We start from the raw sequence: 244,685 nt of genomic DNA, 5'->3' as shown, positions 1-244,685 counted from the left end.
ATGTGCATCAGAGGTGCCACAAACACAAGAAACAATCATGCTGATGTGCTGGAAAACACCTTTTAGTGTTAATTTCCCTGTTGTCAGCCGTCCTGGATACAGATTTTTTTTTTTGTCTCCAATGCTAGATGGACTTCTATGACTCCCTTTAGGCAAAGGACTGCCTGAAAAAGCAGTTGCTGAATAAAATCGACTGAAATAAGCCTCTGATGAGCCACAGTTTTGCCTCTGTTGTGGACAATGTACATACTTGAACACACACATACACACAAAACACTAATTATATATCTTCCAGACAATTTCCACAACTTTGTGGTACCAAACAGGACCAAAAGCCTTGAATCAGGAGAAACTGAGTACACCTAACTGATGTTTTAACATCCAAAATGGTGTGAATGCCGAGACCATTTGGATCATCAGCTTAGAGTGCCTTTACTCAATCTCTCCTGATTACTGACAGACTATGGCGTCACTCGCTCATCTCAGAGCTAACTGACTGTTGTTTGTAACACTTCCTCTCTATAAAAGAAACAATGCAAGTATTCTACCGCAGGTTATCTGAATGCAACCTGGTAGACATACTTGGGCTCCATGATCCCTAGCAATATATAGATTATGGTGTATGGTTCAGTTGTTTCTTTGTTTTCCGTCAGTTAGTTTTTTGTACTGTGTTTTTTCAAGGATTACGCTCCTGTCAAAAACAAAACAACAGAAAAAAAAAAGTTAATTTGACCAACGGAAAGTTAAAAGTGCTTCCAGATGTTCGACTCATGGCTGCGCACCCTTCAACCCCCGCGCCTTGCTCACCTTCCTTTACCACCAGAGGATGTCATATGTTTGAAGCTTGTGATCTTTTGAGTTCCATTGTATGGTATACATGCACTCATGTATTTAATGTTAAAAGATATTGCATTGTATCCAAGTGCTTTGCCAACACATTAGCTGAAAGACGAAAAGGAAGATTCAGTGATTTCTTGTACAGCTTTTGCATCTGCAAAAAATGAAAACAAAAAAAAAAGTCATGCGTTGTTTCATGATAATTTGTAATAGGCAGCAATAGGCTGCCTTGGATTGCTATGTACTACTTGTGTATATATGTATGCTGTACCACTTGTCTGCTGTGAAATTTGTTGACTACTCAGCTTATATAAGGGCTTTTTATAGATATAAAAGCAGACTGGGCAATCTGACGTCACTCTCTGTAACTCGAGACAAATTTCTCTAGAGGTTTTTTTTTTAGGGAGGAAGGGATGTGAACAGAATTTTCATGCATACAAAATGCTATATAAATAAAGTTTTGACTGACTAACTGGCTGAAATGTCTATAGGCACTCATACGACGTTGGCCCATGTGTCCTGTTTGAATAAATCTTTCGAGAAATATAACATTCATTTGTTAATCGTACATGTGTGTTCTGGCTGTTTCTGTTCAGGAGGAGTAATATTTTAAGAAATGCAAACAAATACAACTTTCTGTGAAAGTCTAAATCAGTGGTTCTCAACCATGGGTCTGTGGACCCCAGGGGTGCTTGAGAGAGTTCCAGGGGGTCTCCGGAAAAAAGGGAAATGTCAATATTTAATTCACTCTACAAGTTCGCCCAATGTGAGTAAGAGTCATAAGAGTGAGTATTCTGATCATACGTTTCACTTCCATCACAGTGATCTCCTCAACTGTAGCTGACATCTATAGAATTCAGGTCTTAATTGTATCCAACCACCAACCATCCCTTCAGATTGAGGTCCCTTTTAACCAATGGAGATCTGTGATCTAATTTTGGGGTCCTTGACATGAAAAAGGTTGAGAACCACTGGTCTAAATTACTGTAAGCCTCTTTCCAAGTGCACAGTAACTCGAATCCTTTGGAGCCATTCTGTATTGGTTTTCCATTGGTAATACTATTTTTTTGGTACCAAGGTTCCAAGCGAGCTGAGCCAATACTAGAAGGTAGAGTTCAGAGGGGAATTGCCACATGCGTGATACAGAAACCACCATATTTAAATAGCCCCGCTACGACTACAACTGTAAGAACACAAAACTATGTCATCGTCTATTGGCAGAGTGCAGATATTCTTGTTTGGTTGCTGATGACAGGATCCAGGGAAAGCTGGATGAAGTAACGTGTGCTTTGTTGCATTGAAGATGTCACAGCAGCATTACTATGACAGGCTGCTAAGAATCCCTCCTATACTGAGGGGATACTAAAATGAAATAGAGAAAAGCACCCAGTACCAAAAGTGAGTCAAGTTGAGCCAAACCGAACCATGCAGTAGCATCTAGGCAAAATATCTGAGCCGTATAATTAAAAGAATAGTTGAACATTTTGGGTTATATGCTTGCTTGCTTTCTTGCTGAGAATTATGGTGTGTTTACACCAAACGCATAGAGAAGTAGACGTGTCACTGGTACCTGGCAACACGAGTCCTGCAAAGTGAATCCTGCAACACGAACACAACTGATGCTAAACCTTGAGTTGCAATTTTTTAAACTCATGATAAATTTGCATGACACTGTGTTACAAAAGCCTATTAGCATTGAGATTCTTCTACATAACATAGCCATATTAAAGCTGAACTCCATTCAGAAAACAAGCATTTGAAAAGTTGTCTGCTTGTCATCTTGTCAAAAGACCTGACAAAGCATGAATTCAGACTCATGCCATATCGCCATCATGTTATTTTTGCATACTTTTGATCAATGTATTGCAATTAAATCCCAACAAAATATGTTAATTTTGGGTTCATACCTTTAATAACAGCAGTCATCCAGACGTTTTCAAACTCAAGGTCAAAATTTGCTTCATGTATTCTTCTTGACTGTAAGATGATCAATGCAGAGTAAATTGCGAGCTTTACAGGTGTTGCTAGGTGGATTTTGTTACCTCTGATAGAGCCAGAAGAGCTGTTTCCCCGTTTCCAGTCTTTATGCTAAGCTAAGCTAACTGCTAGCTGCAGCTGACACATTTTCAGGACATCAACAACTAAGTGTGATAGCACAAAATATTTTAAAGCATCAGTTTTTGGCATCATATCTTAGACTCATTTTTTTCCACACACAGGATGAAAATCAGGATGAAATCCAATTCTCTGAAAATCAGAGACACCAACGGCAGCCTGAGTAGACCACCTTGCTGACATTTCAGGTAAAACCACAGTCGAAAAAGCACCAAGGGAAATAAAAAAAATATAAATAACTGAAAGAAGTGGGTTCAACAACAGGGTAAATTACGACACTTCACAAAATAACTCCTAAAAGCACTGACAGTCATAGACTGATATATAACAAGCTCAGCCTTCTCCAAGAATGAATGAAGGTTTTCCCCTATAATCCTCCTAATTAAATGGTCGTGACAACAACATTCATGGCAGCACGGAAACTGCCGCCTCCTACAAGCCGCAGCCCAAAAGATCTGCTTCAAGCTTTCATTTGACCCAGTTAGGGAGTTCCCAAGCTTGACGACGCACACAATATGCTTTCAGGTTTACTGGTAAGTAACACGCAACAAAACAGAAAAGACAGAAAGTCACAACATCTGACAAAAACATGGACAAAATATACCAACAGGTGAGGAACTGAGAAAGGAAACAGCAATTTTATTATCCTCTGACCTCACCTGCATTCAGCTGGATCATAGGACGATAACATTTCTCTCTTTCCTCCTCTTATGTCTTTGTCACACACACAGCCTAAAGTCTGGATCTCCCAAAGAGGCGTGATGCCACTTAATTAGTTCTGACATCATCTGGGATATGACTGGACATGTTTCCTGTGGGTTACGAGCGAGCTGGCAGCGTGTGTTTTTCGAGCCCTTAAGTGTGTGATGTCATCCGACAGCATTTAAAAAAAGACATTTGCGTTGCCTTGTTTCTTGCAGTCTGTCAAAAGACCAATCCCTTCTGCACACACATGAAAGAAGTAAAGCCCAATGCATTGAGATACACATTTCATTAATACTGCCCGTCGTATTTAATTGACCTACTGTAACTAATTATTTCTTATTTAGTGCAGCAACCTTCCTCCCAAATGGATCGATCGACTAATCCAGTTATGAATGTCTGTGCAGTCGTCGGACTCAATTTATTTTCAACCTGCAGCTTACATTAAACGTCTTTCAAATGAATTAGCTAATTGGCTTTGACATTGATAATGTGATTGCCCATTTATCCCACAATAAAGACACAGTGCTAATTAGACCTTTCATTGTTTCTGACCTAGAGAAATGTTACAGTGTGAGAACAGGAGAGAGACAAAGAGAACGAGACGAATCTAGATGTCTGCCAGAAGTGAATACCTCTACATATCCAAACAAAAACAAAAAAAAAAGCATTTGAATTTCACTCTGATGCTTTGTCAGGATTACTCCGCTATAAAGACCATGCATCATACTCTGAAGACCATGCCCCATCGGTGCCACAATTCGCAACCATGGGCTCAAACTATAACAATAACAGTGTTGCCAACTTAGCAACTTTGTCGTCTAACAAGCGACAAATCTAGTGACTTTTTCTGGTGTTACTGGAGACTTTTGGAGACTCGTCTTAACTCTTCTTAACGAGCCGCGGGGGCTGACGGAGGTTCGTTAAGAAGAGTAGGAACGAAGCGGCACAGTCCTCCCTCAGGAGTCTCTCTCAGCTGCAGTCACCAGAGGGGATGTTAACCCCTCAGCGTCCACTCTGCATATCGTGCATCGTGAAGTCACCGCTGGCCGGGTTAAATTCAGAGTGTCTCTTTTGGGTCACTTTTGCCGCTCCCGAGGCTAGATAAAGGAGGAGTGTTGGAATTGTGACAGAAGACAGTGTACTTGTAGTTCTAAACATATTTAGAGTGTTTTTTACTCTATTTTTGTCTTTCTCACAACATTATTCCTCTCTCCTACGGCGTCCATTATAAGTACATGCATATGGTAAATTATGCAAATTAGGTGATGACGTCAGCAACTTCTAGCGACTTTAAGGACAGCCAATAGCTACTTTCCTTACTGAAGAGTTGGCAACACTGTAACAAAATGCCCATTTCTAGCTAAAAGTATTAGATTGAAACAGATAACATGACTATTTTAGCACTCTATGTCTATTAGAAAGGACAAGTTGGCTGTTGGCAAGCTAATGTTAGCCATGTGTTAATAAGCTAATGTTAGCTATCTGTTAATTAGCTGATGTTAGTTATTTGTTAGCTATTTGTTAAAATGTACTGCATACACAAGTTAACGTTAAAATACTGATTTCCAGGATCACACTGTTTCCCCCCATTGTAACTGCTGATGTCTCGCATCTGTATCCACTTTTTTTCGCCTGTCTCCATTACAATCAAGATAGTGGCAAAGATATCAAAAACATGGATTAATTAATCTCATATTGTGCTTTACTTTAGTGGATCATAACATATCAGGTATGGTAATGTTAATAATTTTAATAAAGTGTTTAGCCCCGACATAGGCAAAAATGTGGGCTTCAGTAGACTCGGGAAGGCTTGCTCTTAGACTAGCCAATTACTGGAAATGCAGTTACATAACTGTAACTGTAGTCAGGGACATTGTACAAAATTCCAAACTCTGTACACAGGCATTCTCTATGGCCCTTTTCGTGCATTGACAGCTATTCAGTCTAGTGTCTTTATATATTTAGCACCTTAACACAGGATTTCCAAAGGGGAAGTAGCAGCCACGGTTTTGCCCTGTCCTCTGTCTGGCGTCAATCCCCACCGGGCGCATAATGACAGCATGCGAGCCAGCCGCATACACACGATATCACGAGAACACGAGATAATCCTGAACGTACGGGAGACCGCGAGATCCTGTGATAAACTGTGTGTATAAAGTAAACAACAACAACAACAAACAGCTTACTTTGCTTCTCCGATGTGGAAGATCTGTTGATCTGACCATCTATCCTTTTAAAAAGAATGTGTTATGTCATATGTATGCTGTTCCACTTCAACAATCCGACTCTTGTCGTCCGTGTCTCCGACCCTCTGATACTCTTTGATTGATTGACTGCTGATCTGGTGCCCCCGGTCAAGACGTAATGTTGATGTGAAGTTGTTTTAGGCTACATGAATGCGTATTATGTTTTATTTTGAAAGGGGGCGAAAGTGTATTACGCTGGTGCAATCTGCTCTGTTGAGCTTGACGCGGTTTAGCAACGGCTTGCATCAAAAATAGAAGTGCTAGGGATTGAAGACGCTGCTGAGACGTTACGCGGCGCGCCCGGTGGGGATGGTCTCTGTAAGTGCTGTTGCATAAATGTACATAAGCTGAGCATAATTTGTGAATTCATAATTTAATGTAATAAATAGATTCATAATTAGGCTACATTCATAAAGTGGTTAAAATGTAATTCATAAGTTAAGATACAAGAATCTGCTGTCTTATAAATAAGCCATAAGTGAATTATTTTGAAGTTTACATTTTATTTTGTATTGTGGTGGAACTAAGTTTCCTGTTCCTGTTTGTGTTGTGAAGTAAATGTGCACGCATGAACTAACTCACATTGCTAATAAGCTGAATGGAAAGCTAACATGTGGAGCTGATAGTTAAATGCACTTTGAAAGACTGTGACGACTTTAAGAAACTCTTTTTCATGACAAGCAGCCAACAAGGTATTTGTGCAAGTTTAATGCCTCTCACATTGTTGTCGTTGAGTTTATTTGTATATGAAATGATGTAATTTAATTTCTTTAATTTGCACTTGATTTCAAAGCAGTTCTTACATTGTGAGAAGCGACGAGTGAATAAGAAAGATTCAGCCGTTACGTGGCTGGTGGAAATTAAGCTTTATTCTGCCCAGTCCGACGCCTGTGACTGAAGCAGTTGTTGATTTATCGCCCCGTCCAGCCAGTTAAGAGGAATGAGAAGTCAGCAGCCAATTAATATAGCACAGGCTGTGACTCCAAATGCCCTCACCAGCATAAGGTGGCAGTGCCCATATCGGGATATTTCTGCTTCAGTACAGTTGGGACACATTGTCAATTTTTTTTTTTTTTTTTTTTTTAAAGATTATTTTTTTTGGCATTTTTATTGCTTTATTAGATAGAGACAGATAGAAAGAAAGGGGGAGACAGAGGGAAAGACATGCAGCAAAGGGACCTCAGGCCGGATTCAAACCCAGGTCCGCTGCAACAAGGCCACGGCCATGTGGTAAGCGCTCTACCAGTGTGAGCCACCGGGACGCCCCACATTGTCTATTTTTATATACAGTCACTTATACATGACACACACAACCAAACACATGATCCCCTCAAGGTATACGTCTGGCGGACATAATAAAAGGAAGCATTACAACATCCAATGAGTAGGAGAAAGCGATTTGACCTCAAACAATATTGTGTTGTCTTTATAGTGTACACACAAACATTAGAATAGCTAATGCTGTCCTTTATGCACATGGCTGAAAGAAATAGAGCAAAATAAGCATATCTAATGTGCAAAAATGTGTAAAAGACAGGAGTAACAGATGTTCACACATGAACACACATTGCAGCAGAACAATGTAGAAAACATTGTCATGTTTATTGTACATGCACACAAGCAATGCCAACTCCTACACAAGTACAAACAGCCCAGCCGAGAGGCAGAACAGGATGTGTGTTACTGGAGGCACATGTAGCCTTATAGAGACACAGAACGGAGAGGCACTTTTTAAACATGGCACTCTTCATAATGACATTGCTTTCACTCCCAGAGGCTTGGAAGACGAATCCACAGCTTTTCTGCATATTTTAATCTCTATTAAAATGCATTTTGAAGTGCTCTTAAAATCACAAAAAGCTGCAGAATAAACCTCTAGTGTAGCCTCCACACAAACACTAAACTTGGGAAAGCCTTGCCTCATACCAATGTCCATGCAAGTATTTCAACACATTGTAATAGTTGTTCACATTTATATTTATTTATTATTGCAAGAAAATACCAGGATAATAATAATACACATGACAGAAACTCAATGGATATATATCCCATATTTAAGTAAAATGGCTTGATTAGTTTAGATAAACAGGAAACGGCTGTCCAAGGATGTGAAGACTGTCTATCTGTGTGTGTGTGTGTGTGTGTGTGTGTGTGTGTGTGTGTGTGTGTGTCTGAGAGAGAGCGGGCAGGGCAGTGGGCATCATCTCCAGCTGTCATAAATGTCACAGTTCATTTGTGTGTCTCAAGGGTTTGGACCAAATCCATCACAGCGAGCAAAAAGCCAAATGCCACAAACCATGTCCACAATAATTCTCCCTCTCTCTCCCTCTGCCTCTCGATCTCCCCTGCCCATGGCGGGCATCCTGGGGCTCAGTACCAGTGTATAAATGTTGTTATTCAGGTCAGAGGACACTGAAATATTGCATTACCGTTACTTATTCAGCCGTCTTTGCTAATACCAGTGCAGGAGCTCTGCATTCTAGTGGTAAAACAAAACCTTTCAGTGACCCTTGAGAAAGCAAAAAACATTGTTATCTAGGAATTTATTATACTAAACTTCTAGGTCCTGCATCCAATTAATAGGCCTTTTTCTTTGCAGATATTTTAAATTCTCACAGTAGATAAAGCACAGATGTTACTAATAACATTAAAGATGGCTCTGTTCCATTCAGCTGTAAAGTATGCAAAGACAATGTGACCTTGAGTACTTACACCTGTGCTTTTCCCACTGCAACTTGTCAAAATGTCTTCCATGAAAAAAACAAGAAGAAGGCGATGTGAATATTTATACGTTTTGCAAAGATTATCTTGTGAATGTGATGAAATAATGAGGAATAGTTAATTTTGTTGTGATTAATAAAGGCCGTCTTATCAAACATTACTACTAGCAACCACAAAGGCAAAGATAGCAACACTGTAACAAATTGCTGTAAGAAAACAGACAAATTGTGACAGTAACATACTTGTTTTCCATTAAAAAGGTATTATACTGTAGAAAACAATGCATTCTGGGCAATAGTTGTAGGTAGTTTGCTGTTTCCCATAAAATACTGTAATATACCATAAATAGCATAGCATTCTGGGAGTTATGGTAGAATCAACAGCGGTGAGGCTGAGAAAATACGGAAAGCTACTGTATTTCTAGAGGAGACATTCAGCCAACTCTGGTCTTTCCTGTCTTGGAACATCCATTTTAATCCTGCATTTCTTGAGCAAATCACAGGGTAAGTTGAACTATGTTTTATTTGTTAGATGATTTTTTGCAGTATCAGTATTTTACTGTCAAATCAAGGACATACAGGATTGTACTGTAATTCAGTATGTGGTTATATCAAAGTAACATACTGTAAAGTAAATAACAGTAAGGGAACTGTAAAATTAACAGTTGAATGCTGGCAACCCTGCTGCCAGTATTTTACTGTTAATTTACAAGACAATTGTTTACAGTGAAGGTTATTACAATAAATTTATCAGCTTGATGGATGGCCTTTAAAGTCCCCCTCCAGGCATGTTTTAACTATACTCTATACTAAACTTTGATAAGGGGCTTGAAGCACATCTATTGTTTCTGGGTCTTTCTGAATTCTGGTTCTGGCCTCCCACCAACCCTCCAACGCTTCTCGTGCGAGGTGCAGTGTGAGCCGGCGACAAAGCTAGCAATCTGCAGACTGTAGTAGTTTCATGTCTGGTTCATTTTTTTGTTTGAGGAAACATCACAGATATTCAGACATAGAGCCTACAGATTGATATAAGAAGTCTGTTGTGCACCAAAATTGGCAAGTAGCATATGGTGCTGATGTATTGGCTCATAGATTGTAGAGAAGTGGCATCTTCCAAAGCTGATTTCCTTAAACCTGCATTCTTTCTAATGGCCAGCAGGGGATGACTCCACTGGTTGGAAAAAAGAGATTGTATAAAAGAGAAAATATCCCTACTTCTCACTTAATGTATTACCTCATAATCCATCCATCCATCCATTTTCTTCCGCTTATCCGGGGCCGGGTCGCGGGGGCAGCAGGCTAAGCAGGGCATTCCAGACGTCCCTCTCCCCAGCCACAACATCCAGCTCCTCCTGGGGGACCCCGAGGCGTTCCCAGGCCAGGAGAGAGATATAATCCCTCCACCGTGTTCTGGGTCTTCCCCGGGGCCTCCTACCAGTTGGACGTGCCCGGAACACCTCTAACGGGAGGCGCCCGGGAGGCATCCTTACCAGATGCCCAAACCACCTCAGCTGACTCCTTTCGACGCGAAGGAGCAGCGACTCTACTCCGAGCTCCCTCCGGATGTCTGAGCTCCTCACCCTATCTCTAAGGCTGAGCCCAGCCACCCTACGGAGGAAGCTCATTTCAGCCGCTTGTATCCGCGATCTTGCTCTTTCGGTCACTACCCAAAGTTCGTGACCATAGGTGAGGGTTGGAACGTAGATGGACTGGGTGGGGAGAGAGGTACTGCCTCAAGCGAAGGAGTTCAAGTATTACCTCATAATACCTAATAATAATAATAATAATAATAATTGCCTAATGGGTATATGGTGTGAAACATTAGTTTCAAGTCTTGAGACTGTTCATCTTGTAAATCATGGTGGCAGCATTAGACACAGAGATGCAAGGCAGTTGGACAGACTGGTCTAAAGAGCTGGTTCTGTGGTTGGAGCCAGGTTGGACACACTGGAGGAGGTGGTGGAGACAGGCACTGTCAAGATGTTTGAGGCCATCCTGAAATACCCGGATCATCAGCTACACAGAACCTTTATGGACCAAAAAAACAGCAGTGGACGGCTCCTCTCTCTCCGTTGCAGGACGGAGAGATACAAAAGATCCTTCTCTCCTACAGCCACCAGGCTGTCTCATTCTAACAGAGTAAAATAGACGACAAAGTACGGTATGCTTTGAGAAGGTTTGTGTTTGACAGAATGCCACCACGGCCTCCCAGGTGTTTTTATCTTCAAACTTTGACCATTTTACAGTTTGTGTGTTTGAATTACAAATGCACCTTGCTACGTGAACTCTCCAGTTCAAACCTGTCGTCCAAATACGATTACTTCTGATTCCAAGATGGCAATGGCCAAAATGTCAAATTCAAGACTTCAAAACTATAGTCCAAAACCAGTGGGTGACGTTATGGTGACTACGTCCATTTGTTTTCGTATAATCTATGAGTATAACATAGCCTAATAGATTAAATGTAACATTCAAAAGTAAAGTTGAAGAGTATTCTGAAGGTAAACCGTCCAGACACAGCAACAACAATGAACCCAACTAATTGCTTCCACTGTTTCATGGACAGTTAGATGAAGATAAACTGAGAGAAAAGAGGGAATCAAGACACATTTAGTGCCATACAGTATGTCCAGCCAAGAAAATATTCCTCCCCTTGCGGTGTGGAGGCAGCCCTGGCATTTTACCAGCCCACCTTTGTGCATCCTAGCGATGAATGGATTTTAACCGGCACCTGACAAAACCAGATAAGACAGGAGCTGCCACACAAAGCCACTCACTGCAGTCGATAATGACAGGACAGAGAACCAAATGAATGTGGAAAAAAACACCAAAAAGCCAGAGGAGGAGAGAAGGGAGGGAAAAGGGGAGGAAATATCCCCTCTCTGAAGAAATATTGTCAAAAGAGAATGATCGCAAGAATGAGACTGGGATAGATAATACCAGGAGAAAAAAGGAAGGACAAAAGAAATCTGAGAGAAAAGGAAGATGACATTTCCAGCAGCACAGGGAGAATAGCAGGCGAAAGGCATGGGTTTGCCGCAGAACTAACAGAATGTAACATAAGCTGTGGAAAGAGAAAGAGACCTAGATGGGCAAAGGCAGGGAGAACCAAAGGACAGCTTTAAGTCTGTTGCCGCAGGAGAAAGACAGACAACTCGAGTGAGCCTGGAGGTTAATCCATTTAATGCTGTGGTTGACTGGGGAGTTTGCAGCTGGAAATGGGGCCACAGAGAGCTAAAGGAGTGCTTAGCCTGGTTGGGTTTGATGGGCTAAGTGACATTGAGGGCCAAAAGCATGTGGGTTTCACTGGTTTTCATTTTCAACCAGAGGCTAGTCCACTGAGCCGTTTCATTACACACTCAGACCCTTGCTATTTAGGTTTTTATAAAGTCATGCTAGTGGCTCAACGGTTGGCAATGTCTAGGCTGAATTTGGCTCACACCATTGACTATATAAAGAAGTAGCTTCCAGGTGAAGCCAATGTGGAAGTGTGCCAATGCCTTAAACCTGCATTCTTTCTAATGGCCAGCAGGGGGCAACTGCACTGGTTACAAGAAGAAGTCAGATTGTACGGAAGTCTATGAGAAAATTATGATATTTCTCACTTGATTTATTACCTTGTAAACATTTTCCTGATTAGTTTCTGGTCTAAATTAAGAATTTGAATTCTTCTTTAATACAGCATAATGTTAATTTTACAAAATGTGGTCCCATTTAGATAGATAGATAGATAGATAGATAGATAGATAGATAGATAGATACATAGATACATACATACATACATACATACATACATACATAAAACAAAACATTTTTGGTCACTTAAAAATGTCTCCTTTAGCGTTCGGCTGTACTAGAAGATATTTAGGCTACAACTAACGTGAATTGCGGATGCGCCTTGCTAACCTAGCTAAAGTTAGCTGATGACCTGGCCCCAGTGGACTGGTTACCAACCCCTTGTCCAAATATGGTCACTTCTGGTACCAACAGTAGAAAAATAACCTGATGGATGTATTAAAACAATTGATACACAAATTCAAGCCCCCTTCAGGATACATTGTGATAACGTATGACTTTTCACCATCTGGTCAAATTTCAAATGTATTCAGTACTTTGACTTATGACATTCCCATCAGCCTCAGCTGTACTTTGTTTTCATTACTGATAAGCAAATGTTATCAGGCTAACACGTTAAACTAAATGAACATTTAACATCAGCATATCAGCACATTGACTGTGAACATGTTAGCATGCTGGTGCTAGCATTTAGCTCAAAGCACAGCCTCACAGCGCTGCTAGTGTAGAGTCTTAGTCTTTTTATTTTGTCTTTTATGTTTGTAAATTGATTTTTATCCTAGTCTTAACTGCTTTGTCAGGTATATTAATGAGTATTCTGTTAGTTCTGCATAAGCAGCTTTAATTAGTTAATAAGCTGCTTATCATAGGAGACGCTCAGTAGAACTGGAATGGTTAAATAAGAGTTAATAAGAAGCATTGAGGCATTAAGGTGTGTGTCGGGCAGGGAATTATAATCACAGGGGTAACGGTGTGACACTGAATATCATCAGGGACAGAAGGAGAGTGTTTAATACATGTGCATATGGAAAGAAAGACACACTGAAGCACACTAACATCCACACACATATTCACTTTCCGCTCGTTTATTCATACACTATGCATTCTTTAGCATATCATTTACCCTCTTTCACATTGCTCTGTAACCCAAAGACAGCTCTCTCTTTCTTTCCTGCGCTCTAATCTTCAATCAATAAATTCCCTCTCATACAAGCACACACACAGAACAGCGAGCCAGCCACACACACACATGCAAATCTGCAACTCTGCAGGCCTGGCCAGCGACAGCTTCATCAATCTGGTCAGCTCTCTGTCTGCAACCAGCTGTCAACACACAGTTGGAAGTGTAACAGGCTGACAAAACAGGTTTGAGTGTGTGTGTGCTGGTGCACGAGTGTGTAATTGTGTAGCTTATTATAAATAAATATGCACAACGTTCAGATTACAGCCTCCAAATTACAGTATAATTATTTAGTATATGCTGTGTATAAATAAAATATTCAACGTGTTCCTATATCGAGGCAGCGGTATAAGCAGCTGAAAACCTGTGTTTACATAAGCATGAATGATGAATTTCAGCTTAGGTAATATTATTATTGATGAGTGAAAGTACACTTTCACAACAAAGCAATGAAAGTGTGTCAGAATTATTCACATAACAGTAGTGAATGGAAACAAGCGTTTGATCACATTTTCTTTTGCCTATTTTCTTTAAAATCATCAAAATTTGCAAACATTTGGATGCAAACCTGGCTATTGTTCATTATGGTAAGTATTGAATGTTGCGACATCATGTGGTGTATGATATGATATGTATGATAAATAATAGTTTAATGTGATGTTATAGCATACTGTATCTAACGATACGAAATCTTGAAGAAACGTTTACTTCTTAACTAAATATAAGCTGATTTGACATATTTTGACCTTCCAAACACCAAATCAATGCTTACTTAAATTAATTATAATTTGAGTGGCTTCAGGGGAACTAAACTCAACATTAAACTGTCTGCTGAAGTTGAGGAGAGCTGCTGTGACTGGAATTATTGAAGCCTAACTTAACTCCTGATGACATCAGCAATATTTTACCATGGCTAATTCAATCTAGTATGATTTGTTTGTATTAATGGCAATATTTTATACTATAATAAACATAATAAGAATAATTACAGTAATATTATTTAATAGGTCTGATTTAGAATCCAAATTATGATTATTATGATTTAAATGCTGTTGCATCAAATGTTATGTGTAGCCTATGTTACCCTATGTATGTATGGCAATCTACTATATGCATCTGTATTTTCATATTACTCTCTGTGCGCTCTTTCATTCCATTGTATACATTTCAATCCAAGTGACAATTTGTGTGAAATGTATTGGAATAAAGGAAGAAGGTGGAAAATGAGGAATAAATGGAGATGGTGGAAACTGTTAAAGTGGGGATGGATATGAAGGATCTGGTCATTCGGTACGAAAGAGTGTGTGAGAGTGTAGGCAGAAGAAAGAGAAGAAAGGGAGGGAGAGAGAAAGAAGCAAGACAGTAAGTGAGATGAATAGGGGAAGAATAAAGGGGTAAAAGGGAGAAAAGGATCAGGTGAAAAATGCAGAGCGAGAAAGAAGAGAGTCCACAGACATCATGGTGCTATTAGATGGATGTCTTCCATCAATCTGCTCTGTCCACTGCTTCATAAACTCAATTAAACTGCAGGCCTCCTGAGGAAGAACACTCTCCTTCTCCATCTATCTATCTGAATCTAACGCTCCATCCCTCCCCCTCTGATCTGGCGGGAAATCTACCGGTTTGTGCCACTAATTCTCCGACCTTACCCTCCACAACAGCACACCCTGCCTCTGTTGTCAGAGCCAATATAACAAAGGAAATTAAAAACATCCCTACTGTCTATCGATCATTTACTCAACACCTTTTGTTGACCTCATTTATCATGACTTAAAGTGAAAACTGTTCGAGGTTTTGCAGCATTATGCAATTTTTCACTGCTTTATATATTTGCTAGCTCTCTATCAAAAACAAATGTTATTTAAGGCCAGATTTTGCCGTTTATATCAAGGGATCTCTGTTTTATTACCCCAGTGACAAGTCCAATTCCACTTGCTTTCAGCGCCAGAACAACGGGGATATAAAGGAAAGAAAAATAGAGAAAAGCACTCTGGACTACTTCATAAAACGACGACAAGCCCCCAATCAATACATCTACTTTAAAGGGGAAATGATGGGAGATGGAGAGGTGGGCGGCAGACAGCACATAAAACCTGATGGATAGATAGAGCCAAGACCTACTGCAGAAAATTAATTAAACTTAAGGAAATTCATGGTGATTGGACACATCCATAATTACTCTGGCTTGATCGTGTGTGTGTGTGTGTGTGTGTGTGTGTGTGTGTGTGTGTGTGTGTGTGTGTGTGTGTGTGTGTGTGTGTAATGATGGAGGTCCTATCACAGACGCAGAGTAGGGGAGGTTTGTGTAGCTGAAAATTAAATGTAGTGTGTGTTTGTGTGTGTGTGCTCTTTTAAATTAACTCTTTGGAAGTAAAGTACCTCACTCCCAGTGAGTAAACCAGTCAGTCATGAGGTAGCGGGCCACTCAGTCTGTCAGTAGTCCCTCTGACCTGAACTCAACCACAATTAATCAGTGAGTGTCTGCTGGGAACGTTTCTTCCCATATGTTCTCCAGTGAAGCTCTGCTGAGTGTGCTCCTGCACCACTATCTTCCTCCACGTCCTCACTGTGCTGCTACAGCTACAGGTTGTTTTTAACCATAGCGGTGTGACTCTGTTGGTTCGCCTAAGACATAAATATGTCAACAACTATAGAATGGATTGCTAAAGAAATTCATGGTCCCAGAGGATAAAACTTAATAGCCGTGTTTCCTTTAGGACATCGGCCAATTGCGGCCCTTGTGACGATATTTTGTGGCCCCCACTTTGATATAAGTTTTATGTGACTTTTATATGAATGGGACTTTACCGTGCTGTGTGTGGAAGGTCCCTTTAATTACTTTTTGGGTAATTTTGTGTCTTTTTTTTGGTAATTTTGTTTTTTTTTAATAATTTTGTGTCTTTTTAAATATTTTTTGAAGTAATTTTGTTTTTTTCTGTCATTTCGTGTCTTTTTTGGTCATTTTGTGTCTTTTTTGGGTAATTTTGTGTGTTTTTTTAGTAATTTTGTGTCTTTTTTGGTCATTTTGATACTGCCTCCAGCGGCCCCCAGGTAAGTTGAGTTTGAGACCCCTGCTTTAGGAGGAAGAGTTGCCACCAGGTGAGTACATATTGACATTAAATCAATTGTAACACATGATCACATGTTGCAGTTTTGGAAGAGTGGTTGGATAATAGTTTAAATAGTTACTTCAAAGTAATGAATAAATGGTCAAAATATTCAGCATTACTCTAAGTAGTAGTACCAGCCTGTTCTCCTGTCAATAACTTCAATATAGGTCGTGTGTACAGGCAAAAAACGAGCTATGTCTCCGTATTTCACCGTCCGCTGTAATGCATCAGGCGCCATCTTGCTGACGTAGTAGTGATTGACAGCAAAGCGAAGTTTAAAAAGGCGGACTTGAGGTTCACATCCTGTGTGAAAACAAAAGTGAACCATTTTTAACTTCTTCAAGTGACGTTTTTGAACTACGTTTTTTACGTAACTGCAGCAGTCACGTGACCCTTGTATCACTCCAGGCATTTATGTACATTTATTTACTGTTTAAACTGTCTTTTAAAAAGGCTTACCAGGAAGTTTTTTCCCTAAACCTAGGTCAGTGGTTTTACAACATAAATCCACAGAAACTGCAGCCTTTTTTAAATGGGGTTTAGTATCTTGCTCAAGGATACTTTAACATGTCAGCTACATGTTATAGTATCCTTGAGCAAGATAATAAATCCTGTGGTCGGGGATTGAACCACCAACCTTCCAGTTACTGGACAAAAGCTCTACCAACTGAGCCACAGCCGCCAACCACAGACCATGTGTGTGCTGCAATCGTACATATGTGCAGAAATTTGTGGTACAACCTCTTCTGTTGTTCATGTTGGAGAGCTTGTTGAGTTGTTCACTTGCTAGTCAAACCAACCTAAATAGTGAAAGTTCAACTATATCCACTATATAATGAATAGTGTTTAAAATTGGAACATTCTTTGGGAGTGGATGAAGGGGTGTTACATGAGTATGTCAAGTTTGGTATCACAGATGAGAAAGGTTGGGGACCAATGGCTTAAATAGTTCTGAATTATATCATATATAAGTCATTACTTGGCAAGAAAGGACTAAATGTAACACTTTGATGGAAGTAGAACCCTTTCTATGTTTAGATGCTGGTAAACCTGCTGTTTATGTTAAGGATAAATGTATCTCTCTCCACGTTAAAGGAAAACTATTTCTCTTCTCGTTTCTCTCTTTTTCAATAAGTACAACACAAAGTGCTCTCATTTTCATCCAACCCACAGAGCTACTACAGGACAAATCATTAGTGAGCAATCACTCAGTGATTATGATTGGATCCTGTCACTCTCCATCACTACACTCTCAGTGTCACGTTGAACTAATCTACCTCTGCGCCACTACAGTCTCTCACCATTGCAGGACCTGCAATTTTTCCACTCAATTGCCACCATTAATCTGTTTCATGTGAAGCTTTTATGTTCCCTCTCCACAATAACTAACCTGTCTTCCACAGCGATGCAGTCAAGCAGTTCTTTTATAGTAAAGAGCTAAACAATCGACAGAACAAATGGTACATGGTATCAAATAAAAACAAACAGGGTATGTACAGAACGATCGGATGTTTGGATTCCATTTTCCCAAGTCAAATCCATAACATGTCAAGTTCAGACCAACATTATTGGAAAAGCACTCAAGGCCCCATACACCCCCAGATGTCTCCGATTAATCTTTGTGATTAGATGTCTTTTCAGGCTGAATGTTGGGTTGAGCTATGTTGGCGATCAGCGAGGCCTTCCAAATCTAGTTGTACTCAAGGTGAAAATAAATTGACTTTAGGCTTAAAAGAGAGAAAGTATTATTTTCCCAGCCACTGCCTTCAATTACCGGCCACGATCCTACTCTGCCTTCCTTGTGACATTATGTCCCTCCCTTTCTCCACATTCCCACTCCTTCATTGTCATTCTCTGTCTGTCCACCCGATGTCCTTAGACCTTTCCACCTGTCCAAGACCCAGTCAACAAATCTCACATCCAGCCACTTCCTCCTACGCTGCAGTAACACCATTCCCATCACCTGGGGAATGTTCAAATCTGACAATGGTGTGCTTTTGCTTTCCAGCTTGAATAATACATTTATTTGAAATGGCATGGAACAGTGTGCACTGGGCTTCGAGGTAAATTTTTTCTCATTTGGTGGGTGTGTCAGAGGTGTTACCCAATCAGCAATGATGCGTATTGGGATTTTCTCCACTATTCTGGATGGCAAGGGCAGTGACTGTAACATCAAGGTTCTATTGTAGTGTCAAACACAAATTTAAAAAGATTTCATCAGGCTTAAAAAATGATTTGAAAAGAAGGCAAAATTGCCCTCTTTGCTATCACAGTTGCAATGCCCTCTCCTCATATTTATTGCACATGTATCTCACACCCTGAATACCACACATTGGTTCTTATTCAGTTTACAGAGTGTGTCCAATGTCCAGATTTTGTCATATTGTTATGTATGAATCATTATGGAGACTTGAGACTTAAAGCTGCACCACACAATATATTTTATATTAACACTGGATCAAATTACTGCATGTAAGGTGAAAGTTGTGACGAATCCACAAAGATTTACCCTGCGATTCATAGCAACAGTGACCAGACAAAGTTGTCTATATGGTGGTGAACAAAGTGGCACAAATAGCAACTAAAGAGCCAGATTTTTCCTACAAGAGTTGTTGGAGTGATTGCCCCTTTGTGGCCAAAATCCTTACTGTTTTAACTTGGACTTTTATTAGGTGTTTTGTGATGATCAAGCGTAACAAAGCAAACAGGAGAGGCAGTTAAACATTATCTACACAGGCCCATGAAATCAAATCCTCTAACGTCTTTACATGTGAACCAATTTCATGTAGAGAGAATCATTGCTAATTTACACATGCAACTTACATTTTTGATCGGGTTATTTCCTTCTCAGAAACAATTCAGTTCTCATTATTTGGAAAACACACACTTTTTTGTGTCTACATCTTACAATTTTTAGCTGAACCTTCAACAATCATATTGGAAGTGAGATCCTTGCAGGGGGGTACACAAACCAACGTGCTCCACAGCTTGACACATCGTAGATTTGTCAGTTTGGAAATTGGAATGAGGCATCGCAGCTGTTTTCTTCGATCTTGGATTTTGTCACCTGGCAGAACAGTTACTTTTACTAAGTAACAAGGTAAAATTAGCACATGGCAAACATCATTGTGAGATATCAGCTTAGACTTATATATCTATACTAAGTAAACTGTATAGAAGTGTGTACAGCCAAAATATTGTTTAGCAGAATCCCTTTGGGAACTTTTCTAAGATTACAGAGCACTAGTTAAAAGTTCGATTACTGTTGGCACGCCTGCCCATAATAAACCAACTTCCACATTTCTTCCACACATTTTCCATTCAAAGTGGTCTCCTTTATTTAACGCTACGTCAGATTCAATTTACATTCAGATTTACAAAGCACCATTGTTCTGATTCCCCTTGCAGGTCCCATATACATACATCTGGCACCTGTAAGCAGCTGAATTAATTTATTACACTCAGATTTGCAGTTAGTTGGCCTGCCTCTCCTTGTGCACCACAAAGAACAATTCGATCCCATTCAGTTAAGTTTAAATCAATTCAGTCCAACTTGTGATTGCTGAATGAGAAACAATAATGCCAAGGCATTCAAGCACATAATCAACATTGTTTTAGAGGCTAAATAAATGTAATCCCTTCTTGTAGAGGAGACATAGAGATGTAACATTGTAAACATGCAGAATATTCTCAAAAATAAATAACAGCTGATTTTAGATTATCATTATCAGTGGTGCTGAATGAAACATGGTGATTTGCAGTAAAGGCCTTTTAATGCCAATGGCATGATGAAACAACTTATTCTCAGCAACAGGTTTGTATGATCTCCTAAGAAAAGTAATGCATGGTGTGATATCCCAAAAATATGTTCAGTTGCCGTTGTAAACACATTGTTAATGTTGTAACACTATTTTTTTTAACTAGGCACCAAACTTGTTTAAGGTCAGGAAAAAGGGCATTGTTAGGGTTATAAAAAATTACATAATTCTTCCAATGGGACATGAACAAGTCTCATGACCTACAAGGCTTTTGTACTATGTCACCTGAAAACTTTAGGAAACCTACAAAATGTTTTACTTTTAGTAAAAATCATGTAACTTTTTCATGAGAAAAACTTGGGTGCAAACTAGTCAGCTGTGAATATTTGTCATCATAATACCTAGAGCAATGCAAATTTGCAAAAGTTGTTTAATAAAAGGTTTAAATAGAATAGCATCAGAGGTCATATGTTTGATAGCCTAAGCTATTTTATTGAGTTTATTTTTCGCAAAATGCTCAAAATGCTCAAAATGCTGTAAATTGAATTACCTCAGGTTAACAGTGTATATATATTATATTGTGAAAGGTATGAACAGAAGTAGTGGATCTCATGTGCTGCCTTTGTCAAAGTTGAAAGGAAAAATCAATTGTGCCACCTTCCTATCGTATATGTATACAACCTAATCTGATTGGTTGATGCCTTTATCTGCGGTGCAAAAGCTCGCGCTGCTTTTATGGTAAGTAAAATTCAAGTTTTGCGCAAAAGACCCATGACAAAAACAACCGTTTTAAAAACAATATTTACATGTGAATTAATGGCATAAAAGTATAGGTGTATACGGTTCTTATAGAATGGAGTGGAGGTAATGAATTACTTCTCAACTGTAGTCACATCTTGTCAGCTGGTAACTCATAAAGTTCTCAAAAATAATTTGATAGCCTACCGTAGTTCAGTTATCCACTGAAGAGTTATGAATGCATTTAACTTGTATTATCTATTAATACAACCTGATTCCCATTGCATTTCTCTCTTTTTAAACTTCTATGCCATCTTGTCCATGTCGATCGCAGTGTGCCTCTGTCTCCAAGTGTGTGTGTGTGTGTGTGTGTGTGTTGGGTGAGTATCTGTTGTTTCGGGGTCAGGTTGAGAGGATCTGACTGCTGTGTTGAGCCGAGTTTGGCTCCAATTAAAACAACAACACTTGACAGCAGCAGAATACAAAGTGAGAGATACTGCAGCTCAGTGCCCTGTATACTCCCTGCTATCCAATTCTCTCTCTGTTTTCTTTCCCACCCCTCTGTCTCTCTGTGATAAGATCAATCTTTCATGATCTTGGTTGGGGGAAAATGCCACATTGCAGCAGCAAGTAGCAAAAGGCTACAGCGAAGAAAAACCCTGTGAAAATAAGAATAGAGACATTTTTGTCATTAAATAAATGCAGGTAAACATTTCAAACATGATAATCAGAAATATAGAAAATATGAAAAAGGTGGACAAGCAAGGCCTCACAAAGGTTTTACAACTAATATCTGAAGTTGCAGCAAATGAGAAGGAAAATGTGCAATAATGAAAAGCACACGCAAAAACATGTGCATAGCCTAAATGCAGACAGATGGAGGTAGTTAGCATAAGAGCATAAAGATTTGAATCTGTAATTCTAGCTGTGTTTATTTATGTATGTATCCCTCCCCTCAGGTCTGTTTCTTTGTGTGCCTCTATCTAATTCTGTTTGTGCCCCTCTCCTCTCATTCTCTTGACTCAGCTCTCTTTTTTTTCCTTCTTTTTTTTCTGTGTGCCTTCATATCTTTTGCTCGCTGCACTGTCACTTAGTTGCTCAGGGCTACTTGTTTCAGCTCATCAGTAAAGTCAACTATACAGTGCAGGGCTCGGCTCCCTGCAGCTCTCAGGCTCTTTGCTCACATCTGAGAAACATCCAAACTTTCTATAGACCCAGCTGCTAATTTTATCCACACTGAGCAACTGCACCACATTTTGAGTGCTTTTACATACAGTTTTTTTTAGCTATATAAATAAACCATTTTGACAGATCTCTCCCATGGACAGAGACTGTTAATCTTATCCTGCAACTGTACAAGGCACCGCAGTGTGTCAAGCTTTTAATTTTCCTGAATAGTAAAAACACTACTCGGCATCTAAATAGTTTGGAGGGTTGTGTCTTTTTTATTTAGCGATACAAAACCAAAATCAACGGAGCAAGAGTTTGTCTGCCAGTTTGATGGTAAGTGGCAATTCAGTGTACTTTGAACCCATTGTGGAACAGAGAGTGCCATCTAGTGGCTTCAGAAAAAAAAGTGGTTCATGAAGCTTCATTTGAGGCTTGACTACTCTGGTCTCATGTGAGCTGCAAATATTATCAGCTAGCTTACCAACTGATGTAGCATTATTGCTTCGGGGCAAGGAGAATTTCCATGCTGATTATATTAGCCGATTACAAAAAGACATTAAGACCATGTGAGCATTTGGAACGGGCTGATTAATTGGCTCCTGGTATTTCTACTTGCGGTATTGTCATGGTTGGTGACTGGTTGGGGCTAGTGCTCCATAGCTAAAGCTAGAGGCTGCCAGTTTTATGGTAAGGGTTAGGATTTAGAGTGAGTGAGTGAGTGAGTGAGTGAGTGAGTGAGAATTTTTTTTTATTTTACAATGCTCAACAAAACAGTCCTTTTCTGGACAGGTATGCACGCCCGCTTCCACTGACAGGTGTACAGACACACTGACAGATAGACACAAGAGAGACAGGCAGAGACATGCCTGTTTATTGGAAGAAAGACAGTGAGACAGGCAGACACATGCCCACCTGCCTACATGTTTATTGGAAGAAAGACAGTGAGACAGGCAGACACATGCCTACCTGCCTACATGTTTATTGGCGTTGCCTAGCGTCTGCGACGGACAACTCGCCTACGTCTGCGGACAGCAGAGGACCTGGTAGGTCTCCTTCGTCTGCGAACGGGGCGAGGGGCTCGTCTGCGTATGCGTCGTGGCATTGTCAAAAAACAATCTGATGGAAGAAAGGGAATGACCTCTATTTATAAACTCTCGAGATATCATTCTGTGATGTCACTGATGATGTCACAAGTATATCACATCACAGAATGTTATCCTGAAAGATGATGAGCCCCTCCCCTACTTCCAGAAGGAGGAGGAGCTAGAGCAGGGGTAGGAGGCATCAAGTTGGTCTCAGGAACAGCAGGGGCTCATCATCTTTCTCTTCCTTCTCCTCATGTCATTGATGATGTCACAAGAAATGTGTATTATGTCAAAGTGATATACTTGTGACATCATCAGTGACATCACAGAATGATATCTCGAGAGTTTATAAATAGAGGTCATTCCCTTTCTTCCATCAGATTGTTTTTTGACAATGCCACGACGCATACGCAGACGAGCCCCTCGCCCCGTTCGCAGACGAAGGAGACCTACCAGGTCCTCTGCTGTCCGCAGACGTAGGCGAGTTGTCCGTCGCAGACGCTAGGCAACGCCAATAAACATGTAGGCAGGTGACATCATCATTATCTCAGAATGGCAACATTTAAAAAAAAAAAAAAAACATTTTGTATAAAATAAAAATAAAAACTGAATCCACGTCATCATTTATGATGACAATATCATCATTTATGATGACAATATCACAGGAGATTTGTCCACCGCAGACGCGAGGCAACGGCATTAGACAATGGCTTCAAAGTTTTTATGACAGCATCCTGCACGTTGTGACACAATAGTGGTGATAAAAACTGTCTACTGACAGGTGTAGAGACACACCAACAAATAGACACAAGAGAGACAGGCAGACACATGCCTACCTGCCTACATGTTTATTGGCGTTGCCTAGCGTCTGCGACGGACAACTCGCCTACGTCTGCGGACAGCAGAGGACCTGGTAGGTCTCCTTCGTCTGCGAACGGGGCGAGCGGCTCGTCTGCGTATGCGTCGTGGCATTGTCAAAAAAGTTTATGAATAGAACCAATGCAGTGCTTAGTGCTTAGACCAGATCTCCAGGGATCAGGGATCGGCTGGCAGAGCTGAGCCAGGGGAATAGTCTACAGCAGACTGCCCAACTCCAACTCTAGTTGCGGCTAGAGGCTGCCGGCTAGCTAGTTAGCTAGCTAGATAGCTCGATAGTTATCAGATCCCCTCCGAGAGGGATCGGCTGGCTGAGCTGAGCCGGGGGAAAAGACCTACGACTCTCCTCTAGCTAAAGCTTGAGGCTGCCAGCTTTGGTCGTTCCAGTGGTGGAAAGAGTATTCAAATACTCTTTCCACCACTGGAATGTCACACGTACATACATCCTGTTATGTTACTCTTTCCACCACTGGAATGTCACACGTACATACATCCTGTTATGTACGTGTGACATCACAATGTGATTCCTGTTATAATTCACTGTGGGTTTATTATATACAGGTAGTCTTGTTGTGATCTATTGTAAAAATATATATTTTTTAATTTACTCACTCACTCACTGATTCAACGTGCAGGATGCTGTCATGAAAAACTTTGAAATGAAATGTTGCCATTCTGAGATAATGATGATGTCACATCCCACCGTTTTTTATGACAGCCTCCTGCACATTGTGACACAATTGTGATGACAAAAACTGTCCACTGACAGGTGTACAGACACACTGACAGATAGACACAAGAGAGACAGGCAGACACATGCCTACCTGCCTACATGTTTATTGGCGTTGCCTAGCGTCTGCGACGGACAACTCGCCTACGTCTGCGGACAGCAGACAGCAGACAGTTTTTATCACCACTATTGTGTCACAACGTGCAGGATGCTGTCATAAAAAACTTTGAAGCCATTGTCTAATGCCGTTGCCTCGCGTCTGCGGTGGACAAATCTCCAGTGATATTGTCATCATAAATGATGACGTGGATTCTGTTTTTTTTTATTTTATACACATTTTTTTTTCTTTTTTTTTTTTAAATGTTGCCATTCTGAGATAATGATGATGTCACCTGCCTACATGTTTATTGGCGTTGCCTAGCGTCTGCGACGGACAACTCGCCTACGTCTGCGGACAGCAGAGGACCTGGTAGGTCTCCTTCGTCTGCGAACGGGGCGAGGGGCTCGTCTGCGTATGCGTCGTGGCATTGTCAAAAAACAATCTGATGGACGAAAGGGAATGACCTCTATTTATAAACTCTCGAGATATCATTCTGTGATGTCACTGATGATGTCACAAGTATATCACATTGATATAATTGTAACCCAGGTGATAAACCAACTCTCGCGGTATTTCCCCAACTCTCGCGGTATTTCCCCAACTCTCACGGGATGGTCACCTTGTGCACCTGGGCTAATCATCATTGACGTTGGCGGTGACGTCAGGGGTCATGTGGGTCGGCACAACCACGTACATGGCACCATTTACCAGCAAAAGCTCAGTCTCTGTCTGCTCCCTCCTTTGTCGTACCTCAATCTTCTGATCACTAGCCTATCACCATATTCTACTGTTGCACTGTAGCTTGATATCCCCAAGAAGCCCAAAGTGGGTTAACTTTAGGGTAAATTAGTGTTACACAGGTGCTGGTCACCTGACCCACATCACCCCTGACGTCACCGCCAACGTCAATGATGATTGGCCCAGGTGTACCAGGTGACCGTCCCGCAAGAGTTGGGGAAATACAGCGAGAGTTGGAGAAATACCGCGAGAGTTGGTTTATCACCTGGGTTACATAATACACATTTCTTGTGACATCATCAGTGACATCACAGAATGATATCTCGAGAGTTTATAAATAGAGGTCATTCCCTTTCTTCCATCAGATTGTTTTTTGACAATGCCACGACGCATACGCAGACGAGCCGCTCGCCCCGTTCGCAGACGAAGGAGACCTACCAGGTCCTCTGCTGTCCGCAGACGTAGGCGAGTTGTCCGTCGCAGACGCTAGGCAACGCCAATAAACATGTAGGCAGGTGACATCATCATTATCTCAGAATGGCAACATTTAAAAAAAAAAAAGAAAAAAAAATGTGTATAAAATAAAAAAAAACAGAATCCACGTCATCATTTATGATGACAATATCACAGGAGATTTGTCCACCGCAGACGCGAGGCAACGGCATTAGACAATGGCTTCAAAGTTTTTTATGACAGCATCCTGCACGTTGTGACACAATAGTGGTGATAAAAACTGTCTGCTGTCTGCTGTCCGCAGACGTAGGCGAGTTGTCCGTCGCAGACGCTAGGCAACGCCAATAAACATGTAGGCAGGTAGGCATGTGTCTGCCTGTCTCTCTTGTGTCTATCTGTCAGTGTGTCTGTACACCTGTCAGTGGACAGTTTTTGTCATCACAATTGTGTCACAATGTGCAGGATGCTGTCATAAAAAACGGTGGGATGTGACATCATCATTATCTCAGAATGGCAACATTTCATTTCAAAGTTTTTCATGACAGCATCCTGCACTTTGAATCAGTGAGTGAGTGAGTAAATTAAAAAATATATATTTTTACAATAGATCACAACAAGACTACCTGTATATAATAAACCCGCAGAGAATTATAACAGGAATCACATTGTGATGTCACACGTACATAACAGGATGTATGTACGTGTGACGTTCCAGTGGTGGAAAGAGTAACATAACAGGATGTATGTACATGTGACATTCCAGTGGTGGAAAGAGTATTTGAATACTCTTTCCACCACTGAAACGACCGAAACTGGCAGCCTCAAGCTTTAGCTAGAGGAGAGTCGTAGGTCTTTTCCCCCGGCTCAGCTCAGCCAGCCGATCCCTCTCGGAGGGGATCTGATAACTATCGAGCTATCTAGCTAGCTAACTAGCTAGCCGGCAGCCTCTAGCCGCAACTAGAGTTGGAGCTGGGCAGTCTGCAGTAGACTATTCCCCTGGCTCAGCTCTGCCAGCCGATCCCTGATCCCTGGAGATCTGGTCTAAGCACTAAGCACTGCATCGGTTCTATTCATAAACTTTTGAGAGGGGATTGGTGACATCATTGATGACATCATTGATATAGACATCACATTGTGATGTCACACGTACATAACAAGATGTCAATACAATGACATGTTCAGAATTCTAGAATAGAACTCAATGGGAACAAAACAGCTCTTGTTATGTGAGTGTGAAATGAATCAGTGACTGAGTGAAATTATTATTTTTTTTTTTTTACAATGGATCACAAGACTACTTGTATATAATAAACCCACAGAGAATTATTACAGGAATTTGTTTTGTTGGTGGCGTAATTCTGCAGTGTGGTATTAGTAGTTTTACTTAAGTAAGGGATTTGAATACTTTTTCCACCACTGGAACTGCCTAATACCAAATTAACTGACTCACTAACTAACTAGGCGAGTTGTCCGTCGCAGACGCTAGGCAACGCCAATAAACATGTAGGCAGGTAGGCATGTGTCTGCCTGTCTCTCTTGTGTCTATCTGTCAGTGTGTCTGTACACCTGTCAGTGGACAGTTTTTGTCATCACAATTGTGTCACAATGTGCAGGATGCTGTCATAAAAAACGGTGGGACGTGACATCATCATTATCTCAGAATGGCAACATTTAATTTCAGAGTTTTTCATGACAGCATCCTGCACGTTCAATCAGTGAGTGAGTGAGTAAATTAAAAAATATATATTTTTACAATAGATCACAACAAGACTACCTGTATATCATAAACCCACAGAGAATTGTAACAGGAATCACATTGTGATGTCACACGTACATAACAGGATGTATGTACGTGTGACGTTCCAGTGGTGGAAAGAGTAACATAACAGGATGTATGTACATGTGACATTCCAGTGGTGGAAAGAGTATTTGAATACTCTTTCCACCACTGAAACGACCAAAACTGGCAGCCTCAAGCTTTAGCTAGAGGAGAGTCGTAGGTCTTTTCCCCCGGCTCAGCTCAGCCAGCCGATCCCTCTCGGAGGGGATCTGATAACTATCGAGCTATCTAGCTAGCTAACTAGCTAGCCGGCAGCCTCTAGCCGCAACTAGAGTTGGAGCTGGGCAGTCTGCTGTAGACTATTCCCCTGGCTCAGCTCTGCCAGCCGATCCCTGATCCCTGGAGATCTGGTCTAAGCACTAAGCACTGCATTGGTTCTATTCATAAACTTTTGAGAGGGGATTGGTGACATCATTGATGACATCATTGATATAGACATCACATTGTGATGTCACACGTACATAACAAGATGTCAATACAATGACATGTTCAGAGTTCTAGAATAGAACTCAATGGGAACAAAACAGCTCTAGTTATGTGAGTGTGAAATGAATCAGTGACTGAGTGAAATTATTATTATTATTTTTTACAATGGATCTCAAGACTACTTGTATATAATAAACCCACAGAGAATTATAACAGGGATTTGTTTTGTTGGTGACGTAATTCTGCAGTGTGGTATTAGCAGTTTTACTTAAGTCAGGGATTTGAATACTTTTTCCACCACTGGAACTGCCTAATACCAAATTAACCGACTCACTAACTAACTAGGCGAGTTGTCCGTCGCAGACGCTAGGCAACGCCAATAAACATGTAGGCAGGTAGGCATGTGTCTGCCTGTCTCTCTTGTGTCTATCTGTCAGTGTGTCTGTACACCTGTCAGTGGACAGTTTTTGTCATCACAGTTGTGTCACAATGTGCAGGATGCTGTCATAAAAAACGGTGGGACGTGACATCATCATTATCTCAGAATGGCAACATTTAATTTCAGAGTTTTTCATGACAGCATCCTGCACGTTGAATCAGTGAGTGAGTGAGTAAATTAAAAAATATATATTTTTACAACAGATCACAACAAGACTACCTGTATATAATAAACCCACAGTGAATTATAACAGGAATCACATTGTGATGTCACATGTACATAACAGGATGTATGTACGTTTGACATTCCAGTGGTGGAAAGAGTAACATAACAGGATGTATGTACCTGTCACATTCCAGTGGTGGAAAGAGTATTTGAATACTCTTTCCACCACTGAAACGACCGAAACTGGCAGCCTCAAGCTTTAGCTAGAGGAGAGTCGTAGGTCTTTTCCCCCGGCTCAGCTCAGCCAGCCGATCCCTCTCGGAGGGGATCTGATAACTATCGAGCTATCTAGCTAGCTAACTAGCTAGCCGGCAGCCTCTAGCCGCAACTAGATTTGGAGCTGGGCAGTCTGCTGTAGACTATTCCCCTGGCTCAGCTCTGCCAGCCGATCCCTGATCCCTGGAGATCTGGTCTAAGCACTAAGCATTGCATTGGTTCTATTCGTAAACTTTTGAGAGGGGATTGGTGACATCATTGATGACATCATTGATATAGACATCACATTGTGATGTCACACGTACATAACAAGATGTCAATACAATGACATGTTCAGAGTTCTAGAATAGAACTCAATGGGAACAAAACAGCTCTAGTTATGTGAGTGTGAAATGAATCAGTGACTGAGTGAAATTATTATTTTTTTTTTTTTACAATGGATCACAAGACTACTTGTATATAATAAACCCACAGAGAATTATAACGGGGATTTGTTTTGTTGGTGACGTAATTCTGCAGTGTGGTATTAGTAGTTTTACTTAAGTCAGGGATTTGAATACTTTTTCCACCACTGGAACTGCCTAATACCAAATTAACCGACTCACTAACTAACTAGGCGAGTTGTCCGTCGCAGACGCTAGGCAACGCCAATAAACATGTAGGCAGGTAGGCATGTGTCTGCCTGTCTCTCTTGTGTCTATCTGTCAGTGTGTCTGTACACCTGTCAGTGGACAGTTTTTGTCATCACAATTGTGTCACAATGTGCAGGATGCTGTCATAAAAAACGGTGGGATGTGACATCATCATTATCTCAGAATGGCAACATTTCATTTCAAAGTTTTTCATGACAGCATCCTGCACGTTCAATCAGTGAGTGAGTGAGTAAATTAAAAAATATATATTTTTACAACAGATCACAACAAGACTACCTGTATATAATAAACCCACAGTGAATTATAACAGGAATCACATTGTGATGTCACACGTACATAACAGGATGTATGTACGTTTGACGTTCCAGTGGTGGAAAGAGTAACATAACAGGATGTATGTACATGTGACATTCCAGTGGTGGAAAGAGTATTTGAATACTCTTTCCACCACTGAAACGACCGAAACTGGCAGCCTCAAGCTTTAGCTAGAGGAGAGTCGTAGGTCTTTTCCCCCGGCTCAGCTCAGCCAGCCGATCCCTCTCGGAGGGGATCTGATAACTATCGAGCTATCTAGCTAGCTAACTAGCTAGCCGGCAGCCTCTAGCCGCAACTAGAGTTGGAGCTGGGCAGTCTGCAGTAGACTATTCCCCTGGCTCAGCTCTGCCAGCCGATCCCTGATCCCTGGAGATCTGGTCTAAGCACTAAGCATTGCATTGGTTCTATTCATAAACTTTTGAGAGGGGATTGGTGACATCATTGATGACATCATTGATATAGACATCACATTGTGATGTCACACGTACATAACAAGATGTCAATACAATGACATGTTCAGAGTTCTAGAATAGAACTCAATGGGAACAAAACAGCTCTTGTTATGTGAGTGTGAAATGAATCAGTGACTGAGTGAAATTATTATTTTATTTTTTTTACAATGGATCACAAGACTACTTGTATATAATAAACCCACAGAGAATTATAACAGGGATTTGTTTTGTTGGTGGCGTAATTCTGCAGTGTGGTATTAGTAGTTTTACTTAAGTAAGGGATTTGAATACTTTTTCCACCACTTGAACTGCCTAATACCAAATTAACTGACTCACTAACTAACTAACCATAAAACTGGCAGCCTCAGCGTTGGCTAGAGGGGAGTCGGTCAATCTGCTGTAGACTATTCCCCCGACTCAGCTCTGCCAGCCGATCCCAGAGGAGATCTGATCCACTACGCACTGCATGGGTTCACATACAAATATTCTTGTGATCCATTGTAAAATAAAAATATTTATTCCTGTTGCCTTAAAGTTGTCTTTGAAAAACAAATAAAGTTCATAACAAAACTGAGCCCTTTTCTGAATAGGTATGCACGCCCCTTCCTGGAAAGAGCCAAGCAATTGATTTATTCCAAACACCACATGGATATCACTGAGTTGTACCGTAGTACAGCTCTAGTTATTAAGTGTGACATGAATGAGTGAGTGAGAAACACCTGCTCGATTAGAACAAGGCACTTCCATGAACTATAACATGTTCAAAGGTTCCTTGCTTGGCCCCTGAAGTGTTTTACCACTCAGTTTTTGTTCCTTCCATGAAACAAATATTATCTCAATTGATACTGTTTAGCCTATATGTTGAATGTGCAGCCAATACAGTTTATATGTGTAAATGTGAATTTAAAAATGTAATAACAGTTTTCATTGTATAAAACCAAAAAGCTGTTGATCTTATGAATAAAGACTGAACATATTCAGAATGGGTTAATCTTCAGTTCTTAATTAATCTTTTCTTTTTATTGAAAATCAAATCAATTGAAAGACTTAATTGATTTGGAGAATCCAGTTCCCCAGAAAATATATTTGTGTTGCATTACTTTACCGCGACCCCGGATAAGCGGAAGAAAATGGATGGATGGATGGATGGATACTTTACCAATATTTTAAGTTTTTTTTTAAATGTGTTGACCTTAGGAATGTGGAAAAATATTCTTCATAAGTGAAGAAAAAAATGTCTCCAGACAGATCAGACATGATTTTTTCTCCTCAGAATGGCTGTGAGATCATCACTCATTCATGATTGCTGGAAGTCTTTTTGAGACACTTTCAAAAGATATCCTTTGGATAAATGATCGTCTGGTTTACTGTGGCAGCTTGCTGTGAAAGAAAATATTTTTGGCTACAGTTAAGTCTCTAACTTGTGTAACTTTCCCAATGTAACTGTACTTTTGGAGGGGAAAGTGTCCTCAGTTTACATTAAAGGAATTCAGCACTCAAAAGAATGTTGACTAACCAAAGGGGACAAAAGTTATTTAAATTACAACTTGTCTGTTCGCTATTTCCTGTGCATCCTGGGCTCCAACTGCTAGAACTTTTCCTCCTGTTTCTTTCTTCCTTCTCTATTTCCTGTCATCTGGGGATACTCCTTTGTCACATCTGCCAATCTCTGAATGCAGTTTCCTTTCATTCAACTTGTTTTTGTACATGCACCTTACTTTTCACTGCTTTGTTGAAGTAGTTGTCTGTCACTGTCCTCACGTGTGACACCTCGTCTTCCTCATAATTTATCTGCTCTGCTTTCTCTCCTCTGTCTCTTTGAGGTTTTACTCAAGGTTTTGTTTCACAGGCTTTAACCTTTTTCAGCTTGACATCCAAATCACTTCTCAAAGGTTGAAAACACACATTGCTTAGACTGTCAGATACTGCACTTTTCAATGATGCACAAGTAACCAGCAACCTATCAGCGGATCACCTTGACTTCAGGGTGATCCAGGTTTACAGCAAGCCTTCTTTTAGTTCTGTGCTGACCTGGTGAGCCCATGTCTGTCAGGGTGCTGTTGCATGTTGTGCCCTCGTCTGTCCAATGGGCAGACTCTACAACGCTCCACTGCCCACCTGTCCATGCAAATCATTACCTTTGGTCTGAACCTGCCTGTAACTGGTGTGTGTGTGTGTGTGTGTGTGTGTGTGTGTGTGTGTGTGTGTGTGTGTGTGTGTGTGTGTGTGTGAATTAGAGAGAGGGTATCTATCCACTGATTCTTCTATAATCGTTGTCTCAGCTGGTTTTAAAGCTTGTGTCTTTATCACAATGATATACTTTTTTCAGGAATAGCCGTCGAATTACCATTTTAGCATTTTGGGAAAGATGTGTTGTCACTCTCTTCCTGAGAGTTAGTTGAGAAGATCATGCAAATCAGAGCCTGCTTCCATCTACATTTGTCCAGTTCTTGGGGATCCCCGCAAGGGAGCTGGTTTTTGAGTTTGGAGTTAGTTAGTTAGTTAGTTAGTTAGATAGTTAGTTAGTTAGTTAGGCATTACTGCTTGCAGTGTTGTCAGGGGGCACGCCTGTTTGAAGCATATGGCCATTCAAAACACTTGCCCATTCAGACTAAGGCCCTGGCCCTGAGAAGTTATAGGCCCGTTTCCATTACGTACTTTTTCCTCTAGTGAGCCACTATGGGTGTGGCTTGGAAGAGAGGATCCGCCAAAGATCTGCCCAACTTCACCAGTGAGCGGCTCCGGTAGCGGCTCAGAAAGTACCTGCCTGGGGTAGGTACTTTCTGAGCCACTACTCACTAGTCAAAGCTGATTGGATACGGTTGAGGCAACGATTTCACACATGCGTGATTCATTTGCAGACTGGTGCAAACTGGACGCTGAGGGGTTAACATCTCCTGCTCTGCTGACTGCAGCTGGGAGAGACTGCTGCAGGAGGACTGGGCCACTTGTGAGTGCTTTGGGAAGGCGCCTACTATTCTTTAAGAAGAGGAACGAGTCTGCAAAAGTCTCCAATAACACCAGAAAAAGTTGCTAGATTTGTCACAGGGGTCTGAGTAATCGCTAAATATTTAGTTGGCAACACTGTTTGCAGAGGGGAACTAACTAGTGGGCGGAGCCAAAACACTCCAGAAACTCAAAAAGTACTTAGTGGAAACATGCCTTATTAAAGGTTTAAAGGCTCCTTTCTTGGCCCCTGAAAGTGTTGCTACAGCCTTACAACAAAAGTATTAAGAGTGCTTGTGCCTGTTTGGAATGGGTCAATTGCTTGCCTCTTTCCAGCAGGAGGTGTTAGTGTGTGAAGAGGCCACACCGAAAGTGTAAAAGGTTAAAAAGTTCCTTGCTTGGCCCCAGAAGTGTTGTTTGCAGTGTTGTCAGGAAACATGACATGGCTTCTGCTAATTCAACTTCACTCAAAGCTGCGCTCCCTGGGATCCCCAGCAATCACCCAACCAAGTGTTACCAGTTAGATTCCCTATTTCATAATGCTACAGCTGCCTACTGTAAATGCACAGGAGGCAAGCTATTAAAAAATGACTTGGAAAAAAAGAAAAAGTGGAGTTGTGAGTTGTCCACCAACACTAACTTTACTTAACAGCACTAGCATTGATGTAACCAGTAGCTTTAGTAATGTATGAGATCTCTGTATAGATTTGCGTCCTGTATACAAAATAATGTAATTGGCCTATTTAAAGCATTAAAGATATACATATCTGTGTATACCTCTCTTTATGGCTATATACATATGAAGATGGCACTAGGGATGGGGGGGATATGTCCCCCCCAGATTCATAGTGATCCCAATCTGTCCCCCCCACTTTCAGCGACAAACATCGCCGGTAAAACAGAGGATTAATGTTCCGTTAGTTAGACTTTTTACATTGCAGCACACATAGAGAGTCCGGTGGCTAATGGTGAGTTCAAGGTCTACACGAATGTCAGAATTTACAACGTTGTTCCAAGCTCCAAGTTTCGACTTTCAGTGTTAATATAACACTTAGACTTAGACCCGCCTTCAAAATAAAAGCAAACACATGTAGCTTTCTAAATAAGAGCACAGGGATGTGTTAGCAGAGTCCACCACAGAATTAAGATGGAATAATGGCATCAGAATGTGCGAGAGGCCAGCAAATTTAGGCTTTTAGGGCAAAAATGTTCTCCGGGGGAGCATGCCCCCGGACCCCCCTACTTTCTTTGGGTCCCCCCATTGTAGTCCCAAAAAATCCGGACAGACAACAAAATGCCAGGGTATGTTCAGGGTAATGAAAGGAGGAGAGATGTTTTTGGGTCCTTCATTGAGTCAGCTTCAAGTCAGTAAATTTGTTTGGCTGCACTGGGAATTTCATGTACAGACTTCTTTTTATTTATGTGGTTGTTGTTTACACTACAGTTCATTTAAAAAATTTTAAATAAAACATATTTTGCTTAACGCATGGAGTGGAAAAATTACTCATTGAGTTTAAATCATTTGCTGACAGCTTCGTCCCTCCCAGTTCAAAAATCCCATTTGCGCCCCTGGATACATACATCGTTAGACAGAAGATAGTTCGAAAAACTTTAGTATTTAAGTGAGAAATAAGTAGTTAGGTATTAGGGTTTAGAGATGCACTAATCCCGACTGTCGGATTGGCACTGGTGCATCCCTATTAGGGTTTAGGGTTTATGTAATGAATGTAGTCATCCAGACGTATTATAGTCATTAGGGTGTCCTCTAGGTCATATTGAAGTTGTAGCTTCCCATGAGTGAATCTAAACCAGAGAAACTGTCAGAGCAGTGATGTCCCAACACCGACACAAGGGAGTTAATTAGAGGACCGCTGGTTTGTATAATGCTGATGAGGAGATGCCAAATCCTTTCAGCAATATATAAAAGACATAAAATGTTTGATATACACACCAATAAAACTGCACAAACAAGACACTGGTAATTGTGACAAAGTTTCACTAGCATTCGCGAAAGTTTGATAAAACTGGAGGTTTGTTTCTGTAATTGTTCAGCAGTTTTGACAGTTTGGTATGACAGGAATATTCATTGTTTGTGAGACAGCTCAAACTCAAACTACAGAGGAGCTGTAATAATGGCTCAAAATCCACCAGATATGAAACAGAGTCAGTGTGAAATGTTTTTATTTGCTGCTTTTCTTCTTTTTTTCATCATGTTGACAAGGACAGTTACTGTCATCCATCGCTATTATTATGTGGAGTTTCAGTGTATATATGCACGTAAGAAAGACTATTGCTTCTGGCAGATGTGGAAGAAAGATGTGAAAATCAATGCTCTATTTTTGACAGAGGTGCTGAGTCTTTGTTTTTTATTTTTTATGTGTTACAGTGTATTATGTGACCCCTCAGATTCTGTGACCTGATTTTGAATTAAAGCTTTTTTGCCATTTTTACAGTGGTTCCATACTGTTGTTTTATAGCTCTTACCAAAAGTGGGCGCAGAAAACAAACAGACTTTATTACTTTTTTTTTAAGTTGTAAAAAAAAAAAAAAAAAAAAAGACTTTATATGTGCATATGTGCTCATAACGGTGAATCTCACCCAACAAACTGTTGTAATTACAGGTGTAATTACAGCTCTCTGAGTTGGAGCGTATTGGTAGCCAGTGTTTCTATAGATCTAGCAGGACAAAAGAGAATAGAGGGGGCCGTTTGGATACTCATTCTATTTTCAGTGACATTTTTTAAACCATCCTAAAGGTTTTCTCTGAGGAGACATTTGTGGGACGCAGAGAATTGCCTTCATGAGGACTGCCAGCTGGCAAATCCTCCCATCGTTCTCTAAAAATGCCCCCAGAATCTGTCCACTCTCTCTTTCTCTGGTGTCTCCTTCCTGTCAGAGATCTGGTAGTCTACCAGTGGCCGTCTGCATCACTCCTCAGCTCAGAAAATATCCTCTGTGGACGTGTAACTATTTAAAAACAACAGGGGGAATCTGTCTGTCTGTCTCTGTCTGTCTGTGTGCCATTGTGAATTATTATACACACTGTATTGTATTAAGAGGGGACCCCTATTAACTGTTATATCACTGAACAGCATGCTGGGTACAGCTTGCTCTTTGTCACTTGCTATACCAAATTCAAGAACAGAGACCAGAGAACTCAACTATTACAAGTATCAGTGATGAAACTATTAGAACTAATGTTTTATTTCTGGAAATAGCCTGGTCCCAAATAGCAAGCTGTGAAAGAACGGTTCTCAATAAAGCTGCATGCAGCAATACTAGAGGTCAAGCAATTGGCCTGTTAAGAACAGGCCAGGGATACATTGGGCGCTGCATTAGTAAACACAATTTAATAATTTAAAAACATACCATGGCATCTCCCAAAGTTGATGTATGAAAAATGAATGTATATCTGCATTTAAAATCATAGACTGCATTAACAATTGTTTGTGAACTTTTAAGCTTTCATTTTTTAATTTTGGCTTGCCATCTAGGTTTTGCCGTGGTAGTGACTTGTCAATCATAAGGTTGCCATGCCTTAAAGCATATTCTACTTAAATGCCTATTTTACTCTGACATCATTAACTAAATGAACATCTTGCTGTATTAAAGAAGACTTTGAATTAGCAACTGAGACCATTAACACGTTCAGAAAATGTTTACTGAGGTAATAAATCAAGTGAGAAGTGCAAGATTTTTTTGGCAACCACTGGAGTCGCCCCCTGTTGGTTTTTGGAAATAATGCATGTTTAAATCACTTCCACATTGGTTTCGCTTTTCATGCCTGTAGGTTACTGCTTGGTTTTGATATGTGTTATATGTGTATATTGTTGATAGTACATTCAGTATTCAGCTTTTGTGTACTGATATTTATAATTGTGTTACAGTGTCACACTAACATCAGAGATGAAGGTATTGTTGATAGCAAGATCGTTGCAGATTGTATTAGATTGTAAACGTCTACTCTAAGGAATCAGGCAACAGTCTAAGACACACTTGATGCCACCCACCAAATGAATGATTACTAATATGTTGCGATTTATTTTGTTTTCTTATTTTATTTATTTTTCTCTGCTATATCTGTAGCCGGATGATTCTTCCTTTTAAATGTTCTCTAATGAAATTACAAATTATAAGTGTATATAGCTGATATTGACACTATAGACATCTGAATTAATGATTTTTGTAGTATAACATTCGTCGGGTAAATATGAATGTAGAATTTTTTAACAGTATTGCATGCATGTATTAATGGAGTTTGTTATTGTTTTTCTTGTATGTACTGTTTTTGTTTATGTTGTTTGTATGTCATTTTCTATGTCTTTTTAGGGACCCCAGGAAGACTAGCAGTCGCCAAGGCGTCAGCTAATGGAGATCCATTCAATAAACAATACAAATGTGATTAACAAGCAACCGGTTTTTCCTCAGTAACATATTTTTTCCACTGAACTATGGTCTGACATTACAACCTTCGGTGTGCCTCTACTCCCAACAAATAAAGCACCTTCACAGCTCACACTCCACTGTGCATTTATCTGATGCATTGAAGTGGACGCTCCAGTGCCACATCTTTTCACATGGTCTAAAATTTGTAGTGACACCTCCTAGTTACAGGTTTCATAAGTGCAAAGTGCATCTCTCACAGCCTCCACATCAGTGAGCGCATGGTCTGCATGCTGTGCGTGAGTCAGCTTGTGCAGTTTTCCTTTTGGTCCAAATTATAGTGTAATACGGATATACAGAATATACAGGATATATATATATATATCACTAGAATCTAAAATATTTCTTATATCTTCATCAAGTTAATCAAAATAGGTTTAAATCCCCAAGTGATTTGTACATTGTGATACGTTGTGGGTGTTTTGGGTATCAAGTGGTCAGTCTCTTATGCAATACTCTGATGGCTTAACATAAGGAGAATCCAAACACATTTTGAAAAAATCCTTGTGTCTTATTATACCTTCCAGTTCAATTGAAATTGCTACCATAACAGCTGCATATTACCTCTGTAGGATGTGTTCTGAGCTGGTGCCACCAAGTGGAAAATGAGGGTAATGCAAAATTAAAACCCAGCTTTGTTGCTACTGAGGAACTTGAAGCTTCCAGGCTTGTTCTAATTTTAGTAAGCTATATCATAGTCTTAATCTTTACTATGGGGCGGCTGTGGCTCAGTTGGTAGAGCGTCCGCCTACTGATCCCAGACCATGGCAGCCTACATGTCAAAGTGAGCAAGATACTGAACCCCAAACTGCTCCCGATGCTGCGTTCATCGGTGTGTGAATGAATGGTGGCACCAGTGTGCCCTGGTAGCCTCGGCCACCAGTGTGAATGTTTGTGTGAATGGGTGAATGAGCATAGTGTGTAGTGTAAAGCGCTTTGGATAAAAGCGCAATATAAGTGCACTCCACTATGCCCATATGACTGATAGTATAGTATGAAGGGTGGCCCTGTGTGTAGAAAGACATCTCATGTGATCGATATAAAACAGGTCTTATTGTTGCAAAAGTCATTGTGTCCATTAAGGACCATTCGACCCTCAGCTATCAGGTAATTAGTGTTACCCTCTCCTGCCTCCTGCCCTTTTCTCTTTCTTAACCTCCTTTTCTCCTCTCCATCCCTCATCACTCTCCCTCTCTGTCCTCCATTCCCCCGTCTCTGCCTTACAGGTCCGTAGGCACCAGATCAGGTCCCTGTAGACTCAGACACCACAGCGCTGCCACTACACACTTCTCCTAATGAGGGAAAAAATTGGTTTTCAGTCCCGATTCAACTGTAACACTGACTCCATAGTGGATACGACCGTATCGATTTAGTCATGGAAGTGTGTGTGTGTGTGTGTGTGTGTGTGTGTGTGTGTGTGTGTGGGTAAAGATACAGAAAGGCAATTTCCTGTACAGGGTTCCACGGTTACAATGCTTTTTGAGTGTTTGACCTACACAGTTTATTTTCAAAGGGACTAACAGCTGATGCATTTGATTTTGGTTTGTATGACTAAACATGCATGGAAAAGAATCTGTGTAAGAATACAGATTGTGAAGAACTGTTAAAGGAATTGTTTGACATTTCGGGAATAACCTTATTTGCTTACTTGCCAAGAATTAGATCACTATTACTCTATGGTTCTTCATTCAATGTTAATCCACCAGCAGCAGCACGTTAGCTTAGCTTAATATAAACATGTTATATCTGATTATTGTGTTTGTGGGGTTACTTGTTGGATTATTTCTTGGCTTGGAGAAGTGACTTCCCTAAACCTGGCAACTTCATGGCAACAACAGGACTTCAGGAAATGAGGGCTCATAAAGATATGTTCCGACCAAAGTTGGAGCAAACTTTTCCCGCGACAAAATTACATAAAGGGCAATGCAAAGACGCTAATAGATGTGAATTTGGGCTGGTCACATAAAGAGACACAAGTTGAAATATTTCAACTTGAGAAAAACATCACATGATTCTGTATTGAAAGACTATCAGCATCAAAATGTCATGTGTGTATACTAGCGAAGTCAGTAATGTGCAGAGACAGAACATATAAGCAAAAAAGTAAAAAGTCAGTGAATCAATAGATAAACATGGTAATATCAGAAAATATGTTTGTTGCCTGATTCCAGTTGTCAGTTGTATTTTCCTACAAACCATGTTAGCATTAATGATAGCGTTAGCTGCCTTCTCCCCTTAGTTAGCACAACTGTCAGCACAGCTGGCTGTCCCGGCGTACTTGTCCAGCGTATGTTTGCAAGTAATGCGAAAATTTCAGCTTGAAGCCACTTCACAACTTGTCGTTTTATGATATAACAGAATATAGCATGTTAATCACAGACCCATAAAGGTGCTGATAGGTGGATTTTGTTATCATTTGACAAAACCAAGCTAGCTGTTTCACACTAAGCTAAGCAAACTGCTGCAAGTTGTAGCTTCACATTGAACAGAAATTTAAAATATATTAAATTAAATATCTATATATATTTTATATGAATATAAAAATAGTATCAACATTCTAATCTAACTCTGCAATAAAACAACGAATTATGTTTCGTACATGTCAAACTATTCCTTGAAGTGATCTTGTGATGTGGAAAACTTGAGGCCAATTAAAGTTCAAAATAGTATGGGCACACAGGCACAGTTAAGTTGTCACTTTCACACATACACACACACACACACACACACACATGCAGGCAGATACACATGAACTCACCGGCACACACACATTGTCCAGATGGGACAACCCAAGGGCATTCCAGGAAATGGCTGCAAATGGTGACTGATGCGGCAGAAGGTCTCGAGGACAGTTCACATGTCTCTCTAAATATATATATTTATGCATCTATGTATTTATGCAAGGGCACGGCAGTTATCCTGGCCTTGGCTTGACACAGACAAGGAGCACACAGCAGCTGTTGACCCAAGTGGTTCCAAATGGTGACCTGCCAGCTGGTTGGCCGTCCCCAGTTGGCTGCCTGTGGAGGGGGCTGACAAGTTTGAGGGTGGAATAAAGGAAGGAGGTAGAGGTGGTCTGAAGGAACAGATAGACGTACAGTATCGGAGCAGGGACAAGGAAGAAGAAAGGATGTCTTGTCCTTGTTATCTTGCTTTCCTCTGCAAATTAGTGTCAAACACTGGCTATGTTCTTTCATTTAAGTCCTAATCGAACAGCATAAAGTAATGTTTATACATGAGATGAAAACAGTAGTAACTCATACGTAACTCATACATAACTCAGAAATGAATTATGTGGCTGAGGTTTTGCAACGTGCAACAAAACCAAAAAATGTGACGTGCAGAAACTCTGGCTGTTTATATGTTTTACTTCGCATGAGTGCGTTTTTTAAAGTTATCCTTTAAAAAAACTCAATGGAGTACTTTGTAAAGGCTGCAAAGTCTAAGCCCATTACAACTAGAAAGCAAAATGGATGATGGAAAATGATAGAGGTTAAGGAACAAGGTCAAAAAAGTCGGAGGAGGAGGCGAGGAGAGAAATGAGAGGAGGCCTGGAAAGCGGAGGAGGTGCAGCCAAGCAAAAACTCCCTGGGTAATTAAGGATTTCGAGAAAGGGGGGATGAAAAGGAAGGATATGGGGGTGTGAGATGGGAGATGAATAGAGAGAGGTGATCTGAGGTTAAACAGGTGATACATTAACAGAAATATAAAATGTGGGCATGTTTGGTAGAGGTGAAAGTGTGCTGCAAAAGAGGTAGAGTGAGGACAAAAACACAAGGAATGAACTTATGATAGATGAGCTGAGGTAGAAGAGGATAGAGAGAAAGGAGGAGGGGTGTGGAAGGGTGCAAAAGAGGATATCTTTTTTTTCATACACACTAAAAGAGGCTACTGTGACAAATTGACAGTCATTCAAACTGACACCTACAGCAGAGATGAAACCATGTCTGAGCAGGCATGACTGGACAAGAATAATCATCACACTTACTGATGTGGCTTACAACATTTAGCCAGACTCCTATGAGACTGATTTTAATTAAATGTGGAGATAACTGTCATGACAGCACAAGAAAGTATCTTTGATTGTGAGCGCTACATATTTTAACAGATTATTATAGCATAGCATCATTCCACTGCCTCAGCTAAGAGTGGTTCAAACCTAGTTCCATATAATATGACCCACAGGAGTGTTTTCCTGAATTAGCGTCCCTAACCGGTCGTAGGAAATCAACACATCCTCATACCAAAATGTACCAGTTGCCATTGAAAATGTCTAGTTAATGTTGTCAAGCTTTTGCAGTTTGGTTAGGGTTAGGCAACAAAATGATTTGGTTAAGTTTGGGAAACAAAACTACATGGCTCGGCTTCAGAGGGAGGACAGTTTGGTGTAAAATAAGTACGGTAAGTAAGGATGTGAGGTAGCTACACTACTGGTCAAAAGTTTTAGAACACACCAACTTTTCCAGAATTTAATTGAAAATTATGCAGTTTAATGTCTCAGTGTACTCTGAAATGAATGCACATTTGCAACATTTAAAATTCTTTATTGAGCATGATTGTGTTTTGAAAGTTAAAAAAAAGATTCAAAATCACACTTTATGTTGGACTAAAGGACTAAAAAAAGACACAAAATTACACAAAATGACTAAAAAGACACAAAATTACTTACAAAGACATGAAAAGAATTCAAAAATGGACAAAATAGCCCAAGACTCCATAGAGTTAAGTTGTTAATCCACTTCTTGTTCCCTGAAAAAAGGCCTACTTGTATAATTCTGAAATGTACATTATTTTCCAGTTTTGGTTAACCTTTTTTTATTTACCTCTGGCAGTTCACCACTTACCTTTGTACCCTTTTAAGCTGTTCATTGACTTGAACTGCTTGAATTTCAATAAAAAACTGGAAAAATTGGGGTGTTCTAAAACTTTTGACCGGTAGTGTATGTAAGCGTAAAACTGAACGAAGAATGTGATGTAGAACATGACATAGCTTAACCGCACCTACCAGTAGTAGAAGATCAACACAACCTGACACCTTAACATACCTATATGTCACAGTCGCTGTTAGCTTTGTCAAGCAGTGGCAGAATGGTTAGGTTTGGGCAACAAAACTACTTGGTTAAGTTTAGGAAACAAGACTACATGTTAGATTTAGGAAAACACAGTTTGGCTTAAATAACTTCAACCGGACAGAAGTTGGTTACGTAAATTATGTAAAATGTGATGTACTTATGCACATAGTACATACATGACCTAAAATATTGTTGACTTTTGGTTTTACTGGGGACATGAACAGTGGTAAAAGCCCTCTGTTCCCCTCCTGTCCACCAAAGTGGACCTTGTCATTCTTTATACTACGTAACCTCACTTACACCCTTATTACCATGGCCACTAGAGGAAACTGCCTTAAAGTTAAATAATAATAATGTGGTTGGCAATAAGCTGCTGTATTAACAACATATGTGGTTATTTTGGGGGTATTACAGACTCAACTGATTAAGAGACTGGTTTGTTGAGATTGGTTTGTTGCTTGAATTTGGTTTGACTGAGCATTAAAAGAGATTTAAGAATCAAAGCTGTGCCATTTAGGAGCTTTCGCAGTGCATATAATTTTCCAAGCATGCAGATTTGTAAATGAGATTAAGAGATGTCTTCCTGCAGAACACCAGATGCAGAAAGCATGTGACAAATTGTAGATTTTATGTTACCCAAAACTAAGAACCTGACGCACTACTACTGTGCAGTACAAACATTAATTATTCTTCTCTGGAAGTGGCGGGGTAACCTTCAAAAATGGTACATGAATCCCTTAATTATGCATATCTGTGCTAAATGAAACATTAAGCCGTGGGGATGTAGTTCTCCCGGCAAAACCTTCAGGAGAGCTCACAAAAAAGCAGCTTTTAGACACTTACCTGCTAAAAGCATCCCTCTTTTCTCTGTCTCTCACCTTCTGTCACACCCACAGACATACACATCAACACACATACTGAGGACACTATTATGTAGCATATCAAGAGACAAAAATCAGAACTTTTTGATGGATCTGAAGCTGCTGTTAAATCAACGTTTCCATTCATTTGCAACACCACAATCTATGTAGTTTGTGTGGTTAACCTATGGACCACTGACTCTCAGTACTCATCACTGTTTACTGTTTTTCTTATTCACAGTATAAGACAACTTGAAGCTTTATCAACCAGGATATTTAGCCAAGCTAGTGTAGCTCTATAGCTGGTAATATTCTGTCAATTGGCCCACTACACTACACTAATATACTGCCATGCCATATTAGTTAAATTGAGCCCGATCCACATACACACAAGGATTTCTTTAATGCGTAGCTATGTCTATTCATTTTGGCCTCTCATCCTCATGCAAACTGTATAGGTTGCTGATATTTGACCTTCTGAAAACTCCTTCCTGGGTGAAGAAATTCTGTTTTCAATGTTGACATATAGAGGGTTTGGCGGATGTGGCCAAAATAGTGCTGGTTCTAACCTTACTGACAGGAGTTAAATATAACTCTTCCACTATATTGAGTAACAGAGGCATCAGAATCACCACGGAGGTCACTGCTACATAATCCAAGACTCCCAGGAAACAGATTCTGCCGCCAGTATCACCACCTGTTGGTTTGGCATGCTCTTTAGGGCTTCACTTGTGTTTTTAGCATTTTCATTTGGACAGAGATTTTTCTAAACAGTGCTTGTATGGACAGGATTTTATTTTTTAGTTGTGTGCAAAGCCTTAATTTGTTCAATACTCCAGTTCAACTGACCTTTTTATGTCGTGCTAATGAGCAAATGTAAGTGACAAATTAAGTTGAATTTGGACATTACCTGCTAAACATCAACATGTTAGTATTGTCACATTAGCATTTCAATGCTAGCAGTTTCAACAAATAACCTCTGATAAACCTACTACATTACCTGCCCTGTGACAGCAGACAAACAAAGTTAGCAACCAGCTGATGATCTTTCTGGAACATTTCACAGCTAGGGAAGCCGGTACTTCCCTCAGGAGCTGCTGGAGAACAAAATCAAAGCTAAACGAAGAGTGAATATTGGATTTGGAATGCTAATGTCAGCTGAGTGTTCACAATATTATCTTTAAAGGTTGATAATACTACAATAAATATACTTAGCTTAACTAATTCTCAAATTCTTCAGTAATGTTGGGTTGTTTTATGTTTCCTATATTATGTAACATTGCCAGATTTTTTGTGCTGTACATAGTGATGAATAAAACAACACACTAAAATAAGAAATGAAATATATAAAAAAATGACATAAAGTTCAATAAGACACATGTAAAATCAGCATCCACATAGTGTCAACTGCCAAGGAGAAAAGGTTTTTGGTTTTTTTTAAAGTAATTTTTTGGCTTTATTGATAGGACAGAGTGAAGGGGGAGACAGAGGGGAAGACATGCAGGAAAGGGCTCCGAGTCAGATTCGAACCCGAGCCGCCTGCTTACGAGGACAATGCCTCTATGGTACGTGCTCTAGCAGGTGTGCCACCGGGAACGCCCCAGAAAAGGTGGGTTTTAAGAAGAATTTTAAAATGAGGCAGTGAAAAGGCCTGTTTAATGTCCATAGCGATGGTGCTACAACAGCAAAAGCCCGATCCCCTCTGAACTTATGCCGAGTTTTCATACTAATTATATACTAATAATCACTTGTATTTATTTTTATTTTAACTGCTGCTGCAGTTTAAGTATTCAAACTGAGTAACATTCATTCATTAACCGCTTATCCACACTCATCACGGGGGGCTTGAGCCGATCCCAGCTAACATTGGGTGAGAGGCGGGGTACACCTGGACAGGTTGCTAGACACAGACACATAGAGACAGACTATCACGCTCTCATTCACTCCTATGGGCAATTTAGAGTCACCTATTAAACCTAAGTGCATGTGGCATGCCGCTGTGGCTCAGTTGGTAGAGTCGGTTGGCCCCCAACCGAAGGGTTGGTGGTTTGATCCCTGACCGTCGCAGCCTACATGTCGAAGTATCCTTGGACAATATACTGAATCCCAAATGGCTCCCGATGCTGCGTTCATCAGTGTGTGAATGAATTCCCAATGGTGGCAGGTGGGACCGTTTAGGGTATCCTCTGCCACCAGTATGTATGTGTGTGTGAAATGGTGAATGAGCGCAGTCTGTAGTGTAAAGCGCTTTGAGTGGTCGCAAAGCGACTAGAAAAGCGCTATATAAGTGCAGGTCCATTTACCATTTTTGGACTGTGGGAGGAAGGACCTGGTAAGAAGCCACGCTGACAGCATGCAAACTCCACACAGAAGAGCCGCAGGCCGGAGTCGAACCGGCGCCCCTCTTGCTGTGAGAGAAGACCACCATGTAGCCCTAATCTTAGTAACATCATAGCGAAATTAACTTGTCCCACAGCTAAAGCAGAGCCTATAGGAAGAGAAGCCAAGTCACCGCTATGTGTCACGGAAGGATTTGTCGACCCGGCAGGAGGGTCGCTGTGACTCACTGGGTTTTGTCACAGAGGTACTGCCGTGCTTACAACTTTGGCCGGCCTGACAGTATCCTTGTAGTTGGAGAGAAGGTTAACGTTTGTCAAACGTCACATGGACACTCATAATTGTGCTACTAACCGAGCTGATTCAGCTTCTCAGTCGGGGGGAGCAAGGACAGGCTAGGTCTGTCTGCATTTATTATCCACTCTCTCTGAGGAGGGCTGCTGATCTAGAGGCCATGGACTAAGTCTGCTTCACATCTGTCTGCACAACAGTTTTGCTACACAGTGACATGTCCACCATCTGGAAAAGTTACCAACCTTCTCTGCCATGATGATTGATATCACAGAGTATGGCTGACAATGTGACGACGAGATCAATTATATGAACACTGATGAACTTTAAGTATTGTTGTGAACTCATACTGGATGTTAAATGGTCTGATTCCAAAATAGTTGGGATTTTGTCTAAAACGTAAATAAGACTGGTTGTCTGTGGGTTAATGGTCGCCGTGACAATGCAGTGTTGTCATTGATTTGGTGTGCTTATCTGTTGAGAGGTGTCAGTGTGGTGGTCTGTGGTTGTGTTTATTTGTTGTTGTTTTTTGTTTGTTTGTTTTTGTTTTTTTTCAACTCATTTACTGAAAAAAAGGAAAGAAAATAACTTAGGGAGTGAATTCCTGGCCTTGATGGCTCCCTGATTGAATGAATGTATTCCTCCCTGTCTGTAATATTTGTTTGATAAATTTCAATTAAAAGTTCATTACAAAAAAAAATAAAACGGAATGTGATCATTTCCAAATATATTTAATAAAAAAATGTACAAATACAGTTTATTTTATATTTGTTATATTCAAACTTCTGAATTTGATGCATTCTGTTTTTATTTATATTTCACACAGCACTCCAACTCTTTTGGAATCGGTATTGTAAGCGAACAATTAGAGATTATGGGCCACAGTACGCTGCCAACATGTCTTTCCTTTATACTGTCTCATTAGGCTTCATCATTCTTTAATTTGTTTTTCGTACGTATTACTTTCCATTTTCCTTTTCAGTGCATTTCCTTTTCTTATTAACCTTTTGCTTTCCCCTGAGAGGACCCTGTTTTGCTGCGCTTTCACTTCCTTCAAAACACAATTGAGAGTTGCGCAGCACAAGGTCACTCATTTGTTGCTGATTAGTGCTCATATGGAGCAATTTGCAGGTTAAGTGCCTTGCTCGGTGAGGTTTTGATAGCAGTTTATTAATATAGGGATACAGACGCAATATAGATTGAGAACAATGAAACGTTTAACCCAGTATTTAGTCCTGGGTGGTTTTGAAACTGCAACCTTCTGATAAGAATCCATCTCTGTCCTGAAAATTAATCTGTAGCTGGAGACAGAGCAACACTGCCTCTTTGTGGATGCTTAAAGAACTGCAGTATTGTTAGTAAGCACAGAAGCAATATTAAAACAGATGAAATAGGCATAGAAAATGTTGATATAGTGCCATAAGTCATTGGACTTATACCACCCAAGGATCTATATGTACACATGGGGGGAAAAACAGCTTGCACATAAAAAATAATAATGGAATGAGCGTTTGTTTGCATTGTATCTTTTAGACCTATTGATTGGAAAATTGTGCAAGACTGAATTATACCCATATGTCTATTCATATATTTGTTTTCTCTTATAGCAAAGATTCACAGTTGCTCATAAAGTTGACAGTGTGATTTATTCTTAACAGATAAAGTGTATATACTCTCAAAATTGTATTATTCAGTCTCTTCCAAACATATCACAATGAAAATGAAACCACAATAAACAGAGGATTGTTTGTGAAAACTAAATTATTTCAGCTTTATGGGCAAACATAAACATACTTTTTTAAATTGGTCTTTTGTAATATTCAATTTTTTTGAGACGCTGAATTTTAGGTCTTCATTAAATGTAAGCCATAATCATTATAATTAGAAGAAATTAAATATATTAAGACATGAAATGTTTCATTCTGTGTGTAATGGATCTATATAATGTGTTATTTACACTTTTTAAATTGAATTACTGACATAAATAAACTTTTCTATAATATTATAATTTATTGAGATGCACCTGTAAACCACTAGACCCATTTTTTTATTTACTTCCATTGGTTGTTGTTGTTGTTGTTGTTTTTTTGTTTTTTACAGTTAAATAATAAAATCTTGTATGAGATTTTTCACATTTAAATTATTGTCGAATGGTTCCTATAGTTCTAAAAATGTAATTCCATAAATGTTTGTGATCTTGCAAATGTTCTGTCTTTCAGTCATATGTCCCATTGCTCCCATCATAATTGTACTACAGCCCCTAGGGATCACCAATTGACAATAAACAGAAATATGAGTTGTCATAAGCTACTTGTACAAACAACCTCGGGGAAGTTTTTTGGGGGATGGTTAGTCTAAAAAAATTGTCAGAGTTGCACTTAAAAAACTTTGCCAGAAGCTGTTAGAAATGCTTAAAAATAACACCAGAGATACTCAAATGTGCAGTCAATGGCTTTATATGTAGGTAGATTTACAAAAAAACAATAACACAAACAATACAAACAATATGCAGAAACATATCTACTATAGTTTGATTACTTAAATAGGGAATAATATCCATCACTATCTGTTGCAGTTTCACATTACAGGTAGCAGCCAGCAACGACACGTATCAGAGCAACAAAGGGTGACTTGTGCAGTAATACATTTCAGTGGTCTGGTTAGCATGTCACTTAGCAGAAGGCAAAAATAACAGAACCCAGATTCACCTGAGCCTTCTCGCCTCTTAAAGGGGAATCCACCTAAAAGGAGCCAGATACTGACAAATATCAGGTTTGAAAGTAACGCTCGCCCATGATAATATTAATGTGCAGTTGCACAAGAAAAATGATGGAGTGTTGGTGACTGCTTGGAAGGTAAAATATGTTTTAGGTTTGTTTATTGCAGGAGAACACGGTGAAAGTTAATGCTGGTTTAGTCGTTCTTTGTTTTTCTGTGCTTCTTTGATCCTTCGTCCCGTTCAGGCTCATGAGGTTTAGTATGGTTCGTGTGTGTAACACTGTCTAAATCAGACCCTAAAACATGTCATCTATGCATTGTCTTGAAACTAGACAGCTGTGTGTTCTTTATTATGGCAGAGTGCAGAGTTTAATGCACTGAGATTATAGGCTGTGAGTGTTACTTCATCCAGATTGTTTCATCTGGGATATTTTCAACTGCTTACATTTCCTACGGTATTTTTTAGGGTTCTTTCCTACTTCTAGCTCCTTTCACCTCATTTATGTACGATTTTTAAGCTTTCTGGACCTTCCCACAGTAAACTTGCTAGCAGATTTCAATGCAGACTGCACAGGGAGTTCCCATCTGTGCTGTTTGCTAACCATGCCAACTCCCAACAGTGTGACTGTAGCCAAGCAGAGGGAAATGAAGGCACAGAGGTGTATTGTATATCCAACACACTCTGGTGGCTGTTAAAGGACTCAAGCAGGTTAAGTTGACAGTAAAGGACATTGTCCTGTGTATGGTAAAATCATTTTTTTTAAATCTGTGGATGAGCAGTTTAGAATTATCTGCATGGCAACAAAGAAAACTCTACGATACAATGTATCTATGATCAGCATCTCCCTGTGGAGCTCCTAACACAAGCCAACAGGCACAACTTACATCATGTAACAGGGCTGTGGCGCAGTTCACAATTTTAGATTACATCAGAGAACAGATTTGAATACATTGTTGGTTATTTCTCACCAAGAAAAGTGTTAAAAAAAAACAACTTTAAATCAGGATTGTCTGGAGAATGTACACTGTTGTAATCAACTCTGCCATTTACAAATGTCAACCAGGTTTTCTTTCATACACAGAGGAATAACTGAATTTACAATGAACTGATCCCAATCCTGCTATTACGGAAGTCCTGAAAGGTAAATGTGAAAAAATAAATTCTGATCTGTGCTGAATTTTTTTTCTCTCCTGTGTTGATGTTGAAGTTCCATATTGGTTTATTTTTATCTGTAAAACAGGTGGAAATAAAAGTTTTGCCAGGATGAAGGTTACTTTTTTTCTACGAATAAAAACAGATTAAAAAAAAGTTTTTAAAAAGCTTTGGCAGATGATTTTTTTTTCCGTCAGGGTCGTGTTTCTTAGTGTTTGTTGTTGTAATACTAATTTTAGCCACAAGAGGACACATGAAACATAAATGCTCTTCGTCCTGTTTATAGCATGGGGTAGTTTCGGCCTCTTGTGGCCAAAATGAGTATTACAACAACAAACAAAACGGTCTGGACAAAAAAAAATTAAGTACAGCTAAAAAAATTAATTACCCTGCCTGTTTTTTTCACCTGTTCTTAAACCATAAACACAGGGGAGAAAGGCATTTAAATCAGACTTTTAAAACACACCAGATGACCAGATTTTTTTTTCCACTTGCCTCTCAGGGCTTCCGTATGCTATAGAGACACACAGTCATCATGCTTTAAAATATCACCTCTACTCATGTAATCTCACTGTGAGTTAGGCATTAATCACCTGCTGTATGTCATATCACAAATGATGTGGCAAATGGAATAATCAGGAACAGGTGAAGCTGAATGTAACATAAACAGTAAAGACAAATATTATAGGTATCAAAGGATCAATGGTGATGGTAATTTTACTACCAAATAACAAAAAATAAATCATAGAAGTGCAAATTTAAAATATGATTGACATTAAAAGACTCTCCAATCACCTTTTTCTTATCTTCCTTCAACCTGCCTCCATTAAATTTAATATATTAAACATATCTATGCAAAAGTGAACACTCTGATTAATTCCATTGTAGTCAGCAGCAGATAATTCTCACTGCAGAAACTTGATATGTCTGTGATAATGACATAGGTGAAATAAAATCATAATTAAATAACTAAACTGGAGAAATAAAGTACTTATTAAATAAACATTGCAACACCAAAATGGAAAAAAACCTTTGTACCTACGTACAAAAGTTAAAGTACTAAATAAGCCGGCTGCACTGATGTGCAAGAGGTATTTTAATGTTGTAGGTGGTTTAATTACAGCCACCAGATAAATGTAGTGGAGTAGAAAGTGCAATATTTCTATGTTGTGGAGTAAAAGTATAAATTCTTGCAAAATGTAAATGCTAAATGACCCTGCTGTGACTCAAATCTAAACACACTTTGTTACATTTCACATCTAAAAAAGCGTAACTGGACATCTGACTTTCCATAGCATTATTTATAAGAAGGCAACATTCATCAAAGTCAGCATTAAGTGTTGGAAAGTTACTGCTTGATATCTGGCAAAAACCCCAAATTCGATCTGTGTTTTGTAAGTATATTGAATCTGTGACAGATTTACCCTCAAATATCATGAAGAGGGCTGTGAGCTCCCTCTAAGTACTATTCCTGTACTACCACCAAGGAGGAAATTATATGTAAATTATGAATTTTAAGGATTCACTGGTCAGTTATCAGTAATAGCTTCTAAAATGGTAATTGGCGTAAATAGTAGTTTAACTTATTTACAGAAAGGAAGAGAGTAGGAAAATGAGTTTGACTGACTGACTACAATAAAAGTGACCTTGTGAACACTGGGTGACTGTGTTGCTCTCTCAGGTTACATGTTCCTGCCGCCGTTGATGACGTTTCCTCCTGGAGGGGCGATGTGGATAGAGTCCAGAATGGGTCGCAGTATCTGGCCGAACGGTCTGGAGAGGGAAGGTAGATTTTGTATTGTTACACAATAGATGTGCTTGTTCTTTAGGCCTAAATCACACATTTAATGTCTCTGCAGGTTAACTGACTAGATCTTTTTGTTGTTTTCCAGTGGGGTTAACAAAATCAAGTTTTATCCACTTAAAGCCTCATTTCCAGCGGGCGCGTTACTGCAGCGTCACGTTAGCGTTGCGCACGCCGTTGCAAATAGGTAACACTCTAATCAATGAGAGCATTTCCACCGGGCGCGCTGCATAACGTTACAGCAGCGTCTCAGCAGCGTCTCTACGCGAGCATTAGGTAGGACTTCTATTTCTCCGCGAGACGCTGCCAAATCGCGTGAATCTCAACAGAGCAGATCGCACCAGACAGGAAGTCCGACTCAGAATCAGCGTAAAACACTTCCGCCCCTTTCAAAATAAAACACAATACGCAGTTCATGCAGCCTAAAACTACTTCACATCAACATTATGTTATGACCGGGGCACCAGATCAGCAATCAATCAATCAATCAATCAATCAAAGGGTCTCAGAGGATCGGAGACACGGACGACAAGAGACTGATTGTTGAAGTGGAACATCATACAATCATTTATGACATAACATATTGTTTTTATAAGGATAGATGGTCAGATCAACAGATCTTTCACGTCAGAGAAGCAAAGTAAGTTGGTTGTTGTTGTTGTTGTTTACTTTATACACACAGTTTATCCATAGACTGTATAAATAGAGTTTAGAGTTTATCACGGGATCTTGCGGTCTCCCGTATGGTCAGGAGTATCGCGTGATCTCGTTATCTCGCGTGTATACGGCCGGCTCGCTAAGCTGACGTGCTGCTGCTGTAACGCGCCCGGTGGAAATCCCCAGTAAGAATCAACACAAAACACATCATTCATATGTTGTAATTAGAAATCTCAGTGTACCTGAGAATAGAAAAGCATAAATACCATTTTAGCTGTTACTGTACTGCCAGCATTATACACATTTTTAAACAGGCAAAGACCACCAGACTTGACTGAAGTGACAGACTGCAGACTCACGTGGAGAGGACTTCCGATGGAAGGTCAGTGATGTAGGATGGGATGGACCTGCCCGTCAGGAACTGAGCCACCTCGTTGGTGAAGGTGTTGCAATTGTGCTCAAACAGACGATACCTGTCACCTCTGGACAGAGAGAGAATGAGAGAGAGTTAGTGCAGCAGATAACAGCTTTTATACACCGTGACTTAGTAACTAGTATGATGTACAGTTGGATAATATGTCATTCTTTCTTTCTTTGTGTATTAAATCATGTATTGTAGGTGTGTGATTAGCCGTGTTTCCACTAAAATCGGAGCCAATTTGAAGCAAAATTTTGAAATGTTGCATGAAAAAAATTTTGACTTTCCATCGACTGGATTAGAGCGAATTAACAAAGCTGCATAAACATACTTGAAACATCCAAACTTGTGGGAGGGAGAGAAATCAACAATAAAATCACCCACGAGAGAAAATGGAGAGAAGTTTTCAGGAACTGGATTAAATTGGTATACTTATTGTTCTTTCATGTCAGCTCGTCTAGACCAGCAGAGCGGAAACAGCTGATCAGTCGTGTGAGTTAAATGTTTGCTAAGTCAGAACTTATTCACAAAAATTGTTTCCATGTCCCGTTTGGCACATTTTCGCATTACGTTTTGGTAAAGACAAAAAATAATGTAAAAACTTTTATGCACATTTTTAGGAAGTTTTATTGAATTTTGGTGTTTCTATCAAGCTCTAACAAGCTCTCATGCAACTCTTCAAAATGTGCATAGAAATTCTTTGATGGAAACACAAATAGTGTGTAAGTCCATATTCAGAGTAAGTATCAAGAAACAGAATACCACATTTTGTGTGTGTGTGTGTGTGTGTGTGTTCTTGTACTTCCTACATTGTGAGGACCGGAACGCATTTTTAACCAAAAGAGTGAGGACATTTTTGCAAAGTGAGGACATTTCGGCCGGTCCTCACTTCTTTAAAGGCCTCTATGAGATTTCAGACTTTGTTTAAGGGCTCAGGTTACATTAGATTCATAAAGGTAACCATGTATTAGGGTTAGGATAAGGGGCTAGGGAACAAGGTTATTATAGTAAACAAAAACTAAACGAAATAACGAAAACTAGAACTGAAAAAACATTTTCGCTAATTGAAATAAAAATGAGAGTTTTTAAAAAAAAAAAGATAACTAACTGATACTGTATCACGTGGTTACAAAACTACCTAAAACTAACTTTTTACATTTTTGTGAAAATGTCCTTAGTTTTCGTCTTTGTCAACTTTTTTCATACATAATGAAGATGGATAAGCCAAAAGAAATAAAGGCAAAATTTACTGTGACCTCTTTTAAAACTAAAGCATTGCAAAAAATAAATACAAATCTAAAACTAGCAAACTCACTCTAAAAACCAATTAAAACTAACTGAATTTGAAAACAAAAATTAAAAATTAAATTAAAACTAAAACTAATGAAAAATCCAAAACTATTATAACCTTGCTAGGGAATTCACTATTCCAATGAGGGCCCTCACAAAGATAGGAGTACAAAAATGTGTGTGTGCGTGTGTGTGTGTGTGTGTGTGTGTGTGTGTGTGTGTGTGTGTGTGTGTGTGCTGTACCTGTATGTGCTTTCTCCCAGAGAAGAGAGGTAATCCATGAAGATCTCCTCAGATACTTCAGTCTCTCCCAGTTCTACCACTGTGTCTGGAGGACCCAGCATGGTCCCACCCTGACAAACACACAGCAGGCAGGTTGAAAACATCTCACAACATTGACACATCATATAAAAGCTGTTGAAAAGAGTCTGATGTTTCACTGATCCAGTAATTAAAAATCATCGAGAGTCTGGGCTCACTCATTGTGTTTGTCGTGTTATCTCGCTGGCGTGTATAACTGCAAAACGGTAGATAGCATCAAGGGGAAGATACTTGCAGCACAGTTGGAATGATATTTGATGGTAGAAAAAATGTTCAGCTATCACAAACATCAGGTTCTCTGATTTACAGAGGAGTGTGTTTCCTGAGCTGCCATTTGGGGCGCTTTGGAACTGTGATTGTTCGATGCTGGTTGGCAAATTTCAATTATTTTTTAGATTTTATCTATTTCTTTATTCATATTTTTATACTCTACAGACCAAAACCAACAAAGCAATGAGCCACACTGTCGCACTGAGTGACACGTTCGTCATTACAATGAACGTGGGCGCTGCAGTTTACTTTTGACTCACTAACAGACCATGTGTCTTAATCCACGGCTGGTTTAACAAAAAACTACACAGCCCAGCTGGTTAGGACAGAAAACAAGAGTGTATACAGTCATGGAAAAAAATATTAGACCAGCCTTTTTCTTCAATATAATAACCAATTCATTATCAAGAAAACCATGGAAAATGGCTAGGTATCAGCTCTTAAATTAAACTCTTATGAGCTATTTTTGTTGTTATTATTATATTTGTTCAAACAAATGTGCCTTTAGTTGTACCAGGCATTAAAATGAAGAAGAAATTGAAGAAAACAAGTGTGATCTAATAATTTTATCCATGACTGTATATTTGTGACAAAGACAGAAAGAGAAGTCAAAAAAGTGTTAGGAGACAGGCTTACATATTGCTGGTTTTGGTCTTTTGGTGGGGTTTGTAGACAACAACAAAAAATAGAATAACAGTGTTTTCCTTCATAAAATACAGAAGCAGGATGATGTAATACGCCATCACAAAGTTATGCCTGAGAGCATGTAAGAGCATGTGAATTACTATTTTTGTGATATGCCTGAAGGTCTTCTAGTAGCTGGCAAACATCTCAAAGTAATTTACCATAAATCTGGTATCATGTCTCTCACATGACAACATTTTAATGCGGCTTTTATTAATACACCAATCATGTCATTTTTCTGCGGTTTAGCTTTAGCAGCACTGACAGCCTGGAACACATAATCTGAGTGACCAGAACCATGCTCAGAGCTGTTTAGGTATTAATAGGTCTCTGCTATAACTCTTGGTGTGCAGACATTTCCTTCATGAGCTTGTTGGATGAGACTTGTGAAAGAAGTCAGTCCCCTTGTTCCAGACTTACCGGCGAACAGCTGGAGATCCCCTCCCCTCCAAAGAAGAACTCGTCACCGTATGCCACGATAGCTGTGTGCCTGGAAGAAAAGCACAAAATGAACACGGAGGTAAATCCAGGTCAGAACATTATTACCTGGATTTATTTAAAGGGGACATAATGTGCTTATTTTCAGATGCATACTTGTGTTTTGGATTTCTAGTAGAATATGGTTACATGCTTTAACCTTCAAAAAACACGTTATTTTTTCATACTGTCTGTCTGAGTATGCACCCTCTGTCTTAAACGCTCTGTTTTAACACCTGTCTCTTTAAATATCGCTCGTACAGCACTGTAGTGGCACTTTCCATCTATCTGTAGCAGCATCTTTGTGTTTTAACCAGATAAGTTTTGCCTCGTCCCTCCCTGTGACTGCCAGCTTATCTAGTGAACGCAATGTTCTTCACTATGACATGACACAAGTGTGTAGACAAAACATTAACTTTAATTTTACTCATTTGGCAGTTGGCTAGTTAGCTACCTAGCTTGCTTATCTCTCTTCTTATCTGTAAGAGGTAGAGAGTGATGCAAAGGATTTATTGTCTGTGGTGTAATTAAGGAGCTAGCAAGCTAACTACCTAGCTGCCTGATAGTTCGATAGCCAAGCCTTTTATGCAGCACTAGTTCCAGAAAATGAACATAAGCAAGGTGTTATTGATCTACTGATAGCAATGTGTTTTCCTGCGCTATGATAAGGGTGTGTGGATGAAGCATTATGTTGTTAAATTGGACACATTTAGCAGCTAGGTGTCATAAGTAACGCTATATTGTATAATGGTGGTTCAGATTCAGAATACTTTATTAGTCCCAGAAGGGCAATTCGGTTTTACAGTAAGTCTGTCCATAGTACGAAAATAAATATTAAAATACAGTACAATAATAAATAATACATTGGGACATCAACAACAACAACAAACAGTGACTGTACAGCAGAGCGGGATGTGGACTGATTCTCAGTTTATACTGCATTTTGTGCATTAAGCAGCCTTATGGCAGGATTGATAAAGGAATTGCGTAGCGGTTTGTCTTCCGCATCAGCACATAATACTGCCGACCTGAGGGCATGATTGTGACATCACACCCTTAGGAAGACCTAAGGGCTTATTTGATTGTACAGATTTCACTTTAATATACAGTACTGTGCAAAAGTCTTAGGCAGGTGTGAAAAAAATGTCTAGAATTGATGCTGTTTTGAAGGCAAAGGGTGGTCACACCAAATATTCATTTGATTTAGATTTTTCTTCTGTTCACTCACTTTTCATTTTGTTAATTGATAAAATAAAACTGTTAAAATGTATATTTCTGAAAGCATTCTTATTTTACAGCATTTTTTCACACCTGCCTAAAACTTTTGTCACAAAACTGATTTATAATTTAAAAAAACAACAACCACACATTTATGGAAATCTTACTTTTTTACAAAATGTGACTTTTACAATTGTAACTCCAGTGCTTCTTTCCCAAATAACAAGCCACAAACCAATAATAACTCAATTATTACGCAGTAATGACAGAAAATCCATCCATGTGTGATTTGATATTGTGTCTTCTATCTGCTTCCCTACAACTCCCCTTATATAATATGTTTCACTTTATGATTTCTTAAATTATTTTGGGAAAATATTAATTTTAAAAACAAAACCGGTAACAAATTGAACATCAAATTGAACAGACTGCCAGTAGCTATTTTTTACCAGTGTTATTTGTTTTATCAGGAATTTTTAATGCCTATGTGATCTGCTCTGGGATTTTAAATTGATCAGTGGCATAGACTTGATGGTTACACAATTGATGCACACATTACACAAGACGCATTGGTTTTATGACTCAGGTGGTCTGAATTTTAGGTCACAAGCAAGCCAGCTGTCAAAATAACAGTAAAGAATATTCTTACCATATCCCATCTAGTTGCTTTCCTGTTAAAAAAAAAAAGATAGAAAAGGTCAGAGAAAAGAAGCAGGTGATCTTCTGTGCAAGCTGGAGCAGTAACTTACAAATGTAGGACCATTTATTGCCATATATTTTCAAAATAAATCAATAAAAAACAACTAGAAATTGACAACTTAATCAAATATTATCAAAATACATGATTATAACTGCATACAAGCGACTTCATACTGCAAGCCAGAGAAAGCACCTCCACCCGGCATTTGTTATTATCACTTATTTGTCCCCAAGGCCAGACTGCATAGGATTTTTTAACTGTAGCCTACTTACCTAACATGATAGGACTGAGGCTGCGGGCCATTCCTCTCGATAGATCATAAATATATAGTTGTACATTGTATCGCGTAGCATTCTTATCCATAATGTAAACCCCTAAAATATATATTTTATTTTTCTATCGGTCGGCTAAGCGACGGACATTTACTGTTCCAGCTGAGTGGGAGGTCCTCTGTGAATTATGTCATCACGTTTAAGAATACGTGGGAAACTTCCGGTCCCGCTGCTTTCAAAGTAAAATCCTTATCAAGAGGCGCCACAGGAGGCGCTAACGACAATTCGCAAGCTTTGTCGAGGAATACTTTTATTTTGAAGTGGAATTGTATCTTTTCCGGTTTTACCCTCGCTATCACTAAAGTAAATGACTTGACAATTTAACTGTAACAGCTGATAGAGGTTTATGTTGGAGATGTGTCACGATCGAAGCTTGTCACGAAGAAATTACCAATTAACTATCATCTAACACAGACAAAGACCTGAGACTTTAGACTGATCAATCTAGTGCCCCATTCAGTCCAGTAGAAGAAGAAGAAAAATAAGATGTTATTGTTGAATAAAGGTCAAGGCTGTTGAACAGAGGCAGCAGTCTTTTAGTATTATGGCAGATTGTCTCACAATAACCGCCGTTAGGATATTATACATATTATACTCAAAGTAATGGAAATGGCTTTTTCTCTTGAAACACTATAAAACATTTGTGATGCAAATAAAATGTATTTTGTCCATGGAATATTGACAGATATGCTAAATATACACAGGTCAAATCAAACTATGCTAAGAAAAAGCAGAACCGACACAAACTACAGGTGTAGTGTGTGTATTTTAATCCTACAACATGTAAAATGCTGCTTCTTTGTGTACGTTTTTGTTGCTTCTGTTTTCTTATCAAAGGCCACATGGAGGACTTTGCTCTTGTGATGCAAGAGGAGCACTTACCCAAAATGTTCACCTTCAATTTTCCATGTAAGTACAAGGGAATAAAATGTAATCAATAATACTTGACAATGTAATTATAAGTCTATTTAGGCTTCACTTTTTTAAATGTAATCTGAGTTGATTAGTTTCTTATTTTTGTAATCTGATATGTTTTTACTTTTTAGATGCAATCCGTTAGTAGCCTATAGATAAACCCTGTAGTATATATCTGCAAGTCCCATTAAGCAAATTAGAGGTAAAGGCAATCGTTTGGAATTAAGCTGTGGACTGACAACATGAGTACACTGTAATAGGGTAAAGGAGTCCTGTACAAGTTAAATCAAATCCAACATTTAGAAACATAAATAAATCAAGAAAAGAAGAAGGCGTGGATACCCTAATTTGAATGGCATACTTAAGATTGTAGGAAAGCATCTTAACTGGTTTATGTGTGCATTGTAAGGTTTGTAGTGCATGCAATCATGGAGTGTAATAAAATACAGCTCTGGAAAAAAATTAAAAGACCACTCTAACAAATGTTTCTTAAATCAGCATCTCTACATCTGTGGCAGCCAGTCTATTAAAGTGAAACCAATAATGATTTCTAAAGTATTTTTAAGTTGTGTTGTTTAAAAATGAATACGAACATGTTGTCTTTGCATTATTCGAGGTCTGAAAACACTGCATCTTTTTTATGTTTTTTTGTCATTTTCTTCCAATAAATGCTCTAAATGACAATATTTTAATTTCAAATTTGAGAGAAATGTTGTCAGCACTTTATAGAATGAAACAAACAATTTAATTTTGCTCAAACACATACCTATAAATAGTAAAACCAGCAAAACCGATCACTTTGCAGTGGTCTCTTAATTTTTTCCAGAGCTGTAGGCCTATATAAAAAAAAAGAATACATGAAGAACTCAAGAAGGCTGGAATTGACACTCTTAATATAAAAACTGAAAAAAATTAACCAGTTAAGTAGAGAAAACTACGGAAGAGGATTAGGGCCACACAAGAAAAAAATATATGAGTTCTGACTTTATTCTTAGCATTCTGACTTTAAACTCAGAATTCTGACTTTACTCTCAGAATTTTGAGTTTAAACTCTTTAAAGTCAGAATTCTGAGAATGAAGTCAGAATTCTGAGTTTAAGGTCAAAATGCTGAAATAAGGTCAGAACTCATATATTTTTTTCTTGTTTGGATGTAATCTCTGATCTACACTCCACAACAGAAGATGGCAGTAATGCATCTATTTATGTAGTAGCCATCCGCCATTTAAACTGAAGAAGAAGAAGAGTCTCCAGCCACTACCCTCCTGCCTGTGGACCAAAATAGACAGTTGAGGGCTGAGCAGCTGACATCAACCAGAAATGGCTGCCACCGGAGTTCTTCCCTTCATTAGGGGGGTGGATCTCAGTGGAAACGACTTCAAAGTAAGGATTTTTAGCAATATTCTTTGATTTCATACCCATCGCACTATAGGAAGTGACACGGTTAGCTAGCTAGCTAAAGCTAATTCAAGTTAGAGGCTCACAACAAACGGCTAACGGCTGAGCTAGCGACAACACTAGCTTAGCTTAGCATTGGGCGTTAGCCAGTTGTCAGAGGTTTGACATGGACAAAGTAGCACTCTGGTTCCTGCCATGAAAGTGCTGCCCAACGGTTGACATATTTCTGTTTAGGGGTGTTGGTTTGTGAAGGCTGGGGTTACTTTTTCACTTTGTTTGCCGTTATATTATTATGGGGAGTTCGGGATAAGGTAACGATAGCTCTTGTTCCCAACGTCACGTTAGCTAGCTGATTTAGCTTCACACTGTGGGCTAACTCTGGCTGTCTTAGTCAGGAGCACAAGGTCTGTGTCTGAACATGTTTTATCAGCGTTTAAGTTAGATAATTATATGGCCACAAAAAATTAACGTGAGCTAACGCTTCAGAGTTTGTTGACTCAATGTCGTCATGCTTGTGGGTTGTGACACACAGCTTAGTTTGGGAGAGAGGAAAAGCAGCTCGGCTGGCAGCAGTGACAGCTGATATCATCTGGCATGTTTTTGAACTGACAGAACTATTTGTGTACTTAACGCTCGGTGCCATGTCGGTATGGAAGTAGTACAGAGGAGCTGGAGAAATAACTTATCAGTTCGTGAATGGCTGGTGAGCTAATTTCAGACAGTGACATCATTTCCTCTGCCAAGTTGTGCCCCAGATCACAATGACTGTGAGGTTTCTTATCCGGACTAAAGTAAAATACTGTCACCCTGTTAAAATAATCACCTAACTCATTTTTTCAAGTTTTGCAGGAAACACAAAAAACTTCACTAAAAGTGTAACATATGACATTTATTGATCATTTCACTCAAAAAGGATGTAACAAAGGATGGCTTTTGGCATAGTAATAACACTGTGTTAATGACATGACAAGTATCATGAGCATTAATGTTACTTCAAAGTGTCATTAATTTTCATGACACATCCCATGTCATGTTTATGACACACTCATGTCACTCTTATGTAGACACCTTCAAAATAAAGTGTTACCATATCTTGCTTAAGTCACAAAGGCATGTTCAAAAAATGCCTAAGTCACATTTTATTTTGACTTAGGCATACTAAATCTGCTTAAGTCACACACACTTGACATTGGCCATTATCTTAAAGGGGTAAAATCACATGATCTGATCAACTGAGGATGTAGGCGATTTTACCATAGGTGGCCGGCGTCATGAGGAGATGATTTAAGCAAAAAAAAACCAATTTTGACAAAAAATGGCTTAGGCGATGACTTGAACAGTGTAACGATATAGACTGAACATCATAGTTGAATTTACTCATGATGCTAGTTGCAAATTCATTTGACATTTCTTTATGTCATACCCACCCATGCAACAGTAACACCAACAAGGGTGATGTCTTCTAATTTTATCAACACACACGTTAAATGTACTGTTCTCAAACTTCTGTATTGACAAGGTTATTAGCTATGTTTGATACATTTTAGTAATTATGATGTGTTTGCTGCCCTTTCCTTAAATGGATTCTCCTGTGGTACCGCTACATATAGGGTCTTATGTTAGTATTTCCAGTTGAAATGATTTTAGTAACCTAAATAGATTCATATTATTACATCTTTTTGTTCAGGTTTGCATGTTGTTACATGTTTACATGCTTTAATGTTCACATAAAAAAACACAATTTTTCTTTCTGAATTAGGGTTGTTAATGTAAATTAGTGTACGTTATTATGTTTATTGGAGCTTATTGAAGAGCTTTTACGCTGTATGTGCATGGGACACTCTTTGTTGCTCTGAAGGTTTCTGTTGTGAGAGCCACAAACTTCACTGAGAAAAAAATAAGAAGCTTAAACCCTGCTTGTTGGTAAACGATTAGTGATCTGTTATGGGTCCACTATCGATAAGAAAATGATTAAGTCCAAATTTGCATCCCTCATCTGAAAATACCTGTATTATATACTGTCTGACACACTCCGTTTTAGTGTCTGTCTCTTTAAGACCCCTCCTGAAAGATTCCAGTCTGCTCTGATTGTTTAGTGTTTAGCATCTGTATTTTGTGTCTCTGCACCATCATTGCAGCTGGGGAATCACTGTAACATCACTGTAGCGGCACTTTCTACCTATATATATTTAGTATAGTTGTGACATCACACCTTAGAGTCCTGACGGCTCGTTTAGTTGCATGCTTTCTGAGTATGGGCTGTGTACATTTCTCTGTGAATTTAGAGTTAGATACACAATATTTATTTCACCCAGACCTGCTTTATAATTATATTAAGACATGGAAATCTCACTTTTTTTACAATATGGAACCTTTATCCTTGATCAAGACATAGTATTGATACATAAAGCTATTTCCAGTATTACTGATGTCAGGAGTAATTCTCTCTCCTCTTCTTTGTCTCCCACCTCTCTCTCCTTTCTACCTTCATAGGGTGGCTACTTCCCAGAGCATGTCAAGTGTATGAGCAGTCTGCGATGGCTGAAACTCAACAGGACAGGACTGTGTTACCTCCCAGAGGAGCTGGCCTCTCTGCAGAAGCTGGTGAGACAGTCAGGGCTATTTGCTGGTTATGAGATTGACCTCACATCTCTAAATATGGAGGCATAATTTTATAATAATGGTGTTGCTCTTTTGTTCTCTAATCAGTTTGTTTTAAATATATATTATTAATCATAGGCTAATATTTCCGTTACACTTTTGCTTTTCTTGTCAACCATATCAACCTATATTTATCTAATTTGACGTACCATCTATACTGCATTGATATAACAATATTTTAATATCTAATGAGTCTATGCATACGTTTTGATACTTAATGTGTGGGAAACAAAGAGCCCAGTAAACCTAACCTGATTAAGAGCACACACAGCCCTACTTTAATCCCCAATAAATCTGATAGGATGATCTAATCTAAACCTCCAAATCTTCACCATGGTGAAAAGGCAATCCATGCTTATGGTGCTTGATCTTACCAGGTGTAGGTAAATAAGATTAGACTGTTATCGTAGTTAGGAGTCACAGTGTCTGGGCTGTGTTTATCTGCCTTGGTTTTATCCTGTTTGCAGTTAAATCATTCTATCTAACAAATTGTGCACAAAGTACATTGCAAAGCAGTGACCAGGGCATTTGAAGAGTGTATTTGAGGTTTCATATTATGCTTTGTTCGTAAAGTGCAACAGAACATCTGTGTTTTTCTTCTTTAGGAGCATCTTTCAGTGAGTCACAACAGCCTGACCACTTTGCATGGAGAACTGTCCAGCCTACCAAACCTACGGGTAACTGTCACCCACACACAGAAGAAAAAAAACATAAAAGCCTGTGCAGATTTCTTCCACGTGCCATAAGCACTGTTGATTTCAGTCTAATGCTCTGACTATTGTCTGTTTCTACTTGTAACAATGTGTGGTAACAACAGTGTCCTAAATAAGTTTTACTACTGTGTGTGTGCAGGCGGTGGTAGCCAGAGCAAACAACCTGAAAAACTCTGGAGTCCCTGATGACATCTTTCAGCTAGATGACCTCTCTGTGCTGGTAACGATCTTACACGATCCTTCCTACATGCTGATCAAACTTTCTTTTACAGTCTTCCCACAATCATTTCAACAGTATGCTTCCTTTTCTTATTTTCTGGTCCACCACCATAACATTAGACAGATCACATTCCCTCTTTTTCAGTTCATTCAGCAACTTTTTTTTTTTTCAAAACAGTATTTTCTTTAAAAACAATAGCTTTTCCCTTCATTTCCTGCAGGATCTGAGTTACAATCAGCTGACAGAGATCCCCAGGGACCTGGAGAACAGCAGGAACATGCTGGTGCTGAACCTGAGCCACAACAGCATTGACGCCATCCCCAACCAGCTGTTCATCAACCTGACAGACCTGCTGTATTTAGACCTGAGCGACAACAAGCTGGACAGCCTGCCACCGCAGATGAGACGCCTGGTTCATCTGCAGACTCTCACACTGAACAACAACCCGCTGATGCATGCCCAGTTGCGGTAAGAAGACATGATTTTTAGTGTTACTTCACACCTTTACTGGAACCCACAGAAATTGATGGTTCTTGTTCTCATTTGGCCTAAAGCTAAGTGGTAAATTAATTTAGACAGAAATATTAATGCTGCTCTGACTCTGTGTCTGAGCAGCCAGCTGCCAGCCATGGTGGCATTACAGACTCTCCACCTGAGGAACACCCAGAGGACCCAGAGCAACATGCCCACCAGCCTGGAGGGTCTGACACATTTAGCAGGTAACACACACACACACACACACACACACACACACACACACACACACACACACACCACTCTCTGTTTCTTCCAGATGACTCATTCAGGGACCTGGCACATTTTCCTTCTCACTTTTACCTCTTGCCCATGTGGTGCAGTTTTTCCACAAGTGTCTCACTATTTTTACAAACATATGTTCCCTCTGTCCTTCCTGTCTCTTCCAGACGTTGACCTGTCATGTAACGACCTGACTCGGGTGCCAGAGTGCCTCTATTCACTGGGCAGTTTGAAGAGACTGAACCTAAGCAGTAATCAGATCTCAGAACTGTCCCTCTGCATCGACCAGTGGACTCAGCTGGAGACGCTCAACCTGAGCCGCAACCAGCTCACCTCACTGCCTGTAAGGACAATGATCTTAACACAGCTGTCTCAATAGGACAGCTTTTTGTGTTTAGAAAGCTAAAGCCTAAACCTCTCTGTTTAAACATATTCACCTCTTAGAAATCTAAGAGATGAATATCTCAAAATCTTTTTGGACTATCTATGTGGTTAGATACAAAGTAATATGTACATTTTGGTGATTCAAGTTTTTAAAGAGTAAATTGAAAAGAGCAATTAGTTGACTTTTTTTTTCAGAAAAATTCTGTGTTTTTAATCAAGTAGTTACTGATTAAGTTATTACTTTATAACTTGTGTAAGATTCCTAACGTTTGTTTTCTTCATCCAGTCTGCAATCTGTAAGCTGGCCAAACTGAAGAAGCTGTATGTAAACTCAAACAAGCTGGACTTTGATGGGCTTCCACCAGGCGTGGGCAAACTGTCCAGCCTCACTGAGTTCATGGCTGCCAACAACAACTTGGAGCTCATCCCAGAGGGACTCTGCAGGTGAGCTTAAATCTCAGATTGAAGCTTCTGTGATTGTATGTGATAGTGGTTCATAAAAGTCAATCTTATTTTTCACATCCCAGTTGCTGATTCTTCCATCTAACATGTTTTCCTAGAAGGCTGAGCCTTTATGAAGAACAGATCTCTGTACATGACACTTTTTAAATCACCACAGAACAATATGCATTAATATGAATGTTTTGTTGTGTGTCGTTGTGTAGGTGTGGTAAACTGAAGAAGCTGGTGCTGAATAAGAACCGCCTGGTAACACTGCCTGAGGCCATCCACTTCTTGACTGACTTAGAGGTATAGTACAATACTGATGCCACTAGTAAAGCGCTCAGATAATACTGGATTTAAACAGTGTTTATATTGGGTGAATGGTGGATTGATGTGGGTTTGATTACTTTGTTAGTGTCAAAAATAGGATATAAGGAACCTGGTTAACCTCCCTCTTCTCGAAAGAAAAATATAGGACATTTATTCACAATTTTTACGATAACAAACTATGTTGAATTAGATATAAAAAAAAAAAGTTTACAATTAGACAAACAAAATGTAATAATATGTATAATAACATATCATAGAAAAATTGTGGAACATTTTTTTTTTAAATTACAACTATATAGTGATGCTGTAAATTAAATAAAATGATTTAACCCTCTGAACCCCAAGCAGTTTTAAGGCATTTCAAGTAACAACTCAAAAATGCCTTTAATGCAGTATTACACAATTATAATACCATAAATCCTAAAAATAAAAAAAATCTGCAACTAATATTTTACATTTCATTGACTGGTCTCAATCTCTACAAATTTGTATCATTTAGTAAAAGATGAACAAAATACTTTTCCATTAATTTATTTTTGTGTAGGTTCTGGATGTGCGTGAGAACCCCAACCTGGTGATGCCTCCTAAACCAGTGGACAGAGGAGCAGAGTGGTACAACATTGACTTCTCCTTACAGAACCAGCTCCGGCTGGCCGGGGCCTCCCCTGCTACTGTAGCTGCTGCTGGAGGAGGTACGTGTGTTTATGTCTGTAACTGTTTGTAGGCTTGGTATGATTGCATTCGGTATTAGTGCTTTTTCTTCTGTCAATAAAAACGTTCGTTCTGTGTGTGTGTGTCCAGGAGCCAGCCCCAGAGATCCCCTGGCGCGGAAGATGAGGCTCAGGAGGAGGAAGGACTGTTCTCAGGATGATCAAGCGAAGCAGGTGCTGAAGGGCATGAGTGATGTGGCACAGGAAAAGAAGAACTTAGAGGTGAGGGGAACGATAAAGAAGGATGGCTACACAGCCCGCAGGAAGAATGGCAATTTATGAACTAAGAAATCTGCTTTTGCAGGAGAACGGGGATTTGAAATATGGTGATTTAAAGACCAAGCGCTGGGACAAGAGTCTAGAGAAACCTCAACTGGACTACTCTGAGTTCTTTTTGGAGGACACGGGGCAGGTAATCTATCTGTGTTTTTGTCTCTCTCCTATCTTAGCTGCAGCCAGCCAAAGTGCTCCGAAAGATTGATTATAAAAATGTCAACATAGATTTTTCTGCTGTTCATTGTACAGATATCAGTGTAAATATCTCTTGTGTTTCCCGTTCTTTAGATTCCAGGCGTGTCAGTGTGGCAGATAGAGAACTTCATTCCAATACAAGTGGATGAAGCTTTCCATGGCAAGTTCTATGAGGCTGATTGCTACATCATCCTCAAGGTAACACATCAGATCTGCCATCATTGTTATATCATGTCAATAGACTGTCATCTGACAAATTGGATTCATTAAACAACCTAGATTATTCTCAGCTATAGCTGGAATAACTGTAAGCTTTTGCTGTCTTTATTTACCAGGACATCTTTATACATTCTTGTTTTTGCTATGTATGTAGACTTTCCTGGATGACAACGGTGCATTGAGCTGGCATATCTACTACTGGATTGGCCAGGAGTCCACTCTGGACAAGAAGGCTGGCGCTGCTATTCACGCCGTCAACCTCAGGAATTGTCTCGGAGCAGAGGGCAGGACGATACGGGAGGAGATGGGAGACGAGAGCGAGGAGTTCAGCGCTGTAAGTAGAACGATGCTGTGTATACAGAACAAATATATTGTGGTGAGATATGGGAGAGCAATTATACACACATCATGTAGGTACATTTTGTGACATGGAGTCAGTGTGTAGGCGTTACCTTTTTTCTTTATTGAAACATATATTCCTTATAACTGTAAAAAAAAAATCAAGATACTTCTGATACTTCACAGTGAAACATACGTTTAAAAAACTGTTTTATTTAATGTTTTTATTGGATGCAGTACAGTATCTCTATACCTATATAGACATTTGCACTGCTGCGTGCTGTTTTAAATGACTGTTTCTGTCTTGTGTGCAGGTGTTTAACAATGAGATCTCCTACATTGAGGGAGGAACAGCCAGTGGATTCTACACTGTGGAGGACACACACTATTCTGTCAAGTAAGCCGAAAGGAAATTTTATTACTGCTTTGTTAACAACTATGAATTGAAAAGCTGCATATCAAGTTTTATTGTAGTCTGAATGAATATGTATATGAACCCTGTGTGCTTATAGCACATTCAGCTGTAATTGAATGAGTATGATGTAATGTAAACTACTGTGTCTGTTTGGTTGGTTTAATACTTTTGTGTGTTCATCAGGTTGTACAGAGTGTATGGCAAGAAAAACATCAGACTGGAGTCTGTACCTCTGAAGGCCTCCTCCCTTGACCCTAGGTAACTCACACACACCCTTTCTGCCTTGTATGTGACGTGCATTTGCAGATTGCCAGTGTGGCACTTTGGGCATTGTGTCATCCTGTTTTATCTTTTTTTTTTTTTTTTTTTGCAGGTTTGTCTTCCTGTTGGACACAGGGTTGGAAATCTTCATCTGGAGAGGAGCCAATGCCACTCTCAGCGGCACCACAAAGGCCAGGTAGGACACAAATCAATAAGTAACACATTTTTCTGCCACTTGGAAGGCAAATCTCAAGTTAGGGACACATTTGAACATAAATGCATTGATGCAAAGGGTAAAAATGTATGATCTGTTTTCATCTTTCAGGCTATTTTCAGAAAAGATCAATAAGAATGAGCGTAAGGGGAAGGCGGAGATAACAACCCTCATGCAGAACCAGGAGCCTCCAGAGTTCTGGGAGGTCCTGGGAGGACAACCAGAGGAGATCAAGAAACACGTACCGGATGACTTCTCCCCTGTCAGACCGAAACTATACAAGGTAAGTCATTACAGTGTGACTCTCCATAACAAATTCCCTCCTGTGATTGTTTTTGTGGTCTACAGTAGAAGATATACGTGCAGATTAAAGGCACTATGTGAAATTTTCAGAAACTGTTTGCATCGTCATCATTAGCATCATGTTGCTGTCACATCCATTTTTTATCATGTTGATCCATCCGTAGTTTATCATTTGCAAATTGCTTTATCAGCTAATGCTGTGAAGCAACCAGCACCAGATCCATGCAGCATAGCGAAGTTACAGCATAGCGAAGTTACAGCTAGCTACGGTTAACCTTAGCTCAGTTTACAGCTAGCTAATTTGCAACCCCTGCCTGGCATCACTCTTGGCTAGTAGAAAAGCAATCGTTTCTATCGGACTCTTTTGTGCAAGACTCAATTTCTACGCTTTCTTAGCATTAGCTAGTGTTGCACACTGCTGACACTGTAGGGGAGCTGAAGAGAGTCAAGGGAGCACATATAAACATTAGAGGCAACAGAGAAAGTCTGAGAGTCTCTGTAATGTTAAACATTTTTACACATTAGCAATACAAAGTTGCACCTTTTAGGGAGTGTAGGTGTAATGCAAATTGGTCAGTGTTGTAAGAAGTGTGTAGGATTTACTTGAACTTCTGCTTCATCACCAGCTTGAAGTCACGTGTAACTGTATTTTTAGATGGCCCAATATGCTGTGCAGTATGTGGGATAGGCCTAATACCAAAAACAACAAAAATCTCTATTGTAACTGAATCAAACAGGTTTAATATCAGTTGGCAGACTTAAAACTGGTCCGACTTTACACTTTTACAAGTGAATTTCCATGCAACAAGAGGTCATCATCAGGTGACAGAGGCCAAATAGTTTGTGACCTACAGTATGTACAAGTGCTAAACAGGAAATCACACTTGACTGATGTTTTCTTTCTCATTGTCCTGTAGGTGGGCTTGGGTCTGGGCTACCTGGAGCTGCCACAGATTAACTACAAGCTGTCAGTAGAGCACAAAGACCACAAGATCAAACTGGACACTTTGCCAGAGCTCAGACTGGTACGTTCATCTGCTGCAAGTTTTCTATCATTTTTTTCTATTACCTGTTTTGTTTTTTACACCCTGCTCCACATTTCCCTGCCTCTCCTCAGTTGCAGTCTCTGCTGGACACAAAGGGCGTGTACATCCTGGACTGCTGGTCTGACGTGTTCATCTGGATTGGGAGGAAGTCTCCACGTCTCGTCCGAGCTGCTGCCTTAAAACTGGGTCAGGAGATCTGCTCCATGCTCCACCGGCCCAAACACTCCTGCGTCACACGCAACCTGGAGGGCACAGAGTGCCAGGTACGTTGTGTAGAGATGCATAAATCCACCTTACTAACTACTTGCAGTCCCACACAAATTCATTCTCATAACCACACTTGTGGCCGTTTCTGTTAAAATTGCAGTATGTAAATGTGAAACTGCCTACATATTATTATGGTACTTATCAAATCCAGTGTCATGGTAACCACATTATTTAAATGCTAGTGTGGTGTTTACCTCTTATCCTGCACAGTTCAGCACAGTATAAATCAATTGTGTTGCTATTTTCTTTTCTCTTCCTCAGGTGTTCAAGTCCAAGTTTAAGAACTGGGATGATGTGTTGAAGGTGGACTACACCAGAGCAGCTGAGACTGTACAGAAGCAGGACAACCTACAGGGCAAGGTCAGTGACAGTGATACATATGGAAACAGTCAAGAGCTGATATCTGGCCACTAATGTCTACATATCAGCTCTTAAATTAAACCCTTTATGAGCTATTTTTGTTGATATTATTATATTTGTCCAAACAAATGCACAGCGAAAAGAAGCGTGATCTGATATTTTTTTCTATGACTGTATTTGTTTGTGTAACCCCTGTGCCTCAGTAGGGACATTTTTTTTTTGTTTTATATTCATAAAGTTATATGAGATACATTTTTTTGCAAAGGTGTGAGGTTTGCCCAATGGTCCAAATGTACTTTATTTTCCTGTTTTCCACTAGGGGCATTGCTGCTGTATCATGGGGCACTGCAGTGTTTTATGCAATGCATCAAAATCCATGTTGTTGCTGAACATGGACATATCTCATACATTAGTATACAGAAAATAATGAAAACAGAAAAAATCATAATACTTTTTCATTATGTAAACAAATTGCCATATAAGTATTATTATATAACTATATTGCACTAATTGGAAGTAGAAAATAACATTCATTTGAGCAAATTATTCAATTTGTGTGTTGGTTTTATGTAAACAAACTGACATTTAAAAGGATTAAATTGAGGCACAAGGGTTAAATAAATAAAAAAAATCCAGACTGCACACTACAGATCAAATTCTTCTAAATAACCGAAGTGAGTACTGTAGCTAACAATAGTAATTTAAAATCTACACTTCTACACAAACCAGAAACATGTTAGATGTGTGTGTGGCCTCCAGATCTAGCTGCTGGTGTCTGGTCATCATCACAGTCTGTTTATCTGTGTTTTAACTGTCAGGTGAAGAAGGACGCGGAGCAGAAAGACCAGATGAAAGCCGACCTCACAGCCCTCTTCCTGCCCAGACAGCCAGCCATGGCCCTGACGGAGGTAACAACACACACATGCTTATTCTTTCCATTTATACTCACTATTTTGACAGGTAAAATGTCCCTTTAGCATCCACTTTTTTTTTTACATATTCATCTTTTCCGTCCAGGCTGAACAACTCATGGAGGAGTGGAACGAGGACCTGGATGGTATGGAGGGATTCGTGTTGGAGGGAAAGAAGTTTGCTCGCCTGCCCGAGGAGGAGTTTGGCCACTTCCACACACAGGACTGCTACGTCTTCCTCTGCAGGTAGGGAAGTGTGTGGCTGTGTACTGAGGTCGGGATCAAGCAGAGGTTAGGCCTGAGGGGTTACATTGAGCCAGATCACTAGAATTGTCTTTTTTTTTCTTTTTGTAGTTGAAAGTAAAAGATTAAAAATCGATTCATTGGTTTTTAAACAGTAAATTACAGTTTATGGAGTATACAGGGCCTTATGATGGCATTTCCACCAATGTGATGGGGAAAACATTTTCTTTTTTACTAGCTCTTTAGATTGACATGCTATTTTTTTTCGTAATAAATCTCATTATTATGAGAGTTTTTCATTGTGTATCCAGGGTAAGTAAGTCATTATTTTGAATTGTTATTTTCTCGAAATAAGCAAGTTAGTATTTTGAGAAACTATGTCATTATTTCGTGACACTAAGTACTTTTTGGATATAATTAAGTTATGATTTTATGAAAGATTCCCATTATTTTGCCATACCAAATCATTATTTGGAGATAAGTAAGTCATTGTTTTGAGATGGCATTGTTCAGAAAATAAGCAACTTTTTATTTCTGACAAAATTTCTTATTATTTGAGATACTAAGTACTTTTTGGAAGTAAATGAAGTTCTAATTTTGAGAAAGATTCCCCTCATTTTGCCATGCTAATAACATTATTTTGAGATAGGAAATCTGTATTTTAAGTCAGTTTTTTTTACAAAATGTCTTATTATTTTAAGATAAGAGATCACAAGGCTTAAGTTCACGTGTCTTTTTTTTTTTTTTTTTTAAATGGCAAAAATGTGCCTCCATACTACCCTGATAAAAATATATATATTTTTATTATAAAATATATAATTATATATAATATATAATATTTTTTTATTATATATTTATATATTTGCATTCACACATAGAAAAGAAGTGTCATAGCCTTACGCTAATCTCACTCTGCTTTCTTAGATACTGGGTGCCTGTGGAGTACGAAGACGACGAGAAGGAGAAAAAGGAGGGCGAGGGCGGGGGCGGTGAAGGAAGAAAAGCATCAGCAGCAGAGGACGACGAGGACAAGCAGCCGGAGGAGGACTTCCAGTGCGTGGTGTACTTCTGGCAGGGCCGGCAGGCCTCCAACATGGGCTGGCTCACTTTCACCTTCTCACTGCAGAAGAAGTTCGAGAGTCTTTTCCCTGGAAAACTGAAGGTATCAGATAGACTTCGTTACATTCTTGTAAACTGATGTGCTGCAATATTGTGCTGAATTTCATAACTACCGGCTCTCTTCCTGTTCAGGTCGTACGTATGACCCAGCAGCAGGAGAACCTCAAGTTCCTGTCCCATTTCAAGAGGAAGTTCATCATTCACAAAGGGAAGAGGAAACAGAAGACTGATGCTGCTCAGCCCTCCCTCTACCACATACGCACCAACGGCAGCGCACTTTGCACCAGGTACACACAGCGCTATTCTTACCTATTATCATCCACACACACTAGCACTGTGACAAGTTTCCTCCAGAGAAGTTGTTGGAGCTATTTAGTTCTTTTTAGTATTTAGTTGTCTGTTTAGTTTATTATTAACAATGACTATTGTTTGATTATTTTAGACGTTTGTTTATTTTGATAATATTTTGTTTTGCTAGTTAATTGTTTAGTTTAATCATCATTATTGTTTAGCATATTTAGTTTACATATTATATTTTGTGTTTTATGGAATTTGGGTTGGCACCATGGGCGCCTGATGTTATATAGGTAGGTAGGTAGGCAGAGGGCCATCATGCACCTGGGTGGGCCTATGGTTTTTTACCAGCGCGAAGATAGGCAGCAGGAGCCATGTTTCTTTGTTCTTTTGTTTGCTTGCTCGCAATGGACAAAATAAACCTTTGGATCTATCAATCATGCATGGACATCACCTTCTTTGCCTGCGTACACCACACGCTCATGGTGCATCAGTGGCATTTTGATTAAGTTTGTTTTAAGTTTAATTTTGTTATTTTTTCGGACAAAATTGCCACTACAGAAGTCATCTTGATTTTTACCTTTCATCTCTCTCTCTCTCTCTCAGGACGATCCAGATTGGAACCGATTCCAGCAATCTCAACTCTGAGTTCTGCTTCATTCTCAAGGTTGAAATCTTTTCACAATAATTTCAATATAACAATAATTTGTACCAAGTCCCGCCAGAGATTTCACCCGTGTCCCTTCCTACATTTGTACTGTTTAAATCTTCTTTTTGGTTTCTGTGTAACAGTGTATGTTTCTTGCAGGTACCGTTTGAGAGCACAGACAATCAGGGCATCGTGTACACCTGGGTGGGCAGAGCTGCTGACCCTGATGAAGCCAAACTGGCCGAGGACATCATGAACAGCATGTTTGATGACACGTACAGCAAACAGGTAAATGTGTATGCCCACATATTCACACTCCTCATCCAACCAAAAAAATCACTTTTATTCCATGTGCAACTTGAAAAAACTCAGCAAATACTTAATTCACATTATTTGCCACTTCCCACATCAACTCTGCTGCAGTTGAATTGAACTAAAATTCCTGATGGTTTCATCTCTTACTTCTCAACTGACACTTCCACTGCTTTCATGTCTTACTCTGCAAGTGAGGAAGAGTTCAGCGCTTACATGTTAACTGGCTTTCACTGTTCTATCAGTGTTCTAAGTTCTTTAACTTCAACTGACACTTCAACTCCTTTTAGCACTTTCACTTCAGTTGCCACTTCAACTTACGCAATTTATTGTTAAACTGAAATTTCACCTCTTTTTTTTAGCATTTCCAGTTTCACTTTAACTCTAACTTATTTCACTGACTGTAATTCAACTGCCACTTCAACTTTATTTAGTATTTCAATTACTTCAAATGCAAGAACACATTTTCCATTATAAGCAAACATAAATGTTCTTTAGAAAATGTAGACCTTTTCTGCTTTTTTTATCATGAGTGCAACTAAAAAAAGACATACATATTTACTAATATAATATATTATTAATTTCTCTAAAATAAATTTGAAGTGTTTACAGTAATCAAGAGACATGCTGGACACAGGCTTTATGAAAAACCCTTAGAATATTAGCTCTATATCTTATTATCAGAATATGTTATCATGTATATAAATAATATATTTCCATCCCAAATTTGGAAAGATACTTTAGTCTCTGTCTGTTTAATGTCCTTCAAAAAGAACATATTTTTAAACTGATTTATCAATTTGTCTCCTAGGTGATTAACGAGGGGGAGGAGCCAGAGAACTTCTTCTGGGTGGGGATTGGTTCTCAGAAGGAGTACGATGAAGATGCAGATTATATGAAACATGCTCGGCTCTTCAGGTGAGTGAACATTGTCTGTGTATGATGTAGTCACTAGAGTTAAAATAGTGTCTCAAACTATGAATTAATATGGAATGCCATCAGCTTTTATCTCTTCGGCACTCTTGTTTTCATAACCATCCCCCCTCTTCCGTTCACTGCTGCCACTTAACTTATTTCTCTCCTCTGTTCTGCCTCTCCCTCCCTCAGGTGTTCAAATGAGAAAGGTTATTTCTCCGTGTCGGAGAAATGCTCAGACTTCTGTCAGGACGACTTGGCTGATGATGACATCATGTTGCTGGACAACGGCAAAGAGGTAACAGCTGATCAGAGATTTGTTTGAATGTCCCATTGGGATCAGTTCTATAGGGCGCCACATGAATGAGTTCTTAAACCAGGAGGTTGGGGGGGTCATAATGAGAGCGGTTTTAGCACCCTGGGGTCTCTCCTCTCAAACTCAATGAGAATTTTTAATGGGTTGGTGGTTAGATGCCTGAAATAAGGTCTGTGGTTAACACAAGCTGAACAGATATTCACTTTTTGTTGTACGACATAAATAAATTAGTAAATACCCCACTTGTGAATTTTTTTCATGTCCTTGCTAAAGTGGCTAAATGAGACTACAGTGGTTGTCGGGGACTTTAAACATCATCACGCCAGACACGGACAGGAACTCTCTCACTAGTCCGCCTTACAGCGTCTAGCCGTGTTTATCAGTTATTAAACAATTTATTGGGCTACAGTTTTGGTAGCTTGTCAGAGACCATTTGAAACAGAAAGATGTTGAAGTTGAATGTGACGTGGTGTAGTTAGCTATAGCATAACGTTAGCTTTTTACTTCTGCCCGCTGCATTAGCGCTTCAAACATCATTCATGTTGTGTTCATTTTGTGAAGATTATCCTGAACAAAACTCAGAAGCATCAGAAACTTATTTTCTGCAATGATCCTAAATCCAATGCAAAATTCCCATAGGAGAATTCCCAATAGACCCCATGGAGATGCTACTTTGTGGTTGGCCTACAAAAATATGTCATTTTGTTTGCTCTCTAATAGTAATACATTTAATTCAATAAATTGTTTTTGATAAATTTTTGTGTTAATGCTTCATTTCCTTGTTTTCCCTCAGGTGTACATGTGGGTGGGTACTCAGACCAGCCAGGTGGAGATCAAACTTAGTCTCAAAGCCTGCCAGGTTAGTGAGAAACAGCAGTTTCTGTATGCATTTTTTTCTGTTTCTGTGTACAGTACAGGCCAAAAGTTTGGACACACCTTCTCATTCAATGCGTTTTTCTTTATTTTCATGACTATTTACATTGTAGATTCTCACTGAAGGCATCAAAACTATGAATGAACACATATGGAATTATGTTCTTAACAAAAAAAGTGTGAAATAACTGAAAACATGTCTTGTATTTTAGATTCCTCAAAGTAACCACCCTTTGCTTACTAGAATATAAGACATGTTTTCAGTTATTTCACACTTTTTTGTTAAGTACATTATTCCTCATGTGTTCATTAATAGTTTTGATGAATTTACAATGTCAATAGTCATGAAAATAAAGGAAACGCATTGAATGAGAAGGTGTGTCCAAACTTTTGGCCTGTACTGTATATTTGTATTGAAATGTTTTGGTGCCCATCTTAATAATGCTTTCCATCTCCAGGTTTACATCCAGCACATGCGCGCTAAAGACGGCGAACAACCCCGAAAACTGCGCCTGGTGCGAAAGGGAAACGAGCCCCACTGCTTCTCCCGCTGCTTCCACGCTTGGGGAGCTTTCAAAACTACCCTCGCATAGACAAACACACGCTCACACATACATCAAAGTTTATTCGCTGCCATGTAATTTTCTACAAGTAAGATGATGATGATGTCTATGCCTGACCCAGCTTTACCTGAGCTCTGACCCCTCCCGCTCAACGCTGCTGCTCCACAGCCTCTTGACCAGCAGGTTACTGTCAGATTCCGCCTACAAAAACAGATTTCAGCACAAAAGCCCATAAGCGAAAGTTCCCCTGGTCAAGAAGCTGCTGGCTGTTTTCCTGTCTTTGGGACAAAAAATATCACTTTTTTTCTACAAGCTTTTTTAGCAGCAAGTCTGAATACAGTTGTTAAATGAAAGAAGAGAATTATGTTTTGAGATAAAATAGATGTACAGAGGCTTTATAAAAACCCAAAGGGAGTCAATGCCCCGACATATCGATCTGTCCTGCTGCTTTCACGTGACTCGTGCTGCATGGTCGTTAGTTTTCAGTGGAGGAGGGAGACGGGAGTCACTCCTCCATGCTTGGTGCCATTTTGCGCAGCTCATTTGAAGCAGTTTAAGGCAGATAAAAAGATTTTTTTTTCATCATTGAGGGACTGTACGGAAAACAGCACTATAATGTTTTTCTGAGGAATGTTGGTTTATACATATATTTTTCTGTTGTGCGGACTATACATGGTATGTTTGTGTGTTTGCCCCGTGCGCCTTCATTTAAATGGGGATGGCCTCTTTCCCTGGAGTCTGATTGGTCGCTGTTCTCACCTCCTTTAACTTGCCCACTGATCTGAGTGAAAAGTGAAGAAAATTGACTTCCATGTTAAGATGCTTTGGAGTCTTTTGTTCAACATTACGTTACATTTATTTGGCCAAAGAAGTCTTGAGCAGAGGTCCAAGTTATCGTGTGAGACAGAGCCTTGTTTTATGTTTAAATGTGCAATCAGCAGAGTTCGGGAGATACTGAAACGAAATAATACTGTATTCTTCTACGTTACAGGCTGCATTCAACTTGTCAAAATGTTTATTTTCAAGAAAAACTGAAGAGTTTCTTTCCATAATGTAGTATAATCATTTTTTTAAAAGATACAGTTTTCATGTTGGAAATTCTAGAGCTTTAGATTTTAGTGTTGCTTTCTTTTTTAAATATGTTTGTCATTTTGGGACAAAACTCTTCAGTTTTTTGTATTTGCAGATTTGAATGGGAGATCTTTTGCACCATATGAGAGACATATCTCAAGAATACAGTTACTTCTGGTTCCACTGATCTCAGATCGATAGTTCGTATGGTTAGCAGATGTGTTATGACCAGTTTAACCACTTCTCGATCAGTGCTTCCAGAGTCAACTTGTAAAGTACAGAACTGCTGCAGTGCTTCTTGTGATCATGTGACCTGTGTAATGTAGAGACATTGGTCCAAGCAAGATCTATCGATGTACGGTATTCTCAAATGGCTGCAACTACCATCATTTAGTTTCTTTATACTTTATAATTGTTTTGTGGGGTGAATTGTATGCCTGGTAGTGTGTTTGAGTCCTACACATATATGTATGTGTATATGAATATGTGCACATGCTCCTGATGCCACCTGCAGATGCTTTATTTATGTATTTTATATTAAAATAAAATCTCACATCACGTATTTTGTCATCTGGGTTTTTTGCACTCTTGTATCATTTAACAATGAAAAACCCTTGGAACAATTATTAGAAACAACTGTGTGGGGAGCAGGGAGCATGACAAATAACCCACAGGATTTGTGGTAAAAAAAATTCTTAGTATAGTACGCCTTAAATAAGTCATACACCATTTTATAGTATACCATAAAAACTGTATTCTATAATAGTATAATAGTATAGAATGATGTCATAGTATAGTGTGATCACTTTTCATAAAGGGTCATCAAAATTAGTTTGTCCAAAAATAATGAAAAAACACCATATTATGGGAACTCAAAGTGACACCCTCAAAAAAAAGTCAAACTATACTAGTATGTTGGTTTTCTGGCTTAAGTGATATTTTAAAAATGCTTAAAATGGGTCAGTTATAGTCTGTTGATACGTATTAGAGCATAATATGGCCGGAAATGACAGAATAACACAGATGTCCAAAAACTGAACAATTGTCATGTTGAAAAATGATCAAATTTTAAAATGTCTAAAATGCTTAAAATGGGTAAATTATACTCTGTTGACACATGTGGCAGAATCTTTTTTCCAAAAATAGCGAAAATAAACACTAAATTATGGGATGTTTAAAAATGACCCCATAAAAAACAGTCATAATATAGTATGTCGATTTTTGTCAAAAAATTTCAAACTTTAAAATGCCTAAAAATGCTTAAAATGGGTCAATTATAGTCTGTTGATACATGTGGCAGAATCTTTTTTCCAAAAATAGCGAAAATAAACACTAAATTATGGGATGTTTAAAAATGACCCCATAAAAAACAGTCATACTATAGTATGTTGATTTTTGTCAAAAAATTTCAAATTTTAAAATGCCTAAAAATGCTTGAAATGGGTCAATTATAGTCTGTTGATACATATTACAGCATAATATGGCCAGAAATGACAGAAAACACCATATTTTGGGGTTTCCAAAAACTGAAAGTCAAATTTAAAATGCCTATAAATGCTTAAAATGGGTCAATTATACTTATATATGTAGTAGTTTGTCCAAAAAGAGCGGAAATATCCACCATATTATGGGATGTCCAAAAATTACCCCCTTTATTAAGAAAAGGTCATAGTATATTATGTCATAATTTCATAAAAAGGTCATATTATAGTATGGAATTAAAATTCAATAAAAACTGTCAAAGTATAGTAAAATTTCATTTAAAAAATAGTATAGTTTGGCATAAAAAAAGTCAGTGATGTTGGTCATAACAACTCACAGAAAAATGTCATATATGGTACGGCACAAAAAGACAGTAAATCAATTCCCATAGAGAGTAAATAATTTTATTAACATTCACAATTCTTCATCAGCCAAAACGCTAAATGACCCGATTAAAATCCTACACACAAAACTGAATGACAAAGTAGAAACAAATTCATCTTAATTGTGGAATTACAAAAGTAAATCGTGCCAGCTGTAGCATCAAGGGGTTAATAATTTGTGTCAACCAGAGCACCAAAACAAACTAACACAAAATTACAAAAGCATTAATATGATTCCTACCTGTTGAGCTACATTAGTTAGTAGTGAGGTCCCTTTTTTACTTTTTATTTTGTTTTACGTGAGGTGAATACTGAGCGGTTTTAGGCTACGACAGGTTCTACAGTTCTATCGTCTTACTCTATCATCGGCTTGCCGTTATAAACCTGTCTTTTGTAAACCTAGGTATAGATACTGTTTATATTTTTTTTCTTTTTACACAGTAAAACTTTTTTTAAAAGTGTTAAAAATACTGGTGATCAAAGCTCTGCCTCTAGCCAATATTACCCAGAATGCACCGATTCACAGAAACCCACAAAAGACATCTCCTGGGTGCATCGTAGTACACAGTACATTACACTTAGCATTCAGACTGACTTTGCTTCCCGTGCCACACTTCCCTGAGTCCCGTCAAAAAGATTTCTGCATGAGATGATGTAACAGAGGATGGAGGATTTAACAACTCCAGTTTTACCACATTCTTTACCTTCTCTTTATTTTTTAACTACTGGGAACGCTTTTCTTTTCTTCAGATCTGATTTTAGCAAACTATCACAATGTGTTCTTAATAAAAACAGGATTTGTCCAATTCTGACTGATAGATAAATAATGTATATGCAACTCAGGCCATGCATTCAGCAATAAAGGTATTTCAAAAATATTGTTTCACCGAAATCTGTCCTTAAAGGGACATGTCACCCAAAATGAAAAAACACATTTTTTCCTCTTTTCTGCTTTTGAATTTATCAATTGACATTGTTTTGGTGAGTTGCAGGGTGTTTTTTTATATTTTGGGGTGGACTGTCCCTTTAAATACATAGTACCGCCTTTGCTTCCCTCTTTACCAGCTGGTTCCCTTTGAAATCAGTGTGATTCTTTCCTCTTGCATCCTCTTCCTCTTTCTATTAGTCATTAAAATATCTTTACTTTCTTCAATACAAAACATATGTAATAGAACATCAATCTTTGTATTACAAAACGCCTCTTCATTATCCAAGTCCTTTTTTCTTCAATACCAAGAGAGTAGACAGAGAGCTTCCCAAAACCCTGGTGGTGATGTGCTTGTGTATAATAATAATATATATGTAAATTATTGGCTCACTGATGTGAAAACAGCTGACTTCAGCCCACACAGGACACTGGGAGAAGCAATTCAACTGCACTTAATGGCACCCGGGAGGGGCAGCATACAAATTGTACAGCTTTCAAATATTCAAAATACTACATTTTTCTAGTCTTACTCTCTTGAACTCTACAACGCTCCCTTTCAGTCTCTGCTGGATATTTATTTCATAAACGCGGGTCATTTACAGGGCTGTGGTGGCGTGCAAAACAATCCAACACATCCACGAGCAATCCACAAGCTCACTGGTTCCAGTTCCAACCTCAGACCGATCCCAGCGCGCCTGTGGATAAAAAAATAAAAACACAGAAACGTCACTGGTCTCCTACGCAGGATAGAACAGCTCTTTCCTCGAAGGCTGAGCCGCAGCCATTACGCCTGGAGACCGCCATGTAACCATCCGAGGGTTTGGGAGGAATGATCGCGCAGAGCATTGAGATGGATGACGGAAAAAAAAGTTCAGTTTTCAGTGAAATCAGAATCATCAGGTCCATCCGGGCGCCACACTGTGCTCAGTATGCTGCGTCTGTCTCCACGTGGGAGGAAATGTCATGTTTCCAGAGTGGTTAGAGAAGAAGAAGATGGGGTTTTCTTCCAGCGGGAGGAAAAAAAACAACAACAACATCAACAAGAGTCCGTATGAAGGCTTTCTTCCCGGTTTGTGCCAGGCTGACAGGAGAGTGCAGAGTGCTGACTGAGGGGGCTCCACAGTGGGATGATGGGAGATGTTTGTGGTCCAGCACTGAAATCCGGTCCATCCAGACCACTTGAGCCCCTCCCTGTAATACTTCAACAACAAGCACAAGACAGTATGAGCAAAAAAAAAAAAAAACAGCCCGGTCTGTAGCTTTATGCTGCTGAAACTGTCGGCTCATTAAAAGAAACATTAAGTTTAGTGCAGCTTTCTTAGAAATACAATTGATAGCTTTTTCATCCTTCTAATTGCTTGTTTCAATTGTTGTTTTTTTAATCGTCTTCTAAATATACTTTTACTGCCTGAATATTTGTTAATACTTTTTATATTTCTACTTGTTTATACTGTAAATTGTTAATACTTTATTATATTTTTCATTGTTTTTCATTTATCCTGATGTCGAGAGTACAGAGAAACACAAAACAGCACAGACAAAAACATATGCAAAAACATTAAAAACATCTACAGTGAAAGTTATTGGTTACCATAGTTTTAAACTGGCCCAGAGTTATAATTGTGTTGAGTTTGAGTGAATGTTGTAAGATGTTCCAGGTAGATGCAGCAGAAAAACTGAAAGCACTTTTTCCAAATTCAGTATTTGTCTGAGGAACATTGAGCATTAGGCATTAATCACTAGAGCGTGTTGGATAGTTACTATGTGACCAGTTTAATAAAGAGCTGAGGTATGGTGGCATGTCGCCTATCAAGACTTTATAAATGAAGAGGAATCAGTGCATGTTTATTTGTTAATACCTCTCTTATATTTCTAGTTTATACTGCTGTTTACTATTTATTGTTTTTTACTATCCACTTTGCTGCTGTAATTCTTGAAATATCCCCGTTGTGGGACTAATAAAGGAAATCTTAATCCTAATCTTGAATATGAAATTTTTATTCTGCTTTCAATGCTGCTTCTGATGCTTTTAGTGTCTGTTGTATTTTTCATGTAATCTCTGTAAAGCCCTTTAAATTACCTTGTATATGAATGGAGCTATACAAATACATTTTGTATGCTAACACTTTCCAACTCTCTCCTGCTGCTGTCACATTTTACACACAGTGTCCTCATTTTTCTCTGCAATATACAAGTCCTGCACCACTGTGGAATAGGGGTGGGCGATATGGGCAACAACAAAAAAATCTCCATTGTTTTTTTTTTTTCTCTGAAAAGATAATATGACCTTTAAATCCTTTAAAATGTGATTTCTTTAACAAAAAAAAAAGCTGTTAAATTTCTTCTTGCTTACCAGGACATCTGTGGATGGACACAATGTTTCAGAACAACAGCTCTTGTTTATTTTCTTTAAACTCAAGCATAAAAGAGACTCCCAGTTAAACTTTAATGTAGAGACGTTAAATGCATAAACATGTAAACTTGTTTTCTTTCTGAGATATTATAAATACTCGATAATGTAAAATTGCATATCATCAAAACAACGTTAACAATATTATCGTAGATGATATATATCGCCCACCTCTACTGTGGAAACATCACATTCTCAAAAATGTTTTTTGTGCAGTATAACAGCTATATTGCCATGAATAAATAATTTTTGGATCATTTATTTCCTCCATCAGAAATCTGGGTGTCACATTTGACTCAAATGCTACTTTTGACCCACACATCAGAAAAGTTGTCCAGTCCTGTTTTTTCCCTATTTACGCTCCATCTCCAAAATCAAACCCATGCGGTTATGATTATAGATGATGTCACATCACCCCAAATTTAGCATCTTTGCACTGGCTCCCGGTTTGTTTGAGGATTGATTTTAAGATTTTGCTTTTCACTTGAGCTGCCTGAAGAGATAAGGCAGACTCAGTAACTTATTTGAAATCCCTTCATAAAACCCACTTTTATAGACTTGCTTTTATGTAATGTTTTCCATCTTACTCTTTTTACTCTACTCTATTCTCTATATAGCATCATATAGTCTTGTCTTAACCTTTTAATTCTGTTCTTATTACTTGATTACTTTTCCTTGGTATCTGAGATTGTGTTGTAATTGATCCTTTTGCCTTCTTTTATAGTTTTTTTTTTAAATGCAAGAATTGTTTTCTTATCTCTGTCAAAGCACATTGTAAGCTGTTGTTTTAAAAAGGTGCTTTAAAAATAAAGTTATTGTAATTATTTTACAAAAATTGAAGAAAAAGCAGTTAATGCGTATATATCTACATTTTGAGATGGCACCACCAGGGGGCAGCAGAGAGTTAACAAAATGAGGAGCGTGTTGACAGACTGACAGTGAAGGGAGGCGTCAGCGAGCATTACCTCCTGATTTATGACTCCTGCAGAGACTGAAAGGATGAGTGCAATCAGTGCAGGGTCGCTAACCACCTCAAGTAAAGCTCTGCCTATTTCAGTAGATGTAAAGATAAATACTTCCAAAAAATTAAGCCCCAGCTGTCATGTTTTTTGCCAAATCCAAAAGATCCGATCTTTTTTTTTTTTCTCAAATATGTCTTAAACCCCCCCTCCTTTAGAGGAAACTTATGAGAGGATACACGTGCTGATAGCAGCTGCATTCAAGCTGTGTGGAGTGTAAAGTGGATAAATGGAATAAAATAAGACGTAACGGAGGAGTTTAAAGTGGTCCCATGAATAAAGAGGCTTCACAGATTAGCCGTGGACCACATCCAAGTACAACACAAAGACAGTCAGCTACAGGCTGAAACATTTCTAAAAAGCCTGTTAAATGGACCTGGGTGGAAAAGATTTCTGCTCTGCTGGCTTTATAAGACGGCGAGTGGAGGGAAAACAGAGTGCAGGGTTTGTTATTGGAATGCAGCGCTCAGACAGAACAACTCTTTGAAGTTTGCACACTCTGGACCAGCTCCATTAGAAACAGGTGTCTGAATGTGTGTGTGTGTGTGTGTGTGTGTGTGTGTCCACTCTAATACACCCAGACTTGTGTCTAAGCAAGTGTGAGCCCATGCATCTGCTCATACTGTGTGTGTGTTTGTGCCACTTCAGTAACTGAAACAACTAAGCGAGCGTTTGTGTTTCTCACCTGTTCAGTTAATGAGGATGCCAGTCGAGCGTCCCTCCTCCTCTTTAATGTTCTTTAGGTTATTTTCCGCCTCATCCACAGTGCTGCCAGCATTTAAACACACCAAGAGTCAACTTATCGTCTTTTTTAAAAAAAAAAGGCAACGTAAACATTTTATTCTAAAAATGTGTGTGCTTACGTTAGAAAATCCCTGACGTCCTCCACGGTGATTTCTCCGGTGGAGTCCAGGGTGAGGTCAGCACAGCTGAGGGGGGAGTCCAGCGGGGTGTCCAGGATGGGGGAGGACAGGGAGCTCGGAGGCTCCTCTGTTTGCCCTGTGAGGGAGAAAACCCACAGAGTCAGGGGCTGAAGAGTGTTTCTGCATCTGTGTGACTGATAGTGGTGTGTGTGTGTGTGTGTGTGTGTGTGTGCTGCTGGAGGACTCTAATTGGCTATGAAAAATTTCCCCGGTTATGTTGGATTGAGTAAATCAAATTTTGGCAAGCAGTTTAAAAACAACTTTATCACAATTTTGTGAGACAGCAGACTCAGTAACACTCTGTCACACTTGACGGTAATGTGCTTAAATGAAATAAAGATGAATAAAAGCGGTTTAGCAGCAAAAGACAGCTGATACTTTCAAAAACTGTGTTCATTGTTCATATTTCAACACTGGCTGAAGCTGTTTGCCCAAACACATTGGTTTAACATTAAAGTGACTTTGTTTCTTCTCAGTTCAAGTGCTGCTTAAGTCACATATTTCAATGCCAAGACAGCTTGTATAATGCTGGTTAAAGAAGTTAATATAGCTTCCAGGCCTTAAAAGTGAAGCCAATGCAAAAGTACCTCAAACCTGCATTCTTTCTAATGGCCAACAGGGGGGGATTCCACTGGTTGCAAAACAAAGTCCAACTGTATAGAAGTCTATGAGAAAATTACCCTATTTCTCACTTGATTTCTTGAACTCGTAAAGTTCCTGGTCTCTATTTTCAAGTCTTCTTCAATACAGCACGATTCTTATTTTGTAAATGTTTGTCCCATTTCGTGTAAAATCGACCATCAAGAAGAGCATGTGTTAAGGCAGGGCTACCTTGTGTGCATTTAAATAGTCCTGAACTTGTCTCTGGGTGTTTTTCTTTTAGAACTTTGACTTTGTGCAGAAAGGAAACTGAAAACATTTGGTCGCCTAAAGCTACGGCGGCCAATGGCAGGTGGATTTATCCCAACAGTCTACATCCGGTGAGTCAGACTACTGTCACGTTTAAATAGATTTACAGATGCACCTTGTTAAACAAGTTAGCGCTAGCAGTAGCTGATAGCCTCCACAGTTCCACCCACTTGTCCAAATATGGCCACTTGGTTCAGGAAACCAAGAGGTGACATCATGATGGATACGTCCACTTCTTTTATACAGTCTATGAGTGTGACAGAGTGTGACAGAGAGTACTTTCTTTCTTTCTATATGCTTTTTTTCTGTTATTTGTCTGTTTGTCTTTTGTGTTGTCTTACCTGGCATTGTTGTATTGTCGATTTTCTGTTTGCATGTGTACTGCTATATTTTTTGTCTAATCTGTGTTTTATTGTATTGATGTTGTCTGGGAACCCATTTGAAAACAAGATGGACATATACAGAGTACTGATGTCACAGTTATACAAAAAGTATCAAAACCAGAGAAAGTGTCATATATTACATGCATTCTGCTTTCTTTTTATAGCCCTTTAAATATTTATGATAAAACCACATGCCAAGTCTTTTAAATCCATGTTTTGTCCTATACATATACCGTTTTGACGGTGTATTAATGCTTTTAGTATTTAAAAAATGGAACATTCTCTGTTTCAGATATGGAGGTTTCTTAAAGTGCCAGGTGAAAAGCCCACTAAGACATAAACAAATCCTACTCTGGTCTCCACAACAGCAATCATTTCCTGCCAGAGAGGGAGGGACTGGGCAGCAGAGGCAACTGGGGCATACTGAATGGTTACCATGGAGACCGGAGGGGAACCCCTGCAAGGCCCGCTCGCAGTTTAAGAGGCTCAGCGAGAGAAGAGAGAGTGATGAAGAGGGAGAATAGACAGGGAGAGAAATAACAAGAGAGAAAAGTGAGGGGGAGGAGAGAGAAATGTGTGTGTGTGTGTGTGTGTGTGTACGTACCCTCAGCCTGACCCATCTGGTTCTTGTGGGTTCCGTTGGCCTGCGGCTGCGTCGTCGTGCCATCGCTGAGGAGACACATGAGCACACACCATTTGCTTTGGCAGTGGATGGAGTAATAATAAAGCAATAACAGTAAAAGTATCATTTCTTTGGTTTCACATGTAGCTGAGTGCCTCGAGCTGGTGGTAACCCAAGAGAGAGCACTACCAACAGTAGAGTTAGTGGTTTCCAATGCGGGGCCCAAGGACCACCAAGAGTCCTTCAGACTGAAAAAAAAGCTACATATCAATAAGGAGGTATGCTACAAATCTGTTTTTTTTATTAACGATTACCTGTCAGATTCTTTTTTTACTCAGAAGTTATCAACAATAATATAGATAGCAAAATCCTGGTTTAATTTCAATTTATAGTATGTTAGTTTACAACAAATATCTTCTAGAGTCGACTGGCTTCATAATTAACAGAAAATGTGTGCAGACATATCTGCAGGCAGCCTGGTCAGTGTGAGGGCCACACACTAAAACTCTCTCCTTCTTTAAAAATGTATTTTTGTAAGTTTATTCATTTATGCAAGTAGAAACAATTTCTATGCTTTTATTTCTTGATAAATTCTTATATTAGGTGCACTAAGAAGCCTTTCATATTTCATACATTTCTTTTTCATTTGTTCACCTGTGGACATTTATTGAGTTGATACATTATTTTAAATTTAAAATAAGTGTACTGCCGACGGAGTGCTGGTCTATTTTAGCAAACCGACACAATTCATTCAAGCTTAGAAATGTGTTGTTTTATTAAATTGTTGTATTTTTGAGATGCAAAAATGCTCAACAACAATGTACAATTATACATGGTTCAACAGCAGATTTGTTTGTGTCCTTATATAGGTTACAATTCTGATATTGTTATTAACCGTGTGTGTGTGTGTGTGTGTGTGTGTGTGTGTGTGTGTGTGTGTGTGTGTTTTAGGTACCTGGCAGGTGTGGGCTCTAGTGGTCGGTCCAGCTGAACAGAGCAGAGCGGTTCAGTGAGGACTTTGGCTGACAGGGAGAACCTCTCGTACTCTGAGGGAGAGATCAGGTAAAACCCTGTGTAGAATAAAACACACAATCATTACACAGTTAGGAAAAAATACAGATTTCAGTATATACATAATTATATATATATACACATATATATATATATATATATATATATATATATATATAATATATAATACAGATATCAGAATGATATTATCAAGTGAAAAAAATGATCCCAGTGAACCACATTCAGAGTCCTTTCTCTGAAGTGGCAATACGCTGCCGTAAAATGTGAAAGTCACTTCTATTAGATTTTTACTGCTTTGTCATTCAAACCAAGCACGTTTTCCTCACCCTGTCCGTTCTTGGTGAAGACGCACGATGCAATGCCGCTGATGTCTTCTTTACGGATGCAGTCGTGGCGCACCTAAAGACACAGAAAATATGTATTAATAATTCGTGGAACACACCATACTCATTAATAGCTGTCTAGTATACAAATAATCTCCCAGAATGACCGTAAATACCCCTAAAATGCGCACAAACTATTTTTGAAGAAAACTGGTCAAAATGGCTCAGCTATGTGTTAACTGTAAGACCTGATTTCATATAGATTGTAAAGATAAGATCAAACCCTCTATTAAGATTTTATTTTTAATTACCTCGCTATTTTCAAGCAGCATCTTTATATTTTTATGTATGATGTGCTTATGCCGACTCTGCTGTTTTTACTTAATGCACAATCCTCCCCTTGTTATGTTATGTTTATGTTTATGTTATGTTGTATGTTCTTGTGCCCACTGGCACTTATGTGTATGTTACTAAGAAAAAACAAATAAATAAATAAAAAGTAAATAAAAAAAATAAAAAAATGCGCACAAACTATCCAAACCAGACTTGGCTTTTCCAACACACATGCACACACTGCGTACCTGTGGTCGGAGGCCGGGTATGTTGAAGAGGTGCATGTCGCCCAGGTTGGTCAGACAGACCAGTGTGTGTTCGCTGTAGTCTTCCTGAGCTGTGGAGCTGAACACCACCAGGGCCACCTTCCTCACCCGACAGCCTTCGTGTGCCGTCAGCTTGAACTTGGTCTTAGCGCTCACCTTGGGGAGAGAGAACACCTAGAGAGAGAATAGACGAGGAAGACTGTCAGGATTTCAAACTGTGATGTCATCAGTGGTTTTTATATGAAGTACAAACATGCATTTTAATGTCTTTTCCAGACTTTACCTTTAGCTGTTCCTCTGACGCGATTAGGACAGAGTGAGCGTTGGTCATATCCGGCGCGATGGCGAGGTCCTGAGAGGCTTCGTACGGGTCCGGTAGCGGTTTCCCCCGGCCGTCCAACACGGAGATGGACACCACGGGGGCTCTGTGCATCAGCTGGATCTCTTTACCCAGCACTGCCTCCACACACACACTGCTCTCACCCGCTCCGCCGCGCTCACAAACGCGGCCCGAGCCGACGCCGGGCACCTCCAGAGCGTAGGCGTACACACTGCCCGAGTTGGTGCCCGCCCAAAGCGTGGGGCCGTGGTGTGTACCTGGTAGATGTGGGAATACAGCGCACACAGTTCAGAATCAAGGCTGAGGTTATATTCAGAGTTCCACATTAAGCTCATAACCTCAACACACCGTCACGTAGAAAGGTGTCAGCGAAGCAGAGACATCGGACCACTCCGGACAGCGAGTCGTCCGCTGACCGGGGCTCGATCCTCCGCTGTATCGGAGCCACGTCCTCCTGCTCTGCCAAAGCAGCGTTGGCCTCCTGGACCTACACACCACACAGTCCCAGGATGCAGAAGTTTAATCGGCCTGTATGATCTGTATACGACCCTGGTACTACCAAACAGACACGGTCACTCACCTTGCTGGTGGGTGTGGTGATGGTGCGTTTCTTCCCCGACACCCTGCTCTTGCGGATGCGTCTGAAGCTCTGTCGTAAGGACTTTTTCAAGGACTTGACTCTTGATAGGGGACCCTCCATCGCTAACGAGTCGTTGGGGTGCAGGGTGCATCTAGGAGAACATAAACAGCAGGAGGTTGATGCTTTTTGGATTGCAATATGGAGAATTTGTCAGCTTGCTGTTAAATCTGTTGGCGCCTTGTAGAACCTGATAATGTAATGGTAAATGGACCTGCACTTATATAGCGCTTTTCTAGTCGCTTTGCGACCACTCAAAGCGCTTTACACTACAGACTGCGCTCATTCACCCTTTCACACACACATTCATACTGGTGGCAGAGGCTACCCTAAACGGTCCCACCTGCCACCATTTGGAATTCATTCACACACCGATGAACACAGCACATCGGGAGCATGTGTAATGTAATGTAATAAATTCACGATAATGTAATAACCCCGATAATGTAATAAAAATCTGCACTTGAGTCCATTGAAAATGTAATAAAACCTGATAATATAATAACTTCCCGATAATTTAATAAAGTCAATTTCCCAATAATGCAATACACTTTTTACCAATAATGTAATAAAGTCTAACATTAATGGGAGGTTAATTATCAGGTTTGTCTTCATTTCCCAAGTCCTGATAATGTAATAATTCCCCAATATTGTAATAATTTAACAGCAGACCACCCATTACTTGGGTTCAAGTGGTGATACTGTGTAGGCAACTCTAGCTCAAGAGCTCTAGCGCCAAAGTTGAATGTTTATTAACTTTTGACCCGTTCATCCGTTTTTCACAAACCATGACACACGAATGCATTCAACAGCTTCTCTCTGTCTGAAAATCTGAAGGTGCACTTTATTACATTATCGGGAAGTCATTACATTATCAGGTTTTATTACATTTTCAATGGACTCAAGTGCAGATTTTTATTACATTATCGGGGTTATTACATTATCGGGAATTTATTACATTATCAGGTTCTACACGCCTTTATTCTAGAATTTACGGTAGTCAGTCATCTACCTGTTAATAGGAAGTGCACAGTTATGACATCTTGTTGATGTGCCTAGCACGGGAACGTGTGTGGCTTACTGTAATGTTTTGCTGTTGAGAGCGATAATAAAGGAGACTAAACAAGTTGAAAAAGAACAATTATTGGAAGTTAACACTTGCCTTGTCCTGTTTTTACTTTCTTTGACCAAAATTAACACCATCAAACTCTGATTGTTGCACGTGTATGATATCTGCTGAAAGTGCTTTCGTTAGTCATGTAATCAGAAAATTAAGGAAAATGTTTGTGTGTGTGTGTGTGTGTGTGTGTGTGTGTGTGTGTGTGTGTCCCTAACCTGGCCAGCACAGCGTTTCTTCTGTGGTAGTCAAAAAGGCCAAATCCATGACTCGTCCCGAAGGAGATCAGGTTCCACTCTGCATGCAGAGCCACTGCTGTAACGGAGGCCGGCGGCAGGCACTGCACCAGCACCAGCGGCTGGAAGCCCGGGGGGAAGGGGGCGGGTTTAAGGCGTGGCTCGAGTCTGTCGTGGCCCTTCCAGGTGAAGCCCTCCCTGTCCTGCAGCAGATCCACCACGGACACGTCCACCAAGTGGTCAGAACGCTCGTCACTCAAACCCAGAACAATCACCTGGAGAGTTAAAAGTACAGAGACATCAGGGCTCATTGTTCATCCTCTCATCTTTTTTATTTCAGCGTCTATTTTTATCTTCAGATGATAAAAGCATGGATAACTGGGATTTTTGTGTCTGTAATGTCTGACAGTCGAGCCTCACTCTAGAAGCTGACATTTTCAGAAACACACTTGTGTTATTTGACACACTTTTTCAAATCAAGAGCACATTAAAGAGCTTCTCTTCTCCAAAAAGTGGAAGACTGAGTGCACTGAAAATGTCAAAATAGAAAAGGATTTTTTTTTTTTTTTTTTAAACATTAAATTCCGAATAAATCTAAGGACACAGCAGTGATGCAGAAAGCAAGTGAACAACAGCCTGTTAAAAGAATCACTAGTTTATAATCAGTTGGGGCACCTCGGTCAGAGCTGGATGTTATCTGTGAAGGCCATTCCCTCACTTCAATCCCTCTCTAGCTCGCTCAACCACCGCTCGACTTACTCTCTCTCTCTCTGTTTACAAACACGCTATGACAATAAATCACACTTTTCAGTCACTACCATAAGGGAAGGTGGTGCTTTTGAAAACCAGTTGTTAATAATTTGTTTTCAAAAGAATAAATAAAACAAAATAGCTTGTTTATCATCAGTTGTGGCACCTCTGTCAGAGATTGTAATAATTTATCTGTAAACTGTGTATGCTGAAAGAAATTACAGTTTGAACTTTTTTGAGTGCAGGAGAGCCTGAACAGTCACACTATATTCAGCTGCCAAGTCATTTTCTAAATGTGCTAAAACCCATGAAAGAAATGGTCATTTATTTTCTATAAATATTAATGGTATTCATCCATATTCATGCCCCCAGAAGATGAATGATAAGGTTTTCAGATCTCATAACCTTTTCTTCTAGCAGCACTACCAGGCCACAATTTCAATTTCTAAACAGAAATATCTTAATCTGAAGAGGAGATTGTCATGAGGACATTGAGCTCCACTGGGGATGAAAACGTTCAATTTTTACCCTTCTTTTTTTCTTGTGTTACATTTTTAATCCCATCACTAATGCTGATTCGACTTGTTTGGCAGAACACTTTTATTGTGGTGAGCGTAAACTCTAAAGTACAGTTTGTAGATGTTAAATAAACATACTTCCACTCAGCCCAGCTATACCCTTCACAGCTGAGCAGCTATGAAGTGTAAGAGTGTTTGTGTGGCTGCAGCTGCAACTCTCTGCCTGCCAAGTTAATCAGCTAGCTCCATCTCATCCAGAGGAAATACAACATGAAGCTGTTTAAAAAAGGCTCTTCATCCCATGTGAACTTTCAAGTCAAATAGCCTCATTATTCGAGTCATTAGCAAATTAACTGTTGGCAAGCAGAGAATACAGTATATTACATGATATGTTTGGTTTTCATTACCAGCTGCCAAAGTGTGTATTGTAATAAGCTGCATTATTCATGTTGTGCCAAGGTGTGTGTCTGTTACAGTGTCCCACCATTCACATCGACTTAGTTCTCCCACAACAAAATATAAATAAATCACCATTTATCATTTTCAGAAACTTGAAAAAAAAATATTATTGGATTTTTAAATTTCCAACAGTCCTTGAACTAATCATGTGTGAAAGATGCTTTGGTCAGGACAAGTAACCAAATCAAAGCTTAGAATGCTTGTTTTACATCTCTTATTTTAAAATGTTATTTAAAAAAAATAAACCATTAACACCAACCAGATTCTGCATAAAACATTCAATTCTGCGACTGAATCAGGGCTGAACTGCAGGGTGTTTACACAGAGCAGAGTGGAGAGGTCAAGAGAGGTTGGAGGAATTTAAATAGTTCAATATGTATAAATCATCCTAGGAATGAAACTTCTTTCATTATAACTGTGCTTTACTGCACATTAGACGGTTTTGAGTCTGCCCTACTTCCAGCCATGATTTCCATAGAGATGCAGGACTTATATATTGCAGTGAAAAATGAGGCCACGGTGAGTAAAATCTGGAACGGAGCAAAAAAACACCCTGAAACTGCTCGGGTTCAGAGGGTTAAGCATGCTTGAAAAACAAACAAATACTTTGGGGTTTTAAGCCAACTATCCAAAAATAAACAGAATAATAACTTCTAAAACTAAAAAAAACCCCACTGTATTTAGTCTTTCTAGGAATGACTCGAGGCTGTGTGGGACCTGACAGAGCTCAATGCATTTTCATGTGTGTGTACTGTTTGTTTTATTTACCTGTCCGGCAGTTCCCGCCACCACCAGCTTGTTGCTGTATTTGCACAGACTGATCTTCTGGATGCCCAGTCTGGGGTCATCGCTGTACGGGTCGAAACAGCCAACCTACACACAAAAACAGCTTGAATTAGCACAGAAATGCAAGGACAAAGTACACAGGTAGAGTTTTATCTCAGCGTTTTCTCCCCAACTTTCAGCCATTGCTCTGAATCTTTTTCCAAAAACAGTCTTGTCTCAATCTAAATCTTTGATCTGAGCCGACCACAAACAAATTCAGCTCAGGCACACTAATGTCAAAATGCCCTCCTTAAGGCTCCCTTCCTTCCTTCCTCTACGGCAGCCTCTCTACTCTTAATCTCTGCCAAATGCCAGGACTGCCCCCTTCTCTCCCCTCATACATACTCAGCAAAACATGCGCATTAATCTGTCTCTCACACACAGTAGGAATTCCAATTGAATCCCCTCTCACATGGGAGCTGCGTCTTGGCAAAACAAGGAGTAGGAGAAGTTGGTCACTAACGCACACACATGCACATAAAAAGAGTGGGCTGATGGGTCTGGTTTTCATTACACAGGAGGAGAAAAAAAAAGGGAAAGGCTCTTCATCCCATATGAGGACCACATTCCTGAACATGCAGCTCTGTTACCACAGGATACATGAGGAAAGGTGGGGGGAGCGAGAGAGCGAAGGAAGAAAAGAAGAGGAAAGAGGCCAAAGACTAATTAAAGTTATTTGTCACTGTTAAACGTACCACTCAAAATATGTTTGTTTTTTTTTTTTCGTTTCACGCATTTCTGCTGTTAATTTCTTAACACAATGACAATCTTCCAGTGACAGTGAGGGACAAAAAATGTATTCATAATCAAAAAAGTCACTTATGTCCCTATAATCGCTGCCATCTACAGGAGATCCCAGATATGCCTATGTTGGCCGTAACACCGAGGAACATTTCCCACTGTGTAACCAGTCAATCTGAATATTCATTGAGTGTTTTTCTTCATGACCCATCTCCATTTCCCGTCAGCGTCTACCAAAGCCGAGGCACTCAGTCAGATTCGCTCCATAAGGGATTCTTCCTCCTGATGCTGAATCAGTTCATTTAAATGTAATTCTGCGCAGAAACGAGGCCATTAAAACGGAATCAGACTGCGGTCGCTGCAGAGCCGAGCTTTAATAACAGGAACAATGGGGTGGGTCCTGTCTGAGAACCAAACACATGAAAACAATCAGATGAGAAAATTAGGCCACAGATGTAGCCTCAGATGTAGTGTTAGAGGACTGACTGTGTGTGTGATGCAGACTGGTTTTATTCCCACAGCCTGTGAAAAGAGACCCTGTGCCTGATCTCTACAGAAAGACTTTAACTCTTTCATTTCACTTTCACTTCTTCTCGTTCTCACCTTCCTGAACGGAGGCCATTCCTCCTCCTGCTGCATGTCGGGGTCGTCGCTGGGGTCCTGAGGCTCGTCGCAGGGGTCGCAGTCGGTGTGGAAGACGTTGGCTGTGCTCAGTTTGTACAGCGGAGTGAGAGCGACACCTGACGCGTCCCAGAATCGCACAGTGCCATCTTCATGCCTATAAATGCAGATTATTTATTTTCTACAAAAATGCAGTCGAGATGAAAATGAAAGGGCAAACCAATCAGAAATGTGCAGGTGTGCATGTCTGTGTGTGTGTGTGTGTGTGTGTGTGTGTGTGTGTGTGTGTGTGTGTGCGTGTGGGCTGTCATGCTCAGATCCTGATAACTGCTCATATCTGACTGCTTAGAAAGTATAGGTACAAGTAACCACATTTATTACAATCAAATTCAAATGCTGAAATTAAACCTTTATAATCTTAATAATGGTCAGTTTCTGATTAAACTGAATTAACAAGATGTGGATTTTACACTATGTTTTTTTTCTGAAGATGTAGTTTGGTGGTTTTGAATAATATTTCATTGTACTGAAAAGTCAAATTAAGTCATATTCCAATAATAAAAAGTTTCATCAGAGGGTTTAATAACAGCGTACGACTCTACTTGAGCACAGAGGTACTTTGAGCAAAATGCTAACGTTAGCACACTAACATGTTTACAAGCACAATATATTTATGCCATAAATAAATAGCATAAAAGAAGCAGACGTAGTTTCTGGGTGCAATGTTTGCGTGTATATACCTTTAAGACCGGATGTGCCATCTGTGTGTTTTGTTCATCTTTTTTAAGACACAAATAAATGCAATGATATTCGCTTAAATAAACGAGTGTAAGGAAAATGGGGAAAAATACTAAACAAGAAAACATTTTCTGCGCCTCTGTTGACATTCTGTGTAGTTTTTTTAGATTTTAGAGAGTGTTTTTTAAGGCCGACTTAGGTCTTAATGGGTAAACCGTGCTTTTCTTTTTAATGACCAGCAGGGGGCGACTGCACTGGTTGCAAAAAGAACTGTAAAGAAATCAATGAGAAAATGACCCTATTTCTCACTGAATTTTACTACCTCAGCAAACATTTTCCTCAGAAGTTTATGGTCTCAATCACTAGTTTCAAGTCCTCTTCAATTCAGTTTGATGTTCATTTTGTAAATGATGGTTCCATTTAGAGTAAAATAGACAATAAAGCTGCTTTGGTGTGTGGCTACTTTGAGATTGACAAGTAAAGATATTTAACTAACTGGCGTCTCCTTTAATTCCAATCATCCAGCTGTTTGGCTTTGTTTATATGCTGTAGTTGTGTGTCAGTGTACCCCATGCTAACGCTAGCTCTGCCAAACATCTGCAGTTGGCAACATTATGCCAGTTGCCTCAGGATTTCCTTGTTGTCATTTCAATGCTGTCAAATCTCATTGTCAGGACGAGTCACATGTAGCTCCAGCTTTATCCAGGATATGCATGTGGTTCACATCAAAAATAAATAAATAAAACATCTCCATGCAGCTTTCCGTCACTTACACTTACTAAAAAAGCCGCAGAGTCGTGCCAGATTTGTGTCATGAACGAAAAGTCAAAACTGGATCCACCTGTGGATGCAGCCTGTGAGTGTGTGTGTGTGTGTGTGTGTGTGTGTTTGTGTGTGTGTGTGTGTACCCTGTCAATAGCAGCTCTTGTTGCTTGGGTGGAGGAGCCAGGTTTTTCCCTCCACAGATGGGCCAGCTCTGCACAAACAGACAAAGATTGGAGGAAAGATTGAGCTCCATCATACTAAAAAAAGATGCAGGAGAAAATCTTTACACTCTAAACAACAATATATTCCCTTTCCATATCATCATAGTGCCAGCTTAAAATGCCGACCTTGACACAGAGGCATTCTGGTCTAGAAGGAAACCCACAAAACACAACTTTTCCTGGGTTTGCTCTGTTACAGTGCCAGCCTCGTTGGTTAAGCCTCAAACAGACAGCGATGATTTACGAGCGTACCAGCTGTGTGTATGTATGTGTGTGTGAGAGACAGTTTAATCTGCCACTTATCAAACAGCTGATCTAAGCTTCAAAGCTGTTGCAAAGCCTTTAACTGCCTACACCTGCTCTTAAAGTTAGCACCAACAGCAGGGCTGGTGGTCACACTCCTGTAGGTTTCCTCACAGCGGTTTAGCTGTCAGACTGAGCTCTGTGAGAAACACCATCCATATAAGGTGAGACAGGCAAAAATATTAATTTCATTAAGTGGTCAATGTTAAGATTTTGGGCTATTTTTGACATGACTTCTTTCAGACTGGTGGGGGAAAAAACATCCAAAATACACATTTATGCGTTTATTTTACTATGTTTGCATGTGTAGATTTCTCCCAAATTCACCAAAAGTTAGCATTAGACAATGCCTGATTTGAATATTTAAACATGAAGTTCCAGCAAACTTTTATTACATAAATAATTGTCTCAATGTATGTAATTAACTGAGGTAGTTTCATAGTAATGTCTATTATTATTATTTGTTAGTTTTTTTACCCTGTTCACCTTTAGTGTCTTGCCTTTATTTTAGTATCTTTACATTAAATCGCTATACTCACTGCATTTATTATTTATATTGCTCTCCACTTGTGCAGAAGAAGCAGCTGAGCCTCACTATGACACCTGGCAGCCATTTGGTAGAAATCCAAATCAAACTGTGTAACTTGAATCTGTAAGTACGCTGGTTTTACGTACGTATGAACACCGTTTAGTGCCGATGGCTGCGTTTAACGCATGAGCAGCCTGGCTGTTGGCCATTCTGTGTTTAAGATGTTCTCAGGTTAAGCTGCTTACATGCATCTTGGATTTCCTGTAATTGAATATCCCTACTGCCATGAATAAACCAATTTGCACCATAATCCTTCCAACAGCCACAACAGTCACCTCAAGAAATTGAGGTCTGTGCTTTTTTGGATGATGATACCAAAATAATGTCTGAGAATTAAAAGACCAAGAGAAAATGGGGAGAAATGTATTAATGACCAACCAAATCAATGCAGATACCACAATGCAGTCTCCGTAACAAAGTCCATGTTGTGTAAAACTGTAATGGACAGTCTGAAAATGATGTCTTGTCACTTTGGATTCAATAGTGGCTAAAAATTATTAAATATATCGTATCTAATCAGGATTTCACATGATCAGGGTCTGATAGCAGCCAGCCTGTGCTGCAGATTCAACCTCAGCCTACGCAGCACAGTGTTCATGCTAGTGATCGCCCCTCATTAGTCACTTTTTGGCAAAAGATTACGGAGAAGATCAGCAACAGCCTGGGGACATCAGTTCATACCTCTTGAACACTACAAAGACCAAAGAAATCAAAGATGCGAGCACCTCATCCATAAGACAAGCAATAAACTGGACATCTGGGAACCGTTAATGACGTCTTCCAGGAGAGCCAACACAGACTTTACATATCAGCCCAGCTGGTGTCTGTTCAGGTTAAAATCAGGGAGTGGGACTTAATAGAAATATTCTCCCCTGAATAGTTTAACCTTTATTTAAGTCATATTGACCTTTTATTGTTGTGCTGCATTTATCCGGTGCAGGTGAATTAATGTGGTGGACAACAAGTAGGTGTGTGTCAATGTAGTTTTCTCATTTATTTATTTTATTTCTTCCTAATACTTTATTTTTCAATATTTATTCACTTTTGTTAACTGCAGTTATACATGTAAAACATGCTCTTTAAAATCATAAAAAAGAAAGAATGTAAATTTCTCTGATAATTTTTTGTTCTAAATTAGAATAAAATGGAATTTATATAAATGACACGTTTCCAAGTGCCAACAAGTGTCATGAATATTAGAAAATAAATTGGGTTTTGTATATTGTATATTGACGTATTTCCATTTTTACAACCTCTACTTGCAACATCTCTCTCTCTCTCTCTCTCCAGTCCTCTCCTCTCAGCTCTGTGTAAACAGCATACCAGTTCTGTCCAATTTTCGGTGAATATTTGTCATGTGACGGTTCGTCTCAACAGAATCAATCATGGCTTCACAGTGTCAGAATTGAATGCTTTTAACAGGATCAAGTTATTACAATTGTTTTAATTTTAATTTTATTTTTGCAACGTTGACAGAAATATCACAATTTTAAGATTAGCTTTGGTTACTTTTTCTAACTGAAACTTTTGTAGCCTATGACCTTAGGAAAGTAGGAAAGTTCAAATTTAAACAATAATGCCTGTTTTTACAGTCTCTTTCTATTTCTGGTGATCCTGATAAAAAAAATTAAATACATTTCAAGAGTACTGACAGGTGTATTATGTTTAAATGTTTAAAAGTGTGTTCTCACCCCGTGTGTGTGTTGTCGGCCCTGCTGTGCTCTGCCGGCGTTGACCAGCCTCTCCCAGAGTTTGGGAGGGACGCTGGAGACGTGGAAGGAGCAGGTGATGGCGGAGGAGTGGAGAGGAGCCAGGTAGGGTGTGGGCAGGGAGGGCCAGCCAGGGGTCTCCAGGTCGATCACAACCAGCTCCTCCTCCAGTAACACCACCAACGCAGACGGCTCATCAAACTCTGCAAGACGGACCAAGAAGACAAAATATGAAGCTCCTAACAGACTCAAAGGGCGAGAAAATCCAAAGATACACAGCATTAATGTTGCCCTCCCTCTGACCTTTGTCCTGCTCCGTGCTGTGGACAGTGAAGAAGTCGATGACTCGGGATGTGAAGTCAAGGGTGACGTGCTCTTTGTCTTGTTGAATAGTCAGACAGTGGCGGTCACCGTAGCTGGCTCTGGGCATCCCCCCGCTGTATAACAACACTGGAGAACTGGAGCCAGGCACACAGAAACACACGGTTTTTATGTCAATTTGGTCGAATGAATGTTTGCAATATAATTAGTAGGGCCGGGACTCGATTAAAAAAACAAAAAACAAATTTATTAGAGGCTTTGTAATTAATTAATCTAAATTAATCGCATTTTAATCGCATATAAATATTTGACCTGAGAACAGTGAGAAGTAATTTTTTTCACATGGATTTTTAGTATACCATTGAATAATGACTGAATACATAAGCTTAAGCAACAAAAATATTGTTTATTTTTGTTCAAGTCCAACAGACGTGTAGCAATAAGTGTAGCAATATCATATTTAGAAATATAGTACATTTCAGAAATTCAGGTAGCCTATAGGTAGGTAGACCTTCTGTAAACTAGAATACTTTGGTTTTTTCAGTAAAACACAATCCACGCTAGCTACCACACTAGCCGCTAGCTGCTATATGTTTTTCTGCGGTGATATGTGAATTTCTTGTTGCATAGCAACACAACCATGCTCTTATCGACGCTTCCATCCGTTGGTTTTTAGTAACTAAATGTCCCATCATCCACGGGGCCAACCAAAGGTCTCATCAGCTTCTTCCTTCATGTCCACTGTGGTTTGTTGTTGTCTGAACTCATCAACTAGTTGGTGCTCCAGTATAATCGTCCGCCTGAAACTCATCCAGTGAGAAACGTTCCGCGGTGCAAAAATAAGTGCGATTAAAATGCGTCAATTTTTTTAACACGTTCATTTTTGTGTAATTAATTCATCTTAATTAACGCGTTAAAGTCCCGGCCCTAATAATTAGGCCTCATTATTTTACATTTTTACATCCGTGGATTAGTGTTTTTATCAAACTTGACAAAAAAAAACATACACATGACCTTTATAAAATAAAAAATAACCTTTGCATTATAAAAAGAGTCCCCACAGCTGTTACCGACAGTGTGAAAACATTAATGAGCTGTTTTTTTCAGTTTACATTTTATTACTTTTTTTATTAGCATCTTGCTTACGGCAAACTGCAGCTAACAGCCTTTCATGGGACAGGAGACAACAACTGTTGGATTTATTGGGACATAAAAGCCATAAAAAATGAAATACTAATGAAGTCTTGCAAATAATGAGCAAAAGACAAAAGCTTTACTGAAACTGTGATCCATAACGTTCAGTCTGACTGCACGACTCAAACAGGAAAAATAAGTCACACGCTCACCCCGTCTGTGTTGTTCTCCACAGGATCTTGTTGATGGCCTTACAGGGAAACGGACCTGCCACAGACAAGAGTGAACAGGATAGTTAAAAACATTAGACTAAAGTCAGCCTTAAACTATTAAACACTCACATGGGTTGAAAAGGCATGTTTTCTTAAAAAAAAATGGAATCACCAAAATGTATTATAGCCAAAAACTGTAAAAACAGAAATTACTGCCAGATTTTCTCATTCCCGATGGTCCTTGAATTAATCATGTGTGATGTATCCTTTGATCAATACAAACAATAGATCAAATAGACGAAATAGATCAAAATTACTTCATTCTGCTTAAAATGTATTAAAAAAAATTTAACTTCTCCAATAATTAACTGTTTGCTCTAACCAGATCCTGTAAAAAACATTAAATCTGCTGGTCTTAAAAGATGATTAATGGCATTATAGCTGTGTTTTACTGCACAAAATAAATTTTTAAGTTCTCCCTACTTCTAGCCATGATAATGTTGTTTCCATAGAGATGCAGGACTTTTTTTATTGTGTAAAATGTGACAGGGACAAAGCAACTACTTGGAGTTCAGAGGGTTAAACCAAGTCAGTCAATAGTCATTGGTCACCACCTGCAACAGACCTGATGACGACGTGCTTAAACAGACCGCAAACAAACATTAGCAGGGAAACACAAATATGTGTCTTTAAGTGTGTGTGTGTGTGTGTGTGTGTGTGTGTGTGTGTGTGTGTGTGTGTGTGAGTGAGTGAGTGAGTGAGTGATGTATGCATTTCTCACCATATGGGATGGAGGAGGACACTGGCTGGTGATTGCATTTGTTGCCATTAGTAACAGTCCACACAGAGTAGCCTCCATCATTATGGGAACTGACGAATAAGTTTCCCGAGCGTTCCCACACCAGGCTCTCCAGCTGCTGCAGGAGACACAGCATGTGCATCAAACCAGGTTGTACAGCAGAAAAGTTACGGCTTGTAGACATTCAGTTGTTGACACCTGGATGAGTTACCATTAGGGTTGCAAAACTCGGGCATTTTCAAAGTTGGAAACTTTCCATGGGAATTAACAGGAACTTATGGTAAACAGGAATAAACAGGGAACTTATTTTGGGAAATGCATTTTAGCATAATCTTGACTAAAACAACAATTTTACTTATTTTTGAATGGCTGGGGTCAGAGGGGATGAGGAATATTTAACTGAACATGATTTTTTTTTGTTCTATGAAAGAATTGATTGTTCAATAAAATCATTAAAACTTGATATAGTTCTACTTACAAATAAATCTGTTGAAATGTCATGTTTTTTTAATTGTATTATTTTGCATGGATGTCTGCTTATGACAAAACAAAATTCCTAGATTTATGTTTGGATATGATACAGTTCATTTAAATGACCTCCAATTTCCTGCTAATTCTCATAAATTCCCATATTTCCCAAGGAAAGTTTAGGATTTGGAATATTTCCAAATTTTCCCAGCTTAACTTCCCATGGAAAGTTTCTGGAAATTTACCCGACATTTTCCACCCCTCTGCAGTCCTCGTTACCACTGCAGTAAGACTAGGGTCAGGCTGGTTTTACAGCAGCTAATAGCTTACTTGCCAGACAGTCAATGACTTGGAAAGCTGTTGGGAGTAGGTGTTGCTTGTTTAGTCAATTTTGTTATTATTCCAAACAGAATGAGAAAAAAGACTTATTTAGAAATACATCTACTACGAAAGAGGATTGGGGCCAGGTAGGAGGGGAGAAAATTTGTAGATATTTTTTATTTATTTTCATTATGCACAAAAAGTGTAAATGATGAGAATAAAGTCAACTTTTTGAGTTCAGTTGAGTTGGAAAGATATTTCACAGATTGGTTGTTCCCGTGTCAATAAGTCATCAGAGGAACATTGTTTGACCATTCGGAACAATAACCACAATATTTAAGGGCGTAGTTGTACTAAAAATCCCCCTACACATAACTGAGCTATTCCTGGTAGGCTACCACAACTATTTTTTGACATATATTAAACGTATTGAGTAAAATCAGGTTGCAGCTTGCAGTCTACTTTACCAAACTCAAAAAGTTGACTTTATTCTCGTAATTACAATTTTTTTTCTCGAAGTGCATGATCAATTCTTTTTTCCTCCTGTCATTATTTCTTTCCCTCTGGCCCTGTTCCTCTTCTGTACTTCTACAGTACTTTTCAGAGTACTTTTACATTTTCATTATTCCCCTACAACTCCTCTGTGAACACTAATGTCCAGAACATGCTGGTGACAATAAAAACAAAGGATAAAACACCGTAAAACAAAAGTTCCTTATTGTTCCACTATGATAGACTCATCATGGAACACTGTCAGTAAGAAGTTACAACAAATATGCACTAAACTTTATGTACCTGTTTGCCCAGAAAGAGCTGCTCAGCATGACGGGTGCTCAGGTCCCACAGGACCACCAGGCCCCGGCTGTAGCCAATCAGAATCTTCCCTGACTGCTGAGGATGTTCCTGAAGAGACTCCACCGGCCCCAAGGACTTCCCACATCTGTAATCATCTGGCAGGCTGGGGAAACAAAACATTACTCATTATTCTGCACATGTAGTTTATTTGTAATCCAGATGTCGTAAATCAAATACATCTACAGGTCAAAATATGGTGAAATTATTGCCTGTGAAGGACCTGATAGATAAAAAAAAAAACACACAAAATGAAGAGACAGAATGACCAAACAAAACCACAGAAGACACAAAATGACAAAAAAAAAGACACAACAACAGACACAAAATGACAACAAAAAAAGACAATAAAAGACACAAAAAGACATGAAAAGGATTCAAAAATGGACAAAATAGCCCAAGACTCCATATAGTTAAAGATCTTACATTATGCTGGTGAAACTCCCTTTCTTGACTCAACATGTTCATAAAAATGAAATCCAATAAGACTGATCATCACTTGGGGTGATTCTTTCCGTCTGTTCGGTCAAAGAATCAAACTACCAACTCCCCTAACTCTGTTTACTGAAGGATTAAAGGTGGACTGAGAGAGAGAGCGGTCAAGGAGAAATTTGCATCAAAGACCATCTTTAAATGGAGGCAGGCATTTACGTCCACAAAGGGTGCTCCGATCGATCAAATACCAGCCGATTATTATTCTAAAAGTATAACATCAAAAGAACAGCTGATCAAATGACTGTCCGCGCTGCTAAAATGGAGAAAATAAATAAAATAAAATACATTTGGAACTTTCAAAGTTCGTCCAAAGGAGGGATTGCTTGATTAAATAACCACCCATGCATCCAGGAGGGTCTGATGATGTCATGCTGCATCATCTTTAGCCCTGAGCCTCAGTGGACAGATGATAAAAAGGTAGATTCATGTCATTATACACACTATATGATTTGGATTTTATTTCACTTGTTTAGAATATTTCCTCATTATTCAGTTACTTTTTCTATTTACCTGCAGCACATTAGAGTAAGATTGAAATAAATGTAATCAAATGATTAGCACAAAGACAGATTTTGAGCCTAGAGAGCAGTCGGGTGGCCTCCGTCAGGAGCTCAGTTCGTTTTTGATTTCCAAGAGGTTTTATCAACAAGCACAGAGAGGTTCAAGAATAATACACATTGGGGTGCTTTCACGTCCCAAAGTTTAGTGCGTTCCAATCAAACTGTGGTGCAGTTAAATCCTTGTTACGGTTCGTTTGGTCGCTTGTGAACGCTCCAATCATACTCAATTGCACTGTGAATGTAATCCGACCCAATAACCGGAAATGAATTGTGGGCTTCCTGCACGGGCATTCTGTGAGCTTTGATGTTTGCTTCACATACATGAGATGCTGAATAAAGTCCACAAAAACAATGACGTTTATAAAATAATTTGAGATCAACTGGAGGAAAAAGGATCTGTGTGCACAATAGATCAGTGCTGAGTCAAGGTAAAATAACTTTGACGGCAATATTCATGGTGCGTTCGGCTCCGTGTTGCTTTGTTTATTTACGTGTTTACATTTTCCACCTCCAACTTTCCAACCAATAAGTAATAATATTGCAAGTATATTTCCAGCCCTCCACCTTCGTACACACCCTTGTGTACCTATAAATAAATAATATTATACAATAAATAGAAGTCTGCGATTGAAATTGAGCCTGTGATGGTGGTTGTTTCTGCTGATTCTCCTTCTAGTATCATTGATCCTGACAAAAATCCTGCCTGGACCACCCTTGTTATCATGTGACCAAACTTCTATACACAGTTCATGTGACAACGAAGATGTTAAGTGGACTATTTTGTTACATATACTATAATTAATTAGCCATGTTCACTTAAATTCATGTTTTGGGTGGGGTCCCTGACCTAATGATGAATTTTATCATCAAACCTCAAAACGCAGATTCACATAATGTGAAACAGGAGATGATTAGTAGCGTGGAGGACAGGCTGTGCATATTGATAATCCAGTTTGTAAGTAGAACATGGGCGTGCCCTCTTTTCTTCTGCACAAAAACAACCCAAAGCAAAACTCCAGAAGTGTTAAAACTTGTGTAAAATCTAATCAGAATCAAGCTCGAACCATCTGTATAAACTCTAATACTGCAGGCTGCTGCTCCTCCAACAACAACAACAACAAAACAGTGAAATCAACATCAAGCTGGAGTTTGTGAACTAGACATTCCTCTGAGGCAGCGGAGGAATGTGGAGCAGGACACACCCTCGAGATGTCAGAGGATTCCCTCAGCGAAGGACGGGAGAAAAGAGGGGGAGAAGACAGGAGAGGAAGCATCGGAGAGACAGAGTAAACAAACTAAGTGGGAAGGACGAGACAGCAGTGCAGCTTTCTGGGCTCTCTGCTGCGGATGAGGCAGAACCATGGCAGAGGAGAGAGTCAGCTTTTATGAAACACACACACTGATACACACAGACTTCTGACTGCTTTGGTAGCGTTCACTGAGAAAGATCCTCTCCGGAAGCACGGAGGCAGAAACATTCCCAACAAAGCATTCCATTGTCTCCGTCTCTCCGTTCACAAGTATTTTTAGGGAATCCAGCATCCTGCTACAGAGTCCCGGTGATGAGTCTGTGTGTGTGTGTGTGTGTGTGTGTGTGTGTGTGTGTGTGTGTGTGTGTGTGTGTGTGTGTGTGTGTGTGTGTGTGTGCGCGCACGTTAGAGATTCAGCTGAAACACTTCCCCAACCGGAACACCGTGTTTTGGCAGCCGGTACAAAGCCTCCCTGTCTAAAACCTTCCATCCTTTGCACACACCATACAAAATCACACACACACACACACACACATACATACACACACATACATACACACACACGCCTTATCAGGGCCCTCGTTAGGCCTCAGTTCTGCCCACTTCCCTAAACAAGCCTGGTTAATGAGGGGTTTGGTCAACCAGTCAGACGGTCACACAGCCGAATGAAAAAGAAACACAGTAGCGCTGTGATGCGCTGCCAGGAATGCAGCGAGGAGAGATGCAGCATGAAAAATAAAAAACTACTGTTGTTTTTAGATAGAAAAATAAATAAATATGCAACAGCATGCACCTTTGTTGAACACCAATTATTTTCTATAATTCTGTTTGGTTCATAATAACACATTAAGCACACATCAGCAGCTTGTCCTGATCATGTGTTTTGCTCCAGTTCACTGCTGAACTCTGCAGGAATGTGGAGGCTGGACAAAATAACAGAAACGCCATATTATATAAGGTATGCATATCTTTGTTTTGTTTGTTTTTTCAGAAAAAACATACTACAACTGCTTCTCATGTCCGTCACATAATTTTGTTATTTGTTTATTTATTTATCTTTTATTAATTCAGTATTCTTTTATTTATTATGCATTTCTTTTTTAATTTCGTATTTATTTATTTGTTTTTTTTTATTTCTTACTAAAGTCCTATGTCAATGAGAAAAAAAATAAGAACAAAATAACCAGGGCTGTTTATAGTAAACCTCCTGCAACACGTTTTCATATTTTTTTATTTTTCTATGTATTAATATTATTATTATGTATCCATGTATTTTTAATATTTTTTATTTATTTATTTTTATTTTATCATTTGTTTATTTTTTCCCTAGATGTCCTCTGATAAGCCTCGTGCATTTGTCATTTTAAATCAAATGTTGTTAAATTCTCAGTAGTGCACAGATGTTGTGACATCAGCTTTATCTAACTCAGCCCCACCCACCTCAAAGAAGTGTGCAGAGACAGGCAAACACACAAATAAAGAAATGTCTCGTTTTGAAAGAACCAATAAAGCAGTTGTTACTTTGGTAGTAAAGTGTGTTCATGTAGGACCCTGTCACCGACAGAAAAACACTGTCAGCTCTTTTCAAAGAAGTCAGACAGTCAACACTTTTGCAAGTGAGTTGTCAGGGCATTGTCGTTGATATTTACTGCAGACTGGAGACATTTTATTGTACTGCACTGTTTTTCCCCCAAACTCTTATTCCTAAAAAACATCTGTTCAGATTCCTATCCAAGATTTACAGCACATATCCAACAACGTCTCCAAACAGATTCCTCTACATCTTTGCTCTGTGCTTACTCTAACTAACAACATCATTATCTTTATCTGATTTAGTGCTCCTCCCTCACACATCCAAAACTTTGCATTAGTAAGTCTCATAAATTGCACTTGATAATTGCATTGAGAACATGTTTAACACAGGTCTCTTGCTCCCTTTCCTCTTAACAGCAGAGAGGAGATGTTACCGTTCTCATGGTCCCTGAACCACATGACCCCGACCTGCCGGCTGCTGCTCGGGTCAAATGGGATATTTGTTTCTGAGTGCATGTGTGTGTCCGACCTGCTCAGCTGGAGCTGTGAGCAGAGGAAACTGGAGTGTTTAAAGGAAGAGTCTGACAGAGCCGGATTGGGGAGAAAGAGTCAAGAAGAGTTTTAGGATGAGAAAAGATTCACACTTTCCCATGCTTCATTATACATATAGATGTAGTGTATAGAAGAGAAGGAGTATTATTATGAATGACAAACGTAGCCGCCAGCTGTGTAAGTCAGATCAGACTTTAAAAAAATGTTTTTTTTTCCATAATTGGATCTTTTTTTTGGACTGTCTTTCTGTGAAGCCAGTCTCACCTCTGTGTGATCTGATCCTGGAGCAGCGTCTGGTTTTCCTTCAGTGATAGACGGGGCAACTCCAGGAAGTACACGCCCCCTCCCTCTGTGCCGATGCAGAGCAGCTCGTAGGACCTCAGCAAGAGGAGGACGGTCACCCGAGTGGCACTGGGAAGAGGAGGAGGAGTAAACATGAGAAGAGTCATAACAGAGTACAACTGAAAATGTTTTTTGCATTTTTAACTTGCAGTGTTCTGCTGCAGACCCGCCTTTCATAAATATCTACTTATATACAAGTATATAATATCAACTATTTATTTATAATAAATTAGCTGAACTCATCATTTCTCATCTGTTTTGTTTTTTCTGCATTTTGTGTTTGTGTGTCTCAAATTTGTTATGTTAAGTGACTTTGAGTACCTTTTAAAAGCACTATAAAAATCAAATGTATTCTAATTATTATTATTTATTTATCTTTTTTTTTAATTTATTTAATAAATAATGTATTATTTATTTCTCTCTTTCTCTCTAGTATTTATTCATTTATTTAGCTTTTTTATTTATTTATAATTCTCTCTTTTTAATGAATTATTTCTTTTTTATTTCTTTTGTATTTTTTTCCATTTCCAAGTTATTTCTTATTTATTTGGTGAAGTCTTATAAATAGAGAAAAAAAAGAAAATAAAAATGACTTCTGGGCCAATTAATGAAAACGATCTAAAACAGCATCCACAGGCTTTATTAACGTACCTGCAGCTCTCGATGCCAGGTCTTCCTGGGAGGCTGTAACTGTCCACTTCCTGCAGAGAGACCACGCCTTCTCTCTTGACCCCTCCCACCTCCCGCGGGGCCCCGGCCACCAGCTCCCACAGGTGAATCGTGTTGTCATCCAGCAGTGACAGCAGGCGGCCCTATCACAGAGCAGGATGGACATTAACATCACACGTCACTGTGGCCTCTGTCTCCTCACATTACATTTAAAAAAAAAAAAAAAAGGTGGGGCTTACCTGTCCAGGCAGGAAGTGGATCTGTGTGACAGCGGTGGTGTCTTTGTGTAGTCCTGTGAACTCCACGCCAGGAGAGCCGTAGCTGCAAGGGTCCCGTCAAGGAAATTTACAACAATGTAAGCTTTTACACTAAATAATGACAATTAGTGCAGCTTTCCACAACTCAGCTGTAGGTGTTACAGAGACAGACTTAATTCTTGTCTTTATAAACGGATTGTTAGCAATAATAATGGCTACTTTGAAAAGTGTGTTTTCTTTTCTTTTTCAACGTTACAATTTTGTTTATTTATACATTTTAAACAGCGCCCCTGAAATCCCGATTGTGGCCGTAAATATATGACATCTCTATTTTTTTTTTATTTAGGACTGAGCTTACTAGTATTATTGTGATGTTACTTTTTCCTGTGGAAGTGGTTTTACTGGCCGGTCTGGAACTGCTCATCCATTGGTTGTTGATTGTGTTCCGTCACTGCCACTTGCGATCATATCAAACACGTTTGATATGATCGCAGACCCAAGACTAGGAAAAGACTGATATGAAACAAGGCAGATTAATACCTTACACTTAACGATCGGGATGACGGGAGCACTGCAACTCCAGTAAGACTCCTAGATTTACTAAAGACTTTCATTTTTTAGTCTGGGACTGTGAAAATCGTTTGGTGTAAGCCCAGCATAAGACAAACAGTCACGCGACTTAACATTCAATGAAACTTTGACTGAACTGCAGGCTGTTTACACAGAGCAGAGGGGAGAGGACAGTTGTAAGTAGAAGTTGTAAAAGTTTTAATAGATAAATAAGTAACACATGTGGAGTAACCCCTTTTCTTTTTGTTCTCATAAGCACTTGGAAAAATTATTTTTTGGGGGGGAAAAAATTAATTAAAAGAAGAAATTCAACTGACTTTTGATTTTTTTTTATATTTATAATTTCTGGCATTATCACGGTTATTCTGCACAAAATAGATTTTTGGGTTCTCCCTCCTTCTAGTCATGGTTGTGCCGTTTACATTGAGGTGCAGAACTTATATAGTGCAGTGAAAAATGAGGCCACAGTGAGTAAAATGTGACAGCATAAAAAAACACCATGAAAGTGTTTGGGTTTTTGAAAGTTAACCACTTGTATGCAGTACATTACACTGTCAGGAAAAATGTTAGTTTTTAAATACATAATATATATCTGACTGGTGTAGAAAACGTTTCCTTCTAAAATTAGAAACAGGATTAAAATGTGTGACTGAGAGAGTGACTGTAAACCAAAAGAAACACACTGGTTAGGTGTAATAGTAGGGGAGAAATTAGAGCGCTATAACAAAGCTCATAGCAATTACCAACACCAGATGACGCAGATGCTAAAAACCACCACTGTGTGTGTGTGTGTGTGTGTGTGTGTGTGTGTGTGTGTGTGTGTGTGTGTGTGTGTGTAATCAGCAGCAAAGACTCCTCTGTTTGTTAGTCCAGTAAATGAAGCTGAGCTGATAAAATAAAAGCTACACTTAAGAACTGTGACGCCGAGTACACAACTGAGTCTAAATTGGTCTAAAGTGCAAATTAACACACACACACGCACATATGCTAGCGGCTACACACAAACACTTGTGAGCAAAACTGACACACTTTAGTACACTGCTTACATAAGCCAGTAGGAATGTGGATTAAAATGCAGAAATATAAAATAAAAGCTGGAGAGTGTTTGTATATGACTGTGGAGATGAGCTGGTTTTCTGTATTCATACCATCAAGTCATCATTTACCCTCTTTATTAGGAGAGAAGATAAATATTATAACTAAATTCATTTTATTACCTTTTCATTCCTGCTCATATCTTTCCTCAACTGGTGCAAGTCTCTTTCTATTCCCATGATGCCCTGGCAGTATACAAACCCACTTATCATCTTCACTTTCTTTTCCACTCTCACCCTCTCTGTGATACCCAGGAAATCAGTGAGAATTACTCACTGCCCACTTTCTTTAACCATCTCTCCCCACTGCGCTCTAACAGCTCTCTCGTTGGAGAAAAGGTTACCACAATTTGTTTGCTCTAACCATCTTTCTCATCTCTGCCCGAAACCACTCGTTTCCCCCACGGGGGTCCAGAGCAGTTTTAATACCAACATTCCTCTGCCGTTTCCTTTCTCAGCCCTATTTTCCCTGCTTCAGTTCTTGGTAGCTCTCTTCTACTAACTCCTCTCTGATTCTCAGGAGAAACCTACCTGCCCTCCTCTTTCTCTCCCTTCCCCTAACTCAAATCCCTCCTTTCTCCTTCCCTCCCTGTCTGAAGTCCCTGGAGGCCCAGCTGAGCGTTATACTAGCATTCCTTCAGTGTTGTCACTTCCTGTTCCAGGTTTTATTCCCTCCAATAACACATGCTGCAAACAGCTGGAGGTGGAGGTGTGAGGGGAACATTCACTCGTGGGTCATGAACCATCAGTCCAGACAAAGAGAGGCAGAGTGACCAACACACAGTTCATGAGAGGGACGAATTCAGCAAAGCAATTGAGAAAAAAAAAATCAATTATTCTGCTCCTGTAAAGGAATAGTTTGGCCTTTTGGGAAATGCAGTTATTTTCTTTCTTGCAGGAAGTTAGACGAGAAGATTGATACCATTGATGTCAATAAATATAAAGCTACAGCAAGCAGACAGTTAGCTTAGCTTAGCATAAAGACTGGAAACAAGGGGGATTGGAATATTCTGTGTAAAAGGTTACAATATTAACCTACCAGGACCTCTACAGCTCACTAAAGAACATGTTATATCTAATATTCTAATTTGTACAAAAACTGTAAAAATAGAAAGTTGCTGCAGACTGGTTCCTGGTCAAGTGATTTCCTGGAGGCGTGTTCATTGTCCACAAGATTTCCAGGAAGTTACTGCACCTGGTCAAGAGAGAGTCCAGCCCTAGGATCCCCCGTTTGTTTTTACTCTTGGTTTTTATACAGGGCCAGACAAGCTCAGCTTTATACTAAGCTCAGATAACTGGCTTCTGGCTGTGGCTTCATATTGGATGGCCAGGGTTCTCATCAAACGGCGAGCAACATCAGTTGTCGATTCATTTCCCCCTCTTAAATCAGTATTGCCCTTAAAAATCCCATATCAGTCAGGCTCAAGGAGTTTTGGTGTGCAAAGTAGGGTTGACAAACCTGAAGAGAAATAACTATATGTAGCACAGATGCTAAAAACTGCAGTCGTGCTGCTGCGCTTCAAAGTTGGAGGAATGAAAACTGAATGGAAAATATAGGTTAATAAAGAAAATCAAAGTTCCACAGCTGTGTAAAAAAAGATCAGAGGGCCTGAAAACAGATGGACAGCAGTGGTTTGGATGGGTATTCCAGCTATGTAACGATGACCGCAGCTCATTCATCACAAATTAATACAGCAACTCCCACAAATTAAAGCTGGCTGTGCAAGAAAAGAGTGCACAGAGAGCTGTCAGCACGTGGAAAAAAAAGACCACTAATGACTATTTAAGACGGTGTCAGAGCCTGGACACTTGGCTGATCTCTAGCACCTCTTACAGGAAACAGGCAACAAGCATCTCCGATTTCAGACTTCCACACAGAGCAGAATTAACGTGTCCGACAGGCAGCAGAGCTGTAATAAAGCAGGGCAGGAGGGTTTTACTGCTTGTGGGAGGCAGGGCAAAAAAGTGTGTGATCAACACGACTAAAAAGAAAACAATTGTGACACATGACTCACAGATCACACACACTTCCTGGTCATGGTGATGTCAGAGGACAGCTGGTGGAGGGATTCCCGGTGATGATGTCATCACCTCCTCATCAGAGACAGCTGGAGATGGAGTCCCTCTCGCTCTAACCTCATTATACGTTTATGTCTACTCTGAATTAAGCGCCCTCCCCCATGGGAGCTGCTCATTGGCTAATATTAACTCCTCAATAGTGGTGGGCAGATAATAAATGTGTATATGTGTCACCCCCTCCCGCCAGCCTGTTGTGTTAAATACAGACACACAAACTTGCAGGCATGCAAGCACACACATGGGGGACAATAAATAATCCACAGAAGATTTTCTAAAGATATAGCTATTAGTAGAGGTGTGAATCAACAGAGGCCTCACGATACGATTTTATCCCGATACTTGAGTCATGATACAATATTATTGTGAGTTTTTTGTATTTTGCGATACGGTGAGTATTGCGATACAATATATTGCAATTTAACTGTTTTTGTGTCCACAAAATCCAATCCAGAATTGTTTTGTCAAATAAGAGAAAATTCTCAGTCTATTCATCTCACTTCAGTCTTTTTATTTCTCCACAATGAGAGTCAAACCCACAGACTGACCAACAAAGTATTCAGTCAAACTGAACTGAACTGATATCAAACATGTATGGATGACAACAACAGCAGCATTTTCTCAAACTTTCCTCAACTTTAACCTTCTCTGCTCTGAATTTTTTTTCAATGAAACATATAAAAAGCCTAAATTTGCAGCGTTATTGCAACAACTTCCCAACACGATATCCTACCACATGGTGCCTGTACATTCCTTAGATCTTCTAGTATCATATGATACCAGTATCTCCAGTATATTCCTAAGAGTGAGCTCGCTACAGCCTCTGGAGAAAAAAAAAAAACAGCGAAAATACGGACCACCCACTCGGAACACTAAGTGATACTTGGCGTCAATGAATCGATATAATATTGCCACGCGAAATATTGCGATACGATGCTGCTACGATTTTCCCCCCCACCTCTAGCTATTAGGTTGCACTTGATCAGAAGGCACTTTCATGGAGAAAATCGTTGGTCAGGGAAAGTTCTGGTCTGAAAGTGCAGCTGGATAAACAGGAAAAATGCTGTGTGCTTCTATACTAAACTTGCTATTTTCAGTAGTAGACACTATGGAAGAAGTAGTTCACTCTGAGTACCCAGATGATTAACTCAGATGGTTGAAGGTGAGAAGTGTTCAGTGTTCCGTGCTCCACTTTTCAATGGTCAACATCTCCGCTATGTAGCAGACGGGGAGGGACCACCGAACTTGAGATAATGTTGAGCAAAGTAGCAACAATGGCAGCAAGTGAAACAGAGGACAAGTTTGCAGCTGTGTAATCTGCAGCTCTTGGGAACAGGGGGCACACACAAGAAAGAACGGTAAAAGAATGTCCATTTTACTGAAAAGAAAACAAATCGGCGGATGTCTTGGCAGGTGACGGTAATGCTTCACCATTAATAAAGAAGCAAGTGTTGCAATGTTCATTGCTAGTATATGCATAAGGGTCATATGCAATTTGAGACAACACTAGCTTGTAAAAATGCATGCACTACGATAGTAAGCACATAGTGTACTACATGGAAGTGTACTAAAACAAAGCAACTGAACTGAGACAAACCCAAAGAGTTCATGCTAGTGACTCTGAAGAGCTACGCTTTGAGCTAAATGCTAACACACTGGTGTGTTGCAGGTATATTGCTGCCTTTTTACATGGTCGCCGATTAATATAGCGTATTAGCATGCTTACATATGCAAAAAAATACGACAAGCAGCTCAAGCTGATGGGAATGTCATTAGTGTTGCAGTTTGCAATTTTGATTAGATAAAGTGTGACCAGCTGATGGCGCTAGAGAAGAAGTCAGTGGATCACCAAAGTTATTACAGTTCAACCTGAGTGGAACAAGAATGTCTGGACTAAGTTTCAGTGCAATCCATTCTTTATCTGTTGAGATATCTCAGTCTGGATCAAAGCGAAGGACCGAACGACATTACCGTCTGTAACATCATGCTGCTAGCGCGACTGAACACTCAGCAACACTCCTCTTTATTTTTAATTGCCAGTTCCTTTCCTTGACTCATTCTGATTACACTGCTGATAGATACCAAGCACTGATTTCCATTTCAAAACATGTCACATAAAGATATGAGAGATACGATTAAATGTAAGACATGTGGATTAAGAAGAAAAAACAGAAATTAGAGATGAAAGGAACTGCTGCAAATTCTTAGGATGCTTCGCCAAGAACATCAGAGGCCACACACACACACACACACACACACACACACACACACACACACACACACACACACACACACACACACACACACACACACACACACACACACACACACACACACACACACACACACACACACACACACACACACACACACACACACACACACACACACACACACACACACACACACACACACACACACACAGGGCTGTAACACCAAAGGATAAAGGCAGGGTCAATATTTAAAAGCTGGAAACAGTGACTCAAAGTAAACTAATTCAAAGGCGTCCTCAGTTCAAATTGGAGATTAAAATTGACAGCATTAATAAACTGAACCACAGAAACTCATAAAAGGAGTGACACAAGCAGCAAGGACACTCGGAGCTGTGTATAAATGGTCTTGGATGATACAGTGCTGAAATAAATGTTCAGGGCGTTCCTTACAAAGTTACAGAAAAGGTTCAGAAACAAGAATCCAACATGGGACACTTAAATCTTTGAGCAACCTGTTGAATGACACGCTGGCTTCACGCTGCTGAAAGCATGTAGTGTAACATGCAAAGATTTGCTGCATTGCTCACCAGAGAACCCTGAAATGCACACAATGGAGGCCTACAGTAACTCATAATCACTGAATCACTGTCTCTTTCTCAAACACACACACACACACACACACCCTCACACACAAGTGCGATTGCCCGGTGATGCAGAGAGAGAGCGTTAGCAAGGATAAAGCGATTTCACGGTCTGAATACAGACAAACAGAGGGCATTGTCCACCACGTCGGACACACAGACAACAGCCAGCACCCCCTCAAACACACACACATAAATGTGACAGAAGATTGGGATGGACAGGAAGGAAGGACGGCTCACTAAATCCAAGGATGAATGTGCAAGTTGACCACACACAGAAAGAGAATTGCACCGTCTAAGCAAACTGAGAAAAAGTAAGTCAGAAAAAGTTTAAAAATGAAAAATCCAAGTAAATGTTTACGTCTTCAGACAACAAAATGGTTTAAGCTTCTGAGGAATCATCTGTGAACATTTTCTCCACCTCCCTTTCTCCCTTACACACATAGCAACACACACACACAATCACAAACTCCTCAGACGTCTGGCAAAAAGCAATCTACAACAAGACAAGCCAAACAACTCCACCCACCCACTAGAGGAACAATCCCGTCTCATTTGCATCCTCTCCCTCAGCTTGTACCTCTCCACCCCCACACTCCGCTTTCTGTCCCACTCGCTCAGTGCACGCTCGCCTTAACATAGGACAACTCTTAAGTTTATTCATCATTAGAAACATTCATGGTCCCCAGGGGATGAATCGTAATGATTTTGATGGCTGGAACGGTTGAAGAAACTGTGTTCTACCTGTGCTGCCTCCATCTACGGTCTACCACCTACTATTAGGAGTAATGTTACTGGGGGAAAAGGGAAGACTCAGTCAGTGCATTTTCTATGATTCCTTCTGTTGGCAACAGGTTAAATTCTCCCACAAAATTGGTCCCGATCCCGGTCCGTCTGGGAGGTTCAGCACCATGTTCCAGCAGGATTCGGCCCAAGTGAAGCCCAACGCCCTGCTGCACCTTGTTGAGCAACTTTTATGGGCCAGCTGATGAGATCTAGGTCAAACTGATTGTAGAAGCTCCTCATTGACTAATGTGATCATTGCCATGAAATTTTGTATGGAAAACATCATCATCATCATAATTTTGGTAGTTCATTAACAGCACCACCATCAGGTCAAAATTAGAATTTGTCCAATACTTTGGTTCATGACCAAATTCCTGCAACAACATTCTCATCAGCCCCAGCTGCACTTTGTGTTAAGTGCACATGTTAGAAGCTAAATTGTTGGTGAAACATTAGCACTTAGCTCAATGCACCAATGTTATTAGTTTAGCCTCCTAAAGCTGAGAGGTGTGAGTCAGCAGAGGCCCCATGACACAATTGATCCCGATACGATATGACTGCGATTTTAAGCATGTTGCGATATGTCGAGTATTGCAATACAATATATTGCAATTTAACTGTTTAACTGCATTTTGTGTCCACAAAATTAAATCCAGTCAAGAATTGTTTTGTCAAATAAAAGAAAATTATCAGTCTATTCATCTCACTTCAGTCTTTTTATTTCTCCACAATGAGAGTCAAACCCACAGACTGACCAACAAAGTATTCAGTCAAACTGAACTGAACTGATGTCAAACATGTATGGACGGCAACAACTGCAGCATTTTCTCAAACTTTCCTCAACTTTAACCTTCTCTGCTCTGAATTTTTTTTCAATGAAACATATAAAAAGCCTAAATTTGCAGCGTTATTTCAACAACTTCCCAACACGATATCCTACCACATGGTGCCTGTACATTCCTTAGATCTTCTAGTATCATATGATACCAGTATCTCCAGTATATTCCTAAGAGTGAGCTCGCTACAGCCTCTGGGGGAAAAAAAACCAGCGAAAATACAAACCACCCACTCGGAACACTAAGTGATACTTGGCGTCAATGAATCGATATAATATATATATATGTATGGACGACGACAACTGTAGTATTTTCTCAAACTTTCCTCAACTTTAAGCTTCACTGCTCTGAATTTCTTTTGAATGAAACATAAAAAAAGAACCTAACTTTGCAGCGTTATTTCGACAACTTCCCGGCACAATATTCTGACACATGGTGCCTATAGATTCATTAGATCTCCTAGTTTTATATGATACCAGTATCTCTAGTATATTCATCAAAGTGGGCCTGCTACAGCCTCCAATACAATACTGCCACACAAACATTGCGATATTATGCTGTATCAATTTTTCCCTCAACTCTAATGGTTGTTGTCATTAATGCTACAGAACTAAAAAATCAGAAACAGTGCGTTTCCATGCACAGTTTAATCGAGCTATGCTTAAAATTTGATTTTGGGGTCTAATAGGACTTCTGTCCTTGTCCCAGTTTACATGCAACTGAGAAAATGGAATAACTGATGGGAACGTGTCCTCCTCCTCAACACTGGGTGGCGATATGAGTCGTTTCAGCAGGTTAATACGGCGCCCTTTCTGGTTGACCTCAGTTTGACACTTTGACTAGCCGAAACCGGCTAATGCGACTGGCTAATGTAACCAGCCAATGTGCGACCAGTTTTCGGTTATACGCCAGCGTGAGGGTGGAGCATGCGCGCATGCGTTGTCTTGTCATACATGCTGGCGAAAATCATATTCCAATCGCATTATTTGGGTGTTCTAATCGGAGTTGGAGAACTCCGACATTAGTCGGACTAACACGTTTACATGCATTTCAGTTGTCCAGTTATAGTCAGATTAAGGTAATAATCGTTTTTTTCAAGTGTCATGTAAACGTACTGACTGTCACATCCTGTAGGTGGTTGTAGGCAATGGATGAATTGATGAATGCATGGTAAACGAGACAGTGACTGTATTTTAAGACAGGTTGGTCACCAGCATCAACAGACCTCTGATGCACTTAAGACAGTCCACCCAGACCGACAGTCCACCAGGAGCAGGGACCCAGGTCAATCCCCGCTGAAAGAAAGGGAACAGCAAGTACGGCCTTGGTGGACCTGTGAGCTACATTCACCCTCTGTCTTTCTAAGCCGACCTATAACCACCGTGGAAGCCCTGCCATGGGGGAAATGCACCAGACAAGCGCCAGCCAGTGCCGGGAGTAATTCATGAGGGCACCTTCCCACACCAAGCGGCTGTCGCTGCACCGTTGGCTTGAATCCTCCAGACAGACCGCACCAACCCCACCCGCCGAGTGTGGTGTACAATTTTGGTTCACTGTCAAACTGTGGTGGGCCAGCGTCACTGAAACTCCCAGACAGGGATGATAATGAAAGAAATGAGGATCATATAGTCTAATTCAACAGACAACTTCAATTTTAAATAAGTAAAAAACAACAAACAGTTGTGTACAGTAAGATACCACATTTTTACAGATAAATGCAATGAAAACGATTGATTCCTAACAAAATTCACCTCTGACTTGAGTTGAAGTCACTGCCAAGTATATACATATGATGTAACATTACCTTTACAGGCCTTTTACTAGCAGAGACACAACAAGGCTACCATTACTACAATTCGTTTCTATTCCTCACTTTCCCTCGCTTGAAATCAGTCAGCCGTCCCTACGAATTCAGCCCCTCACAGATTAATTGTTTTTACACAACTTTGATGTGTCAGTTCGGGTAAATGTTTTCTCCTTTGTTCCTCCTCTCCACCATTCAACAATCTCTCCACTCTGTCCAACTTGAAGAGACCACACACCCCTTCTCCCGACAGACAGACAGACCCCCCTCCAACTTGTTGTCAAATGGACCGGCGTGTGTGTGTGTGTGTGTGCTTATTCATCTGTGAGTGTGTATAGGTGTGGGGGAGAGGAGACCGGCACGGACCAAAGACAGGGGGAAGAGGAGGGGAGGGGGGAGGCTGAGTGAGACGGAGAGAGAGCAGAACAGAGGGAGGGATTTTAAAGGTCCTGCCATTCTTCAGGAATATCAATGAGGAGCACGTTATAGTCAGGGGACAGAGAGATGGCGAGAGGAGAGGCATGATTTGACAAGTAAAAGACCAAAAATAGTGATGAAAAAATGCTGTACTGTACAAGAAAAAAAGTTAGGAGTGTAAGCAGAGAGTGGGCAGTGTGTGGGTGAGACGAGAAAGAGGAAGGAGGCAGAATCAGAGTCTGCATCTTCAACTGACTAAAACGCTACCAAAGAATAAATATTGACCCTTTTGATTTAATACGAAAAAAGAAGTTACATAACGTGAGATGTTTTGTAGTATTTTCTCAACAAATTAAGTCTCCAATACAAACCACAGTCTGTGCAGCAAAGCATGAAAACAAATTAATGTGACAAATAAAAAGGCTGGAAATGGTTTGGGAAAGGGCAGGAAGCACTGTGGCGGCAGCACAATTGAAAGGGCATTGTGTGGCATAAACGAGTACAAGGGGAATTCACTGTTTTCACCACAAACTACAAAAATTTGTTGACATCGAGGATGGATGAACAATTATAGAGTCCTTCACTTAAAACGAAAGCAGCTGTCAGAGTTCTCAGGTCACGAAACGATGAATTTTAATTTTCCTCATTCCCCATTTAGTGTTGTACGTGTCCACGCTGTGACATTGCAAAAGAGCATGACTCACAGTGTGAAAGTACAGATTTCCCAACAGTTTGTAGAAAACCGAGTTGCAACCCTGTGACATCAGCCAACAGAGCCGGGCCAAGGTGACCACAGAACTGGACGTTTACCGCTGAAATGTGAAGAAATGCCTTGAAAAAAGAAAAAGCACCACTTCTGAATGTTACAGACAAACACATCCAAACATTTGCAGCTCGCCAAGAGATAAGATCCGATGAATCAGTAGAAAACAGGGTGACCGCTCAGCGTGGGGTGTGTGACCAACAGGATGTCAGACAGACAGAGAGAGCTGACAGCTGGAGCACTGACAAACACACTGATCAAAGCCCTGTTGTGTGTGTGTGTGTGTGTGTGTGTGTGTGTGTGTGTGTGTGTGTGTGTGTGTGTGTGTGTGTGTGTGTGTGTGTCAATATTAGCTAGTCCTCTGGCTGTTGGATTGCCAATAATGAAACTTCATGGTCACAAAGTTTCAGTGTAGCTCAGTCACGTACTGGATTGTCCAGATAAAGACTGTCTACAAGTTTATGAACATTTTTAAAATCCGATGTTTCCCAGGCCCCCCTCCCCAAAAAAAAACAAAAAACAAAAACAAACAATGAATGTAATCCTCTCCACACATCCTATATTTTACAAGATATCTCCGCCCACTTGGGATGCTCTAAAGCGATATGGATATCAGTCCAGGTATCTCATTGGAACTGAAAACATCCCTCCGTCAAATACCGGAGAAGATGATTCTGAGCATGCTCAGTGAGTTTATTTTCCTTTACTGAACCAAAACAGCCATTTCTGGCAGATTTTAAAACCATGGACACTGAGGTGAACCAAACGCCTCCATCAGCCCAGGAATTGGTGCAGCAATACAAAGCTTATAAGTCATCACACCTAAAATGTGCTGCAAATACCCCTTTTCCGCCAACGCGAACCTAGTTCTTTTGCTGGGCAGTTGGTTCAACTTGGGAACCGTCTCAGAACCTGTTTGAAGACTCAAGAGCCACAGAATCAAGAGCCACGTCATTAAGTCACTGAATATGTCTGGAAACGTCTCCGCTCTCCCCGACTTTTATAACGACGACAGAATACATCGTCTCTTTACAAATGTTGCTCTTGGCTTTGCAAGCCTACATTGGCATCCAAACATGACTGAAAACACATATGTGCTGCTCATCTTGATCGCTATGGAAGGCGATTACATTCTTATAGACACTGATGTTCATGTTGGACTTTGTTGTAAGCTAACGCATTGCAGTTAAACAAATAACATAAAATGAAACATGTTTTAATTGGGCTTGTTGGTCACGATAATCCCTCCCCGAGCCCCTGACGTAAGTGGTTCATGGTTTGAGACCAGCAGAGAGTTGGTGCTGCACCAGTTTTCCTGAGTGATAGCTGGTTCTTTGGCTGTCGAAAAGTGAGGAACTGGTTCAAGATTAGGCACCGACTCCGAACCGGCCTTGAACTGCCTTGGTTGAAGAGGGGTAAAATGCTTCAGACACTGTTGTTGTTCTTTCTGGTGCATGCTGATTACACTTAGCAACATTTGCCATTTAGGAGATGGCATGGGGAGTTTTTTAGAAATCTCTGTTTAAGTGACCTAAATCTTTGTTTGCATGAGGATGACAGGCCAGAATGTAGAGGAAACTAAAATGGAACTAGGAGAGCGCCAACCAAAGCCAACGGTGCATTCAGATCCTCCTCGGATGGCTCCATTTCTGTTAGTATTCTATTTTGTCTTGTTTGTATTTTATTGCTTAAAGCGCCTAAACAACATGTTGACAGCTAGTGTGCTATAAATGATTCAGCACAAATTTTTCCAATTATTCTGACAGCACATGAATGCAGCACAAACACTCCATCTGGCAATGTTAACAAAAGTAAAAAATGTAGTCGTTTCCACCCTGTTTCTTGGCCAAGTTTCACCATTCTACCAAGTTTCATGAAAATCAGGGCAGTAGTTTTTACATAATCCTGCTGACAAAAAAACAAACAAACAAACCGCACCGAAAACCTCCTTGGCAGTGATAAATATCCATTTTCAAAAATATCTACACACATGTAGACGGGGCCAAAGTTCCATGCTGTTTTGTGGGTAACTAACAGGTACTGTACTACTGTAAATAGTATTTTCTGACCTTTTTACCCACAGCTGATGCATTTCTAGCAACAAGCTCTGGTGTCTGATGTGCTGAGCTGCAGACTTTTAATACCCTCAAGTCTGCAAGCACTTCTCATCCCAGGCAACTGCACTGGTCGTCTTGGAAACCAATTCAAAAGCTTCCTTTATTAAGACTAGACTCAGCAACAAAGCTCTTACTCACCAAATCTACACACACACACACATATACACATAGAGGGAGGGTTAACCCAGGGCAGCGCAACATGCATTCTTCGACAGGAGACAGACTCCTCAAGAATCGCCCCACCACCCCCACACATGATCGCTCTCGACACACACACATACACGAAAAAGTCCACACACCACAATGTCCCCCTTCCCTCTGCTGAGCCCCAGTCTGTGGTCGAAGCACAAACTCTCAGGGAGTAATATGACTCTGCCTTTATAAACACGCAGAGAGTGAGAGACGGAGGAGCAAAAAAAAAAAAGAACAAGTGAGAAATTGGAGCGAGAGGCTGAAAGAGAGGAGAGGTGGAGGACTCACACCAAGACGGAGAACAGAAGTTCAAACTCATTTTGCAATTTTCAACTCTTTCTGTGTAACTGAGTAAATAAACTCTACGTCTATTCGACCAAACTTTTCGTCAGTGTGTGTGAGAATCAAACCACACATCTGGCACCACGGCTGGAAGTGTGTGTGTGTGTGTGTGTGTGTGTGTGTGTGTGTGTGTGTGTGTGTGTGTGTTACAGTACTGGCAGGTATGCTGGCAAGCACGTCTAGGTCAAACTCAAGTCAGTGAGTCTGTGAGATTATCAGGGAATGCGAACACACACACAAAGACATACTTAAAAATGAAAGCTCAACTGAAACTGATTTACAGGTTTGTTGTAAAACCCCCTGCCCTGACGTTAGAGCTGAAAATATTATGAAATAGAATATGAAACTGTTTTCATTTTAGTCATTTTCATGGATTCAAAAACATTTGCATCGTTGTTACATATAAACAAATAAATACACATATCTCTATTTACTTCAAATGTATTCTATATATCCAAAATTCTATTTTATTTCTATTTATACATATCTCTATTTACGTAATGCAGCTTGAGACTTTGTATTCTATATTGCTGTTATGTCTTACATATTTAGTTTAGCAAGGTTTTTTTTGTTTTTATTTTATTCACCCATTTACTTATTTCTATTTCTAATACAGAATCAACTGTAACAAAAGCAATTTCCCCCGGGGATCAATACAGTGTTTCTGATTCTCATCAGATCAGTTCAGTGTAAACTAAGCATTATTGAATTTTGGACAGTTGCGCTTTTAGAGCTGCAACAATAAGTCAATTGACATAAAAACAACTGCCAACTATTTCTGTAATGAATTTATTGTTAAGGTAATTTTTCATGCAACAATGGCAGAAAAGGTTTTTAGTTTTCCTGCATATTTCTGTGTTATATCACATTTCCCCCCTTTTTATTTTTTACATTTTATAGACTAAAACCAGTCTTTCTACCTGGTGTGTTTTAAAGATGGTTTCTCCAATTTAGCTTTATGTGATGTGCATGACAGCAGCTTAAAAGTGATCTAATGCAGTTGCTCCTAACCTCTTTAGCCTGAGACTTTCTGAAACCGAAGCAACGTCCAATGACAACGCCTCATCAGGCTGCAAGAGAGTGAGTAAAATAATCTTTTGCTGAACTTCTCATAAAACTGTATCCGAGTGATTTTAGAAGCTAACAGAAGTGAGAATTGTGAGTATATTTAAAAGTCTGAACCTCTGATGCACTGACTGTTTGTCTTTTGTTAACTTTCCAGGTATTCTCTCTGGGTATACACGCTAACTTTCCAGAAATTCCAGCAGCAGCTGGGACCTTGTTAAAAGCAGGATGACTAGTCTGAGTTTTGCAGTATCAGTCATTTTGTTAGAGAAGGTATAGCCGTGTGGAGGAGAGTTATTTTCCTCCCCTTCCATCTCTTTTACACTCCCTTGTCTCCTCTGCCTCTGTTTATCTCCATCTCCCCCCTCCTCCATTTCTCCCCTCCATCCATCCATCTCCCTCTGGGGTGCAAGTGCCTGGTACCACCAGTCTCTCTCTCTCTCTCCCCCTCTCTCTCACTATCTCTCTCTCTCTCTCTCTCTCAAAGCTGCATCTCAAAGAGCTGATTCTCCAGTCTAATGCCTCAGCACATAACACACAACCACAGCCAGACTCCCTTTGCACGCTGATAAATGCGCGCATACTGATTTAAAACATGAAAACTATGCATTTAGATTAAAACACAGACATGCTTGTGTTCAGAAATCCCGTTACACGCTCTCTTCTGCAAGTCGTACGCTCGCAAATGAAAAACAGGCGAGACAAACGTGAAACATGTGAAGCAAACGTGCATAACAACCTCTAACATATGCTTTAAAATATCTCAGCTTTGATGATGACCAGCAAACAGGGGAAACTCTACAACAACAACAAGGCAGCAGGCTGATGTCAGCCTGCTATTAACCACACAGCCGTCATGGTAATCATGACGGAGCTGGCAGCCAATCGGAGATAAGCAAGATCAAAAAACATGTCACTGAGTTGTGTCATGTGGACACTAGTGGATCCGAGCGGCTGGAATTTCTGACACTAAAAGCCAAATTATGGTTCTGCTGCAATGCTTCCTATGAGCCAAACCAACACAGCTTTACTCAATCTTCCATCTTGCTCAAACAGACCCACTGTCAGGGGGTTTGGGGGGGTTGGGGGTTAGATTCCCACTGACCACAAGCTCAAAAATGCATTTATGGTACTCCGGGGCCCTCCGAGGATGAAAGCATCTGCCAAATAGTATGTAATGATGTTGTTGTTGTTTTGTTTCTCGGCCTTGGTCTCATTTTCATAGCTCTGGCCAACAATCCTATCGGCTAGGATAACATTTTACTCACTCAAGTTAATTGTATTCATGTGGAGTACAGTAGAGCAGTCAGAGCATCATGCAGGTGGTAAACAAACACTCCATTTAGACCATATTATGGAAAACACTTGAGCTGAAATTACACTGAAAGTGAGTTCACCTGAAATGTCAACTGCATAGACGAACTGTGTGTGACACTACAGTAAGTGCTGCAAAATGAGATCAGGGTTTACAAAAAGACAGTTTGGTTTGTCATTATAATCTCTCTTTGAAATCGAGGGTTTGTTTGCAACCTCTAGCTTCCTGTAGGAGACTTCAATCCTTATTATTACCTCAAATTTATCATTTTTAAACATTTAGTTGGTGTGAGAAAAATGTTACTGTAACACTAGAAGTGCATTCGGCGATATCAGACCTCTGCCAAGGCCATGACCTTTCTTGCAATGATAACAGTGAAAATGATGTGGTTTTTTTTATCTTAGTCCTGATTCAGAACCGCTCCATGTCATGGCTTCTTCCTTGGCCAATTACACACCTTTCATCAGGTTCATGACAATCAGTCCAGTCGTTTTTCTGTAATCCTGCTGACAAACAATCCAACTGTAAAACATGACCTCCTTGGCAGGTGTAACAAGCCCATAACTGTTCAAATAAAACCCTGATTGTGAAAAAAAAAAGACTAAACTTTCCTCTAATAACGCCAGTTTAGAAGAGATTTACCACACCTTCTGAAAACATCAAAATCAAGCACTTTAAGGACTTTCCAGGCCCAATTGAAGAACACAACACAGCATAGCTTTTATAACTGTTACAACACTGAGCATTGTGTGAAAAAGTGTGATTGTTGCACTTTCTCCAGACAGCTGAACGAAGCTTATTTACTAATGGTAAGTACAAAAACGTGTATAAATCAAAAGAACTTTCCTTTCTATTCTTGCACGAAATATACAAATCCAAGCACATTCAATAACCAATGTCTATTTATGTCTATCTTCACAAACTCCTGGATTCAAACTGGATTTTAAGGACCCATGTTTGAAGGAAATGGAGTCCTCTTCAGCTAAGTGGTGCAGACATTGCAACTTCCCACACAAACACACACAGCAATGCACTGCTCTACTAAACTGGTGTTATATAAACAGCTCTGCTGCAGATACATCTGATCAGTATTTCCTCAACAATCAGAATGCACTGAGCCATCGTGACAGCAAGAAAACCAACAGCACCGTCAGATACAGCAGCACACACCATAACTTATAACTCAATTGGCTTCACAAAGCTATAAATAGTGTCTTTGTGTGAGAGTGAGGTTGTTCAAATAGTAGTTTAAAGAATCTCTAATTCTTATCCAACAACCTGCACAAGAGAGAAAATCTCATGCAAAATAACCCGCTGTTGAAAAAGGACGACAGATGCATGAAACGGTGACTTCTGTCACCCTCAAACCTCCAGCGGAAGCTGCACTGAGCCGAGCACAGAGGTGATGAAAAGATAAACAGAGCGGCACTTCAAAGACTTAAACTGACATAACCGGAAGAAAACAGTTTCTGTACTCCACCTCTTCTGTACTTTCTTCCACAGCTTCTGTCCTGAACGTCGCAGTCGGATCGATCAGTCAGCTGTGACTCAGGGCTGGATGATACGACCGAAAAATAATGCATCATCACAATAAATTCTTACATACTGATAAAAACTTAACATGAGACAATATGATTATACTGGCCAACATAATTGCAATGCACAATATTATCCAAATACTCTAGAGGCCGACTGAAATGGGATTTTATTTTAGACAGATGCTGATACTGATTTTAGAGGTGGAAAAGTGATAAAAAAAAAACAATATGGTGGCCAATATAGTAATTTTTTTGAGCTGCAATGAAAATAAACCTTATTATGTGGACTGTGCACTGATTTTTCACGGCTCTGCAAATGTACCCAAAAGAATGAGTATTTAGAAAATTAAATACATTACAAAATGTAAAAAATGCATAGCTACCACCCTTGCTGAATCACGGCAAGCAACATTATATATTGTGTAAATCATTTTTCATAATCGCACATATCAGACAGCATATAAACTGACACGATACCCCTTTGGTAGGCCAATATCGGCCTCAACCGATATCTGTCGGGCTCTACAATAATCATTCAAATATGCTTAAAAATTCAAATGGAACTAAAATTTACATCCAAATGAGAAGGTGGATTTTCTGTCAAATTAAATAAACTCTAGTTGACTTGATCTGTTTTGAACTTTTGAGTTTGTGGTCAGATTAACGTCATGGTTAGAGGAAAAACTGTAGTAAACTGTGGCTAAAAATCACCGGAGACCACAGTGGAAACATATCAGCTCTGGTCAAACAGCCAAACATAGGATAGAAGGAAACAAGCATTCATTTGCATTTTCTTTCACCGATCCAGTCTGGCTTGTGACTAATGGCCAAAAACCCCTCTGTTAGAGTCATGAGCTCAATGACAATAAAAGGATACACTTTGATGGCTCCTGATTTTGTCCCGATGGCCATAAGTTCCAGCTTGGGGTCAAAGGCCAAAGCACTGGGCTGATGAGGGAACCCATGCTCCACAGTCTAAAAGAGAGTGGGAAAGACAAACAAGACGAGAAAAAGACATTAACAGATGACACAAGAGAGAAGACAATGAAAATACCCAGATTTATTTTTCCCTCACCCTGCTCTGTCTGTGTGTCTGACTGTATCGTCGGTGAGGCGTCTAAAAGGGAGGACTCCCTTAATAAAGTTAGAGGAAACTTCTTTAAAAGCACTGAGGGCAGCAGTGTTGCTTTATTACGATGCTGTGCAGACTTTGTTAAATGGGATTAACATAAATTCACAGCTTTTCCTTCTGCCCATGTCAGGAGAAGGAGAGACAGCTGGGAAAGCATTTACAACTACAGAGGGAAAAAAGAGCAGAAACTTTGTAGAAAGATACCTTAACCTGCTTTAAAAGAGGTCGAGGGGCTCTTTAAAGTTTTGTGGCTGAGGACCACTGACTGAGCTCTGAGTCCAAGAAATTTGGACATGAGGTACCTCAGATATGAGGTAAAACATTAACTCTTTGTTTTTTAAAGTGCCGGTCTGATCAAACACACACAGACAGAGTCACATCAAAGTAACGCTCCTGTTGAGAGACCACCTCTGTGATAGTTGTGGCAGCTGGTGCCAAACCTCTAAAAACTGTGTGTGTGTTGTCACAGTGCAGCAAACAGATCATGGACTTTAGACACAATGTACTTTTGCTTAAAAACACGAGTGTCTCAAAACCTCTGTGGACAACTATGTTATAATCCAACTATTTTGGAAATCAATTAAATTGTTTCGATTACTTTTTTCTAGTAAAAATGTCCCAAAATTCCTTTTTCCTTCTTAGATGTGAGAATAATACGCTACTTTTTTCTTGTCATGTGTGATAGGAAATTAATGCTCTTTTGGTTTTTGCTTGTCTGTCAAATAAGCAATTTAAATATTTCCCTTCAAGCTCTGGGAAATTGTGATGGGCATTTTTCGGCGTTTCAACGGATCAAACAAATAACAGGCAGATGAATTGATGACGACATTCTAAAAAGATCTTGTTTTGTTGCCACCAAGCACCTTTTCCTGTCTCTCATCAGCTCTCTACAGCAGGTCTTCCTGATTTAAAGCAGCTACCATACAAACATACATCTAGGCTGCACAATTAGACATTTAATATCATGAAGTTAATCAGGAATCTGTAACTTGTCATGCGTTTTATGCAATTTGAGATGGCAAACAGAAATCATAGAAAGCCTGCGGTTGGTTCAAACTAGCCGATGGGTTTCCTTTCATTGCAGTTTTAAAAAGCGTGTCATAGACAGACACTGATGATATTTAGAGAGCTGGGGTAAAGTTCAGAACACCCCAACAACTTCAGGGTGCATTGTCAGGCTAATGGACCTTCAGAGCAGTTGGCTTTGGTTTTCAGGATAACGGGACTAGAGGTCGACCGATATTTTGCGTTTTTTACTGATACATGCTTGTGTTTGCCAATCGCCCATTTCACTGAGTCAACAGCAGGCAAGGCTCGGTGCAACACCTGCCATTCTCTGGTGAGCTGCTGCTGATACCAGAAAAAAGAAAAACACATCAAATATGTGGATCATCTGAGGCGCCACCACCTCCAGGCCCAGAACAACATACATGTTGTTTGATATCCAGCTGTTAATATGTTTTGTTAATAAATGCTTCTTTTTTTGTTTAAATTGAGACTTGTGTAACATTTGTTATCATTGTGTCATTTTTATCATGTAAATGGAGGGAGAAAAGGCAATATCGGCTTCAAGAATCGGTCGAGAAAAATCAGCAGCACATATCAGGGATCGGTTAAGATGTCAAAATAAATGTCCCTTTTTATTTTATTTATTTAGTATTATTATTATTTGTTTGGTTTTATGTGTATGTATATGTATGTATGTATATATGTATATTTTTACTTTTATTTTTCGTTTTTTTTATTATTGTTTATTTGGCTACCGTTCACCCCTCCTGTTTTTCTTTGGGGGGAGAGAGTTGTATTTTCTCATTATCATTACTATTTATTGTTTTTTGCTTATTTTATGTGAATGTAACTCTCTGGTTTGGGGGGCGGGGGGTTGTTCTAAAAGGGGGAAAAATGGGTGAATTGTACCTTTTCTGATTGAATATGTATTATGTCCTGACAACCCAATAAAGATATATATGAAAAAAAAAAAAAAAGATGTCAAAATAATCTGTATCGACATCAGCCTTAAAAACCCGTATCAGTCGACCACTAAACGGGACTGATGGAGTTTTGTTCCAAAAGGATTATAGTCTATTGGGGTTTCGGAAGAAAGGTCTGTTGGACCATGGGGCAGTCCACTGGAAGATGGTCGTTTCGCTGGAGGTAGAATCAGTCGGTTTCCCATTAATATACATTAATGATAATTGATTCAACTGAACATGTTAAACTTCTTGTGTGATGTCTGACTGTGCTATCTGTGGTGTGTGATGTGTGACGTGTACGCCACAGCAACATGTTGTGGGCCAGTTTTAGGACAAAACTGAGGAGCTATTGGCACAATGGTAGAAACACAAATGGGTTTTGTTCTCGTAGCTTGAGGCCATTGACACCAGCTGGCTTGAAGATGGCCCGAGCTCCCAATGATGCAATAGTGGAAAAAACGGCTATTGGGACTGTTAACCAGGATAAGTGGGACACTAGAAGTCATGAAAAGCTGATTGTCAGTAACAAGTTTGTGTGTTCTTACAACACCCTTTCTCACAGAATAACTTATTCATCAAAGGAAAGTAGCTTAATATGATAAAATACTGATTTGTTTTGGTTTTGAGTTCCTGTCAAGTTCAAATACTTATTAGATTAAAAACAAAAGCAAGTTTTATAAGGACTCAGGACGTAGATATACGAAACGAGGCATGGAAGATCATATCAATCAATCAATTGCTATTTCATAATTTTAAATTGGGCGAAATAATGGTTCTTATCACTTTGCTGTAATGGTGCAGCACTATATATTCCCCACATTAATCTAATTGAGCCTTGGTTAATTTTGTCACTGTGCATGATAGATTGTGGCTTTCAACATTAAAGGGTTTGGACAACCCAAGTCTTTGAGACAATCTGCTCTACTTTTTGATTGACACACGCTGTACAGACAGACAGTGGCCTCACCTGAGCTAACCTGAATTCAAGGCCAAAGACTGGTTTCTATTTGCACTGCAGTTTATTTAAGTTTAGACCCTGTTGGCAGCACATAAAAAGGTTACCTGCAGGTGATATTTGATATCCACAGTCATCAATACAATCCATGGACTTCAACCTACTTTTAGGCTCCCACCAGTTTAGCCACAGTGGTCAAGGTGACAACATGCGGCTTCCTTAAAGTGGAGCTGCTAAATACATCTCAGCCCTGGCCAGTGAGGAAGAGGGGAAGGCTGATAATGTTATAACTCTGCCTTCGGGAAGCTGAGGTTTACTGTACACACACTGGTTTATATCCATGTGGATGTGATGCCAGAGTAGCATGAAATCAGACACTCATGGTTTCACCCACAGACCCTCAAACACTGAAACAAGAAGAGCTTTGCAGAAATACCCCTGCGTACTTTCACAGTGTTGTGGTATGTTCTATGAAAACCTATTAAAAAAGGTTACAAGAGTGATAAGTGTCCCCACACTGACAGCCATCTTGATCAATATCTGAATGAAATGTGGGTCATCACATGAAGCATTACAACTAATCTCATTAATGTGGAGCCTAATCGTCCCTATCACTGACACAATCACATGTATGTGGTTAATTACGGCAATGTTTAGGTCCACAGAGATAAGTTCTTGGTGCACTTTGAACGCGGGCCTCGTTCGGGTAAAAGCCAATTAACACAAAACAACTAAACCCCGCACACACATCAACAAAGCGCCCTGCAAGCGTCCAGCCTGCATTAAAAAAAAAACCATCAGCAGCAGTTCACAGCTCGTTTCTGTTTCTAGCTAGAAACTGCAACAGAGAGGAGCGGCCGGGGCAAATGCTGCAGAGTGCTCGACTTCAACAAAATCCGGTCCCGTTTTGAGATAAATAGTTTTGGGGAGCAGCAGGAGAGGAGTAGCCCCTCTCTCTCTCCCTCCCTCTCCTCCGTCCCGTTACTTTACCTTGTTGAAGGCGAAAAGCTCCTGTTTTATCTTCTCTCTCTGCGGGTCGGTGCCCTGCCGACGGAACCTAAACTTCATCATGTTGAAGCCGGGCAGCGGGGCAGCACGACTCGAGGGACGGAGAGGCAAACACGGAGATAGCAGCCGGGGCTCCGGGCTCTGGGAGAGGCGGTGCGGCGCAGTCGGACGATGCTAAAGCGAGCTAACCGACTAGCCCATGCAGGCTGAAAGCGGGGCTGCGACGCTGCTGCTGCTGCTGCGGGCTGCGGCTCTCCTCCCTCCTCTCCCTCCTGGTGCTGTTTAGGTCGTGGTGGGTTTGACCACAGCCCCCTCCTCTTCCCGGTTCACACGGACCCCGTTGTTGTCAGCCAATGAGGGCCGAGAAATCTGCGAGCAATTACTCGGAAACGCCCACACAGCCAAGCTCCGTGGAGGGGGATGCTCGGTTTATAGCACAGGACGCCCCGGGTACACGCGGGACACTCATCCTTATTACAAGGCGTTTAAACGGTGAGTCCGTTATTTGAAATGAAACTATCAGACAGTAGGGGTGTCATTCACAAGTTTCATCACGATACGATATTATATTGATTATAGGGCCGGGCGATATGGACCAAAAGTCATATCCCGATATATTAAGGCTGAATATATATATAATATATATAGTTAGATCAAATGTTCAGTCAAAGTCCAAGCCAAATATAACATGTCACAAGTATTTTTTTAACCGTTTTTTTTAAAACCAATTTAAGTGAACATAAATACTGTATAACAACAGGAGTACCTTTTTTAATCAAAGCTCCATAAAGTGCACATTTACATTTAAAAAAAAATCTAAAATAAAAATAGCCTATGAAATAAAATAGGCCAATCTTTTCCTGAAATAAATATATTTATATGAGAAAAGAATAACAAACATTACAAAATAACTAAATATGACGAACCCTAGTAAGGGCAGCATTTATATATAAAGAAAGAAAAAAATGGAACTATATCAATATATGTGATATGGTCTAATCACATATCACATTAAAAAAAATATATATTTTTTTTATATTTCTTATTTATCAATATATGGCCCAGCCCTAATCGATTATTTGGGTAACAATTCGATATTTGCTGATATCACAAAAGTTTAGATCAATTTAATATAATCATCATATAATAGCATATCATATATTATATCATATTATCATATGCCACAAAAAGCAACAATATTGAGCTTGTTCAGGATTTGAATAAAAATATATTTTTTTCTTTTTAATAAAAAATCAATGGATAAATTCAAAGAGGGAATTTCACAATAAAGACATATCTTAAAGATGGTGACACATCAGTATTTTCACCTTGCATCACTGATACTGGTTTGTTGATCCAGTTCAATGTATTATTACACCCCTATTGTTAAAATCTAAAAATTCAAATTTAAATATTATTATTATTATTATTATTATTATTATTAAAAGACTGTTGAAACTTTATGAAAACCCTGCACATTTTCCTCTGTTATTTTTAGTATTTATTTGTTTGTGTATTTAGTTTTTGTCTTGTATTTTGTCTTATATTTTGTCTATTATTTACTTATGCACTCTGTTACCGTGCTGCTTTTATCCATAATTCTCTGATGCCTTTGAAATTGTGTTGTAAATGTTTCATTTTCATGACGATAAAAAAAAATCACCAAGTTCACACCAAACTAATTTATGCTACAAACTTTAATGTACAACATTGTTCACATGCAGTTGTTATGTACAACAGTTATTTACAAAAAATATATACATTGTATAAATAATAATTTTAATTAGTGCAAAGAGTTCATTGATGTGGCCTTTAACTTTTTGTCAAAAATTTTCCCAAATATGCTTCCCCTGTTGGGTCTTTCCTTTGATTTGATAACAAGGAAGAAAATAAGAAAAAAAAAAAAAAAAACATTTGTAGCCTGTTACTGTGGCTGCCTGTTTTCAATTTAAATTGATTATTAAATGGAATATGTTATAATTTATGTGGACATGTCTTGCATGTAGGACCAAGCCTAATGAAAAAATATGTATCATGTAAAACCATAGGCATCTATTAATAATAAAGGGAAGGATATTATACTTAGGTCTGCTAGTTATTGATTTCTTTTTCACACATTTCAGTTTCTTTGTACAGAGCCAACCACAGTAGGGATTCCTACCCTTGTTCAGTGCAAGACCACGTTTCAATTCCATGTTGCCCGAGGATTAATGCAAATCAGATTGTACAGTTCTTCTGGAGTGGGAAAGTAAATTAATCAGACTTTATACATTATAGTCTCAGCCCTATAAAGCAGCCATGGCAGACAAGATCTTACACAGTTTTTGGCTAAAGTTGTCAAACTAAAAACGTTGATGAGTTCAGTCTGTAAGGATATTTATCCAAGTCTGACTCTCAGTTTCTACTCGCTACATAGACACATGAATGCATTAAACTCAATGGTATGTGCGTGTGTAAGTATGTGCAAGGTACAGGTCTGCACTGACATGCTGGAAAGATAACGATACATGCCTTTTGCTACTTTATGTTGCTGCTGTGGGTATAATCATTTCAACCTTTGTTTTTAAGCAAAGGGCCCCAAAATTCATGTGTTCCAGCTTCTCAAATGTGAATGTTGAATGTAATATTCTGGTTTTCTTTCTCTCCTAGTATGCTGAACTGAATACATTTGAGGATGGGCTGTTGGATTAACAAATCAAGCCATTTAACATGACAACTTTGGCTGTGGGAAATAAGGATTTGCTCTTCTGACATTATTTAGACCAAACGATGCAGCCCAAAATCACAGACATCGTCGCCATACATTCATCATTACAACAATATCTTTACATATCAAAATATTCTATTTTTAAAGTAGAGGTAGATACAGTACATTTATGAGGCATAGAGTGTGGTTTTACTGTGTGTGTGTGTGTGTGTGTGTGTGTGTGTGTGTGTGCTTGTTTGTGTTATAGCAGGGTGATTTCACTTGGTGGTAAAGTGAGTCTCTTCTCTCTGACGGACAACATGTTCTCCATGTGCATGGCGATGACTCGGCACAGCTCCAGGCCCTGGAAAACACACACACACATACACACACACATGAATATAAAGAAACAACATGGCATTCACAGTGATTGAAAAGCTAGTAAATTACTCATACATATTGTAACTGCAGCTGTCTTACTGTGTCTCTTTGATCAACTCTCTTTGTTTGTATCTCTCACTCACACAAACTCACGCACACACACACACACACACACACACACACACAGACACACACACACACACACCTGCTCCAGCTGTAGTTGTGTGATGCGCTGGTTGAGCAGGTCTCCTATCATGATCTCAACATATGGATAGCTGGAGCCTGAAGTTGGTCTCTGGGTGCGAGTTGACTGGACCTCCTTCAGAGGAAAACGTACCATGGCCTCCTAATTACAGACACACACATAACAAATACATACATGTTTGATACACATAGAAAAACACGTACAAACACCCAAACAGAATACAAGATTTAACAGACAGAAGCAGGCAGTGAACACAACAGCCAGCAGAGGGAGTCGAATCCTTTGTTCTGAATTCTTTGCATTTCTGCAGTATTTTGCTTTTCAAGTTAATGGATCTGTAATGTTAAATGAATACTGCTTCAAATTCATTCTGTTACACACACTCAGCTGCCTGCAACCATATTTTGCCAGCTGGTGCTGGAATGTGAAGCATGCAGCATAACAGACTGGATCTGTGTTTGAGTGGATGGTTTGCATATCAGGTTCGTACAAATCTTTAAGAGTAACATTCAAGCATTTTTCAAGCATTTGCAAGGTAAACCTAAACAAAAAATCAAGACACTTGAACCCTTTATTTTCTGCAACAATCTAGATGTGAAAATAAAGTTTACAAAATTCCCCTTTACTAAACCATTTCAACACTTTGTTTATATTACCACCTGTTCATATTTATTTTGATTGTATGTTCGATCATGAATGTTTTTTGTTTACATGACTGATGGTGTAGAAGAAACACCAGATTATGTGAAAATTAAGCATTATTTTCAAGTAGTATATTCAAATTCAGGCATATTCCTAACCTTGAAAACATATAGTTTAAAATGAAGCATTTTCCCAACAATTTCCCTGCATAAGTGACTGTGAGTGTGTTTGACATACATGTGTATCCTTGTTAAGGAAGTGCAATCCATTCAGATTAACAGCCAGGATGCACGGGGCGTAGATGGAGGCGGAGCTGCAGCTCTGGATGTAGAAGAAGGAGGAGCCGAACATGGGGAAGGCACTGACCAGACCTGGGCAAAAACACACAAAAAGTACATTTTTTATAGGGCAGCACATTCACAGTGAGTTCTTTCTAAGAAATGTAGTTATGTGGCAAGTTAGTGTGGCTTGGAAACAATTTTTATCTTGATTAATTGCTAATTCAACTATCTAATAGATCTAAGAAAGTTTGCCGACCCTTGATACCTAAAAACAATTGTTTGGAATTGTAATTTGTGTTTGTCCTTAATAAGGTTTTTTTTAATCAAATATTCTTACTCAGCTGGACTTTAGAGAAAATTTGCAAGTGGTTAGTTGAATACTTTTGTTGAATTAATTAATTATATGGGAAAAAAACTGTAAATCCCTATCAGAAATACACATCCACACTCACACAGAGGTCTTACCAAGGAACTGTGCACGAGCCTGGTGTGGGTTTAAAGGCTGGACCTGCTGCATGTGTTGAGTTGTCATATTCAGCCAATGCTGTGAACCCTGTTTGCCATAGAACTGTGTGGGAACACATTCCTGCACCTCACGGCTAAAAACACAAAAAGCAAACCCGTGATACCTCAGAATCAACAGTTGTATATCATACATGTGCAAGTGTGTTTGTACATTTGTGAGGATGCACCTGTAATTGTGATTTATATTTATGTGTGAGGTACTGATACTGCTAGTTAGGGCAAAAAGTAAGTATGTATAGTGTATTTACAGGGTGGGCAGGTAGACGGTGTCCTTGGCACGGTGCTGCAGGGCACACAGTCTGGCGATCTGCTGCATATGCTGGTCGCTGGCCTTACCCTGAGGAACCACACTCAGCAAGGCCTTCAGGTAGTCTGGTAACACCTTGAAAACAGACAGAGTTAAGGGTTTTAGTACTCAATTTATCAAAGGAAATTGAAAACTGGGACTCATCTTCACTGTCGGACTGTGCCAACTAATGTGAGTGGACAGGGACTCGGACCAGGTGAGCGGACGCCACTTACAGCTGCACTCTCTTTCTTTCCTCTTTTTTAAGTTTATTGCATTGAGTTTTGGTCTTTGTTGTATATCCGTTACCATGGATATGCAACTGGTGAGAGTTTTTTTTTTTGGTGCTTTTGGGACTAATAAGTAGTAATAATAAATGCCAAATAGCAGAAATGTACTGGTATGTACACTACCGGTCAAAAGTTTTAGAACACCCCAATTTTTCCAGTTTTTTATTGAAATTCAAGCAGTTCAAGTCAAATGAACAGCTTGAAAGGGTACAAAGGTAAGTGTTGAACTGCCAGAGGTAAATAAAAAAGGTAAGCTTAACCAAAACTGAAAAATAATGTACATTTCAGAATTATACAAGTAGGCCTTTTTCAGGGAACAAGAAATGGGTTAACAACTTAACTATTATTTTGTCCATTTTTGAATTCTTTTCATGTCTTTGTAAGTCATTTTGTGTCTTTTTTTCTTGGTAATTTGGTGTCTTTTGGTGTCTTTTTTTGTCATTTTGTGTCTTTTTTTTAGTCCTTTAGTCCAATATAAAATGTGATTTTGAATCTTTTTTTTTACTTTCAAAACACTATCATGCTCAATAAAGAATTTTAAATGTTGCAAATGTGCATTAAATTCAGAGTACACTGAGACATTAAACTGCATAATTTTCAATTAAATTCTGGAAAAGTTGGTGTGTTCTAAAACTTTTGACCAGTAGTGTATATAATGAATATAATGTGTATATAATGTATGTATATGTCTATTTTTTATAGTCTTTATTCTGTCTTCTATATCTAGTATGTTCCTGTATCTTGAGCTGCTGTGACACTAAATTTCTCCACTGTGGGAAAAATAAAGTCATATCCTATCTTATATTGTCTTATCTGGTCTTCCTCTGGCTTATGAAAAGAATATGGGACAGCTAATTTGCAATGGGGACTACAGAGGTAATCTCTACTGTATCTTCATGTGATGGTTTGAATTAACCAGCAGCTACACAGGAAGAATATGAGCCAAAATTTTGGATTTGATTAATTACATTAGAAACAGGATGTCAGCTTAATTTCCCACAGTAGAAGCGTACCTGATTATAGTGCATGGTGACATAGAGTTCGTTGTCAAGTCTGAGAGCCAGACTCCAGATGACTCTCCTGAACCACAGACTGTAGTTGGCGTCCACTGGCTCTGCCTCTGTAGCAATGTCCAGGATGTACTCACGCTTGTTCAGGGGCCGCACATTCTGACCTGACACAGTAATACACTTGAGTTATTATCACTTTATCTAGACTGTAGTGAATTGCTATTTGTAAAGAGGGTTTGTGTTGTACATCTTCACTATGACAAGCCTGGTTACCTTTGTGTGTAACCAAAAAGACAGCATATTCATCCAAAGCCTCCGCCCTCTGTAGTCCCATTTCATAGCAAAGCTCCTCAATGACATCAAGAGCAACCTGAAATTAAAAAAAACATTCACAATCCAGTGATGTGTCGTCATGGTGACCCACAAATGCAGCATCTGTTCTTAGTTATGTATAAAAGCTACAGTCAGATCTAATAAGGCTACACCCAAGCATGATGCTTTTCTTCAGAATTGATACAATATAATTTTACCGAATTAGTGTGTGTGTGTGTGTGTGTGTGTGTGTGTGTGTGTGTGTGTGTGTGTCCTTGTACTTCCTACATAGTGAGGACCTTAACAAGTTTTTAATTAACAGAGTGAGGACTTTTTTGGGAAGTGAGGACATTTTGGCCAGTCCTCACTTTGACAATTAGGTTTTGTTTGTAGGAGAAGGGTAAGGTATTTAGTTATGATGGTTGAGGTTAGGGTATGGTGCTAGGGAATGTATCATGTCCTCACAAAAATAGAAGTATAAGGGTTTATGTGTGTGTGCGTGAATGTGCATGTGCATGCTACTCACAGAGCACGTCTTAATTTTTAAGTGCCTCTCGATCCCACCTGGCAGCAGGAATAGCTGCCTCTTGGAGCTCCTCCCAGCCTGCACACAAACAACCAAACAGAGGGAAATATCTAACAAGTTAGCACCAGCATTAAGAGCACAGCTGTTTCTGAAAGCAGGATAGCAGCTGCGGAAAATTCACGCTTAAAGCTACTACATGAAGCAATTTAGATGTATTAATCACTCTATATTGTGTCTGTGTGAAAGGATAGTAACATAACTTTAAACTGAGACCTTCCCGACTTCCTTGGTTGCCTATAACAACCTGTGGACTGATTTCCATGCCGTCTAGCTAAGTTACAGCTAGCTGTCTAACCTTGCATGCTTGCTAAGGTTATCTGAGTATACACCATCTAATGGGATTCATAATGCTAACTTATGTATACATGGTGTCTATTTTAGCTTAAAAATAAATTATGTTGCATTAAAAGCAAAGCTGTATCAACAATGATTGCTTTCTAGGAGCCACGAACGATGGGAGGCGGAGCGGCCGCTAGCTAGCTAACTGTTACTTAAACTAAAGTTAGCGTGCTAGCTGTAACTTTGTTTTGCGACATAGATCTGGTGTTGGCTTTTGCTTGATGTTAACTGATGAATTAATTTTCAAATATCAAACTAATTAGTATCATGGGAACCTATGGTCCCAAAAAAATAAAGGAACATTACAGATAGTAACGTTATTATAAATATGATTGTAATTTATTTTCCAACTGTCCATAAAAAATTCCATCACTGTTGAGGCCAATTTACAGGATGATGAATGCAGTACACCTATCGGCCACCAGTGTCATTAAAAACGAGGGTTTTCTGAAAGTTACAATAGTATCTTTAAACATGACAGATTCCATAAGTACAAATGCATCAATACGGCTATAGTTGAATTAGTGTAACATAGTTAATCAAGTCTAGAAATCCTAAAAATTAACGTTTAGATTAGATTAGATTAGATTCAACTTTATTGTCATTGCACAAATTTACTGTGCAATGACAAGTACAGGTACTTAAACAATGAAATGCAGTTTAGCATCTAAACAGAAGAGCAAAAGGGCAGTAAAGTGCAAAATATGTGCATATGTACAATAATGTATATGAATAAATATGATATTTTTTAGCTGCAGATACCAGTAGGTAGTGCAAATAGATCAGTATAAATAAAGTGCAGTCTAAACATTAATGCATGATTTATGATACAATGTACAGTATAAAAGACTAACCAGCATAGCTTTGAGTTCCATGCTGTTTGGATACTGTACACGTCCACCATATTGATAAGTCCTCCTCAGATTCTGCTCACATGCCTTTGCAATACCTGTGTCAAGTAAAAGCAGCCAATCGATGATCATGAAGGATGCTGTCAGACTGGTAGTGATAGGTTAATGAATGTGACGTGTTAGGTAGTTGATGGGTTGGATCGTCGACCTTGGTACTGCATCCCAGGGCTTTCGCCGGCGTCCTGCAGGAACTTGAACAGAAATGGCTTCATAACATCCGAGCAGCGATAAAAAGCTGTCAGGATGTACAACAGCCTCCATCCTCTCTGACAACTGTCCCTACACAAAATATACAAACAAGTACAAATTACAGCGCTGATTAAGTCCTCAGTCAGCACATGATAAAAACAAAGAAGAGTCTTACGGTTTGGAGCTGGTGTTGGTGGTAACTTGCTTCATCACCTGGCAGTAGGCCTCATCCTTTATCAGGCCATGGTCGCCACTTAACTACATATATAAGCACATAATGATGTGGATGTTTCATTTTAATATTACTTAAATACATCATGTGTCAGTCAGTCAATCTCTATTATTTAAATATATTATAAGCCAATCAAATATGCAGTGGCGGAATGAGTATTTCCATTTTATGTAACTTTATTTTATTTAGTGTTTATTTGATATGGACATAGCAATTACATTGGACAGACAAGATGCATTGTTTAAGTGTTTTAGCACAAGTGCTAATTCGCAACACTTGTCCATAGGCAGTTTTTGAAAAGATAGGGCAATTAAAATATCATGAATGGAAAAAGGAAGGACCAGACAAAGATAGGGAAAAAAAACAGCAACCGAAACAATGGGGAAAAGAAATCAAAGAAGTATAAGCAAACAAAAAGGCAACAGAGCAATATACTTCTACTTTACTACATTTTAGAGGCAAATATTGTACTTTTTACTCCACTACATTTAGCTGACAGCTTTAGTTACTTTTGACATGAAAATCAAGATACATTTACAGTGATAAGATGTTTTTTTAAATTAAACCCCACAGCAGTATATTCAGTAGTTAAAATTAGCCCTACCTTGAGGAAAGTAAAATGGTGCTTACATAAATGCATCAATACAAATCTCATAATATATTTAGAATATATAAAACAATCTGAGTAGGTCCATTCTGAATAAGGAATACTTTTACTTGTGATACTTTAAATACATTTTGATGCTGATACTTTTGTACTTTTACTTCAGTAAGTTTTGAATGCAGGACTTTTATTTGTAGGGGGTAATTTTACCGTGTGGTATTAGTACTTAAGTAAAGGATCTAAATACTTCTTCCACCACTGCAAATATGTAAAAGAGTGTGTTTATGTGTACCTTCAGTATAGTGGTGACCAGGTCCTGTTCAGTCTGACCTTTCAGTGGGAAGTCTCCCATGAACTTCATTATGGCTGCACGAAAAACAATCAGTTAACATGGAAACAGATTATCACATAAAACAGAAGATTGGCTGAGTCTCTATTTCTGTTCTTCTATTATTTCCCTCCATCTCTACAAACTATAAATGATCTACTTTCCTCTTCTACCTCCAGACAATAGTATATCCAACATCCCTCTGTTTCTCACTCTGCTCTCACCTATGAAGATGTCAGCAGCCACTCTGTTCATCCCGCTGTCTGAGAAGTCGATCAGAGACTCCTGGAGCGGAGACTGAGGAGACAAACACATGACAAGGAACAATAAATATATTTGTGAACCAGTAAAAAGTGGGGTTGAAAAACAAGACAACATAAAGAAGAACATAAAGATGAATGATTATGTTTTAATGCAAACTCTGCTGCTTTACCTTGGAGAATTTGACCATATCAACAGGGTCCCTGCCCTCTTTCCCCTTTTTGGCTTTCTGATCACTGTGGGGAAAATACAGCAGTTATGAACTGTGTGTGTGAATGCATGTCTATCTAACCCTTGTCCCGCTCTTTAACTTTAACTTGCTCTGATGTCTTAAAACCTTAAAAAATGATTTTGAATGAATGAAAATTATTTTACAAATTACAATCGTTTTAACAACTTAATTTTACAAAATTCAGTTGTTGTTTTTAATAAATTGTTTTTATATACTGTATGATATGGGGATTTTCACAGTCTGGGATATGTCAATGACATTGATTTTGATGCACTTTTATTTATTTTTTTTGTGTCAGATTCAAAAAAACAAAATCCACTTGTTACCTTGGAGGATAGAAATGTCCCCTTCCTAAAACCTTTATAAAAATACTATATAATAATGTTATTTTTAAATAATAATTAAAGCTTTTAACTACATCTCTCCTGATCATAACTATGAGATATTAATTCATTTTCATAAATGCAAACTTTAAATGCCAGTTTATTTACATAATGCTACCATTCTACTGTATATAATTCACAGTCTGGGATATGTCAGTGATTATCAACAATGATTTGTATGAATTACATCAAATTGTGCTGTGTTCCATAATACAGCAGCAATAGTTATTGCCGACAAAAATAATGACATGACATGATGAAACATGACAACTGACATGACAGAATGCTTGATTTTATGCTGTAATCAAGGATTAAGAATTGTAGTTTTATTGGGTTTCAAAGGGGACATTTTTGTTCTTAAGTGTGTCTATATTTTCTCTACACAGTTAATTTTAGACCTGTTAGCTGAAGCAGAGCTTTCAAAATAAAAAAAAATCACACCTTTGTCAAAATTGATGCCATGTGCTAGCCTGGCTAACACCAGACTAATCTCAAATGAGATCTAGTCTGGCAACCAACCATTCATTTCTCCGTAGAGGAGGTGTGGTTTACGATCCTCCAGAGCCGTTTATTGGGCGCTTAGAATGTCTATCAAAAGCGTCTGTAGGTAGCTCTTAGCCAATCAGATCAGTTATACCAGATGACGTAGTAGAGCAACAGAAATGGATGTTTGTTGTGTGTGTGTCTGTGAGAGAGTGTTGCTTGCTGCTTTGCTTCTCCAGTTCTCGCTTTCTGCAAGATTATTTATTTTCACGCTTTATTCCCCCTCATGTCATTCAGCCACACACATCCATTGATTTTATGGGCAATAAACAAGCTGCTGCGGGTCTCTCGGCGGCTCCACTGTCCCCCGGCTCGTAGACAGATCACCAGCGTTACGGTAGCGCCGGTGATTAGCGCCGCTAGCGGCTAATAGCCCCGCTAGCGGCTAACAGCCCCGCTACCTTAACGCCGGTGATCTCGCTACGAGCCGGGGGACAGCGGAGCCGCCGAGAGACCTTTCGCCTTTCAGCTTTCGCTCTAAACTATTTAAAACGCCATCTACAGCTAAAGAGAGTTCGCGTCTGCTGCAGCCATGTTGGATCCGTAAGAAAACTACAAGCTTCCGTCTGCCGGGTAGTACGCGTCATCGTCTTGCCGTCCCTCCCCGTTCTGTGATTGGATCCCTAAAACAAGGCTAAGAAACCTCCCTGGTTTCCCGACCCTTTGGCAGTTCGAAATGAAATCGAACGCGCAAGGCAGTCTGGGTATACCCAGGCTAGCCATGTGCAGTAAATTATACAAAATAAAATAGCCAAAATGTCCCTAATGATGGACAAGGGTTCATTTGTCACATGGAGGATCTCAGTTGTAGACTTCTAAAGTGAGGATATTTTGACACATTTTCACATTATAGTGGTGGTATATGTGCGTCTGACCTTCTGCTCCTCTGCGCCTCTCTGAAGTACTTCTTGGCAAACTCCACCATGTGGTACTGGCCGCTGTGTAGAGGCAGATCGTCCAGCTCCACGCTCAGACTGTCCCCATACATATCATTTACTACCTGATACACACACACACACACACACACACACACACACACACACACACACACAGTGATAAAAAGCTAAGCAGCAGTGCCACTTAAAGAAGACCAAAGGTGTAATTATGTACAAAATATTTCCATTTCTGCAAGCCAAAATATTCCAACATATACTATGTAAACAGCAGCTGGAGCCATAATATATGGGTATTATTCATGCCGAGATCTGAAAGTTATTCTGGCTGTGAGTCCGGTGTTCAGAATCCATTCACATTTTTTTCCAGATGTACTTTGTTGTGTTTGTGACAGTATTTAGAAAAAATACAACTGTAATGTGAGTAAACAGCTTCCTGGTCTGCACCTCTGTGGAGAGGTCAAGCTCATGGGCTGCGATTGCTGATCCCATTGCTACGGCAACAGCAGCAGATGCAGCGACTCGTCCCTGTCTGTCTCGAGGCTCCACACGCTCAGGAGGGAGAACCAGGAAGTCCGGAGCAGCCACGGGACGGACATACTCGCTGGGAAACGCTCCTAATTTTCCGTACACAGCCCCGAACCGCCAGCCTGCACACACACACACACACACACACACACACACACACATTGAGATTCATATGCAAACACATACACATCAAGTGTTACAAACAAACAAGAAAACTCACATGCAAAACACAGAAAAAAACTAAGGTGTAGGGCTGGGCGATATATCGATATAAAAATATATATCATTATAAAAAAATATATTGATATAAAAAATATATTGATATATTTTTAAATGTTATATGGAATAAGACCATATTGCATAAATCAATATAGTTCTTTTTTTTTCTTTCTTTATATATAAATACTGCCCTTACTAGGGTGTGTCATATTTAGTTATTTTGTAATGTTAGTTATTCTTTTCTCATATAAATATATATATTTCAGAAAAAGATTTGCCTATTTTATTTCAATGTCTATTTTCATTTAAGTTTTTTTTTATTTAAATGTGCACTTTATGGAGCTTTGATTTTTTTTTTTAAAGGTACGCCTGACATAAATAAATAAACGGTTTCAATAAAACTACTTGTGACATGTAATATTTGACTTTGACTGAACATTTGCTCTCACTTTAAGATAAAAATATCAGGATATATATACCGTATATCGATATTCAGCCTAAATATATTGCGATATGACTTTTGCTCCATATCTCCCAGCCCTACTAAGGGGAAGTCTTCAATTGTTCTGTTGTGCAACACCATTAAACCCTAAAATATTCACTTTATGTTTTACAGCTTTAAAAGCACAGAAAGGCAGCAAGTCCTCAATTAAATAAATGAAATAAAAAAGACAGGGACATTAAAGTTACTACAAAACTACACCCACTGCATCAAACACACAGGCTGCAAAAACCCACCAAACTCAGGAGTGTCTCTCTTTAGCTCCTCCAGAAGCATGACCTTCTTCCTCACTATGCAGCCGTAATGTTTGCCTGAACACACACATACATGTGCACATAGACACATACACACAGTGTGACAGACATGGCGTTAAGCACAGAGAAGTAGAGATAAACTGTACACAACGAACAGAAGCAGAGAGCAGGTCAATGCGTCAGTCCTGAGTCTTTCTGAGTCTCACCGGCCTGCAGCCCGTCCATGTGCTGCAGTCTGATGATGTCTCCTTTGTGGAAGCTGAGCAGACTCCTGTCCTCAGTGATGTAGTTCCTCACTGCTACCATGTACTCTGAGTCCTGACAGAGACATGTTGACATAGACAACTTCAGATAAGGAGGGCAAAACAAATTATATGTATATTTAGCTGAAATATGGGGATAAAGGATCCAGAGTTTTTATAGTTTGATTTATACTTAAAAGCAGTGGTGGAATGTAACTAAGAACATTTACTCAAGTACTGTGCTGAAGTACAATTTTAAGGTACTTGCACTTTTCTTGTGTATTTCCATGTCATGTAACTTTATACTTCTACATCACTACATTTTGAGGCAAATATTATACTTTTTACTCCACTACATTTAGCTGCCAGTTTTAGTTACTTTTAAGGTTGAGATATAACATTAAAACATGTTAAATTTAAAGTGATTAGACATTTGTTTTGAAATGGTAGCCTTATAACAGTATATTAGGTAGTTAAAATGAGCCCTGTCTTTACAAAATGAAAATGCTGCTTACATAAACGCATCAATACAAATAATGTAATAATATATTTAGAATACATAAAACAATCTGAGTCAGTCAATTCTGCATAAAGATTACTTTTACTTGATACTTTAAGTACTTTTTAAAGCTGAAACTTTTGTACTTTTACTTCAGTACGTTTTGAATGCAGGACTTTTACTTGTAGTGGAGTAATTCTGCAGTGTGGTATTAGTATTTTACTTATAAGAAGGGATCTGAATACTGTTTAAGTAAAAAGTGAGGATATCTTAGCCTCTTCTGCTTTTATTTTGACTGCTCTTTTTAAATTTGTATTTTGCTTAATTAAATCTTTCCTTAAATTCATCTGAAATCAACAATCTTGCCACACCGCTGTTTAGCAGATGTGAAAGATCAGATGTTAGAGAGCTTTCTGAATTTAAACGGCTTTCTTCATAAATTCCAGGAAGAATCAAGGGGTGATCTATTAATATGTAATGCTGGTTTGTTCTATTATTGTTTGCATTAGCATCACTTTTAACCTCTCTTGCTTTTATCTGTTATGTGTTTTATCTGCCATATGGATCTCTTACCAATAGTTTTATCTCTAACATTATTAGTTATTGTGTTATTATTGTACTTTTCTTTTCTTCATCTGGAAAACAGTATGCTCCTTACTATAAAAGTAATGTAAAAACAAAACTATTGTTATGATTAGACTCCAAATCAGTTCAATCAGTTTCTATTCTGACCAGCAATAACAGACATCAAACTCTAGTGATAGATAGATAGATAGATAGATAGATAGATAGATAGATAGATAGATAGATAGATAGATAGATAGATAGATAGATAGATAGATAGATAGATAGATAGATAGATAGATAGATAATAATTAACCTATGATAAATCTGAATTTTCATTAAAACATTTGTCAAAATATTTAAACATTTGCAGAGAAATTGAACATTACTGTGAAATTACATTTGCAGGAAATTAAATTAGATACTGTGCAGATAAATTAAATTAAATTAAATTAAATTAAATTAAATTAAATGTAACATTTGCAAAGATGACCAGGAAAATAGTGAAAACAGAATTAAATTGTGATGTTACTGTGCATGTTAAGATTAAGATTTAAGATTAATTACTTTTTACTTTTATTAATCCCACAATGGGGAACCTCTGCATTTAACCCATCCTTTTTTTTACACACAAGTGAACACACCATGCAAGGAGCAGTGGGCAGCACATTACTGCGCCCGGTTATGGATAATGATCTTCAAACACACCTACAGCAACAGACACACAATCAAACAGACGCCCTCTGACCTTCTTAAGCTCTGTGAGGAAGTAGTCGATCATGTGTTTGACCTGCGGGGCCTTGGCCGAGAACAGGATCAGCTTCTCGTTGGTCAGGTTGAACTCCAGCATGTTCTTAGACGGAATCGACACAAACAGGATGTCCGAGTAGCTGCACAGGACGTGATATGCAAAAGCAAGGAAGTGGTCGTAAAGTTACAGAGAAAGTAAAGGTCAAGGGTCAAATCAATGGAGCACTCGACACAGACAGTTAAAGAAGGTCACTAGATTTGCTGTTCCCCTCTGGCTCAGGCCTCCTGGACTCAATCTATGGCCCTTTTCCTATGAACGGACATGTTTTGGATTGACATGTATATTTGTGCATTTTCTTTTTAGGTTAATGAATAAGTGCTGGCTGGCTGTCTGTCGTGTTTTTTTTTTTGTCTTTTAAAAAAAAAAAATGCATTATTTGGTTTTGTCTGTTTGTTTATTTATTTATTTTTGTTTGGTTTCTTATATTTCCTGTATTGTATGTATGTATATGTGTACCAAAAACTATGCATGAATAAAATTTACAACAAAAAAAAAAAGGTCACTAGAAATTATGACTTTAAACAATTATCTACAGCTAATTTCACCTCTTCTCATCTCATGTTTGTCTTTCTTTTTTTTAATGGGTGTTCCAATAGTAAGAAATGAATGTTTGAACAGGTGGAACTATTGATGACCTGTGGCTGACATCACACACTGTGTCCATGTTTCTGTTGTCTCTGAGGCTCACCTGTAAGGCCTCAGCACTCTGAAGTAGTCTGGAGCAGCAGAGCTGCTTCTCACCATCTTTAACAGCTTGATGCCTTTATGAGACACAGACAGCACCTGCACTCCTGTCCCCACACTGCCCTGGAACACACACACACACACACACACACACACACACACACACCCACACAGTACATACATACACACACACACACACACACACACACACACACACACACAGTACATACACACACAAACGCATGCGCACACACACACACACACACACACACACACACAGCACAGGCACACACACACAGTATATATACACAGCACAGGCACACACACACACGCAGAACATACACATACACACACACACATAGACACACACGCACGCACAGTACAGGCAGGCACACAAACACACACAGTACAGGCACACACACACACACACACACACACACACACACACAGTACATACACACACAAACGCACACACACACACAGTATATACACACAGCACAGGCACACACACACACACACACACAGTTTATACACACAGCACAGGCACACACACACACACAGCACAGGCATACACACACACACACACACACACAGTACATACGCACACACACACACACACACACACACACACACACATACAAACACACACATACACACACAGAGTACACATTCACACACACACACACACACAAAATGGTCAAGTAAGAAAAAGTTAGAGAAGAAGGCTGCTTTGGGTTTCAGTTTAACGAACAAATGCCAAGAAGGAGACGAGAACTCACAGAGGCTGGGAAGAGACGGGAGAAGTAAATCTCCCATGAGTCTCTGGCCATGGTGACCACTTTCTTCTTCGCGTTCTCATCATGCGTTCCCGACACCTGATCTACCTTGTGGTCAGCTGTCAGAGACACAAGAGGAGTTTAAGTTGTCAAAATCATGCCTCAAGTGTTTAAAAAAAAGTCTCGTCACATGCTGTACATGAGGAGAAATATGCTGTCTGGGGTTTTTGAGTCACTACACCACAGAGTAAAATGTGCTTTTTCTTACCAAATAACGTTTTCATCTTCTGTCTCTCCTCCTGGGTGATACGGATGCAGGCCTCAGAGAAGGTGTCATGAACAACCTGAAGAACACATTCGGTAAATAAGAATCTGCTTAAATGGAGATCATTAGAGGATAATTTATTCCTACTGCAAATAAAAATTAGCATTAAATCAAAGGACAGGATTATAAAGTACCTACAAGTGACTTATATGATTCATTTGGAATAAAGAAAATGATAGAATCTATATTAAAAGCACTACAGCCTTCTATTTTCAATAAAACATCAGCATGTTAACTATTATCATAATTACCATAAACTAGACTGCTATAATGATAAACTAAATATGAATGAAGAAATGTTAGTAATGAATATATAAATCAACCTGTCTGAAGATCAGGTCCAGAACCAGTGGACTGTTGAACGTCTCTTTAGGATAGAAAACCTGTAAACAGATGGACGTCAACAATGGATTGTAAACAATATTTACTTTGGTAAATAAATATGATTATTTTAATTAATATCATATGAAAGCCTTTTTAATGTCATTTAATGCATAGTGTGTCATTTTCTGTTGCAAGGGTTCTCTCAATCAAAACAATAACAAGAGACAGAGTTTTGTGATGTTGTAAAGTAGCGTGGGATCATGGGAGTTTTTCGGAAACTGAACTATCCTGCTGCTAACATTTGCTCATTCTGTTCGCAGATAACTTAAGATCCAGAAGTCTGATAAATAAAATCCTTCATCCAGTTCAATATAAAGGACAAAAAGATGTTTGAGTGAATTGTATAAATGTTGCTTAAAACTGAATCATTTATGACGTTTGTGTTTCTGGCAGACAACTACGACTCTGACATACGTGCAGAAAAGATATGACACCATTGACAGGCAACTAAATGAAATGGACTGTTAAAAAATATTAGAAACATTTGAAATAATGTAAGTACAAAACTCAACAACATCTATGACATAGGTTTAGTCCTTTTTATGCATTTTAAAGTTCCATATTGTTCCTTTAACTGTTCTGCACTAGTAGATTTTTGAAACATTCATGTTTTTACAGTGTGTCTCAGAATGCCAATACTGGTTACTTCATGGCAATTTGGATTATTTTCTTTTGTGTGTGTTTGTGCTCATGAAACATAGACTCTTTGATAAACAATAAATAATGATAAATAATAAATAACAGTGAAACACACCTCTTTCCTCATGTAGAGTTTCCAGGGGACGTTGGAGTATGTGTAATATTCATCACTAGTCCTGCTGTGGAGTTGAGTCTGAGTGACCTGCTCCTCCACTGGCAACTCTCTAGAGACTGGACACACACACACACACACACACACACACACACACACAAAGACAGGTTTCTGACCAGGTACTTCCCATAAACTCCATTCACATGTGAGTGTGAAGGAGCTAAAAGCTGTCATTCTGCTGTTTATTACTGGGGATTGATGTCACATTAATGTGTGAGAACCTGGAGGAGGGGCGGGGCTTATGTTCGAACTAATTTGTCCTGTAGGGCGAGGCTTTGTCGTCTTGGAAACCTTAAGTCCTCCCTCTTCTTTACGTAGAGAGGTTTGAGGCTTCCTTTGACTCTGTGACATAAAAAGAAGTGAGATATTATTTCAGTTTGCGTGTGTGTGTTTGTGTGTGTGTGTGTGTGTTCTTGTACTTCCTACTGTACATAGTGAGGACCATAACACGTTTTTAACCAACAGAGTGAGGACATTTTTGCAAAGTGAGGACATTTCGGCCGGTCCTCACTACTTTAAAGGCTTTTATGAGATTTCAGACTTTGTTTTAAGGGTTAAAGGTTACATGATAATGATAATTAACTGAAACTGTATTGTGTGGTTCCAAAACTAACTAAAATTATAGTGAAAATGTCCTTCGTTTTCGTCTTTGTCAACTTTTTTCATGCATAATGAAGATGGATCAGACAAAGGAAATAAAGGCAAAATTTACTGTGACCTCTTTTAATCTCCCACCCAACAAATACCCCATTACAAAAGACTAAAACTAACACTAAAACTAATAAAAACTAAACTAAAACTAGCAAACTCGCTCTAAAAACCCATTAAAACTAACTGAATTTGAAAACAAAAATTCACAACAAAATTAAACTAAAACTAATGAAAAATCCAAAACTATTATAACCTTGCAAGGGAATTCACTGTTCCAATGAGGGTCCTCACAAAGATAGAAGTACATACAAGTGTGTGTGTGTGTGTGTGTGTGTGTGTGTGTGTGTGTGTGTGTGTGTGTGTGTGTGTGTGCGTGTGTGTGTGTGTGTGTGGTAGGTGCAGAGTTAGTGTACTGGTTGTGGTGGGTTTGCCATCTGATCTTTGAGGATCTCCATAGCTTCATCATGTGGGTCTGGCTTCTTCACAAACGTCTTTCCATCACCTTTCCTACAACACATGCACACACAAATAAGTAGAGGGACGAAACATTATCAGTAATAATATTTAGGTTTGTAAATCCTGAGCGTGTTACCTTTGTGTGGCAGGTCCAGTAGAAGTTGTTGCTTCAGCAGGCTGGTGCTGTTTGATGATGTCTTTGATGTCGTGGCTGGGGTCGAGGCGCTCCGTGTTGCTGACGCTGGAGCGGACCACGTCCTCAGGAGGGGGACCACGTGTCGGACCTGGAACGTCACTTTCTGTTAGATAAAGTGCTGATATCGAACAATTGTATTCAACCACTGCTGGATTTAATGAAGGAACTAATTCCATACTGATTAATCTTGTTCGAAGCATGTACGATTTGAAGTAAACCTATTTTATTTGTATTTAGTCTTTTTATATCTTATGGATCTCATCGTTATCACTGTCATTAATTTTAAATTGACTGTTATTATTTATCTATACAAATGTTTATTTATATTTTTTACATTTTATTGTAAATATATATTATGTCATTTTTCAACAGCAAGGGGGAGATTTGGTGGGAGGCGGCTGGGGGGTGGGAAAAATATCAAAATTAAATTAATGAAAAATCCTTTCCTTTTGCATTCTTCACACCTACTTTCCTTCCAATAAAGTATTATTTGAAAAAAAGCAAGGGAAAATCCATCAATACTAGCATTTAAATGAAAACTAATATATTCTCTCATTTTAAAATTTTGGGATAAGGCACTTTAATGACTTCATCAGACATTTAAGGTAGAGATATTAAAGGAAGGTCCCGAGATGAACTTCAACCAGAGATATGTGGTTCATGGTTGGTGAACTCAAGGTGATATTCAACAACATTCCTGGTCTCAATCACAATTTTATAATTAGATGTAGCTTCCCAGCTTCTAAACACAAAGTGACACTGCCTCACGATTTGTTTTTTTCACTCCTGCTGAAGTACTTTTAGACTCAGAGCTAGAAAAGCATGGAGCATCTTGAAGCTTCAGTGTAATCATGGTGCTCACAGCATTCAGCAAATCAGTCGATTTCAAACTGTGAAAACATACTTGTCTTCCTCTGAGAAGCAGCAGGCTGGTACGGCGACTCTTCACGCTCTTTAGTCTGCAGAAAAACCAAAGTATTACAGCTGAGTATGTTTTATTGCAAGACATATTTATATATTTGATGCCGGCACAGTGTATGTGTGTGTGTTAACTCACAGGGCTGGTAGTGTAAGAGCGCTGCGGCGAGTGTGTGTGATGCTGTGAGGGTGGAGACTGGGGCGCCGGGGCAACAGGGGGGAAGGAGGACAACATCTGCTGCTGGATAGCAATAGCCTGCATGGTCATCTGCTGGGCCTGTAACACACACACACACACACACACACACACATAAATGCATATGTGTATTTCAAGAACAGTATACCTTCATGTTTCTCATGTAATCCATTCCTGTGATGGATATATGGCTTTAGCAACCTGGTCTCACAGGAATCCGTGAAATAGCCACGGATTTGCTTAACTCAAAATCCGTGGAATAGCCACGGAATCATTCAAATTTCCGTGAAACTGACACGGATTTCGCTACAATGCAAGTTAATGACAGTCATTCCAACATACAAAGTGATTATGTACATTCACTGAGTGAATATTTAGAAAATAAAACATATATTTCTCGCTAGAAATGTGATCAAAAGCCATTTTTATGCAGAAACTAAGTCAAAATATTGATTTTTTCACTAAAAATGAGAGAACAGTCTGCCATGTTTTTTGTTCTGACCGCCGGGACCTTGAAAGTCACATGACTTGGAACAAACCAATAGGAAAAAATATTACCTTGCATTGTAGCGAAATCCGTGTCAGTTTCACGGAAATTTGAGTAATTCCGTGGCTATTCCACGGATTTTGAGTTAAGCGAATCCGTGGCTATTTCACGGATTCCTGTGAGACCAGGTTTGGCTTTAGAGGTGGCTATAACAGTTCTAGTAAGTAAAATCAAAATCAAACTTAGCTTCTTCTATGCAACTGTGGCGTCTGTTCTCCTATATGGCAGTGAATGCTGGACCCTGAAGCCAACCATGCAGAAGTCTCTAGACAGGTGCTACACCAGAATGCTGCGTGCCGTACTAAACATCAGTAAGAGTACTCATGTTACTAACAAGACTCTGTACCAGGGAATACCAAGGTTGAGCCAGAAAATAGCAGCCAGGAGAATGAGACTAGCAGGACACTGCCAAAGGCACCAAGAACTGTCGGCCAGCAAACTGGTGCTGTGGGAACCAACACATGGGAACCGGTCTGTGGGACGTCCCACACTAACATATGTGGACGTACTCAAGGACGATGCAGGAGCACAAAGTACCAATGAACTGGACATATGTATGGAGAATCGGAATGACTGGAAGCAACGATGGAAGGCTCGTCTGAGGACGACCTAGAGAAGTATTAACCCTGAATGAAACAGGCTAAATAAAGTGATAATCGAGCAGCAACCTCCAGGTCTGAAAAGTGAAGCCAATGCAGAAGTGCCTTAAACCTGCATTCATTCTAGTGGTCAGCAGGGGGCGACTCCACTGGCTGCAAAAAGCAGTTTTGATTGTCTGGGTTGTCAATTGGGTTGTCATTTTCTCACAGAGTCCAAAAAAGTTGGCACACTGTGTAAAACGTAAATAAAAACAAAATGCATCAAATTCAGAATCTTGTCATTGTACTGTATTTGTATTTGATATCCCACACGCTCTAGTGATTGCCTTATCCTCAGTGTTCCCCGGACAATGACTGAATTTGGAAAAAGTGCTCTCAGTTTTTCTACTGCATCTACCTGGAACATCTGACAACATTCACTCAAACTCAACACAATTTTAACTATTATAACTCTGGGCCAGTTTAAAACTATGGTAACCTATTACTTTCACTGTAACTGTTTTTAATGTTTTCCAAGTGTTTTGTCTGTTGTTGTTTGTTCTTTCATTATTTTTTCTTCTGTGCTCTCGACATCATTGTAAATGAAGGGTTGCCCTCAATGATTCCTCGCGTAATAAAGGACAAATGAAATGACTGAATGTAGATTGCAAAACATTTGCAAAACATTGCATTATTTTTTTATGAAATCACATAGTGTCCTCGCTTTTTATGGAATCAGGTCTGTACCTCAGCAAACATTGACCTTTTCTTTGGTGTTACTATCACTGGTGGATTCTAACTAAGTATGTTTATTCAAGTACTGTACTTTAGTATAATTTTGAGGAACTTGTACTTTAATTCAGTTTTTCTAGATTTGTAACGTTATGCTTTTTACTCCATTAAATTAAGCTGCCAGCTTTAGTTACTTTTTAGGTCAAGATTTAACATGAAAAACATGATCCATTTAAAATGATTATGCACGTTTGTAAATTAAACCACATAAAAGTATATTAAGTAGTTAAAATGACACAATCTGAGTGGGGTCATTCTGCATAACAAGAACGTTTACTTTTGATATTTTAAGAACATTTTGATGCTGATACTTTTGTACTTTTACCCAAGTAAGTTTTGAATGCAGGACTTTAACTTGTAGTGGAGTAATGGTATTTGGTATGGTATTGCAGTGTGGTATTTGTACTTTTACTTAATTAAAGGATCTGAATACTTCTTCTTCTACACCTAACTATATATTATCATATAACTCAGACAAATACAGCAACAGTAACATCAGAGTTGTCCAGAAGAAAGATATGTGACCAACCAGAATGATAGCTTGCTGGTTGATGATGGCCTGTTGCTGCTGAGTCAGCACCGTCTGCTCCGATCCTAGAGAGCAACAAACATAGACAGCATGAAGTTAAGATCATTTTGTAACAGTGGAAAGACACACAGGTTCACTGCAAAAGACACTTCTGCTTCTAACAAACCACACAAAGGAACTTTACAACCTCATACATCCTGAACGGCAGGATATAAAAACGTTTATACGGCTTTTATCACAAATTGAATTCCACCACGCCCACTCGCTTCGGGCCAAACATGCTGAAACGCACACGATTTTTGTACCTGGCACACCTGTCATCACAGGCAAGCCAACCACAGGCGTGGCAGGAAGCGAGGCCACCCCAGACTGGCCAGGGGCCCCGCTGACACGGGACGCTACATTAACTCTATCGGCAGCGGGTGCACGGGTGGGTGACGGTGTGGGTGCTACACGTGAGGCAGGAGTGAGTGTAGAAGAAGGTGGTTGGTCATAGGGCTGTTGGGGGACGTTGTATTGGTGGTATTGTGGTTGTGGCTGTGGTGGAGGTTCCTGCTGCTGCTGCTGCTGCTGCTGCTGCTGCTGGTGCTGCTCGTGGTGATGGTGGTGGGAGGGGATTGGCATAGCAGGGATGGGGGGCATCATCCCTCCTGCGACTGGAAGCACCGGTACAGCTTGAGGAGCGACAGGTCAGGGGACAGGGCACGAGTTAGAGACAGTGAGAGACTCAGCCTCTGTTTAACCCATTGACGCCTAAAACATCTGTAAAACCTCAGGGCGATTTTAAAATAAGCCCCTAAAACCTGAAGTTTTTCTGGAAATTCAACAGAAGTGTCAACGCTTCTACTAAATAATAGATTTTTCAGCCTCTGTAGCAGGTAGAAATGAAATTTCAAAAGTATTTGAGAGCTTATACAAATACTACAAAACGATGTATCCGCTTTCCAGGCTTCAATGGGTTAATGGACTTAATTGTTTTTTTCATCCTGGAGAGACAAGACCGGACAAACTGATCTACAGATTAATGGTTCACCCGGTACATATTACCTGCTTAACACAAGAATGTTTGCATGTTTTGTTGATGTAAACATTTGTTTCCTTTGCTGCATATTATCTGCACAAAAAAAATATTATTTCTTAGTTTCTTTTGTTCAGACAAGGGTAAGTAGAAGAAACATGTCAGGTAAAAACATCTCCTACTTACCCTTGTCTGAACAAAAGAAACTATGAAATAATATTCAGAAGTAGACAAAATGAAATTGCTGGAAATAAAAATATGCACAAAAAAAAAATTCTAATACTTTCTGTTTGCCTACAGCCTGCTTTATATTTTATACATGTTACACATTCACACATTTATTTTTAAAAATAAATATATATATCTTTTTTTTTATCTTTTTATTGGTAAAGATAACCAAATATTAACTGATAACTAAAAATTGTATAATCTATTATACATTTTCTTCATCTTTTGTAAAACATTAAACATAACATAACATAACATAATTTATAATAATAAATATTTTTTAAAATATGACAGATTTAAAGATACTGTAGATCAAGTTCATATACATTTACCAATACTTCTCAATTAGTCATTTACATTTAAAAATAAATAGGTAAATAAAATAAAAGGAAAAAGGCACAATCCATTCAACTGCTTTAGAGCAAATAAAAAAAGCTGCAAGAGCGCATTGAAGATGGCAGAAGATGGCAGTGTAATGTATTACTGTAGGCTAATCTGTAAGTGAACAGTAGAAGAAGAGATTGAGCAAGACTTTTGCCAGCTATGAGAGAAAATATGTCTTCAGGAATGAGATTAAATGAATTTATTACTGTTATAATTGTTCTTTCATGTCAGCTCGTCTTGACTGGGAGAGGTAACACAGAGTTAAATGTTCATTACATCAGAATTTATTAGAAAAAGTGTTTCCATCTCTCGTTTACTGCATGAATTATTTTTCGAAAAAAGTCAAAAACCATTTCAAGCAAGCGTAAAAACTTTTATGCCGTTTGAGAGTTTTATCGAATTTTAGTGTTTTCATTTTTTTCATGCAAATCTTCAAATGAACAGAGAAATGCATTGATGGAAATGGTAGTGATGTATAGAACTGCCTTCATTTGCGAGTGATTAATTACTGTGTGACCGTTTGTAGATCCACAAAGAGACGCTTATACAAAACAGCCTCCAGTTTAGAAAGAATGTCAGTGACTAAATGGACAGATAGAGTGAGCGTGTTTGATAAAGGGCAGTATGTGTAGCGAGGGAGAGAATGAGAGTGACAGAGGCCTATAGAGAGTAAAGGAGTCATCTGTGGTTACAGTGAATGGCTGTCAATGCATTATCCATGAGGTCAGACTGCTCATTACAGCCTCTAAGCGACAGATTAAGGTTGGTGGCCTGTACGCCTGAACCTTTACACTTCAGTCCCGTTCAGTGTCACTGAGCCCTTAAACAATGTGGAAATAACAATAATTAATAGTAAATATGTTTGTAACTGTTTAAACTGCATTTTTATTTCTATTTGTCTTCCTGTTGTTTCTTTACTCATGTACTTAAAACATAAAGGTTGAAAACAGAGTATCGCAGAACATCCGAAGCTTGGCAGTGTTTACATCATTTAGGGCAGCTTTTCTCAACCTTGGGGTCCCGACCCCAATTGGGGTCGCAAGATGATTTCTGGGGGGCGCCAAATCATTTTGGAACTCAGCTCTGTCTCCACTGTTTTAAAGTGTTCATGTGTTAATGTGTTTTAGTCTTTTAAGTCATTTAATGTCTTTTTTTGGTCATTTTGTGGGTTTTTTTTGTCACTTTGTGGCTTCTTTTTTGTAATTTTGTGTCTTTATTGGTAATTTTGTGTCTTTTTTTTTGGTCATTTTGTGTCTTTTTTTGGTCATTTTGTGTCTTTTTCTGGTCATTTTGTGTCTTTTTTTGTCATTTTGTGTTTTTTTTGGTCAATTTGTGTCTTTTTGAGGTCATTTTAGTCATTTTGTGGTCAATCTGAGTCCCTTTTTGCTTAATTTTATGTAATTTTTTGGTCATTTTGTGTCTTTTTTTTATCATTTTGTGGTCAATTTGATTCTTTTTGGGGTCATTTTGGGTCTTTTCTAACAAATCCCAAAGTAGCAAAAAATATATAAATGCACACACAGAGAGATGTTTTAGTTGTTGTCTGCTTCATTATTTGTCCAAAATTCGTCATATCAACTGAGTTTGTATTATCTGAACTGTGCGCATGAGATTCTGTTCAGTGAGCGGGGGTCGCGGACAACATGCATGTTAAATTGGGACTCAAAAAGGTTGAGAACTACTGATTTAGGGGACTATTTATCTATTTAACTATCAATATGACACTAACAGCAAGGATTTATAATCAACTTATAACAAGCTGAATTTTTGATTTAAGTGGAGAGACAAAAAGACTGAGATGCTTCAGCAACAGGACAGAAGAAGGGCAAGGAATAAAAAAGTAGAACAAATAATGAAAGAAGTGAGAAAACAGTTAAACATAAAAAAACAAAACCAAGGAAGTTAAGAGACAATCTGCATTAATAGACGTAACTTACAAGAAAAAAACACACATAATGACTTGAGTGTTTTACCTCCAGGATGTATTCCTGGTGGATAAGGCCGGCCGGGGGCCCTCTGACTCTCCCCCTCTCCTCTTCCTCCTCCTGTGATGCCGATACCTCCTCCTCCCTTCATCCTCGCTGACAGACTTCCAGTCTTTTCCATGTCCTGGAGGCCAGAGAGAGCAGAGACTCAGCTGATGGAAAAGGACGCTTGGAGATGTTGAAAAAGTTTGAGAGACATGAAGAGCGTAGAGGGTAAGAGTGTGAGTGAGACTAAAGAGGGAGGGAGGCTATTGTATTGGTTGATTCAGACCCTCTATGAGAGTCAGCAGAGCTGCAGGAACTGAATACTCTGCAGGAAGTACCGTACACACTGGAAGAGAAGCTCAGGCACACACAAAAGTGACATAAACTAATAAACATAAAAACGAGTTGGGTCTCCAACAAAAGTTTATGCAACATAAACCTCTCTGTCTCAATACAAGAAAACCAAATCAATATTTTTTGGGGGGAAAACACTTTTTTTCCCAGAAGAAAAACAAAGAATAAAGTCTCACATGCATGAAGTTCAACTTCATTAACAGACAATCCAATTAAAGTGGTCTCATGTTTTCACTCTGTTTGATTGACAGCTGATAGTTACTATTAGTGTAACTGAGAACATCCGAAACATACCTTCACTGACTGATGCTGCCTGTTTCCTCCCAATGATGGATTCTCTTTTTTGTTTTACTGAATAAACGAAATACGTTAACAGAACAGTCGTCCCTGCGGAGCTGTGCATGTGTGCTGCCTGCTGCTGTTGTCAAATACGGTAGGTCACTCAGTAACCTAATCACCCCTCCTGTCTGCTCCATTCATATACAAACAGAAGCAGTGGATCACATGTTGCAGCCATCCATCAACACTCCCCCCCATTCACACTTAGATGGCAGATCAGGTGGACGGCATGACGCGACAGTTTTATGTATTTCAGAGCTTCAGCTAACCAGAATTTTGTTTTTGTATATATTTTTTCAATTTATGAATTGATTGATTTGCCTTTAAAATGTCAGAAAAGTGAAAAAAATGTTTTTAAAGGAATTAAATGCTGCCAGAGCCACACTGTGTGTGTGTGTGTGTGTGTGTGTGTGTGTGTGTGTGTGTGTGTGTGTGTTAAATCTGCTCTGGTTATTTCTTCTGATAATAATGAAAACAATGTAGCTAATTCCTTCATTATTGAATGGGCCTATAGGACACAGGCCGAAGGGCCTCAGGACCTCTATGAAGTGATTATAATTTCTTGTTGGAAAGTCAATCAAATGACCACAAAGAAGGCAAAAGAGTCACAAATAACTACAAAAATCATTTAAAAAAAAAAGAATTAAAAAAACAGCTACAAAAGACACAAAACAACTATAAAGACCTAAACTATAAAGATATTTAAAAAACAGATATTTAAAAAGACCAAGGGACTCAAATTAACCACAGAGAGATGCAAAACAACTACCATGAGACACAAAATGACCTCAAAAATATTAAAACAACCTACAAAGAGACTCTAGAAACATATAAAGCCTCAAGAAAACTAAAGAGACATTAAAAACAGCCAAAGGCACAGTTAAAAACAGTACAGACACATAATGACTATAAAGACTCAAAACAACCCCAAAAATATCCAAAAAGAAAACAAAATGACACAAAATGAACATAAAACAATTCAAAATGACCACAAAGAGAGTCCAAATTTGCACCACAAAGTGTTGTCCAAATTGTATTTGACAAACAGTATATTTGATGATGAAAGAGACTAATTAATTTATCAACTTATTGTTTCCAGGAGGTAAAATGATGCGATGCCTCTACTTACTATGCTGCTGTCTGACAGCACAGGGTCAAACAGGCTGTCCAGGTAGCGGTCCATTCCTCTCTGAGTCTGACCGTCACTGAACGCATCTGACTCTACTGGACACAGACACACAGCAGAGAAGCTTTAATATACCAGAAACTATAACAATCTAACTGAAATAAGCTGCTATTGTATTTATTGTTTTTTTTTCTCATTTCTGCATTGATATTTGTGTTTGTTTACCGTGGCTGTAGTAACCGTCAGAGTCAGGCAGACTGTACGCTGGTCTACTGTTACGGACAGCAAAGGCAGGAGGAAGCTCCTCATCTGAGTCAAAGCCACTGCCAAACAAAGCACTGAGAGGAGAGGAGGAGAGGAGAGGAGAGGAGAGGAGAGGAGAGGAGAGAAGAGGAGAGGAGAGGAGAGGAGAGGAGAGGAGAGGAGAGGAGAGGAGAGGAGAGGAGAGGAGAGGAGAGAGAGGATGGGAAAGAGGAAATGAGGGGAAGAGGAAGGAGAAGAAGACAGAAGAGGAAAGTAAATGAGACGAGACGAGAAAAGGGGATGAGACCAGAGGAAAGGAAAGGAAAGGAAAGGAATGGAAAGGAAAGGAAAGACAAATCAAGAGGAAAGGAGACGAGACGAGACAAGGAGAAGAGAGAGAGGATGGGAAAGAGGAAATGAGGAGGAGAGGAAAGGAAAGGAAAAGGAAATGAAGAAAGAGAAGGAAAGGAAAGGAAAGGAAAGGAAAGGAAACAAGTCAAGAGAAAAGGAGACAAGACGAGTAAAGGGGATGAAAGGAAAGGAAAGGAAAGGGGGCAAGGAAAGGAGACGAGTCAAGAGGAGAGGAGAGGAGAGTAAAGTGATAAATATGAATTATAAATATCTACATCTCATACATTTTCAAATGTGTGTATTTGTGTGTGTTTTGTGTACTGACAGGCTGGCATTAGCTCTGACTCTGTTGGGGTCGTCGGTGCTGATGATGAAGTAGCTCTTCTGCTTTGGGAAGTCAGTGGGAAGCTCCAGGTCTGCAATCAGGTCCATCACATAGTCGTGACCCGCTAACTCCACCCACTGGCCGTGCTCCTTCATCAGAACTGAACTCCCCCTCCACCAGTCGGACACTCCCCTGCAACATTACACACATCGAATACCTCACACTCACAGCATTATGTACTGTACAATATAACTGCATTTGCAATAACAATAACGTTATATAGCGGAAGTTTCATTCAGGTGAGTTATAGACACAAATGAGAAATATATGTTTGAATAAGAAGACTGAAGGAAAAAAAACAAAATAACTACCCCACATAAAATACATAAACTTTTGTGTCTCATACTTAAATATAAATTATCAGCACCTGTGGCGCAGTATGCGTCCTGCTAAGTCCTCTCCACTGGTCCAGGAATGGACCGGACACAGAAATGATCCTCCTACAGAGAAAACAAACAAAGAATACTGTGTCTTCAACTGTTTTTCACTGTGGTTTTCAAATCAAACAAACTGAAATCGCACCAAAACAGAATGCAATAAATTGTGCAATTCAAACAACGAGATTCCTGTGGCTCCATCACCTGATCCTGACTGGCAATGAATTATCAATGATCAAAGGCTGTAATTGATCCCACTCACTAAAAAAGATGCCAGGCACTTCTTGTTTTTCTATAAGGTGTGTAGGAGAGAAAGACTGCATAAGTGTTTGTTTTTCTGTGCTCATCTAAAACTAAATTTGACAGATTTATTGTACAACTGAATGTGAAGGGAAAAATTAAGGCCAGGTTCAGCAGCAGAGATAAGAAACAAAGAGAGTGACTGAGCAAGAGGCCACCAGACAAGAGCAAATCCTGTTCTGGCTTTTAGAGAAAATTGCAAAAAAGCGTGATAAAGTCTTATCTTATCTTATCTTATCTTATCTTATCTTATCTTATCTTATAACAAATGCTCATATACAGCTGTCCATATTTAAGGCAGCATTGTAGAAATTAATTGTAGGTTTCGCTAAATCACAAAAAATACCAACTACGTAAAGTTGCTTCTCACCGTCAAAACAGTGCACATGCAATACCATGTTAGCCTTCTTCCTATTGGCTGTCCACTCCAGCAGCGACAGTGGATAGGTCCGCGCAGTTTCGTGGGTGGAGCCTGAGCCGAGCTGTGTCTTCTGATTGGCTTGGATGAGTCTGTGTTGCAGTAACGCCTGGCAACCAGCAGGGGCGTGGTCTGATACAAACCTGGACAGTAGAAACACATGAGATAAATCTTGTTATTAAACAGTCCCTCCAAAATCACTTGGATCATGTTTTACCTTACACTTCATATTTACAAATGAAATAATTAAGTATACAAATATATAATGACACCTGAGAATATATATAGGACCTGAGAGTATATACTAAAAGTCTGAGAATACATATAGAAACCTGAGAATATATATTGGAACCAGAGAATATATATTAAAGTCTGAGAATATATATAGAAACCTGAGAATATTTATAGAAACCTGAGAATATATATTGAAACCTGAGAATATATATAGAAACCTGAGAATATATATAGAAACCTGAGAATATATATTGAAACCTGAGAATATATATAGAAACCTGAGAATATATATTAAAAGTCTGAGAATATATATAGAAACCTGGGAAATATATATAGAAACCTGAGAATATATATTAAAAGTCTGAGAATATATATAGAAACCTGGGAAATATATATAGAAACCTGAGAATATATATTAAAAGTCTGAGAATATATATAGAAACCTGAGAATATATATTAAAAGTCTGAGAATACATATAGAAACCTGAGAATATATATTAAAGTCTGAGAATATATATAGAAACCTGAGAATATTTATAGAAACATGAGAATATATATTGAAACCTGAGAATATATATAGAAACCTGAGAATATATATTAAAAGTTGAGAATATATATAGAAACCTGAAAATATATTTTTTTACATGGTTTTCTTGATCATAACCAAAATCATTATCAAGAAAACCCATGGAAAATGGCTAGATATCAGCTCTTAAATTAAACTCTTATGAGCTATTTTTCTTGTTATCATTATGTTTGTCCAAACAAGTGTACCTTTAGTTGTACCAGGCATCAAAATGAACAAGAAATTGAAGAAAACCATGGTCTAATAATTTTCCATGAGTGTGTGTGTATATATATATATATATATATATATATATATATATATATATATATGTATACACATAAACTTTTGTAGATTTTTTTAAATCTTAAACGTATTACAATTCTAACAAACTGTATTTTCATGTATATGTAATGAAGTCTTACTTGAGAAGATATTTGTCCATCTTGGGCGACGGGGCGAAGCTGCAGGCACACGCCAGCAGCAGCAGCCAGCCTCTCTCAGCGTTATCAAAGTTCACGTTCCTCCACACCTGGTTGACGACCTGAGCCAGGACCTCGTCCTGTAACCCTGGCGATGACAGGCCCCTTTGTATGATGTAATTCCCAAACATGTTTTCTTGCGCCCCGTTCAGGTGAGGATCCCCCATGAATCGTAAGACCTGGAAGCAGAATAAAGACAAAAGCGATCACAACTAATTGTGGACATCTGGATATTTAAGTGGTTTGTAGCAGGTTTGTGTATTGTTGTTAAATACAATCACAAGAGATGACTGCTACAAAAATACATTTAACCATCCTGTTATGTTTGTTTCTCTGGAACAGCAATAATGTTCATGGGTCAGTCTGACCCGGGGCATGTTTAACTGTCCAAAAGTGTCAGAAACTAAAAAAATCCCAACAAACATTGTTTATATTTCATTAATAACTCTATAACTAACCATTTCAATCAATATTTAGTGCAATGGTTCTCTTTACCTCTCACAGATCATGGTTCAATGAGGATAATTCACTCGTTTTTCATTTTAAAAAATGCATGTTAAAACTATTTTTTGAGAACATTGGAAAGACCTACATAGAAAATACAATGGATTAACATGACATTGATATATTTAAAATCTTATTTTACATTTTTAATTATTTTATGTTTTTATGAAAAAATACTACTAGTTTTTTTTAGATTTTTAAACTTTGAAATGGGTCAATTTGACCCGCAACAAAACAGGAGGGTTAAAATGTTCTGGCCACTAAGCGCTGTATTTCACTGAGTCAGAGTATGAAGTGCAGTGCTGAAAGAATATGAATTCCAGATAAGCCGACCATGATGAAGAGCTCCAGAGCTTCTGCTTTCAGGTCCTCGTCCACGCGGGTCAGCGGTGACTCCAGAGGTGCCATCAGCATCCCAAACTTTGGTTCCTGCAGAAACACAAGAGATTTAGAGTGTTCCATATCATTATTGTTATTTACAGCAAGCATTAACTTACATGTTTACTACATGATTTTCAAAACAATCATATAATTCGGACAACTCTGAGGAATGGCCATGTCTAGTGGAGAGGGCAGTTATTTTCTCTCTTTATTTTATTTTATTTGCACGCGCATAAAACTGCTTAAAGTCCAGATAATTAAGAATAAGAAATGTGTCAGACGAGGTGAAGAAGGCTTATACAATGGATCCCTGTCAGCTAAAGGGGAAAACAAACGACAAACTGAAAAAAAAGGAAAAAAGAAACTAAGCTAATATAATTTAGAACATACAACACAAAATGACAACAAGCACAACAAAAACAATCCAATAAAAAACAAAGAAATACCTAAAAAAATTTAAACCGAGAAAAAAAGAAGAAAAATAACAAGCTCAAAACATATTCTGTTTTGTAAAAAGGAAGGTAAAGATGATCAACCTGTCTTGTATTATTGAAATGAATTTGGGAATACATTTGAAAAAGTTGATTCATGATGATGGTAGAGAAAAAGCTAAGAATGTTCATTTATGTATAAACATACACATCTAATGTCATATGTTTCTGTCGGATAGAGGCCTCAAAAGAGTTTTAAATAAGTTGCCTCTCGTCAACTAAAATGCCGAAGGAACAAGTGTGAACTCAGAAATTACATTTAATATATTTCAAGCTGATCAGTAGAACTGAAGCTGACTGTAATGCTGTAAACTGCCACACATCTCACCCTGAAGTGGATCTGCACATAGCGGTAGAACGGGTAGTTGTTGATGTCCAGAGGCAGAGTGAGCTGAGCTTCTTCCTGGATATGAGGAGCCTGAAGCAGAGCCAGACAGTCTGAGTGCAACTCCCTCCTGACTAAAACAAGAGAGGGAGATGAGGGGAAATGACAAGTCAGCAGAAATACAAGCATGGAGACCTTCAAAGTACACTGCAAAAAAAAGAAAGTTGGGTGAAGTAAAAATTTCAAGGCAACAAACTACGATAACATTTTACGTTGGAGAATTAAACTCAACTTTGCTCAAAATTCCCATTTTTGTCAACTCAACTGTAAGTTGTACTAACTTATAATTTTACATTATAATAACTTGTAATCCTTTCTTCTATTAACTTCTGCAATGTGCTGAATTGGCACGATTGTAACGCCGCTATGAAATGTCAGCTAATGTTGTGAACACAATGTTGAGTTAGCATTGATACGCTAATGGCTGCTCTTGTAGCTAGCATCAGTTAGCCGCTAGCTTTCGCTAATGACCGAATTTCACCGCTTTCCTGCATTTCACAACAAAGAAATAAGAGTTAGCAGAACTATTGCCCCTTGTTTTGAATCCCAACTTAAAGATATAAGTAACAACAACTCTCCAACTGGCTTCCTTTGTTGTGCTAACTTACATTATTGCCCTAAATGTCAATAATTTATATTTCCAAGTTTTACCAACTTAAATCACTGTTTTAGGCCAAAAAATACAAGTTGGCTTTTTTGCAGTGTATGCTTCAAAATGAAAACTACCAAAAATGTGAGGTTATCACTTTGAATACATGTGAAACTATGATGTGCTGATTTTTATTTTTTATTTCCTCCCCCATGATTTATTAATCAGCTGCTGTCCCTCTCTGTCACGGCCACTCAAGTCAAACCTGGAGCTCACACTGTCACTGCTGACTCATGAATAATATGTGTGTGCACACTAATGTGGGCCTCATAAAAAGAAGGAGAGACATTCACAGACCTCCTGCTGTCTGCAGTAACGCGCCCAGCTCTGCAGGGATCACCAAGTGTGTGACGTTCACCACCTCTCTCTTTGTCAGCTCCTGAAAGAGTTCATGTTTAATGACTCACTGCCAAAAGCTTACAGTCATGTGGAACATAAAACACGCTACTTTTACAAATATGCTCTGATTCAGATTCAGATCAGATCAGATTTGACTTTATTAATCCCACAGTGGGGAAATTTCTTTGTTACAGCCGCAAAGTTTCACACAATTAAGATAAAGATAAAAAATAAACAATCTAAGAAAAGACATATTAACAATATACAAATATACAATAATAATAATAATAGTAATAATATACTATATACAACTTAGTGCAAATTTAAGTTCAACTGCCGTATATCCTGTCCAAACATCCATCTTACCATCTCTCTCCTCCTCCTCTCCTCTTCAACTTTCCTCTGGGCTTCAAACTTCCTCTGCAAACAGATCACAGAAATCACACACTGAAGAACATCTTTAACCCCCGAGGCACCTTTGGGACCAAATGTGTACATTCAGCTAATTTTATGTTTTTGATTCTCAATATATCGGTCAGTTTAAAGGCTAATTGTATGAAACTTGGCCAGGGTTTATATTTTTTATTATAATTTTAAAAATTCCAAAATTCCCCTTTTGCAAGGTGTATAGAATAGGAGATATGCATAACTCTCACACTTTGACCCTTAAAGCCCGTTTTGGTCCCATTGACTCCCATTATAAACACGTAATTTTGATACACTGTAATCCTGACATAATATAATGCTTTTCCCATGAATACCTAATAAATCTATGCCTCTCCCTTCAAAATACATGGAAAATAGGTTTTAGGTCTGATGAGCCCCCTCAAACCACCAGGAGCAGCAGAGCTAAATCACATACAGTTTCAATGGAGGCCTGGTTCTCAATGTATGGCAATGAAAAAGCTGAACACCATAACAGGGGTCTTGGTGTGTTGGGATTGATATAAAGGAGTTATCAATTATTGATATAGTCAAGGCTGTATTTACCTCACCCCAAATATTCCACTTTGCACCTTATTTTTTAAAATATTGCATATTTTGTGTTTTTGCCCTTGAGATATTCAGGGGGTCTTATGACAGAAAGGGCATTAAAACATAAAAAATGAAAATAAAATTAAAAAAAAATCATATATATGTTAGATCTGAAGCTGCTACGAGGTTTGATGCTGTGAAAAAAATATTTATGTATCACATTTTTATGACACTTGTATGAGAGGGACCGTTTCAGGACCTTAAGATATGAAGTGTAAGGTAATTTTAAAGGGACCTCGAGGGTTAATTACACTAAATTGGAACAAAAGACTACTACAAAGGGAATTATGTAGATATGAAATGCGGCACCCCCCTCGATATAAAAGCAGATATAGGTAAGGCTTTATAATAAGGTCCTTAATAACCATTAATTAACAAGTAATAAGGCATTGTTCTCGCTTTAGATCCGGTAGTTGCAAAAAGCATAGTTAACTTATAATAGATGAGCAATAAAGTATATTTTAATATCAATAAGCAAACAAAATAAGATTAATAAAGGCATGGCAAAGACATAATGGGTGGGTCATGGGTGTTTGTAATGCCATTATGAACAATTATAAGATACTCATGAGGCTTTTATTAATGTTCTTAAGCATTTGCAAACTGTTAACAAGTTTCTTATTAGTGCTTATAAATCTCTTATAGCCTGCTATTAGCTGTATTATAATGCCATTATTAACACTTATATAAGCTTATAAACACACAATAATGTTAATAAGCATCTTGTAAGGACTTACAAGGGCCTTATTACTTGTTAATTAATGGTTATTACAAGGACCTTAATATAAAGCGTTACCCAGATATATTGTCCTGAAGTAGACTTCATGTACCTTGATGTATTGCTTGCGGTTGACGTACATGTGGACGAGAGAGCGGAACCGAACTAGACTCTCCCTCATTTTCACATAACGCTTCCTGCAGGGCAGAACGAAGAATTAGACCACCATTAACTCTTCTCACACCAAAAAAGTTTCATGTTTTGATACCACTTCCTTAGAAATGTTTGTTACACATACACAGAGACATGCTACAGAAGTCACCTTTACAATGCGTATATATGGTCAGGATTTGGCCCAGTAGTTTTTTAATGAAATGAAAATGTTTGATATAGTGCAGTTTTATTATGCAATTTAGCAATGTAGGAAAATATTCGTACACTTGAGGATCACGATATTATGTTTTGTGCTACTGTATCGTTTCTCAAGAACACAATTTTTAATTGATAGTTTACACAAAAAGATATATAGAGGTGCATCTCAATAAATTAGAATATCATAGAAAAGTTTATTTATGTTAGTGATTCAATTCAATAGGTGGAAATAACACATTATATAGATCCATTACACACAGAATGAAACATTTCATGTCTTCATTTATTTAATTTCTTCTAATTATAATGAGTATGGCTTACATTTAATGAAGACCTCAAATTCAGTGTCTCAAAACTTGAATATTACAAAAGACTGTCCATCTAAATGACTCAATACTTGGTTGGAACTATTTGACTTGAACTACTGGAAATGGACTTTTCCATCATATTCTAATGTATTGAGTGACCTGTTTTGGATGTTACAGGTACTTTCATAAATGTAAATGCAGATCCCACTGTTGGGATGTTGTAAATGCATAAAAAGCAAACTTTTTAATTCAGATATTATGCATATTTTGTGTTCTTTATACCAGGGCTTCTCAAACCTTTTTTTCATGTCATGGACCCATAAAGTTACACATATTAGACCAGTAATGGATGTTATTATTGTGAGATAAAATAATGTAATGTAGGGATGATCATATATGTCCCTTTAATATCCATATAACTATAAAACAAAGGTGTTGTTCAGGGAAATTTGGAAGGTTTCCACTTTTGATTTCAGTTGCATACTTAAAGATGTTAGTGTTTCCGTTAATGTATCTTCTCACTACTACAGTAGTGAGTGACATGGAGCCTTTTTAATTAGAAGTGCTACCATTTTTTCCACAAATGCTAGTCTGTCAGATAGTTCCTAAAACAAACCGTAGCAGAGAGGCTGACCTTGTGAGGAAGCCTCGGCACTGTGCCTGCAGCCCGATGATCTTTTTGCGGAAGGCCACAAAACGTTGCCTGACAAAGAACATGCGGGTGTAACGCTGCAGGGTGAGAGCGGCAAGTTGGCGAGCGCGCTCCCGTTTACACTCCAGCAACTGGTAGATGTCCTCCTTCAGAAACAACTGACATGAACACACACACACACACACACACACAGTTAATCAAGTTTAAATGGACATCTTGCAAAAACAAAATTGTATTAAATGTTTACATTTTTAATTTATTTTATTATATTTTTATGTATTTTATTCTATTGTTGCACTGTGTTTATGTATTTTAGTTTTTACCGCATTTCCTGCAACTGTGATATATGTACAGGACTTTGGTCAACCCTGGTTGTTTTAAATGTGCTTTATAAAAAAAGTTTGACTTGACTTGACTTGACACACAAAAAATAGCATGAGCAAATGAGAGGAGAAACTCACCTTTGTGACTCCAACATGGAAGGCTCCTGGTCTAAGAGGACACAGCTTACTGAGCATTATCACACAGTTCTCTCCAATCGCTGCTGGAGGCTCATGTACCCCCACCAGGGACTTATACCTGTGGATTGCACACATTAATACTCACACAATTAAATGCATTGGCTTAAAAAAAACTTTAATTATAATTTTTGGCTAAAAATAGGGCTTTGTAATCCACTTACGATGAACATATTGTACATATTGTTTGGATTATCTGTTACAGTAAAGAGGGCTGCAGCAACAGGAGAAACCTTTTCAGACGTTAGTTAACACTTCTCATGCTAGCTGCCCCGGGCTTCTCATAGACTGTTCACTGCAAAAAAGAGGTGTCTAAAAACAAGATAAAAACACTAAATCTGAGGGAAATTATCTTGCTGCATGGACAGATAATTTCACTTGACAAAATTTCTGAAATGAAGTTTATTAAATCTAGAAATAAGCATGTTATAGGCTTAAAATAAGAAAAATAACTCTTAAAACAAGATAAATGAAAGCTGCAAGCAGCGTTGAAGTGGCCCAAGCAGAGTACACTGCAAATAATTTGTTTCTTACCAAGATATAAAAAACCTTTAGCTTTAGAAGTGTTAGATAATCTATCTTGTTTTAAGAGTTAATTTCTTATTTTAAGCGTTCAACATGCTTATTTCTAGATTTAACAATCTTAATTTAAGAAATATTGTCAAGTGAAATTATCTGTCCATGCAGCAAGATCATTTCCCTCAGATTTAGTGTTTTTATCTTGTTATTAGACACACCTTTTTGCAGTGTTGAAAATAAGTGGATGACCTCTGGGTCTGCAAGATGAATTCAATGCAGAAGTGCTTTAAACCTGCATCATTTCTAATGGCCAGCGGGGGGCGACTCCACTGGTTGCAAAAAGAAAACATTGTGTAGAGGTCTATGACAAAAGAATGACCCTACATGTCACTTGATGTATTACCTCAGTTAACATTCTCATACTTATGTTTTCAAGTGGTGGATTCATATCTGCTTCAATACAGCATGATGTTCACTTTCTAAACAGATTTTACTCTCCTCTCTTCTGTTTTGCAAACAACAAACTCTAACACTACCACAGTGCACTGTTTAGATTTCTTTGTGTTTGATTTAGAGCATTGATCCTTTCACTGTGTTTCTTCAGTTATGAAGGTTAATTGCACAGTAAAAGCACATGTAAAGTACATTTTGTTTTAAGCCTGTTTTACGCTAGCCAAAATATTATCACAGTTGAACATGAGTTATGGATGCACCTTGCTAACCAAGCAAGTTACCTGGCAACAGCATTTTGCTATGGTTATTTCTGGCTCCAAAAACAAAATGTCAACAGCCAAAATGCAAAACTCAAGGCTTCAAAACTGCAGTCCACAATCCAATGGGTGACATAATGGAGGCTACATCCACTTATGTAGCCCTTTCTGTTTCTCCATAAAAGTGCCTTCCACCATCTAATGATTAACACTGTGTGTATGTTACCTGAACAGGAAGATGTAGAATGGCATTCTGACAGGATACCCCTCTCTACGGATCCTAATGGTTTCTAGGACCCCTGAGTGTCTCAGCTGGCAGCTGACCAGGTCCTCCTCAAACACACCTGGTTGCTAAACACAGATATAAGCACATTTGAAAAACAATGACTGTCAGGATACAGTGAGACTGAACTCATGCATACAATGATCAGCGTCATCAGCAGCAGTACAGTATGTGTGAACATCTACCTTCATATTATTTGGCTTAATGCAGCGAACAAAAAAAGGATTGCACCTGAAACGGAAGAATAAAAACAAACAGGTAAAGAGCAATTCCTGCTTATTTTTCATGCTGTGAAATCTTTATAAACTATAAGATGTTTCAATGAAAGTGATGGACAGCAGATGTGAAAGAATTACTCTCCACTCCTCTCAGGTTCACCTCTCCATCTTCTCCACCAGCTCCAGCAGGGACTGTTGGAACTTGTTGCTGACGGTGGGTGCTTGGTATTTCCTGGTGACTGTGCTGCTTTTTCTCCTGTGACCTCCCTTCTGCTGACCCGAGACCTCTGCGTGAACCACGAAGAGGTTTGACACCATCTGGACACACAACATTCCCACAATTTATGTAGTTTTTCATTTTCACATGAATTAGATCAGTTTTCTAAGTTGGACCATACATGGTGTATGTTGATTGTGAAGATGATTCTCACCTTGTTCTTGCTCTGAATGAACAGCTCCAGGACATCCTGACGGACCTGGTCGTAGTTTTTATCAAGGAATTTGTGAACCTGCATCATTGACATCACAAATCAATGAAGATCTGTTAAGGATTCACTCTCTTCCAGAAAACACGAGTGTTGCTGTTATTTTTAACAGTTTTCATACACTCTTTCACAAAGTCAGGCTGTATAGACTTACTGTGAGTTGTTGATGTGAGTGAAATGTCAGGAAAACTATGGGATGGATTGATGACATTAAGTTTTGTTCCAAAACATTCATATCACCCTCTGAATTTTGGTAAACAACTTCCCAAGTTGACGTCATGTTATGCCGAAATATGGCAGACAAAAGTAAATGTTGGGTTGATATAAAGAAATTTTTTATTAATTCATGCACTGCATATCAATTTGAGCTCACATGTAATTTGTAATATGGTATTTTTATTATGGTATGGTTATAAAATATAGTCGCTGTCCATGTAGACTGACCTAGAAAATTTAGAAATGTTATTCATTAGCATAAACCCTGATAAGTCTGTTAAAGCAATATTTTATTTTATTATTTTTTTTTTTCTCACTCCTCGGGGAAACTTTAATGTATGAACCGAATTTCTTGGCAATCCATCCCGTAGTTGTTAAGACATTTTACCACAATCAACTAATGTTAACTTCATGGTGGCATGAAGTGAAAAATCATGTGACCACCAGGTCAAAAGGGCGAGACAGAAATTAGTTCTTTAACCAGGAAGTAAGTTAAAATTTTAGTGCCATGGGGTCTATCCTGTCACACTCAATGAGGATTTTTAATGGATTGGTGGTTAGATGCCTGAAATTGCAGACAGTAGATTAGGTTAATAAACAATTTATTAGGCTACAGTTTTGCTAGCTTTTCAAAACCGCTGGTTAGCTTGTCAGAGAGCGTGTAGTTAGCTATAGCATGTTAGCTTTTCACTTCTGTCGGCTACATCAATGCTTCAAACATCATAAAAGTGGTGTTCAATTGTGAAGATTATCCTGCTGAACAAAACGTGTAAGCAACAGAAACCCACAGAACTTATTTTCTGCAATGATACAAAATCCAATGCAAAAGTCCCATCGGCTAATTCTCAACAGACCCCATGGAGATGCTACTTCTGGGTTGGCCTTTAAAAATATGTATTTAATTTCCTCTCTATAGAATTTAACCTCTTGGGACAATGAAGGCCTGAACATAATTTCATGGTAATCCATCAATTAGTTGTTTAGATATTTAAGTCAGGAACAAAGTGTTGTCTGACTGACCGACCAACAGACATCCTTAGATGAGTAAACTCGTGGCACAGATCAGACATCAGAGAGCTGCGTACCTGGTAGGTGACCCGTCCAGCAAAGTGCTTGATGGTGAACTCTGGGTGGGGCATCTTTGGCTTCAGATACAGTGGGTTGTTGCCATGGTGATAGTGACACTTTTGGAGGAATGTATGGTCTGTTGCCTGGCAACAAAGCAGCAGACTGTAAGTAATGACATATTTCAATCTGTTGGTAGAACAGATGTGTAAGTGTTTCTCCTGTCCCACCTGTGGGAAACAGCTCTGGTCGTCTAGGATCCTCAGTATCCCATGAGGCTTAGCGGCAATGATGTCAATGCAGGGCTGGTTATCACTGAATGGGATGTCCTGCCAGGGGATCTGCTCCCGGCTGTACTCCTCCTGCAAGGGGATCCCACGAAATACAATTTCCTGTACAGTGATATTCATTTCTGATGTGAAGAGTGTGTGCGTGTTATTGTGTGTCCGCAGGTGTGACGCTGACTCACCTGTTCCTCCCTGAATACGATCCTGTTGAAGAAGAACTGCAGATACTCGTTTGCATAATTAATGCAAAGCTGCTCAAAGCTGTTGAAGGCCAGATCCTGTTGTTCACACACACACACGCACAAACACACACACACCAACACACACACTTGGAGTCTTACATTTGTGCAACACACAGAAGTGACAGACAGGTGATAAGATGTCCATCTGAGTGTGTGTCGTACCTCAAATCCGTAAATGTCCAGGATGGAGATGGAGAGTGTGTGTTGGCGGGGGTACACCTGAGCGTTGATCCTCTCTGTTAACCAATGGAAGAGCAGCGAGTACAGGATCTTGGCAACAGCATCTCTGGAGAACATAGAAGAAAAAAACAGAGTGTAGGACATAAATATTGTATGGAAATAAAAGAGAGCGACTGAGAGGCGGTGAATTTAAAAAACTATTATTTGCATCCAGGTGAGAATAGTCACACGCAGCTATTCAACTATTTACACCCAGCCCTCTCAATCCTGCATCATTATGGATCCCACTGCAATTTAGAACAAGACCCGCCCTGTGACGCTAGGATTGGTCAGGGTTGTGCCTTAAATTCTTGTGGCTTAATGATAACGATAACAAGTGTATGGAGGGTTGGATTCTCAACTGGCTGGTTAGCTCAGGTTGGAAGCCATGGGGCCATCAAACCCACTGTGTGGCGGAGAAACATATGTTTTGTTTAATTTAATGTGGATTGGTGGGAAAATGGTAAAGGTTGTTGATTGGCTGGTAAGTTAAGTAACATGATAAAGTTAAAAATAACATAAAACCGGTAACTGTAATTTTAGTGTTAGAGTTAACTTATAAGGCTAAGGCCAATGTGTGAATATAGTGCTCCTTTATCATGTTCATGCAAAAATGACTCAGAAATAAAGTAAAACTTGTTGGCTACAGACACCTGGGTGCTAATAGCATCTGCCTTAAAAAATGTTCTACACATAATTCACTAAAATCTTACGGTGGTGTCAGAAAGATTCGGTAGAAGTTATGTTATTATTTGTTGCAATACCATTAGTGACCACTGGGAAAATTGGCAGCAATGCTGAGCGGCGGCTAGCTCTTATTATACATCCATGGTCCAGTATTGAAATACATCTTCAGCAAGAATAATACAGTTCCATGCAGTGCATGTTGGGTATGTAGCTGTCTCTCACCTGGCATCAACAGCACTTTCCACAGTCAGTGGGGTGTAGATCTTGTCCCTCATTGTCTCCTATAGAGAAAACAGAAAGATTTAAAGTTTAAGGGTGCTAAAATCTCCATTTGTCCTGTTTGTTTTTACCAATTTCTACAAATACATATCGCAGCTGGATAAGGTTTTGGTATTGGAGGCTTTCCGGTTCCTTGATTGGCGTTCTAGTAGTAGTGACCAATCATATTCGGGTGGGTTTTTGGTTGCATGAGGGTAAACTGCCCATGTGGAAAGCAATAGAGGTTGAACACATTGGAAATGAAATCTCAGAGCTTTTTAGAAAAATGTATCTGCATTTATATACAGCCGTCTGTTTACAGAGAGATTAGCCAACATCTCATCTGGTTCCAACATTTACTTATTTCCCCACCATCCTTCCTCACTTCCCTCCCACTTGTATTTCTTCTCTTGTTCATTGACGTGAGTGTCTGGGACTCAGGCTCTGATCAGTGCCAGAGGAAATGAGTGGATACAGCCGACTCCGCTCCTGTTACATAGAAACCACAGGAACCGCCTTTGTAATTAGAAATTCAATTATACAAAGGGCTGCGAGTGTAGTGTATAAGAGTATGTACGTATGGAGGATATAAGGTGTGCCATGATCTGATGCACTTTTAATGTATTCCTCTGCCTCTCTCTTTGTTCCTTCATCAACCTCGCTCTTTATCATAAGCATCACAAGACCGTCAGGATGACTGGAATCTACTCGAGACAGTAAAACAGGATATTTTACCGTCAATCAGATACTGGAGTATTAGGGAATGTGGATCCAAAAAAAAAATCCACGAAGAGGAGAAACTTAAAGGATTTATGTCCCAGGATCTCAGAGGATGTGATGGAATATGATGTAAATGGAGCAACAGGTGGTTTGTTGGACCTTTTTCTTTCTTTTTTCCGTTTGTTGATCGGCTAAGACCAGCAGGACCATTCCTGTTCATTCTGCATGGAGCTGGTATGGATTCAGTGTATTTTTGCTCAAGAAAACAATGACAAATTAAAGATTAGACTTGTAGCACGCCTGCGTACACCTGAGACAATAGTGGCGGAAGTATTCTAAAAAGTACAATTTTAGTGAAAATACACGTTTCTGCAGTACTGAGCATATGAATGGATAAATGGGCATTGAATTAAAGTAACACACAGTGAGTAATTGATATACAAAGGGTTATTTTTTAAGGGTGAGGTATTCCTTTAACATCTTTGAAGAACTGCTCCTTTTTTATGTTGGTTTTTAAAATAAATCTTGTGGAAGTTCTTTTTTGGACAGCCTGTTAACAATAAGGCACAATGCAAGAATATATTTTCTTCATTCGTCCTCTAAAGATCTTTAAATGAGATACAAAGACACTATTTTCCAGAGGTACAGGGATGAGGGAGATGTTGGGTAGCAGCAAGTGTTGTTTGTGCTGTGTTTATTTATTTTGATCTTTTTTACACTGGTTGTCATTTTGTGTTGTTGATTCTTTTCCTTTTGTATGTATGTGTGCGTGTGTTTGTGTATGCATGCATATGTGGGCATGTGTATGTATGTATGTATGTATGTATAATTACGGTGTATAGGTAAATTATATTTATGTTTTGTAATACAAGACATGTTTAGACAAGGATTTTAACTTGTCATATTTAAGGAGAGGGGGTGGGAGTTTATAAGTTTTATTTCTTCTCACTCCTTTTCGAATATGTATTCTACATATCATGTTAAATGTTTTGTCTGACTCTTTTTTTATTATTTTGTTTTCATATTTGAAATAAACTTAAATCAATCAAAAAAAAAATGCAATTTCTTCAACTGATTCATAGTTGACTCTGAAGCAAGCAAGATATCTACAAAAGTTCTTTTTATATAGAGAGATCTAAAAACATTATCTGAGTACTCATATTTGTATGTGATTAACATGCCGAAAGGACTTTGGGAGATTAAAAGGAGAGACTATGAGTATAAGCAATCACCTTCTTTATTTGCCTTTGTGATGGAGGGAACACTGTAACTGTGAGGTAAATACTCATATGGAGAAAGGAGATATAATGATGTGTCCAAGAAGTAGTTCTGGCCAAAGAAAGCAGGACTCTCATGTAAAAGGGCTATAATGTGAAAGGGCCCATCCCTCAAGCTATTACTACTCACTACTGCTGAGTGTGGCTATTTATAAAATGTATATGCTATTGAATATGGCAGGCTGCAAAAAAAGGGGACCCGGGATGCTTTCACAACAGGAAGAATTAATCTACAAAGCAACATCTAAGTAGTCTATTTATATCTGTGTACTGTTTATGTACAGGACGATGTCTGTCTGTCAGTTTGGTTGTTGTTTGTTCCTTTGTTGTATTTTATTGTGTGTGTGTGTGTGTGTGTGTAGTGTAAGTGATATGGCCAATTAATCAGTGCTGGCATATCAAAGTCACATCTGTAGTTACATTGTGAGCAGCTAATGGAAACTATTTGCAGTGTTATATGAAGCGATTCTGTTACCACGTAGAAACAGAAACGGCTTTACATGAGATCAGATTTGATGTGAGATTTGTCTTTCAAAACATAATGAATGAATGGATGAATGAATGAATGAATGAGGGCATCGCAGGAGGTTAGAGGTTAGAGGGAAGACACTTGACAGGTAACTGAGTCTGAGACAAAGACACAGTGATGTGTGAGGTAGAATGACAAAAGGTGCTACAGCTAAGATTAATTATTTCCCATTTTTGAAGCGTAGAATTTGAATTTTTTTAAAAAATAAGTGAAGAATTCCATGAAAATCAACAAAAATTTGAACTATCGTATCGTAAAATCTATCCATAAAGCAAGAAGCGTCTGTGTGTGTGTGTGTGTGTGTGTGTGTGTGTGTGTGTGTCTAGGGCATATCTCGCTGACCGAAGACTTCGTATGTGACTTGCGCATGGCACGAAGGTGTGCATCCTCGATTTTGAAGATTTTTGACTTCATTTTTCTAAATATTATTATTTATGTAGGACGTGTTGCGGCATTGCACTGTTTCCGATCGGACGCCTTTTAGTGGAGCTCCGCCCCATTGTGTGATAGGCCTACACCTGGTCAGTAACACAATTCACTCTGGATTTCCACGCCTGACTCATCTCATCTGTAAGTCTATCTAGCCTACCTATCTTTTGGAGTTTTAAAGTGCACTGCAAAGTTCGATTTTCCAATAATATTCGAATAGTTTCCAGAGAATATCAATGTTCAATGTGTATGTGCTGGATGGTGTCAAACCTTATGAAAAGTAAGTGTTTTATGGAGTTGCAGACGTTTTAGTGTGGCATGTAATGTATGAATACATACTTCCTACAGGCACTGCACTAGTGTTTTTAAATTACTTTAGGAATCTCCTCCTCTGATAAAGCAACATACAATGATGGGAGCTGCCGCAGTCATTTATATAGAGGACCTGAGATTGTCGTCAATCACACAATAGCATTAAAAAGACAACAAAGATACAAAATGACTCAATATAACAATACTAATATATATATATATATATATATATATATATATATATATATATACAGTACAGGCCAAAAGTTTGGACACACCTTCTCATTCAATGCGTTTTTCTTTATTTTCATGACAATTTACATTGTAGATTCTCACTGAAGGCATCAAAACTATGAATGAACACATATGGCATCATGTACTTAACAAAAACAGTGTGAAATAACTGAAAACATGTCTTGTATTTTAGATTCCTCAAAGTAACCACCCTTTGCTTACTAGAATATAAGACATGTTTTCAGTTATTTCACACTTTTTTTGTTAAGTACATAATTCCACATGTGTTCATTAATAGTTTTGATGAATCTACAATGTCAATAGTCATGAAAATAAAGGAAACGCATTGAATGAGAAGGTGTGTCCAAACTTTTTGCCTGTACTGTATATATATGGAAGTGTTTTATTGCTGCTAGTTTACATGATGAAGGTCAATCAGACCAAAATGTCGTAACTCAATAATATTTGAGCAGAGACTGAGACAGTGTACAGGAGTTCTTCTTATTGTTTTCAAGTCTGAACCTCTAAAGCAGCTGTCACATATTCAGGTGGGCAGAGATTTTTTTTTTGTACATGTCCATAAAGCAGGAGACACTACTTTTGTAGAAATGTGGGGAAATAAAAGTTGGAGGAAAAGTAGTTTGTGCGTGTAAACAGGAAAGAAGCCATCACTATAATGTTATCCTGCCCTTCAACAGCAGGTCACTCTTCACTCTAAATGTACTGAGACTGACTATTTATTAACCAACCAGTCCAAGAAGGACAAGAATTAAAACCTCTCATGCGTCTTGTTTTCAAGCAGGAAATGGAGGTATGTATATAGAGGTATCAAAATGGTAATACACATGCACACAGAACACAGTTGGACACTGACTGTGACTTTAAATGTGATGGCTTTCTGTAATCCCTCTGGAGAGATCTGCAGCAGCTCTGCCACCACTCTGATCTCCTGAGCGCTCACCACTGACGCCACCTCCTGGCCATCGGCCTGTCATGCAACAGAGAGAGAGAAGTCAGAAAAAACACTTGATTTGTCATGTGTATAATTCTAGTTATATGTCACCATTTTTTTTTCATTTTTAAAAGGATTTTTGTCATTTGTTTTTCCATATTAAAGATTAGTTCATTTCTCATGTTTCGCTCATTATAACTTCACATCTGGGGGGCAAAAAAAATAAAAATTACCCAAAATGTATGCTGTACATTAGATATGTAAAATGGTGTTTGACTGGCTTGAAGTGTATCCAATAAAGAAAAAAATATATTTTTTAATTCTGAAGCATCATTTTTAAAGACACGAAAGAATGGCATTGCAGTGCTTTTTTCCCCACATGAACAGACATAATGTCAAAAAACACAAGAGATCATAAATAAAATAACAATAATTGTGAAACATCACCTGCAAAATGTTCCAATTAAGAAATATTTTTAAACTAACAAACAAAATAACAAGAAAGATCACTTGGGAAACACTACCTCATATTTCTGGAAGTAGACATTGCCCAGGTGCAGTATGGAAGAAAGAATTCTAAAGATGGCCGACTGGTCGTCGGGGGTGAAGTGAAGGATCTCCATGGCAGCGAGCAGACGCAGGAAGTCCTCTGCATCATTCTTTCCTGTTATCCCACAATCTCCCCCCTTTATTGAGAAAAAGAGAGAAAATGAAGAGTTCTGAAAAGCTCCACGTGACATTCGTGAAAAACCCTGAAAAGCTCCTGCTGCGCTGTGTCTTCTACCTGGTTGAGGTAATAGTAGGTCTCAGCCTCTTGCAGATAGAAAGCCTGCCTCTGCTGCGAGGGAAGACCTGCCAGCATCTCGTAGAAGATATGATAGTTCCTCTCATCTTTGGCCTGAAACGGAAACACAACTTTCACATACAGAAAAGTTTTATATATAAAGTGACTTCTTGTGTAAGTGTTTGTGTGTGTCACCTGGAAGACGATGCGGGACTTCTCCAGCAGATACTGAGAGGTTATGGCACCACTGATCACACCACTGGACACAGAGGGAAAGAGAGACAGACAACAGAGAGAAGAAACGCAAAAACAGAAGTAGAATTTAATCATAAGAAACTTTATCTATATGGCACTCTGAGTTCAGAGGGCTTTAAAATTAAAAACAGAACACAGTAACAAAAAAGTGTGCATCGATTTCATACTCACTCCTCCAGAAAGACCTCTATGTATTTCCCGAAGCGACTGGAATTATCGTTCCGTACAGTTTTGGCATTTCCAAAAGATTCCAGCAGAGGAGCTGCCTCAAGTATCTACCAAACATTCAAACACACAGTAAGTGAACAACTTTTATCAGCCGGGTGACAGAATGTCTCAGCAGCTTGCTTAAAGATTCAGTAGGTAACTTTTCTTAAAACAACTTTTGTTCAATATTTGCTCAAACTGTCACCGTATCCTGACAGTAAGACAGGAGACGGATAATCTGTGAAAATAATCATGTTGCTCTGCCTCCTCCTAGTGGTCCTCGTGGATAAAATACAATGAAATATTAACATATTTTAGTGGACCATCAGTCAAGCCAAACTCAAGCCCCGCCCACTGGCCGGAGCAAACTTTATCATTTTACATCTAAACCATCACTAAAAAGTGTTCCTGAAAACATTAAAGCTTGAATGAAATAATGCAGCCACAGAATATTGATTAATATTTGATCAGCGCGGCTGAGTTTGACAGTTTGATCACACTACGTGAGCAGTTATTGACATGATTGACAGCTATGTTTGAGACTTCTTGGCTCTGATTGGTTATTTTCCTCTAGGATCTGTGAAATGTTGCAAATGCAAATAGAAGCAATAGGAAGAGGCAAAGGAAAAGGATTTTTACTTTCGGGATACAGTAAGAAAATATGAGAAAAAGTTATTTTTCATAAAAGTGTAAAAACTGTAGCTTTAATACCTGTAGCATATGAACACTTACATAACCTTTAGCTATGATCAATCAGACAGTTGAAGGGATGCTTGGAAGATTTTTATCAAGCAAGTAAATGTAAATCCACAAGAAAACACAACATCACTTATGAATGTTGTCACACACCACAGCAACACACAGCAGCCTGCTATTGTTATGGCCATATGTGAAGATGAGTTGTTAAATGTAAAGCACAAGTCATACAGGGAACCCCACTACCTCAATCTGCACCCAGGAGGAGCCAGCAGAGACACAGAGACATGGAGAAAACAGACGCACAGAGACATTAATCAGCCTTTAAGACAGGAACATGTGTGTGTGTGTGTGTGTGTGTGTGTACTTCCTACATAGTGAGGACCAGAACACGTTTTTTGTGAGGACATTTTTGCAAAGTGAGGACATTTCGGCCGGTCCTCACTTCTTTAAAGGCTTTTTTGAGATTTAAGACTTTGTTTTAAGGGTTAAGGTTACAAAAAAATGATAACTAACTGAAACTGTATTTTGTGTTTCTGTAGTCTGTATTTCTTGTTTTACAAAACTAACTCAAATTATAGTGAAAATGTCTTTAGTTTTCGTCTTTGTCAACTTTTTCCATACATAATGAAGATGGATAAGACAAAAGAAATAAAGGCAAAATTTACTGACCTCTTTTAGTCTCCCACCCAACAAATATCCTATTAAAAAAAACTAAAACTAATAAAAACTAAACTAAAACTAAGCATTTCAAAAAATAAATACTAAACTAAAACTAACAAACTCACTCTAAAAACTAATTAAAACTAACTTAGAAATTCACAACAAAATGAAAACTAAAACTAATGAAAAATCCCAAACTATTATAACCTTGAAAGGGAATTCAGTATTCCAAAAAGGGCCCTCACAAAGATAGAAGTACAAGAATGTGTGTGTGTGTGTGTGTGTGTGTGTGTGTGTGTGTGTGTACCTGTTGCGCAAGATTGCATCTGTGATGTATTGCTGCTAGGTAGCGAAGGACTAGTTTGGTGGCTTCAGTTTTTCCAGACCCGCTTTCCCCACTGAAACACAGTAACACACACTCACTGGACAAAGACAACACCCATCAACGGAGCAGTTGATACGTTATATGTAATGACTTGTCCCATCGTTCTGCTAAAGAGGTCACAGCTAAATTCTCTGCTTGTATACGTAAAATTTGAAGGACAAACATATATATAGTTTTCTATCCACCTTCACCTCAGTTATGAGTTTAGAAGAGCTGTGAGACACAACTGGCCAAAGAAACATTTTTATTTTCAGGACACAATGAGCAGGATATTCCTAAACAATGGTAAAATGGTAAGTGGACTGCACTTGTATATTGCTTTTTTCTATTCTTTGTGACCACTCAAAGCACATTAACACTGCAGACAGCGCTCATTCACCCATTCACAGACACATTCATACATGGTGCCAGGGGCATCAATCTATGTTTCTGCTGGTGGGTGCTCACCATGCTTGCATGACTCGTTGCTATTTTGACACGCGCACATTCATCTCAGAGTAAAACACAAATTAGATCAATTAGGAGCAGCGGCCACAATGAACACACGTATGCTCTTTCCTATGAGGGGCATTTTATGTAAGCGAACTATACTAAAACTATACTAAAACTATACTAAAAGCGATGACATCAAACCTCCAACGTGCGTGTGTAAATTCCATTCACTTTCAATGGACGGATGAGTGTCACTTAAGCGTCTTGCAGACACTGCATATGCGTTGTTGCGCTACGTTTGCATGTGGCAGTTAAGGCATTTTAGTATAGTTCACTGGCATAAAATGCTCCCCATACACACACACACACATGCACTCTTTCCAACACATAGTCTACACACTGGTGATGCATATAAGGAGTTAATGTCAATGCAACCTAACGCAAAAGGCTCTGATGAAAAGGAAAAACAAACAATCTACAATCCAACACCACAGCCTGGATTGAATAACATACCGTTCCACTGAACAGCATACCAGTTACAGGAACTGTCCGCTGTGCTGAAAGTCACTATAGGTAAACAACAGTTGTCCTCAGTCATTGACAGGGTGGAGTTCTCACTGGAAGATGGTGTCAGGTCGGTGGATATTTTTGGTATTTTTATTAAAAATGTGTCTAAATGTGCTAAATCAAATTATCAGCAAGTTGCCGTCCAGCCTTATTAGTGATTTAATGGACATTACAATGCAAAGCATTGATAGTTAGCAGGGAAGTGGTTATTAGAAAATCAATGACAAGTGTAGGCTGGCACACATGGCTGCTCGGCAATCTCAGAATCGGCGCCCCTACAATGTGCCACCTGCCACCATCAGGAATTCATCCACACACCGATGAACGCAGCATCAGGAGCAATTTGGGGTTCAGTACCTTGCCCAAGGACACTTCAACATGTAGGCTGCCAATAGGGATTGAACTACTGACCCTCAATCAGTGGGCGACCGCTCCACCAACTGAGCCACAGCCGCCAAACAACAATTTATGGACTCATAAAAATAATCCCTCTCAGTCATCACTTATGACCCACTAAAAGAGTGTGGTTGGATTTGACCCAGTCCTCTGTCTGTATATTGTCTTTTCTTTTTATTTTGATTTGTTACATATGTTTCTGGGTGTGCCCTCGCTAACGTGAGTTGTAAGTTTGAAAGGCAAAATTTTCCTGCCTGGACACAAGTACTATGCATATTAGTTCGCTCAACAAGGACCCAACAGGGAATGGCCAACTTTGAAAAAATAAAATACATTTTTTAAAAATAGGACACAGTGTCCAGTAGTGAGAGTAAAGCTGCATATGTTATCAAGGCTACATTCCTGCATATATTTTGAAACATTTATAGGTAAAATGTTGTGGATAAACAGCCAAAAGATTATATTTTACATGACATTTCTGGCACTACTGATAAGACCAGTCAAACTAGCTGTGCGAAATACAAAACTCAGACAAAATATAATGAATAGAGAACCTTCAAATGGTGTTAAATAAAAAAATCTAATACTTTACAACTGTTGTATTGTCTACAGTACACATACTTTTTTGAACAAACTAGCTAGTATTTAGCATTTTTGAATGGCAGGCTGGATGAACTTTCTTTCTGTGGTAATCCATCTACTAAAAGGTAAAGTCGAGTTACTTTGTCAAAGTGGAAGCTCATTAAGAGAGAACATTATCCGCACTCTGAGCACCGCTACACCTCGCTTTTATTAATCACTTGGAGCGTCCATTATATGATCCTTCTCACCTCCCTACTGCTGCTTGTGGAGTGTTTGGCTTAATTGACTAAGTGATGTGAGACCAAGCTACTATTGCATTAGGCAAGGCCTCAATTCCACTTTTGCGTGAAACCACCTGAAACGCTCCTACGCACACACACTGGGCTTCATCACTGCCAACAGCTTAGCGCTAAATACCACCATTATGTAAGCTTGGCCAAAGGGGGGGCAGGAGTTTGTGTGTGCGTGTGTGTGTCTGTGTGTGTGCGTGTATTTAAGGACACCAGCACCTTGACCACATTCCAGCATAGGGTTTCGAATCACAGGCTGGTTAGCTAAAAACCGGGCCATTACTGGTTACTGTACACCAGACCTCAGTTAGCCCTAAACGCGCACTCATTGACTCACACACAAACACGGGGTTCGCACACGTGCACTTGGACACACACACCTCTGAAAGATTATCTGCTCCTGGCCCAGACCTGGCTGGGCTTTCCTTACAGGTGTCTCCTTCCGAATACGGCTAGAGTGTTCCAGGTGTGTGCGAGTGTGTGCATGTGTGTTTGTGCATTTCATATGACTGTTCCTGGCCATTAATAAAAGCACACACCAATGTGCAAGTGCATGGATGTACTGTGAAGTATACTGTAGGTGTCTATGCATTTTACATCTGAGTTGGATGTAATTTGGCTCTGAGTGTGTGTGTGTTTGTGTGCAGAGATCAGTTTTGACATGGAGTGAGGTGCCTGTGACAGACAGACGGAGCACGAGGGGAGTGAGGGATTGCTCTGTCTTAAGTTGGCTGGCCAGAAAACCACAGACAGACACTCATGAATTTACAAACACTAATCCAACTGGAGATGGAAACCTAACAGTCCAAGAGGCTTCACGGACACTGTGTATACCAAGGTTAAACTGTTACAAAGTCTTGGATGGTTACTTATGGCAAAAGAAACAAAAAATGTAAAACAAGTGCAAAAATTGCACACTACATATGTGCATGCACCCAAGGGGTCACATTCTCTTTTTTACCAATGTATGTGCATGCATCCCACCTCACAAACACTTCACACTTCTATGGCAAATTTAAGCCTACAAGGGTGAAAACTGTGGCCGCCAAAGGGCGAGCAAGTTTTAGTAATGAGAGCTAAAATGTTGAATCTATGACAAACGGTTCATGAGATTGGCCATGGTATGTGGATCAATGTATATAGTTATGCACCTTTTTGTCATAGGCCACTCTCACTGCCACGCCCCTTCTTTGCAAATTTGTATGAACACTCAGCTGTCCTTTGGCTCATGACCAACCTTGCTACAAAAGTTTGTGCAATTCTGCAAATCCTTTTGGAAGTTATGCACCTTTTTGCAACAGACCACTCCCATTGCCACACCCTATTTTTGCCACTTGCCAACCTTGACACCTTCTTAAAAACATGCTAGACCTCCAAGACAAATTTTAGCCTCCATCCTAGGGCAAAACTATTGCCGATAGAGGGCTGGGATATTTTTGTGGACTGACTTACGTATCGACCTAAAGAGCAGCTGGTAAAAATATATGATGAATTGAATGCAATTTACTCAGGCACATATGAAGCGAAGACTTAATGTCCTAGTGAAAGAAACTCTTTTATAAACTAAGTTAGAAAACTATATTTTTTTAATGAAGATTATGGAGTGAGCCAGCCTCTTACCTGATTATTATGACCTGGTTGTGTTTGGCATCCATCATTTTGGAATAAGCAGCGTTTGCTATGGCAAACAAATGCCTGGAGGAGAAAGAGTAGCTTCATCAAACACAGATATCTGAAGATATGAAATCAATTAACTCAATCTCTAAGTCTTCCTCTCCTGTTATATCCTTATCTTCTATATTTCCAACCTTTTCTCTCTTTCCTGCCTTAATAATTTACTGGTATCATTTCTTCCTTCCTTTGCTTAAAACATGTCAGTTTCCTCTCTACCTTTTATTCTTCCTTCATTGTAATTGAGTAAACAAAAAGCATTTAAATATAACATGATAATTTATAAAAATATACAGTACGGATTACACACAATTTAAAAAATATGTATCTATTCTTTTTTTTTTAACAATATAATATACTATAATACAATATTGACCATTTGAATATTTTCAGTTTACTGTCCTCACAGTTTGGGAGTGAACATAACTTACGGAGGGTTCTCTCCCAGAGCACGACCCTTGTACAGCAGCACCACGTCTGTCCCATAGATGTTGTACATCTTGTAGGGGTTCACAGACACCAGAATACTACCTATGTATGTCTGAAAAAAAAGAGACAGACGCAAAAGAAGGAGAAACACGTAGGTTTGCAAAATCAACATACAAACTCAAAATAAATGTATTTGATGGTTGTATGTGTAGGTGGTTTTATGTTGGATGTGTGTTCTGTTCAGATACTTACATAAATAAGCTCCCGCTCATATCTTGCCCTCAGGTTTAGCAGAACAGCCCCTTCATGCATCTCCCTAAACAAAAGCAATATTTGAGAACTTCTCAAATCTCAAATGTCACCATTTTTTCATATTTGCACTGTGCTTGATTAAAATCTGGCCTTTCTTTGCTAAAGTTTTGCTAATGTCTTTCATCAATCTTTTTGCATGTCCCACCACTGTAACTACACACTTTCAGCTTCTAGGAGTCATAATGGCCATAAAGCTTCAAAAAACCTTTCTTGGTATGTAACATTGTCCTCTGACCATGTTGTTTATGCAGCAACATTCTCTCTTTTTCTATACTCTAACCATGATAAACCAAATTGAATGTATTTTTAAAAGTGAGTGAGCTTTTAATCTGACTTTTTGTGTACACATTACTGTTGACAAAGAATTGACTCAAGTGTGTATTACTTTTTAACTTACTCTAACTGTGTCATATCTTCCACTCCATCTTCCTCTCGTTGCTCCCGCTGAGCCACGGTGGGCAGGCTTCTGATGGAGTACATCTAAAACACGTAAAAAACACTTAAAAATTTGGACATGATGTATGTACATAGCACTGTGCACAATGGTTTCATGCATTAATAAAAGCATGCACATGGAAATATGAATTCTCTCTGTCTTCTCCCAACAATTGTTATCATGTTCTGCTTTAAAAAGCCATTAACGATCATTAAGTTACCCAAATGGGTTACCAATCCTCTGACAACTCCTACCAACAGAAAATCCACTACTGTACGGCAGTAACATTACACTTGCAACTGCATAAAGCTAGACTTACAGTGTAGTGCCCAACGGTAGCTATTGTGTCTACTTGTAGTGTGTGTCATGTTTTCAAAACTTTTACCTTGTCATACCAGTTCCCCTGTGGTTCCCCCTCCCTGCTGAGATTCAATTCCCCTGGTCCCTGCCCCTCATGTCCTTGTCTCATCAGGCTGTGGGGGTCCAGCAGCTCCCCGTCTCTATACATGGACCACTTATTAAGGTTCTGCACTGTGCCATGAGGTAGAACCCTCTCTGCACCCCAGACATCCACATCTTGCTGCATTCCCAATCCATCAACTCCAGGGCCCTGTGCCCAGTGCTGTTCAGGGCCGGATCCCTGGACCTGTGGTGATACTACAGCATATGAGGGTAGGCGGAAAGAAGCCCCCCGGAGGTTAGGGTTCTGCAGGGCACCAGAAAGATTAAGTGAGCGAGGTTCTGGGGTTCTAGGGGCCCCGAGCCTTGTCATGATATTACTGTCAGGGAGACGGTAGTTTGCCCCACGCAGATTTGGGTTCTTTGATAAAGCATTAGAAAGGTCAAGTGTTCTGGGTGCAGGAGTGGGCTGAGGTCGGGTCATTAGAGTTCCATCAGGCAAACGGTAGGTGGCAGATCGAAGGTTCTGGTTGCGGAGAGCATTGGAAAGGTCAAGGGAGCGTGACTCAGTAGTATCAGCAGAACCAGGTTGCCTAAATAGTGATTTGTCTGGGAGTCTGTAGGAGGCACCTCGGAGATTGGTTTTTAAGATTGCATTAGAAAGGTTAGGACCGGAGGGAGCTTGGGGTTGGTTCCGCGAAAACAATGATGATCCCTCTGGGAGCTGAAACTTTGCCTTACGCAGGTTAGCATTCATGAGGGCACCAGATAGTCCTGGTGATGTTATTGCACTCTCATTCTGCATCTCCTCTACCGGATGTGTCAGCATTGAACCATCTGGTAATCGATAAGAGGCCTTACGCATATTAGCATTGAGTAAAGCAGAGGAGAGCATAGAAGGGGTGACGGGCTCAGGTGCTGGCTCATTTCTTGTAACCAAAGTTCCATCTGGCAACCTATATGTGGCTTTCCGTACATTGGGGTTCAACAGTGCAGAAGAAAGCATAGGTGAGGTTGATGAGGGTGCAGGTGTGGGCTCGGTCCTGGTTACAAGAGTGCCATCAGGCAAACGATATGTGGCCTGTCGCAAACTGGAATTGAGCAAGGCAGAGGACAGCATAGAAGATGAGAGGGGTGACGGACCAGGGGAAGGTTCAGCAGGTTCTGTTCTGGTCACCAGCGAGCCATCAGGTAGTCGATAGGTGGCCTGACGTAGGCTTGGGTTCTGCAGGGCATTGGAGAGCATAGAGGGTGACAGCCTGCCACCACTTCCACCATCAGTGGTAACTGGAGACTCAACAGGGCCCCGAGACATTGTCAAAGTGCCACTTGGAAGCCTTAACATGGATCCTTGGATATGGGAAGTTCGCAGTCCACCAGAGAGAAATGATGAAGTACCTCTGATAGTCCCTTGTTGAGGTGTGGTGGGAGGAGGGATAGCGGAGGCCTGAGACATGGGGGAGAGGTGTCGCTGAAGGGGTGAGGCATAGGAAGCATTACGGAGCTGGGAGGTAAGCATAGTGGAAGACAAGTGTGGGGAGGAGAGTACAGAGGAGGCAGGAGGGGCTGCAGCCTCAGGTGGCGAGAGGACAGTTGTATAGACATTGGCATTCCGTTGTAGAGGAAATGTATAGGAGGCGCTGCGCAGGTGGGAGTTCTGCATCAAAGCACTAGAAAGACCAAGAGTGGCATGCAGGCTCCCCTCTTGGCTCATCTGTACATCAGATGATATCCCTCCCTGGCCACCAGGTATGGGGGAAGGCGATCTCTGTAAAGGTGAGGTGTAGTTGGCATTCTGCAGATAAGGGTTCTGGAGTGCACGCCCCAAAAAAGGTGATGAGGGTGCAGGTTGAGGGAGGTTTTGGGGGTACACTTCAGACTGTATTTGGGGGGAGGAGGGTCTCTGTAAAGGAGAAGTGTAAGCAGTAGGGGGGTAAGGGATAGAGGAATGAAGAGGAGAAGGAGCAAAGGGAGCACCTACAACTTGAGGGTTTGGTAAAGCATTTGTTAGCATTGGGGATGGGCCTGGCTCCATCATTGTGTAGTCATACTGGGCGATACTTTGAGATGGTTGAAGAGCACCAGGAGGAAAATTGGGGAGAGGCATTGGTGGTTGAAAAGATGTTGGCCCTAGATTCTGGGGACTCATAGCCCTGTGGGGAAAAGGGGATGGTGGGTGAGACATATGGTGCATGGGAGACGCTGAACGTGAGGGCAGAGGAGATGCACGGTGCAGAGGTAGTGGAGACGGAGGTCTACTCTGCAGCCTGCGAACTGATGGCTGGGGAGAAAGAGGGCCGCTCTGTTTCAAAGAAAGTTGTGGGGAAACAGGAGGCCCTAGAGGAGGTGCTCTAAATGACTGCCTAGATTGAAGAGAGGGCTGGTTTCTGGGCATACGGACTAGAGGTTGCCCTCTGCCTACAGGTCTGTGGAAGCCTCCTTGGGGGGTACCAATTCGCTTTGACTCCCTTAACCCTGTAGGCCGGGAGCCTGCCCTTGCCAACATGGGTGTTCCAGCTATGCCCCCAATTTGTCCCGAGGGAGGAGCTGGGCCACTATGGATAGAGGACCTGAATGGGGCTACATGTTGAGTGACAGGGGGTCCATGTCTACTGCGTCTCTGTGAGTAGGGATTAGCTGGGGAGGGCTTGACAGCCCCCATGGGCACATGGTTTCGGCCTCCAGCACCACCTCTCAGCCTTCGAGTAGAGGACCGGGTGGGGAGGGGGCGACTGGTGATACGTGAAGGGGAAGGAGAGGGAGGACGACGGGGGGAAGCGGGACGGAAGGCATGGGGTGGAGACTGAGATCTCTCAGGTAGAGGGGGGCTCCATCTTTGTGGAGATGGCAGAGGAGGAGAGGGGGAATGCCTCATTTTGGATGTTTGTTTTCTACCTTTGAACATATGTGGTCTGGTAGACGGCAGAGGCACCGCATCAGGAGGGGGTTGCTGTCTGAAGGACAGTCTTGGGGATGGTGGTGGGCTTGCTCTCTTTCTCATAGACCCCCGGGGGGAAGCCAGGGGGCTAGAAAGGGGGGAATGGGGTCGGACAGTTGATGGAGCCCTGCGCAACCCAACTCCTCCTCTTCCTCTTGACAGGGATGGTTGAGTTCTAACTGACATCCCTCTCCTCTGCTGTGACGATGAAGGAGGTGGGCTGTGTGGCCTCCGCCTTTGAGAAGTCTGCATTGGGCCTGCCATTGAGGACCGGTGAGTTAGCCCTCTTCTTTGTAAGCGAGGGGAGAGATGAGGCTCTGGCTGCATGCTTGTGTGGAAATCTATGTGATGTGGTGAGAAGTGGGGTGAAGGAGGTGCCATTGCCCTAACTGATCCCGGCCTATGTGACAGCTGCGGGGATGGAAGGGGACTCATTCGTCGCACTGGCCTAGGTGAGGCCACTGGTGAATGCAGGGGTGAATGCATCATTGGAGCCACAGGGGGCTGTATTTGTGCAACCATTGGAGACATTTGACCCATCTGGAACATTTGTGGGTCTTGGGGGAAGGATGGTTGGTACATCTGCGAGGCCAATGGTAGTTGTTGTGGAAATGGCAACATGTGGCTGGGAGAAGCAGAGAAAGGAGGGTGAGCAGGCTGAGGGAGAAACAATTGCTCCTGTTGACTCATCATTGCTGTTGGCGACTGGACATGTCTAGGAAGAATGGGGGTTTGTTGTTGGCTCATGTAATTGGCCTGTGCAGGAAGGTATGTTGGAAGGGGCTGCTCATATTGTATATCTGACATAATTTCCTGATTGTTGAGGGCAAGGGCTGGGGATGGTGGGGGGGCCATTGGGGAGGAGGGATAAGACTGAAATGGAGGAGGAGGTGGCAGGGTTTCCACCTCTAATCTTTCTTTACCAAAAAGCCTAACCTGGGGCCTGGGGACCCTGAACTGCTCTGCTGAAAACGGGTCAGCAACTGGGTAAGACAGCTGTTCCTGTCCATAAAGCTGTCCTGCCTCAGCTGGATCCAGCCCAGCATCCATATAGAAAGATTGTTGATAGGGGTTATACATAGCAGCAGGGTCTGTATATCCCAGCATTGGGTCATTGTACAGGCCTGTAACGTCATAACCACCACTCATCATGCCATATGGGTCTGACATCCCATAGTTATAACCCATATTTTGGTCAATGAAATCTCCATACAACCCTGGGTCATATGGGTCATAGAAATCATTCATGGCATTACCATAATAACCATATGGCTGTGGTTCGACTGCGTACAGCATTCCATCTTCACCGTAGTAATACTCCACTCCTTCATCACCATAGTAATCTTCATACTGATCATCGTAAAAGCCATAAGGGTAACCGTAGTAATCCTCTTCATCCTCGTAGTATAACTCATCATCATAATAAAAGTTGCCCTCGTCATCATAGTAACCATATTCGTCCTCCCACTCATCATCATCATAGTAATCCAGTTCCTCTCCATAAGGGTCATAGGGTTGTCTCAGGTAGCCTCCAGGTCTCCCCCTGTCATGGTAATCATCCTCATATCCATAGTCATCATCATACTCATAGCCCTCATTGTAGTAATGAGTCTCTCTCCCTCTAGCGTTCCTGTTTGCGAATGACAGATTCTTTCGTCCCCTTCCTCCTGCTCTTGCCCCCAGCCGACCTTGGCCCTTAGAAGTCAGGAACCTCCCTGTCAACCAGTTAGATGCTGCGGCTATCCTTCCTAACATCCAGCCTTTAGACTTAAACCCTGATTCTGCTTTCTTTTTCCCAAACATGCCTTTGAACTTCCCTCCCAGTCCTTTTGCCTCTGATGCCATTTTGTTCCCTTTGCTTCCCAAACCTGACAGATTTATTGTCTTTTTAGGTGGTGTGGTTTCTTTCTTTTCATCCTTTTTATTAAACAAACTGAAGCCAGAGAGACCTGGCTTTTTGTCAGCGGATGATTTACCCCCAAACCCAGCAAAAAGCTTGCTTGTTCCCAATAGTGGTTTACCACCAGTGGCTGGTTTCTTTTTCTTTGAGAGTCGTAGGAAGAGACGGGAGGTGCTTTTGAGGTTTCTCTTTGGTTTTGCCTTTTCTGTCTGTTTAGAAGGCAAGGTAAACGGAGTGGACTTTCCTGTGAGGCCTGTGAGGGCTTTGGATGCTCCTTTGAGGTGAGATCTGACATCTGGTGTCTTCTGTACTTTTGTTGCAGCTGCACTCCTCTTCTGTCCCTCTGCAGCAAAGCCCATCATGGCCTTGGAGGCTCCTTTAATGTTGACATCACTCATCTTTTTCAGGTTCATTGCACCCATCCCTTTCGCCCCCGGTTTCCCCTTCCTTTCCTCTTCATCATCATCATCAGATCGAGGTGTGTGTTTAGGAGGCTTAAATCCCTTGACAGCCATAGCCTTGGATGCACCTTTCAGGGCTGCTTTCCCTTTTCCTTTATCCTTCTTGGTAACTACCTCTTCCTCGCTTTCATCATCCTCTTCTTCTTCCTCAGTCCTCATTTCCTCACTTTCTTCCTCCTCCTCCGACTCGCTGACAGGTTTCTTTCCCTTTCCCTTTTTTCCATCATCCTTTCCTTTCCCTTTTGCTGGTGGCTCCTCAACTTTCTTTCCCCCTTTCTTGTCATCTTTTCCACCTTTCTTATCATCCTTTCCTCCCTTCTTTGGCTCCTCTGACTTGCCTTTCTTGGCAGCTGATTTTGAGTCACCTTTTTTAGGTGGCATGATGTCTCCTAATTCAAATCATTCTAAACATGAAGAGGAAGAACAAGTTCCCAAAATGTGCAGAAGGTCACAAATGTCAATATTGAAATGTAGTCTTGAGAAGAAGGGTCCAAATTGTAGCAACATCCTCTCGTTCCCAATTATTTTCATGTCTTCTCTCCTTTTTTCTCCATCTGATCCGTTCCTGTGGCACCCCAGAAACTCCAGCACAATCTGTCCCAAGTCTGTTGTTCTATAATGCACACTGAGACAAACACAAACCACAGTACTTCAAAACACGATCTAGTAATGGAGTCGGAATCTCAGCCATCAGTGCTCGCTCGCATTACAGTACGTCTTCAAGCCTCATCAAAAGAGCTGTTGTCTCTGTGTGAGTAAAAAGAGAAAGAGACCTGTCTAAGGTTGTTAAATTCTTTAAAAAGGCAGATGCTTATTCAATGAAAAATGAAAAATTTCACTGGTTAGAGTCTCTCTCAGCTTTACCTACTTGTTGAGTTTTTCCACTGAAGTCCATCCAGCATGGCAAAAACACTTGCACATGTCTCTTCTTGTTCCTCTTTATAGGCTTGTAAGTAACTTCCCAGGGTCACACGATGAATAAAAGACCCTGCTATCCCAGTGACAGAGTCTGTGTAGTCCTTTGTGTGTCTCCCATTGTTAGTGCGTCCTGTGAGTCCAGCGGTGAATCCTCATCTTGGCTGCCGCACCAACTTTGGCAGGACGTCCCCCCAACAAGGAGAGCCGATGTGCGTTCGTCTGTGTGAGTCTTGGCCTTCAGGGGTGTCCTCCTCTTTGTCTGGGAGCGAGTGTGTATGCGTGTTGTATCCACCCACATCCACGTCAGCTTGCCTTTCTGACCTCCTGCAACCTTCTCCATCTCTCTCTGGTTACTGCGGCTTCATCCATCCCGTTCGTCTCATCTTGGGGCCTCATCATATCCTCAGCTCATGCACATATGAGCATATGTATTGTATGTCTGTGTGGGTATATGCATCAGAGTGTATCCCTATATCATAGTTGCAAAGGGCACCTTAATGCCCTAGCTATACTGCCTCGGGGTAACCCTATCTGCAGGCTCGCTCCTGTATGAATAATGCAGGCTGGCTGAGCTGTTGCTAAACTGTGTCTGAGAGGCGAAGCCACGCAGAGCCAAAACACACACACGGGCGGCAGCAGCATGGGCCACGGCTGAGAGTGATACATGCTAACATGTCCACACAAGCATTCAACAGTTTGTGCACAAACCAACAGCCAGGTTTGATGCAGTAAGATACAGCTGATAACGTGCATGAGTTATTCCAATAAAGCAATACAATTTATAATAATTGCTGTCCTACTGAGTCGTTAATTTTCAGCAAAAGTGACCACCGAAAACTCTCTTTATACATAAGAGCCTTATTCATAGCTCAAAAAAAGGAAATAAAGCACAATTTCTTAATTTCTTGTTCATTTATTCATCTCCTTGGCACTGTTCTGATCTTCTAAATGTTCAGTTTGTTTCATAAATATATGGTGCACCTTAGGCATTTCTGTGTATCATAATTAATGTAATTGAATACCTATAATGTCCACTTGAATTAAACTTATTAAGGATAATAAAACAAATATCAAACCTTTTAATTATTTGTCATTATCATGGCTACAAAACACACATATCCTTGTACTTCTATATTTGTAAGGACCCTTCATTGACATAATGCATTCCCAAGCCCCTTACCCTAACCCTAACCATCACAGCTAAATACCTAACACCAACCCTCACCCTAACCCTAACCTAAACTTAATTCTAACGTGAACCTTAAAAAAAGTCTTAACCATCAAACCTTTGGAGAAGTGAGGCCAAAATGTCCCCACTTTCCAAAAATCGGTTCACTCTGTTGGTTAAAACATATTCTGATCCTCACTATGTAGGAAGTACAAGTACACATGCACACACGCAAACACAATCACACACCTCTGCCCTGTCAGTGGAAATGCAAGGTGTAACATGGGCTTACAGGTGTGAGGTGTGATGGCGTCACATAAATGGCTGATGTGGATTCATTGAGGACGCTCACTGATGTTAGCTCACTGATGATGAGCTGATGTTAATTCATTGATGACGGGCTGATATTCCAGGAGGTCATCTCAGTGGCAGATATGAATGTTTAATGGCTGCCCTGTGTTCTGCCTACGCAGCATGGATAAAACATTCATCGCAGGCCGCTCTAAATATATCACAAAGGGTCAACCCCGCCCCGGCCTGCTCCCCAACCAATATATTATACATAAGGGCTAGTGTCAGGGGTTAACAGCCAGACACCACAGAGCAGCAGAGGACAGAGAGCAAATAGCAAACCACAACAGCAAAGATATATACTCAGACATCTATCTAAATAGAAATAGTATTTTTTTTCTTCAAAGTTACTGAACAGGAGAAAGATCTTGATCACTTGTGTCAATTACAGTTAACAGGTCCACCTCCAACTTTTCTTTCCACCAGCTAGAGTTGGGAGGACTAATAGTCTTGACCTAAGATAGGATCTGAGCAGAAATCTGTATCACGTATCCCCAGGGGCAGTGACCATGACAAAACTCTAAACTGTCTGCAGGCTGCACAGCAATAACAACAACAGCAGTAGTTGGTATCATCTAACTGCAGACGGAGATAAGGGGAGAGACAGAACGAGTGGGCGCAGAGGAAAAGTTCAAAAGTTCCTTCCTGTCTCATCAGATACACACACAGTGAAGGTTGTTGGTCACTAAACAGGTAAAGGGACACACAAAGAGATCTATTTGATATGTGTGATATGTATCTGCTGTCTGGCTGATGTGGTCTGTTGACTGAGTGAACTGGTAATGAATAGAGAGCAGATGACAGAGATGGAGGAGGTGGAGAAAGGTAAGGAGGGAAAGGCAGATTACATAAATGCTGAAAAGATGCTGAGCAGAAAAAAAGTGGGAATGAAAAGAGGGAAAGGGGCAGAACAGGGACTCAGTGAGAAAGAAATAAAGATGGTTTTATGGTGAGAAAGAGAAGATGGAGGGATGACAGAGAGTGACAGAGAGGGACAATAGAGAGCGAGTGAGAGAGTGAGAGATGAAGGGGAGAGTCTCTTCATCTACGTGTCAATCACTGACAGCGCGCTTTCAGCAGACGCACTCAGTGACACACGACTAATAAAGAAGATCACCTGAGCAGAGCACAGCCAACAGGCTCATTTAATGACTATGGGCTCACACACACACACACACACACACACACAGGCAGGTAGGTAGGTCTCATAAAGGAGATTGCATGCGATCAATGAATGCAGGATCTACTCTGAATCATCGGGAGAAAGACTGACAGCTACACACACACACACATTAATTGGGGGATTGAAAGCATGCCACAGACACACCCACTCGCTGTAAATGCAATACATTTGCACACATGCACTGCACACAATACATCACACGCACTGGGAGCTTGAGCCAAATGCATGGCATATATTTTACATCCACGCACAGTGTAATGACAGTCACTACATTTCTCATGCACACAAAAATAACATCCTCTTAATAAATTAAAGAAAGAAACAGCCTAAGCCAGCTAACAGACTGATGTTCAGCAGGTATAATGTTTACCATCTTACTTAACATTTGCTTATTAGCGCAGAACTGCAAAAAAAGTTAGGACGGTCTAAAACCTAAGTATAACAGAATGTGATCATTTTCTAATCTTTCTTGACATACGACATATTCAGTGGAAACTTTACAAAGAGAATATATTTAATGTTAATAATTTGCAAAAATATGATGATAAACTGGTCTTCTGTAAATACAAGGTCGCCCATAAAGTTGGAATAAAATATTGTTTTAACCTCTTTTCATGAAATGATTGTGACAATGTGATTCATTTTTGACAGATAAAGTGTTTATCTTCTCAAAACTTTATTAATTCATATCACAATGAAAATTAAACCACAATTAACAGAGGATTGTGTCTGAAAACTAAATTATTCCAACTTGATGGGGCGACCATGTATAAACTCTGAACTTGACGCATTCTGTTTTTCATTTGCAGTCTAAACATTTGCAGTTGAATTTCCCTTGGGATAAATGAAGTGTCTGTCTGTCTGTCTGTCTGTCTGTCTGAAGCGTCCCAACCTTTTTTAGAATCAGGCTTGCACACATCGGATGCCCTTATGGGAATGTCATTGTTTTTGTTGGTATTTGGTCATAGAGTATTGGACAAATTTTTGCCCACTGGTGGCATCAGATATACAATATGAACTTGGGGTACAATACTTATCCACCACCCTGCTTGGACTAAATTCGGCCTATTTTGTCCTCAAGACAACCTGCAAAGTATTGTGACTGCATCTTGCAAAGTTATGGCGACACCATATTAACAAAATCTGTCTACAGTACTGAAAATCACTTATATGGTAGTTCCTGCTACAGCAGGTGTCTCCAGTAAAACCATATACTGTAAGATAGACAACAGCTCACGAAAAGTGAAGCCAAAACCTGTTGATCAATACCTGGTGGCTGGCTGCAGTCAGGCCTAATATGTTATAAATCATCCTGTGGAGGTCTTTAGCAAATTTCATGGCAATCCAACCATAATAGTTGAGATATTCCAGCATGGACCAAAAGCAGTGGACTGACCAACAGACACTATCATTCTTAGACTGCAGTGATGATAATAATATAAAATGGAATGAGGGTCAAAGTCACAGCACCTCTATAGTCAACATTACTCTGAGCCTGGAAAACTTTAACTTGATTATCAAAATTATAAAGAGGAAAATGACAGACGGAGGGACAGAGCGTCTTTTCAGACAGAGAAGGTGAGGCAGGAGGATGAGGAGGCTGGACTCAGGTTTCCTGTAAGCCTTTAAGCTCCATTCAAGTCTTAACCTTCGCTGCCAGATTACTCCATGACTTAACAATGGAGAGACGCCAGCAGCTGCTAACACACTGAAGACCTGCCACACAGGATCAACAACAACACTTGACTGCATAGGCTGCAATTATTAGACCTGAAAATTAGATGCTCACCTTGACCTTAATGTTTTTGTTACAAGTGAATTAAACACAAAAATTAATCTTCAAGATTTTAGGGACCGACACTTTAAATCGGCTGATCCTTCAACTTTCAAGATCAATGCAATCACATAATACACATGTGATAATGAATGAATGAATGAGTGAATGAATGAATGAATGAATGAATGAATGAATGAATGTGACAATATTCAGAAAGGGGGTGCTTAGCAACAACAGCATTAAAGGGACCAGTGGTGGAAAAAGTATTCAGATCCCTTACTTACCTACTTACTTACTCTACCAAACTGTGAAATTAATTCACTACAAGTAAAAGTCCTGTATGCAAAACTTATTTCAGGAAAGTACAAAAGTATCAGCATCAAAAAATGTTATTATAGTCAAAAGTAAAATTACTTGTTATGCAGAAAGGACCCACTCAGATATTCTAAATATATTACTGGATTATTATTATTGATGCATTTATGTAATCAGCATTTACATTTTGAAAGGGCTCATTTAAACTACTGAATATTATTTTGTGAGGGTATGAGTTTGAGGTTTAATTTTTTTTTTAATCACTTTAAATGTATCATGTTTTTCATGTTAAATCTTGATGTGAAAAGTTACAATAACTGCCTCAAAATGTAGTGGAGTAGAAGATGAAAGTTACATAAAACTGAAATACTCAAGTAAAGTACAAGTACCTCAAAAATGTACTGAAGTATAGTACTTGAGTAAATCTACTTAGTTACATTCCACCTCTGAAAGGGACACCCTGCTGACAGCAAGTTTGTTTCACTCAGAATAAGGAGTACTAAAAAAAGCTTAACTCTAAAGAAAGACAGTATGGAGTTGCATTATGGGAAATGTATGACCCAGCATTTCTTTAGTGCAGCCTACACTAGGAACCAAAAGTCTTTATATTTTGGGCTCAAAAGCTTTGATTTTGATCATTGTTGCAAAAATGGCTTGTAGTACACCAACCCAGTAGGGTCTGTGGACCCCTAGAGGTCGTCTAGGAGTTCCACGTTTGTTTTTACAGAATATAACAGAAAGAGATGCTTGGGTAATTTGGAAATGATGTCATCAGATTGTTCGTCCAGCAGAGAGCGCTCCAATTTACAATCCAGTGCCACGTAGCACAGAATGAGAGACAAAAATCTGCTCTTGGTGATGTCAACTCTATAATGTCATTCAACACGGGACAAGAGCTTAAAGTCACACAGCAAGATATGACTGGCATCAAAAAAATAACATGCATTTTGGAACATGAACAAAACAACATAACAGCAAATATACAAACTATTTTGCCCATTCTGCGGATACGTTACAACACAAATTACTGTCATGTCACATATATGCACATTGTATTGGCTGAATTATCAATATCGGAATTGTGTACTCCCTAATATCAGTATCGGCCAGGCTCTAATTTTTATAATAATTTATAATCAACCAGTGTTGATTTGGTCCAGCTTACCTTATATGATGATTGAGTGACAGATGTTGATATTTAGAGCTCTTATATCCACCAAAACGTCTGATGAATCCACAATGTGGCGTAAAAATCTAACCTGTTGGCTTCTGTCTGCACTGTCTGCTATTCTGGACCCTCTGTTGATGTTTTATAGCTCTCTGCACGCACGCACACACACACACACACACGCATCCCATCTGGACACACAATGGGTCTTCAATAGTAAACATACCCTGTGTTGCTTCAGTAAGGCTTCAGTGATTACCTGTACATCTGCAGTACAAATGTACAATAGTAAAGTAAAGACAGGAGCTGGTGCAGGTATGAGACTACTCTTTACATCAATCCATGCATCAGAAAAGCCACGATTATGTTTCTTGGTAAACATGCTGCCTTTTCCCCCTCTGGGTAAGTGCCTAAGTAAACAATTGTGCAGGTCCATTGTGCATTAATGGCACGATCACACACACACACACACACACACACACACACACACACACACACACAAACACACACACACACACACACACACACACACACAAACACACACACATTACGCTATCATCCCCCCACACTGGTGTCCTGACGTCAGAGGCAAAAGACTGATTTGTTATGGGACGCCTTTAGCGACAATAGGTTGGGAAACGTGTGTGTTTGTGTTAGGGAGCCTTATCAGACCTCCTCACACACACACACACACACACACACACACACACACACACACACACACATACACACATCTCACACCACTCAAGGTGGCAAAACTTAGTAATAATTTTTGAAAATGCCCATGGTATGAAATGCATTCCTGACTGGCAGCTGAGTCACAGTAACCAGCTCATGAAGGGAACCATCCCCTAAGGTAAGTTTTAGCTCATGGTCAGGACATTTTTTCAATGTTATACAATATTGTGTTTGGAATCATTTTAAAGGGGACCTTCTTGGCCTTCACTCAAGCCAAACTGTCAGTCTTTCTGACAAAAATGTAGGTAACTTGTGTACGTGTGGATAAATAACAACTACATGTGTGGATCCTGGGTAACTTTGCTTACTCAGGAATTAAATACATGTTCACAAAGTACAAAACAAAATGGTGATTGTGAGTTCAGAGGAATTTGTGTTGATTTTTCATCATAAACACATCGTCTTCATTTGTGTTTGTGTGCATCTCAAATCTGATGAACACTTGGAATCATGTTCTGTGTTAAAGCCCTAAATGTTTCAATATGGTGTCTCTGCATGGCAGTTTACTTTTTAATGATGCAGCCGCTCACTGTTGATTAGGTTGCTGATGTTGTTGTTAAATGGTAAATTGATGGTAAATGGACCTGCACTTATATATCGATTTTCTAGTCACCAGACTAGAAAACCACTCAAATCGCCTTACTCTACAGACTGCACTCATTCACCCAATCACACTGAAAGTGCAGTTTCTTCTCAAAATACTGAGAATGCTTGCTAAGTCTCTGAAAAAAAATGCAGAAAGCCGGTGCGATCAATCAAAGCCTTTAGTGTCGTGCAGCATGGAGAGAAGTCCTTCAGCGTTCTCTCCCAACAAAAGAAACTTCCCCACTTATATACAGAACTTCAGTCTTACATGATCAAAGAACAGGAGGTAGTGTAATTAACACTAAGTAATTAACATACAGGAACCAGACATTACAGAACAGTGAGAGAAACTTTAAAGAAACAGAAGGAAGTGGATTGGAAACACAGCCAGTCAGATACTTATCATGCAAATACACATTATACCCCCTGCCCAAGGCAAGATTAACCATATGGGTAACTGGGTAATTGCCCAGGGGCCCACGACCTCTAAAGGGCCCAGGGCAGTGTGGGCACAAGCAAAATACCTGGTTATCTCTCGCTTATATGTTAAACTATCCATCGGAGCCATTGCTCAAAAATGAATTTTGGGGGCGTTCCCGGTGGCACACCTGGTAGAGTGCATACCACAGAGGCCCAGTCCTCGTAAACGGGCGGCCCGGGTTTGAATCCGGCTCGGAGCCCTTTCCCGCATGGCTTCCCCTCTGTCTCCCCCTTTCACTCTCAATATCTCGCCTATCAATAAAGCTACAAAAATGCCCAAAAAATATCTTAAAAAAAAAAAAAAAAAAAAGAATTTTGAGGTGATTTCAGGGTGATTTCTGTTTAAAATGAGCTGAGGACCAAAATGCTACTTGATTCTAGATTCTTCATACTTGTTGTCTCTTGTCTCCCTCTGTGAGGGCTCTATCAATTCAATACATTTGTGCTGCTGGGAATAGGTGTTGTTAAATAAATATTGGATGCTTTGAAAGTGGTTGCTTACTTGTTTTTTTGTGAAAATTGAGGAAACTTCCATCCCAATCTTTTTGTACGGTGTCCTTGAGTGAAGAAGAAAGGCACCTTCCAAATAAAATGTATAATAATAATAATAACAATAATAATAATAACTATTATCATCTATGTAGTGGGTTAATTTTGCCAGATTAAACTGATGCTGTTGTGTTTTGTTTTCATAACATCATATGTGAGGGAGTGGCCTTGACAAGAGGACATTGTGGTGCATTTGTAGTCCTATGAGCGTTTGTACATCTGTACATGAAAATGCTCTTGATGACAGTTAGTTATTGATGTATTGAGTATATTACCTGTATATTACTGTAATTTATTCTGTATTTTGCCAGATTATGGTGATTCTGGGGTGGTGATGATGGGGCCCTTGAATACTGTTGCCCAGGGTTACAGCACAGTGTTAATCTGGCCCTGCCCCTGCCGTTGACCTGTCTGCTCATGTGTCTCTGAAACAGGATTTCATTTCTGTGCTGTAAATGTTTATTGCTTTACTGTAATAATATTTTTCCATAACACTCACATTCATACTGGTGACCGAGGCTACCCTAAATGGTTCCACCTGCCACCATTGGGAGTTCATTCACACACCGATGAACGCAGCATCTGGAGCAATTTGGGGTTCAGTATCTTTACCCAAGGAGCCGAGATGGTCGGGGATCGAACCTCCAACCTTCCGATCAGCGTACGACCGCTCCACCAACTGAGCCACAGCCGCCTGTTGTTGTTGTTGTTGTTGTTGTTGTTGTTGTTTTATATTGGGACATCTTGGATAGGCATCTCCTCGATAATTATGTGTAAATATGATAAACATTAAGTCACATTTTATTAACATTAAGGTTAAAAGTTAAGTATATGATGAAGTTAATTATTTATATGTACACATTACAAAGTTATATTTTATTTGATAAGAATATGCTGAATATGTTTACTGTCCTTTTATTGTTTTGTTTTTTTCTTATATTTATTTATGTTCAAACTAGGAGTGTTGCCATATACCAGTATACTGTGTGTTGAACTGTGAAATTTAAAACATTTCAGATATAAAATCAAATGCAGTCACACAATTTTACAAATTAAATATTGATATAATATTAATAATCATGATAATATTGTGTTTCAGTTGACATTATATTGCTGGCAGATGTTATTTTTTATCATTTAATCTGGTTGTCATAAAGTGTAGTTGTTCTTATTGTGCACTGTTACAGACACTGTTTGCTTGTTTATTTCTTTTTGTTTTCGTTTGTATTACAACTTCCTACAGATATTGCAAGTATATTGTTATCATGAATCTCTTTGGCCATGATAATCATGTTGTTAAAAAAAATATTGTGACTGTCTTTTCAAATTAAATCTAAAAGGACAAAGTTTAAGTTGTGTTTGCGTGGGACTCTATGAATGAGTGAGTGCAGGATTAATGTTTCTCTGTATGGTTCTGTTTCTTTGTCTAAATCAATGAGCTCATCTGTTCACTAGACAAACATCAGAGCACAAGATGTACAAAAACAACCTAATTATTTGCTGATGGCCTTAAAGGAGATTAGCTCAACATAAAGACTAATGTAGTATGCCACAGTCTGCTAGCCTAAGACTATTTATCCATTATTTAACTGCCTGTTTGCTTGTAGAATATACCGTAAGCGTCACATAGGTCAAGGCTGATCTATACTGAATGGGCTCTTAGTTTGGTGTACAGAGAATAAATCAATAATCATGAAGCAGTAAAACTGTATTCACCTCCCTCCACATTGCACCAAAATAAAAGGAGAAAGAACACCAGAACTGCTCCATACATGGTTCTCTTGCAAAGTTTAATAAAACTTGGGGTCCATTTTTTGCACATGTTGAGGGATTGATTTTTACGGCTATTCCTGACTAGCCACCCTGATTGTCTACTAGTTGTGAGTTTTTCTTGTGTGATTTTGTAGCATGCTGGAAATGTTTTTTATTTATCTCTGCTTAAGTGAACATATTATTAGACTTTTATTTAGCAGTGCGTGACCTATTTGTGTTTTTGTTTTGTTCTGTGTATTTGTTGTTCGCTTCCATTTTTATTTATTTATTTATTTATTTTATTTTATTTTTTTTGGTAATTCTTCTTACTATTAGTTATTCCTTATCTGATTTCATTTTATTTTATGTATTATTATTATTATTATTTTTTTACTTGTTACACTTGACACTGTTTTGACTCTCGTAATGTCATCTCTTGATTTTGTTATGTCACTGAAAAATCAATAAACAAATGTTTAAAAAAAAAAAGAACACCAGAACTGTAAAGCCAAAAAGTAAATGTTTTGAGGATAAACAAAACATTTTTAGAACAATTTTACACTTGCTTGGTAGATGTTTAAGCTGGTCAACTGAGGATTTTTTCCCCTAATAAACAATGAAGCCAGTATTGATCCAATAAGAATGTGGCTTGTATTGTATCAGAGGGATAAAAGCGGATGGTGAAATCAATTAAACTCTACGGCCAGTTTTAGTTTAATGGTATATTGTAAGTGAATATTGACCCTCAGTGAGTGTATAATTAGATGCAGGTGAGCCAGACGTCTCCCTCTGATCTTTAGTTGTTAAATGGAGCACTGTGGAAACCTGCCTGGACTCTGAGCTTCATGTAATGAGCAGGCTGAGGCACAAGAGGGCAGAAGAGACAAAGTAATCAGGGTCCTGACACCTGACGTCTCAAATGCTGATGAGTTTTCTCTATGGCTTCAATGTTTTTTATTCCATCAGCCAGAAAATGTAGATTTATATATATATTACATGATGATCATGTATAATAGTATAATAACCAACAGTGAATCTCCTGGTTCTGCACAGCAATTTTGCAGGGTAGTTTTTCAATGAGACCAAAAACAGTATAGAACAGATGGTCAGGGACAGTGGTGGAATGTAATTAAGTACATTTACTCAAGTTACTTAGGTATAATTATGAGGTACTTTATACTTCTACTTCACTACATTTAGAGGCAAATATTGTACCTTTTACTCCAGTACATTTAGCTGACAGCTTTAGTTTTAACTTTTTTTAGGTGACTGGACTTTTTTATTTATTTATTAAACCTCATTACAGTATATGAAGTATTTAAAATGAGCCCTATCTTGAGAAAGTTGAAATGTACTGTACATAAATGCATCAATAATTACAATATAATAATATATTTGAAATATATAATACAATGTGAGTGGGTCCATTTTGCATAACAAGTACTTTTACTTTTGATACTTTAAGTACATACTACTACTACTACTACTACTACTACTACCACCACTAATAATAATAATAATAATAATAATAATAATAACTTAATGCTGATACTTTTGTACTTTTACTTGAATGCAGGAAGTTTACTTGTAGTGGAGTAATTTCACAGTGTGGTATTAGTACTTTTACTTAAGTAAGGGATCTGAATACTTCTTCCACCAGTAGTCAGGGACGTGTTTGCTAGCTATGATATCAATGCTTTTTATATATTTGTTATTATTGAATAAGTCATACGTGCAAATATATGGTGGTGGTGCATTATATGAAAGCATAAAAGACATTTAATGGTTGTATATATTAACCATTGTCTTTCCAGCCTCCTGAAATCAACACTAACTGTCATTTCTAAACTTTATTAATCTCCACAACACAAACACAAGATGTGAACCAATGACTATGTTCAGTTAACTGATTATATACCTTATTTTGCGTCTATACTCTTCAGTTTGTCTATCTAATGAGGGCAAAACTGCACAACAAATAAATATCATGGGAACTAATCCAGGAGGAACTAATGCTCATTTGTACAATGTGTACCACAATATGAAATCTGACATGTAGGCTAATTAATACTGTAACAATGACAACAAAGGAGCTCTTAGGTTTCGGTCAATTGCTGCAGTTAGGAGTCATGCTGGCTCTTTAAGTCATATGACCTCAATTTACAAGCCATCAATTCTTCATACTGGTTCATTTAATACCATCTAAGATAATACCCACATGATATTAATTTAATAGAATAAAAAACAACTTACTGACAGTCAGGATTGCAAACTAATTTTGTGGTGCCTTTATTAAATTAAATTAATCTATGAGCAGCTTTGACTATCCACCTTGAATTTAGCTGTTTTTTCTGCAGCAGGACATTACACATCACATGATTACTGTCAAAAAGACAGAAAAGACACCCCAAGTAACACACCATGCAGTGAAAAATATCATTTGTAGCTCAGTTTGGTTTCTAATGTTGTCAGATTAGGGCTGCAATTAATGATTGTTCTCATTATGATTTAATATTCAGATTATCCTCTTGATTTATGTATAATAAATTGATTTTGGTCAATACAAATACAAAACAACTCAGAAATTGGTAGAAAAAAATAAAAAACTCCAAAACATATTCAGTTTACTATAATAAAACAGAGAAAAGTAGGATATCTTCACATCTGAGAGGCAGAAAAACAGACTTTTTTTTTATTTTTGCTCATAAAATGACGAACAATTTGTTGAATATCTATCAATCGACTAAATGATTACTCAAATAATCACTGCAGCTCTATGGCAAAACAAAAAAAAACATTTGGCTGTGTTATTAGAGCCTGACCAATTATGTTTGGGGCTGATGCCCATATTACAGATTTAAAAAAAAAATATATATATATATATATATATATACTCTACTGTACTGATATAAACTCTGACAAGACACAATTTTTAAATCACTAAAGTATCTTTTCCTGCAATATATTTAGGGTAAAAATGTTCTCAAATGGGTTCATATTGGAGACATGTATGCTGATACCAATTTGTCACTGATATATTTGTGACAGGTTAATATCGGCAGATAAAAATTGGCCAACTGAAATATAGATCATGTTCTATGAGTTACTTTTGATTACTGTTGGGAAAACTCACAATTAATCTGCATAAAATAAGTGACAGCTAAAAGACTACTGATTCTCATTAAGAAATTCAGCTTACAGCTCTAAACAACGCACCAATGGCACCAAACTACATGAAAACAAGTCAGCACACACACACACACACACACACACACACACATACACACACTCTTAGCCATGCCATATGGAGCCAAGCAGCATCAAGTGTCACGCCTGCTCCACACAATACACACCCAATGGACCGTACCTTTGTTTCTTCTTTTCCTCCACAATATTATCCCTCCATCATTCCTCTCCTCTTCAGGTTATTCCAAAGCAGAATCTCTCCATCCACGATTCGCTCTGATGAGACATCTTTAAGGCATGTTTAAAGGCCAGCAGTGTCAACCCACAGCCCCTCTCTCTCTCTCTCTCTCTCTCTTTAGTAAAGCCTCCCACTCAGTCCCCCTCTCTAACCCGAAGAGATGCTTGTGAATATTTAATGGTGCTATTATGCTTGTGTGTGTGCTAATGAATGGGGAGCATTGGCTGGGGAACATACTTTCTGGTCAACCTGCGTTGGAGCGTTGGAGACAGGACACAAACAGCTGGCCAGCAGGGATGCAGGTGGTGGGGGGGGGTCACAGACCCTCTCCTGCTCTACAGCTGAGCAGGGATGAAGGTGCGCAGGATGCTAAATCTGTCACAAAAATATGGACCATGCAGTGCATTTCATGATTATTTTTTATACTTTTATGGTTTGGTTGTATTCACTAAATTCCTATTCATTGTGTGGGTTTTTCCAGCATTATTTAAGTCTTACTTTTACAGCATTGTTTACATTTTACTTGAGTATTTTCTTCTCACACAACTTTCTACTCAACATTTCAGAGGGAAATATTGTACTTTATACGCACTTACATTTATGTGACAGCTTTACAAATGAATATTTTCATATACAAAACATATGAAAAAGTATAAGTACAGCTGAATCAATTAGCTAATTAGAAGAAAGTTAATTGACTGTTTTGGGGGAAAAAAACATTTTATGGTTCTACTTTCACAAATGTGAAATTTCTGTTTTTTGTTTTAATTATTTTAAATTATTTTTTTGTGATTTTTAATTTTGAGTGTGTGTTGACTTTGGACAAAGCAGCTAGTGCTGGGAAACAAGTCAGGACGTGTGTGGAGCAGCAGGTAGCAGCCGGTCGAGCACTAGGACCCAGCAGGGATTAGAACGCTCCACTCCTTAGACAGTTAGACAAGTTATTTTTTTTTGTTTAAATGTGTTTGTGTTCAAACAGTTTCTCTCTCATCATCACCTGGGTCCTGTTCTAATCTAACTGATTAATAATTAACTTAACAATTATGAACCAAATCACCATATCAATAGCAGTGTGTGTAAGGGTGCTGAACAAGGTGTCTGTGTAAAGAAAGACTAACATACTACTACTGCTAATGGCCAAGACAGATATCACAACAATAATAATACCACACATTAAACCAAATAATTAATTACAGTTCAAGTCTTGTGCTTAGCATTGTGCTTGTTGCTGTCAATCCCTGCCCAGTTACTTTACCAAGTCCATGAAGGGAGGAGTATTGGAATCAGTTGGTAGAGCTTTCGCCCACTGATCAGAAGGTCTGTGGTTCAATCCCCGACCATGGCAGCCTACATGTCGAAGTATCCTTGAGCAAGATAATGAACCCCAAATTGCTCCCGATGCTGCGTTCACCGGTGTGTGAATGAATTCCCAATGGTGGCACGTGGCACCAGTGTGCCCTGGCAGCCAAGGCCACCAGTATGAATGTGTGTGTGAACTGGTGAATGAGCGCAGTCTGTAGTGTAAAGCGCTTTGGATAAAAGCGCTATATAAGTGCAGTCCATTTGCCTTTTTTTTTTTACCATCCTTTGGTGAAGAAGGGAAAGGTCTGAAAGTTGGTTCCTATCTGGGTCCAGTCCTTCACTGGACTGATCGATGTTGCTGTCCAGGGTTAGTTGCTTGGTGCACACTCACTCTACAGGCTCCTGTTGCCTTCACAGTTAGCTGATAGACCTTGTGTTGTGGTGTCTGCGGCTAACATGTGTTAACTAATCAAAATCTTAAGGCAGTCTGGCTACTTTCCCGAGTAGGCCACATGCATGGAAATTAAGAGAGCAGTCCGGTGTCAGGTCCAGAGAGTAGAGGGTAGGCTACAGTCCCCCTTCTCTGCTGCTCCCAGACAGGAAGAGTGAAGAAGGAAGAGTTCCAAGAGAAAGAGAGCGAACAATGGAAGTGTCTGGATTATAACCTGTGAGATCCCCCTGTTGTGTCAGATGTCCTTCAGACCAATGAGGTTCTCACATATAGGTGTAATAATTGCAAGGGGTCTTAGAGAATTAAGTTTGGTTCAGCTGAAGTCTGTAAAATGAAAAATGCTATTGCATTTTCAATTTAAATCAGTCCAAGGTGCACAAATGAACGAAATCCATCCGTGGTATACCTTTGGTCCAAACAGTTCTCTCAACCCTAACCCTAATTCAGCGTTTAAAACATGTCACATGGTTCCGACATCTTGCAGTGTTGGTGTTAAGAAGTGGAAGTCACGTGTTACAAAGAGAACAGGTTGCAGCTGTCCAGAAACATTCATGTTCAGCGTATTTTTGGTTAAAATATGATTTATTGTTATTTGTGGTTCGCAGTAACGTACAAATGAGGATGGGACATAACGCGCAAATATTCACCTCCCGGTAACTTCTGTGAGAGTGAAGGGGCCATTTGATTCATCGTCAGAAGATTGAATGGCCCTTCAGTTATCAGCACTTCAGTATGGGCAAGTAGAGGCCTGCTCCACCTGCTAGTAGGTTGTGATCAACTCATTCAATGAGCAGCTGTCTTAATGTATTACTTGTCCAAACCCTTGATTTTATGTATAATCTGTCCTTAATTTAAATGGATAAACAAAGGGCTAAATCAGCAGCAGTTTAATACATTTCTTGAATTAAGTCATGTTGTCTTTATTGTTAGTAAGCACATGCATAAACGAACCTCCAACTAAATTTAAAAGCTTTATAGTTAAATCCATGAAGTAATTTTGCAATTAATTATCAGATGATGTATGAGTATTCGACTATGAAAATAGTGGCAACAGCATACAGTCATGGAAAAAATGATTAGACCACCCTTGTTTTCTCCTTGCTTCTTGTTCCTTTAATGCCTGGTACAATGAAAGGTCTGTTTGGACAAATATAATAATAAAAATAGCTCGAAAAGAGTTTAATTTAAGACCTGAAATCTAGCCATTTTCCATGGTTTTCTTGATAATGATTTTGGTTATTATCAAGAAAACCATGGAAAATGGCTATATTTATATAGCATATATATATATATATATACACACACACACACACACACACACACATATATACACATTTGTATATATATATATATATATACACACACACACACACATACACATTTGTATATATATATATTGTTTACCAAAGAAATCAATCAAGCAAACGTATTGATGCAACACACAGTTAGCTAGTAAAGCTAGTTGAGTTAGTTGTAAGGGAGTTTTAGCTTCTTTAGATTTATTTGTGCTTGTTATAAACCAGTTGTGCTAGTTTGTTATGTGCAAGTTTGTTGGAAACTAGTAACTATAGCTTACAGATAAATGTAGTGCAGTAAAAGTAGAAAAGAACACACAATGGAAATAGTCCAAGTACAAGAAACTTTGAAACTGTAAGAAAATGCAGTACTTGGGTAAGTACCCTGTAACCTAACACAACCGTTGATAAGGTTATTTTTTAGTTAATGTATTTAAGACAGAAGATTAATAATGTATCAGTTTATGAGGTCCAAAGTGCTGCATTCCGTTCCAGCAGTCCTGCAGTAAATTCTTAATTTATTACATTAAATAAAACTTTATTGATCCCCAGAGAACAAAATTCAGGTGCTGCAAAGTCTCTCTCTCAGATTACTTCACTCTGTCCCTCGTTGTGACGCAGATGCTACCTCTGTCTTAAACTTTTGGTAAGTGACATTTGTTGAATGATTCTCAACTGATCTCTGATTTAAGTTAGTTTGATCAAACTGTAGAAATCAGAAATGCAGGTGTTCATGCCTAAAGAAGAGCTCAGCTCTGTTTTAACAGTTTTAGCCTCCATGTTCAGGATCACCAGCTGCTCCAACAACAGAAGCACAATGACTTCTGTTCAACAGTGTTTAAAAATGACTGAAAACATTCACTTATCAATGTAGTCGATTGTTTGTGACTTTATACATGGCAGTTTAAACTACAGCAACACGTAAGATTTCATAAACTCTTTGTTTTGTCTGTAAAATCTTCATCTGTAAAGTAACTGTAACTGTCAGATAAACGTAGTGCGGTAAAAGGAGAAAGGGACATATGATGGAAATACTCAAAGAACAAGAAACTGTGAAAGTGTTCTCAAATGCTTCATGTAGGCTACATGTTATTGTGTAATGTAATTTATTAAGATGAAAAATCAATAATTTATTAGTTTGAGGTTCATGGAGTTCCAAGTGCTGCAGTAAATCATCTCTTTATAACATTAGATATAAGTTTACTGATCCCAGAGAGCAAATTCAGCTGCTGCAGCAGGACAAAAACAGAAGGAAACACAGAAACCGAATACTATGATTTTGTGAATGACCTTGATACGTTGCAGAAGATTTGTGTAGATGGAGTGGTTTGTAGTTAGGGTGACTAAACGGATTCACTGTCTCTGAAATGGACTTTAAGTGTGATGTTTAACACGTATTGGGTTGGTGTCTTTTTTTATTAGTGTGCCATAAAGTGCTGTAAATCGCTCCGTGTACATGTTTTGATAAGAGAGATCAAAAATCAAAGTCTCTCTCTCTCTCTCTCTCAGATTACTTCACTCTGTCCCTCGTTGTGACGCAGATGCTACCTCTGTCTTAAATTTTTGGTAAGTGACACAACTCTCATGTTAGTTTGACCAAACTGTAAAAATCAGAAATGCAGGTGATTGTATATATGAAGCTGCAGTTTGTAATAAGAAGAGCTCAGCTCTGTGCTAACAGTTAGCCTCCATGCAAGCACAATGACTTCTAAATGTCAATGTAGTCGATTGTTTGTGACTTTATACATGGCAGTTTAAACTACAGCAACACATAAGATTGCATAAACTCTTTGTTTTGTCTGTAAAATCTTCATTTGTAAAGTAACTGTAACTGTCAGATAAATGTAGTGCGGTAAAAGGAGAAAGGGACATAAGATGGAAATACACATATACAACAAGAAACTGTGAAAGTGTTCTAAAATGCTTCATGTAGGCTACATGTTATTGTGTACTGTCATTTATTAATCAATCATTTATTAGTTTATGAGGTCCATGGAGTTCAAAGTGCTGCAGTAAATCATCTCTTTATAGCATACAAAATGTTTTACTGATCCCCAGAGAGCAAATTCAGGTGTTGCAGCACAACGACAAAAATAGGAGTAATATGATTCAATCTACTATATTACATTAGACCTATTGTTGGTTGCTAAGCCAACCCTGACTCGTACTACCAAGGACACAGCTACTAAAGGCTAGCCTAGCAAATAACATAAATCACTGGTCTTCTTTCCCTGCATGTTGACTGAACCATTACACCTATAAATGATATGATTCAGTAATAATAGTTTATCAAGAGGAAAATTTAATTATAATAAATATATTCAATTATCTTATAAAACAGTTACATGATAGTTATTTAGTTGAATTGTCTTTTTATTAATAACTTCCAATAACCATTTTAACACACTTTTGAAATAACTGAATGTTATTGTTGTTAATCACTAAAGTTTGCAATTATTCATAATAGAACATTATTGTTAATGGCTCAAGATTAAGCATTTTATTTTACTATACCTGCAGATTTTTTAATAGCTTGTTTGAAAGCTAATTATTAAAAACATTTCAAATAATAATTTTGGACCATATGTAACTTGCAATATATGTTAAAATTCTAAATTTGTATCCTATTAATACATTTCACACACTTTAGTATTATATAGATAGTTAAATATATTTGACTTGAAAACATGTACATCCTACAGCCATGTTATTCCTGATTTTGCCTTATATTTATATTCCATATTGTTAGATAGTCACATAAACTTATTAAATTATCCATTTGAAACTCTTAATAGTTGACTTATTAATGTATTATAAGTAGATTACCATATCAATATTTAGTAAAGGCTGAAGAAATTTTGAGTTATTTTCATAGAGGAGGTTGGCATCACTCATTCATGTGCAACATGAGGGACAGCATGTAAACAGCATGTAAACATTTATTCATAAGAAATCAAAGTAAAAATGTGTCTTATCTAAGCAGACTATTACATGTCCCTGTGCCTGTGTAAAGCAAAACTAACATTAAACTTAGTGCTGAGGCAAAACCTACGGCCAATAACCTTCACACAGATCACAACAATAATACTTGATGAAACACAAAAATCTTGTGTTGATGCTATGCCCAGTTATGTGTTACATTACCAACAAGTCCATGAGGGGAGGATTGGAATCATTTGGTGGAAAACAGCAGGAAAAAGATTGGAGAGTTGGCTCCTTGTTGGGTCCAGTTGCAGATGTGTTGTTGTCCAGGGTTAGTCAATTATTAACAATAACCTATATTATTGTACTGACGGTAAAACAACAGGTCTTCTTCAACATTTTTTCATGACACAACATCAAGTTAATAATCTGATGTGGCGTCCCTAAAGTGATGATGAACTGATGGCAACTTCACATCAGATGGACTGATGAAGAACAATCAGCTGCATCTTCTCGTCTCATGTGTATCAGCTGAAGATACAAAGACTCTGTGACTGAATTAATTCAGCAGCTGAGCATCTTCCAGTGAATACTGTCTTGTTGTTGTTGTTGTTGGTGTTGTTGTTGTTGTTGTTGTTGTTGTTGTGACAGAGTGGATCTCTCCCTACAGGCGTGGACTCCGCTATGGATCAGTGTGAGGACAGAGGGGAGGGAGACCCTCCCTCTGAAACCACTCTGTGTGGGGAACATGACAGCCAGACCAAAGCTCAGAGGTGAGATGAGGATCTCTAACTGTCCAAGACTCTTCTCGATGTCAGAGATCAGCACTCAAATCACTCCCACCATCATTATTCTGAATGTATACATAGTGTCCTCTCCTAATTAGACCACATTTCTGTCCAACCATTGTGGTCACTCCACAGAATAAATTCCTACTGCACACTGCATTGAGTACAGTTTTACACTATACACTGAGGAGTATCTAAATTAAATGATGATCATCAATAATGGAAAATGTTACAAATGTTTTGTGGGTTCAGTGCAGAATTTATCTTGACTTTGCTTCTATCAGGAGGAAGCTTGAAGAATCTGAACCAAGCTGTGTGTCCTTGAAGAGCGATCGGTCTATGCGTCATCCTTTCCACTTCAAAGATGAACGCCACCCTTTTGATCAGAGGTGAGGATTTCAAACTGAAAATGAAAGCAATATGAGCTTGTTTTTTCAGACTCTCAGTGGTGAGATTTACATTTTTTAAATCTTTACTGACTTAGATGAAGTTCTTTGACAACCAACACTTTTCATTACTTATACATTCAAACTGGGATCTGCCCAGTACAACCAGTGTGACACTGAGCAGCTTCACTGAAGCAGCTAGAAGTTATTGGTGTCTTGCTCCAGGGCACTTAAGCAGTGTACAGTTAGGGAGGGAGAGTTATATGGAGGGTTGATGAGAGCTGTGGGACTAAACTAAACTGGCTGGTGGAGAGATCACTGAGCTGAAAGCTACAAAAAGCTGCAGACTGAGCTTTTGACTCTCAGTGGGATCAGCAGGACGACTTGTTTTGCAGACCACCACAGCCACTAAGAAACAAAAGTCAGCAAGAAGTTCACACACGCCACCAAAGTGATTAGAATAAACACTGAAACATGTCTAAATAGAACATTGATCATGAATCATGCAAACCGTGACGGCTGTTGTGGGTTCAGTGCAGAATATATCTTTTTTTTATTTATATTTTTGTGTTTCTATCAGAAGGAAGCTGGAACAATCTGAACCCAGCTGTGTGTCCATGAAGAGTGACCGGTCTATGCGTCATCCTTTACACTTCATAGATGAACGCCACTATGTTGATCAGAGGTGAGGATTTCATTCTGATAATGAAAGCAATATGAGCTTGTTTTTTTTCAGACTCAGTGGTGAGACTGAGCTGTTGATTCTCAGTGGGATCAGCAGGACGAGTAAACCTTTATCACTACAGGGAGTTGTCTGATTCACTGTTCCAAACTTCTCCTCGTGGATCTTTACCTTGTGTGTGTCTCTGTGTGGACAAACATAATGTGAGCTCATTCTTCATGATTCCTCTACAGAGTGGACCAGGAGACCTCAGAGGTTCCGGGTGGTCACTCTGCCCAGCAGCATCAAACCCACCTGGACTCCGTATTTGTGGTCTGTACATGTGAAACAGCTACTTTTTACATAGACCTTTTCACAGTCATCTCCATACTGTAATGTTTAGAACAGTGGCCTGTTAGTCTGTCCAACTTACAGTTGGTATTTGCTTCTGTGATTTTAGTATGATTGTTTCATTTATATAATATTCTGTTCCAGCTGCTGGAGGAGAACATCGTCACATTTGTGAAGATTGAGCTGGAGAAGATCAAGAAGGTTCTGAGTTCAGATTACCCAGAATGCTTAGAAAGTCAGAGGGAGGATGATGAGGAGCAGAGGAGAAGCAAAGAGTCATTTCTGAATATCACACTTCACTTCCTGAGAAGAATGAAGAAGGAGGAGATGGCAGACTGTCTGCAGAGCAGTAAGTGCATTTCTTTAAAATGTAACGAGGAACAGGTGAAATGGAGGCAACATGGGCAAAGTTTACATTTCCAATCTCTGTGGTAAATATGCTGCCCACATCTGCAACAGATCCAAAGTCGTCAACTGATGAGCTGAACAAAACTGATGGAGAAGCAAAAAACTCTACAGTCACACTTATATCTTAAATTAAAGGATGCACTCACTGATTTCATTTGTTGTTTGTTCATTAAGGAACTTGTGCTGCAGCGTGCCGACGTAAGCTGAAGTCTAAACTGAAGGAGAAGTTCCAGTGTGTGTTTGAGGGGATCGCTAAAGCAGGAAACCCAAACCTTATGAATCAGATCTACACAGAGCTCAACATCACAGAGGGAGGGACTGCAGAGGTCAATGATGAACATGAGGTCAGACAGATTGAAACAGCATCCAGGAAACCAGCCAGACCAGAAAGAACAATCAGGCAAGAAGACATCTTTAAAGCCTTACCTGGAAGAGATGAACCAATCAGAGCAGTGCTGACAAAGGGAGTTGCTGGCATTGGAAAGACAGTCTTAACACAGAAGTTCACTCTGGACTGGGCTGAAGACAAAACCAACCAGGACATCCAGTTCATAATTCCATTCACTTTCAGAGAGTTGAATGTGCTGAAAGAGAAAAAGTTCAGCTTGGTGGAACTTGTTCATCACTTATTTCCTGAAATCAAAGAAGCAGGAATCTACAGGTTTAAAGAGTTCCATGTTGTGTTCATCTTTGACGGTCTGGATGAGTGTCGACTTCCTCTGGACTTCCACAACACTGAGATCCTGACTGATGTCACAGAGTCCACCTCAGTCAATGTGCTGCTGACAAACCTCATCAGGGGGAAACTGCTTCCCTCTGCGCGCCTCTGGATAACCACACGACCTGCAGCAGCCAATCAGATCCCTCCTGAGTGTTTTGGCATGGTGACAGATGTCAGAGGGTTCACTGACCCACAGAAGGAGGAGTACTTCAGGAAAAGATTCAGAGATGAGGAGCAGGCCAACAGAATCATCTCCTACATCAAGACATCACGAAGTCTCCACATCATGTGCCACATCCCAATCTTCTGCTGGATCTCTGCTACAGTTCTGGATCTGATGAAAACCAGAGAGGTAGGAGAGCTGCCCAACACCCTGACTGAGATGTACATCCACTTCCTGGTGGTTCAGTCCAAAGTGAAGAGCATCAAGTATGATGAAGGAGCTGAGACTGATCCACAGTGGAGTAACAAGAGCAGGAAAATGATTGAGTGTCTGGGAAAACTGGCTTTTGATCAGCTGCAGAAAGGAAACCTGATCTTCTATGACTCAGACCTGACAGAGTGTGGCATCGATATCAGAGAAGCCTCAGTGTACTCAGGAGTGTTCACACAGGTCTTTAGAGAGGAGAGAGGACTGTACCAGGACAGGGTGTTCTGCTTCGTCCATCTGAGTGTTCACGAGTTTCTGGCTGCTCTTCATGTCCATCTGACCTTCATCGACTCTGGAGTCAATTTGATGGCAGAAGAACCAACCACCTCCCGACTGTCCAACGTCTTCAGAGACAAATGTAAACCAACACATCTCTACCAGAGTGCTGTGGACAAGGCCTTACAGAGTCCAAATGGACATCTGGACTTGTTCCTTCGCTTCCTCCTGGGTTTTTCTGTGCAGACCAATCAGACTCTCCTCAGAGGCCTGCTGACACAGACAGGAAGTAGCTCAAATACCAATCAGGAAACAGCCAAATACATCAAGAAGAAGATCAGTGAAAATATGTCTCCAGAGAGAAGCATCAACCTGTTCCACTGTCTGAATGAACTGAATGATCATTCTCTAGTGGAGGAGATCCAACAGTCCCTGAGATCAGGAAGTCTCTCTACAGATAAACTGTGTCCTGCTCAGTGGTCAGCTCTGGTCTTTATCTTACTGTCATCAGAAACAGATCTGGACATGTTTGACCTGAAGAAATACTCTGCTTCAGAGGAGGCTCTTCTGAGGCTGCTGCCAGTGGTCAAAGCCTCCAACAAAGCGCTGTAGGTGCACACATCACTATCCAGATTAAATTTAGTTCATTCAGAAAAAAACTGCCATTGTATTGTATTAATGTATTTTGCTCTTTACTCTCCAGGCTGAGTGGCTGTAACCTCTCTGAGAGAAGCTGTGAAGCTCTGTCCTCAGTTCTCAGCTCCCAGTCCTCTAGTCTGAGAGACCTGGACTTGAGTAACAACGACCTGAAGGATTCAGGAGTGAAGTGTTTTTCTGTTGGACTGAGGAGTCCATACTGCAGACTGGAAACTCTCAGGTCAGAATAAACTATTTTCAGAAGTATACCTACAATGCTTACAGCTGTTTGTTTTTGAGCTCCATTAGTGTTTTAATCAGTTAGTCAGTTAGTTAGTTAGTTAGTTAGTTAGTTAGTTTGGAGCATCCAAAGCAAACTTTTAAAAAGGTATGAAGGTGAACATCGAGATTTTTGATATTCTTAATAATTAGTGTGTGTGTGTGTGTGTGTGTGTGTGTGTGTGTGTCTCTGTGTGTGTGTCTCTGTGTCTGTGTGTGTGTTCAGACTGTCAGGCTGTATGATCTCAGAGGAAGGCTGTGCTTCTCTGGCCTCAGCTCTGAGTTCCAACCCCTCCCATCTGAGAGAGCTGCACCTCTGCTACAATCATCCAAGAGACTCAGGAGAGAAGCTTCTGTCTGCTAGACTGAAGGATCCACACTCGAGACTGGACACTCTCAGGTATGGACAGGCAGACTGGGCACTCCCAGGTTAAACTAGGCATACACAAACACATGACATCAGCCTTGCATATCTTGTGGTGGTTTGGAGCGTTGATTGTGCACAAATTAACGATATGCACCCGCAAGATGCAATATGCATATAACCGCTTGGAGCAGTGTATGGTTTTATGTAGCGGTATGTCTGCGCAGATCCGATAACGCCTTTTACGATGCCGTGATCTGAGAATTAACATCAGTGGTACACATGGTTCAAAATCAAGTATATTTGAGACCTTAGGGCTTAAACACATGATTCCTCGAGCAGCTCTCGACAGTAGCTCTCACTGTGTCTCTGGTTGATGTTTAATGGTGGATATAAAGTTGATTGTGACTGTGTCTCTTCTTGCAGGGTGGACCATGGTGGACTGCAGAGACTGACACCTGGTCTGAGGAAGTGTGAGTTTATTTAAGCTTAATTCATCAGAACTCGTCTGCACATGTGACAGCAGATTTTGACTTTTTCTTAACTAAAGTTGGATGATGAATTTCTCCAAAGTTTCAATCAGGATTCAGCTTCTGTTTTCAGTCAGTGTGACTGGAAAGATGTTAGAATTCAATCAATCCATTTATAATCCACAACACAAAGAAACTGAACACAGTGATCCAACAAAACTAATAAATACATTTCATTAACAGTGGAGCCAACAGAAAGCTGAGTTTGTTTCTTCTTCTCTTGACTGCCACTATTTTTATAGAAGAGTTTTGTTGCCTTCAGATGCTGCTCGTAAACTTCACAAGCTTGACGGATAAAAGTTGTTGTGTTCCATCAGTTTTCTTCTCTGGATGTTTTAACCGGTTAGCGTTCGAACACTAAGGGGTGTTTTACACTGTTATTACACTGTTACGCTTATGTACAAAACCACTGTGTTTGAGTTGATATTCATGCTATCATTGAAAAGATAAGATTCTTGTGATTCCATTGATTAAAACCACATTTTGACATTTTAAGATACATTTACAAAAGCCGAATTTATCGACGCCTCTTGCAGACCAATAACAAATTATAGAAATAACGCAGCATACCTCTGAAGCCTCATAGTAATCCTGTAATCAATAATATTCCATCAAAAATGGTCACTTTACATTGGCAGAGGTCCAGTTTATCCAATCTAGTTGACTTTTTGGTCCACAATACATTTATATTTTCATAGCTACCCACAGACTGTTGTTTTGTCTCTTAAAAAATTCTGTAGATATGTCTAATTTGGCGCTCATTCTCCGTCATAACTCAAGATGGCATGTAAATATTACCGGCATATTTATTCAAAATGGCTGCTGAACTCTGACCTTTCGATTGACACCTCATTTGACCTATTAGGAACTTCTATGTCTAACCTACAACCTCCAATTGCCAACAAGCAAGCTGCAGGATGAACCACTCACAGCCCAGCGAGCTGATGACTGGCGTTTCGTATAGCCAATACAATTCTGAACACAACAATACATACGGCTTTAAGGGGTGGGATTTAAATCGCTAACAAGGAAGACAAACTTTTCGAGCATTTTATGCACAAAGTTTAGTTTCAAAGTGGAAAATGTGCTCAAAAATATGTTGTTTTTCCCCAACAGTAACTCTGTGTCAGTAATGCTAATAGTAAAATTGGATATGTGATATGATTCCTCACAATGTTACCTTTCATTAGAGCCCAGAATGAAGATTGTAGGTTGCACGGTTCAAGATTTATGGACATATGGCATGTCTCCATAGTTACCAATGGTGCTATTGGAGTCTCCATAAACACATAATCATAATCATAATTATTATTATTATGATAATTATAAAAAAAACTGTGTTAAATAGTCATTTTATCTTCATCAAATTTGAACTGGGAGTAGGTAATATTTTATACTTTGACCCCATTGTGTTTTCCAGCTAATAAGTCCCAGCTATAATGATCTGCAGGCCTGTATTTACCAAAAATATTCAGACGGACAATAAAAAACGAATTTTTCACTGTGTTTCAACTTCCTTCACTCAATAACATAAGCACTTACAGTTATTCTGACTCTTTGGGAATATACTCCAGAGTGTTACCTTTCAAATGTGACCAAAACCACAGATTTACTCCAAACAATTCAAGAGCAGCTTTTTTTAAAAAAACTTTGGGTATGTCTTTCACGTTTTAAGGTGAATATTATGGAATGTTAGGGGTTAATAGATCAGTGTTCAAAAACGTACAAGTTGCAAGCAGAACAGGACAAAATAAATGTGAAAAAATGTTAAGAAGTTGAATAGAGTTGAGCTGGATTTAGCTTCCAGTTCCTCCCTGACTGGGAGACCTGTGACAAAATGTACGAAACAATGTGTTATTGCATATTTCTGTGTTGACTGTTTTGCATGTAGCCCCTGGTCAATAAAAAGCACCTTGAAGCCAGTTGGTGGACCCACAGCCCTCTGATACATTTAATAATCCAGACTGTGGTGACAGTCTTCTGTAGTAGTGGACAGTTTTGACATTTGATGATCAAAGGTGAACTTTGTGCTGAATGTGACATTTTTGGTGGAGCTAATAACAGTTAAATGAAGCAGATGGTTCAGAGTTGCTTTGTGCTGGAGAGGAAGATGATATGTCACTTTTATTAGTGAGACTTTATTCATTATGTGTGTTTATTAATTTGGATCTCCATTAGCTGTCATCCTCGTGTCCACACGAGGAAAAACACACACTATTACTGACATGTTGACTCTCATGTTAACTTACTGTTAAACTGTGGAAGTTTGAATGCTTTTCTTTCAGTAATTGTCAGAAAAGTTGTTAATAAATCAACAGATGATAACCTGCAGCTGTTTTGTGTCTTGTGCTCTCCACCAGATGCCTGTGAACTGGAACTGGACACAAACACAGTAACCAGAGAGCTTAAACTGTCTGACAACAACAGGAAGGTGACACGTGTGAGAGAGTTTCAGTCATATCCTGATCATCCAGACAGATTTGACTACTGGCCTCAGGTACTGTGTAGAACTGGTCTGACTGGTCGCTGTTACTGGGAGGTTAAGTGCAGAGGAGGAGTTTTTATATCAGTGAGTTACAGAGGGATCAGCAGGAAAGGAGACAGTAAAGACTGTGTGTTTGGGGGGAATGATCAGTCTTGGAGTCTGTACTGCTCTGATGTCAGTGGTTACTCTGTCTACCACAAAGACAGAAGCACAGACCTCTCCTCTTCCCCCTCCTTCTCCCCCTCCTCCTCTGGTAGAGTAGCAGTGTACGTGGACTGTCCTGCTGGCTCTCTGTCCTTCTACAGAGTCTCCTCTGACACACTGATCCACCTCCACACCTTCAACACCACATTCACTGAACCTCTTTATCCTGGGTTTATGTTAAGTTCACCTGATTCCTCAGTGTCTCTGTGTTCTCTGTGCACCATCACTCAGACTCAGCACTGAGAGGCAGATCTCTCAAACAAGACTCAAACACAAAAACATTAATTTGTCTGATTTCATCTCTTTGATAACCAAACATTTTCACTAGAAACACTTCCTGTTGTGTAACATCTGACTCCTCCTTGGTCCTCTATATGTGACTCTGTGTGACACACTGTATAAAGATGGTGTTTCCACAGCTCTGTAAAAAAAATTAAGAAACCACCACTCTGACTGATCCACCACCTTGTGTATAATGCCATATATTCATCTCTTATGTAAAAGCTGTCATGTTTTGTGTTTGTTTTGTTGTGTGTCTAGTTTTGTAGACACTATTTGTTTTGTTGAATGGAAACAAAAACTGCAATAAAAACAATGGAAAAAAAACAAATACATTGTTCACTTTTGCTTCCATGCATCTCTGACTGTGTGGTAATTTGGGAAACTGTTTATATATATATATATATAAATAAATATATATAGGTCAGTATATACAAATACAAATATATAAATATATATACATATTATATATTTCAAACTAAAGTTCTAACTAAACTACTAATGAAATTAGGCTAATTCAGAGAGGTGGATGATTTTTTAAACAGGTATAAAGAACTAAATGAAAATTATTAAAATTATTCTAAAACAATCTTCAGGAAAGACTGATTTAAAAATTTAACTTTGTGTTAAAGAAGAAGTCATCTAACAATAAATTGCTAACAGACACAGTTAGCAAGTAACCACCTGGTGAACATATTGGTGAATTTAGCTGCCAAAAATATTTCTCTCAGGAATTAATGGAGACAAAAACAAAAAATAAAAGTAGCGTTAATATTGGACTCACATTCTCCAGCTGGCTCCAAATGAATGATAATGTTGCTTCACAACTGCATGATGTCTCCGTTCGTCGTTATTTATGTCAGTCACGTTTTCAGCTTGTTTTTGCTGCCCCCAAGTGTCAAAAATGGGGTTTTGCAAGTGTATGTATTCAAAATTTTAAATGGGAAATGAAGCCAACTGCTATGAAACTAGTTATGAAAATAATGATGAAAATCGAAAATTCATTTTTAGAAATTAATTTCTCAAATAATTTCAAATATTCTTTGAATCTACAGTTTTGAAGAATTGAATTATTCTTCATTGTCTTTGGTGGCACCCGTGGCTATTAGCTGTAGTTGCAGGTGTATTTGGGGATCTCAGTTTCACTTGTTTTTAAATTGCCTGTAGTCATTCCTCTATTCTATTCCGACAACACTGGAAAAGCAGAATGCGGCTTTCATAGACTGTATAAATAAGGCACATAAGTGAGTTGAAGAACCAGTCTGTGGTGCTATCTCCGCCTACCCTGTCTGGCGGTCTGGCTAACCAAACACTGCAGGGTGATGGTAATGTCACCACAGACACCTTTATCTTACCTTATTTGGTGATAGTTTGTGACTGAACAGACAATTATTTAAATGAAAGCCTTTGAGATTATTAGTGTAAATTATATTATTTAGACAATTTGTTCAGAATATTTACTTAATTAATTTACAACTGAACACTTTTGGGCTCTGTAAGTCAGCAGCTACCTGCAAAGGCTAGAAAAAGGTCTAGTAATTAGAGGGGAGGTATTTGCATGAGACTGGATGCAGTTAATAAGACATGGACATCAGTTAGGAAGAAAACAAACAAAAGGCTTTAACATTTTATGGGCTTTATTCTTTTCTCTCCATTTCCTCTCTGAATCAGTGTATCTTCTGATAATCAAAAGGTAAAATACACCATTTGCTGTCCTCAGCCAACTCAAGTCTGCTTTGTCTCTTCAATGCATTTTGGTAATTTTCATATACAAAATAAGAACGGTGGCTATTTATCATTGTTGTATATCTACTGTACAGTGGGTCTTCTGTTCCGTTTTAACTCCTCAGACAAAAGCGTGACTCCTGCTGCTCAGTCTCTCCTCTGTCCAATCAGGAGCTCGCTTTACTTCTTAACGATCTGGATGACGTCCTCGTGCTCCATGATGTGCGTTAGGCCGACCCTCTGAGGGCTGTACTTGGTACTGGTTCCCTGGAAGAGCAACAGACAACACAGATCAGACCCTTTCTTTATGTTTGTTTGGGTTTCACTCATAGTGAATCATAATACAGTGAGATGTTCCGCTCGCTCTCTACTCTGCGTCTCATATATCATGGCACGGTAAACACAGCTGGAGCTCAAAGGCTGATTTTAATTGAGGAAGTCAATTGAGTGAGCACTGAATATAGAGAGTACTATTATAGAGCCGTTTCTCCTCACACACCTAATCCAAAGTGAACAATAATTATTTCTGTGAGCCGCAGCTGAGCACATTTAATGAAACTGAAGCACAATGACAATGCTTAGACTCTGTGCATACATTGTGTCCCAGTTTCCTGACATGAATTCGCAATAGATGTGACCATGTATGCATCCATGCGTTCATGCATTCACACGCAAACACACAACGTCACAATCACTTGACCTCCATGCTAAATTTCAGCCTGCTGCAGCACAAACTGTAAGGCCACAGTGTGGGGAATTTTTTTGTCAACAGAACGGCCAACAGAGTGAGCTGTGGAGCTGAAGACTCCTCTCCACTGGATCCAATCACGCCTTCTTTAATTCTATATGACAAATGGTTTGTGTCGTGAAAGGGGGCGTGGCTAAAGTGCCAGGGGGGTACTTGTTCATGCTATTTGAATCTATTAATGCACCTTGTTGCAATAGGGCACTCCCATATCCACGCCCCCTTTTAGTTAATTGGCATGAAAACAACCAGACATCTTACAAGCACACTTGACTTCCATGCTGAATTTCAGCTTCCCAGGGCAAACACTGTGGCCACTAGAGGTTTTTTTTAATTTTTATTTTATGGAACAACCAATAGACCGACCAACTGGTCGCATCTAATATGTCAAGTATAAATTCTGTACTAATTCTATTTCCAGCTGGTTATATTTTATAGTGCACACATTTCCGTTCCTGGTGCACAATCTATTGTGAGATTAAAGGAATATCCTGATTTCACTCAATGGTTTGTGGACTACTGTTTATGAGTTTGGCATTTTGTTTTTTAGGAGCCAGAAGTGACTATATTTGGACAAAAGGGCGGAGCTAACAGAGAACTCAAGGACACTGTGCATGGCTACCTATACCTGCAACCTGACCGCGCCAGGCTGCTGGCTACGACGAGTAAAGTTGCTGCCATAATTTGAGGTAAACCAAAATAGAGTTCACTGTTATTTGAATGTCCTTATTAAGTGAACTTTCAATGCACTGGTGCTAATTTTGTGTTGTGTCTTGAAACCTATTCTTGAGGTACTTGTACTTTACTTGAGTATTTCCATTTTATGTAACTTTATACTTTTTATTCCACTACATTTAGCTGACAGCTTTAGTTACTTTTCAGGTCGAGATTTAACATAAAAAACATGATAAATTTAAAGTGATTACACTTCTTTAAATTAAACTTCATAACTGTATATTAAGTAGTTAAAATTAACCATATCTTCACACACACTGCTTACATAAAAGCATCAATACAAATAATGTAATATAATATAATATTTGGAACACATTTAACAATCTGAGTGGGTCCATTCTGCATAAGAAGTACTTACTTTTACTTTCGATGCTTTAAGTACATTTTGATGCTGATACTTTTGTACTTTTACTTGAGTAAGTTTGAATACAGGACTTTTAGTTGTAGTGGAGTAATTTCACAGTGTTGTATTAGTACTTTTAGTAAAGTACTAATACAAGTAAAGTATTTGAATACTTTTTCCACCACTGGGATTGTAACCACAGAACTGCAAGTGCTTTGTGTACCATTAGACCTCTCATAGAAGCCACTATTTAAAGGCACAGGAGTCACTGTATGTCTAATGTAACCTATCTGTCTTTGTTTATTCTACTCAGTAGGTCGACATGAGTGAGTTTGTTCGGACTGTTTTTGGGGAAAGAGACAAATGAGTTCAGTTTGTGAAGGTCATTGCCTCTGAAAACTGGAACTTACCCAAACCAGGGCATATTTGAACTGGTTCTGTAAGGTTCTGTGGATTCGATGGCACTGTGGGAAAGAGAGCAAAAAGGGCATATTTGCAAACATATCTGTAGTGTTATACTGTATATATAGTAGTAGTGTTATATTCACCTACAAATGTTTTCAAGATGTTGATCCTGATATCTACAGTGTATGTGTGAATTCACATGTGTTTTACTTACCACATGTTCTACAGATGCTCCTCTTCTCATAATGATTGCATCACCAAAATCTGGGCGCTCTGATGGTAAAAGAAGAAATAAACACAAATTGAATTCAATTTTCTTATGACAGTGTGATGGTGAATAAGACAAAATGTTTGTGTACCTCCTCTTTTCTTCGTGTAAATGCAAATCAGAGCCAGGTATTCCCACAATGTCTCCAGGAGGTAATCCAGATTCAACTTCATCCCACAACTGAAACATACACATGGACAGAAAAGGAGCTATTTAACTCCCACATGCATAAAAAAAGAGGACGATGCCTGCTTTAAACCAAAACGACTATTATTCACACACACGCATACAGATATCTGACCTGATGACAACACTGTGAGGTCTGTGAGCCAGACGGTCCACCTCCTCGATAGAGATTTGATCCACCTTATTGTACACCTGTGATACCGAAAAGAAAATATGAGGAAGGAAAGAAACTCTAAACAAATGTACACAGACAAAAAAAAACAGGCCAGGCTAGGGAGATCTGCCAAAACCTTGTTACTCCAAATAGTAATTTTCCTGATTTCACATCACAAATTGGTTTCTATGGGTTAATTATTTCAGAAAAACATGTTTGGGAATGGTATTTGGCTTCCAAACATTTTAATTTTACAGGTAAAAGGCTTCGACTCATCCCAGATGAAGTCTGACATACATAAAGGCAAGGCATGTAAACTCTGTTCCCCACGATGACGTCGATGAACTCGTCTGGTGTGCTGTCCTCCCTGAAGAGGACTTCTGCATTAAAGATTTCTGAGGAGAATGGGTTAAAGATATCAAAACGAATACCACTGTGACTTATTAACAATGGAAATGGTCAGGAATGTTCCTTTGAGGAAGATACATTAAATCATTATGTTGTGTTCACACAAAATGCAGAGACATGCCAGTGTGAATATCAAAAATATTTACTTTTGACATCAACTGTTGCCAACAAAACTAATGCACCAAAATGCATATCGGGGTTTAAAACGTGATCCAGGTTGTGCAAAAAGCTCTGTGAATTCCCTAAACTTCTCCTGGAACTGCAACTGGATGACTGCCACTACTGCAGCAGTATGAACCCAAAATATTCCTGTTATTTAGTTGCATTAAACTGATCAAAAGTGATGTTGAAATAACTACATCATGATGACAATTTGTAACAACTCTGGATTCATGCTTCATCATGTCTGTCTGCAAGATGACAAACAACTTTTAAAATGCTTGTTTTCTGAATGGAGTCTGGATTGAACAGGGCTATGCTATGTAGAAGAATCACAGCACTTATAGGCTTTCACAACACAGCCTTATATGAATTTCTAATTTGAGTTGAAGAATATGATTCCACGTGAATGGGTCAAAACTTCTCTTTGCATTGACTGAGTATGTAATTGCGCAGTGAAGTAAAAAAAATGACATTACATTTGGTGTGAACGCACACTGAGATACTGGTTTCTCAGCGTGCTGCCTCCTCTGAGGCTGGCAGAGTGAAGGATACTGTATTCGTGAAGGATGAGCTGGACCAGCTTCTCTGAGCAGTGGGTGAGAGGAACTGTGGAGTTGTAGGAGAGGCCGCCACCTTTCTTGGGCTGCAGAGAGAAATACATGACACATTTGGTGGGTTTGATCGTTTTTATCTGATGCAACATCGGTCTTTTTATTCCCTCAATATCACAACTCACTCGCCACGATATTTCAAAAACTAAGAGCCAAATCTCATCAAAATAAGCTGTTGATATTCATGGTGTGCTCAGGAAGACAACAGAAAACGTACCTTGAAATAAATATTTGGTTTCAACCTGTTGAGTCTGATGCCCACTGACTCCAACTCTTTTTCTAGAAGCTCTCTAGGAAGAGGACAAAGAAATTAAAGACAAGAATTAGTCGATAAAAAATTACTCAAATGCCTCTCAAACTCTGACACACTCGCTTACACACAGAGACAAACAGTGGCTGTCACACACCTCTGAACATCTCCTTTGGTGGCATCCAACATCATGATGACGACGTCTGCTGTCCTGGCAACAGCAATGACCTGTCGACCTCTGCCCTTACCTGTCAGAGGCAAAGAGTCAGTGTTACAATCACAATGAAGCTTTTTCTCATGAGTGGCAGCATCTAAATTGCTGTCATACTGTGAAATCGCACATATCATTATTAATACTTCTGATATGACACCGTAATAATTAAATAGACACACTACAGATCTCTAATGTCTGCTCACTAGAGGTGTGACTCAGCAGAGGCCCCACAAATTTTATTTTAAGATTTTTTTTTATTTTAAGATTTTATCCCGATACTTGAGTCGATATGATATTATTGCGATTTTAAGCGATTTGTGATATGGTGAGTATGCAATACAAATTATTGCGATTTAACTGTTAAACTGCATTTTGGTTCCACAAAATGAAATTCAATCAAGAACTGTTTTTCAAATAAGAGAAAATTATCAGTCTATTCATCTCACTTCAGTCTTTTTATTTCTCCACAATGAGAGTCAAACCCACAGACTGACCAACAAAGTATTCAGTCAAACTGAGCTGATATCAAACATGTATGGACGACAACAACTGCAGCATTTTATCAAACTTTCAAAACTTTAAGCTTCACTGCTCTGATTTTTTTTTTTCATTAAATATTAAAATAGCCTAACTTTACAGCTTTATTGCAACAACTTCCCAACATGATATCTGGACACACAAGGTGCCTGTAGATTCCTTAGATCTTCTTGTTTCATACGATACCAGTATATCTCCAGCATATTCCTAAAAGTGAGCCCACTGCGGCCATGAATCGATATAATATTGCCACGCAAAATATTGCAATTCTATACAGTATCGTTTTTTTCCCCCCACCTCTAATGCTCAGTGTCAGTTTAAGCAAACAAAGCACTAAACCCAGAAACCTGAGCCTACCTTGGGCAGCACCCTCAATGATTCCTGGCAGATCCAGCAGCTGGATGTTGGCCCCTTTGTACTGAAGAGAATCGAATAACAGTGTCAATAATAGACATGTTGTCGCACAATGTTTAAGATATGCAGTGGTGTGAGTGTGTGTACCTCTATGACACCAGGTATGCAGGTGAGAGTGGTGAACTCATAGGACGCAGCTTCACTGGCTGTTGACGTCATCAAACTAAGGAAGGTGGACTGCAGGACACGACAGAAGGTTTAATTACAGATTAAATGCACGTTTTGAATCTTTGGATAATGTTTCAATGTGAGCATTGCTATTTGTTGCTATCTCTGATAACCTGCATGTAACATTTTTTTCCGATCCAGACCAGAAAACACAATCCATCACCCGCCATGTTGACGTACCTTACCCACAGAGGGGAAACCGATTAGAGCGACACGAGCATCTCCTGATTTCATAACATCAAAGCCCTCGCCTTTGGCCCCCGCTGACTTGGAGGGCTCCAGGAGTTGCGCTCTGTATTTGGCTAGCTTGGCCTTGAGCAAACCCAGATGGTATTCCGTGGCTGGAGACATTAATGACAAAAAAATGGGAGAGAAGTGAAGAAAGGTTGCTATGAAATTGTAAAACCCTCACAACGACAACACTGGAGTTAAGTTGAATTGATTAGAACATAATATGAGGCCTTACATCAAAACTACTTCCCAGTCACAGACACTTTTTCAATGTCTGAATGAAATCAGAAGTTTTTGAGAGTTGTGGCCCACTCCCGGATCTCAAATGTTTGTCGTAAGGTGGTCATAAATCTATCAAGTCTGTCTTTTCCTTTGTCTTGATGTTACAATAAAAAGTGTCATGTTTAACATTATTGGTTTTTTTTTTTGTCTCTGCTTATGCAAACAGTGAAGTGCAATGATGTGAACATTGTCAACCCCCAACAGGAGAGCTCTCTACAGCCGTAAACTATGAGACAGTAAACATGAAAGGATTTTGGAGAGTTGGGGAGATGCAAGAACATGAGCACGTCTCGGTTCTTTTGGACTACATGGGATAGAAGGAGAACCTGGTGGAGTGAAATGGACAGTTTTATGGGGTCGGTGTTTATTTTGCATGCATCTGTTAAACTAACCTTTTGAAACACTTTGCCTCTCATTCTCATAGTCAAAATAGCACAGCTAAGAGACACAGGCTGGCAGCAAGTTGATGAGATAACATCAAAAATTTGGTTAGCAATAAAATCCTCTTTATGGATCATATTGCTGCCAAATTCACAAGAAAACTGTCAACATATGACATCTCTTATTTTGTGGTTCAAGAGTTGACTGTTTTTGCAGACACGTATGGAATTGTTAATATTTATATTTCTTAATTTCTTTCCACAAGGAGCAGGATGAGAAATAATCCCAGAATGAATGTAGTTTAGTCTTACAAACAGTGACCTTGCAAGATTTTTGTCTTTGCAAAATCTTATCGGCTGTGACTAAAAGCTCACGTTGTCTTTAGATGTGAGAGGGTGTCAGTTCGGTGTTTTCATAGTCTTCTACAGTGTGGCAGGAATTAGCTTTAATTTAGAGATAAAAGTGTTCGTTCCTTTAAAAGTGATGGTAACTGTAATCAAGCTCACGGTGTCAATTAGCGCGCTTCTCCTTGAATTTCTGTGAGATTAGAGAGTAACACAACACTGACAGCTGACACGCACAGACAGAGAGACAGACAGAGAGAGAGACACAGAGAGAGAGTTCATTGTGTAGCTAACAGTTAGCCTAGCGACTCACTGCCCTCTCTTACCTTTGTTTTTCTGTGTCCGAGCGATTTCTCGCTCTATTTCCGCAATTTTCTCCAAGATCCCCATTGTGGCGGCTCCGGTGTGCTACAGCTACACTGTCAAGGAGAGAAAATCGCAGAAAACAGAAACGTGTCACAGCCACAGTTGTTAGCTTTGTTAGCCACCCGGCTAACGAGTGGAACCTAACAGTTTACAAACCGCATTAAAGAACAGTAAATCAACACATCTAGCTTTACATTGATATTCGCATAAAACAAATGAAATGTCAACTGTTTACAATGTTGTAATATGATGGAAATTTACACTTTGACAGAAGCTACACTCGGCGGCATGCACAGAGAACTGACATCAGCAACCGGAAGTCGTTCCGTGCCCATGAAAGGTCCGGAGGAAACAAGGAAACTCACTGTAACGCGAATTTGGTCCCATGTATCATATCGTACATGACAATCGGGAAGTGTGCAGCCGGACCAAGTCACTGTACGTACGGTAGAGTGAAATATTGTAAAATAATGTGTCCAGTGAGATGCAGCCGCAGTGTTTTAACAGGTGGACATTCCTGATGTTGCAGAGTTATTAGGTAATATCTTAGAGAGAGCGAACATGGCTGCGCCCACAGGACCGAGAGGATCATCAGCCTCCAGCCCGCCAGGGTTTGAAGGTTTTCCGTTTGCAGTGGCCGGTAAACCACCGGAGGACAACTCCGGTAAAGAGCAGGAGCAGACCGGGGATGTGAAAAAGAAACCGTGCAGGGCTTGTACGGACTTTAAATCATGGATGAAGGTCCAGAAGAAACAGACGGCAGCTGTACAGGTGACATAAGGTCATGCTTTCTGACAGGATCATGACAAATAATACTTTTACGGTAGTGAAGTTGGTCTTGACTAGAAGATGGTTTAAATTGATTTATTTTCTTTCTTTTTTTTTTATAAATCGTCAGTGAGCAAGAGTTTTGTTAACCCTCGAGCTTTATCCGAAAGTTTGTTGTGTCATCATGACGCAATAATGTCCAATACCTGCTGAAGTGTGATTCCTCCTGTAGTGCATAACATATTTTAATATCAGTGAAGCTATTTAAGCCTGGTACTTTATTCTGAATTTTCTTATAAGCCTGATGTTGATTGTAACATAAATAAAAAACATTGCTAGTCTCAGAAAACTTAATTGTCAACAGCTTTTATTCCCATTATTGTCTACGGTGAGATAATATACCAGGACACCTGTGAAACATAATTTCATGATGCGTGTACCTGGTATCTACCTACAGCCTTTAGTTCTACTTCTCTCCTTGACTTCAAGACTTCTTAGCATGTTTATCCTAAATCTACTTGCCCTTGTTTTTGATTGTATGTACCTTTATTTTTTTAATGTTATCATTTTATATTTATTATTATGCTGTCCATTTATTTTATTTCTATTTTTTATGTGTATGTTCTTGTTGTTACTAAGTTGATTATTTTGTGATGTTGACTTGTTAAATGTTTTATCATTAATGTGCTTAAATGTTTATTTATTGCTGTGTTTTGTGCTCGAGGACCCTCTTGAAAACAAAAAGGTCCATCTCATGGGTCTAATGTGTAATTCATTTTTTTTATCTTGATCTCGAGCTTACCAATAGTCTTTTCTGGCTGTGATGAAGAACCTGCCTGTAGAACAGGATATGATAATACATGTATTACCACAAATCAACATGAACACATAATAGTTGGCTGCCCTGCCTGTTCCTTTTAAAATAGCAGCTGATTGACTCTGCTGTGTGTGTCTGATTCTCCAGGAGACCCAAGCTGCAGAGTCAGAGCCACAGCAGGACCCAGAGTGTCCGCTGGACAGGCAGGAGTTGGGGCGTAACACCTGGTCCTTCCTGCACACTATGGCAGCTTATTACCCCGATCGTCCATCTTCTTCCCAGCAGCAGGAGATGTCCCAGTTCATCAACCTTTTCTCCAAGTTCTTCCCATGTGATGAATGTGCAGAAGACCTCAGGGGCAGGTCAGAGCACATCGATGCTTTAGATTCAATATGCACACTGACTGTCACATATCAGGTCTGGTAGCATCTCTGCTGCCTGCTTGTTGCTTCAGCCAGGGTTGGATTACTGAGCAGGCCTACTGGGCACAGGGCCAGAGGCCCCCCTGGCCTTCACCAACAAAATGTCACTCAAGGACACATGTCCCAACCAGGAAGAGACTCAAAATGACCAGAAAAACATTAAATTACTACAAAGAGACACTATACAAAAAGTGTATCTAAAAAAGACGCCTTAAAATGACTACAAATGACACATATCAACTACAAAGAGACTCTAAAATTACCACAAGGAGACCCAATATGACTACAAATGACATGCCGCAACTACAAATAGACCCAAAATGACTACAGAGAAATGCATATCAACTACAAAGAGACCCAAAATTACTACAAAGCTACTCAAAATGACTACAAAGAGACAAACATCTACTACAGAGAGACTCAAAATGGCTACAAAGAGACACACAGCAACTACAGACTCAAAATTATTAAAGGAACTACAAAGAGACACACAACCACAAAGATACTCGAAAAGGGACACAGAATCAATACAAGTAATTGCAAGATAACCACAAAAAGAGCTACAAAAGAGCAAAACAATTACAAAGTGACACCAAACCACAGAGAGATGCAGAAAAACTACAAAAAGGGACAAAATGACAACAAAAGAAGTTGAACAACCATAAAGTCTGTGTGTCTCGCTCCTGTGTAGGAGAGCTGGTGAGGCCTCTTTTATGTCTGCAACATGCCACCTATTGTATCATAACCCACCCCTGGCTTTAGCATTAACAGATCTGAGATGTCACTTTATCACATTTTAAGTTGTTACTAGAAAAGAGCAGGACATTTCTAAATGCACCATTTCCTCTCTGCAGACTGAAAACCAATCAGCCGGACACCAGGAGTCGCCACTCGCTGTCTCAGTGGTTCTGTCGTATCCACAATGACGTTAACGTCCGGCTGGGCAAGCCTGAGTTTGACTGCTCCCGTGTGGACGAGAGGTGGAAGGACGGATGGAAAGACGGTTCCTGTGACTGAGTGAAGAGACATGAGGACTGAACTGAGACCTGAGAGGAGAAATCCTTTGAGTCAGAACACCTCAAAGAGGAGCTGATGAGAAACTTTACGTAAAGAGAGAGATTTGTGTTTTGTGTTAGTTCATATCACTGTCTGGTAATAAAATGAAAGACACACTTCTTTCTTTCACTGAACCTCTTGTTAATTCAAACTGTTGAAATTCAATCTTGTGTGAATCATAAAACATATTTTCGACCAATGTAGCCCTGAATTGTTATATAATTGAAATATATCAAGTCATTAAAATGTTATTTTCTCATCAGTTGTTTTGAAGTCTTGCTTGACCCCGAATAATCACAACCACGCTAAATATAAAATTTTCAAACTTTAGAAAAATGTTACACAATTCTAATTTTGTCAGTGGCAAGAGCTTATAAATACTTTTAAATATGGCAGAGAAATCTATATATTTTACATAAAGATACATAATGTTTTTTAATTGTAATACACTGCTCAGTTTGTGTGTTGTGGGGTCGTACACCTGTAATGTATGTTAATTTATTTGCATAATTTTGTGCTGAAATCAGTAATTGGTGATCTTCAAATTACAACCATGATCATCTAGGGCAAATCAAGTACAGATGCCTATATTTTGCTGATTAAATCTTTTTCAAAAGTGGTCACTTGTGTTTCTATAATTCATGTTAGTGTAAATTGCTTTTTGGCTGTTTGTTGGATTAAATAAGTATGTTTGGAGACAATTTGGACTCAAACAAAGCATAAAATTAGATCATACACTATTGGATTTAAGGATAATAAAAACACCTGTTGGTGTAAGCATCATGTGAAGCCTTTTCTCCTCCAGCCGTGTGACCTGATCTGTGAGTTATTAATAACCACTCTAATTAGGACTCAAACAAGTCTCAGCTGCTCCTGTTTGTCTGTTGTCATGCTCCTATGAAGGGTATTCGCATTTGTTCCACATCCAGTATTCATCCTCAGCTGTGGTTTCACTTCCTGTCCAGTACCAGTATGTTTGTGTTGATCTCCTCTACTGTAATGATTTTGCATTTTGAAGTCGATGCCACTGACCTCTAGTGGTGTAAGTCGTGTATGCATGATTTTGTACATCGCAGCAGCTCCAGTTTACCACTTTAATCACACACTTCTCATAATATTAGCAGGGAACATGATGTTTATGCTACTTTCTTTCTACCCACTGCAGCTTCATGTTGAGCCAAGTGGTCATTGTTAAGGTTGCAGTAATTGCAGAATATCCCATGATAAGCAACTTGTGACTACACTTTGTTGTGGTATTTGGCACAAGTTCATCATCATGAGACTTTTCTCCATGCCATAATTCAGCTATTTTTGTGGTTAATAAATGATTCAGGCAGGATGTGATGTCGAATCTAGAAATCTGAGGGGAAAAAATATTTCAATTTTTTTTGTCTTCTGCCCACTATGTTTTTGTGTCTTGTGTCTTCTTGTTTAAGCTCTACCTTTAATTGTGTCTTGCTTCTATTTGGCCTCATTGTTGTTACAGGTTAAAGGTGCTAAATGAATAAAGATATTATTATTTTTATTATTATTGCTATTATTATTATTATTATTATTATTATTATTATTATTATTATTATTATTATTATTATTATTATTATTATTATCATATTGATAGTGATCTGACACAATGCCCATCATTTCTCTGCCCATCTTTAACCTGAAATGAGGCCTAATCAATGAGAATAATTTAAAACACATGAGCAAAATATAAACCATTGGCCCCTTTTGATGTTTTGTTTGTGGTAATTTCATTTTATTTTATTTTATTTTTATAACCTCAAATTACAAATTAGCCTTAAAGACAACTTATATTATGGGAAATGACCCAGTGTTTTTAGAACTTGACTCATAGGATTTACAGTCAGGAGGTATGTAGTCATTCACTGCTTTGATTTGTATTTATTTATTTATTTTTAGGGATCTCTTTATTGGCTTTTCAACAATAAAAAGGTAAGGATACATTAAATGCAATGAACAAGGCAATATACTTCCAACAAGCCACTCACCCCCAAGCCCCTTCTCTACCTGTTTTATATTATAAATCAAAAAAAGAGCAGCAAACCCATCAGTACAATATAAGTGTTAAAATAGAAGATGATATACAGTAAACAATAAATGCAGTATGAATAACATTAGCATGGGTGCAGGATTCTAAAAGTAAATAACCAAAGTATTAATTTGTCTCTTATTATTAAGTAATATTAATCACTGGAGTACCCCTTTAACACTAAAACATGTATTTTAACCCTCCAAATTCACTAATTTCAAAAATAAAAAATAGAATATTTTTAAACAAATTTAAACAAATAGTTTAGTATTTTTTCACAGAAAGAAACAATTTAAAAATGTGAAAAAAAAAATGTTTTTAAACAATGTCATGTAAAACCATTGATTTTTTTATACGTTGGTCTTTCCAATGTAAATTTAAAAAAGTTTTAACATTATTAACATTATTATTAACATGTTTTAACTTATGAAAAACGAGTGAATTCTCCTAATTGAACCATGATCTGTGAGAGGTACAGAACACAATTGAACTAAATATTGACTGAAATTGTTAGTAATGGAGTTATTAATGTAAAACAAATAATAATTTATATTTATTGGGTTTTTGGTTGTTTTTTTAGTTTCTGGCACTTTTGGATAATTAAACATGCCCCGGGTCAGACTGACCCATGAACATTATTGCTGCTCCTGAGAAACGAACATAACAGGAGGGTTAATACGGTATAATATTCCTTATTGGCATGATTGGTTTACCCCATCACAGTCTATAGCGCGGGCACGTCGGTCCTGCACGCTCCCCCACTCGCTCCTCTGCGCCCGCGCGTCTGTGTGCGTGCGTGCGTGCGCTCAGGACCCGTCCCTGTACAGCAGAGAGCAGCAGCATCCATCCTGCCGTGGAGCCGGGAGCGTGGAGCCGCGAGGAGCGCACAGAGAGAGAGAGAGAGCGACAGAAGATGGACGGAGTGGGATCGTTCGGAGCGGGCCGGGCCGGGACCACTGTCGACCCGTTAGCCTTCGCCAAACAGCCGCAGACCATCCTCAGAGTGCTGTGCTGGGTAGGAGCCAGGCTTTTTCCTGCTGCTGCTATAATGTGTGTGTGTGTGTGTACGTGTGTGTGGGCTCTCTGTTGTCGTTGCTGCGCGAGACCCGTGACGTGTTCTCACTGCAAATACTGAGCCCAGAAATGCAGCGATAATTGATAAGCAGGGTGTGTGAATGGAAAGCTCGGAATTAATGTTCATATCGGAGTGTGTTTTTAAAGAAATGTAGCGTTTTACAGGGTGTTGCCAAGGCCTGGTGGCTGTCTGACACCCTGACCATGAAACTGATTTCACTACAGATGTTTTTTTTTTCTTCTGAGGCAGCCCTATCCTCACCTTTTCTCGTTTTAAAAATCTCTCCTGTCACTGCTTTATACATAGAGCCTAAGATGTGCAGCAGACCGGATTGTGTAGAAAATGAGAAAGACAGATTCTTCTCATTCCTCAGCCTCCTGCTTCCTGTTATTCGTGTCATCTGTTATTATTAATTTCTCTAAAATATGACCGGATTGTTTACCATACACACACCTTCTTCGTTTATATCGCCAATCATATTTTCAGCTAATGATTTTGCTGATTTACCCTAAACGGTCGTCGTCCGTCATCCCACCTGTGATTGGTCGGTAATGATCATTACGCACGCAGGGCCACGGAGAAGGTCTTCTTCTTTACCAGTGCGGGGAAACACACCGAGGAGGGAGAGCTCTGTGCACGAATCATTTCATCCTAATGTCGAGCCAGTCGATGTATTTATTGTGTATATACATGTTAAATATATGATCTGGATTTTTCTAGAGTCGGTAGGGAAGAGGTTATAGTGAGGAGGTTACAGGCCGGCTGTGATTTACTACTGAGCCCTCTGTATGTTGTGAGTGCACTGCAAAGGACAAATCCATGCTTAACCTATACATCAGTCAATTTTAAAGGGGACATATTATGCTAATTTTCAGCTTCATACATGTTTTTTACATTTATACTAGAACATGTTTACATGCTTTAAAATCAAATCAAATCTTTATTTTTCTTATACAGTCTGTCTGGATAAACATGTATTCACCCTATATCTAAATGCTCCGTTTTAGTGCCTGTCTCTTTAAGAGCCCCTCCTGAAACAGCCCAGTCTGCTCTGATTGGTCAGTGTTTCCAGGTGTTCCGCATCTGCACCAAGGAGGCTAAAATAGTTAACTGGTTGTGTCATATTGCCCCATATTGTTGGGGTACAACCCGTGCAGTAAAATCTAGTCTGTACTTGCTGAAAGGCTCAATAGCGCACAATCATAGTATATGGGGTCAGAATATATGTTATTTGAATTGAAATTGCAATAGATAGATCTGCTCTCTTGGTGTGTCTGCACAGTCATTGCATCTGGGGTATGACACTGCAGTGGTATTTTCTATTCTATATACAGAAATATGTAAAAAAATAATAATAATAATAAAAAAAAAAAATAAAGTGAGATTTCCATGGGGTTTTTTTATTATGAAGAAGGTCTTGTTGCTATATAAATGGTATGAAAGTATTAAAATGCTCAATCCACAAAGAAATGCCCACAGCCTGTATTTAGAAACTGTGTTGTCAGGACTCCTGTAAGTTTTTGATGTTACAACTATACATTATATATGTAGAAAGTGCTGCTACAGTGTTGTTAAAGTCATTACTTAGCCGTAATGATGATGCAGAGACACTGATATTGCAGATGTGGAAGACCCGGAAACATTGTCCAATCAGAGCAGACTTTTTCAGGAGGGGGGCTTAAAGAGACAGGCACTGAAACGGAGCGTTTCAGACAGAAGGCAATACAGGTATATTCAGACAGACCATATGAGAAAAGTAATGTATTTTTTAAACATTAAAACATGTAAACATGTTCTTGTAAAAAAAAAACAAATGCAAGTATGAACCTGAAAATGGACATAATATGTCGCCTTTAATATACTATATTATGTTACATTAACACTGATGCCATAATACATAAAAGAAGAACCATTTTACTTTTGTAGCTGGTCAAGATGGAGATTTTTTAAAACTACTTAATATACATTAAGGCAGTTTAATCCAGGGGTTCTCTACCTTGGTGTCAGACGTATTTTAAAAAAGCATTAAATGCATATACTCAAGTATAGCGCACATTTCTCAAAATTATACCAAAGTACAGTACTTAAATATAATTAGTGACTTAATGCTGCTGCTTTACATACTTTACATCCTACAGCTGACTGTAAGAAGTTTAATCATTAAAGGAAAAGTGCAAGTGCAGGAAAGTAAATAGACAAAAAGTAAATTTCAGATGAGAAATATCACAGATTTATGAGATATTACAACAAATTGAATGCCAATTTAAGTAATGTAAAGAAGTCAGTGAAAGTTACTCTTCAGAGATGCAGTTCTTTGATACCCGAGCAGCTTTATCACTCTGATTTACTAAAAGCATCTGAGTGTGTGTCTGGTCTGTTCAGATTATATCCACACATGTGATTAGTTTAAAGTGTGGACCAGACATTATCCCATTGTGTGTCCCTCCACCATCATATGACCCACACCCCCAAGTGTGAATGCATTTCTGCTTGTGTGTGTGTGTGTGTGTGTGTGTGTGTGTGTGTGTGTGTGTGTGTGTGTGTGTGTGTGTGTGTGTGTGTGTGTGTGTGTGTCACATGGCCCTATTCTGCCACCCAGTGTTAGTCAGCTGATCAGTGTCAGTGTGGAGCAGAGGTAGGAAGAAATACAGATCTACAGATCAGACCTAAAGAATGGCGTTATTCATAAAAATGGAATGAACCAAAGGGGGAGAAAAGTTTCCTAGCAGGAGATATAGCAACCTTTATCACACTTCCTGTTTCCGTATACATACCGCCTCGGGACGATGGGATTCTTGAGGGGAAGTGAAGCATCCACCTCTTCAGTCAGTCAGTCAGAGAGAAAGAGGGGAAATTAGGTTAATGCTTTGGTTTGAGCACGCTCAAAGAGACGCTGTCCAGCAGTGCAGCCACAATCCTGTTTCCAGTGAGCCTGGACACACTGAGAGAAGCAGAGATATATTGATTATTGAGACAATAAATTGTATGTTAATAGTTTTCCCTTCCTCTGTCTCCTCCTCCCTGTCTCTCACTTTCTTTCCTCCTCTTACGTCCCCGTCCACAGATATTTTCCCTGGTGGTTTTTGCCTCCATAGTGAACGAGGGTTATGTCAACATGGGCAGTGAGCGTCTCCACTGCGTCTTCAATAAGAACGCAGACGCGTGCAACTACGGCGTGTTCGTGGGCCTGGTGGGCCTGCTGGCGTGCTCCTTCTTCTTCCTGCTCGACTTCAAGTTCTCCTCCATCAGCTCGGTCAAAGACAGGAAGAAGGCTATAATGCTTGAGATCGGCTTCTCAGGTGACCAGTCATATTACTTACACACAAAAGCAGAGACGACATAAATATCTGATAAGTGTAAGGCAAGGCAAACTTATTTGTATCGCGCCATTCCAAGTTATTCAGAGTGCTTTACAGAGGCTTAAAATACAACAGACATTAAGCCCTTTACGTTCCATTGTACCACCCTTGGGACGTTGGGATCGCGGAGCTATAGCGGGCTTAACTTTTCTAACAGAGAAGATATTGATATCTTATGAAACACAAGATCTAAGGAATCCATTGGTACCAAGCATGTCTGGGTATCTTGTTTGGAAGTTGGCAAAAGGCTGCAAAGTCAAGCTATTTTTTGCTAGGTAATTAAGCATTGCGATTTTCAAAGCGATCCTCTGACCTCTGATGTTATAATTTATGAATGAAAATGGGTTTTATGGGTTCCCACAAGTTTTCTCTTACATGCTTTATTATAATGACATGCATGCCTATTGTATTTGGGGTCCCTAAACAGTCAAATGGACTTCAGAAAGCCATACATTGATGTTCTGAACCCTTGTTCACCTAAATAGGTTTAATTAATTGTCAATTTAATTAAAATCAATTGTCTTTTTTTTTTTTTAAGTCAATTTATTAGTGATTAATGACCAGAACAACACAGTGCTAAGCTGCATCCAGAATAAATCTTCAGATCCTCTGCTTTCAGATGATGTACACAACTTCTATGGGGCATTATTTGTTGACCTGCTATCTCCCCCTAAAAGTCCACTGCCCACAACCCCCAATTCTTAATAAAAAGGGGTAGAATCATAAGGGGTTAAAAGCATTAAAATATAATATTAAGATAGTAAAAGTGTATTTAGAAAATTATAAAAACAAGTCCAACAAGCAGTTTAAAGGACTTAAAAAGACACAGCATCTGCACATTTCATACTGAGCCTGTTATTTATTTCTAATCTGCAGGAATTTCAAAGGCTGGGTTTTCCCCGACATGCTAAAAATAACAAAAAAGAAGCCCATCTAGGCTCGCCTCTTTGTTTCAGATGACTGCTTTCTTGCACAAGACATCAAGAGAAATGAAACCTGTAAACTCCCATTAAAGGTGTTAGAGAAATGAGAGTGTTTTTAATTTCTAAAGGGAAGAAAGAACTGCTTCAGCACCCGCAGGTCATTGTGTTTCACGTTTGAAGTCAACTTGGAAATTACCTTTCTTTCGGTTGTAACAATTGGTTTTCTGGTTTCTGGCAGGTTTCTGGACCTTCCTGTACTTTGTAAGTTTCTGCTTCCTGGCCAATCAGTGGTCTCGGACCACGCCTGATGAGCTGCCACTCAACCAGGGGGCGGACGCAGCCCGCGCTGCTATCGCCTTCTCTTTCTTCTCCATAATCACCTGGGTAAGACACAAGCAGCACATGGAAACAAATGCAACAAATGTTAATATACACGGTCGCCCCTAAAGTTGGAATAAAATATCTTTTCCAAACATATCACAATGAAAATGAAACCACAATTAACAAATGATAATAATGTCTGAAGATAAAATTATTTCCAACTTTATGGGCGACGGTGTAGTTAAACAAAAAATATTTTATTCAATGACCTACCTTGCTCTTTATTTCTATATAGTGATTTTTCACATCTTAAGGTCTGGAAAGGCTCAGTAGCCAATCAGTTGGTTAGGGGTATTGTTAAAGGTATACTACGCAGGATTTTTCCTTAAAATAACAAAAACAATATATACACTTAAAAGTAATACTCAATCATCATCCTGCCGTCTGTCTGTGTTTTTTTTTCTCTTTTCTTTTAATTTTGCTGTGTTCGGGGCCAAAAAATGTGAAAGAGGCGAGGCAAACAAAACCAAAGGCTGAGACCAAACAAACACAGCTCAATCCAAAATGAGAGTGAATCTGGGATGTGCTTTTGCTTTCTCTGAACCAGAGAGAAGTGGCTGAGTTTAAATGTTACAGTAAGGTAAAAATCCTGCATAGTATGGCTTTAATAACCAGCCTTTAACCAACCAATAGATGACTGATTAATATGAACCTTTCCTGAACCTTACAGAACAAATATCTCACCTATTGTTCACATGTTTGTCCTATAGGGTTGCAGAAAACACACATAACTGTCAAATAAATGTACAATATCACCTAAACCATGGGCAGATTATGAGACAATGGGCTTCTGGGTAAAGATGCAGGAAAGCCTCACTCTTAGCTAATAGAGGAAACAAACCCTCGGTATTTTTGCATATTTTTCAACCACACGTGGCAAGCCAACCATGACTTCAGGGAGCTTTTTTTTGGTTTAAAACTGCACCTGAATGTCACACTGAGACAAAGAGAGGCTGTGTAACTGCTTTCTGATGCTCCTCTCCTCAGATACTGTGTCCCAAAAGTAATATCAGACGCTAAAATTATTAAATTAGATTTCTTTTTTTAAAGTAAACATTATCAGGACACC

At 39.3% G+C, this 244,685-nt stretch overlaps 8 protein-coding genes across 9 annotated transcripts in view; 4 read left to right on the top strand and 4 right to left on the bottom strand.

Annotated features, from left to right (window-relative positions):
• Window positions 1–49,092: 49,092 nt before the first annotated feature.
• On the bottom strand, window positions 49,093–58,810 carry desi1a (desumoylating isopeptidase 1a). The gene is made up of 6 exons (XM_059348637.1): window positions 58,635–58,810; window positions 58,312–58,333; window positions 56,388–56,457; window positions 54,936–55,045; window positions 53,344–53,466; window positions 49,093–52,296 (listed from the first exon to the last, which is right to left on the bottom strand). Exons 1-6 carry the CDS (start codon window positions 58,723–58,725, stop codon window positions 52,206–52,208), a joined length of 507 nt encoding a protein of 168 aa, XP_059204620.1. The 5' UTR covers window positions 58,726–58,810; the 3' UTR covers window positions 49,093–52,205.
• A 2,060-nt stretch (window positions 58,811–60,870) lies between these two features.
• flii (FLII actin remodeling protein) lies at window positions 60,871–78,940 on the top strand. Its single transcript, XM_059348466.1, has 31 exons — window positions 60,871–60,990; window positions 63,499–63,609; window positions 64,272–64,343; window positions 64,519–64,599; window positions 64,820–65,067; window positions 65,215–65,318; window positions 65,523–65,698; window positions 66,026–66,183; window positions 66,405–66,489; window positions 67,058–67,205; window positions 67,315–67,445; window positions 67,528–67,635; window positions 67,788–67,892; window positions 68,068–68,247; window positions 68,567–68,649; window positions 68,851–68,925; window positions 69,041–69,124; window positions 69,254–69,425; window positions 70,363–70,470; window positions 70,563–70,754; window positions 71,020–71,118; window positions 71,937–72,026; window positions 72,136–72,275; window positions 73,197–73,434; window positions 73,524–73,678; window positions 74,292–74,352; window positions 74,494–74,622; window positions 75,458–75,564; window positions 75,754–75,859; window positions 76,671–76,736; window positions 77,209–78,940. Exons 1-31 carry the CDS (start codon window positions 60,928–60,930, stop codon window positions 77,341–77,343), a joined length of 3,810 nt encoding a protein of 1,269 aa, XP_059204449.1. The 5' UTR covers window positions 60,871–60,927; the 3' UTR covers window positions 77,344–78,940.
• A 1,308-nt stretch (window positions 78,941–80,248) lies between these two features.
• llgl1 (LLGL scribble cell polarity complex component 1) lies at window positions 80,249–132,865 on the bottom strand. Its single transcript, XM_059347071.1, has 24 exons — window positions 132,551–132,865; window positions 128,378–128,475; window positions 109,714–109,795; window positions 109,457–109,617; window positions 108,728–108,874; window positions 104,017–104,179; window positions 102,415–102,550; window positions 101,634–101,688; window positions 100,270–100,424; window positions 99,949–100,169; window positions 97,288–97,355; window positions 95,624–95,798; window positions 94,223–94,327; window positions 91,710–92,002; window positions 90,318–90,468; window positions 90,086–90,224; window positions 89,681–89,994; window positions 89,380–89,571; window positions 88,802–88,874; window positions 88,399–88,513; window positions 87,426–87,490; window positions 85,470–85,605; window positions 85,292–85,374; window positions 80,249–82,376 (listed from the first exon to the last, which is right to left on the bottom strand). The coding sequence occupies exons 1-23, from the start codon at window positions 132,629–132,631 to the stop codon at window positions 85,296–85,298; spliced, it is 3,204 nt and encodes a 1,067-aa protein (XP_059203054.1). The 5' UTR covers window positions 132,632–132,865; the 3' UTR covers window positions 80,249–82,376; window positions 85,292–85,295.
• Window positions 132,866–135,516: 2,651 nt separating this feature from the next.
• On the bottom strand, window positions 135,517–195,101 carry myo15aa (myosin XVAa). Its single transcript, XM_059347423.1, has 67 exons — window positions 189,408–195,101; window positions 188,984–189,066; window positions 188,527–188,590; window positions 188,277–188,386; window positions 187,795–187,869; window positions 183,830–183,920; window positions 183,106–183,111; window positions 182,128–182,231; window positions 181,897–181,960; window positions 181,702–181,815; window positions 181,442–181,603; window positions 180,840–180,953; window positions 176,429–176,487; window positions 175,463–175,586; window positions 175,241–175,336; window positions 175,002–175,133; window positions 174,792–174,917; window positions 173,437–173,514; window positions 173,166–173,323; window positions 172,973–173,018; window positions 172,731–172,855; window positions 171,219–171,336; window positions 170,740–170,915; window positions 169,538–169,622; window positions 168,039–168,092; window positions 167,627–167,712; window positions 166,628–166,754; window positions 165,761–165,856; window positions 164,867–165,102; window positions 163,595–163,785; window positions 162,915–162,987; window positions 162,488–162,679; window positions 161,794–161,906; window positions 161,529–161,663; window positions 160,088–160,095; window positions 159,753–159,888; window positions 156,455–156,598; window positions 156,150–156,214; window positions 153,647–153,784; window positions 153,494–153,548; window positions 152,530–152,692; window positions 152,351–152,444; window positions 151,508–151,628; window positions 151,230–151,345; window positions 150,415–150,474; window positions 150,035–150,110; window positions 149,770–149,885; window positions 148,995–149,113; window positions 148,244–148,385; window positions 146,397–146,508; window positions 146,173–146,247; window positions 145,135–145,337; window positions 144,670–144,794; window positions 142,809–142,872; window positions 142,600–142,672; window positions 142,340–142,413; window positions 141,387–141,469; window positions 141,171–141,301; window positions 140,966–141,060; window positions 139,713–139,790; window positions 139,148–139,244; window positions 138,878–139,038; window positions 137,537–137,670; window positions 137,229–137,362; window positions 136,720–136,853; window positions 135,841–135,981; window positions 135,517–135,618 (listed from the first exon to the last, which is right to left on the bottom strand). The coding sequence occupies exons 1-67, from the start codon at window positions 195,099–195,101 to the stop codon at window positions 135,517–135,519; spliced, it is 12,876 nt and encodes a 4,291-aa protein (XP_059203406.1).
• A 2,838-nt stretch (window positions 195,102–197,939) lies between these two features.
• Window positions 197,940–223,800, top strand: LOC131982804 (NLR family CARD domain-containing protein 3-like). The gene is made up of 10 exons (XM_059347421.1): window positions 197,940–197,982; window positions 215,769–215,871; window positions 216,853–216,957; window positions 217,188–217,266; window positions 217,429–217,633; window positions 217,867–219,667; window positions 219,763–219,936; window positions 220,201–220,374; window positions 220,765–220,811; window positions 223,229–223,800. Exons 1-10 carry the CDS (start codon window positions 197,940–197,942, stop codon window positions 223,798–223,800), a joined length of 3,303 nt encoding a protein of 1,100 aa, XP_059203404.1.
• A 1,652-nt stretch (window positions 223,801–225,452) lies between these two features.
• Window positions 225,453–233,271, bottom strand: drg2 (developmentally regulated GTP binding protein 2). 2 transcript variants are annotated; one of them, XM_059347853.1, is made up of 14 exons: window positions 233,131–233,271; window positions 232,726–232,818; window positions 231,342–231,502; window positions 231,081–231,170; window positions 230,937–230,997; window positions 229,986–230,076; window positions 229,796–229,868; window positions 229,520–229,610; window positions 228,695–228,792; window positions 228,359–228,435; window positions 228,149–228,237; window positions 228,004–228,062; window positions 227,795–227,848; window positions 225,453–225,828 (listed from the first exon to the last, which is right to left on the bottom strand). In XM_059347853.1, exons 2-14 carry the CDS (start codon window positions 232,787–232,789, stop codon window positions 225,742–225,744), a joined length of 1,095 nt encoding a protein of 364 aa, XP_059203836.1. In that variant the 5' UTR covers window positions 232,790–232,818; window positions 233,131–233,271; the 3' UTR covers window positions 225,453–225,741. The 2 variants fall into 2 exon arrangements, with proteins under 2 accessions (XP_059203836.1, XP_059203835.1); XM_059347852.1 differs by lacking the exon at window positions 233,131–233,271 and adding an exon at window positions 233,027–233,122.
• On the top strand, window positions 233,167–236,090 carry gfer (growth factor, augmenter of liver regeneration (ERV1 homolog, S. cerevisiae)). Its single transcript, XM_059347864.1, has 3 exons — window positions 233,167–233,536; window positions 234,498–234,712; window positions 235,627–236,090. Exons 1-3 carry the CDS (start codon window positions 233,327–233,329, stop codon window positions 235,787–235,789), a joined length of 588 nt encoding a protein of 195 aa, XP_059203847.1. The 5' UTR covers window positions 233,167–233,326; the 3' UTR covers window positions 235,790–236,090.
• A 2,683-nt stretch (window positions 236,091–238,773) lies between these two features.
• The window catches only part of syngr3a (synaptogyrin 3a), a 14,173-nt gene continuing 8,261 nt past the window's right edge, over window positions 238,774–244,685 (top strand). Inside the window, exons 1-3 of the mRNA XM_059347861.1 lie at window positions 238,774–238,893; window positions 242,018–242,252; window positions 243,474–243,619. Of these exons, the coding sequence (XP_059203844.1) occupies window positions 238,792–238,893; window positions 242,018–242,252; window positions 243,474–243,619 (483 nt within the window). The 5' untranslated portion in view covers window positions 238,774–238,791. The remainder of the gene's footprint in view (window positions 238,894–242,017; window positions 242,253–243,473; window positions 243,620–244,685) is intronic.

The sequence above is a fragment of the Centropristis striata genome, chromosome 13 (genome assembly GCF_030273125.1).
Source record: "Centropristis striata isolate RG_2023a ecotype Rhode Island chromosome 13, C.striata_1.0, whole genome shotgun sequence".
Taxonomy (NCBI): Eukaryota; Metazoa; Chordata; class Actinopteri; order Perciformes; family Serranidae; genus Centropristis; species Centropristis striata.
The sequence above is the reverse complement of the archived record's forward strand: the minus strand, read 5'-3'. Positions and strand labels throughout refer to the sequence as shown.

What these genes read in the sequence shown, in the direction of transcription:
- desi1a (XM_059348637.1), bottom strand. Translation starts at nt 58,725, where the DNA reads ATGGATAAGAATGCTACGCGATACAATGTACAACTATATATTTATGAT. An exon ending in AAGCAACTAGATGGGATATG is followed by an intron (nt 56,458 to 58,311) that starts GTAAGAATATTC and finishes CTTTTCTTCCAG; the next exon opens with GCACACAGCTATCGTGGCAT. An exon ending in CTGGGAGAAAGCACATACAG is followed by an intron (nt 53,467 to 54,935) that starts GTACAGCACACA and finishes CTCTCTGTCCAG; the next exon opens with AGGTGACAGGTATCGTCTGT.
- flii (XM_059348466.1), top strand. Translation starts at nt 60,928, where the DNA reads ATGGCTGCCACCGGAGTTCTTCCCTTCATTAGGGGGGTGGATCTCAGT. An exon ending in TGCTACGTCTTCCTCTGCAG is followed by an intron (nt 72,276 to 73,196) that starts GTAGGGAAGTGT and finishes CTGCTTTCTTAG; the next exon opens with ATACTGGGTGCCTGTGGAGT. An exon ending in ATGACACGTACAGCAAACAG is followed by an intron (nt 74,623 to 75,457) that starts GTAAATGTGTAT and finishes TTTGTCTCCTAG; the next exon opens with GTGATTAACGAGGGGGAGGA.
- llgl1 (XM_059347071.1), bottom strand. Translation starts at nt 132,631, where the DNA reads ATGATGAAGTTTAGGTTCCGTCGGCAGGGCACCGACCCGCAGAGAGAG. An exon ending in AGCTCTTTCTGGGCAAACAG is followed by an intron (nt 102,551 to 104,016) that starts GTACATAAAGTT and finishes TGTCTCCTGCAG; the next exon opens with CAGCTGGAGAGCCTGGTGTG. An exon ending in TGACACCTTTCTACGTGACG is followed by an intron (nt 89,995 to 90,085) that starts GTGTGTTGAGGT and finishes CACATCTACCAG; the next exon opens with GTACACACCACGGCCCCACG.
- myo15aa (XM_059347423.1), bottom strand. Translation starts at nt 195,101, where the DNA reads ATGCCACCTAAAAAAGGTGACTCAAAATCAGCTGCCAAGAAAGGCAAG. An exon ending in CTTTTTGGTTACACACAAAG is followed by an intron (nt 139,039 to 139,147) that starts GTAACCAGGCTT and finishes TTACTGTGTCAG; the next exon opens with GTCAGAATGTGCGGCCCCTG. An exon ending in TCCTTAACAAGGATACACAT is followed by an intron (nt 135,982 to 136,719) that starts GTATGTCAAACA and finishes GTCTGTAATTAG; the next exon opens with GAGGCCATGGTACGTTTTCC.
- LOC131982804 (XM_059347421.1), top strand. Translation starts at nt 197,940, where the DNA reads ATGAATAGAGAGCAGATGACAGAGATGGAGGAGGTGGAGAAAG. An exon ending in AAAGCCTCCAACAAAGCGCT is followed by an intron (nt 219,668 to 219,762) that starts GTAGGTGCACAC and finishes TTTACTCTCCAG; the next exon opens with GCTGAGTGGCTGTAACCTCT. An exon ending in TGCAGACTGGAAACTCTCAG is followed by an intron (nt 219,937 to 220,200) that starts GTCAGAATAAAC and finishes GTGTGTGTTCAG; the next exon opens with ACTGTCAGGCTGTATGATCT.
- drg2 (XM_059347853.1), bottom strand. Translation starts at nt 232,789, where the DNA reads ATGGGGATCTTGGAGAAAATTGCGGAAATAGAGCGAGAAATCGCTCGG. An exon ending in TCGGACACAGAAAAACAAAG is followed by an intron (nt 231,503 to 232,725) that starts GTAAGAGAGGGC and finishes TAATGTCTCCAG; the next exon opens with CCACGGAATACCATCTGGGT. An exon ending in TCAAATATGCCCTGGTTTGG is followed by an intron (nt 225,829 to 227,794) that starts GTAAGTTCCAGT and finishes TTGCTCTTCCAG; the next exon opens with GGAACCAGTACCAAGTACAG.
- gfer (XM_059347864.1), top strand. Translation starts at nt 233,327, where the DNA reads ATGGCTGCGCCCACAGGACCGAGAGGATCATCAGCCTCCAGCCCGCCA. An exon ending in AACAGACGGCAGCTGTACAG is followed by an intron (nt 233,537 to 234,497) that starts GTGACATAAGGT and finishes CTGATTCTCCAG; the next exon opens with GAGACCCAAGCTGCAGAGTC. An exon ending in GCAGAAGACCTCAGGGGCAG is followed by an intron (nt 234,713 to 235,626) that starts GTCAGAGCACAT and finishes TCCTCTCTGCAG; the next exon opens with ACTGAAAACCAATCAGCCGG.